The sequence below is a fragment of the Dermacentor silvarum genome, chromosome 3 (genome assembly GCF_013339745.2).
Source record: "Dermacentor silvarum isolate Dsil-2018 chromosome 3, BIME_Dsil_1.4, whole genome shotgun sequence".
Taxonomy (NCBI): domain Eukaryota; kingdom Metazoa; phylum Arthropoda; class Arachnida; order Ixodida; family Ixodidae; genus Dermacentor; species Dermacentor silvarum.
The window spans coordinates 223,511,425-223,799,782 of NC_051156.1; the positions used below are offsets into that span (position 1 = coordinate 223,511,425).

The following is a 288,358-nucleotide window of genomic DNA, read 5'->3' on the forward strand; positions in this document are numbered from 1 at the left end:
CTTAACTTTTTCCTTACCACACCCATTGGGCATGGTTAGCCCTCTATCGATGTTCGAAACGCCGCTTTCGAGACTGTCCACGCTGCTCACGGACATACTTCGCTATCTGACGTGAAGGAGGAGAACGATATTTCAGTCTTCTAAGCAGTTTGCTTTTTTCCCACGAGGTAGTAATTTTTAAATGCGCTCTGAAGTTTCCCAGTCGTCAAAGGAGAACGAAAAAATGGCCGCCCGCTATCAGTGGTTTGAAACGCCGCTTTCGAGACCTTCTGCGGCGCTCACGAACCGGACCCACTGCGCCATCAGACGTGAAAGAGGAGAAACTATTTTTTGTTTTCTAAGCAGTTAGCTTTTTTCCCGCCAAGCGGTAATTTTTAAACACACTCCAACGTTTCGCAATCAAAGCAGAAAGCAAAAATGTCCGGCTCCAGAAACGGCACACGCGCTTCGGGTTATCGCAGATATCACGATTCCGCTGCCTCTGCAGTTGATCTTATCAATACATCGAATAGCAGCGAGTCAGAGGGCGCTGACTTTTCGTCGGACTTTGAGTGTGAAAGCGACGACGACGCAAACCAGCTTGGAACATCGGCAGCCGCAGCCCACCACGCTCAACTGTAGTGCTTGAAGTTAAATTTTTGTAGCGAAATACCTTTTCAATGAAAAATTTTGATTTTTTCGGAGATAGTGACTAATAGACGTCAATACATTTTATATATCTCATAATTTTTATTAACATTTTTTTCTTGGTAGATACAAGCGTGTCTTTAGAAACTTTTTTCAATTTTATTGCGTAATCTTGATTTTAACAATTTATGTCTTTTTTATAACATACTTCTCGTTAATAAAACATTTATGCGTGAAAAGTGCATTCATTTTGCTTTCTGTTTATGTATTACATTAAATATTGAGTGCAGTAGTTCCTTCAGAAAAAAACATCTGCCATAACATACAAAAAACACCTATTTTCCCCATATTAAGGAAAGGGTTAATATTGAATAATGATATACAGATGCATTTATGTATTAGCAAGTTTGGTTATCTTAAAGGGGCCCTGAACCACTTTTTATCAAAGTGGAGAAAGACATTTTAAGTGAAAATAGGCTTTCAGAAATACTTGGAGTTATTGGCAATCAAACATGGCCTCCGCTGCACTTCCGTTCCTTCTTCAATGCCTTGCACTGCAAAGGCTACAGCGAGGTGGAGCGTGGCCACAACACTCAGCCTTCGAAACGTCATCGTGGCGCGCAATTCAAATTTCATTTTGGATGTTAACGTAGATGCCACGACTTTCGATTTTGGTGCCTACGACGTGCTAAACGTAAGCCAAACGTGGTTGTTCTCACCAAGCCGCAGTGCACTTAGCCAGTGGACTCGTGGTGGCACCCGCAGCGGCCACGGTGTAGCTGATCGCAGCGACCAATAGTGGCAGCGTATTGGAATGTGCTTTATTATGAAATAAAGCACACAGAAAAGAGTGAGGGTCATGGCCTCTGTTGAAATAAGAGCGTTTGAGAGAAAGGGGAGTCCGCGCTCTGCTTGCGAGCTCCCCGCACCGGGTACGACAGCAAAACTTGGCTGAGATGTTCACAGCAGCGTATGCTACCCGCAAACTGTGTTATATCACCAAGCCCGAGGGGTGGTTCAGGGCCCCCTTAACATGTTGGAACATCGCAATTACATTGTCAATAGTGAAAAATTTGGCTAGTAAGCCGTTATACTAAAACATTGTGTTTCTCATGTTAACATTGTAAATTGAGTAATTCCCGCTAGCTGTATGTTCTTGCCAACCTGTGCCTTATTATACAATGTCAAATACCCGTAAACTCAAAGGCGTTTGACCCTATGCCAGCCATCACACATCACATTTGTAGTCAAGCAGTAAGCTCAGGTTTGGGGTTGGCGTGCAAAAGAGTGCACCCTCGCTGTCAGCAAACCCATGCCCCTTGCTACTGAGAAGCTGGCTTTCCCGCAAAGCTTAGACATTCATGGCTGAGCTTGCTTTGCATGCAAGATTTTGCCTAGCAGCATGAAATTATCACAAAATTCAGCACAAAATCAGACACATATTCTTAGATTAGATAGAAGCATATGCTAAGAACCGTGTTTGCTCCCACGCAGCCGGCAATATATTCGATTTGTTTCTAATATATGTACCCAACCGAATATCCGAAGATTTTCTAATACCTAATTTTTGAGTCCAATACGAATATTAAAAATATAGTATATTATAATATTCGAAATTTCTGAATATTCGCATACACCTAGGTAAAACATTTGAAATAAGTAAATTTGAATTTTGTGCACATTGCGTGTGGCCCATTGATGTGATGCAAGTATAGATCTTAGTGATGGTCAACCCTGCAGGCCCGCGGGTCCTCTGGATCGTCTTTGGAGCCGAGAGACTGGGAGTCAGGCCACACCAGTCGAGTCACGGCAGTGAAGACTATGGCTCAGTTGCTGCACAACCACAAAGTGTGGTTTTTCCACTAGTGCTTGCAGATTTGGGAACTGTGTGCAAGACAAGCCCATAGACTTTCTCTGGACTACCATTCAGCGGACTTCAAAGCAGGTCTGCAGTGACATGGTGCACACCTGTTTGCTGCAGAAGGGAAAGTTTGTGCCCTTGGCAGCCAGAGAGCCAGCCACTGTGACACCATCTGCTCTTATGCAGAAAAACACCACTTAGCAGGAAACTGTGTCGAACTTGCTAGTTCGTGTCAGCCTCCTGCTCCAAAATTTGTTCATTGCACTTTTAGCACCTTGACACACAAACCTCCAATTACAACAGGCCTAGTAGCCACAGAGATGGCTTCTCTGTGCATGTTCAGATCTGTAGATAAAATTGCGCAACCAGGTAAGCACTCCTTTGACTAAACTGAACAGTAGTTCTGCCCAGTGCCAGTATCACTACCGTCTTTTCATCTGTGCTTTAAATGGAATAGTTGGTGCTAGTTGGTCTAGTACAGACAATGATCTGCTGACTTGTACTTCAATTTACACTAGAACGCACAAGACACTCAAGATATGTCTTTTATGTAATTTTGCCCAACTGCTGGTGGGCCATCTGATGAATGATGTAGCACAGCATAGGTTGTTGCTGGCTGGTTTCACCATGGCACAGTTCCTTTGTACTTTTCAAAGTATTGCTGTGGAATTCTTGCGTTTTAAATAAACAGATTTTTCTTGCTGCAGATTTTATGAGACCAATTGACTTCCTTGCAAATTGTAGTGCATGCCTCAACAAATGTTGGAGAAATATTCTCCCAAAATGTTAAAAAAGTCCTGTTTGAAACACTTCTTTTCCCTCATCTCTGCGTCTTCAAAGTTAGGTCAAAGCACTGCAACACACACATTTGCACTCTTTCTATTCATATCACCTTATGACACTTCATTGTGTGTAACTACTTTGCTAGTAATTGCACTGCTTGTCTGGCAGTGTAGGTGCAACAACTAACCAGCACCAAAAAGCCAGTCTGGAGGTTATCCAGACTGGCTTTAGGAAGTGCTGCATACCAAACGTACTCAGCGGCACAGAGGACGGCATTGTTTGGGGTGCCGAGGGCGCCGGTGAAGCATCTAACAAGGACAACTTCTCTGGCAGTTTCGACGAGGATGCAGCTTGGAACATCAATTAGCGAGACTTAGTAGCAGAGCTTATGGTAAATAAAGGTATGTCATGCTCCAAGTTTTTAATTTTTCTAAAAATATATGTCGACCTATATACGAATTGTAATTTTTTATTACTTAGCGAGTTTAATACACAGGGATCGATCTACATTCGTGTTCGACCTATCTTTGAGTAAATACGCTACATCAAACGTCAGAGTTGCCACCTGCTAAACTGAAAAAGTAACATCTGACTGTGCAGCTTAGTTACGTGCAGTACTATGTTTTTGCAAGTAAGTAAGCCTCTTGTGTAGCTAATTGCCAGGGCGAGAAACCATCTCATGTGCAAATTTAAACTATGCTTCATACATAATGCAACAATTTTTACCCTCTACCCCTCTATACTTGGACAGCTTTATATTTTGCAGGCAACTCTAGGGAAGCTACTTAAGTAGTGCAGCCCTAAAAGTCTCACTTCGCGCATTTTGCAGTTATTTCGGATCTGCGAGGCTTCCTCTGCAATCGTAATGTCACACATTACAGTTACGATTTGTGGGCGTAAGGTTGTGCCAAATTACGCAGGATTTATGCACCTTTGTGCATCCAGTGTACATAGCACTATCTTTTAGTCACGATAATTCAATGGTCAAGCACGATAAATGATGTAGAGTATAAATGGTTCCGCGCGATCCGTTGTCGAGCAGAAAGGAAGTGTAGAACTAAATTTTGATGAGGCTTTGTCTTATGTCAGCGCGCTCCACAAAAGATACGGCGTCACCTTCAAAAAATGGGAGCAACGGTGGAGGACCTTCTGTTTGTCGCTGGATCCTTGAAAGCCACTTTCTAGGATCTGGCAGATAGGATGAAGTCTTCATGCTCTTCCTCAACAAAAACATCCTTTCCATGCTCTAGCACTTCACCAGTCTCTGACAGAAGTGCAGGTCTGTACCAGTTCAAATATTTGAACATGTCTCTCATTGCATCGACCCGCACCACCTCCTAAAGATGCTCGTCTTCCTTTCACAGTGCCGGAATTGGATGCTGCACTTGCTGCTTTGAGATGATCGTCTACACCTTGATCTGACGGTATTTCATATACTGCTCTGTGCCACGTGGGTGTGGAAGGTCAGAAAGTCCTGCTGTCATACTATAACCCCACTGGTGGTCGAGTATAGTTCCGTAGCAGCAGGAAACTGGCTATTTGGTGACCCTCCTCAAGCCAGGAAAAGCACCTCACAAACTTTCATCTTACCGGCCAGTAGCTTTAGCTAGCTGTGTTGTTAAGGTGATGGAATGGATAATGCTAACTAGATTAGAGTGGTTCATAGAAAAGAATGAGCTTTATTCTAAAATGATGACCGGATTTTGATGTGAGTGGTCTGCTATAGATGGGTCATTGATCTCGTGTCCACGATCGAACCCGAAAAAAGGCAACAACTTGTACGAGCCGTTTTCTTAATCATAAAAGGTGCCTACACCAACGTACTTGCGAAGCAATTCTCGATGCCCTCAGTAATTTGAGCATTTCGGCCGTCTCTGCATGTGGATTGTAAATTACGTAGATGGTCACACAGTCCACGAATGTTGGTGAAATGAGAAGACACATTGTTGTCCATGGAGTGCCGCAAAGAGGAATGCTCAGCCCGACCTTTTTCAATGTTGCCCGTATTGGCCTTCCTAAAGTAATCCCTAATCTCTGATGATGACATATGCGTATGGGCGGCCGGAGTCACGCAACTGCCAAATGAGTGCACGATTGCAGCGAGCAGTGTCTTTAGCGTCTCGGTACCTGCAGTTCCAAGGACAGCAATTGGCCATAGATCAATGCACTGCGATAGCATTCACACGGAAACTTATGTGTCGGTATTTAGCATAATCATTCTATATATTCTATATATGACTACACCACAGATACCTCGGTGTTGTAATTGAACGTGGAGTTTGGTCGAAGCATGTCGCAATGTTGAAAGAAAAAATTAACTGGATTTGCTCAAGTTTCTTGCTTTCTGGCCGATGTGAAGTGGGGCTCTCCTGAGCATTCACTACTACAGCTGTGGTAGGCTCTTTACATCTTCTACGTTCGATACAGGCTGCCAGTTATATCAAGTATGACAGTGTCATGTTTGCATACGCTGGAGAGGGCCCAGGCCTAGATGCTGAGAACATGTCTAGGGGTTCCGCGCTGAACCTCAACTTATGGTGCAATAGAGAAATCTCGTGTCACTCCTGTACCTGTCCTTCTACGATGCAAACCTCTTCAAGTATTCTTGCGGCTGCTGTGGCGTCACCGACACCACTCCTCATCGACACTTCCAGACGCACAGCCGGACTCCACTTTTTCGAGAGCCATTAAATACCAAGAATCTGCCACACCATCATACTTTGCCCCTGCTGGCCTTCCAAATATGCCCCCATGGGTCACATCCAAAATACCGGTATGTCTCTCTGTTCCTGGTATTTCTAAGAAATCGCGAATACGTACCGTGGGCCTCGGACATGTAACACTTGAATATATGTAGAAAGAATATGGCTCCGGTGTGAATATGTATGCAGACAGATTGGTCTCGTCAAGTGCAGCTTTTGTCGAGTCATTCGATGGTGTTATCTGCATAACAAGACGACACCATCATCCACATAACAAGTGGAAATCTGCAAGTGTTGAGTCTTCAGTGATGCAAAATCGGAGCGGCAGCTACTTAGAATTGTAATGAAAAGAAGCTCCTTCAGAGCATTGGCTCTTCAAACTGCTGAGCTATCCACTCTGGTGGCAGAGAATGGCCATTTCATTACATTTAAATGGATTCCCAGTCACTGTGGTATACATGACAACGAACTGGCTGATGCCAAAGCGAAAAAGGCATTTGGAAGAATCGCAGCCACTGCTTGCAATTCCTTTTTAAGAGCGCAAGCCAACTGCCTTCTCTCAAGTATCATCCGAAAAGCGACAGAAAAGCACTGGAACCATCTGAAAAATTGCCACAGATGGCTCCAGAGATTGGACCCGAACATGAAATTTAGGCTACCACCAAAAATTACGCGCAGCTGTGCTAGTCTTCTGAACAGACTTAGGCAGGGGGTCGCATATACGCATGGGTATGTGCACCTAATGTGACACATCGAGTCTCCAGACTCAGTTGTGCCATGGGCATGAGACTATAGAGCATGTTCTGTGTGACTGCCCTCAGTACGTGGAAGAGCGACAGAAGTTGAGTAATGCCTTACGCGCCTTGACAGCCCACCATTGTTGGAAGACATTAAATCTAGTTTTCAGGTCATCCAGGCCTTGCCTGACTTTATAAAAAAGTATGGGTCTAGACTGTAGGCTTTGAGTCGACCTAATTGCTTGTTATATGTTTTGCATCCTCCTCCTTCCTTCATCATCACCCATCATGCACCTCTTTCTTTCCCTCTTCCCCTAGTGCAAAGTAGCTGGCTAGAGGAATGTACCTCAGGCCACCCTCTCTGCATTTCATATCATTGAACTTTTCTATCTCTCTCTCTGGTCATGAACACAAGTGGTGTGCTGTGGCCTCTGGTTGCAGGAATGTGGCACTTCACTAATTCGGTGGTAAATAAGATTGAGTATGCGATTCTGTCCATGCAATAATTACGTCATATTTTGTGACAGAAAAGGCTTAATGTTACATCGATTACATGATGCATACCTATATCTTTCATATATGATGCACTATTCTTCAGTCGTGAATGTGAGCAGTGAGAGAATTGTGGAGAGCCTTCATAGTATTGCCTGCTATGTACAAAACATAGTATAATTTCACTCTTTCAAGTGCAGTGAGCTGAACAACCAAGTAGCTGAGCCTTATACGAAAGCCAACATCTCGGATGTCTTGGGTGATAATACGAACTCTGTTTTTATTTCTGTTATTATTTATTGTTTTTTGTGTGTTTTGTTTTTTCCAGGGAACTTGCTACAAGTCATATGTACGAAAAATTTTTAAATATCAAATCATAAAATAAAGAACTATTGAATAACAAGTACAGGCTTGCGTGCATTTACTTGACTATACACATGTGCATGCACTAGCGTAGGCACAAGTCGACAAAGAGAGTAAACACAAGAATAGAGGAAAAGAGGTGGGAAATGCAATACAATGGTGCAAGACTACTACTGTCCTTACCACTCCTACCACAATGTGCACGCCAACATGATTTCATTTGATCAAGCTCTCCTGCCTCTGTACACGGCATCCTCATCAAAGTGTGCGCAATAAAGCCACACACACAGTTTCTAAACTGTCTCAGGCCAAGGAGCCTGTACACTTGCTGGGACAGAACAGCTATGATGGACGATTTAGTACTCGTAGAGGGCGCCTTCTTCCACTTTCATGTGTAAATCCCGAAACATTCACCTGTTCGGCTTCAGTTATAGCCAAGAAATTCAGAAGTGGCAATGATCCAATGGTGTAGTTGACTCCAGTTTGTCTCCTGCCAGCCGCTAGACAGCTTTCCCCAGTGGCTAGCTTGGCAAGTTTCAAAACAGTGGATGCCAAGCTGTTGTAGAAAGATGCTTGCCTTGTGTATTTTTCAATGCTTGCCCACCGAGATTCACAATAATACATGCAAGGCGATGGTCTGCTGTGGCAGTGCCGCCAAACCCAAACCATCTACATGTCATAGACCATAGGCAGCCTTCACTGTGTGCTGCTCCCTCTTTTCTACTTACACATGCAACTCTACGAGCAGCAGTGATGAGTGTAAATGAATGTGAAAACCACTCTTCCCCAGTTTTAACATGACTGGGCAGGCATCATAGAGTGAGCAGGCATCATCACCCATTACTGGTGCTGTTCCACAGAACAGATTATGTATGCATTGCCCAAAAACATTAAAGTTATACCAAAATCAAGATTTGGAAAGAGTAGTCTGCTTTTCATGTTTGTACGCAGCACCGAGAGTACACTTGTACTGTGGTCAGTCCAGTAACAGTGTAATCTTTGGCTATTTGTCGCACACAGGCTGCATGTGTGAACGGCTGGGGCAAGTCGGGTCACCAGCGAGCCAACATGACTGACTTTCTCTTTTGCTACTCTTGGCAGAAAGTATGATAGGTGTATTCACAAACAAACGTTGGCTCAATATACCTTCTTCTCTACCTTGCCAAAGAGAAAGCAGCACAACCTTTTGACTGAAGCAATCACTATTGTTCAATAACCCTTCAGAGATATGGCAAATCAGTTCTGCAGAATCTCGCAAGGTGGAGGAAGTATTGTGAAAGGGGAAAAATGAATAAAAAAATGGGTGGATGCTAATTCTTCCCTTTCATTAAGAGAGTTTATTTGTAAACACACTTTCACCATCTGCTCAAAGGTATTGGAGTTGAAAGGTGCTTCTCAAGCATCAGAGAAAGTCACAGAAAAGTGTTGAAATGAAGTAATTACTTCACTTGAACGGTGGCACATCAAGAGGAAGAAAGAAACGAACCAGTGTGCTAGTCCATAATAGTATTTCTTTTGAAGCAAAATGTTCTAAAGCACTGCAAATTTAATATTCGGGATAAAAGTGCCTCACGGCTAATAGGAGTGCATAAAATATATGACAAAGTCGTATGTTGATATAACAGAATCACGCTACAACCAAAAACTTCATTAAAATTTTTCTTGCAAGGTTTTTGCGATTTTAGGCAGACATACTTTTTATATGTTCCTATAATTCTGCTGAGTAAAACAGGCAGTGAACAAAACACCTCACAAGAATTTAATCAATGGGCTATGTTTTCGCAACTGATATTTTAAGTCAATTTGTAATTGTGAAATTTTTATAAGCAAAGTCATGGTGGGGTGGGATATTCTTCAGCTTGTAGGCTTCTGCTTCAGACAAAGCAGAAGACCTAAATGGAATAAACAAAATGGAAAAGCTCAATATGTGAAAATGCACTGCTCATCACCTGCATGATTTGTGTCAATGATGAGCATGTAAGGTTTGATCACTCACAGTAATAGGTATATATTGATGGAAACAAGAAGCCATTGGCATGGAACCGAGTTCTGGCATGTAGATGCAATTACACTACTCCATCTCATCTACACTGTGCTCTACGGTGAAATCCACAGGTTCTCTCAACGAACAAGGAACGAGAAGTGAGTGTGGTTCAAAGATGAACGATTTGCCTGTTCTGAGCTGCTGACCCATCGGTAATTTTAAAAAAGGAGTGCAAATGGGACAGGGGCGCAGACAAAAGACACCAGCACTTGTTGCCTTTTCATTGCGACACCTTACCAACTTGCCCAGCTGACAATTCTTAACCCATCCTTCTATTCAACCAGCGTTGCACATGGGAGGAAGAGGCCAAGAGCGAACAAGCCCTTCTTGTGGTTCTCATCTCCGATTAGCTGACTCAACCTACAGCTTTCACTGCACTGGAGCTGAAATCATGTTTTCAGCTACTCATTGTAGCAATAAGCTTCAAAGTCCACTATCTCAGCTTGAGTGTGCCTCATGTACATTTTGAAGCACCTGATTAACCAGTCAGCAGGCATGTGTTGCATGATTTAACATATGTGTGCCTGCTGATTGGTCCAGAGCAAAATCCTCCCCTGCACTCGTGTTGCAAAGGCTATTTCAACTATGTAATAGAACAGGTATATGCTTTGGCCATAGACAGGAGCGAACCACGGGCTCTGGGAGCGTAGGGTGGTGTAATTCCCATTGCACCATAAACCATGTCACAAAAAAAAAAAAAAAATGTTGCACCGTTACATAGTCCTAGATGAAATGTTTCTGTCAGCCGTATCAAAGTGTACCAAATAAAAAATATACACAAAATTAACTGAACAAGATAACTTTTCAACTATTCGTGTCATCTTCAGTCATGTGCGTTGCAACATCAATAAATGTCAATTTCATTTGGCCTCGCAGAATGTATGGTAGGCCTACGTTGTCCCACACTGGATTTTAGAAAGGTGGCTGCCTGGATGTGCATTTGAAAGATGATTTCCTTGTTTACCCCTGCTGGACTTGTTGGCGGTCTGAACTGGTAGCAACAAATCAGTTATTGCAGTATCCATATTTCACTCTACAGATCAGACCGCCGTAACTGCCTATACAGCAGGCTAGGAAGTAACGCGGTCTTTTCTTACTCCCATCCACAGAACTCAACGCATACGCATAATAATTACAGCAAGCTGTGCGAGGTGAAATGCAGGTTGTATAATATGGCTGCTGGAAAATCGTACAGAAAACGCAATGCAGGAGGCATGCTTCCCGACAAAGTTCACCAGTGATGGAAGGAAGAGCGATGAAGTCCATTCTGAGAAGTAGGGCCTGTGTACTTGTGTCAGTGTGCTATACAAGCCGGGTGGTAAAAGGCACTGTGCGGGTGTGGAGGGGTTGCCCAGGTGGTGGAAAAGCCTTTGCCCCTAGGCTCCAGCCACTTTTCAATGATATGCACTCTATGCCGACCTCTGCACCAAATGCATGTGCCTTGCTGCTTGCTGCTCTGCTCTTCGGTTTGTGTGATAAAAATAAATGCTTTCCTGTTTGGCTTTTTTTTTTCTTCTGCTATTGCATCCGCTTCATGTGAAATTTGTCTGGAAAGGCTGGGGACGTATTCTGAAACGTTCCACTTTAGCGATAATTTGCCTAGGCGACAATTTCGCCTTGTGGTGCGTGCTGATTGGCTGGTTGAGCAAAATCGAATGACGTCGGGGGCTCAACCAGCCAATCAGCGCGCGCCTGAAGGCGAAATTGGCGCTTAGGTGAACTATCGCCGAAGTGGAACGTTTCAGAATACGTCCCCAGGCCCTCAAGCATTAACCTTTCAGTAATGGCAAATGATGCAAATATCCCCTTTCACTACATTGCGAAAGATCTTTTTGCTATATTACATTATTTTTTCACATGTTGCAGATGCCGTTTTGTTGCAAATGTGTGTTGTGGTGCAAGTGTTTATGATAAAGAACAGACATTTTGTTGTAGAGGAAGCAAATGACAGCACATTAAAATTAGAAGTGTGCAAATATTTGAAAATTTCGAATGTTATCGAATATTCGTATTTGATTCAAAAACTAGGTATTCAAATAATCAGTTGGGGTTGCGAATATTCGAAGCAAATCGAATATATTGCTGGCTGTGTGGTAGCAAACACGGTTCTTAGCGTTTGTACCTATCTAATCTAAGAATCTGTGTCCGATTTCGTGCTGGATCTTGTGATTTCGTGCTGCTGGCGATATTTTGACAGTAAAACGCGCTCAGCCACTGAACGTATAAGCTTTGCAGGAAAGCCAGCTTCTCAATAGCAAGGGGCACGGGTTTGCGGAAAGCGAGGATGCACTTGGAGAGCAACGAAACGAGATGGGGGCGAGCGCGCAAAAGAAATCAAATGCAATAAGAATGCTCTTTCCTCAGCAGCAATGCCCGTTCACGCGTCCTCACTATGCAGATACGCCAACTCCCTGACAGATGCCCATGGCAGCATTTTGCATGCCTGTTACATTTCAGAATAGAGCGATAGCCAATCCGTTACAGCAATACCCGCCACAGCGAAACCCAGGTCTTGTAGTACAGATCTTACAGGCGATGTGCATTCCGCGATGGGCATTACCACGATGTATGTGCGCATCGCGGTATATTAGAAGGCGCTATTCTGAACGAGTGCGGATGCATTTACACGTTTATCAAAACATTTTTTTTTGTCAGCTTCGCCGCAACACTTCCGTGTTATGCGGTAAAGCATACAAACGTTACGAAAGCGGTTTTGGTTTTGTATCCGATTGCAGCGCGCAGGCAGTTGTCGGCCCAATTTTCCTTTTTAAAAAAATTAAGAAATGGGCGCCTTAGAATTGGGTAAATACCGTAGTTGGACATTGTGAGCTACAGTTATTGCTTGGAAATATTCTTAGAGAGGGCACAAAATAGGCGTTTTCGGCGAGACGACGTGTGTTCAACGCATTCACTGTCCCTTAGGCTCTGTCGAAACAGACGCTGCCACTAATGGGGTCGTCCATAGGGGTCAGGCGCGTGCGTGCTGACTAGTCAAGTTTGAAATCCGACGGACAATTTTACGATCGAAATGATGAAAGTTTGGAGCCACAAAAATGTATGGGAGCCGGCCGGTATCGAATTAACGGGAGTCTACTGTATAACTCGCATTATATTCTTGCAAATGAAGTACCTCGACAACATTGTGTCGGTCAGATGTCTCGCACTGAAAGAAAACAACAGAAGGGGGCTTGCTGCACAAGCTGTGCTGCAGAAGTCCTGCTTGCATGTGGCATAAAACATAATAAAAAAGAAAACGTTCTTGCAGTTCTTTTCTAAGCAATGGTCATAGCAAACAGTACAGCACCACTTCGTTTTAGTTGTGTGTGCGCACAGCTTCTGCCTTGCTTATTTATTAATAACTGTTGCAGTGCCACCCCCCAATTCTGAGCTTACTGCTCAACAGCAAATGCAGAGTGATGGCTGGCACAGGGTCAAATGCCTCAGAGTTTATGGGCATTCCATGCTGTACAATAAAGCACAAGTTGGTGAGAACAGACAGCTAGTGGGAATTAGTGGGCCTCTTCGATTATCCGTTCCTGACAGTCCCGGACTGCCCGAGACGGTGCTTTCAGCCAATGAGCGTTGCGTGTGCAGTCTTTCCGACAGTCCGGGACTGTCAGAGACGGATAATCGAAGAGGCCCACTGAATCAGCTTACTAGTCAAATTTTTTACCACTGACAATGTAATTGCAATGTTCCAATGTGTTAAAATAATCAAACTTGCTAAAAAATGCATGTGCTTATCATTATTCAATATTTGAACCTACGTTTTCAGGTTAGTAATTTTTTATATTCGCACACCCTTAATTAAAATCCACTCCAGCAGCAGTTTACCAGCACTGGAACATGGAAGACTGCTCGAGTGGCACCTTTGTGACTGACGAGAGTCTACCTGTGAAGAGGTGCTTGCTGTAGAAGTGGTAGTGGACAGCAAACTCCACAAGGCTTTGGCCAAGCACAAGGCTCAACACTGCACTCCAATGCTTTCCCAGATGCTCGGTGCAGTTTTTAAAACATCCTTGTCATGGAAATAGAAAACGAAAAGAATCTTGATGAATTCTTATTGAGTCCTTGACATTAGATTGAAGTGTCCAAGTCCTGGTGATGCTTTATTAGTGGATGCAGTGCTTGGGTGGCAATGTTACATAAAAGAATGACAAGGAGTGGCAGGCAACTCTGTAGTCACCCTTCATTTTGGTGATCCTAGCACTCACAGAAGCAAAATGTTTGCTACATTTCTTTGACAAATGCAGAGCTACAGGTCTTGCCTTTTATACAGCAGAGGCCACAAGACGTCACTTTCTTCTTGGGTGGGCTATAGTTACTGTATAAACTCCAAAACGGATCAGAGATGTACAAAGGTTTGTTTGCCTGTTGCATTTCATACCTACAGAAGTTAGGTTTGCACCAAGACAGCACCAAGTGTGCCTTAAGCACCACCTCATTACAAACTTCTGCAACAAATATACCACATTTACTCGTGTAAGGTCCACACCTCCACTTTGTAGTGCAAAAATTCAGGGAAAATGTTTCGCTAAGCGTCCTGCACATATTGGCGTGCTGGTCAATTCCTGGAAGCCACAAGATTGTGTCCGAAAAGTTGGTCGGCAACTGCAAATGTGCCAGTGGTTGCATTTATTTGCATAGCAGTCTGAGCGCAGTTCCAGGCTTGTGAGTAAACATAAGCCTGCCTCGTGTAAGGCCCAGACCCAGTAAACTTTTCGAAAAAGAAGTGCAGGCCTTATACGAGTGAATATGATATAGCTTACTGTACTTGCAGTTAACTGTGGCGAGATGGCGGCCCCGATCAACATTGTAAAGCTGTGCCTAAAGGAGTATTCAATGGGAGAACTCAACCTCCCCTGCCAGGGAAGCACCCATCACATGACGATCTCATGCTTTCAATGGGCAACGCAGCCCCATAAGGCCCCCCACCTCTGTGGAGGTGGGGGGCCTTTATTTACTTTTTTTCGAAAGCCACAAACAGTTCCTCTTGAGCTGGGAATGGATATGCTAAATCTTTGGACATGCATTTACTCAGTGACAGCACAGATCTTGCTGGTTGTGAGGGCACAGAGAGAAGGCTTGCCGGAAATGCTACGGGTGATCCCCTGTCTTGATCCCCGGGAAATGTCCCCAAGTGAATATTTATTTAGTGGCAGCTTCTCCATGGTGCCTAGTTGCTTCAAGAACCACATGACTGCACTCAGCAAAAGCAAGTGCGAGCCATGCATGAACAGGAAACATGCATCTCTGCTTTCCATTGGGAGCATATACAGTAGTAAACCCAAGACAGGCACAACTTGCAGTTCTTCCCCTGTTTCCTTTCCCCTTATGTTGAAGGATGTTGTCTACTCAAATGCATAAATGAAACGTGTCCGTTGTGTGAGCAACAGAAAAGAAGATGGAAGTTAATGCCTTAACAACCAAGATAGTACGCAGCTACCCTTGAAAGAAATGTTTTACTGCAGGGCAAGAAGGGTACATGGCATGATGTGATTAGATTTCGAAGACACCTTTATCTCAACCTAGATTTATGAAAAGCATACAGAAGGAAGGCTTTACAGAGGAAGATGAACAAAATTAGGTACAATGTCACGAACTACAAAGCACATTTAGAGCATCTTGGAGCTCTGTACATGAAAGGAAAGCTTATGGGGCTATTGACCCTTTGACGTGCCATAATCAAGATGCCATGATAGCTTCATCATAAGAACTACCACCTAAGCTTTCTTACTACCGATCCCAAAACTGCAGCACGCCACCTACAACAAAAACATACAAAGCAGACAAGCTCCAATTTTCTTCTGTGACCAACAGCTGCTTTCCAGCTTATAATGTTAAAACTTGCAGAAGTTCAAGGAATGTGCGCAAGCAGTACTTTGAAATGAATTGCATGTCCTGTAAAAATATGAGGAATGTACAATGCATACATCTATTGCAAGCTCATGAAACTTGCCCTTCAAAAAAAAAGAAAGAAATGAGAAATCTGAGTCAAACTAAAATGCTTGTTCCAGCTTATACACTATAATCAAGTAGGCACCAATGCATTAAATTGTCACCTTCAATATGATGAAAAATGGTTGCTTTGGCTTCGTGAAATATGAAGCCATTTGGGACGATGCTTCCTACCAGCTCGGTGATGCGGTGGCAGGTGCGCCACAAAAGGGCGAAAGCAGGATGGCAGAGAGCGGTCTTGGGTGCAGTACAGTGCAGTGTATTTCTGTGACCTGGGTTTTCTTTTTTTTTTTTCCTTTTTCTTCACGCGGGTCAAGTACATTGCTGGTCCACGATGAGGCATGCTACCAAAACCCTTGCACGACGGCGCTGTTGCTGCAGTTATAAAAGAGGGCCCCCCCCACCACGATGTGTGCGCAGTCACTCGGGAAATGAGTTGAACATGGAGAGCTCTTCAAACGATGCCGTTCCCGATTGGTCGAGCATCTGGAGCATGTCGGAGAGCTCTTGCTGCTGTGCAGGGGGCGGCGGTGGGGCTCCTCCTGCTCCAGGTGGGGGGGCTTCACCCGGCTGCCACTGACCCCAGAGACCTGCACGAATTCAGACAATTCTCTTCATCCAGAGGCACACACACATACAACAGCCGGAAGGTTTCTCGGGGAAAAAAGGAAGTGGCATGGTTGCTATGACTCTAGCTTTTATCCTCCTGGGGCTGCGTGAAGTGAGAGTGACTTAAACCACTTAGCCGTTTGATTTATCAAGAAATTTCTTACACAGAATGCTTTTTTTTTTATTTCTGATCATGAATATCCTTGTTATTTTGAGGCAGAAAAAAAAAAAGACTCATAGAACAAATAAAAGTAGGCTACTGAAGTTTGTTGTACACTATACAGTCGAACTCGGATATATCGAATTTGAAGGGGATCACAAAAAAGTTTGACATATAGGTAATTTGATATATAAAATAAAAATTTTGTACAAAAATTTTCAAGGGGATTTTACTGCTGTTCGTTATACACAATAATTCGCTACATGTGGGTTCGAATATATCCGTGTTCGACTGTAGTTTAGGTGCACCAACTAAGTGCTAGTAATAAAAAAAATTATGGAAGGAATATATACAGAAATTTATTGTCTTTGGCAGCAAGTGGTACAGCTCAAAACAAGGAATTATGGAGTCATTTACCATTAGGTTTCATCGACTGTGAATAAAACCACCTCATCCTCTACAAAACATCAAATATATGATAACTATTCATCTCGCAAGCTCACAGTAAACTTCTTAAAGGATACAAAAAAAGAAAAAAAGGAACAGTGGAGGCTTCGGCGGAACGCTTTTAACGTCAATTTTAGTCCAGAGACGCACACTTGTGATGTAGTCCTGTGAGCCTTCCTCTTTGTCTTCTTTGTCCGAAGAGCTGCTGACCTCAGTCACCATCACGTTTGTCTTCGCTTCCCAAGACGTATACCCCGGTGTCTTAACAATCATCGTCAGAAGAAATACACTAAGAAATGCCCCTTTTCGGGAAGACAGGCCAGCGATATACACATCATCTCTGCCAGGCGCCATTTCGAAGACACCTGACATCTGCTGACCAAAACACCAGTTAAGCCGTGGACGAGCGTCTCTCTTCGAAAACACTCAAGGGGGAGAACTAATGCCGCAAGGACGAGCTGCACTCATCCTACACTTTTTGGGGAGGCAATCCAAAACGATTAAAGGGGCCCTGAAACACTTTTTGAACATCGTAAGAAAACGTTGCCGACCTGTTGTAGAGGCTGCAGTGAACATGTGAGACTGCTCTGCATGCCGCAGGGAATTTACAATCTCCTGTCAAACACAGCAAGAAATCGCTTGCTCTTGCTTCCGCAATGCTGTCACATCAATATTAGCTGGCCCACCAACATGTTATTGGCTGTTTTTATGATCACAAGAGCATTTTCAGTAATACATAATTGCTCATTTTTAGCTAAATAAACTAAATATATATATATATATATATATGTCTGTAATCTCAAAAAGACATAAATATCATTTCATCTTTGCACTGCGCATAGCTGCATCAGCTGTGCATGGCTTTCGAGATAGCAGCAGCGTGCTGCATAGCATAGTCTCCCGCCGCCATGGGGTGCTGCAACGAGCCCTTTCGCCACCGCTGCCGGTACGTTCAACTTTTGGCCGGGACTTTGCTCTCTTGGCTTCTCCACTGTGTAGCTTTCAGCACGGTAGCAGAGACAAAAAGAAGGAAAGCCGGGTATCGTTGTACAGTCGAATGTCGATAATTCGAACTCGAAGGGGCCCGAAAATTTGTTCAAATTAAAAAAAAGTTCGAATTAATGAAAGGACGAATTTTTTTAAGTATTCGAGCACCATAGCAAGATGAACGAACGGTGCGAGTCGTGAAATTTCACGGCGCGCAAGCGCATAGCGTGCGCCCACGCCGGCCAACGCTCGGTTTCCGATAACGGCAGAAAACGAAACTTCAGGGAGCGGACGGCGCCGACATGGCGATGGCCGTGCACAGCGCATGCGCGCGTGGAGACCGTCGAAGGTGAGGGAGGAGGGTGGCAGGAAAGCGGATTTGGCCTCGGCAACGCTTCGGTGGCTCCCCTCGCAGCTCCCTCATCTTGGACTGTCTCCGTGCATGCCCGCCGCCAGTACAGCCGACTCGGCGCAGATTAGCCCGCTCCTTGAAGTTTCATTTTCTGCCATTATCAGAAAGCGAGCGTTTTCCAGCGTGCGTGCCGACGCCGCTGCTGGGAGCATTGTCGGTCCGCGGTATGTTTGAATTAACCGTCACAAATGCTTTCACGTTCGAATTACCGAGCGTTTTCACCCTTTGAAATACACATTGACAACTTCGACGGGACCACAGCGTCAGTTCAAATTAAGCGTGTTCGAATTGAAAAGATTCAACTCCACTTAGTTGAAGCATTTGAAAAATTTTTGCGGCATGAGATTCGTGAGACGACATTCCTTAATAGTGAGGACATTCTATGATTAGTTAGAAAAGTGTTTCAGGATGCAAAGGGGTTAAAGGCGCCCTGACAGCAAATTTTCAAGCTTGAATTATGCACTGCATGTTAAACCGTATGCGTCCCACAGCAAGCTGGCAAACATTTGGTATCATCGAAAATTTGCACTTGGACTTTTTTCACAGCTAAACTGCACAGTAGTCTGGCAACGCTATCATGTGACATGATGAAATCACACTCTCTGGATGGCTCTCTCAGAGTAATAGGAACCAGTCTTGAAGGCCATGATTTTGTGTACAACATGCACAGGAAGCAACTGCAGAAGCTGGAAGTATGTTGCGATTGTAATGTGTGGTTTGATTTTCACATGTACATCTCAGCAATCAGCCTGATATAGCTCCTGCAAGGCGTTTTTCTGGTTTCTGCTGTTTTTCTAATGCAAGTGAAAGAATTGCATGCACAATGCGCTGCCAGAAGAATGCAGAAGCTATTGCTCACTGGAAGCTTTCTGCTCGAATGCTTGCACAGCTGTGGGCAGCACGCACCATCTCGACAATGCACGCATGTGATTTTGTAATGCTTCAGAGCAGACAACAAAGCTGCTGGTGCTGCACTTTTGGATGTCACCTAAGTCTCGCCAAAATGGCAGTCACTGGTGTTGGGAGGGGTTTACAGGCAGCGATTTCATATTGAAATTTCAGGTCGTGCCTAGAGGCAGCAGCCCCCCCCCCTCCCCTTTTTTTTTGTGCATATGTGTGTGTGTTCAACCATATTGGCCACTCTACTCTCAGATGTAATGATAAACAGGATTAGTTGGATGACCGTGTCATGACCCCTTTAATGAAACAAAGGCGGAGAGAGATCAGCCTGATACCAATGTGCCTCTGCTTGCAATTTATAATAAAAGAAGGTGGTAGGGGGTCTTAAACCCAGACCACACGTACACTTGCAGACGCATGCAAGCTCACATCTACGTGCCTTGCGCCTGGCACGCCTTGCAAGGAATGGCGGTTTGCATCCACAAGAAATGTGCACCAGCGCGTGCTCACACATAGACATTTTGACAGACATCGTTTCATACTGAGTTATTGACAATGCTTCAAAATGCCTAAATTTTTATAAAGGCCACTGTCCTTATTTTAGAGTTATTAAATTATTGTAAAAAAGAAAGAAAAAGCATTTTCTCGGATGGCATAAATCTGCCCCACTGAGAGTTGCTTGTACCACGCCATAGCTGCATAGCCAGGCACACTGATGCGAGGCAGCCCAAGCGCACGATAACAGAGAAGAGCTGATTACAGGGATCGCATCGCGTTTCGATGCATATGAGCCATGCCCCACCGTTTGTGGATGTGTGGGCACGCGTGGACATGTGATCTGGAGTTTAGAGACAGGCACTATAAGCAGTGTGGCATCACTTCATAAGAGGCACTGCACTTGCATTAATGTTCTACATACAGTGGAATCTAAGTGATACGATCACTTCTGATACAAATTTCAAGATGATACAAATGTTTAAAAAGTCCCGGCCCACGTCCATTAGCTTACAACATGCTACATTTTGAATGTTGTGAACTACTTCTCGCGCAGCGGCAGATGACCTAATACACAATGGACACTTGCAAACACTCTCCCCTATTGCCAGTACATCTTGTCTGCAATCATGCATTATATTTCATCACCACACAGGCTGTTGGATAGGTTGGTGACTAGCGTAGCATCGCACACACTCGTACATGCACAACCTTGATCGGCTGAAGCACTTGGCTGATAACAGTACTGCTGTTAACACAAGATAAAGTGTAACTTCACCTGGGCGTGCTGCACCACCTGGTGCAAGTTGTGTGTATGTGGGGCCTGATGGGCTCCGTGATGGACTGAGTTGGCTGCCACTGCCACCACCACCATATCCGCTAGATCCATATTGTTCCTGCAATAAAACAGCTATACGTCAGCAGGAAGCCATTCAATTCCTAGCTTCAGTGCTCAATGAGCTGCTGCACAAATGAAGAAGTTGAGTAGTTATTGAAAAGGTGGTGCTAACATTGGTTGGTGCTATCTAGATTTAGTCTACGAGAGACACCACAGTGGCCATGTGTCGCGAACCATATTCTAGGTCACTTCATCATGCTGTTGGGTTTGAAGTGCCAATTTATTTATTGTAAGCAGACAACGAAGAGACAGGCAACTTTAACAGCACTTGCATACACTGCAGTGTGATAAGTGAATATAGCAAGGATGCAATAGGTTGGTACCATCACATTTTTGTTCACCGTACAACTGTATTTTGTTAAATATTTATAGAAAAGGTCCTTATTCCATACTTGTGTCCATGGTGTTTCAAGAAAAGCAATGTCACAGTACCAGTCTTCTCAAGTAGCACACTGATCAACATCTTCAAGCTAAAAAACATAGCCTTGTCTCTTTTCAGCATTGTTTTCTGTGTACAACCCAGGCCCCAGATGGCACCATCATGACTTCACCAGGAGGGGACACACATTTGAAGCCACTTGATGAACTGTCGTATGGAAAGACTACAATTGTGCACACTAGATTGAAATCATTTACAAGTTGCAGTCTTCCTTGTAATCTAGAAATGATGTCTTTGATGCCAGGCTCTTGTTCAAGGAAACAACCTTGTGAAGAGCACATTTATCTCAGCAACCTTAATTTGTTGCACTAGCTAGTAATAAGCAAATGGAACATAGCCAAGCAATGCCAAAGACAGTGGCCACTCTTGTAGCATGTACTGTAGTAAACGTCACAAGCACATCACTCATAAATGGTAGTTATTTACATTCATCAAAAGCATAAACACCACTTTTTCAACCTGGACTCTGGGAAATATATGTACACGTTAAAAAGTAAAACCTTCACAACAAGGATCAGCAACTCAGGATTCAAATTATTAGAAGCAAGTAAATTAAGCAAGAAAGTCTTTTAAGTGTCTCTGTGATGTACGCCAACATTCCTGCATTCTGACCTCACTGGAGTGCTGCCCGCACAGCCAGGAATCAAATGCACAATTCCATGTTCATTAGCAGAACATTATAGTCGTTCAGTTAATATGGCAGATGCTAAGGCCAGGGACTGCAGCACATGGCACCTGAAGGAAACCGCCAGCAGAGTTCTAGCATTAAAGTTTATTTCAAAGTGCATACCACAACAAAAAAGAAGCCTGCACACAAGGTCAAATGCACTTAACACTGCTTCGATAAATATGTTACTTCAGTCAAACGCCTTTATAGCAAAGTGCATGGGGCCTCCGAAATCATCTGCTATACAGGTCATTTCATTGTAAAGGTCACAACCACACAGCTCACAATAGAACTGGGACAGAATTATTCCTTCATTATACCGGTCATTTTGTTATAGAGGCGTTCGTTGTATAGGTGCTCTACTGTACACTGCCTAGCACTATTTACAACTGGGCTACATAACTCAAAACAAGTGAGGGTCAAAAACAACTTCTCCGAGAGCCACACAGGCCGCACTTTAGTATAAAACGGTGAATCTTTTGCTTACGAAGGGGCAGTCTATGTTTAATGCCATCACACACATTGCTGTCCTCAGTACATCTTGTAATGTTGCATCAGTCATTGAAGACCACAGGCAGCTCTTGTTTAGAGCCATCAAAGAAGGAACACTTCCAGACAAATGTTTCCGAAGAAAGATGCCAGTTTCAAGGCATTGTTACTTGCATTTTCATACTTGCTCTAGTGAAGGTTTATATAAAACCGGAGGAGGGGCTGCTCCCGCTGCATGTCTTTCAGCCCCAGGAAATACTGTAAGTCAATGAGCACTCGGTGCAGTAGTTGCAATCTTTTAGCGTCGCCAAGAAAGGGTCACGGAACAAGTGGTCACTCTGCATTTCATCTCCAAATGACATGAAATGCTGTTGGAACTCTCCCTATAAGTCCTTGATAGAGTCCTTGATAGATTCTGAAGATTTGGTGCTATGTGTTTCTTCTATATCACGTTTATCATGTTTATCGTCAAATTGAAAAACATTTGATTCCAGAAATTGGTGAAAATGACACTATTTTGCCATTCCAGTTTTTAAGTATGAAATGGACAGAAAACAATGCAGCTTTCACCGTTAAAGAATGGATGAAAAGTTTCTGTATCTGTATCCAATTTACCCATGTTGTCAGTAGCAGTATGTCAAGAAATATGTGGGCCAAGCATTGGTGAATATATTATGAGCTCATTAAAATGTGTCAATTATCTGCACATTATTTGTATCGGCCTAGTACAAACTGAGCCTCAAACGACCTCACTAGTGCCGACAATTCTACACACAAATGACACTGACTGATGCGGTGCGCTGCTGCGTGAGCAAATATTTCTGAACAGTAAAAAGTAAGGCAAAAACAGCAAGCATTGGTTCACCAGCACTATCATCTGCAATCATTCAATCGAAACGTACTTGGAAAGTGCATGTTTGATGTGGTTGTGGACTAGTATAACTGCACACCACAGAAGCTTGAACTGCCTGAACTCGACTGAGGGTCGCTAAACACCTTCTCGCGGGGCTCAATGTTATGCAGCCTTGGCTTACACATTTTTCCGATCTCTATATTTCTTCCTGTTCACCAATGACAACCACTCAGAGTTGGCAAAATGAGCATGACGTTAAATAAGAAAATGGACAAAACCGGTTTTCCTAGGGCTTTATTACTTATCAAAGTAAAGAACCGAGTATAGCTGTCTGCCTTTTTCTACATTGCTGCAAGACAAACACCTAAATAATTTTTTTTTTATTGTGGTAAGCAGTTAAGTCCCAGGAAACTCGGTACTTCCTCCATTCTTTAGGTTTTACTTAAACCTTTCTGATCTGTTTCTCTTTCCTTCCCTTATTTCTGTATTCAGTTTCTATTTCTCTCTTCTTCCTGAAGACCAGGCAGGCATTGTGCCCCTCTTCGTGACATTTGCCAACCTGTTTCTTCCTTCTTTTCCTCTCTGTCAATCGCACATTTTTATAACACAGACTTATACAATCAATTATTGGATATAATGAAGTAAGCCTAAAATGTGTCTTGCCGATACAAGCATGCAACAAATACAGTCGAAGCTCGATATAACAAACACAGATAACATAACGAATTATCAGATATAATGAATTCTCCTGTTAAACGTAATAAAAATCTGTGATAAGACGCGGTATCGGTCATAGCAAAGGAAATTTTTGTTTGCATGTACCTCAATATATATATATATATACTGGTAGCAAAATGGCAACAAAAATGTCACACACAGTCGCCAACTGATTTTTCAAAAGCCTAATTTTTCGGTGCCTACATTCCTCTAGCACCAATGTATAATGGCAATAACCAAAATTTCGCATACCTTAGTGTTTCGGGCATGAACTAAGCGTGCAATGAAACAAACATGGCAGCCAAGAACCAAGTTGCTTTGCTGCTATGTGAAGTGGCACAAAATCACAACCTTGGTTGCTGACTTTGGTTGCAAGCAACTTAAGCAGTGCAGCCGGCAGTGGCTGGTGAAAAGCCGCCGCACAAAGCCTGCTGCCAATATGTCCACACTTGTAGACCTTATCGACGAGTGAGCATGAGATCAGGTACATGGGCCTAGACCGGCAGCCGTAGTCGCGGAGTATGGATCCATGAGCGGTGCCCTTCGTGCCAGAAAAGTAATCTGGCGGCGTGCTTATTTTGGCAACTGTGGTTGAACTGCAGTCGGCAAGCCAACGTGCTGATCCGCACGGTAACACCAATCACATGAGTAGGTATTCACGGAGGTGCAGAGCACATGTATCTAATTTATTGTTCTCGTGCTTCGTACTGGCACAGCAAGATGTCAACAGGGCCATTAAAATACACAGGAAACCATACGCTGGGCTGTCAGAAGCACCGCACATGCGTTTCTTTCACATAGACATGAGCCCGCTTTTTTTTTTCCCCGCCGACCTCTGCATGTATGCTCACAACGAATATACAGTCTACGCTCGTTACAATGGACCCGCCTACAACAGACATTCGGATATAACAGACCATATTAAAACCTTAGTTTGGTCTACCTATTTTATTAATGCAATGAAGTTCGCTTTTAACAGACCGTGCTACAATGGACTATCAGCTACAGCGGACGAAATTAGCAGCAATTTTTTCAATATCGGGCATATAAAGCATACTTTTGCCATGTCGACACGGGCTAACAACAAACTTGTGAGGGTCAGCCGAGGATCGCGACCCAATCTCAATCTCCCACACGAGGGAGGAAGGCGGGGCGGAAGCGCACCATTTCCTTCGCGTGCAAGGCACGAGGGGAAGGCAAGGGAGAGGAAGGGGGCATTCACCTCCGGCGACTGCTGCCTATGGCGCAGCTACGTGGGCGCCTTACCTTGAAAGCGATCTTATTTTGAAAGGACAAAGTGCGCTCAGTGCGGGTAGCTTCATATGCGCTGTGCTTTCGACGTTTAGTTAGCTCGCTGCTGCAGCTGCCGCGCTTCCTGACTGAAGCGTTTTGACATCGACTTTCCATGGTCATCAAGTGAGATGTGCTCATGTTTACCTGTGCGCGCATGACACTGTGCTTGTTAATTTAGTAAGTGAATGTTTACAACTTTATACGGCCGATAAAACTACTGTCCTTACTTCATATGGCTGTCTACTAATTTGCTATCGCAATCGATGCTTCGCCTTTCAAGCAAAAGTGCAACATTTTTTTTTTTGTACTTTAGATGTTCGTCACTCACTCTTTGCAGTAACGTTGTTAGACATTGCGACCAACGTTTCGGAAGTGAGGCATTTCGGATACTATGGGCATTTTTTTGTCGGATTATGAAGGTCCGGTGTAAGGAGAGTCGACTGTATAGGATATAACGAAGTTATCTTTGGGTTGGATGTGGCTTTATTACATAAAGGTTCAACTATATACAGTAAAACCCCATTTATACATTCCTCGCTGTTGCGTTTTCCTGGCCACTAAATCGCGTTTTCACGACCTTTTTTTCACGGCGTTTTCACGACCTTTTTCCCGAGCCGTTTGACTCCTATGCATTATGTTCCCATTTGATACAGCACCATTCTGTTGTGCCTGCATCTTAACAATGTACTTCAATGCTGCAGTCATGGAAATTTAGCGGTGCAGAGGAAAATGCTGGAAGTATGCAATCGTTAGTCCAAATAAGCGTGTCACGGCATGCTTGTAGTGCACAGTTGCCGCAGCAATCGTCTATGCGAAGCGGCACGCCTGGCTGGCGTGTTTTCTTATCACTACCAACGGCGTCAGGAAAACTAATTGTATTTTCACTTAAGAGCAACATAAATGTGCAGAGATTGATTGTGCTGATGAATATAGGTGCTTTATTATGAGCTGCAAAGAGATTGCAAGTGCAGTGGGCTCAGGAACCGACAGCCAGCAAGCTAGCCCTACCGTCTCCCTGTGATCGCCAGCTTGCCTGGCTTGCTCGTTCGCTACTGTCGGCGTCAATAAAATCAAATGTATTGCAATTTAAGTCCGATATCATTGTGTACATGCTGTGCTGACAAACATAAGCGGTTCATTATAATCTGCATGGGGTCGTGTCGCAAGCATCACAGGTCTCAAGATTCTACAGCCCAGCGAGTTATGTCTGCTGGCTGTCAATGAAGCCGACATTGTGGACACTGCCTTCCGGAAACACATCTATGCAAGTAGCATTATTGGCATAGTTTGTGTAAAATGAAAGAGCTGTGCAATGAAGTTTGTTTTCACTTTCTTTGACAAGTTACACAATATTCCAAGCGTCCATGCAGGGGTGCCGATTCTGGGCGGAGCTACTCGCGCCACTCACTCGTTTGTACCATGTGTATGTGTAATCATTGTATGCCGCAAATCGGACCCCAACATGCCGTATGATGGATCGCACACAAAATCGCAGCATGTATCTCCCGTTTTATGCGGTGAAACATTAAAAGTGGAAAGGGGCCACTGTCACAAAACATAGTACGAGTCCTTTAAAAAAAAAATGGAACCGGTAACAATTACTTCTTTCTAAAGCATAACTGATTATGATTACTAATTACTGCCCCACAAAAGTAATTTAGCAATTACTAAAAAGTAATTAATTATTTTAGCAATACTTTACCCGCTACGTTTATTAACATTGCACTAATACAGTAAATAGAACGACATGGCCCGGCTTTTTCAATGCGTCCTCTGCAGCCCACATGTTTTATCTCTTCACTAAGTATTCCTTATTAAAAACATTTTTGGGTCATCATCCCTTGTTTCCCTGTGAACACATCTGCAGCAACACTGAAAACTCACTCAATGTGTGTGCTTGAGAGAAGGGCTGTGTAGTAACGTATGAATATCTTGCTCAAACAATTGTGGTTACTCAATGCTGCGATGCTTTGGTCTGGGTTCTCGATAAAGCACGGTGCTTCATTGTTACTGCGGCTTGCTAAAGCATTTGTGACAGGGCCAGTGAAAAAAGGAAAAAACGTATGAAGTGATTTCCTGGCATCAACTTCCAAAGCAGCCATCGCTATCAAGCCCTTTCTATTTGTCGGCCAACATCTTGTAGACCTCCTCTCTGCGCCCTTCACTTGTTAATCATCGAGACTTCAACGACTAATTGTAACAGACGTCAGCCAATGCTGACGTTTCTTGAAAGGTGTCCAAATCTGTAATGCAATTTAATATAGTGCTGGATATTATTTAGCCCTAGAAATACTGTTTGTGAGTTACAATCACAAAAATAAGTCTATATAGAAGAAACACATGAATTTACTTGACAAAAGCGTCTGTCAATATCAGCGAAGTCACAGACTGCACTAAGCGAAGAAAAATTCAGCAGCAGCACTTATCACATATGAAGGGAAGGCCGCCTACTAGCACTTCCAGGAGAGAGGGAGAGAAATTTATTATATGAGAAAAGCATGGAGGTAGGTCCTCCAAGAGAAGTGTTGACAAGTGTTGAGAAGTGTCTGCAAGCCTGCCATGTTCAGGTGATACAGGCATAACTGCGGGACAGTGATTGTTGGAAGTAGGTGACTCATGCCCATGTTTTCATCCCTTCGGACTCTGTAGTTGCCGCCAAATTTAAGTTCTCAAAGCTGGCAGAGCTGTGTCGTCAAAAATGTAGCTCATTACATGTACTAATCATTTAATGAAAAATACAACTGAATTACAAGAAGCATTACCGAGTCAACAAAGTAATCGTTAAATTACAAGATTACCAAAAAACATAACTGATTACAATTAATTACATGTAATTCGTTGTGCACAAGTCTGCTGTTAGTTACACATGCGCACGGAGCTGTTTGCGATGTTGCTGTGGCGATTTGGGGCCTTCCTCACTGTTACATCTTCCCGGTTGTTACATTTTTTTACGCGATCCCTTGAAAAACTAATCAACGAGGTTCTACTGTAGACAGTGAAGCCTAGTTGATAGGCAGTTGGCGAGGAACATGCATCAGGTACACACTAAGCGATGTACTGACAATGGCAGTTGAGCGGCTATAAACTTATCGACCAAAAAAAAATTACGTCTTAATTCTCACTCAAACACACACACACAAAAAGCTTTATTTGCGAGCAGGCAGCAAGAAAATCTGTGATTTTCACTTGCCGCCCGCCATGGCGGCCTCGCAGCGACGACGGCTTCCTTAGCAAGGCCGCGAGCCAGTATCTCCATCAGGCTCCATTTCTCTGCGAACGCCCTCATGGCGGTCGGTCGATGCCCACACCGCGTCAGATACGAAAGGACGTGGAAGTGCCAGAAGCTATGGGAGCAGCAAACACGTCATGGCTTCCATGTTTTGATGTCACTATCGGTGGCTGCCGCAGTTCGGGAAAGGTCTGTGCGCCCCAATTTCGCTATCTATGGTCTGCGCACATGACATTTCGCTGATTCCACACTTGTACGTGCTGAAAAATGAAGTGAATACTACACACTAACTGATTCTGTTTGGCACACGGTAAGAGGTAGGTAATACATTAGGCTCAATGGTGACAGGGCCCCCCAGGGGATTCATCGCAACTATATTTAAACCATAATTACTTGTTAAGTGGGTACATATTAACGAGGCTTTACTGTATTATGTTCCATGCCAGATAATAAATAATCCCTGTGAACATACACAATGCATACTAGAGACAGACCCACCTGCGGAGGAGGCACCCTGGGTGGTGGAGGAGCACTCCAGGCCTGTGCAGGAGGTGATCCCTTGGCCAGGCGCGGCCCTCCTGCATATGGCTCATAGCCATATGCTAGGGGAGCTGCTGGACGCCTGTCTGCTGAGCGGTAGGCGTCAGCACGAGGCAGCGAGTAGTCCAAACCCTCCTTGGCATGGCCACCATAGCCTAGCGGCATGTCCGCAGGTGCATCATCAGTGCCAGCAGCGCCAGCCGACAGCGTCTTAGCCGAAGTGTTAGTGCAGACAACATACTCGACGTCATTTGTGTAAGGGTTGAGAAAAGCAAAGGAGGAGGTCCGCAGCCAGATCCACTCGCGGTTTTTTGCACGCAGCCGGTACATGACCGACATCACTTGGCCTTTCATCTTGAGCACCTGCTCGAAGTTCTCCTTCATGTGGCCCTGATCCTCGGGATGGAAGAAGTCGAAGCATGGCTTGCCCAGCAGCTCCTGTGGCTGATATCCCAGCACAGCTGTCACCCTGCACACAGTCAACACCAGCACCAGTGAAAGATTACCAGACAAGAAGTAGGGCAGCCATTTCTGCTTCTAACATACAAGCAGATGTGGCCTTGTTTCTTTCTCCACATAGTTAAATGTTCGATTCTCAGACCCCTTGTTACAGTCTTTCGGTCTAGATGAAGCCAAGGAAAGCACAGGGGCAATTTAATTGTTATAATAATAAGGAAAAGGTAAATGAAAAAGGAAGAAAAAAAAACAATGCAGCCATTAAAAAAAATCACCATGGGCTGCTGCACTCAGTGCTGTACATTTCTGAAGTGGATTATGCATACTCTGGTATTGTACTTGTCAAGCGAATTGAAGCATCGTCAGATTCCGCAATATACAAGACCAAAAGAAAGCTATGCTCTGAATCTGCCCCGTTAAACAAAGCACCTGGACAAAATTTTGCTGACAGCTGTTTTATGAGACATACCACATCTTTTATTTGAGCTCCTTTTGAGATAGTCATCTCCATGTCACTCAAAGTTTGTCCAATTCAGAAAAAGTGCACGGCACCACAAACGAAAAGGTGCAAGTGTGCAGCTTAGTAGTGTGCCAGGCTGCACCCACTCACTGCAAGGTTCAAGGGTGCACTGCCCCACGGCGCCACCTTACTGCACCTTACCTTGCACCCTGTGCAAACGAGGACGGGGGTGCAGCAGGGCACCGCTGTACCTCAAAGAATCGAGGGCCTAGGTGCAGTGCACTGTAGATAGGTGCAGAAAAACTTGGCTGAATTGAATAGACCTTCAGCTTCATTTGGTCTATCTGACCTTGAGGAGGGATAAAATATTTGTGCTGAAGGGGATCACTCAACTGCACAACAAACATTTGAAACTTTTATACCATGCTGTGCTACATGTAAAACAACCGAAGCTTACTTTTGCAAGGACAAGCCACCAAATCTTTTGGAGAATGCTTTTTTTTTTGACACCATGTCTCTGTTGAGTCATGACACATTGACGTCAGAGGCTGTTCGTTATGCCCTGTGCACTGATGGAAAACTGCTAAGTAATAACTATGCAGCTATGAAGTCGAGCCATACATGCTCAACAAAAAAAAAAGGTACGAAAATTTGATTCAATTACGGCTGAATAGTGATGCCTCATTATGTTGATGTCACACTTATGATGTAACACCCTGCTCAAAGCACAAGTTTTTCAAGAATGAGCAGAACATTTTTATTAACTGTGAAAAGATCAGACATGAATGAATAAACTTTATTGTAGGAAGAGTGGTGTGGTTAATCAGATATGAAAAGATGTGTGTTCATCAGATAATGCTTGTCCACCACTTATCACGAACTCACTCTAGGCAGATTACAGCCAAGCTTCCAAGTAAAACCATCTTTTCTAGTACAATGAAGTTGCAAAGGGACCCTTTTCAAGCACAAAACAATTGAATACAGTAGACTTTCGTTAATTCGATTTTTTTTACTCATTTAATCCCGACTGAAGATGCCGCTCAGCATCCATGTGTTTCTATGGGCACATAATTTCGTCATTTTGATCCTAAAATTGGCCTTTGCCAATTTAGGTCAAGTCAAATCAAGAACTGATCAAGTTCGCAAGTCGAGCTTGACCAGACAGCCTTCACGTGTGTGACTTTATGGTGACCCCAATAGCGACCCCTTTAGTGGCAACATGTCTCGCCGAACCTTAAGAGACAGTAAATACGTTGAACACACATCAATCTCCTGTCGAAAACAGTTATTTTTGGCCTGCCCCAGGAAGATCTTCCAAGCAATATGGTAGCTCAAAATTCCTATTGAATAGAATAGTTACCCTATTCTAATGCACACCTCTTATTCAGTAGGAAAATCGGGCCGAAAAATGCCTGCACAGTGCAATCAGATATGAAACCAAACTGCATTCGCAGCATTCGTATGCTTTATCGCAGAACACGACTGTCTTGCAGCAAAGCTGACTTTAGGAAACTGGCTGCCATTGTTTAACACATATTAGACCCTTGCCCATTTTTCTTGCTAAAAAATTGGGTGCACATTATATTTACACTTTCGTTAGGAGCTTTAGTGTCATTTCTACGTTTGTTTTGTACTTTATACACATAAAGAATGGGTGCAGGTTTCATTTGAGGCCTGTTAGAATCAAGGGTGTGTTAGAATCAGGCAAATATTATCGACTCAATCAGGGTGTGTTTTGGCGTTTTTTCTGCATCTTGTTTAATTTGACGTGCCAGATAATTAAATCAATATCGCTGGTCCCGTCAGGGTCGAATTAACGGAAGTCAGTGTGTACATGGTTTTGGCGCAGCTTCAAAATGGCAGTGACTCTACAAGAAGTCCATGACTGCTGTAAATGACTCCTGACCTGGGATCGACAAAGGTGAACTTTCCATCCAAAGAATGACGAGAGATGAACTCTGCATTTGAGTTTGACCCCACGAGATCACTGGGATTCGGAGCACTGGTCACCTGGAGTCTACCAATGGCCACCAGACAACAATGGCTGCCCCCATCCTGATCACCGGGCTCCACTTGGACTCCTGCACAGCAACAGTTAATCTAAAGTTAATGAACAAGTAGTAGTGTGGAGTTTTCACAAGTGCCAGCAACATTTCAAGGTATGACAAAGAAAAGCAGACACTCATGCAAATGTAAGCAGAGCTAATCAATATTGTATGGCCAACTGTTAGCTTGGCATTGAACTTAAAAAGTACTTGATTTATACCCTCTGATAATGCTGCATGCAAAGATGTGCACAATACACTAACCGACATGATGCTTCCACAGCAGCAGGACACTAGGATACACACTGTGGTATGCTCCTTTGCAGTTATAAAAGGTAAAGTTGGCATGCACCTGAAAGCAGCACAAAGTGTCATAACCCCGGATAGGATTCTTTAATGAGGGCATAGACTTCTGTTTCAACCTTCTTATGTGAAATAACTTTCAGTTATACACATGCCTTTCAAAAGAACACCCTTATAGTGTGCACCATAATCTATTGATGTTTGTCATCTCGTGTGGATCATTTGTATCTTAGCTTTCTTAGATCATTCATGCTTTGCCTTACGTATATGCTTGCTTTCGCTACGTGAATTTACATTTCACTAGGTTGTCTCCTGTTTCTCATCCCTTACGGCCAAGCAAACAGGCTTTAGGTATCTGGAAAACTGGCACGTATTAATGGAAAAACCATCTCCCGATTCTTATGTGGGTTTTGCATTTACATCTGAAGCTGACCATTAATGTAAACGCTTTCAAGAAATATTCCTCCACACCACTTCCCACAGTGCTCCCTCATACACCACTCTCTGCTTTGGTGTTTTATTGGTCTGAGCTAATCTTAGAGGAATAAGCAAAGTATGTAAGAAATAAAATCAGAAAGTCGGGGTCAAGTATGTCAACCAGTGTATCAAACCGTCTGAAATACAGTTCAACATTCTGAACCAGTTCATGAACTACTATACACAGTGGAATCTCGATGATACGAATCTCACGGGGTCACGAAAAAAATTCGTATTAGCCGAAATTCGTATCATCGAAACACAATTAAAACTAGCTAAATTAAAGAGTCAGAGGTGAACTTACTGAGGCACACGTACGTAAAAAGCATTTACAGTATAGACCACTTATAACGTAACCGTTTATAGTGCAGAGCTGGCTACAACTGCAGCCTTTTCCGACTCCCGTTTACACTCCCATAGAACTCCATGTATGCGCATACCGCTTACAGTGCAGCCGCGTGAGACGAAATTGCGGCTTCCGCGGGAAAAGCTCGCCGACAAGGGCGGTAACGAGCACGAGGTGCGCCCACCGATGGGAGAGGAGATCAACGAGGGCGATGCGGAGGAGGAGCATGAGACGTGGAGCACGAGTCTAAGGGCGATAAAGTCGTCGCCGCGCGCCGTATGTGCGAGTGAAAGCGCGCGGGGGACGCGCGCCTTCACGGACAGCGAACGCACAGCGGAGAGCAAACGCGACTTCGGTTGTGCAAAAGGCCGTGGGGGTATGGGAGGGAAAGAAAGAGGGGGGGGGAGGGGGGCGACGCTGTGCTGCGGCGCCAAATGCCTATCTTGCAACCGAGCGCAAGGGTAACTGGCGACGCAATCTCCCCACGCGAAAGGAGCAAAGCGGGAAGGTAGCGCAGGAGGGAGGGAGTGGGGGGGGCTTCTACTCTGCCAACAAATGCATTCATGTACTTTGCGTCTGTGCCGGCTGTCGGTGTTGTCGCACGCATCGTATCTTGAAAGCGATCTCCACACGGCTCTGACCTTTGTATGCGCTGTGCTTACGCCGCTCAGTTGCCGTTGAAGCGATAGACCGCACGAACCTTCGCTTGCTGCGGCGGCCGCGCATGGGGAAGCGTGGCCGCCGCAGCGAGCGAAGAGACAAAAGGGAAAGCACAAAAGCAACAAAAGCAACAAAAGCGCCACCGCTTCAAACTCTTCGCGCCCAGTCGTGGCTTCCGCGCTGACCGGCACCGCGTCTGCGCCTCCGCACCAAAAGAGAAAATGCGCATGACTGCGCGCTGTTCTCTTTCGCAGCCGTCGGTGGGGCGGCGTTTATTCGTATCAACCGATGCAGGTCGAAAATCGATTCGTAACAACCGTTCTCTAGCACGTTGCAAAGTAATGGGGCTCGGCCGGGACCTCAGAAAAATTCGTATCATCCGGAAATTCATATTAGCCGTGATCATATCATCGACATTCCACTGTATTTCATTTCTCTAAACAGCAGATAACCACAATGCATCGGCAACAACTAAAACTTGAACCTGGACCAAACAAGCAATTTGCCAACCTGAAACCAACCACTTGAAGCTAGTTTTAACTGAGGGCATGTGCAGTGCTAAAAACAAATACAGCAGACCCTGGTTGATATGATCCTGTTTCATACGATTTCCCGGTGCCAACGTTCATAATCGAGAACACAAAAAATGACCCCATACAGTTAAGCTTCTATTTACCGGTTGATTTGTTCCCAGAAAACACGATCTTTCAGCAACATTCAGTACATCGCCAAATTACAATCATATCATATGTTTTCCTGGCACTAGATCCCATGTAAACAAGAAAAGGCACGAGGCACAAGCGATCGAAAGCAGTATGCGCTCGCCACAACAGCTTCCTTGTATTACTTGCTCGCCCGTGTCACGTGAAAATTCCGGCACGCATGCACTCTTCTGGTACCAGCAAATCTCGCAGGTCATCGCATATCACACCAATTCACTGCTATAGCCGCCAATCCGATAGCGATAAGCATCTTCAACCGTCTATTTCACAGCACACGCGTGTGGCATAGTGCCGTTAGAACTTGGAAGCGTGCTGCACGTTTTTCATAGGCGACAACCCTAATGCACTGCCGCTCCCTGCTATAGGCTATGCAAAGTGACCGTCATGTTACACTTTGGCAGCGTCGTATTTCAGCGTTACCCACCAGCTCGATTTCATTTCAGTTTCCCAACCAGCGAATCAAGCGGGCCGTCGCATGTAGCCATTGACAGCTGTTACCAACAACCTTATTGTGTTGAAGGGGCCCTGAACCACTTTTTATCGAAGTGGAGAAAGACATTCGAAGTGAAAATAGGCTATTTCAGAAATACTTTGCCGCAAAAAGTACTTCAATGCGTTCAGCAGAACCGGAGTTATTGGCAAACAAACACGGCTTCCCTTATACTCCCCTTCCTCCTTCAATGCCTTGCACTGCGTAAGCTACAGCGGAGTGGGGCAAGGCCACAACACTCCACTTTTGAAATGTCACCGTGGCGCGCAGTTCAAGTTTCATTTTGGATGTTAATGTAGACGCCAGGACTTCGGATTTTTGTGCCTTCGATGCACTAAACGTAAGCCAAACACAGTTGTCCACAGCGAGCAGCCAGTGGACTTGTGGCGGCACCCCTCAGTGGCCGCGGTGTAGCCGACCGCAACGACCAATAGCAGCCGCGTATTGGAATGTGCTTTATTACGTAATAAAGCACACAGAAGAGAGTGAGAATCATGGCTTCCGTTGAAACAAGAGTGTTTGAGAGCAAGGTAACTTCGCGCTCTGCTTGCAAGCTCCACATATCATCTACAAAACTTGGCTGAGATGTTCACAGCAGTGTATGCTACCCACAGACTATGTCATTTCACCAAGCCCGAGGGGTGGTTCAGGGCCCCTTTAAGCAACTTCACCTATCTGTTTCACAGCGCATGCTAGTGACATAGTGGCATTGGAAGCATACTGCACGCTTTTAAGAGGTGTTAACCCAGGTAGCTACTGGATTGCAGATGACTGCACGCTTTTAAAAGGCGATAACGCAAACTCGCCGCTGTTCCCTGCTGCAGGCAGCCATGAAGTGACCATCACATTTCGCTCTGGCGGCATCGTATTCTGGCGTCACCCACCAGCTCAATATTGTTTCAGTCTCCCATCTTCAAACATTATGCAATAGGAAAACAACAATGCATGTCTTGGGCCGCTCGGTCCCCAACATCTCGAGGCGTGTCAACGTCTCGTGCCGCAACGATTCGTGCAACGCTTCTCATTATGTAGATGTTAACTACAGTTGAGCCTGCCAAATTTTTCAGGGACTTCGTATCGTACACTTTCCCAGTTAGTAAGTGTTTTCGTGTTCTTTTTTCAAGAACATATGAACGAGGTTCTACTGCATTCCGAAAATACACACAACAATCAAGTAATGCTTGCACTACAATTTAATTACTAGATGGTCTCTCTCCTTGAGAATACATTTTTGTACTTGTCTACCCATTAGATCTTGCATGTTTTTAGATAAGTTATAATAGTTTAAACTAGCTTACACCTAACACTATGCCCATGCCCTTTGCTGTTCGCAATGCAACTACTATCGTAAAGCACAAACCATCAACAGCACTCACCTGATGGAGGCCAGTTTTTAATGTAACCAGTGCAGTGGACGACAGCGTAGGCGGCACCGTCAGGCGACGGGCCCAAGGCATTGCGCTGGCGCAGCCTCTGCAGGCCCTGCACGTCAGGCTGCACATTCCCCAGCTTCATGCGGCAGATGAACCCCCGCCGGGAACCCATACACAGCCGCATCGACGCTGCAAACATGAAAAACCTGCTCAATACCAGATTGCTGCAGTACTGTACAGCAGAGCCAGACAAATGATTAATATACTGCGGCACCGCTATGACTCCCATCATCGTGACGTTACCTTTATTTACCCCAGGTGCCCCTGTTCTTCTATGGACTCCGACTCGGTGCATTGAACTGTCTGAAAAATTGCTTTCCCAGTACTCCAGACCCTACGGTCTGGACGCTACTCGGAAAAACTTATACAGTGAAGCTGTATATGGCTAGACAAAACCAAAATCCGTCTGTCCGATGTGTGCAGAAACTATCATCATCAGCAATGGCTCGAGCGCAGCCATCTTCTTCCACAGCTGGCTCATTGGTGCCCCTCAGTGCAACCGCACTTGTGCCACTGCTCCTGCGTTCGTTGCCATCGTCTCCTTCCACAGCTGGCTCCGTTGCCGCTCATCATTCCAGCGTAGAATTTCACTTCTCTTCTGTTGTTTATGGGGGTATGAGCCATTGCTTAAGGTGGTATGAGCCATTCATTATCTTACGTGACGAACAGATTTAATTCTGAAGCAATTTAATTTTGAAGCATCGCAGGCGGCAACGCAACAACGGTGGACTGCGGCATACCGTCAGCGACGCCGCTCTCTCCGTCGCAATCGAACGTGCGTGTAACCTCATTGAGAAACACAAAGATGTAACCCATAATTGAGAAAGACTTTATTGAACTGTCGGGATTAACCCAGTGATAAACACCGGGGCCGCACGTTACAGCTTCGCTGGTTAACCATCTGAATGGAATGATTGGGCGGTGATCTTTCTTTAAACATTTGCGACAGCTTAACGAAACGTTCACCATTTACAGAGTTAAAGCTCCTCTTTTCAAATCTGCTTTTAGTTTTTTTATATCTCATTTGGTTAATTTGTTACATACCATGCATTTGTAAAAACAATGCATTTTTGTGCAAGCTTAGGCCATAACAGTTTGCACAAGAAAACACTAAAAAATAACTCGTATTGCTTCCAGTGAATAGCAGAATTCAATAAAGCAACAAAATATCGGGCAACGTCTGTGTTTTAGTTTAGAAAAAAATTCCAACACTGAGTTTGTTTTACCATTCTGAACGAAGAAACTTATGAAACTATCTTACTGACTATGTTTGCGGAAAGCTCTGAAAGTTGTTTCTTTGAATTCAGGACATGTTAAAGCCTAAGCATGCCAAATTCCATTCTGATCAGACTGAATAATGAGCACAAATTTTAGTGCACAATCTCTAAAAATAATAAAAATGAATAACTGAGAAAAACACGCTAGAAAGTATAAAAGAAAAAAAATTCTGACGCTAGACTTCGATGAGAAAACTTTTTTTTTTTTTCCGTATTTTCTGCAATAATGCAGCATGTGGGCTCTGGGAGAAGAGGGTTAGGCCTACATCCCAAAAAAAATTCAAGAGCAGGCAACGCTGTGGAGCGAAATGCTGCGTGCGCGAAATTCGGGTAAATTAGCCTTCTCATGCATTTTTAACTAACGTCTAGCTGATTCTCAGCTTTGATTCTTTAATACATAAATGAGGAGCTTGGAGGAATACAAAACACATAATCGACTTTTTTTATGAGAAAATCGCGGTTTTTCGGCCCGCATCTCCTATTAATACGCGTAACAGACATCACTTATGAGATTCGTCCGCTCCCCCCCCCCCCCCCCAAGTCTTTCTCTCCCTCCATTTCACCGCCTACAGACATTGTTCACGTCTCCCGCCGAAATAGAATCCTAGCAGGCTAGCCAACTGTCCAGAATTTCGGCAAACTAAAGACAGACAGGGACAAGTCGCAAGTTTGAGACAAACAATTATAATTGAAAAAGCACACATCAAAGAAAACAACACAGAACAAACAATATACAGCACGAGCTAATTCTATGCATTCCCCAAAGTCCTCAGATACCATGCATTGATGTCCAAAATATTTACATTACCTCCTCGTGCTTTATTTTCCTCTTTAAATGTTTTTTTCTTCTTCTCCCTGCTTCTTTCTTGGCTCATGACAGTTGACAATGGTACAATTAAGTTTCATTTATTCGGTGCAAAAGTTAAGTGACCATTTGTAAGAAGCAATAGTAGTGGCTAGCTTGCATGCTGCCAGCTTCCCCTAAAAGTATGGTTTTCTTGATAGTGGATGACTTGAAGAGTGCAAGTGAGATCAGCATCTGGGGGCCTGGCCCCAAATTTTCCAATCCCTTTCTATTAGAATGACAGGGTGAGTTATGTTACGCACAGTCAAGAGGAAGATGGAGAAAAAGTGCATGCAAAGCCATCAACATACAAGTGGTTCACTGCAGAAGGGATGAAACCAATTTGCAGCACCTGACTTCAATTTTCTAGACAAAGCTGCAAATTATGTGTCTTCCTTCATACAGCAGGCATGGCTGCACTTAGCCCCATTTTTATAATTCACAAGCAAAAAATTCCATTAAAGCAACCCTCACCAGGCCCCGTTGGAAATTTTGGTTACACACTTCGAATTGTAAGGCGTCATTCTAGGAAGGGTTTTACTGAAATTTTTTTGATTGGTTCATTATTAGAGGAGATAAAGAAATTGAAATGTTACGTTGCCATGCCCCCAAGAGGCGAGCTTCACTGCCAACAGAGACACTCTCCCTCTCTGCCTCGACTAACGTCTGCAAGCAACATTCCTTCCCTGCCATCTTCTTTACAGGAGCCGAGGGACCACGTCATGTTCACGTCGCGAGTCTCTCTGCACCCTTTTTTCCTCTTCCTTTTTTGCTGTGCTATGCTAGGAGCAGCGCACTTTCAGTGGCACCATTTCAGGATGAGCACTGGATGATTTACTAAATGCTTGCCACAGCCAGTGACATTGCGAGCAGTGTGTCTTATGTGGAGGCATTTGTGTGTGTAATCTCGACTTTCTAGCTGGAAGAGCAGCTCCCTCGAGAGGAAGCGTGCACGCACTCTTGTTTGAAATTTCAGCTGTTTTCGCGCCATACATCACTTTAATAATTTGCAGACAGACTTGCCAGCGCAAGGTCTACGCACTGCACTCGTCTGCTTTCAATAACCAAACCTGGTGAGGAGCCCTTTAAGCTGTTTCCTTCAGCCCAAAGCAGCATATACAGGGACTCACACTGATGACCTTCCTTCTTGACAGTTCCAGTCTTCAGGTCAAGGATGCGCCCTGAGCTGGAGGCCTCCTGGGTAGAAAGCTGTTCGCGTACCTTCTCGACATCCTCTGGATGGATCAGGTCGTACAGGCACGCATTGAACCACTCAGACTGCATGAAAAAAGGGGGAAGAACACACCTTTAGGCCTGATGATAAATGCCACTCCACTCTGCAGTAGGCATGCATGGCACCCACCTGGGACTGGTTGAGCACGGGGCCAACTGAGTCAGAGACATAGATGACTCGACCCGTGTCACAGGAGACCACAAAGAGGAAGCCGTCAGCTGCCTCAAGTATGAGGTGCTTGAGCTCCTGGTCAGTGAGGAAGGAAGGCTTGTAGGTGCCGTCGCTGCTTGTGTTGCCAGTTCCACGGAGGGATTTCATGTGGGCTACCGCCATGCGCAGGATGGTCAGCTTGTCGGGCTTGCGCGCCAGCGCACTACACGTGGGCACCATGTCCGAGAGCTCCGTGATGTAGGCTGTCATCTTGTTGCGCCGCCGCCGCTCAATCTCACTATGGTTCTCCTTTTTGGCGGACAGAGACTCGAGCAGCTCACCGCCGTCACCCGGCCGCGGTGCCGCCAGCGCATCGGCCGTAGCAGGCCATGCCTCGTACCGCTCCTTCTCCAGGGCGTCCTCGTCCATGCGGCCAAACTTGCCCTCCTCATCGGCAGTGCTGCACACAGCCATGACATAAAACCAGTTGCCGGAACTTGCCCACATTTCTATTAGCACATGCAACTATGATGCTCTCAACTCACTCCTTGTAGCAACTGGCCTTCCGTTTCTTGAGCACCTTGCTGCCGTCTGCAACTGCGCGCAAGAGTACAACTTTTAGCCTCCATAAGTATGCAGAGCAAGACTAGCAACACAATTTTAATAGGAACAGTACAAGGTCTCGCAAAATTGTATATAGTGAAAAGTTCAGGAAAACTCTTTACTGGCAACTTGTAATGTTCTAAGGGCATACTTACAGAAGCAGCCATCTGGTCTATCCGCAATAAGCGAACGCTCAATGTTTCCTGCTACAAAAAACGGCATAGTAGTACTAACTGCTAGTATGGCAGCCAGTACACTGTGCTGGTACTTCCAACCTCCTTAGCAGGGCAGTTGATGCCACCCTGTCAATGATCAGCTGTGCTGTATCCTCCAGTTTTCATCAGTGGTGGCATCAGATTCACTGCCAATGAAAAACTGTAAATATGGTGTTCAGCAGCCTTATTAACCAATCTCCTAACCTCCCACAAGAATGAAATTGTTGGCAATGCTTGCGAAAGACAGGTTATACAGTCAACTCCCATTAATTCAACACTTTCGGGACTGGAAGTTCTAGTCTAATTACGTTTTTTGTTGTCAACAGACTACTTTAATACAGTGTTACTTCAATACAGCGTTACAATAACTATGCAGATAGTCGTCATTCAGGGGTACAGAGACTTAAACACTTTCGTTTTTAAGTGCTACACTGTTCACTTAGTAGAAGACACACTTCTGCTTTCACTGCTTGGCCCACTAGTCCTCTATATATGTGACAAGCTTTTGGGTGTCATCATTAATGCACAATAACCAACACCAAGTGTATGTAAATATAAAGGAATTCTGAATTAATGAAAGAGATCGCTTTCAAAAAGAAAAGTCACATGCGATTTTACACATTCAAGGATGAGAGGCACTTAAAGCCACAGCCTTATACATATAAGCTAGAATAAGCTGGATTACTTGAATAAAAACTTAAAATGCATAAAATATATGCTAAATGAAACTTTCTTACTCACATTTAAATTAAGTTTCTGGTTTTTCTGACCTCTGATAATTCCAATACAAGTTTATGTCCATGAGTAGTTTGATTAACACAAGCATAATATGATTGTCAAAGAATTACTACTTGATTCATACAGCCACCGGCTAGTACTCTATCAAAACAAAACATACGAGTGATTGCATCTTCATAACTACCTTGATCTGTAGGTGGCCGGAGTGTTTCAAGCTCCGGGTTACAAAGTTTACGTATCTCACAAGCTGACAGTGAGCATGCACGGTGACTAGCATTAAGTTTAGGTTTTCGAGGCCAAAATAACTGGTCACACTTTAACATTATGATACATTACTTTCAAGGTCCTTCCAACCACAAGTGTATCCAAACGTCACCACGATAAAGTGGTAGTCAAAAATATAGCCAAGCTGTCCGATGAATCGGACGGATGGTGCAACAGGGCGCGTTAGTACCAACCATCGGCTACAGCAGAGATTCCTCGTATAATAAGGTTGTCTACAGCCCCTGAATCGTGAATGAATTCGCTGAGAAGAAGCACCAAATACCAACATTTCTGGCTGTCCCATTTACAGTTAAATCATTTTCATTTCGGTTGTCTGACCCAGACAATTTTCAAGGCACTAACTCTTCTAAGCATCGCTGTACTGAATATTGTGCGCTTCGGAGGACGCCAGTATTACCGACGGTGGAAGTAGCTAGACTCATTTACCGGCCGTATCACTAAGCAGGGATTACGAAAGCTGCTAACTGCACAAGTCCAGTTTTCACTGAGCCTCGGCTCTACTTGCACGCAAGCTTCAAATACGATGTTACCTGCCGCGAGAAACACACAGAAAAATGTCATTCTTTCCTGCAAAAACTTAAATAAGCTGTATTACAGAGAAGTGCAATTAAACTGTCATTCAAGCCGATAAAAGACGCAAACCAACATCCGCGCTCCCGCAATGACCTTACGATCCCCAAAGCTTGTAAAACGCAACGTCAATATTACTATTTCACAAGAAGTCTAGATCACTCCGGGCTACAACTGTGCATGTAGAAAAGCTCGTCTTTGCTTCCGATCAGCGTCCGCTAGGCCACTACCCCGTAGTACGCACGGATCGGGCAACCAAACACAGAGTAGCTTCCGAGATGAACGCGTCACACCTGCGAAGCCTCGAGCAGCGCCGATCGAGCATCCGTAATGCTCAATTAGCTTACCTGGGTTTGCTGCCGCTGCCATGGGACTAACGCGTCCAGGCGCGTACACCGGCCCCGGGGACCGCCGCCACGCGCTCCGCACGGACCTGCGGCGAAAGCTCAACCATGCGTTCCTGCAGCACAGCGCTCGAGAACGACGACGACGACGGCGAGGCTTCGCGAAGCCGCCAGTGACGCTCCGCTCTTTCCAATACCCCAAGCACGCAGTGATGCGCGCACGGGGCCCGTTCAAGGACAGGTACGGACAGACTAGCCGCCAGCTTTTTCGCACACGCTGCACACTTTACACTCAACGAAGGATCGCTCCTACGACGAGTGTCAACTCACAAAAATGGCCGCCACTCGCGCACACAACGCCACATGAATACACAGCGATCCCCACAGGGCACGGGACAGCCAGCGGTGCTGGTAGATTGCTTGCTCGGTTGGCGCACGGGTTGGGTGGCCCAACAGGCCAGGGTGCGTTCCTCACCAGAGGTCCCCAACGAGTACCCCCTAGAAGAGCTCCTCTAAAGTTTCCGTGTCAGAGCAGCGTCAACTTCAGTCGTTGCCGCTTGGCTTTGTGATCGGTCTTCGTACAAACCGTAGAGGAGATCCAGGGCAATGCGAGAACAGACCTGCGCGCCATTCCAGAAAGTGCGTTCCAGGAGGCTTTCCAAAAATGGAAGAAAAGATAGGAACAGTGCATTGCCAGTAGAGGGGACTACTTTGAAGGGGACAGCACTTAAACTGTTGTACCATAAGCAGCAAACGTGTTATAGCAAAAGTTCGGTTTATTTTATTGCGATAGCAATTGTATGGACACTTCTACCGGATTTCTGCCGTCGCCGTCGTCGTCGCCGTCGCCGTGAGGTTCCCTATAGATAAAATCTTCGCCGCGCGCCGTATGCCCGAGCGGAAGCGTGCGGGGACGCGCGCTATCACGGAGAGCGAACGCACTCAATCACCCACGCGCAAGCAAGAAAGCGGGAAGCCAGCGCCGGAGGGAGCGCGCGGGGGGGGGGGGGGGGGGGGGCGCACTTCTACGCTGCCAACAACCGCGCTCGTCGCTCGTCCGCACCGTCTCTTATCTCCACACGGATCTGACCTTTCTGCGCCGTGCATTCGCCGCTCAGTTTCCGTTGAAGCGATAGACCGCACGTACCTTCGCCCGCTGCGGCGTATATGCGCTCGCTGCCAGCGTTGTGAAAGTCGTTGTCTGTAGTCGTTCAGTGTGATATATTCCTGTTTGTTTGTGCGCGCTCACACCACGCTTGTTCATTCAGTTAGTAATAGTCGGGCCACATTTTCCAACGCACGCTACACATGCAATGCTGCCCGGATCGGCAGTGCAGCACTACAGGTGTGTCCCTTCGCACGCGCTGCCCACGGGAAGCGCTTCTCATCAACACCACGGTTTCACACGCGCCTTCTCGTGGTCATCGAGTCTCTCTCTCTTCATGTCGGTCTACTTACGCTGCAGCACACCTGCTTACTTACAGCTCATGTTTACTACAATTCATATTGCTACCAAAGCCGCTCACCTTACTTCGTATGACATTGCTGTGTTGCTATCGCATTCATTGCTTCGCCCTTAGGGCGAAACTGTGACATTTTTTGAACACACCTCGTATATACCAAAGTACAGCGTGGAAAGGCACAAATGTGTGACTAAGATGACTGATGGGTCATGGCATTAGTAACTTGACATACTTGCATTCACGTCACGATTAACAATATGACGTGTGGTGCAAACCCGTATTCTTCGGCCAGAAACCCCTCTGATGGTGTGGGTGTGACGATAAGAACGTGTTGAATGCTAATCTCGATCGCAACGTGTCGAACTTACCCATACATCACGAAGAACTGATTGCACAAGTAACGGGTAATAAAAGTAAAGATAATTTCTTGAGTTTTACATCCAAAAATCACAATATGGCTAGAGACGCCGTAGTGAAGGGCTCCGGTAATTTCGACCACCTGGGGTTCTTTAACGTTCGCCTAAATCTATGTACACGGGTGCTTTATGTATTTCGCCTCCATCAAAATGTAAGCCGCCCGTGGCCGGCAAGCGAACCCGCGTCCTCTTAGCAGTCCAACCTACCAAAGCCACGGCGTGTAGGCCTGTAAAGAGTACGCGAGAAATATACGCGGCAAAAAAACAAGACAAACCAAAATAAATGAAACGCTAACAGTGCAACATTGTGTACGTATGCCTCATTTCATAATTACGAGCGAATGTCATAAAACCAACGTAGTGCATTACGGATGTGCAACTCGTCTTTCGCCTTCTTGTGTTGCAAGAGGGCAAACACGTGCTAAGCGAATTTTAACATGAAAGTAACTTTAGGAATATTTATTGCGTATGCTCGCTGGTTCGTACACAGCAAATATACTTACTGGTCCATAATTACGTACTGGTAGTTATGTAATGAAAGAGACAACTAATCACCAGAACAAAAACTTTTCATGTTTTACTGTTATTGAAGGTAACTATTCTATAGGGATATGTAGAACTTGTAGTGCACCAAAGACAGTAATTTTCAAGACGATTTTCCACTCAATATAATGCAAGCACAAACTTCGTCACGCGCCATGAATGCTTGTTAGTTTACGTAAAAAATCACACGTTAAGCAATAACGTACTATGATATCATGAGAAGTTACATATTAGTAATTTCAGAGAGGGTTCACGGATTATTAAAACAAGGCTATTGCAGCAATAACTTTTACATAACAAATGAGTATAAATGGCTAGGCCAGTAGTAGCAATCTATTCATTTCAATGTAGAAAAATATACATTTGTTTACCTATTTTTATGTTTGTTTACCTATTGGCTGGAATGGCTTTTCTTTCGAATGTCTGAGTTTGAAACAAGCTTCGCTCACGGTGAGCCTTAAGGTACATCGTGCGCGAAGTTTGTATTGAAGAGATAGCGTACACGAACAATTCTTGCTGTACGCTATCTCTGAAGCGAAATAAGCCAACAATATTGCGGCGTTAGGACTGTCTCTGCTCTTTCTCTTGTTTACCTTACACCTTCTCACTGAGCTCTGTTCATAATAAAGTATTGTCGAGGCTAAAAAATTGTAGAATAAATACATATGCATATGGCTGTAAACCACTACTGACCGTAAGTGAAAAGCCCGTAGTGGTGAGCGAGGCGGTCACTGCACGCACGTGAATATTTCACTTCAATGCGCGAGTAGTTCACTTTTTTCGTTACTTTTATTCTTACAAGCATGGTGCTATTCCCGCGTACCCATGTGAATACCGCTTTTTTTTTACGTTCTTTCCTTGCGCGGGCTCATTTAGCACGTTTCTACGCACCGTTCCCCAACTCTGGCACCGGAGCTAGGCCACGCTGATGAGTTTGACACGTTAGTTTTTGCATTCTCTTGCTGTCCAAGCACAAAGACAACGCTCAAAGATGAGTAAGCTCCATGCAGCACCACACTGTTGAAGTTGGGTAGACATTAAGTGCTCTGCGTGGAAATTGAACGCAAAAAACTACCGCGCGTAGCAGACGACCCTCGCTTTCCGCGCGCTTCGCGAGCGCGAAACGGCCACCGGTCCGGAGCAGCAGCGGCGCGGCGCGGCATTTCCTAGAAAAAGGCCCTCGCCGAAGCCGGCGCTTTGGACACCCCCTATTCTAGCCACTACGACGGGTGCGACTGTTTTCACAAGGTTTTCACAACAAATACGTGTAGGGGCGGAGCCTCGCCTCGATGACGTATCACCATTTTCTTTCTTTTTTTCCTCTCTGTTTGGCGGCGGGAACGGAGAACACGTACGCTGGGCTGTTGGTGACTAGCATGGAGGCCCATGGTGACTAGGCATGGTGACTAGGCACAACTGTGGCTGCTGTTAAGGGCTCGATGGTATTCCTAAATAAACGCGTCACTGTTTTGATGATCCAAATATAATCTCACTATCAGAGAGGGAGCAGTCTACCTGACTAGAGCAGTATTTTTTTTATTTAGGGTGTTGTTACGCTGCGCTCCGCAGCACCCCAACGGTCGACGCGAAGTCAAAATTTTTGTTCATAGTGAAGTGAGTAAAACTCAAAGCGCGAAGGAAATTTGTTATTTCAGATTAAAGGATAAGTATACTGTGCAGGCTTAATGCTTCGCTAACATGAAGGTTCCTTGTGCAGGGTGTGAATGACGTGAACACGGGTCGATCGGGCAATACTCAAAGCCCACTCAAGTTACGCTCGCGCGCACAATTTGTTTCGTCGGGTCTAGCCGTTCATCCAAGCATAAACAAATAAAAGCGTTAGCCCACGTGCTACCCCACGATCAGAAGAAAATAGTGACTGCACCGGAAAATGTTGTATTTCATGCTTATCGCTGCTTCCATTCGCACTCAGAAAACTGTTCAAGCATCGTTGGGCGAATTCAGTGTGGCCGCGATCTGCACAGAAAACGTCACTATTTTACAGGGTGCACAAAGATTTAAAAATATGCAAATGTCACGTAGCTGGACCGAACCATAGTAATGTTGTTGCCGTCCCTTGGAGATACTCAGATTATTTTTACATTCCGCCTAATTACATAATTAGTCTTAATTAATCAACTTATCAAATATTATAATTAGATTAAAAGTGTCAATGAGAAAATTGTAGAGCAACATGAAAGACTCCCGATACAGCTTTCTATTGTTCAATACGCGCTACGTATAAGTGTTTTTCCGAGCGTGAAAGAAGCCCACAAATACACGCAAAGTGCCTCGAGCGGCCAGTCGCGCGGCAATGTTGCGTGTATTCGCGGGATTCTTTCACGCTCGGAAAACAATTTTATGTATCACGTATTGAGCTACAGAAAGATGTATCGGGAGTTTTCGATGTTGCTGTACAATTATAGCATTAGAAAAGTTGATTAATCAATTATGAAAATAATTATGTAATTAGGCGGAATGCAAAAAAATAATAATCTGAGTATCTCCAAGCGACGGCAGACATGACTTTGGTTCTGTCCAGCTACGTGACATTTGCATATTGGGGAGTTTTGTTAGCGTTAGCGTGCGACGCAACGCTAACGCAAAGAAAGGCTGCACTGCGCAGTACAAGGTAGTGTTTTAGAATAGCGGAACGGAGCAAAACGCTAACGCTAACACAAATACACTTGGGCGCTATCTCGAGACGGATACAGCAAACATGAGCAAACCCTCTCGTTAAGCCTACTCCGACGCTAACCGAGAACGTATATAGAAAACAACGCCCATTTGTCACGTGTACGCCGCTGTCGATGCATCATCACACAAATCTAAAGCAAACACGAGCATTGGTGGGGAACGAATAAGCCAAACAGTGCAGGCCGACGACTCGATAGATCCGAAGTGGACGGCTCTCGCTTCAACAGGCGCCGCCATCTTGCCCTACGTACGGAATCCCTTGCGTGCGACAGCGTTGAACGCTATATTCCGGAAATAGCGCACGTACGTAAGAGTTCTGGCTACGTTTACGTTCTGCGCATGCGCAGTTTGCAGCACGCAACGCTAACGCTAAATCCTTGCGTTTGCTGTTTTTCGCTATACTACTAAAACTCCCTATTTTTAAATCTCCCTATATATATCTTGTACATGCAGCAAAATTTGCACTAACTACTGTGGCACACAGGAGGTTCTCTCTTCCGCAGCGGCTTTCGAGGTTTATTTGACCATGTGAGGTTCTTTGGACAGTTAGGAAATAAGGCGGGAACCCTGTTATCGAGCTCCGCGTAATGTGCTGTCGATATCATATCCTCTGAAAAATTGTTGGCACAGACATGGTCGGTAGGCATTAGAGTTCGGTCTGCCCTCAAATTGCACGGCGCCACTGCTCTAGACGACCGCTGTCGGACCGCTTTGAATAAAGGCACACGCTCCGTACAAGTCAGGTATCCAGAATTGCAGTTCGGAACGAAGCACTTTCTACCCATTTCAAACGCCCCTCAGAAGGCCGCTGCCACGTGTCGAGGGCCCGTGGCCAAGCACAAGCTCATGAAACGCACGCGAACAAAAATCACACCTCACCCTACGGGCAACCATGGTGGGATGCGAAAGCATCTCGGGGGTGCGCATCTAGTTTCCGTTTCGTTTCACTTGGCAACACAACCGAATGAAAGTTAGAGTGCGAGAATGTATTGAGAAGAGAGGAGACGTTTGTACGGGGTTGTTGCGTCTTTCATTAGAGATCGTACGTGATTCCTAGCGTCGGTGCGCGCGGTATCTTGAAGACGATGGCTTTGTGGTCGGTGAAGTGTAGCGTCAATGGGTCTTGCTGCAGAGGGTCGAGTTTGAACGTTCGGCTTCCCTGGCCCGAAGTTCGGGGTCCGCTTGCCGACGCTGACGTTTACGCTCGGCTTCCCGAGCCGCACATGCAAGCAGGAAGACGAAGCAGCGACAGCACGCGCCTTGCCGCCGAGGCTGGGACCGCATTCCGCAGCGCCCTCTACGACGGCGCCGACCGACATGGAGGGAAAAAAATTTGCCGCGTATCTGCGTGCTTGGCTGCAAATGTCGTCGAAAGACGATAGTCTTCTGCCGGCCGTACTACATGAGTGCTGGTCTGATCCGCGGCCACCCGTGATGCTGTTCTCGTACCATTTCCGTCCTGGCATGAAGGTTTGTTTGAGCAGATTTCATTTTACCGCATTGTTTCATCAAGCAGCCATTTATGTTTTGCCCTGCCTCAGACAGCGCTTCCTTTATGTTGAATCGGCCGCATCTGGCTGGCATTGATAAAATTGAGGAGGCGCTGCGTGAGACATGGACGCCATCTGGCAATACATCGGGAAACATGAGATTGTGCAGAGGGTTTCCTTCCTCCATGGCAGAGGGCGCTCGTCGGCGCGCAGTCGGGTGACTATTTGTCGCCACCCCGTTTCAAAGGGGATGCCAATAAATCATCATCATCATCATCATCGGGGAACGTCGTTCGTCGGCGCGCATAGCATGGCATTTTCAGCGCAGCTTAAGAAACTAGGGTCTTTAAAGTTACGTATCTATTTATTTTCTATTAAAGGAACACACCTCCTAATACTTACCTAGTGATGTTGCGCCTCAGATATGCGTAATATTTACTTTGTGATCGATAACGTTCACAAGTATGAACAGCCGTACCAGTTTAAGTAGTGTGGGCGGTAAGCAAGTGGTCCAACTTTGGCCGGGTGGCTGAATCGGGTGACAGACAGACAAACAGACAGACAGACCAAATTTTCAGCGTTTAAGTTCCCCAAGAAAGACTATCGTCTTTAAAAAAAAGAGCTGTAACGGAGCCGAACTAGACCATATTCTAGTACACTCTAGCCGAACATAATCTGGACGCGAACGGGCGGCGCTTTCGCGCTCGTTGGGGGGAGAGTGTCAGCACTTGCTTATTCTTACATCGTGGGACGGGGCATGGAGGAAGTAGGGGGAGTGGCTCAAGCGCGGCCTCCCCGCTGAGGCTTTTTAGATGCGAGAGCATCTTATGCTCGGGGCAGTGTCCGTTCTGCGGCGTCCGCACCCATACTGCACAACTCTCCCTCATTCTCCTCTCCTACGCAGGTGTGCGCTCTCCTCCCCTCTCCGCCACAGGTGCGGCGCAGCAAATCATTGCCAAATCATTGCGACCAAATCATTGCCGATCTCGTCGAACCTCCGAGCCGTCACCAGCTCGGAGGTTCGACGAGATCAGAACGGGAAACTGGTCGAGCAGCGTCGGAAGTCTTTACCACCTTCTTGCCTCGCAACGTTTTATTGCGATAGCAATTATATGGACACTCAAAAGCAGATTTCTGCCGTCGGCGTCGCCGTGAGGTTCCGTATGACGTCAATGAAGATGAAATCGTCGCCGCGCGCCGAACGCTGTATGTGCGAGTGAAAGGGCGCGAGGGGCGCGCGCTTTCACGGGGAGTGAACGCACGGCGGAGAACAAACGCGCGTTCTGCGCCGTGCTCGCTTAAGGGCTGCAGAAGTAGGCGTCTCTTTCCTCCTTTACAATCACCATATATGTAGAGAAAACGCGCCTTCTTCCGACGCGCGAGAGGCCGTGGGGGAGGGGGAGGGAAGGGAGGCGACGTTTAGCTGCGGCACCAAGTGCCTATTTATATCAGAGGCTCCGGCAACAGTCACCAACGCCGCACGGATTTTGAGCGAACGCGGGCAAAACGCCGACGGCGTCGACAACAGTTCTGCGTGTTGCCGGTGCTGCTGCATGTCCAAGTTTATACAGCTGATAAAGCTAATGTCATTACTCCGTATAGCTCTCTACAAATTTGCTATCGCAATTGATGCTTCGCCTTTCAGGTGAAACTGCGACAACTTTTTATATAAATAGGTGACGACTTCGCCCTATCCCCTTTCTCTCCCACTTTCCCCTCCCTGTTGGCGCTGAGCCGTGCTTCCTCAAGGGCTGCAGAAGATAGCGTCAACCTTTCCCTTTCCACACGAACCACTTACAACTACTCCGAGCCACCCCCATAGGCCCTGGCAACAGTCACCAACGCCGCGCGCGTTCGGTGCGAACGCGGGCAAAACGCCGACGGCGCCGACAATAGTTCTGCGCGTTGCTGGTGCTGCTGCATGTCCGAGTTTATACAGCTGATAAAACTACTATCCTTACTCCGTATAGCTCTCTACTAAGTTGCTATCGCAATTGATGCTTCGCCTTTCGGGTGAAACTGCGACATTTTTCTTTGGACAAAGCTCTCTATCCAGGAGACGATTTGCTTGACCTGTTGAGAGTTGCTTGTGCAACCCCCTTGCGAGGCAGTAGTCACTCCTTCCTCAAACAAAAGGGCACAGACACCTTGGGTTGGTTTTTTAATTCAATTAAATAACAGTCCATATCCTCTTATTGCCACAAAGAGATGGCCAGCATCCGAATGTGACAAAAGTACACACAAATATGCAGTTCATGTTCTTGGCACATCCATGCTGGTTAGGCAGGCCATTACACGCAACACATTAGTGTTCTCGGAGCAGGGTGCTGGGCCTAAGGGAAGAGCTTGCAGTGGTGGAGCCGGTGACCAAAGGGGCTGGCTGCAGCAGTGTGCCTTGACCACGCAGTACCATACAGCGTCTGCGCTGCACTTTGCCAAGTTCTGGGTGCATTCAATGGCAGCCTGGATGTAACCATTGTAGGTTAAATGCATCAGTTTGCCAGAACTCTCAGGAGCTTATGACTATATTAACAGGAGATGCAGCATGAGCAAAAATTTCATGAATACATTTAGCTGGAGAAACTAAGGGAAGCGTCTCTTCAGAGTGATATTTGAGCAGTTGCACAATGTGCCAACTGGTTGTAATGCCCATGTGTCTTTACTCATGATGACTCTGTTGGCGAGCCACCACTAACTGTGTTGTTATGTCTCTGCTTCTGCACTCAGGCGGCTATGTCTACTGCAAACCATCCTTTACTGTCAGCTTAGATATGTGCTGCCATTTTCTACTAGCTCAAGCAATAAGAGGGTCACTGTTGTGACGGTTTATACAGAACAATATGCAATCACTTAAGCTTTGCCAAATAGCAACACTACTGACATTACATACTTCTTCCTTGTAGTACCTCCTTGAAGTTCGCACACCAGCTCACCCTGACGTCAAGGATCTTGACGGTGTTTTCTAGGGCCTACTTAATCCTTTAATGGTAAACATAGACTACATTGTGTTCTAAATGAGCCAAAAATTGAACATGGCAAGTTTTGGGAACCTTTACTGAGCTAACGCAACCCAAATATGAACAAATACTTTGAAATTCGTGACATCACACTGACATACTGGCATTGGGGTTTCCGCGCAAAATTCAAAACTGAAACTTTGACCATTTTCTCTTGTCATAATCAAGCTATTATTTCGAAATTAACAACAACATAGTTTTCAAAGAATGCTTTGTTATAAAGCAGGGTAGCAAACCGGATTCTAACATCTGTTTAACCTCCCTGTCTTCCTCACCATCTCTCTCTCGTTATCGTTATAAACTGACTTAGTAGTGTTTTGCTTTAGTGCCACTTTAATGCTGCCCACTATGCTTTTCATCTTTTTTTTAAACAAGCGTAGTGCAATATACATTAGCAATTCAGGTTTGCCCCCAACACACATGCTCATCTGATGACAGAATTGTACAGCAAGCTTGATAAAGTTGGAGCACTGGCACAATGCATTAAAATTTTGTTTTTGTTTTTTTAGCTTTTCACATGTATCACGCTATGTGAAAACACAACTCACAGACAAACTCCGATACCTCAGAACCAGATCACCATTGTTACAGTGAGTCTGCCTTAATTAATATGCCTTGGAGAAGAGTCTGTTAGTACCAACTTCACCTCTTCATACCACGTCAGCATTATAAATATTCACTACGATTGTCCTCATTATGTCATTATGTCCTCATTGTCATTATTATGTCCTCATTGTCATTATGTACTCACTGTCCTCAGTATGTCCAGAATAAGTTTGTTTTTTATTTTGTCCATGCACACCTTTTGAGAGCACAAGGTACTCAGAGTTGGCCACGTTTAGGTAGTACTAGTTTTGTTCAATCAAAGTGAAATAAAAAAACTGTTCTGATTATCTGAACTTCATTATTGCAATAAAAAAAAAAACCAAAGCTGAATGCACAGTGTTATTTATTCGAAAGGCTAGTTTATCTGGCTTCTACTGTATGACACTGTTAAAAGCATGAAACAATAACATCTCTATAGTAAAGAGAAATATGTCAGCAGGACACTTCAGGTTTAGCATTAAGTTACTCTGAATGATTACAAGGGATAAGACAGAAGGAAAGCAGGAAACTTATACATCTGTCCCATCAAATAAACAAGAAATATAAAGTTCAAGTAGTGGCGAGACTAACCTCTTGCAACTTGGGTGGCTGTGAGAGCTCCAGGTAAGGCACTACAGCTGATGCCAAGAGCGCAATGCCTTGTTCATGAACTTCGAGCTGAAATAATTATCTAGTCATATTTTTGGTGTCTAAATAAGCATACTCAGAAACATAAACTGCCAGAAAAAGGCATCTTGGCAAATGTTGCAGAGTCTTGCAATGAATCTTGCATGCTTGCACAAGGCAGGTTAGGAAATTCTCATGCTGCAAGTTTAGTAATTTACTTCACAGTCTTCTATTGTGGTTTCCCAATATACAAATATGCATATTTTGCTTAAAATTTTAGAAAAAAAAATTGCTTACTGTTGCACTGTTCTTGCTCTAATTCTGCAGAAAACTCGAATTTTTGTGTCTACGTTGTTCAATGTAACACTTGACACAGCTACTTGCCTGGTTTTCAAGAAAAAAAAAAATGCAAAGTTGCCTTTGCTCATGGGGATGCAAGCTGCTGTGATGGCGGCACTAGCATAAGCTGTTGTCGCTGCCTTTCAGCAGCTGCAGAAAGTAGCCATTCAGGGTGAGGTTCGTTCTGCCGATGAGCAGGCTGCGTTGAAGGAACGGCAGTGGCAGGAGGCTCGCGAGCGCTTCAAACGCTCAAAAAAACTAACCAACCTCTCCCCTAAGGTTGGACAAGCTTCGCGTGTACCCCTGTTCCCGGTAGGGGAGGGGTTTGAATTTTTTTTTTTCTTAATAACCAGGCACGTAACTGTGCCAGGTGCTATATTGAACGAAACAGTTCACAAAACGCGATTTTCCTGCAAAATTTGAACAAGCACAATGCAGCGGTAAGCGCAAAATCTTTTTGCAAAGATTTTAAGCAGAATATACACGTCCCTGTATTTCATTTGTTTTCATCAAAAATTTCGGCTGAGAACTGTACTTGTGAAAACATGCAGCTACTCGAGCATTACAGTAGCACAATAACTGAGCAAGGCTAAAGAATCACAAAGATTGACACGACAGTACAGAGAGCACATCCTGCACACTACTTATTTGATGCAACATGAGAACACCAACAGTAGTAACATGGTTTTCTCTAAACAAGCACCTTAGAAGCCATTGCAGTTTAGCGCTTCTTCCAGTGTACTACTAGAAGTTTCAGGCAGCAGAAAGGCAATGTGAAATGGTTGTTCAGAGAGTTATGCCCTATCTCATCCCCTGTTGGAAATGGAAAGTCTTGAAATTCTCACACTGCAGAAGCTATGTTTACTGCAGCTGTGTATAATTTCACAAGTTTCTGGAAGATACTGTAACTGCAGTAGTTTGCAAAATGAATACTTGCACATAAGCTTTTATGGAATTCCTTGTGGCAGAGAAGTATAGTGATGTTTATTTTCTATATATTTCGCTTATTCTGCAGCACCATTAGGGCATTAAAGCAGAAGGGGAAAATGCATGCATGAACAGTTTATTGCTACAATAACAAATAAAAATGCATGACCACCAAAATCAGCAAAAAAAAAAAAAAAAGAAGAAAGGAGTGGAATGGCAGGTAGTCCGTAATTTTATGCAACACTGCCTTGAATACAATAAATACTACAAGTGAATGCAGACAGCTAGAAGAAATATGACAGCTAATCTACAATTTCATGCAACATGACATTGAATGGCATGACTTTCACAGTCGGTGATGCAGTGGGGTAATTTACTCCCTGCTAAAAAAGTATTAGAAGAAAAATTACAAAGTGTCTATGGCCTGTGAAAGGTCTTGTAAACTGTATTAAGTCATTGTTTAGAGTATAGTACAGAGATGGTTGCAGTTGGACGGTCCAGTCATAAAATCAGCACTGCAAGCCAGGTCTGGCAATGACTGTTGATGCAAGCTTCAAGATGTCATTTACAGATGCCATAGCTGGCACAAAACAATGACAGTGAAAAGTTACAGCTCCCCACAACTAAAAAACAACATGATGAGTTTGCTGTTTGACAAGTCCATGAGACATTATCATTTAGCACAACCTTGGGTCGTACACCAAATATTGAAAAGAAAGGTCGGGGCAGAGAAGGCCCAAGTGTGTAGACTGAACACTACCGACGAGGTAGTTGTTTTACATTTTTACAACTAGCAAATGTGCCAAATACCGTATTTTTCGGTCTATAAGTGCCCCCCCTCAAAACGGCAGTTAAAAAAAAAAAAAACGTATATAAGTCGCACCGGTGTATAAGACGCACCTGTTTGTTCAGTAGGCGATTTAAAAAAAATTCAGTGACATTTCACTCTATGAACGCGGGTCACGCACAAGCGTATGGGTGCCTATATATTTCCATTCCAGGCGCATTTCTGCCGTCATGGTCCAAGGGCGATAACATTGTCCCCGTTCGCCGTATGTGTGAGTGAAAGCATCCAACGGTGAGCCGAATCCCGCTCAAGGCAGAAAAGCGGGATGGCAGCGCGGGAGAGAGGGGGGGGGGGGGCTTGTACTCTGGTAGCAACGGCGTAATTTGCGCAGCGGCGCGGGCCGTATCTTGACAGCGATCTGCAGATACGACGAATTTGGGGTCGGCCGACTCACGGTCCGCCTGCCGCCGCTTGTGTTGATGCTCCGTCCTTCTCGCATGGCGCCTGGGAACTTGATTACGACAAGAACGTACCCGCCACCTCGATAGCACACACAGAACCCGCAACAATTAAATCAACCAGCGTGCTTCGCGTGGGCATAACATCGAATCCGATTTTGACGGCAGTTTTTCCGAAAAAAACAAAAAAAAAAAAACGTACATAAGTCGCACCGTTCTATAAAACGCTCTGAGGAAAAATTCAGAAGCAAACCCAGCTTATACACCAGAAAGTACGGTAATAAGTGTTTTAACTTCAGTCATTCGCTACCTATCCAAACAGAGATTTTACAATTATCAAGGGTGGGACTGCCCAAAGTCAGTTTAGTGCAATTTTCGGAGCAAGTAAAATCGCGTATTGGAGCAGTTCAAAGCAGATAAAATTTTATTTTAAAGCAGTTCGGAGCAGGCCATTCTGAATTTTTGTGGAATAATGGAATATGGCAGCGCACTTCGACAACACAAAGCCACATTGAGCCACACTGGTGCAGTGTGGCTCAATTTCGGTTAATTTTCTGAGTTTGGCGCAGTTTGGCGCATGAATTTGTGTTTGTATCAAAATGACGCAATTGGCACAGGAGTTCCACCCCTAAATTATTGACTTGAGCAGCAAATGGAAGATGAGCAACAGGAATAGGTTATAACAGCTGCATTCATAGTCCTTTTAAAAGGAGAGATCGCATTCAGCATAAGAGTTTCTCTCTTACCTGGCAGATATTGGCCCAAGTCCTTTAAGAAGAACGAGCTGGTATTTGAAGGCAGAAGTAATTTCATAGGCCTTTCCTTTGTTTTTACTGCAACGATAGCACAAACCCCATTGAACATTTGTTTTGGGAACACACAGTGTAGTACTAATATAATTCAGCTCACCAATGCAAAAAGTAAGCTCATGATTTTTCTTTATCTATGCTCCTCTGGCTTCACTGTCTGTTTTCTTCATCTAGCACAAAAATATAGTCCCTCTGATCCCCTTAATCTTCTCGCTCATTGCATACTGGGGGGCCTCCACTCTGGCAGCCTTGATGCCATTAGGTAGCATACGAGGGTTTTTTGGATCTGCTCCTAAGCTCACATACTACATACATGACACCTGCAGTTAACAGTATTTCTTTTTGTCCTCTCTTATTTCCCTTTTCCTTATTTCTACATTGCAATTAAACATATAATTAATTTCCCCTATGCTTTCTCTGGGTTCATTGTCTGTTTTCTTTATAAGGTTTATGCCGGGCACTTAAAGTTGGCTTTTCCCCTACCAAACTACTGTTAATGCACAATAGTCAAAATCATTCGACGGTCTTTCCAAAACTGTATTACATGAACAGTCAGTCCTAATGGCAATTATCTAGCCTCATTATAATTGCTGGAGCACACGAATAATCACAGTAAGCTTAGTTCCCGTCTTAAACAACCTTCGAAGGCACCGTTAAAGTTCTCTGAAATGACCAGTTGAATATGCCATTAACATCATGGTTGTAATCATGCAGTATGTGAACACTATCTCGCAAACCATCAGCCTTGCCTTGGCCTTGATGGCACATGTGGTGCACAAAGACATGGCTGGCCATGCTCATGGGAACAAGCTAAATGACAACATAGGGGCTTCATATACAATCGAACCTTGATATAACAAACACGGACAAAACGAATTATCACATATATAACAAAGTAAATCTAAAATATTTCTCCCCAACATCAGCATGTAACGAATACAGTAGAACACTTTAGACACACTCATTTAGAAGACCGCGGAAAAAGGATTTGGGAAGTCCGGAAAACATATACAGTTAAATCTGGATATAACGAAATTGACAAATTCCCGAAAAACTTCGATATAAAGAGGATTTCGTTATATGCAGGTTCGGCACGAAAATTCGAAAAAGAAATTCTTACCGTATTTACTCGATTTTAACGTGCCCTTGATTGTAACGCGCACCCGTTTTCCGTGACAAAAAGAGAGGAAGAAAATCCTTTACAGTACCGCGCACCTCATGCTTTGGAATCACTCATCCTTGGAATGTCACACCAGGTACTGGATGCGTGCACGCATGTCGTTTCGCACAAGCGCGAGGCATCGGAAACGAAGAGCGAGCAACACGATGGCGTCGTATAGTGTCACCTGGTGTCAGGTTAGTGAAGCGAAGTGCAGAGACTTGCGCAGTAACCAAAGAGTGGAGCTGCCAGCGCGGTGAAAAAAAAAAAATGTTTTTTTTTTCCTTCAGCAATATCAACTGGAAAAGGAGAGTGCCGGCTTGGCGGGCTAGGCCAGCTGCAGCAAGCGGCGGGATCAGGTTTGAATGAAGGGAGGGGGAAAGGTCACGCCCGAGGCGGCACGATCGCTGGGTCGAGGGATGCAGGCCTGCCTCGCGCACGCTCGCATGCACGCACACGTACGCTCGCTCTCGCCTCGCAGTCGTCGTGAATTCGAGCGTGCCAATGTGCGCCGCCGCCGCTTCACATTCCGTCGCGACGGAGAAGGTGCTTCCGGTTGCTGCTCGTGCAAAAATGACAAAATTTGGGGCGAAATCTCTAGGTTGTCGGCGGGGAAAGTTTGTTATTTCGAGGGGGTCTCCCGCTGCCACTTCGTTACGTAGAGGTCTCAAATACGTGTGATTCTATGGAGTAATGGCGGGGAATAGAAAAATTTCGTTATATCCAGGAATTCGTTATATGGAGGTTCGTTATAAGCAGGCTTAACTGCAATCCGGGAAAATATAATAATGCTTACGGTAGCACTACTGATGAGACAAAGAGCTTCTCATCTTCTTCTTCTGTGGGGTTTTACGTGCCAAAACCAGTTCTGATTATGAGGCACACCGTAGTGGAGGGCTCCGGATTAATTCTGACCACCTGGGGTTCTTTAACGTGCACTACAACGCAAGCACACGGGCAGTTTTTGCATTTCGCCTCCATCGAAATGCGGTCGCTGCGGCCGAGATTCGATTCCGCGATCTCGTGCTCAGCAGCGCAACGCCTTTGCTGACTGAGCCACCGCGGTGAGTAAGAGACAAAGAGCTACTCTCACACAAAATCCAATTTGAAGTAGACTGTGAAGCCAAAAAACAAATGAAAACCCATTTAGTGAAGCTCATTATCACTCCCTGGCAGTGAAGCTGGACGTTAAACATTGCAAATTTTTTTTTTTTAGCAGTCCCAGCCGTGAATCACACAAAGTGAAGCTTGTAATTTCCATGTGGTGCTTGGGTAAAATCTTCAATAATAAACAGCCTCTTTTCGAGCACTTGCAGCACCTCTTCAGTTTCTGCACAGCCCAGTATATTGATGAACCACACAAGGTATCGAACGTCACGAGACAGCATCTGCAAACATGAGTGTGGGGCAATTCCTTATGCACTCGTCTACCTCCTCTAGGTTTTCGACTCCATGAACTGTGGTGATTGGCGATCAGCAATGATCTGGACGACGATCCTTCTGTGCTGCGTTCTGCGAAGTGACCGTTTTCAGCAGCGACTTGCGGTGGTCAGAGGGGCCGCCAACATGTGATACCACATCGCTAGGTGCATCATAGCAGTTTTTGGACATAGCAACAGAGAAGAAAATGTAACTATAATGGGAAGTGAGTACACATGGCCATACAGAAACCAAACCGGACTGGTCTTCAGAGCGTAAGGGCCAGGAAATGTAACAAACAGAACATACCGTATTTTCGCACTCCTAAGCACCCCCCGATTCCAAGCACCCCCCTCTATTGTTGTGAAAAAATTGGGAAAAAAGTTTGCATGCGGATATAAGCACCCCCTATTTGTAAGAAGAGAGCGTAGCCAAGGCCGCCAAGTGCGCTTGCTCACTCTTTCGAGTCAGAGCCGTTGGAGTCACGAGGTGGCACGGCCACCACGGCGCGATCTCGCCGCACAGTCGGACTGCAGTGGCTCGCAGACTCGTGACGCCCACGAGCCTCCCGGACTCGTGACCCTCGCGCGGCGCGCATAGCCGGAGCCGTTGGAGTCCCGAGGTGGCACTACGTTCGCAGCGCGATCTCGTGATGCTCGCACGCCGCGCGTAGCCAGAGCCGAGCATCACGGAGATTTTTCGAATCTAAGCACCCCCCTCACTTTGGCATTGCGATCATCAAAAAAGGGGGTGCTTAGAATCGAGTAAATACGGTATTAATGAAGTTCTATTGCATATGCCTATAACGAATATAGGATATAACGAAGGTACCTTTGTGTTGGTTGTGACTTTGTTATGACAAGGTTCGATTGTATCACTTTATGTGTACAAAGTGCCAGCTAGCCAAAGCAGAAGGACTATTAGTTCTTCGAACAGAATGCGGCGAGGAAACAAGGAGCTCTAGCTCACCACATTGAAACAGCAAGCAAAGTTGACTGTATCTTCCTGCTTCTGGCACTGGTACAGTCAAATCTTGATATAACGAACTTCAGGGAACTACAGCTAATTGTTCGTTATTCTGAAAGGTTCTTATATTGAAAGCCTTAAAATTAACCATTCCACCAATCAACTCATCAGTTTACCAGTTATCACCGTATCAGTTATCCACGAAAACGTCGCTGTTGGCTCTCGGCCTGTGCAGTTGGTATTTTCTATAGAATCAGCCACCACGCACCGCTGATGCGCCGTATATAGAGTGGCACAGGCAGAGGAGATGCTGATGCCAAGAAACTCACCGACAAAGAAGCTCCATGTCGCCTATAAGGCATAATGTTTCTTTTGTTTGTTTGTTTTTCGCATTCCTTGCTATGGACCCCACAACTGTCTCGCTCGAGGTGGACATCTGAACTATTCCAAAGTGCAAGCGCGTGTAAACGATACCATTCAGAAAGTGCGACCGTGCAGCATTCCCGCGAGCATGGAGGTCACATTTTTTTCTACATGCGTAGCTGGTACGGCTGCAGGAAGAAGTGCGAAAGAAAGAGGCATGCGCAGAAAAAAGGGCGAAAGGAGAAAGAAACGTGCCTCCGTTGCTAGGCAACACTTGTCTAGGCGGAGCATGCACTCGCAAAACCTGACGAATCATCATCTCCGCAATAGGTGGTGTTCAAGTTCCCATCCCATAGAGTGGCGCCATTTGGATTTAAAATGCGAATCTGCTATGCTTTTGCTGGTCAAATGCGCTGGGCATGATTTTAGGAGCCCGATACACGTCACAGACATGAAGTTTTGGACACCACCCATAAAAAAAGATGTCCCCTCTTGACACTTTTTTTCCTCTGGCGCCGTTTCAGTTTTTCTGAAGCCATGCGCTGCGGCGTCTGCTTTTTGCACCTTGTCGTCTGCTAGCCTACTGTTCAAGCTGCTGTAAAGGATACACGGAAATGTAATAATCGCCAGATTTCTGAATATTAGTTCGTAGTACTGAGGCGTTAACATGACACAGAAACTGAATAACGATCGTTATTTTGAAATGTTTGGTATTCTGAAGTTCGTCATACTGAAATATTTTTACACTGAAACTATAAGCAGGCAGCAGGAGATTTCTGAAAAGTTCATTAATGTGGTGTTCGTAGTAACGAGGTTTCACTGGGCACCTATTTTTGCTGCCATGTATCCAAGGGCTGTGTGCTTACCTGACTGCATGCTGACTGTGTAGGAATGTTGCAAGCCTTGGCCACACCTCTCGCAGGGTACGTTCGCGAATGAAATCATGTGATGTCTCTGCCAGGGAACTAACTACTTCAAATGCCTGCAGATTAAAAAAAAAAAGCACCGTTTAGATTTCAGAACTAGAGTGATGATACGACCGTGCATATACGTGATTGACCACCCACCTTTGCACACAGATGCCAATCGTCCTTTTGGAAACGAGCAACAAGGGGTTTCCACAACAAATGCACGGCTGGCAAGAGCTCATCTGCAAGAGCAAAAAGACGAACTCTAAAATGGTTAAGCAAGCATGCACTGGGCAACGAGAGTCCTTGTCTAGCCTGATAGCAGGATCTTGAAACCAATGGAGACTGTTTATGAACAATAGCAGAAGGAGTTCAAATGTAAAGTGTGACTATCTGTGCCATAAGTTTACAGCACGTGAGAATCAAAGAAAAAGCTATCACTACTCTGGGAAATGGTGCAGAATTTAGCTGCAGTCTCTAGCTGTACACTACAGATAACGAAGAATTTGACTGCAAAAATTGTGTGCAGTGAAACGAGCTTCACCTTTTGCAATAAATTATTGCTTATGCGCATTGTGTGCCAAGCAGTAATAATTGCTGCAAACCAAAACCACGGCCTCCTAGACCCTATCCTGGAGTAACAATGGTGCACACCCATCTCAGAGGACATGTGGAATCGTTGCACCTACTGTTTTGATGCACTCTTACGAAGTTGGACAGCACTCAGTAAAATAGAATGCTTTTACGCTATTTCCCGGCCTGCTATACTAGCGGGAGCTCACTATGATGTATATCAGAACGGTCCCTACATCTTCTATTTTCCATTATTTTAATGCTACGAGTGGTAGGACTGAATACCACGAAGGAGCTGGAAGATGCTTTATGCAAGTGGACCCTGCCTATTTCCATGACCCCTGACTGAGTTATCTTTTCTTTCATGCCTGCCAGTCTGAAATACATACCACGGGGCTTGTTCATGTGATCTTACCTTCACAGCATGACAGTGGAATGACTGCATGCTTGATGATACTCAGTACAGCTGTTTGAATGTAGATATTTGAACTTGACTGAAAGTGGACGCATCTCTTTAAGACCTGAGAAAAGAAGCAAGACAAATAAAAAGGTAAAACCTTTGGCTACTCAGAGCCCAAATTCATTTTCAACTACAATAACTATGCCAACAATAATCATAACAGTGCCATGCTTTGACCACCTAGTTAAATTTTCACATTCCTGTCACTTTGCAGGCCAAGTCACATTATGGTTATGCTTTGGCATGGTATAATAATAATAATGTAATAAAGAAGATAGCACAAGCATCACTGTGGTCACATGGCTCCTGAAGTGAGGAAGACAAAGACAAAGGGATCAGTATCGCTGGTTTTCCTCACGCTGGTGTTTGGCTGGAACTACTCGGGTGCTCTTTGCGCTGGACCTAACGTGACTGGGATTAAACGCCAATAAACCACATATCAATAATAATAATAATAATAATAATAATAATAATAATAATAATAATAATAATAATAATAATAATAATAATAATAATAATAATAATAATAATAATAAATGTCTATTTTTGTCTCTTACAGACAGGAAAAAAAAGCAATGTTTGACAAGGTCCCCACCCCTGTACCGCAGGGGGCAGGAGTAAGAGGCATGGCGAAGAGCAATAAGTGACATCATTTTTTTTTTTTTTTTGGTAATGCTTTATTTAGACAATTCATTGTCTGGGATGAAGGGGCTAAAGGCAGATGCAACTGCCTGACAGAGGCCCCCCTACCCATACATTACTCAGCGGGTGGGACATTATGAAGGATAGTGCAAAAATGTGGAAAAAAAAAATGAACAAAGTGTATGCGGCAAGCAATAAATACAAAAAGAGCAAGAATCTTACACTGTATACATAGTATAACATCGGTTAATGCAAGAGAAAAAGGAAATATTTAAACAAACAAATAATACTAATCAGTGTTACAAAACATTATACAACAAATAGGAGAAAAAATGTAACAGAACGAGTAGACACTAAAAAAATGGGGGGAAAATATCGAGACCAAATAGAAGAGCTAAGCACCGTACAGAAGTTTTAAGAGCTAAGCAAAAGATAATTTCTAACCTTTTTCTTGAGACTGTAAGCCGACCTGCATTCTTGAATCATATTAGCGATTTCTCGATTATTATTTAGGAAATGAGGTACTAGGTAGGCGAGTGTCTGAGTACCATAATTGGTTCTAAACATAGGTGTCCTAAGTCGGTTATGCCTAAGGTAATATTGTGAGTTGTTAGATGGCGAAGATGTGGACAGGGTATTTGGGTCATGCAAAATTTCCTTATGTGTATACATAGCAAGCCTTAATTGGAATAACTGATCTACTTTGAGTATGTTTAGTTTGAAAAAAAATGGCGCTGTGTGGTCAATTCGTTTAAGGTTCTCTATGCAACGAACAGCTCTTTTTTGTAGGATTGTCAACCTATCTAAATTTGTCTTAGTAGTTGTACCCCAGAATAGTAGACAGTAGTGTAGATGCGAATGAACAAGGGCATAGTATAATTGAAGTTTTAACCATTTTGGTACCAAGGTTCTGATGTTATATAATATTGAAATTGACTTACACATATTTGCATGGAGCTTGTTTACGTGAGGTGTCCAGTTCAAGTTCTCTTCGAAAACAACACCTAGGAATTTATAAGTAGGAACCCGTTCGATAGAAGAGCCTTTAAAGCTAATACAAGTACTATAGTCATCAGGTTTATTACGGCTTTTAAAGATAATATACTTAGTTTTTCCTACATTTAGTTGCAGCTGATTTACATTCAACCAGTTTGATAATTCTGTTAACCAACTATTAGCGGCTATTTTAAGTTCAAGTAAGTGTTTGCCTGTGAAAAAGATGCTAGTGTCGTCTGCATAGAGAATTATGTCAGGGGTTCGCGGTATATTCACAATATCGTTTATATAAAGAATAAAGAACAATGGTCCAAGGATGGAGCCTTGCGGTACGCCATATCTTATCTGTTGTGGTTGGGAACGGTAACCATTTACACTAGTAAACTGCACCCTGTCGGATAGATAACTGCGTATCAGATTTAATACCAAACCTCTAACACCGTAGAGAGGGAGTTTACGAAACAAAATGGGATGCTTAATGGAATCAAACGCCTTTTTAAAGTCTAGAAATAATCCAAGAATGTATTGCTTATTATCAATATTAGTAACTAACTTTTCTTTTATATCCAGGAGTGCCATTTCGGTTGATTTCTTTTCACGGAAGCCAAATTGTTGCCGGGCAAGCATTTGGTGGTCGCCAAGGAACTTCATTAATCGTGATTTTAGTGCATATTCTAAAACTTTCGAGAACAGAGGTAGCACAGATATAGGCCGGTAGTTATTTAAGTCATTGTGAGAGCCACCTTTGTGGATGACTACTACTTTAGCTATCTTCATGCCTTCAGGAAAGGTGCCCGTGGCGAAAGCTTGATTGCAGATATGCTGCAGTGGGCCACATAGTAATTCGGCAATATGTTTAATTGGATCAGCCTTAATGTTATCATAACCAGCAGCAGTATCTTTATTTAACGATTTCAGGTATTTGACTATTTCTTGTTTACTACATGGAGTCAAAAAAATAGATTTTGCGCAGGGAGAAGAAATATATTGTTCACAGTCGTTTGTTGTGTCCCCTGTCTGACCTGCTGCACCTGAAGTAAGGAAATGATCATTGAATTTATCCGCTAGACTGGCTTCAGTGAACTCAACGCCGTCAATGGTTAGTGTCGTAGGAAGGCTATCTTTTGATTTACCTATGAGTAGACGTGCCGACTTCCAGGCTTTCCTGGGATTACAGCAGACCTCAGCAAATCTAGCCTGATAATACTGAATACGGGCTCTCTTCAAATCCGAGTTTAATTTGTTGCGAACCTTTTTGTATTCATGTAGTAGAGATATGTCTCTTAGTCTAATGAAGTTATGGTATAGTTTATCTCTTTCTCTAATTCTGTTGTAAAGATCTCTGTTAATCCATGGTTTCCTAGACTTGCCGTGCTTCTTATAGTATTGGAGTGGGAAGGCAGCATCATAGGAACTCTTTACATGTTGCAGGAACAGTTCATATGATAAGCTAGGGTTTTGCTCACTGTACACGTCACTCCAGTCAATACTCTCAACACTAGCATGAAATATAGACAAGGTATTGGCATTGAAGGAGCGATATGCAACAGGAGCATCGTTATCATTTTTTTCTTTCTTTGCCGCAGGGAAAAAACAAAATACTGATAAGTGATCGCTCAGATCAGTTGTTAGCACACCAGCGTTGACGTCACTTTTATCATGGTTAGTTATGCATAAGTCTAGCAGTGTTTCAGTTGCTGTTGTTATTCTAGTGGGCAGTCCTATTAAGTTTGTGCATGAGAATGACTCGATTACATCTAGAAATTGTCGACTTTGTGGGCTGAACAATAGCAGATCAATATTGAAATCACCAACAAGGACAATAGGCAAACTCCTTAAGGACGCATATTCAAAAACCGTAGTTATAAATCCGAAAAATTCTTGCGTATCCCCTGATGGGGGGCGATAAACTGAGACGATCAGAGATGTTACACATTTAACAGCAATAGACTCATAATGTGCACAAACGGAACAAAATTCGGGAAGCACCTCATATAACACATCTTCTTTGATATATAATGACACTCCACCACCCCTACGATTCGGTCTATATACACCTTCATGTTTATATCCTTCGAAAAATACTACATCGAACGCACATGAGTACCAAGTCTCAGTGAAGGCCAAGAAATGAAACGTATGACCTAATGAATCAAGCAGTACATCAGTTTGTTTGTTTCTCAGACTGCGTACATTTAAATGGAAAATCGACATTCTGTCCTGCTCCTTAAAAGAGGGGCATTGCACAAAAGATTTAAAAGATTCAGCATCATGATATATGGCTTCATGGAAGATAGCCATGGTAGCAAAACTCGCAATTGAACACAAGTTATAGAAGAAAATAAGTCATTCAGCGAATCTTATCAAGGTCGCTTTCACTGTCAATGCGCAGTGCTCGATTACCAGGCATCTTGCGCACAAAAAACTTGCCGTTTTTATACCACGCGAACTGATAATGAAACTCCACAGCCTTTGCCTTCATTAGCCAAAGAAGTTTCTTGTTCTGTGGCGTGAGATTGTCAAGGAAATACACGTCTGAGCTAGCGGCTTTTAATTCGGCCTTCTTAGCCATCCACTGATCACGTGTGGCACGTGATGCGAAACGGACTAGCACGACAGGAACTTTGCCAGTTTTTGGCGGAAGTCTGTGGACGCCTTCAACTTCGGAGCTAGACAATTCAGGAAGGGAAAGCTTAGTTGCTAAATTATTCAGCTTCCCGAGCAAATTTTCATGAAAGGAATACTGAATGCTTGAGTGTTCAAGCTAAAAAGCTCTATGAACACGCTGAAAATGAGTTGAAACATATAAAATAGAAGTGCAAACTGCACAGCTGCAAGCTTCAAGTTGCTTTCAATATGTTCAAGGTCAAGTGGTGCTAAGCTTGATGTGCAAGATGCCACTATTTCTAATGTTTGCATTTAAAGATAGATGTAGCCACCCGTGCAAAAGTTCAGCCCTTCAGCACCACAAATTTTATTGGAATTATCGTTTTCATTATAGATTTATTCAGGTATAATCAAAGCAGAACTGTTGTCTAAATTTATATTAAAGGTGCACATGCAACACATTTTTGTGCCTTCCTCCTACAAACACCCCCACTCCCTGAATTGTGTAAACAATACGACCGAGCTTGCATCATCACTGGCATGGCACACAACGTGTCAGCCACGAAGAAAACCTTAAGCATATTTTTTCGATTACTTTGAAGATGTTCAACGCCACAGCGATAATGCTTGCCGTTGCGGCATATAAACTCTATAGTAACTCAAGCATAAGTTGAGGAACAGCCTCCGAGTTTAGCATGTCGTAGCTGCCAGAACCGGAAGTAGTGGCATTTACTTGAACACCCAGAACCAAATTTAAACTGCGTCTCATCCCGCTCTGCCATAGCATCTACAATGCAAGCTGTTGAAGAAGGAGCGGAAGCACCGAGAAGGGGATGAAGGGTGATCTCTGACTGCCGATAACTCCACTTCTACTGAACGCATGTAAATAATTATTGCCGCGAAAAATTTATTCAGTAGTACACTTTAACGTCAAATGTATTTTTCAACTTCAATAAGAAGTGTAGCAGGGCCCCCTTAATGACGTAATTCAACCGTAGAGTAGTGATTTGTGATGTGCGCATGATGAAGTTGCAATGCGTAGTGCATTTAGTTTTGCATTGTATAGTAGAAACTGCTTGAACCAAGCGTGTCTGCTCATACTTGCACAAGGAGCTTGATGTGTCCAGGCACAGGTGGCTTCTCGTCCATTTCCTCACCACACAGATCTTCCCTAGGCACCTCGGTGCTTTCAAGTTCCTCGTCAGTGAACTCAACATCGGCGGAAATCGTCTTGCATTGATGAAACTCTTTCACGAACTGCACAAATGTCTTCTCTGGGAGCACCCGTGTTGTAACGCCCTTCTTCAGCATGCCCTGAATAAAAAGCAACAGGCCATAAAACGTAAGTATGTACAGCAAAGCGCTGCTTAGTCATACGCATTTCTCAAAGTCCCCAAAAAAAGGAAGGAAAAAGAAACATGCAGGCCCCACGCACCGTGAGAATCAATGTAGGCGAAGCTTTCTGTGCAGTTTGCGTTCATTGACAGTACAGTTAAACCTGGATATAACGAAATTGACAAATTCCCGAAGAACTTCGTTATAAAGAGGATTTCGTTATATGCAGGTTCGGCACGAAAATTCGAAAAATAAACGTTTACCGTATTTACTCGATTCTAACGCGCCCTCAATTGTAACACGCACCCGTTTTCCGTTTTCGTCGAAGCACTCATCCTGGAATGTCACACCAGGTACCGGATGCATGGACGCGTGTCGTTTCGCACAAGCGCGAGGCATCGGAAACGAAGAGCGAGCGTCACGATGGCGTCGTAGCGTCGTATAGTGTTACAGTAGAACATCTCTGTTATGTTCCCGGGGGCTGCGTTTTCGCGGCTGTTACGTCGTTTTCGACCGGTCCCGGCACAGCTCCCTTAGAACCCAATGCATTGGTAACCCCGCTGTTGCGTCGCAACTGTGGGACCGTTCCCGCATCATACGTTGCGAACTGCCACCCCGCGCCGGCCCGAGCGGCCATTTTGACTTTTCATGTCGCTTGGCTTGGTGGCTTGACGATGGCATTGGCCGCCAAAGTGCCGGGGGCGACAACTGTGACATATTTTCGGTTTCCGCCAGCAAAAGTATGGCCCTTGAAATCCATGTTTGCTATATAAAGATGGTGTCCATGACGCGTTGTGGCCCTAAAATTGGTTTTGGCTCATAGATATTCCGTATATAAGGGTACGGCCACGCTAGCGGCAAAAAACGCGCGCGTCATGCAGCGAGTGGCAAGTTGCCGCGCGTCAGCGCCTTGCCGCGAGACCACCGTGGCACGCGCGTCGTCTCGCCGCGCGGCAGCGCGATTTCCGCGCTCTCCGAACGGGCGAGCAACACCGCGAGCGCTCGTTGTTTCATGCGAGACGACGATCGTCGATTGAAAACCCGGCGCGGACCGGCGGCATTCCGGTTGTGATGGCTCCGTGACGTCACCCTCGTCGCTCTTGATTGGTTCTTCATCTCGCGGCACGCCGCAAGACCCCCGATTCCTGCCGCTTTTGCCACGCGCGGCATGACGCGTTGCCGCGCTTTTCTGACGCGAGTTTTTGCTGCGTGTTTTTGCCACTAGCGTGGCCGTACCCTAAACTCCAAGGGCGATAACGCAGTCGCCGCGCACCGTATGCTGTATGTGCGAGTGAAAACGTGCGAGGGGAGCCGACGACCGCTTCTAAATCTCGCGCGCGCAAGAAAAGCAGGGAGGAAGCGCGCCTTCTTCCGTTGCGCTCGTGGCACCGGCGAGGGAGCGAGGGGGGAGGGATAGCTGGGCGGCGCGCGGTCGCGCAGGCCGTATCTTGAAAGCGATCTGCGTTGGGGCAGAGTCTAGCAGTGTAGGTGCGTCGGCGGCTCGTAGCTTTCTGCGTGCTGTGTGTTCTCGGCGCTCAGTTTGCGTTGAAGCGATAGACAACAGCACAAAGGTCACTTCGGTCGCTTCTCCAGCGGCGCTTCCACACGCCGCCAGCGTTTGACAGCGCGTGTCAGCGCTCATCGAGTCTGATGTGCCACAGCGTGTACCAGCGCGTCGGCAATATCAGCTGGAAAAGGAGAGAGTGCCGGCTTGGCGGGCTAGGCCAGCTGCAGCAAGCGGCAGGATCAGATTTAAATGAAGGGAGGGGGAAAGGTCACGTCCGCGGCGGCAAGACGGCAAGATCGCCGGGTCGAGGTATGCAGGGCCGCCTCGCACACGTGCGCTCGCTTCGCATTCCATCGCGGCGGAGAAGGTGCTTCCGGCTGCTGCTCGCGCAAAAATGACAAATTTGGGGCAAAATCTCTAGGTGGTCGGAGGGAAAAATTCGTTATATCAAGGGGGTCTCCCGCTGCCACTTCGTTACGTAGAGGTCTCAAATACATGTGCTTCTATGGAGTAACGGCGGGGAATCGAAAAACTTCGTTATATCCAGGAATTCGTTATATGGAGGTTCGTTATAAGCAGGTTTAACTGTATTTGGAGGTGATGTTGACGGCATACAACAGTCGTGATGTAATGTTAAATGTCACCTTGCCTGCACCACTTGTTTTTGTCCACGTAGTACTGCGCCAGTATGGGATCCAGTTGCACCCATTCCCTGCCTCCTCTCTCTCTACTCCCTCTCTAACATTCCCCAAACCTCTTTCCTGGACTGTCGTTGCTGTTGCGCGTGAGCATGGAGGAAAGCGTGGCAGCTCCTGCAATGCTTTTGCGGGGGGTCACGCCTAATTACGGCATCCAGAGGGCATTGTTGCGGCCCTGTTCTACAGAAATGTCGTTTACGTCGTCCATCTGGTCTCCCGCACCATCATGTGTCTCTCAACCACCCCCTGACGTCGGCGGCGGCATGCATGTTAAACCATTCTTCATAAAGGGTGCTCCCCGGCCAAAGCGTTGAAAAGAAATTTGTTTTTCAATGGGGATTTCTTTATGTATATATATACAGAAATAATTTTTTTATTAAGGAAGCAACACGTGTATCTTATAAACATGCAATCATATATGTTTATTCAAATTTTTTTCATGTTTCGTAATCTCTAGCTATGTCTAAGCACTTGGGTGTACACAAGTTCCCTTGTTGTTTTTGCATAACCGATAATTTATGATTATTTATTTATATCTTCATAAGGTCGCATTGTTGTGTTTTTCATCGCCCAAATTTGACTCTTAACCTTTATAGTGCCGTGCCCAAGCAAAGTCATGTTTTCGGCACTCTCCCCGTCTTTCCCGATAATTCATGAACATAGAAGATACATAGGCTGGTTGCGCCATCTATACAGAAGTTTGTTAAACTAAAACTGTATGGAAGGTTTTATTTTTATAGGACAGATAGTGCAACAAAGCTTCTATTATCTGTTGGTGCATGTGTCTTGTTTTTTGCCATAGCTGATCAGCACAAAAGGCCCTATGCTTTTGGAACGATCCAGGAATTCAATAACCTTTTGTGAACTTGAGTCAATGGACTTCAAGTTGGTTATGAGGTGTCTTCAAGTGACAATGAAAGCAACAAATATGCCATGTTGCCTGTGGGACAGTAATTATTCTAATTAAGATTATTAATTAGCATGCTTTCATTCCCACTTGAATATTCAGATTAAGAAACTTTTAAAATGTTCAGCAACATATTGCTAATAAATATTATTTGCATTTACAGCCTGCTATTGTATTACTTGGACAGAAATTAAATTTGTTGCACTTTGGAAAAGCTCCAGCACACAGCAGGCGGGAACGTCTGGCACCCAAAGGGTTAACATATTGTTGAGTTATGAGTTATACAAGTTCTTGCATTTTGAGCATTAGAGGCAATATTTAATTTCTATTTTGAGCATCACAACATTACTAATTTCTAGTTACATCATGTATGACATGAAAAGGGCCTTTGTAACAGCCCTCAGCCACTGGTTTACAGCAGAACTTGCTTTATTTGGGTAAAAAAAAAAGAACAAGAATAACAATGAGGATAATGCATATTAAAAAAAAGCCCACATAAAGCAAGTGACAGTAGACACTTCTCCAAAATGTGTACGGACCGTTTTAGGTGCCGCAGGAAACCAAGTGTTCAGGTACAACACTATGCTTGCGAGGACCTTCAAGAATGGCAGCGCATTATCTTTGTGGCAGAAGTCAAGTGCATTCAATACCTGTAATGAAAAAACAATTTTGTGACGGAGCATGAGCACATTCAAGCAACTAGGTGCAGTAGGTATACTAATAAATAAATAAATAAATAAATAAATAAATAAATAAATAAATAAATAAATAAATAAATAAATAAATAAATAAATAAAAGTGACATGCTTTGAGTTACCAATAGTTAAGGGTTTCTGGTTTTATGTTTTGAAAATTCAATATGCTTTTCTTTTTATATACCTTTTGCTCTCATGACAGCTTACTAGCATTTTTTGGTGAATCTTTACATAAAAGTTTGCCCGTTTCATCAGTAATATCTTTTGATAAGCATAAGTTATAACCATTGTTCTTATTTTTTTTTCCCCCTTCATGAATAACCACTGTGCACATGGACAGCTGTGGTCAGATTCCCTTTTTACTGGGGAAGAATTACTGTTACGTTAATGGTGCACAGAGAGTGAGGTTGAGGAAGTGTGATCCTAGGGCTTATAGAATCATCAAACAAATCATGCAATAAAGCGGGCATACCAAAATGTGCGATGACAAGCATTGCAACATTATCATCATCAGCCTATATGATGATGATGATCACTGTGCACATAGACAGCAGTAGTCAGGTTCCCTTTTCACTGAGGAAGAAGTACGAGACAGTTTTAGTATTGCGGAAATGGCACAACGCTAAATGCAAAAAAATAGCGGGGTCAGACTGCGCATGCTCAGAACGCTATTTCAGTTTTGCGCGTAGCGTGCGTCTGCTATTTTTCGAATATAGCGGAGACGCTAAACGCTCGCAAAGTTTTTAGCATTGCAAACATGGCGGCACCCTCGGAATTGACGGCTGCCACTTCGCAGAAATCGTCTTGTCCTGCTGCCTTGTAGGACTAGCTGATTTACGAATAAATGGTGCTGCTGGTTTTCGCTCCGGGTATTCTGGCTTCGGTAACGGCCCACGGTCGATAAGACAACGTTGTTTTCGCTGTCGATTCTAGGTAAGCACACTCCACATGCACAGCGAAAGCGTAACTCTGCCTGTAAACACTCGTCAGACTGAGGCAAGAAATCTTAAAATTATTGTTGCCCAATTTATTTTATTAATAGTTGTTTACGTGCTTCAATTGTCTTAAACTTACTAACAGCGCCCAATACGTCTCAAAGTTGTTACCGATTAATTTCCGTGCCCGAGCGCTTGACTATGCAGGCTCTTTTCAAGGCTTGGCGTGGATCCACGCGGCTAGTTTGATTGTCGAGCTGCTCAGTTTGCTGCTTTGACTACTCGCAGCTAGATGGCGCAGCAAAGTTTTGCGCTTAGCGGCGCATCGTTGTCTTACGCTATACTAAAACTCTTTCGAACAGCGTTTCGCAAAGATTTACCGTGCGTAACACGCTAACGCAAACATTTTCCACAATACTAAAACTCTCTACTGTTACGTTAATGGTGCACAGAGAGGTTGAGGTGGTGTGATCCTAGGGCTTATACCATCATCAAAGAAATCATGCAATCAAGTGAACACACCAAAATTGAAAAATAGAGGCTATTAAATACAGCGAGTAGTGTATGTTTACGTGCAGTAAAAGTGAAGGTAGATATTTACAATGTAGTGAAGACCATTTATGTAGGAGTTATTCATATGCCCTAACTTGGTCTTGAAAGAAAGAAACGTTTAATCTCAATCTTGATACAGTCAAACCTCGATGTAACGAACCTCAATTTAATAAAATTCGCGATGTAATGAACTATTTTTATTTCCCAATCTTAGTTTCATTAAATCAATGAAATCTCAAATTAACAAAATTCGCGATATAATGAAGTTTTTCGCTGCAACTACAACTTTGTTTTATCGAGGTTCGACTGTAATACTCAATTTATGATTCAATAGTGCACGTGTTACTTAATTCAATAATGTGTACCAATCTGTGTCAACTGAGCCTAGATAAATGGAAAAGTGAGGCAAGATATACTGACACGTCTTGATTTACGTCATACCATGCTCTGCAAGTGTTATGATCAATCCCACTCTCGCAGAGTGGCTGTGCAGAGACCTAAGAAATTCTGTAGGCTGCATTTTTTGCACACAGCTTTCTGCAACAGTTTTGCACTGATGTGCCACACTGTGCAATGCCCACACTAAAACAGTGGCTGCTTGTTAATGTCACAACATTTCTGCAGCCCGCTGTGTCAGTCAGTGCACTTTGCAATGACAAATGTAAGATAATTTTCGGTGAAAAATGCACACGCCCATGAATTTCAGTTATGATGTACATCTCTGCTGCACCTTGCCGATTGGGGCACATATCCCTGCTAGTCCCTAGGCATAACAAGCCAAGCATTGCGTAAATAACTAATTTAGGATGAGAGCTGAATATCCAGCCTGATGAGACTGAAATTGAAACAAAATGTTCAATTAGTCTCTCTGCACAATCAAACTGATGTGTTCAAGCCTATATGGTAGTCATTATATACCTTCAAATAATGCCTAAACTAAAGAAACTTGCCTCGTAACCAACATCCTCCAAAAGGCCAATGCTTCCTCTGTCACTATGCTTAGCCAGAGCCTGCACAATCCGTGCGACGTCGCCATGAGACCTCGGATGCCTAAGCTTGAACAGCACTGTGTTGGCAATGTAGTCAGTGTTTTGCTGGATAAGTTCTGAAATAGAACTGAGAGTGAAGATTAACACAAGGATTAATGTGGCTTTGCTGCAATCTCAGAAAAGAAATACGGCAAGCATAGAACATAAAAATGAAGTGACACAGGTCAGAAACAATCCAGGACAGTAGTGTGTCGTAAAGCCAAACCCTTATATGGGCCACTTTTCCAACACAGAATGCACTCTTGACTACAGCTAAATGAGGTGAACCACAAAGTAAAATAGTGCAACAAGCCTGGACTTCACACATGGGACCTGCTCAACTTACTGGCAGATGTAGTGCTATGTTTAATGTCTCTTCACCTGTCCGCGTTAAACCCCCCCTTTCACTTTCACTTTATTCGCAATTACAGTTTTTCTTACAAAGAAGAAAACTAATGGTTAAGGTTTACAAGCATGCACCTGCATCTGACAGAAACCCTTAACCCAGTACTACAGGATGTGGCAAAAGTTCTTGCACTCAAATAAAAACCCATAAATATGGTTGCAATGCACTGTAACAAAATCACTTTTATTAACTTAATTTGTTATGCTCTACAAATACAAATCTACTTTTCCAAATGTCTACATTTTGTGTGAATGCAAGCCTTCAGTCACTTCAAAAATGCATCTATGGCGGCACGGATGTAGCCTTCATCTAATTCACTCCCTGCTTTCTCTCATGCCCGACAAAGAGCAGCCAAATTGCGGTGAGGAGTAGAGCAGAATGTGCTTTTTAACACAGACGAGACTGCATAGTCGAGCGAATTTAGATTCAGGCTGTTTGGGGGCCACTCTAAAGTGTAAATGAAATCAGGGAAGTTTTTTATGCACCATTGTTGCACTGCCTTAGCCTTGCGAGCTGGAACGGAATTTAGCTGATGGGTTCACTGATGATTTCCGAAGTAGATTCTGCCCATGGCAGGACCTCCTTCTTAAGGACATCTACCAGATAATTAGCGCTGTTCACTATGGCTCCCTGTTCCAAAAAACCAGCGGCATTTTTCCAACAGAAGTAACTGCGCCAAGAACCATCACTAATTGAGGGTGAAAAACTCTTGAGGCAATTTTTCCACTGACGGCTTATTTCGAGGGTTCCACTTCCTGTCAATACCCTATCATTTGGTGGTTTAAAAACTGCTTGATATTGAACACTGCCTCGTCTGTGAAGAGAATGCTGTGTTGGCATGCCGTGCTGCTGAAAGATTTGTGCAGGTCCTTGCATCTTATGACTCTGGTCTCCTTCGTGTTCTCTGCGAGTCTATAAGCTTTCTGAACTTTTTACTTGTGCAGCTTCTCTCTCACAATTCTTCGGGCGGAACGTTCAGAAATTCCTTCGGTTCGGGCCACTTGGCTTTTTTACAACTAATTTCTGGAGAGTGGGGGAACTTTTGTTGCATCCTGTATATGCATAGGGTTGTTCGTTTTCAGGTTTTATATTTTTTAAATTCGGGCGGTAAAAATCGGGTGCTATTTTTCAAGCTGATAATCGGGGGATAATCGGGTTTTTTGTGGAACCATTTTGAAATTCGGGTTGCTTTCGGGTTAAATTTACAAATGTACTAAGTAATACATTACATTCGAAGTTTCTTTTTATATCGGAGGATATCACAAGCTCCTTAGCGCTAATGCATTAAAACTAGGGATCTGTTTCAAGCTGGTAATCGCGGGGACATCAAGGTTTTCTAGCAAAAGATACTCCGAAGTTCGGCGTTTGTTTGGAAATTAACAAATAATAATGACAGTAAAGAGCATTGATAACTTCTAGGAAATTAAAAATTTTATTCACGAAAAGCTGGTCATTGATTTTTTTTACACATCCTTGTTAACATACATTCATACATGTTAACATGTATGTATGTATGAATTCAACATGTTAACATACATGTTTCGCATGCATGTTAACATGCATGCGCAACATCCGAGACCTGTCCGATCTTTGAACATATCTCGGCTGAGAGAAAGTTCTCTCGACATCACAGCTTCCAATAGGTAGGCACAACTATGTCAGTGCAGCATTTGCCAGCCTGGGGTAGTGAGCGGTAGACTTATGCCAGTACTCAATGAGTTAGACAGCTGTGTTAGTGGGGCTTGCTTCCAGCAAGTACTGGTTTAACTTGTCATGAAGCAAATCCGTGTCGTCCACGGAAATGAAGAGAGGTCACGGTGAGTTACTAACTCAGAGTTAGGCGTTGGGCAGTTGGTTGAGAGCCGTGTACATCCACAGTGTTGCATGCAGCTTGTGAAATGAACTATAGATCACTGGAGTTCACTTAAGCCAGTAGGATCTAACCTCGTTGTCTCAAAGCAGGGTAGCTAGTGCGTGCGTGTGCACGGCAAACTCTGTGCAGCGTAAAAAAATAAGGTGGCATGCGATTTTGATATTCAGGGAGAAATCGGGTTTAACCCGATCCTCCTGAAACATTAGAGCAAAAGGTATAAAGTAACAGCTCGAAAGGAACAAGGACGACAAAGGAACGAAGACCACAGGACAAGCGCTGCAAACAGCGCTGCAAGCGCTGTTTATTACAAGAAAACCAGCCTTTTTTATACATATACTCAGAAAGCATGCGCACATCAAACACTCGCTAATCACAATCACAATCCCAATTTTTCTTTCAGGAAGTTTATTTCTTGCTCCGATAGTAGAAGAGAAGGCGAACTGACATAATTGTCACCTTCATTGCTGATCCAAAAGGCCTCTAAAATTTCTCTTTCCTTCTTAAATTTTCTTCTTAGAACTGATCAAGAGGGGTTTAGCCACCACGTGTATTAAGGCAGCATTAAATAAGTCGTGTGAGCATGAATGTGAGCGTAGCCTGATGAATCAGCTAGCAAAGGTTAAGAGATGCAGGCTCGATTGTGCGAGACAATCCTGCAGAGGAAAAATAGAACCACGCAACAAAGAAAAGAAACAAGACAGGAGACCAGTGCATGTTGTTCCGTACTTACACAAGTTATCACACAATCTTGAGAAAATTTCAAATACTAGGTATAATGTTATCTTGTTTTTCAACGCCCCTTGCAAGCTGTCTTCGATTTGTGCACGCATGAAACATGCAGCCCCCCGCTTGCACTAACAATCACAAGACCAGTCTTTTGTGCAATTTCACGAGTAATGTAGTATATCAGATTCCCTTGAATTGTGGAAAAGTTTACATAGGTCAAACTGGACAATGTTTCAATGAATGTGCTCGTCAACACTGCAATAACGCAAAGAAGGGATATGGTAGCCATTTAGCTGACCATTGTAAGAAACACGCATGATGTTTAATAAAACGAAATTTTTACGAAAAGCAAAATCCAAGAAAGAAAGAGAAATTTTAGAGGCCTTTTGGATCAGCAATGAAGGTGACAATTGTGTTAGTTCGCCTTCTCTTCTATTATCGGAGAAAGAAATAAACTTCCTGAAAGAAAGATTGTGATTAGCGAGTGTTTGATGTGCACATGTTTTTCGAGTAGGTATTAAAAAGGCTGGTTTTCTTGTAATAAACATTCCGTTGGCAGTCAGCGCTTGTCCTGTGGTCTTCGTTCCTTCGTCGTCCTTGTTCCTTTCATGCTGTTACTTTATACCTTTTGCTCTAATCATGAACCAATTAGCCCTCATTAAATCGGGTGAAATGGGTTTTACCTGAAAACGAACAACCCTATATATGCATTCTAAACACCATGTAGCTCCCTAACATGCATTGCTATAATAGAGAATACTTTATTTTTATTTCATGAACTACATTGAACAAATAAAACAATACATAGCTTATGCTGTATGGATATACACATACATAAACTTTATCAAGTTTACTCTACCAATAACTGCAGCAATATAAAAAAAAAAGCACTGAACAAGTTATGATAAGTTTCAATAATGATAATAACACCATTTTAAATTTTTAGCAGGTGTAAAGACGAAGTGCACTTGGCCTCAGGCACTCGCACAGCTAACACGGGGGAGAAGACGAAGTAAAAATAAAACAGGTGTTCTGGCAGCCGGCCGACTGTCTGGTTCTTTACAGCAAGTTATACAACATTTTACATAGCCACAATGCAACATAAACAAAATATTAAGCAAATCAGTGCATATTTTTTTACAACAAGGTATGCTAAAGATGCACTTGTGCACAGAAAAGCCGTAAAAACTGTAGTTAGGTGAGAGTAATCCATGAGTAAGATATATATCTTGAAACCTCTTCATGAAAATGCCAGCTTCACTTGTTTTAGTATGCAATCATTCTTATTTAGAATAACTTAGGTAAATCTGGTATTTTGGCCTTTGTGAATGATACTTTGTTCTTAAATTTGCTCATTAGAGCCCTGCTCTAAACGGTAAGGAACCATTAATCTGTCGTGACTCAGTGCATGTAGAAAGCTCCATGCACACTTGCTGCAGCGGCTCATTGGCTATACTATAGCATTCTTCAGCTAAGGCCATGGGTTTGGTTTCGGGCCATGGTGGCAACATTCCAATGGGAGCAGAATTAAAAAATGGCCATGTACCGGGGAGCACGGTAAGTAAGCCCAAGTGGCCAAGATTAATCCAGAGTCTCCCCTACAACATCTCTCATAGACTGTGTGTTGCTTTAGGCAGTTAAACATAATCAATCTGGATGCTTCATGCATTGCTCACTGGAACCTGTACCATGTCTTCTCCCATGGGCAAGATTACTGAAGAAAATGTCACTGACATGCTTAGATGAAACATTATACACCCTTCAGCAACTTATTGGCTTAATAAGAAAACATCATTAAACTCAAGTGGCAAAATTGACAATAGCTGTAACTGATGCAGCCAGTGAATTGAATTAGATTGCAATGTTTCACTGTACCAGTGGTGCTTCCACATAGCGCATAAGATGCCAGAGCAAGCCATTATATATAATAAAGATGACAAGTGGGCCATTTTTGTCAATGTGGTTGTGCTCACAACTTTTAAGCAAGCTGGCATGTTTTCATGTTTGATCTGTTTCTAGCTTAGCTAGAATAAATGTTTGCAATGAGTGCTGCTTTAGATCGACCAGCTGATAAGCAGTACGAGACACACAGGAGGTATGCAACAGCTGGGCTATAACAGGTCTTTAGATTTGTTGCGATGACTAATCATAGGCGACCTTCAACGTGAATGTAGCTTTAAACAGAACATGCTGCTGGGCTAGTTGGTTCATACTTGCAGGTTTAAGAAGTGCACACCTTAAGACTGAACAAAAGAAGGCAGACACAGGACAAGCGCTTGTCCGTCTTAAGGTGTACACTTGTTAAACCTGCAAGTTTACACTATTGCATAAACATTAATTACTAGTGTTTATCTCTATAGGTCCGCCACTGATGCAGCTGAGTCTCTTTAGCCATCAAGTTTAAAGCCACATGAGGTTAAGGATTACTTTAATGTAAGCCGACCGATATTACAAAAAAAGAATATGTAATAACACTACTGCATTTACAATTTGATGCTACTCAGTTCTAACCAGTGAGTAAAAACTTGACAGATAAAATCTGTAACATATCAGGATGCATAAATTTAAAAGTAAGAAGTCAGCATGAACGAAAGTCTGGTGGCAGAATGCAGTTGTGGCGCCAACGCTAGCCACATACCTGTAACCACAAGCTTTGGCCACTTGCCACAAAGTCGTGCATGCCACATGAGAAACCAGGTAGTTCTGGCTGTCGGCCTTTTCTAACAGTGGGCAAAGGCAAATCCTCAGCAGGGGATGGAAGTCACTGGAAAGCTGCAAGAAAGGCCACCAGCATGTGTAGAGACATCGTGGGAATCAGCCCAAGGAGGACAGATTTGTAAAGAAAAAAAATGCAAAGCACAAATTAGAAGAACATTTCCGAATGTTCACAATGGTTGGCAATCCCAGGTATGTGCACGAAAGCTGTAGATCCCGTCAGCAGCTTTGCTGCACTTACCACTTTCTGTACACAACACTCGTACATGGCCTCTCAACTATGCATACACTTTTTGCGTTTGAACCAGTCACTGTTGCACATGTCGCTATGCTTTTTTAACTTCGAAAAGCTTCAAATATGCTTCAAGATGACACCCCATGATTGTGATGTATGAGCTACAGACATGGTAATTACTGCTGGATATCTTATTGAAAGACGCACACACTCTGTTCTTACAGTCCAGTGTTTGCACCGCGCATTCTTTCTTGTGTGTGTGCGTTGTTTTTTTAAGCATGCAGCAACCACAAGCAGCTTTACTTGATGCCAAAGGTTGCATGAAGTGTCCTTGTACATTTCTCAGCCAAGTCTGGAAAAGCTGTGTTTCTTTCCTTTTTTTTTCTTTCCCAATTTCTTTTTTCCAATTGTTCTTTTTTTCCACCGAGAAAGACTGAGAAAAATGTGGCACACGTAAGATGCACGACTGTTGAGGCTTCTCACCTGAGAAAGCATTGCTACTGCATCTAGCAGCAGGCAGCTCTGCAGAATATTTGAATTCATCTTGTCCAGTGGCAGAATACAAAGTGAATGCTGCTGCATGGCATCCACTGTACTTTCATCTCCTCCTGGTCCACTCAAAGGCAAGTCCCAAAGGCTCTCAGAAATAAAGTACTCGAGCAGTGACCTGAAAGGAGGCCTGCATTTACCCTGAATGTGACGACTAACACATCTGCACTGCTTTATCTTTTAAACTTGGCTTTGCTAAAACAAATAAAGTGAATAAGTTAAGAAGGCAGTTGGTAAACAGGTTCTAGTGCGTTACAATGTTGCATCCAGATACCAAGAGTAGCTTCAAATTTACTTGTGAATTTTAGCTAAGGAACATCATAGACTATGGCTGCACATGTTTACTTCTGAAAAGAAATGTTTAGTGCTAGTTCGATGCAGTGGAGACAACTTAAACTTGACTGTCATCAGAAATCTGCTTACATCTAAAATTTATAGAAAGCAACCACGACAGCAAGCACAATTTATTCGTTTGTACTGTGTGTATAATGAACATAGGAAAAGTATAGGAGTAGTGCTAGGTTGACCCATATGCTGCATCCTAACAGTGTTTTATGTATGTAGGCATTAGCTTGGCAAACTATCAAGGCAGGTCAGCACAGTTTCATTTCAGTGCCTGTTCCTGCATTAATTAGAAAAAAAGAAAGAAGTTCAAATACTATATGGAGTATGCCTTCTTTTCAATTTGCCATTCAAAGTGCTCTGCAGCCTGACCACCCTATAGCCCTGCACAAGGCTATCAAGAGTGCTCCAGCACTACTTACAAGTCCTGATGTTATTAGGCACACAAGATACACCACACTTACGCATTTTTGGTTCTCACTATGTTATTTGAATGGCAGTCAGTGGTTCCCACGTTCAGATTATTTCCATATGCTACAGGTTGCACCTGAGCTTGCAGGCCAAGCAAAATGAGAATGTTTGGATTCCACAGATGTGATAAGATAACTTGTGTCAGTGAGTTTCAAATTCATTGCCAAAGTGGCAGATGACTAAAGTGGCTGTGTGGTTGCAGAAAGGCAGAAAAACCACAAATCATCTTCCACTTCAACTTGAAAGAGTTTGCTTAGGCCAAGATGTCAGCGAAATGGACAAGTATGTAAAACAAGACCTAACTATTGTTAGTTGGGGAATGCAGTGCAAAGAAGACAGGGACAAAAGAAAAATGGAGCTATTGTCCCGTTTTAAATGAAATGTTGCAAGTTAAAGCGTGAAATGCCAACTTCCCCAATTCTACACCCTGTTGATCATCTCCCGTCTTTCCCTTCTTTCAAAGAGATTACACAGCTGCCATGATGCCCATGTTGGTGATGCAGTTAATGCAAAGCTCACACACACACTTTCTCTTAACACATCCTTTATGTAAAGCAGCCACTAAGACTTTGATGCTCCACGGCCGTGACAATGCAGGAGTTTTGTGGCTTCTATACTTTTACAGTAATTGAGCCCTGCATTTTATTTAAAATTGAGTGCTGCAGCCCTCATGTTCATTAAGGTAATCATACTGCATTCGTTTATTCTGAGTGTTCATCAAAATTACAGCCATTAAAAGTGTGCTCGCTTATAACGAAACGTCAGCAGCCACCTGATGTAGAATTTAATCAGCCTCTAATACAAATTGTTGGTGTGTGGCACTGCATCAGATTATTACTAAGGCTTAGTCATTGACAGCAAGACTTTCTATCCAATGCTTTGTGTACAGTACAGCCTAGCCTTCTTATTTTACACCATGGGCTCTTGCCTGGCTCAAGCTGATGAGCAACGTTAAATACAACCAGTACCAGCTGCAGGCTGAAAGAAAAAACAATCTTAAACTACCCCAGTATTTTGTTCTATGCCTGCTGCATGCCAGAAAGGCACAATGGTCATGCTACCAAGGTAGCTCTCACGATAAATACCAGAGTCTCGTATAACAGTGCAACAAAACAAGCAGCATTGCTTCATCAAAGCTAGGGGATTGTTACAAATCTAGGCAGCTCCTTGAAAAATAAAGTAACCAACAGCATTTTCATCCAGTGATGTGAAATGATTACTAAAAAAAGATGATGATGATAAAAGACTGCAGTAGTGAAAAACTGAATAAAAAGACAATACAGCAGTGCAATGTAGCCTTTAAATGTAACTTCTCATGGCATGAAGTGGAACTGAGGAAAAGGGGAAGTATTACAAGCAGCAGTTCACCAGAGCTGTGCTAGTAATCAGTAATTCAGTGCAAAAGCAATGTCTACAACAGTAAATCACTAAAAAACCAACTACAGCTCAGTGACTTAGAATTATGCATACCCAATAAAGCCAGAATCTTCAAGCTTAGAGCAAGCTTGTTTGCCTTCATTGCCTTCAGTAAGTGACCGCAGTACATTGGTGAGTACTAAGATAGCTTGCTTCCTGTGCCTGGCCGACTCTTCTATCTTGTGGCGTAGAGTGTCTGTCAACATCATTATATCACCTGTTGGAAATGAATCAGGCATAAGTTGTGAAAAGACAAGTTGCTCCTTTTCTAACCTCAGAATAAAAATTATAAATGTATGAGTACAACAAAGACAGAGTACTCTGCCACAAAAGTAACAAGGCTTCATCCGGCTTGTCTTATTGCAAATGTAAGTATTCAACATGAGCAAGAAATGATGACATAAGTAGAGGTATGATGCTGCTTTGCAGTGCATGCAATAAGATTTTAAGCGTCTTCACCTAATCAGGAGTATTTGCAACCTACAATAAACAGAAGGCTAAAGAAAAGACTCACTGATAAGTTTTCATTGTGAAACCTTTAAGAAAGACCTATGCTTTATCATAATGAACATAAAAATATCAAAGCCCCTTTCCTAAAGAAAGATGGTTGAATGCAAAGCTTTCACCCATGCAAACTGAATCAAAGTGAAAGTCCAAAGCCAACAACCACTCAACGAACCCAAGAAATGCTGAGCGACCCATTGCGATGCCTATGTGATTTTATTGCTTGTTTAGAATTGTATTTTTTGAACTTTGAAGTTGAAAGAAGACACATTTCATTAAGTTGCATAGCCTTTATTTTAGATCATGTAGCCATTGATTACATGCACACACTCACACTTTCACTCTACACTTGCACAATATTGCCTTGTGATTGCTGTGGTAGACGGTCAGAGGCTCTTCCATTGCCGATACACGGGATCAGCCTTACGGGCACTATTGCACTCGCGCTTACGTTCGCGTATGGCAGCCTCTTCTTCCGCCATGCGCTGCACCAGCGGCCTACTCATGGTGACGGCTGGGAATGCATTGCGTGACGCGCGTAATGCAATGCAGATATATACACTTCGTCTGGGTAGCGTGGCATTGCAGTTCCCATTGTTCTTATCGGTACAACTGCAAATGTAGACTGTAGTGCTTAACGATGTGTGCGCAGATAGTTCCATTGTGTAAGTTGGCTTTCCTGTAGCACGTTTTTGGCGCTCACGGACGACTCAGTGAGACATGGAAAGCTTCGCTTTAAAAACAGCAAAATTTTTGCAACACAGCAGTTTTTACAAGAAACAGGTCTAATTTTAAAAGGGTAGATTAGCAATGTGAACAAGATAAGCCATAGGCAAAGTACCTACCATAGGTTCCCAACAGCTTGCAAACAATGGTGAATTCTCTATATATGTTCATATTTGTGAAATGCATGAACTGATTACGACAACAATTGATTGCGGGATCAACAGCATTCTGAAAATCTGAAAGAAGAAAACATCATGTTATGTCTTATGATCATTGCTATAAAGGTGCAGTCACGAATATGAATATGCACAATAAAACAAGAAAAGTATGAACTAGATGAAATTAACAAAGAAGTGTAGCATGCATAGCTATAACACAATCCTAAATGTTTCATTGGTGCTTGCTGACTTTCATTCACTTCTGCATCATCGCAAATAATAAATTTATGCGAAGTACTGCAAAACATTTTCTGTACTAATTTGCAAAGTCACATGCTCTCTGCTTTGGCAAGAGAAAATGCTTTAAGATTCAGTGTCAGCTGCCCTTTAGTCTGAGAAGGGTGTTAAGATGAGGCTTTTGAGAATCAAAGTATTGTGCTAACGTAACTCAGCCATAGCTGGTAGTGAAATAAGAGAGTGTATTTATTGCATTTGTTAATGTGTGTTCTGGAAAAATTGTATATACAGGAAACAAAACAGTGAAGGCATCTATAGCTCTACTGATTTTTTCTTTAAGAACACCCTCTTTTATAATTGAATGTGATGTAGGATTCCTGAGAATGCAGTGGTTTTATTATTAAGAAGCTTTTGATAATGAGTGGCTTCATTTGTGGGTTTCGAGAGTTTGGTGTTACTGTGATGTCAAGGTAGGTTGAGCAGAATAATTGTTAGGGTTGTGACAGCTACATTCTGCTTATCAGGTGACTGGAAAAGAGGCTGTGATCAGTCAGTTTATCAGCTGCACTTTTGAAGGTGCGGAGCACACACTGGCTACAATGAAAGGCAGCAATGACCATATAGACTCCTGCAAGGGCCACATTTCTTTTTATCACAATTTTGAGAATGTGTGGCCCTTACACGGTAACAAACCATTTGTTCTAATTTTTTCAACTATGAGTATGAAAACTGCTGTAATCCTCCATGGACCGCCCACCCCTACAAAAGCAAATGCTATCCCTTTTCATAATGAATTTATTCATTCAGTCATGCAAGCTGTGCACTTCGCTACTTGTCTTTGTTATCGCTGCCACTGGTGCCGGCGACTTGCATGCTCTTGCATGCTCCCACAGAGGAACACTGAGGAGCCGGCTCAGTCACAGCCACATCTCGGATGTCAGAGGTCACAGCGCCACTCTCTCCATCTAGTACTAGTGGCATGCAAAAATTCACTGATGAACGCATGCGGCATCAGCACACTGAATGCCCCGATTGATTCTCGGTTGGAATTTCTTTTTTTTTTTCATAATAAGTAATAGAGCTGAAACAGAGTTCAATGCCTGCTGGATAAATCGTGCTGCTTTGCAGCCATCTTCAAATGGTGGTTGAACTGAGTGTCAATAGTCCATCATATGTAGATATGCCTAACAGCACATTCTTGCATCTACAGTGGCAGCCACACTGCACATATCCGACATATTTTCCACATGGCATCATCAGACATCAGTATGTCCATTTTGTACTGTTCAATGACTATGTTGTAAACCCAGCCAATAACAGTTCCTTGTTGTTACAGTTAAAGGGGCCATGACACGGTCATCCAACTATTCTCGGTTTATCATTTAAATGGAGAGCAAAGGGGCCAATATGATTATACACACAAAATAACTGGGCTCTCAGCAAATGTGTTAACCTGAAATTTCAATTCAAGATGGCTGCCTCTAAGCCCCTCTCACCGAGCAATCGCCATTTTGATATGGCTTGTGTGATGTCAAGTGTGGGACCACCACTGTGTTGTCTGCTCCAAAACCACATCGAACACCCTTTTCTCTACACGCTCTGGTACTCAAAGGTCTAGCAAGGGTGTGAAAGTTGCATAGCGCCCACAATTTTTTCACTCATGCAATAAAAATGGCCCAAACCAGAGAACGTCTGTAGAAACCATCTCAGGCTGACTGCTAAGACGCTCATGCGAAAATGTAAGCCACGCACAACGCACTTTAGTTTGCCATCTGTCATGTGTTGCCAGATTGCTGCACAGTTCAACTGCGATATAAAGAAAATTCGGAATGTGGGATCTGTACAACTTGGCAAGCAATGTGTAATTCATGCTCGAAAGTTTGGTGTCATGGCCCCTTGTAAAGAGAATATGCTGTAGTGTGCTTTGATACATGTGCTAACACTGGGTGTCAGCATGCAGAAAATGTGTTCCCTGCTGTTGCCACAAGATTTACAAGCCTACTTACACTACTTGCAAAATCTGCATTTCTGCATCTAGGATTAGCTAAGCTTAACCAGCAACTAGCATAAAGTATTTTGTTGTGGAACACAAATGAGAGGAGCCAGTATGTAGCTGGAAATTGGTGGATTGCAACATGTTCTGTACATGCTTTGCCAACTTTCACGGTGGATTGTTCACAGGCACATGCTTGAAATGTGGTGAGTGGAAAAGAGTGCAAGAACAGAATGTGTGGTGTCCCCAGTGCAAGAAATGTCCTGCGCTATGTCATTGCAGGATGCTTCAGTTGGCATTTCTAAGTTAACAAGATCCTCTGCACCCTCCCTCCCCGCCCCTGCTTCAACACCCTGCATACAAACAGAACAAGTTACAAGTGTGCTCGCAGGCATTGCTATGAGACATGTAGGACATTTAAGCTGGCCTTCATATGGCGGCAAATGAATGCCAGCTCGCTTTTACATGCCCCTGTCTCACAATAATACATGTCCTGCAAGCTCGTTACATTTTGGAATGCATACCTAGGCAGGTCGCCTGCTCAGCAAGGAGGTTCAATTTCCCAGTGTCAAACTCGGAGAGTAAGAAAAGAACGCCGAAGAACCTCTGGGAGACAGCTGGTGATACAAGTATATTGGCTATTCTTGTTCCTGCATTGGCACAAGGACAGGTTACTTTAATGAACACCAAAGAAGAGATAATGCGCCTGCACATGACACTACTTGTATTTGCGCTCAATGCAAACGGATACACAAAACCATGCTCACGGAATATTCTCAGGTAGCCACACAGCAACTTTACCAAATTAAGCTTTTCATTTTCACCTGAAATAAAAGAACAATACTATTACATCAATGCTCCTTTCAGTTTGCACAAGCAGTACCACATGAATAATGTACTCAGCATACAACACAGCTCCACTTAAAGCAGATGTATCAGTATCAACTGAATTTCTTAAAATATAAACAGAAAAAAACACGTCAGAATAACCAAATGTGAAACCCTGAAGAGGAAATAGAAGTGATAACAAGAAGTGAACACCAAAATATGCTCACTTGCAATGACCGTGGGTCCAATAACCGAGGTCCTAAAATTAACTATACTATGCCTCAACATAATTGGGTAAAAAGGAAGACGTGTGCAACCATGTTGAAACAGACAAAATGGAGTCCACTATGCTAGTGTAATGCAATTGGTAGAAGTTTATTTTCTTAAAAGTGAGTTAGTCTGCAAAGGCGTATAAGAAACTTATAGCTCAACTATAAAAAAAATTGAGAAGTCACCCAAAGACAGAGGCCACCTATATTTATTTTGGGTAACCTTTTTTGGACTGCATAAAGAGCCTAGCTTCAAAAAGTGCAGATACAGAGCAGCTTTTGTGCAATATTTTGTTTGAAATACAAGTTGATGCACCAAGAAAAGGTAGGAAAAAATAGATGCTTTTGATACTAAAGCCCGAATACCATCACTACCACTCATCGGTGATGACACAGAACTCGAAGTTTGACCTGCGAGATTCTACAGTGTCCATGCTGATGCGCGGTGCACTGAAAATCTCGGAAGCCATCATCTAGGATCTGCATCGCGTCTGCTAACCACCAGGTGCATGCATTGTCTGTTAAGGTGCTTTTTTAAGACTGCTGATAAATAAATTAGACGATAACCAGCCCTGCAGCTTCACCAAGATTGCTTTGATAGTAAAGTCGAAATCACTTATAACAATATTCAAGTGCCAAGAAAATCCCATTGTTATAACTGATCATTCCTATAATCAGGTTCCACAAAAAGCACATGAGACAAACATCCAAACATTTTAATTAGACAGAAAGAAGTACAGTCGGATGTAACATATAGTAGTACTTATAGTACAACCGTCAAAACACGTCAGTGCTTTAAGTACGGTAGGGCTTATAGCACTACCGGTTTTACCAATACTAGGATGTAGCAATGAGCAGCTGTGGCACCCTGAACTTTTGTGTGTGTTCTATGGTGAAATAAAGAGCTTACTACAATGCCCCCATGCCACATTATCAATTATAACAATTGAATCTGGCTTTAAAGAAAAAGAAAAGCAACATGCATTAAAACAAAAGCGAGCCGCCACACAGCATGCATTCACTGCATTGCCCTACGCATCACTAGCTTCGCGCATCACTCTACAGTCTCCCTTTCATCCCTCTGATACATGAGTTGACTGCCCTGACATTGGAGGAGTGAAAGTGGGTCGGGAGACCAGCACACGAGTCTGGCGATGTATTGGGCTATGCGACGAAAGCGTGCCATGCGGGGTACGTGGCTCTGAGGTGGGTGTGGCGAAGGTGTGTAGTGGCTAGCATTTTTTTTTTCTTTTTCAGAAATTTTTAATTCTTTCCTTTCGCTGAACCCACCCAACAGCCACAGTTAATTGTTATAACTGATAATGTGGCATGGGAGCATTGCAGGTAAATGGTTTATCTTGCATAAAACACTTCCAAAAGTTGATGGTGCACTGGCTTCTCATTGTCATACTAGATGCTATATTGTTAAAACCAATATCTTTATGCAAGTGGGTTCGACTGTATATACTAAACGTTTATAACTGTCAATGCGGTGAGGTGAGTTAGTTGGTTGCTGGAGCTCACATTCATGCTTGCAGCCAATTTTTGACTGATTCAGAAAGTAGAATTTTGTTGCAGTTGGCGTTTGAGATTTAGGAGAGAAAGGGGGGTCGTGCAAGTCCAAAGTCCAAAAGATGTCTACTAGTTATCAACAAGATGCTGCACATACAACTTTTGAAAGTCAGTATCCATTTGTTTTGAATGCTATCAAAAGACTTGAGTGTAAGTGAAAACTGCAGACTTGAATGATCTCTGCGAAGACTTCAGCATCAACTAAAGACTGTATTTGGATATCCTTGTAGGCCTCTTCAGTACTAGTTCACTTTCAGCTGGCACTGTTCTTGGCATACATCTACTAACAGTTTTCACAGATCTAAAATATTTTTTTAATTTACAATCATAAGCTACACAAACAAGTGGGTGGAAGATAACAGAAAGTCTGCTGGACTTACTCCCAGTATGAAATATCCGTGGGAACTTTCCCAGCGTCCTGTGAAAGTCTTCTTCAAGAATCTCAGTCAAGGATAATGAATCAAGAGCTAGCATCTGATTTGCAACTTTATCAAGAACTGAGAGACTTTGAATGGACACCCTTTCACTGTCATCGGCACTCATTGCCAGCACCATTTGGAGGACTGTCGGGGTTAAGATTTCCAGTGAGCTATAGAAAAAATAAAAGTCAAAGCAGACAATAATTTAACAACACAGGATAAAAGGACCCGTAAGTTGTAAGCACTGACCAACACAAATGAGGAGAATAAGCACGAACTGTTACATCATCAGTTTTATTTCAATGGTACCAGAGCCTTGTTCGGCTTTTATAATGCTGTAGTAGTGGGGATTAGGAAGAACTAGTATGCAGAGTATCCACATAATTGTGTTACAGTCGAATCCCGCTACAACGAAATTCACGGGACATGCAAAAAATTTCGTTGTGGCGGAATTTCGTTGACACGAAATTAGCATGTATATATGTATGCCAAATGACAAAGCAGCGAACAAAACCGAAACCATCGGCCGGGAAATCTTCGCGATGGCATGGGGGCAAAGGTTGAGATGTACCGAAGGCGGTCAATAAAGTGGCAGCTTAACAAGAGAATGCATTTAAACTGCTGTTGCAGCATTTTTCGTACATTGCAGCCGACGTCAAACCCAACGCGCGTGTCTGGCCGATCGCGAAACACTCAATTTGCGGCACATGCACCGTCGCAATGAAGCGGTTTGAATTATCATAATTTCACTGCATATTTATGACAAAGTCGGCACACTTGGCATGCTTGCCCTTACTGGAACATTTATTTCCAGAAGTCACTCAGCCTGGATTTCTTAAGCTTCACGGCAAGCAAAGGCATTACGCGAGTCTCACAGTCCAGTAAAAGAGCCATCGCAATGTCACTGTCGTGGGCTCTGATAACATTTCTGATGAGGTCAAAAGGATACATAGTCATTTCAAAGCAGTCGTCAGAGTCAGTGTGTCTAGTGGATTGTTATTTTCCCCAGACGACGAGACGTTGGCATCATGTTGACAACAGCGGCCGCCGTATCTTGAAAGCAATCTGCGACGTGCACAAAGTGCGTGCCCCCGCGGGCCTCATCTTCAAAGCGATCCGCGATGTGGGCAAAGTGCAAATAGTGCTGGTAGAGTCATATGCGCTGTGCTTTCGATGTTTAGTTTGCGTTGAAGCGAGAGACGGCCCGGAGGGCAATTCGCTCGCTGCTATTGCTATGCCTCCTCACTCCATTGCATTGAGCGAGATGTGTTCATGTTTATAAGTTTATACGGCTGATAAAACTACTATCCTTAGTTCGTATAGCTGTCTACTAATCTGCTATCGTAATCAATGCTTCACCTTTAGGGCAAAACTGTGAAATTTGTTCCTTCCGCTTTCTGTGTCGGCGATCATATGTGCCTTCACCTCAAGAGAGAGAAATTTACGCTTCTTCGTTGGCATAGCCATTTCGACCGGACACACACCACAGAAAACGGCAGCGATTGTGGTGAGCCCGTGCAGACTCGCGCAGGCATGTGATGACCACGCGTGGCTATAGATTGCAGCGGCTTAAATCGGTACTTTGAATTTGATTTTGTTCGCGAAAACCTCGTTCAAGTGGACATATGATCGTCACAGTTTTGGAGGGACCTTTCAATTTGACTACGTGGCAGTTCCAATTTCAGTTCAGTCCCAGTTTCGTTCTTGAAAAGTTTGTTGAAGCGGAAATACCGAATAAAATGCCTTCGTTATGAAGATACTTTTTTTCTATTACTTTCTATGGTCATCTGATGGGGAATCGGAAAATCTTCAATGTGGCAGAAATTTCGTTGTAGAGGCGTTCGTTATAGGGGGATTCGACTGTAACAGTATATTTAACGCAACACCAAGACACATCAAAGCTTATATGACAAAATTCTCATTCGTGAGCTCAATATATTGGCCTTTCAGCCCTACTTGTGGGCCAGCCATGCCATAGTGCATTTTTTCCTTTCTCCATTCATATGATGCCACTCAGGCTTTCTTGCAAAACACAGTGTTGACCCTCTCCCCCTTCCCAATACCCCCTTCCTCCATAAAGGCAACTGGCCTGCAATGATATGGAATGGCAGTAAGGCACATCACGAGGTAGAACAACACTTGCTGGCACACTAAACGTGCATCAGCAGGGCGGACTATGTCTGAGCCACCGAAAGTATTACAGGTGCTTGAAACCTTTAATTCTGACCAACTTTAGGACTGTGCATCCTCCAAACATGCCTCACCAGACGCCCATGGCAAGCAGTAGAAAGGTAGAGCCATCCACTCACTGTTGCCTCACTACAAGGGAAGCGACATGCAACTTGTATAGGGAAAACAGCTGCTGGCAGTTGAAAGTAGGGCCTGAGCCCTTTAGATGACTCCTCTGCATGACTCATCATTGACAGATAATGTTTTGACAACAGTACTAACTTAGTGGCACACAAGAACAGGATGATATGTCAGAAGTCACTGCTGGACCAGAAGAACCCTCTGAAACTGGAGAGTTCGGTCCCTATGATGATGCAGATGCAACTTGCCACTGCCCTTGGCTCACAACAATGACACCTAAGATGTTTCTAACATGGATGCTGTTGCTGCTAGTAGTGTGCCAGCTTTCACTGACAGCAGTGCTCTGTTTTGAAAGTCATGGGCATGTCACCATAGGGTGCTCCCTGATCATAAGACTGTCACCAGGTGGTGCGACTTCCCACAAGTTCCATTTCTATCCTGGATGGCAGCCATAAATCTTCCCGAACAGTATACCCCAACTATGCCAACCAGCATTGTTTTTTCTTTCTTCCAACAGAGCCACAGAGGCTGTACTGTTTTGCAGTGCCTTGTACTGAATTCCCAGATGGAGAGTGAGTGCTGTGAGTGAGCAAGCGTGCGTATGTGTATGCATGCGTAAACACACATAGGCATTGTTTTGACTTTAAAGGGACACTAAAGGCAAATACTAAATCAAGCTAAAGTGATGTATTAGTGCTCGAGTATCTCTAAGGCGTTAATATTATTGCGAACGGAGCCTTAGTAATTGAGAAATTGAGGTAAATGCAGGACATGATTAGAGACTCCCCCGGGACGTTCAAGTACTTGCCCGATGACAAAGGCACTCCTCACTTAATTGTGTCGCTAGTATTTAACCACTCAATATAACATCATCATTGTACTGTATTATAAGACGAAAGAAAATGCTCCTTGACCAGTTCTATTTCATTTTTAGAAAAAAGAACTCATTGACATTACACTGTTGACAACAAAGCAGGCAGTCGAAAGGTTTCGTTTTAACTTGACTCTGCAGAGCCACTTGCGCTTTCACGTTTCAGTAGTTACGTTATTGCATAGTTCTGCGCTGGTTTGGCTGGCTCTCGAAACTCGCACAAACTGCAAGTAGCAGAGAATTCCACTTCTATGTGATGTCGCAGGATGGCCCCGAACGGTGCACGCCACTTTACCAACAGCAGTTGCAGCGGCACATTGTACCGACATCTGTTGGGCGCCGTTTTACTCACCGACGGCAGCAAAGGGCGGTGATGACGTATGCAATGTCACCACTACCCGGTTGGTGTAGCAAGAGATTTGAATTGCCATAAAGGTATTCGGGCCCTTCAGATATAATTTTCTCATAAACTAAGCCTTTTCTTTGCACAAAACAAGTGTTGCGAGGTTTCTGGAATGGTATTTAAACAGTCCCCGTTCATTTAGTATTTGCCTTTGTGTCCCTTTAAGAATGGGGAATGAGTGATATCATTAATTATAAACCAATATCAGTGAGGATTGTGGATTCATATTGGGCTATTAACACATTACTAACTTATGAATTGCACATCTTCGATTGCAATGACGACCATGTACACAGGTAAGGGAAGTAGAGCTAATGACAAATTCCTGTTAATGTTCTGCAGAATTGGTAGCCAAATATAGCAAATGTTTCGCTCCCTATAGATGGCACTCACAGGCCAGTGGAACTAGAGTTAATATGTACTCTTCCAAATGGAGCAGGGTTCTACATCTATCTTACAAGTTTACCTTGTGCCTCCATTTATTGCAGTCAAGCTGTCGAAAAAAAGCAGCAATGCATTGTGGAAATGCTGTCACTGAGGTACTGCTAAACAGTGATGGTAATGGCACCATCACAACTTTGTAGCATGTCTTTTTATAATTGTGTCATGGCTAATTTCTTTAAAATACTGACCCTACAACTTTTTTTTTTTTATTTACTGCTTCAGTGACTGGCATGTCTTTTTGAAGATTCCACCACTGCACGTTGTGTAGTGAAGGATACAGCATTAGGCTATGCTTCAGCATATGCAATTGGAAATTTCTACTTGTGAACAACTCAAGCAACAACCTTCACTCAGATGTCTCAGACGTATCCAGTTTGTTGTCAAAATATGTTGAAGCATCACAGATAAAGTGATACAAACAAGCACTCATCACTGGTTTCGTATCAAGCCTGGCCATTGGAAACACGAATGTGGCTTTCCCTCACATCACTGCTTTGGCATGCAAGAATTGACTTTATCCAACTATGCTTTGTATACAGCACCTCAAAGTGGAATGTCCAGTCAATGCAATGTGATGAAGTCATTAACACACGCTACACATGCAGAATGAAAGGCCACACAAAAGCTCCCCTCCCCCTGTAACACACTCGTACAATTCTCACTTCCACACCTTTCACCACTCACCTGCTACACCGCAAGAGGATCGTGTGTGCCCATTCCAGAGCTGCCAGCTTCGCATTATCCTCGCATTTCGTAAGGCTAGGCAGCACCTTGTCTACAAGAACGACTAATTTCTCAGCAGTTGACTTGGCCCACTTATCATTTCTGAATACAATCGGCATTTTTGTTTCTGTAACAAAAAAATGAAAAATGAAAAAGTGTGTGTGTGTATAGGGGGGGGGGGGGATGCTCACAAGGTCAATGTACATTTTGCATTCTATTTTTGGTCAAGAAGAGCTGGGGACACGAAACAACAAATTTAATGCAGAAATAGTGGGGTCTGAAAACGAAGCAATGAATATGTCATGTTGATGCCCGAAATGAAACAAAACAAATAAAAACTATGACAACACACAATGACTGGTAAAACCATGAGTGCGAAGCAGCGAAACATTAGCTGTGAAGTAGCGAGGAGCAAGAAAATAGAAATTTGGCTTTCATTTTTTTCTTCTTGCCATGAAACTTTTGCAGTGAAATTAAAGAAAAAAGAATTTTGAAAGAATACTTTATCAGTATAAACTGCTTTATTGGTTCTCTTCAGTGTCCTTTGAGGAGTTTTCAATTGAAAGCATGGAACTACCGTATTGACTTGCATAATGAACGCCTTTTTTTCTCCCTTTCCTCCCGAAAAATATGCGCAAAGTTGGAGGGTGCGTTCATTATGTGGGGTAAAATTTTTAGTGACTTTCTTTCGCAGCCACCTCTAAAAAAGTCGAGTTTTGCCCATAATGCAAACCATCGATTGTGATAGCAAATGCATACGAAGTAGGGATAGTAGTTTTATTGGCCGTATAAACTTGCAAACATTCGCTAACTATGTAAATTAACAAGCATGGTGTCAGCGCGCACCGGCAAACATGAACACATCACACTCGATGACCACAGACACTCGCTGTCAAAACACTGAAGGGCAGCAGCAACAGTGAGCGAAGTGACATTCATGCCACGTATTGATTCAAAACAAACTAAGCGGCAAGAACGGAGCATGCACAAAGGTACAAACCACCGTCACACCTAGACTCAGCCCCCGATGCAGATCGCTTTAAAGATAGGGTGAGCGCAAATGTGCAATGCGGAGTTGCTGCACCACCCCCCTCCCTCCCCTTTCCCCGATGCCATGCGCGCGATGAAATACAGCGCGTTTTCTGCTGGCTTTCCTCCCTTAAACGCAAAGATTCAGCTGCAATCGTCGGCGCCGACGGCAAAAATGCACCTGGAGTGTCCAATAATTGCATCGCAATAAATGTAGGAGACACACGGTACTATTCGGTGTCCCGATATGGCATCCGACACAATCATACCCGCCGGATGCCATATCAGACGCCGACTCGTATTGTGTCCCTCCTACTTCCCGGCAGCAAGTTCACGGTGTGATCATTACGCGAGAAAAAGAAAAAAACACACTTGATTGGAAAAGTGGGGGATGCATTCGTTACGCGAGTGCGTTCATTATGCGAGTAAATACAGTATATAATATAGTTCAGAAGGGCAGATGTTTGGGACAGTTCGCATTTCGTTGAAAAGTTGAAATATAGCAGGATACACCCAAGACTGGAAGAACAGAACAAGTCACACAAGTGCTAACTTGCAACTGACAACCCGATGAAAACCCTCCAACCCAGTGGACCCATGGCAAATGTGCAAGGCTAGCCACAATCAATCCCAATGCCATTAGTGTACACGGTGATAAAGCACCACACACGTATAAAATGATGTAAAGCAAGAGAAGAAATGAAATGCAATCTCGAACATACAAGAATAACCATTTGCAAAAAAGACTCAACTGTGCATTCTCAAAAAGCCCTATCTGCGACTAGAGAAAACTATTTTTTCTTCTGTCAGTGAAGCAGATGGCAAGCTAACACAAACGTCCAGCCCCCAATCTAAGCATCTCCACCCTTTCAAGAACCTACTGTTGACTCCTTTTCTTAGCGCGCTGGAGAAAGACTATGCCTTTGAATTTAAGATGGCCGCTGAAAGCCTTGAAATGAGTTGGCAAATGAGCCTGACCCACAGATGCCCACTGGTGGGGCATCTACATAGTAGTGCTGCCTACTATGTAGGGAATGGAGTACAGTTCATCGATATTAGGTAATTAACAAGTAACACATTCCTATTCGCAGTAGCAGACAACCTAATTTGCCACTTTCATCACTGCACACTATGGAGTTTTCTTCAAATAACCCAACTTAAAGATACCATTTCAATGGCTCCATTAGACGTTTCTAGGACTAGGAATTCTAGGACCAATACCGGCAAGTGATAGAGCACCCTAAGTTTCTTACCATAATATTTGTTTCTATGAGCCAGTTTTAGTTTCGGCACCCAGGAGGTGGCTGCATCATAATGCCACAATACATTGGCTTGCTCCATTTCTGCAATCACTGAAGCTGCCACACACAACAGCGTCCAGAATAAATGTAAGCAAAGTCACCATAACTAGCCTTATTGCTGCATAAAACCAGCAACTTTTTCTTTGTATCATGTTATTTCAAAAACATTGATGGCACCAGGTCTACCATTTCAAGGCCAACTTTAATACCAAATTAAAATATCTTATGTTTCCTGACCTTCATACTTGGTGTCATCCTTTTCCATGTGAGAGGCGTGGTTGAGCTTCTACAGCTCCGAAAATATGTATCATTAATGCTGTAAAGCCACAAGTTCACTTACTATTGAACAGAAACTATGAAAGACAAGCTGTTGTATGAAGTGCACAAATATTAAAACGATCACTCACTCTGTTTTTCGACTTCATCATCTGGGCACAAAGTCTCCAGGTATGTGTCACCAAGGCAAATGTCGATAACATGGCCCCATGTTTTTAGGGCAACAGAAGTTACTTTCTGAAAGAAATAAAAATAAATTAGGTTATGCTGATTATTTTGTTATGGTCTAAACAAAAGAGCACCTGACTCCTGTTTTCAGCATTGAGAATGACACGTGTTAGTGCAATGGATATTCCTGGGAAGAAGCCCGCAAATGCATTTCCAACTTTTTCGAACAGGATAGCACTCTTGAACATGTCTGAAAGACAAGCCAATGCATAATTGTGAGTTGAATGAAAATGCACAGGCTAATAAAACCACAGCGAGAACATCACCTTCATACATAAAGACAAGTTCACAAAAGTGTGCTTCGATGTATGCTTGATATGTGAGAGGTCTTGCAGTCTCAAATTAGGGGTTGTCCATTATTAAAGCAGTGTGATGAGGAATGTTATTCGAGTCTTGGGCACCACGTAAGAAAAATTACTTTTCGTATCTCCTATTGGCATGTGGAGGATAAAGGACGTTTTGATGGTTACTGCATGACATGTGATGTGCAGGTGAAATGAAGTCGTTGTCTAGTGTTAAAGAATAAAAGGGAACTGGTGCAAAAGGCTTTCTAAACTCAACACCTGGTGAGCCACCAAAAAAACGAAAACCTGCATCACAACCACCCTTCCCTTGCGTGATCAGGCTTTCAACATGTTTGGGCCACATGTTGGCTTGGTATACAAGGAATGGAAATGGTCAAAGCTGGCTCTTAAGTGCACTTAACAAAACATACAAACGACACAATGACACCAGCCTCCTACATAAGCTGGACTGGCAAAGTTAACCTGAGCACTCATTAGGTGTATAAAAAATAGATTCTCCTGTTTGTATGCGGTACGAACGCTGCATACCATTGACAGTGTTGCAAGTAAGAGCATCTAAGCATTCCATGGCGGCAATCTGCAGTTTCCTGTTTCTTTCCTTCTCAGCAAGTGAAAGAAGAATGGTGACAGCATGGCTCAGGCACAAGCGGAAGTCCAAACTGTACATCTGCAACAGCACACTGAGTAAAGACGGAAAAGTCAGGTAGAAATTCATGATAGATGGTCTTATGTACAACAAGAATATTAGCGCTCACCGTGGTAGTGCACTGTTGACAAGGCTCCTTAGCGCACTGCAGAATTCAAGCTTCACCTCTTCACTCGTGGATGAAACTAGCATAGTAGAAAAGTGTATTTACAGTTCAGGAGTCCGCTTGTAGAGAAGCAATACAAGCAGACAAACATTCTCACAAAATTACCTTGAAGATTCTCTTTAACGGTGCTGACAATAAACAACAATTGGAGGAAAATATCCGAAAACAGTCTTTCATCGTTCACTCGGGTTTTCTCCAACACAACACGGATGGACCCAACTGTTTCAGCGACTAACGCTTCACTCCTGCAAAATACAAAAGATGCGGAACTCCCGATGGCATTTGTCCGAAGGATACACAAAACGGTTGCATAATTTTCAAACGATACGATCGTGGTCATACATAATTGCATACAGCGCGAAACAGAGCAGCAAGCACCAGTGTCGTTTTTTACTTGTATAGGTTTCGTAACCGTCAGTTATGTGTGATGTGTATGAATAAGGACAAAGTATATAACTCATTTCATTGTATCCTTTCGTGAATATACGGTGCGCGGCTTTCGTAAACAAAGCGCTGGTTCCGAGTAGTTCTTTCGGTGACACGTTCGCGCCTTAAGAATGAACAACACAAAGCTTACTGTTCTTTTTTCAGCACCAACACGAGAGGCAGGAGAAGGTATTCATGAAGCTCTTGGCAAGCATCGTCAGTCAGCTGCTCAAGTATGCGACGTAGAACTACCACGTTTTCTTTAGATGGGTCCTTCAAGAATCGTATGCACAGAGGTTTCACTTCGCGCAGGGCATCAGATGTGTCGAGTCTGCGAGGCATCTCGTGTATTACTGTGCAAACCGTGGCACTTCACGCACGGGCGTGTTGACAAGCAGACGTGCCTTAACATCGGCCGTAAACTACCGCTACCGCCGCTACGCGCGTTAGCGCAGCATGCCACCCACGTGAACTTGCCGTCATCTATCCCACGATCTATCCGTCCCGCACATCGGCTCGTGTGTTGTGGCTAGATGGCGCGTCGGGAATTCTCGAGGGCAGCAGCACCCCTTGAGTGGCTCTCCGCTATCTCACAGTAATGCTGCTTTTTTACGCGCTACTCTGCTTAATTACGTGTAGTTGTGTTTCCTGTGCACTTGTGAATCCATACGAAACGCTTGGTGTGCCCCGTACAGCCAGCGCTGCAGATATCAAACGTGCATACAAGCGACTGGCGAGAGAATGGTGAGCAGATTTCTCACAAATTAGAAGAGATAACTGGCGTATAATTGCGCTTGTTTTCCACGTAGAGACACCTGATGTTCTTCACTGCCCTTCAAGTGGCTATTGAACTTCCTACAGTTTTACAGAATCCACAGAATTTGCACATCGCGATCGCAGATAGATTCTGAAATCGATGGTACTCCGAGTACCTGCATTGAGTATTCTTGAAGGAAATGGTTCCCGATCGGCCCAAACATATAACATGGAATTACCAGCGCGATGAAATTAGTACACGTTGAGATTGCATTCCTCACAATGTAGCAATTAACGCTACAGAAACTGTGTTGCTTTGATGTTTGCCAAAATGTCTAGTGGACAAAACAGATGAGCAACGTACAGTGCTTTCTCTGTATTCAGATAAGGAGAAGTGATTGTAAGTGTAAATTATGCTGTAACTGCCCTCGGCATCGCAGCTGATTTCGCCTACATTTTTCAGGCATCCTGACAAAAACAAAGACCCCGTGGCATCTGAGAAGTTCATAGAAATCACCAAAGCTTATGAGGTGAGGCGGTGTATTATTACGAGTACTGCACCGTGATCACAAGTTACCTTTACCTCATGCATTCGTAGATGGATAATAAATGGGATTTTCTTCTCAAAAGCTGGAATATGCAAACAAGAATTCAGTTGTTGCTGTCTTTCTGTATCAACTACTCGTCAGAACTTGTTCTGCTTATATTTGCTCATGTTCCAAGTTGGTTTAGTTTCAATTAACCTGTGCAGAGTTTGTGCTCTTACCTCAATGTGTTGTGTAGCAATAGGTGCAAAGTGCACTCAACCTTTCTATGGCTGCCCTTAAATTACAGTTGCAATGACCCAAGCTTCAAGAAACACTTGCAATCTGCACAGTGATCGCAACTGCAGACACAGTCCAACAATTAGACATCAGATAATCTCCAATACAGAGATGCTGCATTGAAAAGCTGCCTCTCATGGCAGCCTTTCCCTTACTGTAGTTACTCTAGTTCCCTTAGGTGTTCGAATTAGTTTCTTTTATTCGCTGCAAGGGCTATTCCGTTCTAATTGCAGCTGCTGACTGATCCTGAGAGGAAAGAAAACTTCGACAAGTATGGCCAAACAGAAGACACGCCAAACTTTCGGAGACAACCCGACTACAGTCAATTCAACAGATTTGACTTTGATCCTTTTGAGTCTACGGTGTTCTCTAAGGGAAACATGAAGTTTAAATTTAGTTTTAACCAAGGCTCTGTGTTTCATAAGGCTACCATCACACTCAAGTAAGTTGGGAATTTTATTTTGCCTTTAAGTAACATTTTTCAACAACGTAAACATGGTCTCTAAAGATAAATCTTGATTGATCCAAATCACTAATTTGTTGCTAATGCATCCTATGCAAACTTTGCCCCATCGAACCTCAAGAATTGCCAATACTTTTGTGCTTTTCTTTCTGTGTGCGCATCTGTGAACATCTGAAATAATTTTAATGTTATATAATTAACCTGCTGCAATAAACTAAAGGCCAAGCCATCCATTGTTTGCAATGGCTTACTGGCTTCCAACTTTTTTTTTTGTTGTTGTAGATATGCTTTGCATGAAGGTAATTGGGCCCCTCTATTCACTTTTTAATGTCATTTATCAGAAAGTTGTAGCTGATAAAAAGTAGCAAGTATCTGCACATAGCACTAGTGCACCCAGGATTTCTGCCGGGGGGGGGGGGGGGGAGTTAATTTTTGTGTGTGGGGGGGAAGCAAGCACTTAGCATAATATGCAATTTCCTGCTTTAGCCAGAGGAATCCAACAGCAAATAAACTGCCTAAAATTATACCAATGACACCAAAGATGATGATGATGTTTATTTCTTTAGCGTTTTACTCAAAGTAATGTAAGAGTGAATGAATAAATACAAGAAAGAGATAGAGTGTTTTTGTTAATCAGGGGGGGGGGGGGGGGAATTCAACCTCAAGCCGCCTCCTGAATTGTAATGACAATGCGAATAGAGCGCTGAAGGTACACGTTGGACTGGTGGGGCTGGACTTGTGAAGGGGGGTTAACTCGGCCTCAGGGGTGGGTTACAACACCCGACCCCCCCCCCCCCCCCCCCGGTCGGTGCGCCACTGGCACATAGCATGACCTTATGTTCTGTTGTCCCTTCCATTCCAGGGCTTATGAAAATAGAGTAGTCCCCGACAGTAACTACAAGCCATACCTGATCCTCTTTTACGGAGACCTCTGCTTTCCATGTCTTCACGTAGAGCCAATATGGCAGCGAATAGTCCAAGAAATGGAGCCTTTAGGTATGTGCCAGGACATCTTTTTCTATGTGTGGGTGCATTTTGTAGTAGCATGGTGAGCTTATCATTCTACTGCTTTTTGTGTCAAGATTCAGTTCACCTTGTCTGTGAGCTGTATGTGCAACAAGTTCACTCCTCTAGCAAAATGGCTCGATTCATGATGGGTTCTGGTCTTTTCTCTATAGGATACAAATAATGTCTCCAGTTTTGGAAGATCCTGTGTTTATGTTTTTGGATTGGAAGTGCAACTTATATTGATTATTAGTGTGAACTGCATGACGTAGATGCATCAAACAGGTTTGAATGTGTCGATTTCAAGGCTGAATTAACCTGTTAGAGGTGCGGCTGTTCTGGGCCCTGTTTTTCAGTGTGTGCAGTCTCATGTATTTTAGCGCATTAACTTAATTCTTGTGTCTTTGTAACAAAAGCTTTTCCTATTTAATTTGCATATTTAACTTCATGTAATGATATCAGTGTGTAAGAGACTTTTCCTGTGCAATATTCTGGAATATCTGATATAAAAAAATGGAACAAATCAAAATTTGAAACAGCAGCAGACTCCATTTTCTAGTGCCTCCTATACCTAAGTTTATTCTTTTACCGGAGAAACACAACATAAAACACATTTAAATTTCTTTTTTTCTTTTTTGATGAAGCAGATTAACTTATTTTACAATTGTGAATACTATTTGACAAAAGTGTGTAGCTACCAGGGAGAGGTTACCAGAGAAAGAGAGTTTTTGTCATGTTTTCATAAGGTTATCTGCACAGCAGAAAATATTGCTCCACACTTTAGCATAGCCAAGTCGGAGTTCCTGCCAAAACATGGAGACAGTATACCTGGGCACAGTGAGTGTGTAGTTTACCTTTGTCAGGTACAATTAGCATGGCAATCGCAGAATTCAGAACATAAATTTCATTCTATAAGACATGATATAAAATTTACTACAACCAAGGTGCTGAAGTTGATAGCGATACATCTTTTTTGTGTGCATTTCATTCAACAGCACAGCGATGGCACACATTCTGTCGCCACGCTACTATATAGCATTGTCAGTGCACTGCAATTTGAGGCAATTGATTGGATCTGCCACTATTAATATTGCTGCACCTGCGTTCAAAATTCTTATAACTAAGAGCTCCCAAAAGTAGCTACCATCCCTGTCTATGAGTAGCTGAAAGCCCTGCCTATGAGTGCAACAAAACATGCTTATTTATGCACGAAGGTCAAGGCATCCCTCATATCTAGGCATACTTCTAGCAGACTGTCACTTGTACACCATAATACCAGTGTTGCCACCTTAGTGGATATTCCGCTAAATCTAGCAAATTTTGTTTGAATTTAGCTGGGAAAATGGGCATCTAGTGGCTAGTAGACGTTGTAGCGGATTGCGCTTTTTCAGCTAAGTTTGGCATATGATAGCGAAATTTTAGCTAACTTAAGTAAAGGGTAATTGCGGGTAGTTGCACTTCTTTCGTAACAGAAGTTTAGATTTCGACGCTGCAAGCGTGTGTAGCTTATCCGACACTATACCTCACCGCACCTCGCTTTGTACAAGAGATGACGTCATAGAAAGCGAATGAACGAGCATCATGACTGTGGCAAGACCGTCAATGATGCAGTACTTCTGGTGTGAAGTAAATTATTATCTTGACTCTAGTAGTGAAAATTTCTGGTAGGCTTCGCTGTCTGAATGCTGGTACTGTTATTTACTCAAATGCTGAATTAGAACGCTCATTCAATTGCATGAAATTGGTGAAAACAAAGCTCCGAAATAACCTCGCTTTTAGCATAGTGGTGTTAACCATTTTGACAATCAGATTTTGGTTGAAAAGACACAAGAAATGGGTGCTGCGACTACATTGGCATTCATGATGCCTACTAAGAATGAGCGAGCCTCCAACTTCAACAGGCGTCGAGAGTCAATCAGAACATTTGGTCTGCAAGTGGGCGGCCTGAGCCTGCATACTGACGACAAACTAGCATTCTAGCTATCATGTTCTGACACTTTCACCCATCTGTGCCTGCGTCGAAAAACAGCGCTGCAGCCGTAGAATAGAATTGTCAGGAAGAAAATGACAACACCATCTTGTCTGTTTCTTCAAGAGTGTGATATTTTTTTGTAGTCAGTTAACTGACCTTCAGCATAACTTTAGTCACCTATTTATATTATAATTGCGCAAGCAGCGTGGCTGTCTCTCTTATTCGTACGTAGTTATTTACATTTATTTTCATGAAACTTGTGGTTTGTTAAGATTACTCGTGGATTCAGGACTTCATTCTCACTATTTAGTATTTATGCCTCTTTTTATGTCGAGGGTTTTATCAAAAAATATACGTTAGCAGATAATGTGGTGGTTTTGCTAAAAGAAAATAATAGTTCACATTTAGGATCCTTTATGGTAGAATGCTTGACAATCCAGGTGGCAACACTGTACAGAAGACACTAAGCAGCCCTACGCTAGATGACATGGCAACTGACAGCTGAATTTATATTAAGGAAGCCATTAAGGAAGCCACTTAAAGTGCAACTGCAACAAAATTTCACTTTGGCTACAGTGGATCTACCTGACTATGAAGGAAACCAGCCAACAAGCTGAAACAAGTCTCAACAAGTTATGAAACATGTGGTGAGGTTACTTATGTGAAGAAATACTTAGTGTGCATCTAGCGTTCGAAGGGATGCGATTGTAGGTGAACACGAGTGTGCAGCAAGTAAGCATGTGCTTGATCTGGGGAATCGCTGTCATAATATTTCTCACTGAAGGAAAGAGAAATCGGGAGACACATAAAAGCATGACTGCATTTCGTAGTGAGCGTTCCCCATCCTCCTATGAAGCAAAAATTTTGGAGCTAACAAACCAATAGCGGTAGGAAGTCTATTGCACATTACTGTCACAGAATGAGCTGTGCAGGCAACTTTCACAGAAATGTGCATGAACATTGAGGATTTAATTTTGCAAGACAGATGAATTAGGGTCTCCAGAATATCTGAGGAAATGGGCGTCTCTTGCAGGTTCAGTTTTGATAATTATTCATGAAAAGTTGGGCATGCCAAACGTTAGTGAAAGATGGGTTTCGAGAAAGTTGACACGATTCCGAAAGGCCACAAGGTTTCAGTGCTGTCAGAACGTGGAAATGCCCCACGATGACCCAGTGAAGTTTTTTCATAGTTTGGTGACCAGTAATGAGATCAGACTCTGAATCAGACTCTCAATGAAACTGAATCAGATCAGTCTGAAATTGAGACAGTGCAATAGAAGCACAAGTCATCACCCACAACCAAGAAATCAGCCAAAAAATCTGTAGGAAGAGTCATTGCAGCTGTCTGCTGAGATGCCTAAGTAGTTTTGAGTCTAAGTTTATTCCATATAAGACAACAATAACTGCCACATGAGACATATGTAACTGGTTCAAGTTGTGCCAACACACTGAACACCCTGCGGGAGGCAGTCAAGGAGAAAAGGCAATAAAACTGGCAGCAGACATGCTTCTGCTTCATGACAATGCGGCAGTTCACATGTCTCACAAATCACAGGATTACATTCATTCAAGAATGTGCATTCCAGCAGCTGAAACATCTTTGCAAGGTTCAGAGCTGGTTCCATTGTATTATTTCCTGCTCATGGTATTGAAGATATCCCTTCATGGAGAATAGTTTTCATCGATGATGATATCAAAAGAAGCCGTGAAGTCCTGGTTTCACATCCAAATAGATTCTTGTTTCCAGTGGTGTTTAAGTCACTGCAGGATAACCCTGTGAAGTGTGTGGAGCTTTCACGGAACAGTATTGAAAAAAAAAAAAAAAAAGAAAACTTTGTGAGAAGTATTTGCATTCCTGCTGAGGTATATAAATTACTGAACATCCCTTGTACATACTATTGAAGCAATCTTGGACAAAGATGCATAGCTTAGCAGCTTTGCTTGCATAAGCATAGCAGCTATAGCTTATAAGTGTATTTGTGGTATGTAGATGACTGCTTCAGAGAAGAGGAATAAAAAGGTATTGGTACTTTGCACACATGCTCAGCTGAATTACTGTGCATTGCGGCATGCTCCTTGTACAATTAAGAGTAAATGAGAGTATGAATCATAATGTGTCATGTTCTGGGGGGCCTATGCGAGAGAAGTAGTTCTCTCCTATATACTTTGATAAACATTGTCCCCTTCTAATAGTTGTATAATCTGCAGAAAGGTTTCTCACTGCTTTTATTGTATTTTGTTCCTTCTGATGTTTATCTGCTTTTGAAGGGAATCTTGTGTCTGCATTGTTACCACACTTTCTTTTCTGCTTCGACTTCTTTATTAGTTTGGTTTGAATTGTTATTGATTGAAAGCAAGTTAAACAATTTACAGTTTATGTAAAAAATAATGAGTTTTAAGTTTGTTCTCAGCTTCTTTTTAGGTACCTGCTTGACTGTTTGCTTTCTGCAGAATGAGGGCACCTGCAATTCATGTGTTCTGGTGTTGCACCATGAGGTTGCCAGGTGGAATTCTGCAAAACTCTCTTGCTAATGTCAATGTTTTCCTGCATGTGTTTACATTGTGGCTCATGCCTTACTGCTTATTTTGTGTATATGATTAGTACTAGCATGTCAAATGGTGCACTACATTATGCCTTTGATATGTAAAGGCACACTTAAGGTGTAAACTAACAAGAACTATGCAGATAAACAAACAAGAAGACCTGTATATGGCTGGGCTCATCTTGCTGAAGTCTTTGGCACAATTGTTTTGTAGTTGTCCTCGTTAACAGAAAATTAATCAACTACCCTAACAACACGTTCTAACTAGGTCTGCACTTATCAGAAAACAACACTACATTGTGCCTTTAGAACTGAAAGGATGATATATTATTAGAAGGGAACACTGTGATTGAAGGCTCTGCTTCTTTTTATCGATTTCTGTTGAATTTAGATTGTGCCACTTTGGCGTCATTGAGAGCTGTCCTAAATTTGCAGCATTCTTTCCCCCAGATTTGGATGTTATTCCAGCAGGAAAATTTCATTATAATTGTGAGGCTGAATTATCATTTATTTTTTAAGTGTATTATGATGATTCCTTAAATAATTGACTAGCCAATCTTGACCTGTCAATGCCACATTCCTTTATATCACAGTGTATTGCTTTGAGAACGGAACACTTATGTAGGTCTCTGATATTTCAAAGCATTGGTCTTGGTGAAGGCGACCTATTTCTTACTTGCGAATCACAATCTTTCTAACTTGATTTAGTTGTTTCCATCGATGGTTAAAGGTGCAAAATTTTAGTGAATACTCATCTTTCTCTTTTGTTGCACTGTTACAGGTGTGGGTTTTGCTACTATTCATGCTCAACATGAATCTGGTCTAGCACATAAACTGGGTGTTGGCAGCCTGCCGTACCTGGTGGGCTTGGTGGAAGGGCGCGCCATCCACTACCGTCAAGACCAACTTAGCCTTGTGAATGCCATTGACTTCTGCCGTCGCCTCTTTCCTCGGGATACCGTGACTGTTCTGGAGGACATGTCTTCATTTGACGACTTCCTTTCAGGCTGGTGTGTCCCTAGTGCTGTTGTTTTTACGTTGCTTTGTTACATGTTTTAAGTAGTACTTTTTCATGTTCATTTGAGTACTCTTGCTGCAAGGAAGGTTTACTTGGAGAAGGCAGCCACACTTCTACTACCGCCTTTCTCATCTCGCTGCAATGCCGCAATGGAAGCACCTTCCCTCTTTCTTTGAGTTGTTGATCTTGGTTGATTATACTCAGGGTCCTTCATTTTCAGGTTTTATATTTTTCTGAAATTCAGAGGCGTTATTTTTAAAGAGGAATACTGGCGAGAAATTGGGAGTTTTGTTGTCTGGCAGGGAAACTGAGGAAAAATCGAGGGTTTTGTTGCCTGGCAGCCCAAAGTTGGAGAATTTCCTTGTAACCTTTACAAACCCAAGCTGTGGTCTCCTTTTGGACACATTATACTTAAACGAGTAAAATCACTCACAGGAACATGTAATGGCAAAGAGAGCTGCTCACAAATCATGCGACGAACACATCTCTTCAAATGCTTGCTCTCAAGCATTATTAATACATTGAAAAGCAGCCAGATAAAAAAAAAAGAAAATAGACACTGGTCTGGCAATCCATTTTTTACTTTGATCTCTGCATTTTTTAACTAAGGAAAAAGGAAACTTAAAAATTTCAATACACCCGGGCTTGCTTCAAAGGGGGAGCTGATGGTTTCCGTATCTTCCTATATATATATCATGTGCATTGGGGGCATTTCTGGGTCCATCCTGGGGGGGAGGGGAACCTGTTGTGCTTTTCGTCCTTGTCAGTTGTCCTGTTTTGCTACTTCCCAATGTATGCTCTTGCAACAGAATTAATAGAATACTGACTAGACGAATCAGCCACCCTTCTTTGAACGTAACAGCTACCGTTCACAATGCAGTGAAATGTCATTGCTGTGTTAATTTACTTGCTAGTACACTACCGCTGTTTACTTGTATGCGACATGTCGGAAATGCAATGCACTGCGCTTGTCATATTATGTAAATGTGGCTACTAAAAAAATCCAACAAGGCTCCATTCACTCAACGCTGGCAGTTACTGAATGCATTCAATTTATATATGTGCCAATTTTTGCTTGTTTGTTTAGCTAAAACGAGACATATACCATATCCATATATTATTACATTAATAATATGACATATAACTTGAACGTTTGCTCACAAAGGATGAGCACCGTTCATTAGTTTTGTAACATCTGCATTTATTATTATCCTCTACGAAAAGGCAAGCTTCGGGGAGAAATCGGTTTTAGCTTGATTTTTGTAAATTTTGTTCAGGGTGCAAAACTCGGGAATTATTAGGTTCTACCGGAAAACAAAGGACCCTAATTATACTTTATAATTATATAAACCATACTAGCTAAATTATTTTTGGTGTCCCTTTAAGGCCATGCGGTTAATGCTATTAGTTACGTTTCCTTTGCATTGATGGTGTTGAGTGTACCATGACATCACACTGAGGCTTCTTGCTGTCAGAACTAGCAATGTTGGGAACACATGTGACACTCGGAATGCTGCAACATGCTATTGTGATGTTTGTTTGGAAATTCCGAGTTGTGCTATAGTATTATAATTTGTCTAATCCTTTAATTGCCTACATTCCCTCTGCTCAGGTCCGATAACCGAGTGCGCGCAGTAGTGTTCAGCCCATCGGCATCTGTGCGGCTGCGCTACCTACTGGCGGCATTCCAGTTCCGAGAGCGTGTTCGCTTTGGCTATGTCCGACTGGGACAGCCCGAGACGGAGCCTCTGCGCCAGCGTCACGCTGGTGTAGGACTTCGTCAAGAGTCCCTGTTGATCTTCAATGAGCACACCAGTGCCCCTGTGGCACTCCTTAGCATGGCAGAGCTGGATCCACAGTCTCTCAGAGATGTGCTCAAGGCAAACCGGTAAATAAGTTCTGCATATCTCGCCATACATACGTGTGCATGCAAGTGCCCACAAATGAAATGCGATAGTGTAAATGTGTAGCATTCATAGCAGCCTTGACCGTGTTGAAGTGCACATGAATGGGAGGTTTCCCAGCAGGCCATGCAATGTTGAGACATCTCTGTAGAAAACTGAATAATAACAAAGCAGGTGTGTATGCATGTGCATGCAGGTGTATGCAAGAGTGCCAAAGGGGTTAAAAGATTATTTCAGCATTCCAAAAAATAAGCAATCTCAAAAAGTCAATTTAGCAAACAAGAAGTAATGTTTTACAGTTAAACCTGCTTATAACGAACCTCCATATAACAAATTCCTGGATATAACGAAGTTTTTTTATTATTTGGCCGTTACCCCATAGAAACACATGTATTTGAGATCTCTACGTTAACGAAGTGGCAGCGGGAGACCCCCTCGAAATAAAAAATTTTCCCCGCCGACAACCTAGAGATTTTGCCCCAAATTTTGTCACTCTTGCGTGAGCAGCAACCGGAAGCACCTTCTCCACTGCAACGGAATGCGAAGCGGCGGTTTAGCGCTTGGCGCACTCGAATTCACAGCGACTGCGAGGTGAGAGCGAGCACACGTGTGCGTGCGTGTGAGCTTGCGCGAGGCGGGCCTGCATCCCTCGGCCCAGCGATCTTGCCGCCGTGGGCGTGACCTTTCCCACTCCCTTCATTCAAACCTGATCCCACTGCTTGCTGCAGCTGGCCTAGCACTCTCCTTTTGCAGTTGATGTTGCCAACAGAAAAAAAAAAAACTTTTTTTTTTATTCAATGCGCTGGCAGCGCTGCTCATTGGTTACTGCGCAAGTAAGTTGTATTTCTGTATGAAAGCATGAGGTGCGCGGTACTGTAAAGGATTTTTTTTTCTTCTCTTTTGGTCACGGAAAACGGGTGCGCGTTACAATCGAGGGTGCGTTTGAATCGAGTAAATACGGTAAGCGTTTCTTTTTCGAATTTTCGTGCTAAACTTGCATATAACGAAATCCTCTTTATAACAAAGTTTTTCGGGAATTTGTCAATTTCGTTATATCCGGGTTTAATTGTTGCATGTTATTCTGCCAGCAGCCAGAAAGCTTATTAATGTACTTTGTGCTCTAACTTGCACTAAAGTATGATATTTGCCTAAATTTCTCATTACCCACATGTTTCGGGTTCTCTTCACGACCTCCTATGCGCACTCTGATGCACATTGCTACGATGACACGAGGCCAGAGTTCACGCTCGCCTGACCGCACATCACTGGCAGGCAACAGATGCATTGAGGAGTTTGTGACAACGAGAAAGGATCACAGTGTGCAACGTTTAGCCAATGAATTTGCAGCTAGTGGTGGGCTTCAAAGCATGTTTTATTTTATCAGCCATTGCCGCTGTCAGCCAAGTGTGCATGTGCATTATCTCAGACTTGATCTCCTGATAAGAGACAACTGCGTGATATGGTTAAAGCTGTCGTGCTTGCTGTTGTGAAAATTCTTGCTCACAAAGCTCAACTGCTATTTCCATAACAATATTGCCGACATATTCATAATGCAGACGATATGAGTGGCTCTCATATATAATGAAAAAATCTGCTTAGGAAACATTATTCTTATTTTTCTCATGTTCAATTGCACAGAATATAAATTTGTTACTTCAGAAACAAAATTTGAGCAAGAAAGGGTTAATGATTCTGTTGCAGTTACGTGCCAAGGAAGGAAGGAAAGAGTCGAGAAGGAAAGGCAGGGAGGTTAACCAGTTTAGCACAACCGATTTGCTACCCTATGCATGGGAGCGGGATGGGGGAGAATGAAGAATGGGGAGGAGAGAGAGAGAGAACACACAGCACAGCACACACATCGTCAGTCACAGTCCGTCACTCTTGCGTGGTACGTGGCATCACTGTCACAGCTGCTTGTCCAAGCCCGTTTCTTTCAAAAACTTAAGTAGTTCCCTTTGTCGCGTTCAGCTGCGATGTCTTCTGTCGACATGTGAGAATCGTTTCAACTGACATTGGTCTATTGTCAAGGTGCGCTAGAGCGGACACCAGGGACTGTCTCTGAACATTATATTCAGGACAGTCGCATAGAATATATTAGGAGGCAGTATTCACTCTCTGTAAACTGAGGTTGGCACAGTGCCAGAAAAAACATGCTTCATGGAGTTTCCATTGGAAAACGAGACAGTGGCTTCTCAGCAGTGACCACTATATTAGCTAGGATAGTCATTGCCAGTTTAGATTCAGAGGGAGTTACTGTTGACCTATGGCAATGCAAGCCTGCAGCAGAGTTGGTGTGCTTAACATGCAACTTCGTGGCGTTTGGCATTGTTCTACAATTTTGCCTTCATAAAGCTGTCATCGCTTAAAAGACTGACTGCATTTGCACGGAAAAACATTGGAATAATTACAATGTGTTCTTCTGCTCTGTTATAGTAGAAGAATGGCCATCAAGAGCTAGGCTCACATTTTTCTTGTTTGTAGGATGCTACCTTAAAATGTTCTGTTCGTAGCTTGACTGATTTGTTCTTTGTTCTGATTTCTCCATTCTACAGGTTTCTGATTTTGCCACGAGTCTCATCGCAGGTTCTTTTCGATGAGCTTTGCCCACCCGAAGCGATTCGTACGCGTCGCCGCCTCTGTGTTGTACTCATTACAGGCAACACAGCTTTACATGATCCGAACCGAGCACAGCTAAGAGACTACATTCAACAAAAGGGCTTTCCTGTTGAGCGCGTCAGGTAAGGTTTATTATTTTTTTTTCTTCTAGCTGTTGCTTGCAGAGCTGCAAAAGTTAGAGATACAGCTCTTAAAAGCAAGGACTTTTCTGCTGTGCAAGCCCCTTTCAGCAAATGTACAGTGTGCTGTTGCATGGGTGTGCAGTATGATTTTTTATGGAGCATGAGCATGCAAGGCTCAAAATCAAATATTTTGTTCATGTGCCTCATAAGCCTTATTGGCCCACATAATCCTGTAAACATGATGCTCTATTTTCACATGTACCTGTAAGCAGTTACATTGTAAGTGATCTGAGCTGTTTGTTGTATTTTGTACGTAAGTCGTCACTAGGGTACTTACACTTATAGTGTAGTGCAGCTTCACAACTATATGTGAAACCATTGCACTGAAGCCACACCTGAAAGCAAAATTAATGTGTACCCCACCTTCACTTTGGACTTGTTTCTCTAATTCTTGTTGTGTGTTAAGAGTCCAAGAATGTGGTATATATCAAGGAAAAGTAAATACATTAGTCATCTTATGACTGATCAACAAAGTAGTGAAAAGGTGACAATGCTGCTGCTTCTTTTTACTTCACTTCTGGCGCACAGGTTTATGTTTGTGTACAAGGAAAAACAGAAGGAGTTTGTGAACACCCTGAGCTCGGGTGAGGATTCACCTGAAGACCCCGTCCTTCATATGGTCATCTTGTGGAGGAAAGACCACAACTTAGTTCAGTATCAATGGATTGAGGCACCGTGGCTTGACGAGCCCCAGAAGGTGAGCTTTTGCCTGTGGTGTGGTGGGTGCAGCTTAGAAAAGCTTGCCTTTAAAAATTTTTGTAAAACTACCATTCTGGATTGCTGGCACAATTATTAAAGGGCCCTCATCCCACCTTGTCTGAAATCTTATTATGCACTGGCAGTTGACAGGTGCTATTGAGCAAGGGTTCTAGTGCCAGAATTTTTTTAAACATTTGAGTAACACTGAAGACACAGATGACTGGTATTTAGTCCCGCCTCATCCTATTGGAAAGGAAATAAAGCATTGATTCACTGATTGATTGATTCCTTTGAGGCAGTGTTGTGAAATGGTCAAATAAATCTTGCCTGATGCAGGAATTCTCGCCCACTGCTTTAACCAGTGTCCATGAGCATTTTTTATCCCTTCCCTCTCCTCCTCCACTGCCAAAGCTCTTTTATGTGGTAGCACAGCCAATCATCAATGGAGAAAATAAGTGCAGCATGCTGGTGTTCTGATGCACTGCATGCATATAGGTCTACCATGGCAGGAGGAGGAGGAGGAATAAACTTTATTTGTGTAGCAGATTTGTGAGACCTAGGCGTCTCTACTTAGATGACGGCCATGGTAGAAAAGTATATTTTCTCATTAGCATTCTTTCAAGTGCAAATTAAGTGATTATTGCTGTGATGGCAAGCCACTGCCCTGCAAGTGTGTACAGGAAGCAACTGTTTACCCATTTCTTGTGCTTGGTAACCGATGCTATGACAGCTGAGGAGGAAATTTCTGTAGTGCAGGAAAATGGGCATGGGGCTGTTTCAAAGGGTCCAATTTGATGTCTTCCATTTCTATGACATCATCCATCAAAAGGACAGGCAAAGAGGACATTGAGTGTGCCTAGAAGAAGCATGAGTGGGCTTGTGTTTGAAATGCTTACAGTTTTTGTGGGATCCACAGCTGTAATAGTTTGCTCAAGTGATCATGGCTGCATGATGTGCGCAGAATTATTTGTTTGCAATGTACAAAGCTCATGAGGGGCCCACTTTAAGTAACATAGTCACCACTTGGCTAGCAGGGTAAAAATACGCAATAGTGTTTGCTGACTGCCATGCATTAGTGAACAAGGAGATTATTACAGTCCATTAGCATGCATTACTATTTCTTTAGACAGAAAATTTTAAGTTTCCTGTTAATTTTTGAGAACATGTTACTGAAAACAAGACTTCTTTAATACTGTACGAATCGATATCGCAACAGGCATGGCTGCAGTCGAAATTGTCTTGCTTTTTGCACACGACCTCTTTCTTTTTTATTTCTTGCTCGGAGTGGATGTTGAAACTAATCCTGGTTATGAGTTGACAGAAATTGCGAAGAAGATTAAAGAAATTCCTGCTGATATTAAGGGGATAAAAAGGAACTTGCACAGTAGATTTGCTTCATTTTCCCCACTGTGGTTGCTTTTAAAATTCATCAACGTTTCGACAGTGCACGTACAAATTATTATGAGCAGTCGTTCCTTTCGTGTGGGGTTTTCACTCACACAGGTGCACGCAGTTGATTTCAGACCAGTCTTCAAATGAAGCTTGGCTTGCAGTCTAATCTCTTACACTTTGAACTCCACCTATGCAAGTACCCTTATTCATTACTGCACATTATTGTGCAACGCTCCACATTACTGCACAGCACTGTACAGGAACTGAACAATGCATGTGGAGGCTCCAGTGGAGGTTGAACGCACACTAGGCCACCTTGCTTGCTGAAAAATCTGATTGAATGCAATAATCAAGTATGAAAAGGCTTCTGCATGCTCCCTGATCTGACAAGCATTACTTCGCGAGCCTAAAGAATGCAGTAAAAAACGAACCAAGTGCCTGTTGTAATGAGTAAAAACAAATGCTCTCTGTACAATAGGAACTTACCTGTTTTCACATTTGCAAAGCTACTGCTGTACTGCTAGCATTGACGTCACTATTATTAGTATTGATGCCAACAAATCTTCATAATAAATTCTTGCTTGATCTGACTTACAAAAGTTAGGAACTAGGAGCCAGGTGCACATTTTGTATATTGCAGATTTTTTTATTGCGATCAATTATATGGACACTTCAACCGGATTTCTGCCATCACCGTTGCCGTGAGGTTCCGTATAGATAAAATCTTCCGCCGCGCGCCGTATGCCCGAGCGGAAAAGTGCGGGGACGCGCCCTATCACGGAGAGCGAACGCACTCAATTTCCCACGCGCAAGCAAGGAAGCGGGAAGCCAGCGCCGGAGGGAGCGGGGGGTTGGGGGGGGGGGGGGGCGCACTTCTACTCTGCCAACAACCGCGCTCGTCGCTCGCCTGCACCGTCTCTTATCTCCACACGGCTCTGACCTTTCTATGCGCTGTGCATTCGTCGCTCAGTTTCTGTTGAAGCGATAGACCACACGCACCTTCGCCTAAAGCTTTACCTTCGCCCGCTGCGGCGTATGCAGCTTGCTGCCAGCATTTTGACAGTCGTTGTCTGCAGTCATTCAGTGTGATCTATCCATGTTTGTTTGTGCGCGCTCACACCACGCTTGTTCATTCAGTTAGTAATAGTCGGGCCACATTTTCCAACGCACGCTACACATGCAATGCTGCCCGGATCGGCAGTGCAGCGCTACAGGTGTGTCCCTTCGCACGCGCTGCCCACGGGAAGCGCTTCTCATCAACACCACTGTTTCACACGCACCTTCTTGTGGTCATCGAGTCTCTCTTCATGTCGGTCTACTTACGCCGCAGCACACCTGGTTACTTAATCAGCTCATGTTTACTACAATTCATATTGCTACCAAAGCCGCTCACCTTACTTCGTATGACATTGCTGTGTTGCTATCGCATTCATTGCTTTGTCCTTAGGGCGAAACTGTGACATTTTTTTTTTTTTTACTCTCAGCACTTATACTAAAAATAGCAAATTATTACTTTCATTCAAGTTTCTTTAAAGTGCTTCTTTGAAGTTTCATGTACGAATTCTAAAAAAAAAAACTGTCTGAGCAATTATTACTGCTCTACATCCACTCAAGATACCAGTGATCAGGCTGTAACTTAATGTATTGCAGTATACTGTTGGAACTACTATGTTTTGAAATAAGACATTAAAACATAAGAGCACCAAAAATGAGCACATTTCTACCAATAATGAACGAGTTAAGTGAGAGAGACCCCGATTTCGACATGTGTGGCAATCCAGCAAAAAAAGATTCAGCTTGTTGCCATTTGTGACTCAGAAAACAAAGCTTTGTGCACGGTGCTTACAACAAGGGTGAACACTCGAGAAACTCGTATGGCTACATCCATTCAAGCGCACAAATTGAAGTCGCCATCTCTGCAATACCGACTGTATTACTGATTGCCATAAGATGCGAGACGGTTCACCTGCCAAGTCAGAGGTTCTTTAATGCAAAAACATGAGAATACTATAAAGGCTTTTTTTTCTGCTAGATGCCCATTTCAGTTTTCTTTAACGAGTTTACGATCTCATACTAGGGTAGAAAATGTTGTGAAAGTAATTTCGGATGTTCTGTCTCGCATGCAGGTACTTCTAACTGAAATTTGAATAATTTTTTTCAGACTAAAAAATTCAGGCAATGAGAGGTTAAGGGTCTGGTTATTATAAGTCAGTGCACACATACTGGGTGCATCTGACTTGTGATTAATTTGAAGTGATCAGAATGCAGACATAATGTCATGTCTGCAGATATCATGAATCGTCACAATGCTAGCCCCTGCAACAGACCTGTTTGTTGTCTGTGCACAGCTGAACGAGAGCAAACAGGAGCTGGAGAATGCGCTGTCGCGGCTGCTGCACTCGTCCGAGGCCCTCCCGCACGACGCCCGTCTAGGTGTGCTTGTGGACGAGCATGCCCGGGGCCTGCTGGGTCGTATCCTGCGCCGCCTCGTGCTCATGGGGGACGCGCTGCGGGACCACCTGACACGCTACGAAGTCCTGCCCGCCCTCTCTGTGGCGCTCTCCTTTGGCTTCATCGTGCTCGTCGGCTACTTCATGTCCTACCTAGTGTGAGGAGCACAGATGGGGTCTTCTCTCTCTAGCCCACTGGCAGCACACGGTGCCAACTATGCTTCCTCATGTGGCAAACTAATGCCACATCTTATGGTGTTGCCATAGGTCACTCACTGGCATCCATAATGACATTGCCTAAAATTTCCTGCACCACCCATTAAGAAGAAAAAAAGTTAAACTAGCCCTTTGCGTAAGCATGGGAGGGAATATATTTGTCGTCTTTTAGTCAACATCATCGAATACATTGTCCTTCAGCACTTTAGAAAGGTTAGAAACACTTCAGGTAACATTGTCGTAGCTAATATTTTTCATTGATGTGATGTCCTGCTGCTGCTTAGTCGAAGACAGGGTCATTGCATGGCTGCTCAAAGAAACAGAATGGAAGTGAAATTGTAAATGTCTAAAAAGGTAGTGAAAAGTAAAAGTGGTTAGGGAAGCGGCAGAAGGCTGAATGAAAATATTTTGTTCAATAATGCCAGGCCAATAAAGGAGGTATCTGACGGAGGGTGCTGGCGGGTACTTAGAGAAGTTCTGTACAAATTAATGTACCCAACGCTGGAAAAAATTTTGAAGAGCATAGAATGTATCAGCATTGGGTAGACTGTGTAGATTGAGCTAAGGTTTGCAAGAGATTGGAGGAAACACCAATATTAGAGAAAATTGCAAAAGGTTTGTCATAGTTTGAACAAGATTTGCGCAACATTGTAGAAAATTGCTGAATATGTGTTATCAAACCTTATTTGCACTGCATTAAAATAGCAGCAAAGGACTATTCCCAAGTTCCTTGGAACTCAGCTTGAGAGCCTCTGTCCTAGAGATATGTTTAGTGTAGTGTTTTGAAACAGTCAAATGGTAGCAATCTGGAGCCTAATAAACTATCGATGTGGAATAATGAATTTATGAGGGCAAATTAACTTCAAGGAGGTTGATGCAAAAATTCACAATGACGTGAGCAGAAGCATTTTTGGGGACCACGTGTGCAGATTGTCTATCATCTTTCTTTTCAGGCAAATGGAAGAAAAAAGTATCCAGGAGCGCTACAGACGAGAAGGAAGGGTGCCTCCCTCAGCAGCGAAACCCAAGTGAGTCATCAAAGCTATTTGATCTAGGTGCGAGTGGTCTAGAGGGACAGTTATGCACCTGTTACATGGGCAGTTTTTATCGTCGTCAGTGTCCACCTGCATTAAAGATGCTGTTACATGACTCAATAGTGCTATGCAAAAGGGATGGAAGATCTATGTCTACAAGTTGAACATCAATTTCAAGGCATATGCTGTGACCATCTGCTGCTGTAAATCAACACCTGTCCCCACCCTCCCGTGCAGTGTGGAGCAACACGCTTAAACGAATAAAAGTACATGGTGGGCGTCAGTGCTAATACAAGTGTGTTGATTACGATTACGTGCTATAGATTGTCATGTCAGCCTGTCCTTGCACTATTATGTCCTAGGCACTTTGATAACATATATACCGTAGGGCAAAGTGCGATGTTTCAAGGAAGTCAACTATCTAGCGCTTGCTAGGTTTTGATAAAGTTGGGAGGATTAATATATAACAAGTATATTTGTCCTCTACACCAAGTTTCTATCTGTTGCGGTGTGCCGATTTATATGGCTTCTGCAGTGGCTATGTAAGTGGCCATATTTGCTTACAGAAACAATCATACCTCGCATGATTGTTTCATGCCCAACTGAAGCCTCGCACACCCGCAGAATTTGCCCTATCTATGCCTTAGATTGGCCTCGGGCAAGCCTAGTCTATGCTTCATAGATACTGGTCTGCATTTTACTGTTTTCTACAAGAAAACACTAATCTTTTTATTTAGCAATACCATTTTCCCACTACCAGCATTGCTTGAAAATTTGATTTCTCAGTATTAGAGAAACAAAAATTTCAAAGTTTGAATTCACAGTAGTGTTACTTTCATCCCAGAGAACAGCATTAAATCAAGTTTTTACATAATGTGGAAACAATGGTTTTACCAACTTTGTATTTGGCAGTAGAATAATTTGTCCAGTTTCTGAGGTGTTCCACTTCCATTTCGAGGGAATGCACAGTCCTCAAATTCTGTGCTTTTCTAGGGCAGTAGGTTTGAGCATTGTAAATTCATGGAACACCAATTCAAGCTGTCAACAACATGGCACGCAGACATTTTCTGATTACTTGATCTCTTAATGCGTGATTGTGCCTTTCTTGCAGCATAGTCACTGTTGCAGCATAGGCTAGAAATCACTGGTAGAGTCCTAGCCAATTTCTTTCGATTATTCTAGCTATGGTTCTTGGAATTAAAAAGTAAAAAGGGGCAACTATGGTTTTGCTTACCACTGTTGCATGAATTAAATTGTGACTGTACACTGAGCTGTTGTGTGAGCAGCCATTCAGCTTAACCCGTTTGACTGTTCAAACAGCACAGCCTACTGATAAAAGATTATCATAGCTCTTGTCAGAGGACTCGCACATCTCAAATGATCAGCTTTGGATGAGAGAAGACGTGATTGGCTTGTGTGGCATTGGGCGCACTTGCTGGTTGCGATGAGTGGCAAACAAGACAACCGCGCACACAGGACACCTGAGTGGCAAGTTGATGGCAATCCCCCTTAGTTTCTAAAGCGGTATTCACACAAGGGCCTTATCCCGGGGATAATGGGCAGTTTCATCTATGACGTTTCTGGTGAGCCTCTTTTCCCTTCCCGGCGAGCACCAAGGTTGTGTACCGCCACCGAGCAGATACATACATGAAGGCTAGGTGCTTCTACCTCCCCGGGATGGGTGAGCGTGTGCAGCTCTCGAGCAAACACTCTCCCATATCCGTGGGGAGCTCCGAGGGGCCACGCCGCCTGATGGAAGCATGACATAGTGGTGATGTGGTGCGCTCTGTATGCTATCGGAAGGTGCATTTCTCTCTTGTGTGCATACCGCTTAAGGGTATTGGCAGACGGCATAAACAAGGGAGATATGCAAGGGGAAAACAAGGTTTGTGATCATTGGAAGTGTGGTACAGACTGGTACTAGTGTGTGCATGCATCATTACATAACTGTCAATGGCAGGCCTGAACAAGATGACCTCAAAAGTGAGTGCATCTGGCTTCAGTAAGTGCCTTTATCTTCCAATGTTTTAAAGCAAACCAGCCCTGCAGTGAGGCTTAAGTGTCATTTTAATAACATTTTCTGTTGGCCTCGGAACTCTTCTTGTCGCATTCAAGATGCAAGTATTTTGGCATAGTGATTGTGTAACATTTTCAGAAGGATATCTTGCACTTTGGCAAGCCAGTCCAGTGGCTAATGAAATATTTTCTGACTTGCTAGTATGTTTATGCACAACTACTTTTTATTAAAGTGGCAATGAATGTGGTCATTTTCCTCTTGCTGTTTGCTTCCAGGCCCGAGTGCAAGCTGACAATTCACGAGCTCAGAGGAGAAACCTACAATGGGCTTGTAAGACTTCTGAAGCCGGGCTGCCGGACTGTTGTCTTACTGGTCGACCAAGAATCCAAGCCCAAGCTGCTGCCACAGTTCTTTCGTGCTGTGTTTCCATACCGCAAGTGAGTGTTACCTGGATATCCCTTGATTCTCAAAAAAATAAAACAATAGGATCGCTGCTTATATCAAGTGACATAATGCACACTCCTGCACGAGAGCCAATATTTGCTGATGCAGCTTGTGGCACTGAATCGGTTGGCGGCATGTGCAAGTGCTTTGCATTCTGTAGCAACAGCATGTGTCATAACGTCTGCACGAGACTCCCTAGTTAACAGCTCACTCTCTATTTCTTTGCACAAGGAGTCTCTCATGTACAGTCTGTTTCACACTTAGGGGAAAATTCGCAGCGCCTTGCAAGGCGCTTCGAGTTTTCCCCTAAGTGTGAAACAGACTGTACAAGGGGCAGGTGGGGGTCATAGGGACCATCATGAGCATTCATGTCAATGTTGAAACAATGGTCAAGTGTCTCTTCTACAATTCCAAGATGACATGTACTTCAGAACTGAAGGTGGGCACAAAGAGCCTGCTGCTTGTCACACTGCCTTGCTGCAACAAGCCTGAAGCAACTACTGCACTAAGAACATTCACAGAAACTCAGCAAAGTTCTGTTCGCACTAATTGGCTTGCTTATTGGTTGATGGTGTTGACATCTACACAGTTGTCAGGAAAAGCTCTCTGTTGTGCATTTTTGTCGGTGCTGCGAAAATAATTTGGCTTAATGATGTCTGTAGTAGAAGCGGCAGATCCTGAGAATTATTACCCTCATAAGACACATGATGGCTTCATCACATCCTTCATCTAAATTACCCTCATAAGACACATGATGGCTTCATCACATCCTTCATCTAAAGCATGAAAATTCTTGGCAGTTGCAACGTAGTAGTAGTACAGTGGAACTCTGATTATACAACTTTCTCGTGGCCCCACGAGAATGTCGTATATTCCAGGCGTCGTATAATCCGGCCAACAAATATGTCTATAATATGTGGTTTCGAGTGAAAGAGTTGTGAGGAGCTTCAATTTAAGCTGTAGGTTAATGCTCTGCAGGACTCGGCAACCAACACCGCCAGAAAAGTATATGCTAAAAGAATACAGGATTGCAAATACCAATCGCGCTTTATTGGAGAAATTTAGCATATTATGTACTGCGATCTGTGCCCGCCAGCATGCTGAAACATTCTTTTCTCATTTACAGACTTTAAAAATTGGTCAATTTCTTAAACTTTCTTCGAGTCACGCAGCAAGAGCTGTCTTCCAATCATAACAACAACTGCAAGGAAGTCACTTATGGTGGCGTTGCCTGCACAGACGAATCTCTGAATGTTGTCAATATTATGGAACACATCCATGAACGTAGGCACAAGCACTGCAGCATTTGTGGCATCATCCTTGTCCGGTGGCAGCCTGTACAGCTTGATACTACAACCCGTCCGCACCACGTGAAACCAAAAGTCTAATGACAGGCACGTGAGAAGTCTTGTGTACTCGAGCTTAAACAAAGCTCTGAACTGCATGTACGAACACGCGTGTCCTGAACTATCTGCGTGCCTTCCTGAGGGCTAGTCGGTTCAATCTTTGCACATGCTTTTGTGCTTTCCATACACATTAGGGAGGTATTTTCAGGTGATCACTTTCAGAGATAGTTTCACTTTCATGAGACTCAGCAATAGGCACTTTGAAGTAGTGGCTGACAGCGCTCTTGCTTGGCACAGTGCCATAAACCCTATCAGCCGTATATGCGCGAACGCATCCAGTGACGGGAGCAGGCACTGCCGAGAGAAATTGCCGATGGAGACAGCAACAAAGAGACAAAGTGCAGTTGAGTGACATGAAGAGGGAGAAGGGAAACGAATGATGAGAGGGGCAGCGAACATGAGGGAAGGAAAAAGGAGGCTAGGAGTACAGTTTTTCACTGGGGGTGGTGGCCATTGATGAAGACGATGTTTGCAAGGCACCAAATTCGGGGCTCAAACCTTGCAGGTGGCGACTCGTGCGGTGAACAGGCGTCTCGACGCGTGGGTGTCTTGTGGGGCTAGATGCAGGGCTGCTCGTAGGAGTGCGGATCATGAGGCGATGGTACCCAGCACCTCCACCAGTGTCGCGATACACAAAGCTCAGGGGCTTTATTATAGAAGCACCGCGCCGTACTCAGGAGAAGATACCAGAGAGGCGCCAACAACAAGAATGTCTTCTTCTTCTCTTGATGCCTTCCGGAATCTCGAGCAGCCCGGTCGTCATCGTCATCTTTGTCGGCGCCAGCCCACTTGTGCTGCGCCCCAGTGGGCGCAGCACAACTGCGCCCAGCACAACTTGGGCGCAGCCCAAGTTGTGCTGCGGCATTATTGTACGCATTGGAACGCGTCCAGTGACAGGAGCAGGCGCTGCTGAGTAAAAACACTGAGACTGCAATGAAGGGATGAAGGTGGGTGACGGTTCAGTGACATGAAGAGGGGAAGGGAAACGAACGATAGAGGCCAGCAAACGTGAGGGAAGGAAAAAAGAGGCTAGAAGCATTGCGTTTCTCACAATATTACCTAGAGCAGGGGTTCTCAAGCATGTTCATTCCAGAACACCCTGCTCAGCTCATTGAAGTGCCAAGGAACTCCTCCTCCCCCCCCCCCCCCCTCCAAATTAACTGAATGAAAATGTCCGAATTAACCGAATGCCCAATTATCGAGGGTATCAAGAAAACCATGAGCAAATGTTTACGTCAACACGCCTTTATTTACTGAATGAATCAGCAAATCTTGTTTCTATTTTGCACAAGAGCAGTGCGGAAGCTGAAATTCTCATCTCGTGACTGATTAGCGTCGCAGCGGCGAAGGCCTCGCGACTTCCCTCGCAGCGCGGCCACGATGCGCGTCTTCCTCTGAGACGCTTTTCACTAACGCGTGCACATCCCCATTATTTTTTCCCCACTCAGCTGGTTGCCAACAAATACTCCATCCATCGCGATGTAGCTGGTGCTCTTCATCTTCGACAGCTTTGCACTGACTCGAAGCGAAACTACTGCCTGCTGCAACTGCGGGGGACGAAACGCGGCTGCTGTCGACGCAATCATGGACTGCGACCTTGAGGTTCAGAATTTGCAGGCGGCCGATGCATGCACCAAGTCAAAACAAAACCAACGAAACTACCGTTTGCTGCAACAAGTGCGGACGAAACCGTGGTTGCTATCAATGTGATCATGGGTGGCGACTACGCAGTTGTGAAGGCACGCTGCGGACGTAACTGTGGTGGCTATCGACGTGATCACAGATGGCAACTACGCACTTAGGAAGGCATGTGGCTAGCCACCAACGCATGTGGCTAGCCACCACTTGTTACACGTGGCAATAAACGCAAGAATAAAGGCTAATGGCACAGTTACGCACAAAGCATTCCAGCGTTGCCTCAGTCGTGTATCGCGTACAATTGCTGCTTAGGATCATGGCGATGTGGACTGCGCCGCTTCGTTTCGGTTGGACGCTAGCGCAGTTTTTGCTCTTTAAAATCGCGCATTTGCAGTGCTCTGCGCATTTTTAATTTTTTTTTCCTCCAGTGTACTATACGTCAGTGCACACGCTATCGGCATCTACCCTATCTACAAACGGGATAAATGCGCAGTTACAGCTTCCGAGATTCAAGTGTGAAAGCTTAGGCGCGAAGCCTGCTTTTGGAGGTTGGGTGGCTGCAAGCTGCTGGTAGATTTATTGCGCAGTTCGCGCATTGCTGCTACGCACTGTGATGTGCTTTTTGACACTCGGGCATGGGTAATGGAGGTTTTTTGCATCGAGCGCACCTCGTGCTCGCTGTCTTAGCCACTTGGCGAGCGCGGAACTAGGGAAAATTTGTCACTGGCTCAAGGAACCCCAAGCAGGTGCCTGCGGTACTCCTTAGTTCCGTGGAATCCACTTTGAGAAGCCATGACCTAGAGGGAAAACTGGCACTGCAACACTGTTGTACGCATTGGAATGCCAGGATATGGTGGCTTCGGTTCTGTCACAATGGTTCATTTTGACAGGAGATAAAAAGCACTTGTAACTTTAATATTACACAAAACTTCTTTTATTCAATCATGAGTACTTGTGCTGGGATGTACAATTATGTGAAACGTAAAGAGGATCAGCAGGCCTCTAAAGTAGAAGGACAGGTGACAAGGCCTGCACTCGCTTTGTGATAGTCTGTTCTTGCTTTTTTTTATTGATTATACACTGCATGCGAGTAAAATTCATTAAAAAATGTAATAATGGTGAATGAAAACCTTCTATGAAGATTTTATTTTGAGATTGCATTATCTGTGCAGCCATATCCAGATTTTAGGCCAAGCCATGCTCAACGCCAGCCAAAACACGCCTCGCACACCTGCATACCATCATTCTCACGATGGCACAGTGCCCATTAGGCGACTTCTATAGACGGTGACACCAGATTTCCTCTAGGTAATGTAGTGAGACTCTATGACTAGGAGGGTGCCCGGAAACCAGGTGGAGCTTTTCGCATGTGAAGGAGTGCTCTCCATTTTCTCACGGAGGGAACGACGGCACGAGGGAGCTGCCGGAAGCTGGCGGTGTTTATCAGGCGTCTGCTGTTGGGAACTCTCTCATCTTATAATCGAGGTTTTCAATGCGTTATCTCTATGGGGAGTTCGCCGGGACTGCACTAATCCGTCGTAAAACCTGGAATGTAGCAAAGTCGGGGATCATATAACCGGGGTTCCACTGTATATAATCTGACTGGGAAAGTCAACTTCCTAAGCAGAAAGCAACTTCTGAAGCAGCTATGCAGTAGAACACCAAGTTCACTTGTTAGAGCCCTGGAGCACTTTCTTGGCAGAGCAGCGTTTCCAGTTTCCGTGGAATTTCTAGCAGCTCTTTTGCACCCTCGTCACCACTACCACGAGGCACACCAAACCACAGTAAACATTCCAAAATACATCTAGTCGCAATAACCGACAATAACAGCTTCATGGTAAAACCTGAATATCTACAGTGAATCTTCTTGACCATGGCCAAAGTTCTAATCACATTCTAGTCTGGTTTGTTAAAGGAGTTCAGTGTACTTGAGTTCATTGCACTGAGACTTGGAGGTACCGATATCACAGAAGTTTTATGATCATTGGAGCCACAAACAATTAGAGATTTGTCATTTCCTGAGCACTTTCTCACGGCCACAGGACAGTTCAGGTGTCCACTTAGGTGAGACAGTTAGGATGCTGCTGGTCCTTCATTTCCGACTTCCTTTTGTCATTATAAAGTGGAGCTTTCTATGTCTCACTGATTCGTCCATGAACGCCGAAAACACACTGCAGGAAAGCCAACTTACACAGCGGAACTATCTGCGCACACAACAGAACAATCTGCGCATCTGCGCACACAATCATAGAACACTACAGTTTACATTCACCGTTGTACCGATAAGAACAATGTGAACTGCAGTGCCACGCAATGCATTCCCGGCTGTCACCATGGGTAGGCCGCAGGTGCAGCGCATGGCAGAAGAGACTGCCGTACGCGAACGTAAGCGCGAGCGCGATCGTGCCCGTAAGGCCGATGCTATGTATGGGCAACGGCATGCAGTCCGTGAAAGTGTGAGTGTGTGCGTGTAATCAACAGCTACATGATCTAAAATGAACCCTGTGCAACTTAACGAAATGTGTCTTATTCAACTTCAGTGTTCAAAAATACAATTCTAAACAAGCAATCAAATCACATATGCATCGCATTGGGTCGCTCAGCATTTCTTGGGTTTGTTGCGTGGTAGTTGGCTTTGGACTTTGACTGATTCAGTTTGCATGGGCGAAAGCTTCGCGTTCAACCATCTTTCTTTAAAAGGGGCTTTGATTTTTTACAACAAATTACTACTACACAGCCAGGGTTTGAGTGTGTGCTCTGTGCTTGTGAGTGAAACTTGTACTGTAAGGTCGCAAATTCCGGACTATGCAAGTTATGACAACATTCACTCGTTTCAAGGCTACTATGGTTGGTCTGCAAACATTTGTTAGCAGGCATTCATAAGTCACTTCGAGTAACTGAAAATTGTTTCTGGAATTTTGTCACAAATTCTCAACTTTCAGAGTCACATTCACTTTGCAGTGAGAAAATGCATCAGCTGTCTTTCTGGGCCGTGCCATCATTGTTCGCTGAACTCATTCTTAATCTAGTTTCAAGGTCTAATGTGGGATCTCTTACTGTGCTTATCATTTCTGTAGTGTCCATTCTTCGATAATACTAAGCTGTTTTTTGCTACATGCCAGGAACAAGACTCTCATGTTCGCCATGCTCCTGCTGGAGAAGAATTTGGAGTGGTATCGCAAGATCCTCGCTCAGACTCTGGCCGTTCGACGGCCTCTCAACATCAACCCAAAGAACTGCATTGGTACTGTGTTATCCCTCAATGGGCACCGCAAGTACTTCTGCGTCTACCACGCCAAGCACCTAGAGCCAGCAGTGATCAAGAAGGTGTGTTACACTTTGAATCAGTCATCACGTCATAGCAATGGCTACATCATCTACCTTGGCGGCTCTGGGGAACAGTGAATGCGTAGAGAACACAAATTTATTGCCAGCACTCGGCTGAGTTCAAGGAAAATCGGTAGCTTACAATATTTGTTGTATTTACCCGATTCTAATGATCACCATTTTTTACATGAAGATGAGTCTGACATAACAATCGGTACAAAACCAAAACCACATGCATGGTATTGGCAACAGCCTTCTTGGCAGAGCGAGCTTCATTGCCAGTGTCGATAGAAAATAGTGACGGAACAAATTCTCATATCATAAAGGATGAGGTGAGATTGCACTGCTTTCATTATGAAAGCTCATTCAAAAAAGAAGTTATCTCATGTGCCAAGCTATAGGCTACAGAGCCACATTATGTGTTTTCGGCATATCGGGAGTCATTCTCCATGCATCCAGAATGGCATGTTGTGGCCTGTAGCAAAAAAATGTTGTCCAAGACTGACAGTGACGGTCATTAAGTGAGAACAAATTTCGTTCTTTCAAGGTAAACTCTAAATGTTTAATCCTTTTCCTATTGCCAGGATCAGGGGCAAATTGAAATTTTCTTGTTAGATAGAATGCACATTAGATGAGGATGTAGATTGTTTTCCGCTTTCAAGTCGTAAAATGTAGGTGCGAATTAGTAGCAGGTAAGTACTGCCGCGTAAAGCAGTGGTCTGTTTGAATGTTTTTTCTGCCTCTCTTGTACTTCCACCCACCGGATAAAACAACCAATTCCGTTGGTTCTTTCATGGTCGAATAACAGAAGTTAACCATAACACTCTTACGTGAACTTTGCTAGACGTCATATTATGCAAATGGTCATGCTTGTAACAAACTCTTAACTGTTGAAGCAGCTTAGGTATGCAGGTTCTTGTAGGGCAGCCGAGAAGCAGCATTTATGCTGTACCTTTGATTTGTTGCCTGAACCAGTGTTTTTAGTTTTGGTCAGTTTAAGTCAGAAGCTCATGTGACAGGGTTATGAATGGAAGGCCTTAAACTCATTTTACTTTCTCGTTTGTTTTCCTCTATGTTGCACAGAAGAAAGAGAGTGCTGGGGACTTTGTCGGATTGGAAGACTCGAGCAGCGGCTCCGAAACGAGTGACATGGAATCGGGACGGCTACTCGCACGGTCTGAAGAGACCGACTCAGACATGTATGGCAGCATTCTTTTCGAGGAGCACCTGCTGGATGGACTGCCTAACTGGCTGGACAGGTTGTTTGAAGGCACCACAAAACGTTACTACATCCAGTACTGGCCGGAGTGCATGAAGTAGCCAGCCCTTCTGATCCCATCCTTCAACCCACAAGCAGCAGTACTTGCATTTTTGTTGTTATTGGGTTGTCTATTTATGCCATGCTTGTGCAGCCCTTTTCCAATACCCCCTCGTGGAAATACGACTTCCTGAAGATATTGATGTGCAAAATTTCGTGGCATTCAAGTCGCCATGCATTTTAAGCTACAAACCACGATATCACGTGTGGCTTGTAAGTCAATTAGCTCGATACCTTTTAGGCTGAACAGCTAAGTACGTTTTGCCCACATCGCAAGAAGTGTTTGCATCAGCTGCATGAGGGGCAGCATAGTTTAATGGCCTTGGTGTGCTTTTTTTCTCCCTCCCTCTCTGATAAATGAAACAGCCAGTGCAGCCTTGTTTTTATGCATAAACACAATGAGAAGTTACAGATCAACCATGATAGTGCATTTGGTGCACAGGCAGTGTGAAAAAGTGTTGAACATGCCAGTAAGGGCTGCTTGGTCATGTTGTATGGAATGAAATGCATAAGCTTGAGAGCCAGGTGAGATTTAAAATGTTCTCGAGCTACCCACTTGGCATAACTTAAACATAATGCAGCAGGAGTGTGCACTGTCTTGCTAAATTAGTAACTACCTAAATAGGTGTAGTAGCTGTACAATTCCCAAGTTGCTTCTGAACCAACATTGTAAAGTGGCTGCAGACCACACAGGGATGGAAAAGATATTTGTCGAGTGGATTGCCTGTGTGGTCTGTACATAGCCTCAAACTTGTGGCCAGGTGATGGATGTTGCACATAAATTATGAGTTTCTGCCTAGTTTTTGACATATGGATGCCCCAAAGGCAATGTTCATGTAGTTATTTGTGCTTCTCATTACTTAGGCCGTTGGCTGTTTGTAGGGAGGCAGGAAAAGCACTCCTCAAGTTTTGGTACATGGTTTGTAGCTTGTTGTGCCCTGTGTTTGAACAGTGCATCTTTTCACTGTTTTTGTGCCTAAACTGATCATTGTTTTGCCAGTAAGACCCACCTGTGTGTATGTCAGGTTACATAATTCATACTAAACCTGAGGTTTGTGCAGGCAGTACTTGGAGCAACGTAAGCAGTCTGTTACCGGTAGCATGTGATGTCTTTTGTCCGACCATTGTGAGCTTGAATTTTTGTCGTTTTGCTTTTCGTTGACTAGTTTTCTGTGGACAATTTCCTAGATGTCTTAGAATGTACTGGAACTGACGTTTCGGAACAAGTGTAGAACTGAAGTACAAAAAAAAGGGTGTTTTCATGTTGAGGTCATTGCATGGCAATGTGGAGTATGTCTTGTGATGTGCAGTAGTTCCAGCTACCTTGGTTGTTATCACACATTAGTTGATCGGACTTACGATATTAAGCTAGTCACTGCTTACTGTGCAGTTTTGGTTCTTTCTTGTCTAGAAATTTGTGCTTTTGCTAAATATCATGTTGATTCATTTTGTGTTTGTGTGAAAAGCACCCATGGGCCGTAAATACGAGTGCCTGCCAAGAAAATACTCAAGTTGCTGCAAGTGCTGTCTGCACAAATTTGTATTGCTGGTCAGTTAGCTGGTGGTTGTTTAAGTGTGTGGCCGGAAGTGCAGTACCTTTTACTTAATTTTCAAGTTGTGATAATCGGACATCATGAATGTTTCTCCAAAGTGCACTGCATGCCGGATCTGCTGATTTGAACGTGTTCATACTTCACCGAGAGACTGTGCTTACCATTCATCATGACCCACTCCACGCCAAGTCACCGCTTCTGCACCCAGCCATAAAGTCATCACACCATGTGTTGCTGTGTCTGTGATTGCTAGTCATGAGGCTGCTCCAAGGACCTTCTCCTCGGCCAGTGCGAGTGTTGTGTATCTGCTGCCTAAGGATCACAATTATTGATGTGTGCGCGCGTGTGTCTTATACTTTTGCACTGCAGATCTCTTGCAGACTCTGCCCTGAGCGTGGTGTATCTTTTTTTTTTTTTTTCTTGCTTGGAGGAAGAGTGTGCAACAGCTGTGACATTTGTTTTTCCTCAGGTTATAAACTTATCATGTTGTTGTTTCAATGGCATTATTTATACTGTTGATTGATGTGCACCAAAGCTATGTGAAATTTTGGTCATGCTGTTGTTGACTTAAAGAGACTGAATATGCACTGGTGTGCCACATCATGGCTGCAAGACTTGCAAGAAGGCAGGCATGCTTGTCTCTGCACTTGTGCAGAAGGCTAGAATTTTCTCACCGCTGCAGTAGTAATAGTGCAACTGATATGCCTTGTATAGAAATAGCTAATATTCAGAATTATCGAGGCAGCGGAATGGTTCTGTTTGCTTTGTGAATACGTAAGTATCCTGCATTTTGGCACTGCAGTTGGACAGCAAAATGTCCCACAGTTATGCAGGCGCATCAAGTCTCCGTGGAACTTCCAGTGTACCACTGCCTTCCACATGTTTCATCACTGCTTGCTTAACATACGAAAATCCTGTGTCAACTAGCCACGGAGAAAACCAGGTAGCATTTCTATTTAGAAAGGAATGTTTTATGTTCAACTTAAATGTAAAGATTAGAAGTGTTTCTGGTAGAAATAAAACATTTGACATTCAACTTGGAAAGCAGTTTTTTTATTTAAGTTTAAAACTGAAGGATTATTTCTAGAAAAGCAGCAGCAGTACATGGTGACTTGCACAACATAAAAGCGCAGATCATGGTATGTGGAAGCGAGATTCTGTTTCTTCATGTTTGGCAAACAAGTTCACAACTGGCTCTGCAACAGCATACGTATATTGTGCTTGTAACAATTTAGGATAATATAAGGCAGCATGTGTGGCATCAGGCTAGCACAAAATCAATATGAGGAGCCGTTATTTTTTTCTTTGTACACTGAATGGAAGAGCCACTTTCTGCTTATTACACTACAGAATGAAACGTGGACCACAACTCACCAGCATAAATATCTTGCAATGCTGCACCAACCACTTCATCACTGCTAGTTATGTGCTCCCTTCCCTTGGTATTCTAATATACTGCTTTACTCTAACGGGACACCCATTGTTTGTTGTTAAGGTTTGATTCCTCCTCTAGTAGAATATCATAGACCCAGATTTGTTCTTTAGGCTGGAACTTGCACCTATGATTTCCTTGAGTGCATGCTAGTGAAGCACCAAGGACAGAAAAATCAGCTTTGTAAACATGAAAATGAATGTATGCTCCATTCCACTAATTGTAATCTCGCCTTGCGTGCTATTGAGCTGGACACTGACTTAAACGCTTGAAACAGTGTAATTCTGGACCTATGTTACAATGTAACTCGCTTGCATTGAACCACTGAGTATTTTTGTTAATTGCGATTTCATTGAACAAGGGATGCCGTGGCTGCTGTTGCTGGGAGTCAAACCCACAGCGTCATGCCGCAGCAATGGGTGCTGGAAATAAGCATATTTATTGTAGCAATACAACTGCTTCTTAAAGAGTCTTGTTGCTCTTGCACTTGTGCAGCCAGCTAGTGCTTTTTAAAGATATATTATGCCACATTGGGAACATGACTATATTTTGGTAAAATTACTTCATGCAAAAATATAATACCAACTCTACCGTTGCTTAGCTTTCATAATATAACAAGGCACTTGGCATAATGCAGCCGAATACATAATTGTGTAAATTGTGTCTGAAAGGAAGACAATGTTAAGAATGACAGTTTAATAGACAATATGCAAAACCCACAAGTACACTTCTCCACACACTTTCTTTGACGTAACCAAGATTGCGGACCTTGGGCCAGAGTTGCAATTGAAGTATCAACATGCAATTCTTGCCACTGCCCGTTCCCTGCACCGTCCAAGGTTTCAAAACGCATTTCTCAGCTTTAACAGCGCTACTAGCCGGAATGCGGGCCATCTTAGTTTGGGAAAGTTAGCTCTGTGGAAAAGCGTGCTTACGGACTTTTGCATATCGTCTACTGACCTTGCAAAGCAGTGGCATGCACTGCTAATGCTGCGGGGAAGAGTGAAAGCACTACTGGCGGTTGCAAAAGTGCCCAGAGTTCAATATGTGCAATATATTTCACGTTGGTTATGTTCACACAGTTCCAATGGCACAATATGGGACGTTATGAATTTTTTCTATAACTGAGCTTTACAGCAGTACGTTTCTTGTCCAGTCAAGATGATCTGCTGCATCCCTTGCTGGTAGAGCATCGTATTAAGATGCGAGGGGGCTCCCTCAGGTTCTCTGCATGACTTGTAGTGGAAAACTAGTAACGATAGCAATAGCACGGAAGGTGGCGTACATGTTTACCTCCTCATTAAACACCCCCGAAAGCCGCAAGTTCTTAGTTCTTTTAGGATCCAGATGAGCCATACAAGCTTCGAGACGGAAAGACAATGCTGAGAGTGGAAAAAACAGCAACACTACACAGTCGGGATCCTGCTAACAGCAGCCATAGGCAAAGTTAAAGGAAGTGCTATGTTCATACACGGTCAACTTCTATTAATTTTACCCCTACAGAGCGTGTAAAAGTGGTTTAATTTAAAAGAAGTCAAAGGGCATGGGCCATAGAACTTGTAATGGCACATTCGAGTGGTGCTTGCCACGCTCCGCCTTTGATTGGAACATTGATTGAGCGTTAAATGTTCAGCTGCTTGCCAGAGCAGTCGAAGATTGAAAGCAATCATGCATAGCACTGCTTCTCTTCTAAATAAGAAAAGCCTGCAGCACATTTGAAGATGTCGCGTCGACAATAGAAGTTGCTGTAGCTGCTGGAATGGCACTCTGCTGCACGTCGATTACACTTCCAGAACAAATGTAAGATCGCCTCTACGCACTCTGATATGGAGCATGGTGTTCTGAATGGACAAAGTGAATGTGTTCCAAGTGCTCAATTTTGCCCAGCCAAACTGAAAGCACACTGTGAGAACTATCCAGAGGGCTTGAATGTAACCAGTCGAATGTGCCTTAGAAGAAAATACGGCACTGGCATCTGCACGGGTTACTTCAGGGGTGCTTTGGCCACCATGAAAATGATGGGAAATGCAAGCCCTGTTTGGGTGAGGTCTGAGTGTGTGATGAAGCTATGGCTGCATAAATGCCCTGCTTGGCAACAATAACACAGTGATGCATTACTAAAACTGCATATTATACTTTTTTGTACAAAATTCATCAGAAAACATGATAAAGCCACTATAAAGCGGCAAGGTTGTAAGTTTACCAAACTGATAATCTGCTCAGTAAATAATGTCCGCTTCCAATAGCAGCACTACACATGTATATTGCATTGTTGCATGTTGGTGAGAAAGTAGGTATGAAAAATAGGAATACACAAAAGTTGAATAACTTTGTAGTAATAGCACTGAACTACCAACCTCAATAACAAATCTTCAGAAACAAAACGGGAAGAAGACAATAAAAACTTGCCAAAGAATGCATATCACAGCATGCGAGTCAACAAGAACCCATCTGAGGCCCATCATTCCGGTGGCATTGAACCATTGCAGTGTCAGCTATTCCCCCACTAAACAATAGGCTGCATACTAGGTGTTTTGGACATTTGCGCCCATCCTGAGCTGTAATGTGGAATGAATTAGCCAATGCTTACTTACCCATTAGCCAATTGCTTTCATTTCAACAAAAATTACTGCAGCTCGTCTTTGAGCTTCACTCTTCTGTAAAAACTAATCTCAGCTGTGGCAGACATGTTAGCACAAACACGAGAAACTTCAACTGAACACTATGTGCAGTATTCATTGAATAACACAAAACTGGCACATTACAAATTCGTGGCTTGCACAGCATAAGTGTTAGCTACAGAAGCAGCAAGCGGGTGCATAAAACCTGTAAAAATGTACATGCAATAACCATGAGTGGCAACCAACATCACATATTGTGAAATGGAAGTGATAGTGCAAGTAATCTTTTAAGTGTTATGCTACTGTAGAACAAAAAATAACTTCCAAGATTCAAGAAGCATTGCACCTGAAAACCATATGGCGCAGCACTGGGGTGTCTGCTTTGTTGCTGCTATCACAGATTCATGCGCTTTTCTGTACAGATATCACAGTAAAAAAACATGGCATTACATATTGCTCTCATTCAATCTATAGGATATCTGTGTTGGGACTGCAAGTTCAAATGCTACAATCTCTACAGACATTTGCAAAAAGTAAAGTTTTTTTTTTTTTTTTGTAAATTCAGGAAGATTTTGGAAGCAGCATTGCAACATGCAGCAGTGCATACCTTGTATAATTGGTAAAATATTGCAGCACAACTGGGCAAATATATTTGCTCTGCATTCAGCTCACTCAGCTGTGTTCATCTCTCATAAATTGATCCACCATCAGTGGCAAATAGCACTGACATTCTTACCAAACAAAAGGTCTTTGTGCTAGCAGTTGTGCTTGAGCACATTTCTTAGACTTAAGTACTAACAATTAGTTGATCCACCATCAGTGGCAAATAGCACTGACATTCTGACCAAACAAAAGGTTTTTGCGCTAGCAGTTGTGCTTAAGCACATTTCTTAGACTTAAGTACTAACAATTAGTACACATTTGTTCCTGTATAAATGAAGGTGAAATTTCATAAGCAAATAAATTGTGAATTAAGTAGAAGAAAGCGCTACAGTTGTAAGAACATTGCAACAAGAATGACTACCAACAGTTCAGCTGTAGGTTACATGTGAACAATTAAATTTTCTCAAGTGAGAAAAAACAATTCATAAAAAATATTACATAAAAAAGACAGCACTTTCAAGTATGCACGTGTTCACTTAAAGCCACCGAATGTGGCGTAATGCAGCTGAGAGCTTTTCTATCACACCACAGTTTGTGTAATCTTTGTCACTGTTCAAAAAGACCTGCCTCATACAGGGACTGTGTGAAAAAAACCTTGTGCACCAATCACAGAAAATGCACAAAACTGTTCATGATCTATTGCACAAAATATTCCAATTACAAAAATCGTCAAGCGATGAATTCACTTGTTTGCCATCATAACTGCACTTTCAGAGTGAAGGTGACAGTAGCACTGAAGGGCATTACCATGGTGTCACAAACCAACACATTATTTTTATTTTATTTATTTGTTTAGACCCCTCCTTACAGTAAACCTTAATTACAATGTAGTCACTTAACCCAGATCATCACCCTACTTAAATTTCGCCACAATCATGCCCAAAGTGCATGCACTTTAGAACAGAGAACAGCTGAACCTAGATAGAACATGGACATAATGAAGTAAATCAAATATTTTTTGCCGATGTTAGCATGTAAAGCATATATGATTATAATGAACATTGGACATAACGAAGGTATTCTCATGTTTAAATGAGGTTCAACTGTACTGGCAGTGCAGAATGTGGATACTATTTAGAATGGAGGGTATGGAGCCCTTTTCGTACGTAATGAGGTCATGCCCATGCAATGTTGCCATTTTAGTGATATACCGCTAGCCACAGTGCATTTTTAGCCCATATGGCAGAAAACAAGCACCTTTAGGAGATATTGCAAATTTTCTGAACAATTTTCTGAACTCATCTTTTAGCTGATTTGCAAAAGCATTTAGTGGACATTAGTGGATTTTAAATGTTTTAACGGAACGGCAACAGTAATTTCTTGTCATGTATCACTGAATGCCATAATTATCTATAACTGCAGGCATTGCAGATGTCCCCTTTTTTTTTTTATCAAACTGTATCTGATCTTGTTGAAATTCTTCATAAAGGATATTTAGTGGACTTCACAAGTGCAAAAAAACTTTTGTTGCTTTGGACTAGTTATGTCTCCCTTTAATCAACAGCCAGCAAATCAACCCTCCTAAGCACGGTACATGCAACAGTGAAGGAGCCAATTTCGTGCATTATGGCAACTTAATGTTACAGTTTCCACTGTTGACACTTGCATAGTGCATTGCTGTGCCTTGTTACGTTGTCACACAGTCCCTGTACATATATAATTGAAAGTCAGTGGCCAGGAGAGCACATACGGTGCACTACTGAGCACCTAAGGTGAAATACAATTTCTAACAAGTACGAACTTCCCACACTTCACCACTTATCATCACTTACAAATTTGTACGTACTGGTGAATGCACTCGAGATTTCTATGAAGTTGAAATAATGCTGAAAGGCCATACTCTATCAAGAGCCCTAGATGCCACAGCGGCAAAGAATAATTTGTGCACTGCTGATAAGAAAATTCATGACTTGACAGTGTAGTACATATTCTATGCATCAAACAAATGTAACAATCCCCTCAGGGCATGTGTGCGGTGAACATACATGCCCAGTTTTCGATACTTTTGGTGTTGGAAGCCTGAAGCATTGAGGCAGCAGTCGTCAAAATTCATCATGGATATTCTTGGCTGTATTGACCATCTTGCTTCCGAGAAATACATCCTTTTGGGAAAGAACCTCCTCCAGGCTTAACTGGTTGTCCCCATTGCTGTCAGCCTGTTGCACCAGTTCTCGTGCTTCACTTCTTGCATGAATAGGGTTCTCAGGATCATTGTACATCTGCAGAGGAAAGAAGACAACGAAACTTGGCTCCTTACACTAACGGCCATTGCCATCAAGTTTGCACTCCAAGGTCACACACTCACCTGAGATGACACACATGAAAAATGCATGCTATGAAGTATTATTTTCAGATTTACACAGCTTTGAGTATAATTAGTGTTTTTGTAGGCAAAGGTATAATAAACATTTGTAAGGTAAAGTAAATATGGCACTCAGTCAAGTCGAGGGAGGTCTGTTCAATTTGCCTGTACCGCCTGGATAGCAATGGTGCCCTCTGAACCACACTGTTAGTTTCAAAACGTGCAGGGTTGGTTCATTCTTCTGCACCCTCCCTATACCAACTGCAGAGCAGACAGGCAGGTCACAGGCATAAGTCTTTTTGAAACCCCAATTGTATCTGTCAGCTTCATCTGTGCAACATGAGATGCGTTATTTCGCATGCATGTTGCACATTTGCCATAGCCCTCAATCCAACCATTCTTGCTTATCAAACCATGTACTTTTTCAGATCAAACAACATGTCTCTGTCAATTTTCAGTGCTAATGGTGTCTTGCATCTTTATTGCCCTCTGAAGCTGAGAGATCAAATGACAGAAACAAACTGCCTGCGTATTCGCCAGCAAAGGCACAAGTTTAGAAACGTTGTATGGTGCACCTTGTATGATCCTTACTGCTTTCTGCTGTTTTTAAGATCAAACCTCAGATGCGGTCATATAATGTATACTTGTGGTTTGAGGCTTCTTTAACTTATACAGATGGCACACATTAGGGGTACAAACATAATGCCTGCACTGCGTCTCCACATCAGCATCCATTTCGAGTGTCTTGTTGTGCCTGCACCGCTGAAGCCCCACTGTGAACTGGTTCACAGTGATGCAGGTTAATCGAAGGGACCCGGGGTTTTAAAACCAAATGTTTAAAAGGCCCCCTCACAAGGTTTGGGCTTTGGTAACAGACAATAGCAGTGTGTAGATCACGCAGTGGTTGTGACCTCTGCAAAGTATCAACCAGCTATGTGACATGAAAACAGCTGAAATTTCAAAAGAAGGTCGGCACACCCATCCTGTCAAGAGAGCCCTGCTTCCAGCCAGAGTCACGGTCACGTGCACCAATGCCTCTATGTAAGATGCACTGCCTGCAACGTCGCCGATTATGGCACTTGACTTTGGTAAATCATTCAATGCAGAATGCACAATACTACTGCTACTGAACGTGGGCCGCACAGCAAAAAAGGAAGAAAAAAAAATGCCGGCAGACCCCATGTCTGTGGGAATCGATGTTATACGAAGCAGTGTGTGGGGAGCCTACCAAGTTAATGAAACGACCATGAGAGCACCAAGACCTAGCCGGCTGTTTCATGACCTACATGACACGCATGTTATGACCTATCATTTATGTTTGTCACACACTCTTGTCATATTATGCCAGTTTTGGTACATACGAAGTTAACAAAAAGACAATGAGAGCACTAAGACGTAGGCGGCTAGATAGATAGATAGATACTCTCAAAGTGGCAAATGTTCGCCAAAAAATGCTTCGCATTTAAAAGACAGCGGGGTTCGTGACGCATACATGATGGGGTCCCTTGGCTACTGCTGTGAGAGAAGGAAAGGAAGAAATGTTGCTTGCGGACGCTAGTGGGGTCAAAGAGAGAGAGAGTGCAGGGGTGGGACTGCCCAAAGTCATTTCGGAGCAAGTAAAATTGCGTTTTGGAGCAGTTTGGAGCAGACCAAATTGCATTTTGGAGCAGCTTGGAACAGACTAAATTACGTTTTGGAGCAATTTGGAGCAGACAAAATTTTATTTTGAAGCAGTTTGGAGCAGACTAATCTGAATTTTGGTAGAATAATGGAATGTGGCAGCACACTTCGAAACCACTACGAAACACAGAATAAACCAACACGAATCGCATAGTCGAAGCATGCTTTGTAGCTAAAGTGTACTAGAATATAGAAGAGTGGGTCAAGCGGTGGCACAGCGCATGCTTTCTAGTAAAGCCGAAAACATCGGTGGCACTAGGATCGAACTATATATTCCCGCGCCGGCGCTTATGGTAGCAGAAAATGTTCTCAAAACAGGCGATCCAATCGACGCTGTACCAATTTCTGGATCACCACATGTCACCGCAGATCCAGAGAGCAGCAATCAACCCTGGGGTGGTATAACGTATAACTATTCCAATCTGCTTTTATTGTGATAGCAATTAAATGGACACTCAAGGCATATTTCTGCCGTCGGCATTGTCATGATGTTATGTATAAAGTCCATGGGCGATAACTGTGTCGTCGCGCGCCGTATGCTGTATATGCGAGTGAAAGTGTGCGAGCGTGCAAACAGCATGCAAAGGAGGAAAGCGGGGAGAAAACGCACAGCCATCTGTCTCCCACAAGGCACCAGGAGAGGGGAGGGAGGGGCGTTCTACCCCGGCGGTGGCTGGGCATGGTGCGGCTGCGCCAGTGCTGATAGCTTTGTGTGCGCAGTGTTTTCGGCGCTTAGTTCGCGTTGAAGCGAGGCAGCACGAAGGCCAATTCGCTCGCTGCTGTGCCGCGTTTCCACACTCCAGCCTTTTGACAGCAAGTTTCCGCGGTCATCGAGTGAGATATGGTCATGTTTGCTTGTGCGCGCATGACACCATGCTAGTTAATATAGTTAGCTAATTTTTACATGCTTCAACTGCCGATAAAACTACCATCCTTACTTCGTATAGCTGTCTACTAATTTGCTATCGCAATCGATACTTCGCCTTTCTGGCAAAACTGCGACTTTTTATTCCAAATCCACCATTAGCCCTTCATGATAGGTCAAAATTGCTCAGGCCTCGCCCATATGGGCTTAAAACAGATTGGAATAGTTCTGCTTTATATCGGCCCTGGGGACAGAGATGCCCGCCAGCTGAACCTGCTGCAGCGCGCGCCTCCATAGTTTGCTCGTGATGCCCTCAGCATACTTTTTGTCGTTGTGTGCCTCAGCTAAGGAGTGCTGCACCGCTCGGTCCACTCAATCGTATTCAAGTACACACTAAATACAGCCGCCCTGGTAGTCCCGACAGCAGCGACAACAGCCGGGAGAGGCTGCGCGCGCACCGGCCACTTGCCGGAAGTGCCGAAAGTCCAGTGTTATAAGCTCGAGAACTACGAGAAACTGCAGGAGGCGCCGTCGCGCGGTGTGCGGAATGTGGACGGCTGCACCCTTTTTCGGAGAACGACTCGGCTCGCTGTTTGCGGCCACTGCTGGAGCACACATGCCGAAGCCGTTCTGGCGCAGCGTGTCGCAATTTCGGTAAATTTACCGTGTTTGGCGCAGTTTGGCGCAGGAATGTGTGTTTGTATCAAAATGGCGCAATTGGCGCAGGAGTCCCACCCCTGAGAGTGTCTAAGTTGGCAGTGAAGCTTGCCTTCTGGCTGCATAGTAATGCGACATTCCATTATCTTATATCTCCTCTAATAAAGAACCAATTCGAAAAATTCTTGTGGTACAATGCCCCTTGACACCCCCTTACAACTTCCAACGAGAAACCAAAATTTCCAATGAGGCCTGGTGAGCAGCACTTTAGGGACCTATACAGGTTTGTCAATCAAGGCAGGCAAGCCTGTTGTCACTATTTACTATCTCGTGTCGAAAGCAGTGACAAATTACTTGCTGTCTCCTTCGCAATGTTGTCATGCAGTGTGTGGGAATAAATGTGCATTCCGATATCTTCGGAGTGGCCGCACACGGTTATCACGTGATGATCAAGCGTGCGCTTATGGAGGGTAGCGTGGAGAAGGCACCTTTCGCTGCTTCCGCTGCCTTTCGAGCCTTGCTCAAAAGGGAGCGAGGAGGGAGCAGAGGCGACGTTTAGCTGCAGCACCAAATGCGCATCTTGCGACCGGGCGCAAAGGGAACTGGCGACTCAATCTCGCACGCGAAAGGAGGAAATCCGGAAGGCAGCACGGGAAGGAGGGAGCATGGCTTCTACTCTGCCACCAACTGTGTACTTGTACTTTGTGGGGCTGTGGGCTGTCGTGCGCACTGTATCTTGAAAGCGATCTCTACACGGCTCTTACCTTTGTATGCGCCTGTGCTTTCGCCGCTCAGTTTCCATTGAAGCGATAGACCGCACGAACCTTCGGTGCTGGTGCTGCCGCGCTTGCTCACGCCAGCGTTTTGACAGTGGTTGTCTGCGGTCATTGAGTGTAATCTATTCATGTTTGCTTGTGCACGCTGACACCATGCTTGTTAATTCAGTTAGTATGCGAATGTGTCCAAGTCTGTGCAGCCGATAAAACTACTATCCTTACTCTATATAGCTCTCTACTAATTTGTTATCGCAATTGATGCTTCGCCTTTCGACGAAACTGCAACTTTTTCATACATCCGGTGGTCTCGCGTTACTTTAGCGGTTCTTGTTCTTCTTCTTGCTTTTTTTTTTTTTTGCTGGACGCAAAAAAAAAAAATGAACCCTCGCGTTACTTTCGCGGTTTTATTTTTTCTTGATGGACGCAGTGAAAAAGTCACCCCTCTCATTACAATCGAGTATAAATACGGTAGTTAAAGAACTAAGCAGTCAAAGTTAATCTGGTGTCCCTCATAACCTACTATGCAGTTTTGGCACGTTAAACCCCACAATTAAATTGAACTAATCAGCAACAGCATTTTTCAATGCAGTCCTTTACTAGGAGCACTATGGTGAAAGAAGCTGCACCACGATTATACTTCACATAAACTAAAGCTTCCCAGTTGTGCTTTACTGTTAAGTGAGCTACTTTAATAAAACATCTGGTGCGAGCAATATGCACAAGCATACCAGCAACTCTTGTCGACTGGCCTGTCCATCTCCATTGAGGTCGATATTCTGGCGGAACTCCTGGATTCGTTCCTTTTTCCACTCTTCTTTTGTTGTGCGTTTCATCTCATCAGGTCCAAGTTGAGAAAATTCATCCTCGGAAAGCTGTTCATCTCCATTTTCATCTGGAAGGCCAAGGAACATGGCCTGTCAAGAAAGGACTGTTGTCCACTTCCCAAATCTCCTCCAAATGCATAGAACCTGCACACCTAATTACACACTGCCTTGGGGACACAGTAACCCTTTAACTTCTTGTATAACATTTGTATAATTTTTTTTCAGCCACATTTTTGGCACACACCATTATTATAACACACACACATCACACATGCGATTTGCCCATTTACTCATGTAATGGTCACCTCACCTACAAATATAAAGAAGGTTGATCACAAAGAAGCTTTCCACAGATGCACATGTAGGTTTTATGTTAACACAGAGCAAACTCAATGCTACTGAAAAGTTACTGTGTGTGCGTCTAAACTTCTTAGCTATGTAAGGTAGATTATTAATATGTTAGGTACACTCACCCCTGGGCCATATGCCTATCATGTCACCAACCAAACTGTAATTGCCCACATGCACATGCACACAAAAAAACAACTACAGTGTAGACTGCTTGCAACGTAAGTTGCCGGAGTCGTGAATATCTGCACTATAAGCGGTACCGCGCTATAACCAAAACAATGATTTTCAAGCTCTGCACGTATGCGAAACATGTAGACCAAGCATCCACATGTATCCGGGAATCGAAGCGTGCGACTGGGGTTCTGCATCCGTTTAAATTTACGAACGTTGAAAGGTTAATGTCCAAGTACCTACAATCTTTGCATGAAGCAGACAAAGTAATAATTAAAAAAATGTCTCAGTTTCGCCCTGAAGCATCAATTGCGATAGCAAATTAGTAGAGAGCTATAAGAGTAGGGATAGTAGCTTTATCGGCTGCATAAACTTGACACATTCACTTACTAACTGAATTAACAAGCGTGGTGTAAACGCGCACAAGCAACCACGAATAGACTCGATGACCGCAGACAACCACTGTCAAAACACGGGCGTGGGGAAACGCGGCCGTCGCAGCGAGTGAAGCTTGTTTGTGCGGTCTATCGCTTCAACAGAAACTGAGCGTCGTAAGCACAGCGCATACAAAGGTCAGAGCCGTGTGAAGATTGCTAAGATACGGTGCGCGCGACAACACCGACAGCCATCACAGGCGCGAACGCATTTGTTGGCAGAGGAGAAGCCACCGACCCCCCCCCCCCCCTCACCTCCCTCTCTCCCGTGCTGCCTTCCCGCTTTGCTCCTTTCGCGTGGTTGCGTCGCCGGTTCCCCTTGTGCCCGGTTGCAAGACACGCATTTGGTGCCACAGCACAGCATTGCCCACCCCTCACTTCCTCCCATACCCCCACGGCTTTTCGCGTGATGGAAGTCGCGTTTGCTCTTCGTTGTGCGTTCGCTCTCCGTGAAGGCGCGCGTCCCCCGCGCGCTTTCACTCGCACATACGGCGCGCGGCGACGATTTTATCGCCCTTGGACTCATGCTCCACGTCTCTTGCTCCTCCTCCGCATTGCCCTCGTTGACCTCCTCTCCCATCAGTGGGCGCACCTCGTTGAGAAGCGTGCTCGCTACCGCCCTCGTTGGCAAGATTTTCCCGCGGAAGCCGCATTATAACCGGTATTTCGTCTCACATGGCTGCACTGTAAGCGGTATGCATATACATGGGGTGCTATGGGAAAATTAACGGGATTCTGAAAAGACCGTACTATATCCGGTCCTGCACTATAAGCGGTTACGTTATAAGTGATCTATACTGTATTCTGCAACACTGAAAGAGTAATAAAATGCATGGACATGTCGCAATTTCTTGTCTGCATTTAGGATTCCTACGCTGTCTAGAAAGGACCAAGATAAGTAGGGCTATGCACTTTATTAGCTGTCAGTTTTTGCTAGCAACATTCCATGCAGCTAAAACTTCAATCATTTAGGCACCTGTCTATGGTGACTGCCAATCTCGCATTGAAAAAAGTTCTGCACACAAATGTGAAAACTTTATTCATGTCGCTAAGTGCTTAAAGTAGACCCTATCCAGTATGCAGCTTTTCATGGAATGAAATGCTTAGTGAAAGCTGCTAGTGACAAAAAAATAAATTAAGAATGAATTGAAATATGGCTCAAAGAAGCAAGGCAGCAGCTTTCTGCAGCTTAGAAAGGTCCTTTTTGTTTGGCAAACGACCTGAAAGGTTTTCATGCTGAAATTAAGTACTTTTGCATCATGCATGAGATGACAGAAGTGGAAAAGATATATGGCTACGTCATGAGTAAAAGATACAAAAAATTAAAAGTAAATTTCAGAGAAATATTATGCGCAACCCAGAAATGAATGCTTACCAAGGCTGCTGATGATGTCATTCACCATTTTGATTAGTGAGATATGACTGTGCTCAGGGTGCCGGAAGGTAAGGAATTCGTCAATGTTCAATGCATCCTGGTGAGAGTTAGCTGCTTCAAACCACATAGCTTTGTCAAGTAGAATCTTCTCCTTCACTGCACAGAAGAGAGAAATAAATTGTCACATGATGTTTGGACATCAAATAGGTGCACACATGCATACTCAATCTTTTACATGCTGCTTGTCAATATAATTTGCGAGTCTATGCAAGCAGATTACCTCACATATTTGACTCAAGAGCACTCTCTTCTCCCAATCATTTGGGAAAAGTTTCACCGCAGCAAAAGTTTTTCCGGGATCCCCAATTTTTTTTTTTTCTTTTTAGGTGCAGCATAAATTGGTAGTAAAGAAACACCAGTTATCGGTTGTGCACAAGTCTTCTAATTACTCTTGGCTTACAGATAATTCTTTTGCCACAGTGGCTCAGAAGCTACAATGCTTTGCTACTAAGCAAGAAGTTGCCACTTCAAATTACCGGCCACCACAGGCACATTCTAATAAGAGCAGTAAAACAATACCCACATGCTAAAATTCTGGTGTAGAAGAAAAAAGTAACACCAGCAAGTCAAAACTGAACTGGAGGCCCTACTACACTGCACATTATAGCAGGGCACTGCTCTAGGACAGGGGTCTCAATTTCATGGCAGTCAGTAGGCCACAGATATCGTACACTGACCATCGCAGTCTGCAGTGTGGCATGCCTAATGGAGGGGAAGATGGGCTGAAGGCTCAAGATGGCCACACAGGTTGCATGCAGGCTGTGTTTGAGAACCCTGCTCTAAGACGCTAAGATCCATCAGTTTACTAAAGACCTGACAAGGCACACACACTTTCATCCCTTCAACTGTCTGCTTCCTTATCTCTAAACTTTCTTAGATGAAAGAAGTCGCTTACTTAAGGCTTTCGCGGCTCTTACACCTTCTATAACCTGGTCCAGGGGTCCAATACCTGATGACCCTGTGAGCTTTCCTAGCAGTAGCGCACCGACAATGGGGGGGGGGGTGTAACCCCCCCTCCTCCTACGCCTCCAGCCCCACCAGTCCAACGTGTACCTTCAGTGCTCTGTTCACATTGTCATTACAATTCAGGAGGTGGCTTGAGGTCAAATTTTCCTGATTAACACGTACATTTTATCACTGTCTTGTATTTATTCATTCACTCTTAAATTATTTTGAGTAAAACGCTGAAGAACTAAACATCATCATCATCCTTGGTGTCACTATATTATTATAATTATTAGGCATTTTATTTGCTGTTGGATTCCTCTGGCTAAAGCAAGGAAATTGCATATTATGCAAAGTGCTTGCTTCCCCTCCCCCTCACCACAAAAATTCAACCCCTCCCTGGCAGAAATCCTAGGTGTGCTACTGTTTCCTAGTGTTCTTCCTGCCAAAGTATCTATTGCAGACATTCACCGTGGGCCATGCTATGCCTAGGAATGATGACCACGTGAGACAAGATTCTAAGAGCAGTAAACCTAAGGAATTTCCGAACTGAAGAGTTAGGTTATAAGAGTATTTTTCCCATACTAGCTTATCGAAAAATACTTTAACTCTCATTTATCTGCTCTCAGATGCCACATGACAACCTGTTGAAATTAAAAAAAAAGAGCTCTACAAACAGTCCAGGCATGCCCCTATAAACACATGTAGAAGACATCTTGTTTCTGTTTACTGCCAAGGAAATTCCTTTGGGTTTTTCTATCACAGCTGCCAGATGATGCAATGCTAACTGACCTTCAAGGGTCACCTAGATTACATTTAGGCACCTGGTTACAGCGATTATCGATCACAGTACTTAAATTGCAAAAACTCAAGAAGAGCATTCATTTGAGTCACACAATAACCTTGCTGTACTCTTGACAGAATAAAGCACAATTGAGCATGCTAAGCACTGTACGTAGTATGCACAACTGGGAAGTGTTCAAAAATAATGCTTTAACACACTAAACACTATTCTGCACTATTTTGATGTGAAAGCATCAAATGGCTCATCAAGCAAAAGCTGACGTCCAGCGCTTGTAGCAGCTAAACGGCACCTAAACTCCTAGTGGCTGCGACACCACGTCACGAGCTGGCCTTGATGGAGTTCCCATTGGATACAACGCTATGGCACGAGCGCGCCTCGATGGAGCAGAGCAGGCAAAAGGGGACACCTGCAGCCGCAGTAGCGTGCCAGGTGTTGTGTGAGGGGAGAGGGCATCACCGCAACACCAAATCACCCTCACTCTTGGAAGCCTGCGTTATCCAGGCGCTCCTTGTACACGCAAGCTCTCGCCTGCATTCTAACTGCGCCTTTGTAGGGCCAAATCGAAACGTGCTCGCTTGCCCGCAATGAGTTCAATCGAACATTAATGCTTTCGCATTCACAACTCGTAAGAAGTGCTCAGGTGTGCTCAAACTTTTTTTTCTGTCTTGTCCTTGCTCATTTGTAACCACTTTAAGGGGACACTAATGAGAAGCATCAAGTCGATGAAAATTGTGCAACTGTTTTTCATGGACCCTATTAGTATTTATTAACTGGCATAAAATACTAATTATCTGTGCAGAAAATGTGGGCCAATCTTTCGTTTTGAAAATTTGCACTCAAGCAACACTTGATTACATTTTTGCCATGGTATGCATTTGGTGACTTTTTTGCACAATTAAGCCCTCTTTGTGCAGAAAAAGTTCAAATTTCCACCTTACTGGTTTTTTTTTAAATATAATGTCGTCATTTCTCATTACCTACAATCAACTAGATACAAGAAAATGCTGCCAAAATCCATGAAACCACAGAGAGTTGGTGAGAGAATTAAGGCAACGTCAACACTGGTCTTTTGTTTCTGCATACTTTGTGGCACATCAAGTCTCCGTTCATGAAGAGACTGATATATTTGCAATTACAAAATTGTACTTGACCAATCTAGCTAACATGATGCTCATCCTTTAAGGTCAATTTAAATATTCTGTCCTAAAGAAAGGTTGGGTGCTTCCCAATTCTGTTACACAACCAAAGTAGTGAAGTCCTTGCATGGTATATTACTCTGTGCAGGAAAAGTCATCATTGACAGATCACAAGCAAGAAATGTGACATTAATACATTGGCATAAAGAAATTAAGAATCCAGACTTTCGGTCTTTTAAGTGCAACATGGAAGACATGCAGAAGCTCAATTTAAATGTGGCTTTTTTGTTCATTATTGATGACTAAAGAGTATAAAACACAGATGCACTGAATAACTTCCTATGAAAATGAATGTTGTGAACAATGTCAGCAAACACCAGTTTGAGTGCCATCCCAAGGTTTATTCAATGTAGTGACCACATGTACTGTAAATATAGCTACAAGCATTCCAGGGCAGAAACAGACCAAAGAGTCATCTTAAAGATTTTATTCTTGCAGTTGGTTCTAGATTGCATCAAGTGGTTCTAAATCTCATCAAATGATGTGTGTGCAAACAGTACAACATTGAAGACAGAAAACGTAAGTACTTACAATCTCTGTCAAGAGTCCTGTGATCCTCTGGGTGGTTCTTAGCATATTTGTCATCAAAGCCTTTTTCTATCATAAAATTCACATGGTACTCCTCCCAAGACACTAGCCCTGAAACAGCAGAATTGAAGTGGCACCAGCTGAGTTTGTAAACGTACTGGCAGCATATTTTTGGACTGTGCACAGTGATTTATTTATTATTATTATTTTTTTAACATTGCAATTGATGGAACGAAGCTGTATTGAGGATGGTCCACCTTAATTCATGCTGCAGTTATGCCACCTGCTTTTTGGATGTATACGGAACCAGTCCAACCTTGTGATACAGTCTATATATCTCTGACAGCATGAGTCGAATAAGGAACACTGAAAATTGTGTAGATAAAATGTAATCATCAAGATATATATGAGTGAAAATGCACTGGAAACATACCGTCGTGGTTTTTGTCAAGCGCAGAAAATATCCAAAAGTTGTCCCTGACAGCCTGAGTGTAATGCTCTTTAACTTTCGCTGCAATCCAGTTTTCCAGTTCTGAAATGGTCACATGTCGATCATGATTGATGTCAACCCTGGAAGAAAAAGAAGTCGGGTACTGTCAGTATACATTTTATAAAAGATGCTGCGAAAATTAGTTGTTGGTGCACTTTATGTGGCTGCTAAAGTAACAGAGCTGGATACTCGAGCACATAATCAGCACTAGGGCACTCATAAAAAAGTTTGAAGTTGAGTTACGAGCAGCAAGTACGAACTTTGCAAACACGGTTCGTAGGAGGGATTCATCGCCTTCTTGCTTTGAACTCTCGGTGCCCAGCAAGACTTCTTTTCGGTACTGTGGATTCAGGTTACCGTTCCTTTGCATAGGTAGTCCTTCGAGGTGGTCCGGAGGCTTGATTAGGCTTGCATTGAGGTGAGAAAGTTTAATATTGGCAAACCTACTCTTGTTATAGTCAGTAACCTTTTCGCGAACACTTTCTTCGGTTAATCCAGGAAGAGAGCGACTTCCGTTTGATGGCACAGGAATGGTCCGAACGAAAGTAGCAAGACAAAACAGTACAGCAGCTATGCTTATAATGTAAGACATCATTATGCACGTCTTCGTGTCCGTCAAGACTTCCGCGCACTGCTAACTAAACTCTTAGAGCAACTCATAGGGCAAAGGAGTCGCCTGAAAAGCGGACGACCGCGCGGCACACATCGCGTTTGCAATGCTGTTGACAGGTTACCGAGGTTACGCTGTCATGTTACTGTCACACGTTGCCATGACACTCGCATAAATAACGTTTCGCGCACGTCTAGAGCGGAACCAGCGGGAAATGGACATCGTAGGAACTAATCACGGAAGGCATGCCATGCGTGCTGCAGGAGCAGAAAGTGATTTTAGAAGCAAAAAAAAAAAAAAAGAAAGCACGTAAAGCGTGGCCTTCGAGATGCCATCGGCGCAGTGTTTTACATGGTGTTCAAATCTACGCTCTACAAGGTGGCGGCCTCTAGGTTTAAAATGCGGATCTTAAAGGCCATGCTTTTGCTTGTTGAATGCGAAGGAAGCGATTTTGAGAGCAGAAACCACCCCCAGAGAAAAAAAAACTGCGCGAAAAAAATTCACCGGCGATTACGACTAGAGTGTGCTAATTACAACACTGCCTATGCGAAATTTGAGCGCAGCTGTATGCGTGTTCAATTTTGCAACGTTGTCTCATGCGGCACGTTGCAAACGGAGCGAAGTATAGCGCGACTGCCTCGCTAATCTGGAGATCGCAAGGATAGCTAGAGCCAGCGCGTTGGTGACGCGTGGGTACAGTGTACTAGAATAGACTCTTCTAGTACACTGTACGCGTGGGCGCAATTCACAGCAGCCGCTGCCGACAAATCTATCAGACGACGGGCGCTACTCTGGCGCCATCTCGTAGTCATCGACTCCTGATTACGCTTTTCTTCTCACGCTTTCGCCATACCCTCCTCTGCTTTCCGCCTCATAGTTTGGCTGCACCCTCCTTTCCGCTTTCCTTCTCGCGGCTCTGATCCCCCACTGCGATCCGCGTTCCCTTTCGTCTTTCGCATGTGCTCGTTCGCTCGGTTATGCCGCCACCGCCGACGCTCGCCGCTGGAACGGGTGGCTACTTGCTACCTTTAATAAATGTCCAATCACTTGAAAGTGCTGACTCGGTGTATACATCATATACCCGTGTTAATACACGTGCTGACTTCAGTTCGCGCAATGAATAAAGGACATGCGCAGATTTTCTTTCCCAAACAAAAATCGTGAGCTTACAGCCCATTACAATGTCAGCGCAGCCAGGTCCGCTCACTTCTCTGGAAAGCACTGCTTCGGCACATACATCCATCACTCCCCCTGCTAATGCACGTTCTGACGTCAATTCACGCGATGAATAACGGACATGTGCCCTGAACAATGACAGCATATGCTAGAGCGACAAACGAGAACATGAGCTCCAGAACTCTTGACACGTGCTAATCATTTGTACCTCAACTCTTCCAATGCAGCAAAAGCCATTACGAATAAACTCAAGACTGCTTCCTCAAACTGCAATATGTAGTGAGCTTCCTCAGAACCGTGAAACAGCCACAGCGCTTCCCTTCCCAGTGATGGTATGTCCGTTCACCGGGGCGAGACTGCAAAGAGCGATAAGACCATCACTGTTTTGCTAACCTCTTGTGCGGGATCATCATCAGCTTCAGCCAATTTTTATGTCCACTGCAGGACGAAGGCCTCTCCCTGCTTTCTCCATTTTCCCTGTATTGCGCTAGCTGATTCCAACTTGCACCTGCAAATTTTCTAATTTCGTCCCCCCACCTAGACAGTGGTAAGCTCCCAGTCAGGATTTGTCAATGCTTTCTGTATGCACTCCAACCCATTCTTCGGTAAATTTCCTTCTCGTGATCAGGGTCCCCTGTGAGTAATTAGACAGTTTTAGTTTAGCGTGGTTACCGGAATAGCGGGCGTACCGGAATAGCGGGATCAAAGTGCGCATGCGCAGAACGCTAAACGACCCATACCGTTTACCGTGCGCACGCTATTTCTCAGAGTTAACGTTACCGTGTTAGCGTGGTGTACGTAGTGTCAACGCCTCCTATAAAGACAATGCCTGGAAAATGAGCCGCGAACTCGCTGCCCTACCCTCGGATTTTTCTCTCCCCCACTAGTAGGTAGGCGAGCGCCCCTGACGGGCGATCCTTGTAAACATGCCGGCGCGCGGCGGCCGGGAGCCAAGCAGCTGGCTTGTCGCGAGCAGACGACACCTTGCCGACCGCGCGTGGTCACCGCTGCTATATGCAGACGATTACACTCAAGTGGTTTCTTTATCGCTGTTCTGAGATCATGCGAGTCACCTTACAGGGCTTTTTGTCGCTGGTCAGTTTGTTTTAGTACAAAAATTTGCTGGAGAGCTGTAAATGTCCGCGCAGCGTCAGCGGCGCTGAAACTTACGCCGACGTTTTTTTTTTCTCCAGGGACGCCAGCGGGAGCTCGCGCTCTCCGCCGGCGGACAGCGCGCTGCCGACTGCTCCCGGCTACGCCATTGGCTAAGTTGATGGTGTCACGTGACCAGGCAGTAGGTAGGCGAGCGCTCTCGCACGGCGCCTGGTGACAACACGCGGCAGGGACCTCTCTATGGAAAAAAGAGCGACGTTCCAGGCATTGTCTTTATAGGAGGCGTTGGTAGTGTACGTAAAACATGGCGGCGGTCGCGGTCGCCCGCTTCGAACTGAATTTGGCGTTGTTTTTGTAGAATTCACTTCGTTCGTAGCAAATGACTGCGTAAACGGCTTTTGCTTAGTCTCATGCCGCTTCGCCGAGAGAGTGTTATGGCTAATCTTGAGGAGCTTTCGAGATCGCTTCTCGTTTCGAACGCGCCTAAGCCTAACGAGAGAAATTTTTTCTGAGATGCGAGCGCCATCTGTCGCTAAAGTTGGGAGATAGGCGCGACGACGGCATATGGCCTCTGAGATGGGAGGATTTCGGAGGCTATGGTAGACAGCTTGTACTGCTTGTCTGGTTCGTTGCAGATCGACGGACATGTGAAGTAAAAATACAACGCGCTCCTGGCTTCCATTGCGCTGCCTATCGCACTTTCCGGACGCACACACACATAGAATTAGGTGCCCTGTGTATGCAAAATTCAAAGCGTAATGGAATAGCGTCCCGCACGTAAACTACGCTATCACGCTATACTAAAACTCTCTTTCTGCAAAGTTTGTTTGCGGAACGGTAACGCTATTTCCCGTAACCCCGCTATTACGCTAACGCTAAACTAAAACTGTCTATTAACCTATAGATAAACGTATTCTTTTACAGACTCTAGAGGCTCACTGCCGATCCTGAATTCTTGTTCCCTTGCCGGGCTATTGAACATTATATTTGTCTTCTGCATAATAACCTTCAACCCCACTCTTACACTTTCTCGGATAACCTAGGTCCTGAATCATTTGTTGTAATTCTGCAGTGTTGCTCAACAGGACATGAATGTCATCTGCAAAGCCAAGGTTGCAGAGATTAACGTTGCACGTTGGGCTTGTTACTATAACATGATGGAGGCAAAAGGCGTAGCGCATCAGAAATAGGACACAAGAAGGCCAAGCGTGTGTGTTGTCTGTGTTCCTCTTCTTGTGTTCTATTTCTGATGCGATACGCCTTTTGCCTCCATCATGTTGCAGAGATACTCACCATTGATCCTTACTCCTACGCCTTCCCAGCCTAATAGCTTGAACACTTCTTCCAAGCATGCAGTGAATAGCATTGGAGAGTGTGCCTCCTTGCCGGACCCCTTTCTTGATAGGTATGTTTCTATTTTTCTTGTGGAGAACCTAGGTAGCTGTGGAATCTTTGTAAATATTTCCCAAGATATTTACGTATGCCTCCTGTAGTCCTTGAATACGCAATGCCTCCGTGACAGCTAGTATCTCTACTGAATCAAACGCCTTTTCATAATCTGTGAAAGCCATAAAGTGAGGTTGACTGTACTTTGCAGATTTCTAAATTACCAGATTGATAACATGGATGTGATCCATTGTAGAATATCCCTTCCTAATCTCTTGGTCGATTGAAGTCAAGTGTTGCCCTGATTCTATTGGAAATTATCGTGATGAGTATTTTATACAAGACTGAGTGAGAGCAAGCTAATGTGCCTAATCCTATAATTCATCAATTATTTAACCGTCTCCCTTCTTATAGATTAGTATAATGTCGACATTCTTCCAGCTCTCTGGTACACTTGAAGTCGTGAGGCATTGCGTATTAAGGGTCGCGTATTATCCCGCGTGCGGGATAATAGGGGATGATGATAATGATGATGATGATGATGATGATGATGATGATGATTTAATGGCATCCCCTTTGAAATGGGGTGGTGACAAATAGTCACCTAGCCTGCCTGATTTAATTAGGAATGCTACAGCTGTTTTTTATCTAGCATTTTTTGTATACATTTCATTAATATTTTCTTGTTTTTTTTCCTCAATATCTACATTTTACCGCTACCTAAGAGATCAAATCAGGTCATACCAATTTCTTTCCTGCTTTTTTGCCACCTCTAAACGTCTCTTGCTTATCTCGACTGCTGACCGGTTGATGCTTCCGTACACTTTAAACCCAAGTGCTTCTGGGAAGTGTACGTTCCTTATGGGTCTCACTGGGTGAATCCCTTCACATTCCATTAGGATGTGCTAAGTGGACTCCGGATTTTTGCTGCTGCATACAAATGCCTCATCTAGTTGCGAATACTTGTTCCGGTATGTTTTGGTCCTTAGACAACCGGCTCGAGCCTCAAATCTAGCAAGGTACTGCCCTTTGTGTTATTGTACAGATTTTCCCTTCTAATTTCTTTCTTCTCATTTTTGTAAATATCCATGGTCCTTTTTGTTTCCATTCTTTTCATCCAATTCACTGTCTCTATTTCTCTCACTTTCTTTCTGATGACTCCTGGTTGTCTATTTACAGTTTGAGTTATCCTGTACTTGGTTGCCAACTTTCTTGACCTCTTCCTCCATTCTGTGTCCACACTTTTCAGGTACAGATACTTGTGCACTTTAGTCCCCCATTTATTTTCATCCATATTCCTGAGTCTTTCTTCAAAACTAATTTTGATCGGTGCTTCTCTGATTTCAAAAAGAGGCCCAACCCATGTCACCTTGCACTGCCTCATTTATGGTTTTACCGTGAGCTCCCAAAGTCCGCGACCTACTGATCTTTGGTTAATTTCCAACCCCGACAAGATATCCGATTTTAAGCATACAATGGCATTTGCGAACGTTAGCGTTGGCACCATTACTCCTTTCTAGGTTCCACGCATCACCTCATACTTATAATTGTGGCTCCACAGTGCTCTATGTTTCATTATTGCTGTATTCCGCTTCCCCTTTTAGTAGCGGAGCTGTTTAAGCTCTTGGTTTGGCCGCGTAGTGCGAACAAAAAACTGCGTCTGGCGATGACGTCACCGCGCGCTGCCTAGCAACCACCTCGCGGAGCGGCGTGTGCTTCGCCTCTTCTCCGTGCCGTGCACATGCGCACGGCGCGCACTCCTCTCCGTGCCGTGCGCACGGCGCGCACTCCTCTCCGTGCCGTGCGCACGGCGCGCACTATGCTCGGGCATAGCCTCCTATATTTTTCAAAAAATATAGGAGGCTATGGCTCACTCTTTGATGCTCGCGTCCGGCAATAGAAAAAAAAAAAAAAACTAATTGGCGTATGCTGTATGTGCGAGTGAAAGCGCGCGAGGGCGAGGGACGCGCGTTTTCAAGGGGAGCACGAAGAGGAGCGAGCGCACGCCGGAGAGCAAACGCGACTTCGCAGTGGAAGGGGAGCGGTGGGCGAGGAGGGCATCGAGGCACCCTAGACTGTGCGTGCGCGTGCCCGCAATCCCACTGCGGCGCATGCGCGCAGCCCTGCCGGTCTCTGCTGCCTGTGCCGCCGACTCTCTCTGAGCTCTCGCCCGTCTCTACCCTAACGGTGTCGACAACGGCGTTTAGCCGTTCCGTCACGTAGCCAGCGTTTTGACAGCGGTTGTGTGCGCTCACACAAACAACGCGCACAACTTTGCCCGCGTTCGCACCGAACGCGCGCGGCGTTGGTGACGTGTTTATGAAGAACGTGCCAACCTTTGCCGTACACCCTATGGCTGTGTACCGTAGTGACCATAAGGCCATGGCCCCTGTGGTCACTAAATAAATGAAAACCACCGGATAATATATATTCCTCATTCTTTAATAGTTCAAATAACCAATTATACCATCACATCTTAATGGTCATAATTGGAAATACATAATTCCCACCATAGTACAGCTTCGCTGGTCTTCCATCTCCACCCCAGTGGAAGGGCTGACAGATTTTTAAATTATCCTGGTGGGTGCTTGAGTCTTTCCTTCGTTTATGTATACGCCGAGGTACTTATATTGCTTGACTGAGGGTGTGACTTGTTGAATTAACACCACGTAATTACTCGTCCCTTCATTAAAGATCATAATTCCTGATTTCTCTGTGCTAAACTTTAGGCCTAGATTTATCGCTGCGCTGCCACAGATATTTGCAAGTGTCTGTAAATATCTTGGATTGTCCGCTAGTAGCATTATGCCGTCCGCATACATAAGTCCGGGGACCCTAATTCGGTGTTTTCCAGTCATCTTTCTATGCCCTTAACATAAAGCGTGAACAACAATGGAGACAGAGGACATCCTTGCTTCAATCCTTGGTGAATTCCCACCATTTCATTACCTTTCGGCCTTCCCATACAACTTGTACTCGGTTGTCTCTATATATCTCCCTCAGTAGCTCCACGAAATCGTCCTCTGTGCCTTCGTGCTTAAGAATATCCCATAATAATTCCCTGTCTATGTCGTCATAGGCTCCTTTAATACCTAGAAATGCTATCGCTTTTTGGGACGCCTTTGTCTCTTTTGCAAATGTTATGCACCCAACATTCACTTGCGCATTTAATTTTCTCTTGCACGAGCTCACTCGCCGCCCTTTTCTTTTCTCAGTATTTGTTCCATCTAAGGAGCGCCTCTTCTTCGTGTAATTACAACTTTTTGGCTTCTCAATGATCCCTAGACGCCTGCTTACGCTCTTCGATAGCTTGCTTTATTTCCATGTTCCACCACTTACGTGGTTTCTTCTTTCAAATCCAACAATTTTTTTTGCCTTGTCTGTCTCATTTCCTGCTGCATAACGTCTACCAGTTCCTTATATTCCCAGACTGCTGTTTAGAAAATGCCTTAATTTTTTTAATGTTTTTTAACACGAAAGTGTTTTATTCCGGGGTCCACCAAGACTTCAGTGACGTATTTCCGTCACGGAAATACGTCATAGAACATAATACAAAGAAAGAAACCAGAAGAAAAAGTTCCACAAACATGCAAAATTTGGAAATCGAACCCACGACCTCTCGGTCCGCGACGATAGATCGCCGAGCGTTTAACCCATTGCGCCACAAACGCAATTGCAGAGAGCTACACAGACGCGCCTTATATATCTAACACTCCTCCGTGTACCCGCGCTCTTGCTCGGGGCGGTGCCGCCGCCTACGAGCAGAAAAGAGAAGTACTGCATTATGACACTAACGCGCACCGACAGTGAACGCTTCGGTAGTCTCAGCACTACGACTATAGTGCCTAGAATATACTTACTAGTGTGCCGACCGCCGGGCGTTTCTAATGGGAGACGCTGGCACCGCCGGTGATGCCTTCCGCCGGAGGCCACCAGACGGCGACACTGTTTGGGACCGTGCTAACCGAGCGGCGCATCGCGCGTCGCTTGCGCTTCGGATGCACTTTGGATGCGCGTTCGTAAGCGCAGTCGGTTGCGGCGCGTTGTAGCTTTCGAGCAAGTAGCATGTGGTGCCTCCGCATGTCATTGAAGACACGTTTCACTTTCGTGTTCTATACCGATTCCTATATAAGAGGGATCAACCACATTTTTTTTGCGATCTCTGTTATTTGCTCTTAATTCATGTTAGGAATTCTGATGCTATTGGTTCGTGTTTCGCGTTAGTATATCTCCCAAACTTAAATGTTAAACGTCTATGATCGCAACCCAGGCTATTTATTTCCATTTTCGCCTATTATCATTTGGTCAAGTTGTTCGTAATAGTAGACTATTTCTGAGACTAAGGCGTAGTCGATACCTGACTGCCTGTTTCCGCATTGCCACGTTACCTGTCCATGACACTTATTCTCCCTGTCAACTACTATAAGGTTCCTTCATCACAAAGATCCAACACTAGAGAACCGTTGTAATCAGTATATCTGTCTAAATCGTCCATGTGCGCGTTCATATCTCCCACTAACATCACCCGGCCCGATTTCTCGAACTCATTAATATCGCTTTTAATGCAATCAACCAATTCCTTATTTTTTTCTCTGCTATCACTACCTCTCCATAGGTAAGCTACTCCCAGCCACGACTTTTTGCCTTGCCATGTGCCGCTAATCCATAAATTCTCCTTACATGTCTCTTTTACCCTCTGCCACTTCAGACCTCGCCTAATTAGTATGCCTACGCCTCCGCCTTTCATTGGCCGGGTCATTCTGCTGCACCATTCCCATACAGAAGCTTCGCCTTTAAGAGTAGAACGCGATAGCGTTATTGGGACCCGTTCGCATCGCATCGTTCGCATACGGCAAGTAGGCTTCATTCACTGCAACACAACGTGGGAAAGCCAGCTTACAAAGACCAAGCTTACACCGATACCCTTTAAGTCGGCTTCACATTTAAACAGAAATGCATTGCAGGAAAGACGTTTTTCAGGGGCAATATAAGTGGTCTTATAAGATGTAAAGGCCCTAGCACCTTTTTTTATTATTTTATTCATTGTTTGCTATTGCCCCGACGCGTGCAGGTCTGGTAAAAATGCTGGAAAAGGGGTTTGTGTTTGAGTTTCCTCGTACCAGAATTAGGTTTTCCCGTACATTCAAATTACAATCCGACGCCGATTGGTAAACAATCCGATGGCGAATCAGACACCGAATGGTAAAGTCATACTGTACTATTTTTTTTTCACTGTCAGAAATTCAATTATTGTTCACCAAAACCTTGCACCATGTGGAGGGCCTGCGCGGTTGATGTGGTTGGATGATTTTCTCCGCCACCCGCGATCACACACCGGTTGCCGACGCCGGATTTTCTGCGACACGGGGCCCTAAACGCTATCGCGTTAAAATTGTCAATAACAGGCGGCTGCTCCAAATCTCGTATATGCGTTTCGGTCAAGGCGTACACGCTAATCGCTTCGTCGCTCACGTCAGCTTCGTCAGCTGCGTTTGAATTTCCAGCCATTTTTCCTGTTAGTCGCGTTCACGCAACGTTGCTAGTCGGTCACCTGGCTGTGAAAGGTGGCTGATGTTGACCAACTTGGCAAGATGCGTGTCGGGTCCAATTGACAGCCAATTGAAACAGAATGTTTTTTTTTTCACAGCGAAGCTGTTATAGGCTAGGTTCCATTAGATCGCGTTCGGTAACGGAAGTAGATAGACCGGAAGTAGATCAATAATTTCGGCTCCATGTGCGTGGCGGTTTCCCACCAGCTGCGCCTTAGCACAGGTGTTAAAACGGATGATGGATGGCCCATTGTTATACCCCTCGCCACCGCCGATGCCTCTTTCACAAGTGTCGCGATGCTCGGCGGCGGCACGTCCCACCAATCGCTGTGCCCCTTTGTGTCGTGACGTAGAGATCGCTCTAGCGCTGTTTATTAGCAGCGAGTCCCTTTGGACTCGCTATGGGACGGACGATCGTTTAACCACATCTTCCAGGATTTTGACGATGCCGTGCAGTCTGCTGCGGCTATGAACGCTGTGGCTGATACGCTAGTCTATGACGATGGGGTGGACTTGGCGTAGCAAAAGCACTACTTGGCCATCGCGCCGGGCGAGAACAAGACGCCGGTGTCCTTGCTCTTTGACGAACATGGCGAAGACGCTCAATATAGTCAATAATGATAATATATAAGTTCACTATAGCAATATTCACTATAGCAGACGAACCATAGTAACAGCTTCGCTGGCTTACATCTTCGCAGTATATAGTGGAAGGGCTCTGAATTTTTTCCATCTGCGTTGTGGCCTCCTAAGATTAAAAATTATGGGGTTTTACGTGCCAAAACCACGATCTGATTATGCGGCACTCCATAGACTCCGGAATAATTTTGCCCACCTGGCGTTCTTTAACGTGCACCTAAATCTAAGTACACGGGTGTTTTCGCAGTTCTCCCCCATCGAAATGCGATGCCGTAGGGCCCATTGCATAGTCCGTATCGACGTGGGGCACTGCTACGATTGCGACTGGCCCGACCAAAGTTCACGTGATATAAAGCCGAAATCGCGTTGATTGATCCGATGCCTGTCTCAACCAATTAATGATGATGATGGCATGGTGATTTTTCCTCCGTTCGCAATCATGCTGCACCTGGATGCTAATTGACAGCCCGCTACTACAGGCGCATGAGACTGTGGATGAAACAAACAAAAACAAAAAAGCAAAAGTGGCCATATAACCATTTATTAATAACTTTGGGCAAATACACAATAATATGCAATACTTAGATAATAAACCGGAAATCTGGCTACATATATGTTCTTAGCTGGTATAGTACACAATAACATAATTATTAGCAAATTCGGCAAACTAATGTTTTCAGTACGTATTAAACATGATTCCACTTTGATTTGATAAAAACTGCTCTTAACTCTAATTTATAGTTATTTAAGTGTACATTAAGCACAATTAATATCATATGTACACGCTTGTACCAACCTGGAGCCATCATTTAACTTTTTTTTTTCTTATACATTTTTGTTCGTTGGCTTGCACGGATCTGTCAGTCTACAAATCTCGAGATATGCTCCATGAGCCACTCTTCTGTGATAGCTGCCTTATTTATTGTAATGTCCTTAAGTAGAGTCGCATTACTGCTCCCAGGCGTACTTCAGTGTTCGCCGAAATGTCATTCAGCGCGCTCTGGCATTAGGACGCTTTGCTTTAGTTCAATGCATAATTGGCTAATTCGTTGCGCTGATGCGCCGACTACAGTGGCCATCTGCGCATGCGCCGTTGTGGTTCCTGGCATCTTGGAGCAACGCAAATCGCTGCAACGTTTCGTACATCACGGTACTCTAAATACAGCGCATGTATGTTAAAATAACTTTGCAAAACGAATTCCCGCCGCCTCCCTCTCCTGTGACGTCAGTGCGGTACGTACAAACAAATGTCCTGTTGATTGCAGCGTCTTTACAATAATGGTATGAAAATGTATGTTACCGGATCCGTCACCCTCAGACGGTGGCGCTGACTTTGTTTCCCCTTTCATTCCCCGATGAGCTTTGACACAAAAATGTGCGACACAGGCTCGTAACAACAGGAAAGCCTTCGTTCGCGAGAAACATGCAGTTCTTGTACGATATCTACTCGCAATTAAGGACGGTCTCCACCTCTAATAACGCCGCCCTCGAAGTGCCCTAATGTTATTCCATATGCGCACTCTTGCCGCACATCTTTCAGTATCGCATTTGCTGCTTGGGTTGGTTGGTTTATCATATGCGTTATGGCGCAACCCATCACGGAGGGTAGGCCATGAATCGGGCGGTTGTAGAAAATATACGAAATAATTTTCTAAAATAAAGAGAAGCTAACAACTGTGGTGTTGTCCGATCCAGACTCTTCTTCCTCTAAATATTATTAACAGCAGTATTGTAGCATTTGTGAAATTGCTATTTTTATCTCCCCGTCAGTTAAACGGAACCACCGTGGCGATTTGTTCGAGTGTGAACACCGAGTCCAAGTCACCGCGTTGCAAGATGGGGGCACGCTAATTTCGCAACTATAAGATTTCCGGAACAAGAAAAATTAGTACTGTCGTTGCTCCATCTGCTGGCAACCGCCGCCGAGAGGGGCACAACGCCTGTTTTAGGAAGGATAGGTATAGAAACCAAAGTTGAAGATAAGAGAAGAGAACTAAAGAGGAAAGAAAAAACATGCTGACATGCTACAAAGACTAACGTAAAGCAACGACAAAGAATAGTGCCAGTAGGAACAAAATGACAAATCTCATTCAGCGAACTCGTCGCTGGTGCCTTTGTATAGCTATTATCCTGTATATGTACTAAAACCTCAAAGGCTACCGATGGCTTCAAGTCAGGAATACTGGGCCATAAGCGAGTTTAGAGGTGGTGTCAAACACCTGCGACTGGCACAGACGCGAGCAGCGAATGCACGGAAGCGTGCTTGCCCGCCTCGTTTTTCGTGGCAGCGATTTCGTCTCGGAAGGAAAGGCCAACAATCAGCGACACGACCACGTCAGGGACAGAGGCGGCTGAAATACTTCGCCCGTCTTTGAAATGTCTGCTCCACGCGCGGTTGCGTTAGCAGAACTTCTCGTTTTTTGAAGCGATTAAAAAAAAAATGTCGCATAAACGAAACTTACGTTTAACACGATACATCTTATGTTCATTTTAAGTTTCGTCCAAGAACCGTATAGTTTCTACATTAAACTTTCACTCACTGCTTAGCGGGCGACCGTCGTCATAGGCTTTTCCGAAACCATAATAGTAATGCTCAAATGACCACATCGGCGCATGGCTGTACGAACTTCAGTGAGCCGATATTTCTCCCTATAGCGTGCCTACGTATACAGCCGGACGATCACGATAACTCCACCATTGTAGGCTTCATACTGATTTCCCCCGAAAACGTATTGCAAAAGCAACAAATCCGCGTCACATATTTAAGGCACGTGTTATTGATGGGTGCAGTTTAGCAAATTATTAACGCCTACAGAATTGATAAATGCGCGGTTACAACATCAGCTGGACAGCAAGTGATGATTATATAGGTACATAGATATATATCAACACGCAAATACTTCTTTACATTGCGTTCAGTGAACAACTTCACAAAGTAAGGACAATGTTTCATGGAAATGACAGTATATGCTACAACAAAACAGCCTAAATTCACAAAGTAAACTCATAAACATTTTTAACTGGTATTTTCAGCTGCGCTGGGCTTTCTGTGGTACGCCAAAGCTTTACTGTCATACGCAGTTATTTTTTTCAACTCTGTCGTAAAACATAAAACACATTAACGACGTTTAAAAACTGCTTCACTATGCACTCGCTCTAGCACACACCATACAGCTGGGCCACGCTCGTTGCCTGTAATAGGCCTCTAATCGCCTTAGACACATTAAGGTACAGTACAGTCGCCAGTAACCCCCCCCCCCCTCCCCCCACTTCCATCCTCCTCCATCCGCCAGAAAAGTATAATATTGCAAGGTGGCCCAATTCACACCACGTGAACAGCGTTGCTATTCTGGACGCTGGGTCAATTTCGGTCTTGTTATCGAATTTCGTCATGTTTGTATGTTGAGACAAACAGGCAGGGCAGGGCGTAGCCGCCTGGTGAGCCTATCAACAGATGGCGATTTCCACAGCGTCCTGAATGGCACCACGAGGTACGAATCGTGGCGCGCGGCGTTGCAGTTCCACTAAGGCGCAGATAACGAGAATACCGGGTTGTTGCCTCTCTTCGGCCTTGGTATAGCTCGGTCGACCGTTTATCACCACTCGAAAGAATGGAACGTGCGCTGTCTGAAGCCTGACCTGTTGTCCCTAAAGTCCCTATTGACCCTTTTCGCGGAGCAGTTTGCTCTAGAGGAACGAGATGGCGCTTTCGGCGGCGCGCCATACCTAGCCTCGGCCAATGCGCACGAAATCGAAACCGTTACTGCTTCTGGCCTGCTACTGTGCGATCAGTTGTCGGAAATGCAAACAGGTATTCGCTAATGCACTGTGCCCAATTCATGCTGCAAAATGAGAAGACGTGTGTGGTAGGTCGCTGCAAAATTAGTGATTCGCATGGAATCAACCTGTGTCGCCACTGCTACATAAGAACTGCCTGTGTTGCCGACCCTTCGCGATGCACGGCTTTCCACGAGGATAAAAAAATTATAATTAATCCGCCAGCGCTGTATAGCTAACCTCCAAAGAAAGGACTTCAACTCCAGAACGTCTGAACTTAAGGGTAAGTACTGCTCGTTACAAAAAGAACTAGCGCCCCTTACTGACACAGTAAGTTTCTGGCACGTTATCTACACTCATCCACCCCTACTCGCACTCAAACTTACGCCTACCCTATCGCCAACGTATCAATAATAAGTGAATGGGTGCACACTTCAATGTGCCGAAGCATGAATGACGGCGACTACACCGACAGCACACGAATGTTCGAAGCTCAACGTTTCGTGACGGTCCACAGACTAAGCGAGGGACTAGCGATAATACGTCTTTGCTACAAGCTACCGCAAAGTACAGAACGTTTACATTCCAAGCTTTATGAGCAGCAAGAACAAACTTATCGCAGCAGAGCACATTCGCCAAGCGATTAGGCTGAAAATAAACAATGAGATAGTGGCCGCACCGAGGAACCGAGGAACTTTACTGAGTCAGAAACATGACAAGCCGCTGCTTCAAAATGTTTGCAAATAAAGAACGAAGAGCACATTGATCCCGGTTTAATTCATAAGCGGAAAGTTTGGACAGCTTGGAATAAATTTCTAGCGCCGCTTTTAGTACAAGCACCGTATACGCTGCTCGCGCCGGTTGGACAAGGCGTAATGAGCTCTGAAAGCATTTACATGTCCTCTAAAGTTGTGGCCAAAGCTTCGTGTCGTGCACACAGTCAACGTCTACTATATGCGTTGAAACAGAGGTTCTCTGCGCCGCACCGGCGTCACACGCTTGCATTGTAAACACGGAGGCAGCTGAGGCAAGCAATGGACGCGTCACCACGTGATCAAACATGGCAGCGCCCATGGGAGCGCCACGAAAAGGGTCAATATAGTAAAAGTAGCGCCATCTACTCTTTCCTCCGCCATCTCCTCTCCTAAAGCGCTTGTTTTTTTTTTCTTTACTTTTTGCTTGCGAAAGCAAGTCGACGGTTGCGCCCCTAGAAAGTCCGCGTTGAAGCTTTCTGGCCGGGCGCGCGCCGCCGCCGCCGCCGGCAGAGCGGCTGCGCAGAGGACTTTCAACATGGCTCTGAGGCGGGGAAAAAAAAAAAAAAAACAACAGAATATAAAGAAGTGAAAGCGCGCGCTATCATCGTCCAATCGGAGATACAGGAGAGAGAGAGAGAAGCGGCGTTGATCAAAGGATGGCGGTACTTTTCTTATATAGGGACTTCAGTTGTCCCCGGATCAAGCAACCCTCTGCTGACGAATAAATTAACCCATCAGCGACGAGCACATCGCGAGCCAACCAAGCTAATTCAAGAGCGATTCGGCACTCCCGCTTGTCGGCTTGGCTGCAGCGCCGCACGCGTTGCCATCAGCACAAGTCGCCACCCGTGCTGATCTTTCTTATTGGTTCTTGTGCGTAGGAAGAGGGCCAGTCTGTAAGTAACAGGTTTGTTCTTTGCTATGAGAGGCCGACGTTTTGTGCTGAGGCTTACCTCCAACAGCGGAACAATACACAACCTAAACGCGCGCCCGAGCCAAGTATACTAATACGGTGACAGCACTTTGTGCAGCGTTGTGCATCGCTCGATACATTCTCATGCTAACATTGAGTTACAAGGAGTTCTTCAATAGCCGTTTACTTTGTACGGAAACGATCGAAAACACGAGTGATCATCGGGCTTGACTTATTAGGGCTTTGCCCGTAATTTCTTATGACTGGGTAAGCGTTCCTTTCTGGACAGGAACCCCCCACCCCGAAAGAAAAAAGAAAGGAAAAGAAAGCTCTTAATGAAACAGGGTTTTTTTTTTTTTTTCGTGTAGAAATTGCCACCCGAAGCGCGTATTTACCGGCGCTAACGTTAAGGCGACTTCTCCAGGCCGTGTGCATTTGCTCATGCAACTCTGTTAGCTTGAAAAAGTTAAAGAAAAATTTGCTATACGTTCACCGATTTCCTTACGCGGTGGTGGCGACTACGTATGTACCACGCAATGAACAAGGAGGATGAGAAAACAACGGGAGAAGCGATGAGTGGTACATTCCGTGCGCCTTAAGTCCGAAAGCTGAATGTGTATACTATATAGAGCTTGGCACTTCGCCTCTTCATTCCTTTCTTCGTTCAGTGTGTTACGCAGCGCCGATTTTTACAGATGTGAATAAGGACTAACTTGTTAATTGCACATTCGTTTTTTTAGAAGTGATAGCAGCGCCATCAAGCAGTTTTCCTGTGAAAGGATACTTGCAGTCATAAAATGCATGCACAACCACCAGGCGACAGCGCAATACCAAGAAAGCTATAACGGCTGCGAAGCATATATAGCGAGAAAAAAAGCATGCTGAACACATTGAGCAGGAGGATTGGATTCCCAGCACAGTGCGCAAGTCAATTAGGCCTCACTCCGAAACCCATAGGCACTTCCCATCACTGGCGACTGTAGCCCCAGATTACTCTCCAGTAGGCCCCCGTGAAACTACGCGTTCAGAAGACTATTCTGTAGTCCTGATTGAGCAAATAGGTGCCATTGTCTCGCTGCACGCCCCTGAGCGATGAGTTGGTGCGCAGCGTCTCCAGCTGGTAGCCCATGGTGTGCAGCTTCTGGAGGATCACCTGGAATTGACCAATGGATTATGTGGAAACCGAACGTCTGGCATCGCGGAACGCCATCAGAGAGAGAACCAACCCACGTGCTAGCGAACATGGTTCATGTTTCAGTCAAGGATGCAATCAAGTCACTGCTAGATATCGCTCCAGGAGGTGCGCGCCTTTCATGCTGCAGACGAAATCTCCAATTTAACACTTTAGCTGATGAGCGCGTATTACTGTGAAGCCAAGGTGCACCACGTTGTACTAAGCCACACCGGTGTACTTGGCTGAGAGTGGCTTGGAGGGACACAATATAGCTATGCTAAATTAGTTTAGACTGCTAAATTATTCTTTCGGGATTCTGTCTTCGTTCATTCAACTGAAAACGGAATTGGTACAGAAGAAAATGAAGTCGAAAATGACGTCGGAAATTTTAAATAAGATTCTTTTTTTTTGCATTTCGACCGTTTAGTCTCACCGATAGTTATCGACACTTGTTAGCATGAATATTTTTTTTCAGAATGCTAGTGCAGCTCTTATTTATCGATAAACAATAACTACACCGAAGTAGACTGTCAAAATCTGTGACGTCATTGAGAGCTGGTACGGCAAATTTACCATGGCGTCGCCATCGGCCTTTCGTTTTTGCACCTATTTTAGTTTGACATTGGCAGGATTACTTTTACGGTTAGAGTGGCCGCTTTGCTTTCGAAGAATCGTAAGGGTTCAGAGTGTCGAACCGAAACTTCTTGCGTTCCGGTTTTTGTTCTTACGGTTCAACTCCGGAGCGTAAAAATAACTGTTCAACCCAGATAGAACGGGTTCATGTTAGTTTGCTACCTAAGATTATTACAAACGTAAGAATAATTGCTAAGCGAGATGATAAATTTATCCTGTGCAAGAACCCGTCGGTACGCCTGAGCTTCAAGCGAAGACTGAATGAAAAAAAAAAAACAAAAGAAAGAAAAAAAAGTCGCAGTTTCACCCAAAAGGCGAAGCATCAATTGCGATAGCAAATTAGTAGAGAGCTATACGGAGTAAGGATAGTAGTTTTATCAGCTGTATAAACTTGGACATGCAGCAGCACCAGCAGCGCGCAGAACTGTTGTCGACGCCGTTGGCGTTTTGCCCGCGTTCGCACCGAACGCGCGTGGCGTTGGTGACTGTTGCCGGTGCCTCTGGGGGCAGTTCGGTGGTTTTCGACGAGATCAGAACGGGACACTCGTCGAGCAGCGTCGGAAGTCTTTACCACCTTCTCGCCTCATGACGTTTTATTGCGATAGCAATTATATAGACACTTCAACCGGATTTCTGCCGTCGCCGTCGCCGTGAGGTTACCTATAGATAAAATCTTCGCCGCGCGCCGTATGCCCGAGCGGAAGCGTGCGGGGACGCGCGCTATCACGGAGAGCGAACGCACTCAATCACCCACGCGCAAGCAAGGAAGCGGGAAGCCAGCGCCGGAGGGAGCGCGGGGGGGCACTTCTACTCTGCCAACAACCGCGCTCGTCGCTCGCTCTCCCGCACCGTCTCTTATCTCCACACGGCTCTGACCTTTATGCGCCGTGCATTCGCCGCTCAGTTTCCGTTGAAGCGATAGACCGCACGTACCTTCGCCCGCGGCGGCGTATGCGCTCGCTGCCAGCGTTTTGACAGTCGTTGTCTCCAGTCATTCAGTGTGATCTATTCATGTTTGTTTGTGCGCGCTCGCACCACGCTTGTTCATTCAGTTAGTAATAGTCGGGCCACACTTTCCAACGCACGCTACACATGCAATGCTGCCCGGATCGGCAGTGCAGCACTACAGGTGTGTCCCTTCGCACGCGCTGCCCACGGGAAGCGCTTCTCATCAACACCACCGTTTCACACCGCCTTCTCGTGGTCATCGAGTCTCTCTTCATGTCGGTCTACTTACGCCGCAGTACACCTGCTTACTTAATCAGCTCATGTTTACTACAATTCATAGTGCTACCAAAGCCGCTCACCTTACTTCCTATGACATTGCTGTGTTGCTATCGCATTCATTGCTTCGCCCTTAGGGCGAGACGGTGACATTTTTTTTTAGATAATTACGCATTTGGTGCCGCAGCTAAACGTCGCCTCCCCTATCTCCCTCCCGTCCCCCCACGGACTTTCGCGTTTGAAGAAGTCGCGTTTTCTCTATATATATGGTGGCTGTAAAGGAGGAAAGAGACTCTGCAGCCCTTCAGGGAGCATGGCGCAGAACGCGCGCTTGCTCCCCGCCGTGCGTTCGCTCCCCGTGAAAGCGCGCGTCCCTCGCGCGCTTTCACTTGCACATACAGCATACGGCGCACGGCGACGATTTCATCGCCGTTGGACGTCATACGGAACCTCACGGCGACGGCGACGCCGACGGCAGAAATTTGCTTTGAGTGTCCATATAAATGCTATCGCAATAAAAAGTTGTGCATGCTGTTTTTTATTGTCGCAAGCAGTTATAAAAGATCCCACTGGGGAAGCACACCTCAGAAGCGATACGCCATTTCTGTCATTACCTATTCAGATTACGTAGTAGTGTGACCAAAGTGATCGCATGGCTTGTAAGCGCTTCTTCGTTTCAGCAGCGACTGTATAGGTCTACCACTACAGGGTAACTTCTTGACGTTGACCAAATTCAAACTCTTACGAGTGTATTACTAACATGCCTGCCTCCCTACGATCCACAGTGAAAACCGCGATAACGGCGCTGTCCATTATAATGACAACAAATGCTATATCATGGTTGAGCTACAAGTACAGGCAATGCATGGATGAAAAGTTCCAGAGAAGGTTGCGAACCTGAGCAGAAAACAGTTCTATTTTTGTTTTCGCTTTCGTTCCGGAGTGAAAAAAAAAAAAAATCGCAACGTTCCAGTTTAGTTCCGGTTCGCGCAAAAATAAAGGTTTTCTTTTTGTTCGGTTTTCGATTTAGTTCCAGTTCGATGCCCGGAATAATACGTCTTAGAATTTTTCTGTAGTGTCTCTTCAGATCCTACATGCGTCAAGCCACTAAGGTATTCAAGCCCATATGACCGGCCTCTTCGTCACACATTTCTGAGCAGAGTTCGGAGCGCAGTCAGATACAGGCAGCGCGGTTCGAGTGCGGGGCTGACACTGACCCCTGGGAATTTGTACTCGGCGTACAGGACGTCCGGCACGAGAGGATGGTGCAGCCTCGGGGCGTCGATGGCCTGCTTTAGGGTCACGTTGGTGTGCAGCGCCCGCCACAGGAACTGCACGCAGAGGATGAATTGAATGAATGAATGAATGAATGAATGTACGCTTATCCAAGTGCCCAGGAACCATCACTATGCCTTTGTCTGGCGCACTGTTATGATGCTTTCAACAATGTATTATAAATGACTGACAACATGACGTACATTGCGATAAGTTATACAAGAACACAATAAAGAATGCAGTACGTAATACTATCGGAACAGGGCTCACAGGTGTTAGGCTGTAGGCATTCAAATTGCAAGGTACTCTTAAATACAAATTACGTGTGATAGGATGTTGTCTATAATAATAATAATAATAATAATAATAATAATAATAATAATAATAATAATAATAATAATAATAATAATAATAATAATAATAATAATAATAATAATAATAATAATAATAATAATAATGATGATGGTGATGACGACGACGACGAATACGTGAAGGACGCCCGTATGATATTCCACCGACCTGCATGGCCGCCGTGAGAGTCTGGTTGCCCGGTCCGTCAGCGGTGAAGAGCAGTCGGATGTCACCGGCGTCGTCGACCACCAGCGCGGGCGCCGCCGGGCTGGGCACTCTCGCCCCTGGTCGGAACAGGGCGCTCTCCTCCTCGCCACCGCTGGCCGCGGGGAACTCCCTCAGGGCGCCGTTGAATATCACACCCGTCGAGTTGGACAGGAAGTGCGAGCCGAACCTGTTCGACGGCGGCAGTCGGCCGCCCAAGAGCCGGCTCTTTCAATGCCGCCGAAGAAACAATGATAAAGAGAAGCGCGGAACGAAAGCGACCAAAGGAATAAAAATTCAGTGAGAATGCTTGTTTGCTTCGGTCGGTTCATGAATTAGAATGACGGTTCAGGCGAGTTGGGCTAACCTCACGTTTGTCTTTCTGCACTTCGGTGCTTTGCGCTGTAATTATCGCACCATGATCATAGCTAGTGGTATGAATTCCTTGCGCTTCTACGCCGTCCTTGCACACACGTCATGTTGCGCCGTTTTAAAGTGACATTTTAAACAATAAAATAACCTTATTTATTCCAATGTACAGTGTGGAAATGGCAGCCAGGGCAAAAAGCCAGGGTAGAAACTTAAGTCACAGAAGGGACGAGCTGAGCTGTGCGCAACCCCCGTACCTGAAAAATCATTCACATAACAGATTCCATCCGTGCGTGCGATCCGCACAACTTGAATAAAAAAAAATACATCTTGACTTCCCTCACCCTAATGTCACACCCTCTTATTGTCCTCTATCAGTGTGTGTGTGTGTGTGTGTGTGTGTGTGTGTGTGTGTGTGTGTGTGTGTGTGTGTGTGTGTGTGTGTGTGTGTGTGGGTGCGGGTGTGTGTGTGTGTCTGTGTGTGTGTGTGCGGGTGTGTGTGTGTGTGTGTGCGGGTGTGTGTGTGTGTGTGTGTATGTGTATGTGTGTGTGTGTGTGTGTGTGTGTGCGGGTGTGTGTGTGTGTGTGTGTGTGTGTGTGTGTGTGTGTGTGTGTGTGTGTGTGTGGGTGCGGGTGTGTGTGTGTGCGTGCGTGTGTGTGTGCGTGTGCGTGTGTGTGTGTGTGTGTGTGTGTGTGTGTGTGTGTGTGTGTGTGTGTGTGTGTGTGTGTGTGTGTGTGTGTGTGTGGAGCAGGGGGGGGGGATAGTGAGCTACATATATGCTGTCAAGAAACGCAGTCATTGTCCTGACGAATACAAGCCACCATGTTGAAACTCTACAGACATCCATTGTTCGACCACTGCTGACCGCTTCAAGTCACCTACCTATACCTGTGTATTTCTAACATGTTTGGATCTGTGAGCATGTGCCTTACGTTCGCTTTATGACAGTTTGCTTATGGAAACTCGCTTTATGGCAGCGCAGGTGTTCGCATGCGGAGGTGTTGTCGTCGACACCGAACTGAGCTTCGTCCAACTCGCGTCTGCGTGACTATACAGTGCGCTCCTGATAGGTGGATGTATACCACGGCAGCGATGTCCTTGCGTAAGAGGAGGAAATTGGTGTAGCCCAACGAACTCGAAGGATCTCCTTCGCATCACCTTACCTATGCCAGGAAAGCAGAAGTTCGCCGTGCGGCTGCGATGTAACAGATGAGAGCGTACTAAAACAGTTGCGCAAAAAAAAAAAAAAAAAAAAAATCGCAAGTCGTCGAGCCTTCCCCGAAGGAGACATCGAGTCTGAGTTTCGGGTCGACTGTGAGTGGACAAGATATAGGCAACACTTGTGGCACTTACACTCCGTGAAGTTCACTGGCGATGACGACGATGTCCCCCGCGTTGTCGACCACAGCCACTGCTTCCGGCACACCAGGGTCGCCGAGTGCATGGCTGACGTCAACGGGTAGAGGTTCTAGCAGCTCTCCGTCGATTATGCTGCTCGCTACTCCGCTCTTCAGAAACGACCAGCAGCGTAGAAAGCAAAAATATTATTCACATTTTCATTTTTCATACTGCTATATAGATGCGCAGTTTCAAATCACGTTCTACAACGTAGATCCTACCAACGCGCGATAACAAGCATGATAATTATGTTTTTCCGAGGGCAGCTGCGGATTTTTGAGGCATACGGTGCAAGTGCCAGCAACGTGACATCTTGACACAGCGATACAAAACACTGTGACGCAGACAAAACTATCTGCTGCGAAGTGCACGAGAAGCAAAGAAGAGCGCGCTGAGGCTTCAAGTGGTGAGAAATGACGCACTGAGTTTGTCTCCGCATTTCGGAGTTGAAAACTTGCACAGAGAACTTTGCACTTACCACTTGCAATCCTCGAATGCTCACAAATACAACGCGTGCTTTTTTTCCCGGCGTCGTAACGCGCCTCGCGTTATATTCGAGTTCGTGGCACTAATATAACAGGGTTCTTTTAGATGCGAAGAAGCTTATGGCGGGCGCCCCCACAGCGCTAGCGTCCCCTCCCCCTTCTTTCTCCTCTCCTACGCTCCCCCTTTCTCTCCTCTAGGAATCCGGAGCGGCGCGCACGGCAGGTGGTGCGACAGCTGCATACTCCGCTGGGGGCGCCACGGTAGTTCCGCGGTATGAAAATGACGGAGCGCGCGCGCCTCATTCTCTCTCCTGTGCAGCGCCGCGATGAGCACTCGAGCCGCTGCCGCGAAACCATCTCCCGCTCAAGCTAACCATCTCCCAGCTGCTTCGCATCCACACATGGTTCCCTTTAGCGGGAGATGGAGTAATTTTTTTCTTTACCTTTTCTGGCACTTCACATTGCAGTGAGCTAAAACACTAGGCACCAACACAATTGCGACCACGTACTTTTGCCGTGTTGACTGGGCCGTGGCCGCATCGATGGCACAGCAAGCCGCGAAAGCGTTATTGCAGTACCCCAAGTCGATAGGCATTGGAGATCGTTTGTAGACTCGATGCGAACCTTCAAATGTGCACGAAACTGTACTCTCTATCGCTTTTCATTCCTACACCCCCTTCCCCCAGTGCAGGATAGCAAGCCGGACGTGCGTCTGGTTAACCTCCCTGCCTCGAAATTTCTGTGGTAGTATGCAGTCTGCCAAATGAAAGCGTTGCACAAACCTGTCAAGTTTCCTTCAATCCGCAATTTATGTTCAATCCTGTTGTATATTATTTCCTTTATATTTTAGCAAAACAGATTCAGTAATCTTTCTTTAATTGCAAATTGTTCTATTCCAAATGGGGACCTCGTAGTTTGACATAAATCTTCGCTTATACACTAATCCTCTTATTTACTTATATTGACGGTGTCTTCCATTTTTCAACAGGTATAGACCATGTATCGGCCCGCTTTAGAACGGTTCGGACGAGTCGCGCTGACACCTTTGATTGACATGTGCATGTTTCTAAATTTGCTATCGGTGGTCCATACGTGCCCCGGCAAACGAGCCGGGGCAAGGTGCCAATATTGCGCGCGAAGATTGTGCCAAGATTGCGCGCGAGCTGCAAGTGACGCACACCTGGGCGCCGTCGTAGTAGGCGACCGTGGCGTCCAGCCGGCGGCCCAGGCTCTGCTTGAACACCTCGACGAGCGTGCGGAACTGTGCGGGCAGCTCCTGTGCGCGCATCAGGGGACCAAGGGTGCGCAGCAGGGACCCGGCCATGGCCAAGGCGGGCCCGCCGCTGGGCGCGGCCGAAGTGAGCAGCCACGAGCCGCTGCCGCACGACACGTTCGCGGCGTCGTACTCGTGCGCCTCGTACGAAGCCAAGTCCTCGGCGGTCAGCAAGCCTCCTGCGACGACGCACAACTCTTACAGGGTGCTGTACAGCAATTTCGGATGGACACCAAACATAGACATTGAGTCTTGCTTTACGAGTAAATGAAGCTTCTGCAATAGCGAAGCGCTCACTGAACGTTACTGGGACACGATGCTCGGTGTACCAGAACAGGTGCAAAAATGAAAGACGGGAACCTTAGCTTTTGTTTGAGCTAGTTGGTCAGGCATACTGGTACAAGTATTAAGGCACGAAGAAACGAAGACGAAGAGACACACGCAAACAGGACGAGCGCCAACTACTGTTTCTGTTGTGCCACTGTGCCGTCAATGCGCATGCTGCTGTCTTCCTGAAGGAATAAAGTTAGTAGTGGAGGATCGTCCTGTTTATGCGCGTCTCTTCGTCTCCACTTTTTCCACGCCTCAAGACTTCTGCTAATACTGACACCGCCTTTAAGTTCGCACACCTACACGTTGTGACTTCACGGATTTTGACAGCTTCTACTCATAGCTGGTTAATTGTATACATAGGAAAAGAAACATATAAAATGCATTCTAATGGAACCAAATACTAAAGCGAGCAAGTTTCGAGAAATTTTGCTGTGCCGAAATGGCCAAAATACAGTAAATTACTTTGAATCTTGGACCCCACGGTAGCGCTGTAAGTATACCTTCTGCCTGTCTCTCTTCTGATAGCTTGCAAGCAGCTTCGTTGCACTGTAACACTATAACACGATCTAGTGCAGTCCTTTGTGCTCACATATCGCAGAGTACTGCAGCCCTGTTTGTTCCTTTTAATCAAAGTGCAAATAACTATAACAGTTGAACTGAACAATTTGGGCTGCTTGTCACTTCAATTTTGTTCAGCCAAAAGCATTCTTAAGTGTACTGTTTAATTGCTGCGAGCTATGCTGACAGCATTTTAATAGATGTGCAAGGACGCAAGGAAGTACATGCGTTGTTTCCGGTAGACTATGTGACAGCTAACCACGGTTGCCGGTAGACACATCCAAGCGGAGAGCATACCTGCGGCTGCGATGTCCCGCAGCACGAGCTTGGCGATGACGCCAGCGTAGAACTCCTTGGCGCCCAGTTTGGCCACGCGGCGCAGCGTCTCGGACAGCGACTGTCGCCTCAGGGTCTCTCCTTCGCGCAGCAGCTCGTCCTTGTTTCCCTCGCGCACGAACTCCACCCTAGACACATTGCATTGATGGCATTTCATCCTCCTGGTTTGTGCTAAATACGACGAAATGAATGGTACTACAGACCTACAACTAGAAACAATGCGCACAGCCTTTGTTAAAATGTGAAATGAACAATAAAAGTGTTGGGCATATAACTGCATTGCGACCACTTCCTAAGAGTAATAATAGATCGCGACTTTTCCAAGAGCCCTTACGTCTCGTATTTCAGATACTTACTACTATTACCCAAGTCCTAAAATTTTTCGCGGCAAGGTCATGGGGTACGCCTATGCGATTGGTGATCTAAATCTACAACGCTTCGTCCCTGGTTTCGTACGTTGGTTTCGTCTGCCTCTGCTGGGCAGGGACCTGCAGGACAAATATTACCGCCCTCAAACGCAATCTCTGCCTTATCAGGCCTTCCCAGGTGTGCATGCACGGCGGCAACTATGGCTATGACGCACGGTCACCCAATCGCAACGTATATTGCCTACCATCTAACCTACTTTACTGGGGCTAGGCCACGTTCAGTGCTCAGTGGTATTGTCACCGTCCACCGCACAGCTTTACCGTCGAACATCATGCCTGCAACAAGGCAACCTTTACTGTGGTGCCTATATCCACTCCAAGCCTTCGATCCTCACCTATCCGCTTTTTATTTTATCAAACCTTATTCTCTCTGTCTCTTCAACGCACACCATTCCCGGCATTAAAAAAAAAAAATCTGTTTTCAGCCCTCCACCAGGCCACGCTACTGTAACTGTCTGAAAAGCACAGTGGACGACTTCGCATTTACACGGATGTTTCGGTTTTCATTGCAATCTCAGCAGGTGCAGTTGTCATTCCCGCGAGATGGATCATGATAACATATAAGACATCACAATTGATGTCATCGATGGCTGCAGAACTCGGCGCGCCCTCCGTGTTGCTCCGTGTTGAGTTAGAACAGTCAGACTTGTAGTCCATCTTTTCAGGCTGCAAGGCTTGCGTAGCTGCATTCCAGTGTCTTATGTCGCCTTTTATTCTCCGACATAATGGACAAATAGTCGTTGACATAAAGGTATTTCATCACCACGCCATCGACAAAGGATACAACATGACATATGAGTGGATACCAGCCCTTTTTTGCATCTCTGTTAATGGCCGAGCGGACTAGGGCGCCCGATCCGCTCACGATGGTATTCGATTTATGGCAATACCACTGTCAAGAACCAATGCAGCTACTACGCTTAGCTTGCTAGCGCGCGAGCTTACGCTAGCACAATGGAGCTCGCCGGAATTGGCCAACACTCGCCTCCACAGTGTAACTCCGTCTACCGCCTGGAATTACGACAGCTGGCAAATGAGGTGCGGAGGGGTTTAGAGTGCCCTCACTACAGTACGCTTGAAAATAACTCTCGCTCATGCTAAATACGACAATCGCTCATTGTCGGAAGGGAGAATCCTTGGTCCAGGCTATCCTCAGTAGCACAGAAGGTGTCGAAAAGTAAGCAAGTGTTACACGTTTGTAAAATGTGAAGTCAAAAGCCTGTGGAAGAAGACGACGAACGCTCGAGCAGTGGCACGAGTGCGTCTCTGTGACCACGTGATGTTTGCAATCAGGCACGCACTAGGCACACCTTTAGTAAGCCACAACCGTGAAGCAGCCGTGGCTTCAGGAAAGCGTCTCGCCCCCTGGGGGCCCGGGTTTGATTGAAATTTATAAAAATTTATTTTCAAAGCCACTAATTTACTTTGTTTACAGGAACCTCCCTGAGAAATGAGGCATCAATCCGAGCTCTACATTGTTAGACGTGTTTTTACTCTTCCTGGCGTCGGCCATTTTTCGTCATGGTGCAGTTTCGCCAAGGTCACCACCAAGGGCACCGCCAACATAGACACCTAAGGCTTTCGCCTTAGAACGTTATAACACTTCGTGACATGTGGACTGACTGAAAAAACTACAAATGTCGTCGTGCGCTATATCATTTCCCTTATGTGCAGTTTTTATTTCCCTTTCATTGCATCGTTTCAGGTCTTCTCTACTTCGATTACCTTTAATTCCCTTTACCCCGGCCAGCACAGTTTAGCCAGCGGGCCTATGCCATCGCCCTGTTTTTCGCCATCTTCTTCATCTCCTCTGTTGAACTTTTTCAGGGTGTCAGGCGTAATTTCCAATTATCTACAGCATAATTTCCAGTTAACCTGCAACATAAAGTCATTATCACGCCTCTCTTTATGCAGTGACTAAAACATGCTATAGAATTACCGAAGTTTCTGCACTAAGCAGTCCTATAAATTTTATTTAATGACTGTAATACGCCATGTAGCTAACTGTGCTCAATTAAGAAAACAAAATTTTGTTATGTAAGAAAAAAGATGATTTTTAAGACAGCATCAATCAGTAGTTGAATCAATTTCATCACGCATAACCCATTGGAAAACCTAACCGACGGGACCGGACATACAGATTGACCAACCGATCGACCAACGAACATTTTAATTATAAATTTCTTCTTTATATATAACCCTGCCGTGTGGTAAGTGCTATATTGGACAGCCAGATCAGTGTTGAACGATCGATTGAGGGAACACAGGGCATTTGCTGGCTGACCATTTCCATAAGTGCTCGTGCACCGCGCAGTAAAGTACTCTTGTGCTCAGACGACTCCAGAGGCAGATTGAGAGATACATTCGAAGCGTTTGGTGTAAAAAAGCGGGCGATAGGCGTGTAAGCAGAACGTCGCTGGCTCTTGCCAAGAGTGTTCCTATCTGGAAAATAACTGCGGATCGATTTGTTTCGATAGCTTCTGTGTTAGAGCGGTGGAAGCGGAAACAAGAAGTGAAAGTTACTACTCCTGTTTCGGGGTTCTGCACATCTCACGAATCTTATATATCTTACAGCGCAGTAAAAATTCAGTTGAAATCTATAGCGTTGCATTCTGTGGGCTTCTCGTTCTCTTACGGTGATCTTTTTAGCGCTAGTTAACAAATTTTCAATTCTGGAATACGCACCAATTAGCCCAAACTTTCTTCTCTAATTATTTATAAATGTTTCTGGCTTCTGGTCAGAAAAGGAAAGCTCCTGACTTCAAAAGGAAAACAATTTTGTTGGCTGCCTTTGATATGTCTTACGTATTTCCATGTGTTTATTAGGCATTTTTATTCTTAATTATTGTTACCAGTGCAATATCTAAATACATTTGCAATTTGTACTTGCTTACTTTATGATTGTATTGAACCAGTTGCTGTCAGCTTTAATCCGCAAATGTGTGAACGTGACTAGTAGGGATTAGGCGCGCCTCCGTGACTCTTGTATACATGCCTGTTATGTGCGCTTCAAAATGCTGAATGAACTTTTTTTTTTTTTCACGCATAGAATCGCTCTATACGTGATCAGCTTTTCTATAGCTGTATCAGCCGAAGATCTCCAACGTGCTGCGGTCGTGCCCCCACCTCAGATCTGGGTGGTTCCAGAGGTCCCCGCTCTTTCCGGACAGGACGCGTCCCAGGGACTCGGTGACGTTGAAGCCCTGCTCGCAGAGGTCGGCCACCGGATCCAGCTTGTAGTGCCAGGCAAGCCGGCCGAACCTCTTGTTGGCCAGCTCCAGCCCAGCCAGGGCTCCTGGCACTCCCAGCGTCTCCGCCTCTGCTCGCGACAAATACCGTCTCACTGATTTCTCTCGTTTTTCTGCTTCGCAAGCGAGATTCGACATATCCGTCTACAGGTTGTTCCACAATAATTACCGAAAAAACTGGAACACGCAGTGATTGGTACATAATTACATGTACTTATAAGCACTAAACTATGGTACAAAGTTTTCACGTAACTTTCAAGAGTCCCAAATGACTAAAATGAAGTTTAAGCAACACCATTCATGTTAGAACGCCTAAAAATGTGAAGAAATAAGCTGCAGAGGCTAATCTAACCGGGGCTTTACATGCATACGCCAGATGGAAAACGATGTTGCGAAGGGCTCCTCAGTCCCACAGGTAGCATTACCCAGTATTTTTGCACGCTGCATGCGTGCAGTACGGATGGCACCATGCTGGCTTTCACACAACTTGCTTCCTAAGCGACACGCTGTGCGAAGCGTGAAATGTGTTGAAACATAGCCGCCGCTGCTGTTGCAGCCTACCGCACCGTCTGTGCTACCCACTTATAGCCACTTATACCGGGTTTTTCTGCGAATACTTTAAATGAATTTTAAAAATCACGTGTGGCGAATAGCACAATTCTAATGCTTGAGGTGTATTGTTCAAACAGGCGGACATTATTTCCACGAAAAATAGAAATTCATAATCGGATAATTAAGAAAAAAATCACTAATCAAGTTTTTTAACTAACTACCTTACAGCACATATTGCAATTTACAAATTGTAGCCAGGGAGCTCACAAGGCGGCTTCAAGTGGAACCAATTCTCGGGATGACACCAGTTTAGAGATATTTCCAGAACTTTGCCAAGAAATACATCGGCGGTCCATTTACTTCCGTGCTGCAATGCATAAAACGGTGTCTTGTTTAAAAAGTAGGCGGAAGGGCAGCGCATTTTTACTGCAAGTTTGATGTCGCATATCGTGAAAATGATATCATCCACAGAATTATTTTAAAGTGCACATTTCTTGCAGGATCACCGATTACAATTGGTAAAACTGAAATATGTGCCGTAAGGTAATTAGTTAAAAACTTAATTAGTGGCTTTTTGTAATGAATGTATTGTGCTTTTTTTATTTCTCGTTCAAGTAATGCACGCCTCTTCGAGTGGATCCGCTGAAGCTCTAGAACTGTGCTGTCTTCTACAGGTGATTTTAAAAATAATACTCAAACTATTAGCAGAGAGAGAGAGAGAGAGAGAAACGGTGTCGGAAAGGCAGAGAGGTTAACACGAAAAGATTCTGGTATGCTACCCTGCACTGGGGGAAGGGTAAGGGGAAATGAAAGGCGGAAGGAATAGGGGAGAGAAAAAGCAGTCACGAAAAAAAAATGAAAAAGAATAAATAAAGAATAGAGGAGTTTGGAAGCGGTCTGCGCCGCTTCTTTAATAGCTTACTGCAGTCCAGAGGAGAGGCCTTCCTGACAAGCGTCCTCCAGTAGGGTCTTTAACACAGTCCAATCAATTCTTCGTAGTGTGTTAGGCGGGTGAGTGTTAGACATCCCGTCGATCTTGAGGTAAGTGGGGATGTGATCGCTTCCATGTGTCTCAATGTCGAAAAACCACTTAACGCGCGTACAAAGCGGTGTTATACAAAGGCCAAGTCCAGGCAGCTGCTGTACACTGTGCCCCGTAGAAACGTAGGACTAGTGTCATTCAGCAGCAAGAGGTCATGATTAAAGAAAAATGAAGCGAGTCTTCGTCCGGTTGCGTTGACTTTTGACCTTCCCCATATGGTGTGATTGGCGTTGAAGACCTCGGTGATAATCCAAGGACGAGGAGACGCTTTTATTATGTCTTCTAGTCTTTTCGTGTCAAACGGGCTTGATGGAGATAGGTACGTGCCTACAGTGCAAAGGCGAGCTTTCTATTTTTTACGGTTAAGCAGACATAATGATTGTCGTCATGAGGCTGCACAAGCTGGACGACGTAAGTAAGCTCACGGCGAATAAAGACGACTACCTTGCTATTTCCGTTGTTACCTGAGGACGTAATTGACTCGTAGCTGGATAGTCTGACAGGGTGTATTAATTTTGGTTCGCAGATAACGATGATTGGAAACCGGTTAACATGTACAAACTGGCGAAAATCAGCAATGCGAGATCTTAGACCTCTGGCGTTCCACTGAAAAATCGATGCTTCTTTGACCTCCTTAAAGTATTCACGGAAACACCTGGTATATGTTACCGAGAAAGAGCGTTTGCGGTACTGCCAGCGACAGGAGCGGCGCGTGCGAAGTGGGGCGCTCTTCCCCATAGTTGCTGAACGCGCGGAGTTTAAGGGCCCATTCACACTTGCGACTTGGCGAGGTCGCGCGACCAATTGCGACTGGCGACCAGAAAACTACTCAAGACGAACGATGTTCACACTTACAAATGCGACCGACGAGTCGCTAAACCGAAATGTATTCCGATATGCCGTTCACGTCTGCTTGAAATGTCATCGCCGCGTAAAATAAGCGGCAGCGTATATGGACGTCCTGCTCCTTCGCATCTGATTGGTTCAGCTGTCCTGCGACTGCGGTCGCGCGACTGAAAAATCGAGCAGTGAGCGACTGGCCCGAAACGGTCGCACTTCGAGAAAAGCGACCATTTGCGACTACTTGCGACTGGTCGCTTTGCGACCAACTTGGTCGCGCGACCTCGCCTAGTCGCAAGTGTGAATGGGCCCTAAGGGACTGTTTACGCTCGAGCCGCCCATTGCCGCAAGACGCACCGCATGCGTGCGGTCGTGGGAAAAAATTACACATATCGAACACTTGTGCACAAATTTTGGTTTACACTGTGTACGCAGTGTAAACCGTACGCAGTGTAAACCGAAATTTGTGCACGAGTGTTCGATATGTGCCATTTTTTCGCAAGACCACACGCGTGCGGTGCGGCTTGCGGCGACGGGCGGCTCGAGCGCAAATTGGAGGCGGGAGGGCCTCGATGCGAGCTCTCCTCCCCCACGCCGAGTGTCGTGGGTCATCCCGCGATCTGCTGAGGTTAGGAGACACGGCACAGTGAAATGGTAAAGGAAGCGGCAGCACGGAACGTTCGCTTGCGAAGGGCGGCGGCGTTACGTCATATTGCTTCCTAGTATCCTCTAACGCCACTCGTGTTTAATTAGCAAATATTTGCTACAATTGGTACTGTTCATAAAGCTACCAGCCTTATTTCGCGTAATATTCTAATACTTCGCTATCGCTTTCGGTGCGATCTCCACTTGGGCGAAGCTACGGGTCTTTAGCCTGTGCATGGCGCCGCGCAAAAAGGGCATCGCACGTGCAGGCTGCCGTAGGGAAGCCGGCGCTGGTCAAGAAATAAGAAAGACCCGCTATCTATTCAGGACTTCTTATAGGATGCAGGTTTTGACGCAGCCGTGTACGGACGGCATGGTGCGCGTGATAGAGATGCAACGCTCCAGATGGCACCGAAGAAACGTGTCCTTGTCCATCCTTGGTTCACGGAGCATCGCAAGCTCCACAGGGGCGTCAAATGCGCGGCCCTGCAACGGTTCGGGAGAAGGACGCTGAGTACTTGAAGTTTTTGTCGAGTGCTGGTAGATGCCTTTATGCGCTTCATCTACAGTATAATGCTACTTTACTAACAACACGGCGCTTTTCACTTTAATTGAACCAAGAGTGTTTTCTCGAGAATTTCAAACAGGTAGCCTGTAGAGTAAACTTTTCCATGCTCCTTTTTGTTCCATGAAGCGTTACCCAGTTTTTCTTCTTGTTTGTTTTTGGTTCTTTGCTCTTTGATTTGTTTCTTCGTATCCTTACCACATCGACGTCCCCATATTTCGTATCCCGTACGCTAATTTATGCGCTTCGTGTGTTGTCACTAAGTCGTTTCCTTCTTTCTGCCTGCCTCTGCACTTACAGCTGCCTGTTATATGCCGCACACAATGCATAGAAACCGCGGTTACCGCTTATTGGCCCCAAACTATAATTGTGTGCGTCAACGGTGCTCGTTAAGCGGCGTTGTGAGCTCATAGCAAGGGCACGCGCGCAGCACGTATACTGTTGCAGATTTTGGCCAGAGCCTTAGCTCTGACATGTGCTATAGCGGCTATTTATACGTGGAACAAAGCACAGAAAGTGAAAGCCACAACCTTTCCAACCGCTGCTCTGCTTCTTCTGGAACTCTTCTGCGGAGAGGTTCTTCGGGGTCGACGACAGCGCGTCGATCACGTGAGCCTGCCTGGTCGTCCTACAAGGAGAACAAAGTTCATTCGCTTTTCGGCAGATGGTTGCGGGCCTCCAAAAATAATAAAATGATGTCATAGGCAGATTAAGTATGTCTTATGAGCCTGCACCCAACGGAATTAACTGGATATATGAACTATAACTGACGCACACACTGCACAATTATTAATTGATTGGTTGATTCATGGGGTTGGTTTATTCGTGAACTGAGCGCTGCGCAGGCCCCTAACGGTCCCTGAAAACGACGACGCGAAACCGCCGCCCATAGCTGCAGCTTTCAAGGACAACGCTCCAAGGTGAATGGGCGAAGCTAGGCCGAAGTCAGTGCATGTACCGAGAGGACCAGCAGCGATTGTCGTTGCTTAATTACGAAGCATAATGATGTTTTATGGTGTTGTTGACGAGCACAAACTGCGTTCTGATGATTTAGATTGCATTTTGACAGTTTAGAATTGATTGATGTGTGTGCTGAAACTGTCTCTCTTTTGTAAGGTGTACGAGTCAATCGTATAGAGTCAGTGCAATACCAGTATATGGGCAAATAAACTGGATTCAATAGCAATTATAGTATTACACTTAGATATAGTACTCAATAAAGAACACAGATTTAAGTTAGCCGCTCTCATTCGCCACATTAATAAACATATGAAGCCAATGGACAGTGAAGCAAAGGAAATTGAAGGAAACTGAACTTATTTATTTTGAATGTAGAATTCATTAGAAAAGGACAGTCAAATTTTCCAATATGCTTCAAATCATGTTCTCCCTTCTTTAGTTGGGGATCCGGCTACCCCTGCAGGAAGCTGTCGTTTCTGCTTTCATTTTTCTTTTACTAATTAAAAATATGAAGCGTATCACTAAATTTATTCCTCATTGATAATGACTTCTATATAATTCACTTTAAAGAATCAGCTTTTCTTTATTTTGCTTTCCTTGTAAGTAAAGTAGCTCAACGTACCTTGACAAAACACGAGGCTGTACAATATGAAGAGTAAAGTACACGTTGAAACAGAGCAGAAATCATACAAGTTTGTTATGTGGTAAATAAATCGACCGAAGGGCGACCAGCGATCAATTCAATAAAATGTTGACAACGCTCAAGTCGCTGGACTTTAACAAGAATGAAGCTTTTAAATAATAGTGCGAAAAATAGAACGTTTAAGGCTTCTTGCTATTTTGGGCGCGTGAGGTAGAGATACGGACAGCTAGGGGTGTGTGAATAGTGATTTTTGAGACCGATCAAATTCGAATCGAACAGTGTCAGAAGCGAATCGAATCGAATGTCGAATATTTTTCGAATAGTTTTCGAATAATGAGCAGCCGTTATCACAATTGATATAAAACGATGCTCACATCCCAGTATTCTTAAAATTAGCAAGTTTCTGTCATTACATAGTACGTTAGGAAGCGTTGTTTATTAAAAGCACAAATCGAGCATTAGAAGCAAAGAAGTAGTTTCTTCGCATGCACAGGACTTTTCAGAGAGTGAGAATAATTGCTGTACAACCTTTAAAATATGGCTACCTAAGTAACGTAGCCTGCTCCACTACAAAAGTTATCATGTTTTATGTCTATACTATGCTCGCCGGAGTGAAAACTTACCGTACTTTTGTTCCAAATTTATGTTTATTTGGGCGCAGTTGATGCTTTGAAATATTCGTAAAGTATTAGAAAAATATTGGCATTTACGAATAGTGAGTATTCGACTCGAACACCGAATCGAATAGGACAGTATTCGATTTGTTATTCGAAAGTTTCGAAAATTCGTACACCCCTAACGACAGCCTTGCATGAGTGACACTTTGAGTCATTTATTAAGCGTCGCTGAGCGCGTAAGGCAACATTTGCGCACTCGACGCTCTTCACATTTCGTACAGGAACAAAGATCAGTGACCATGCTTTTAATGAGCCATGTCGGCGCAGCCATTTCCTCTTGAAAGGAAATACTCTTTTTTTTTCACACTTATTAGCGACAGCAACTAGCGACAGCAACTATTAGCGACAGCAACTGAAGAATCATGCTCACCAGTAATGTCGGAAAACGTCGCCGCCATTTTCGTCACACGAAACGAAGGACGGGGAATGAGCAGGCAGGCGTTGTGCACCTCTTGGTAATGGTTGCTAGCTAGCTCTTTTTTCCTTTTGTCTTTGTGATATTTTTTATGCATATGAACGTAATAATAACAAGAAAAATGCGCTTGTCTCTGTGAGATGCTGCGGGGAAGAGCTCCAGACTAATTGTGACGACCCGGACTTATTTAGGTTAAATAAAGGTTTTAAGAAAAATATATTTTTTTATGTACCGAAATTTATGCACACCAGTGTTCTTGATTTCACTTTATAGATTGTATTCGAGACCGAAAATGAAATTTGAGCCCCGTAGTTTTCAGCTTCGCAGGTTTAACGATTTCCCTCAAACACGTGGAACTCCCAGCGCTCTAATTTGCCAGGGTTTTACCGCGTGAAGGCCGTGAGTGCTTTTCATTCATTTCGACATCATGCTTTCTTCAAATCTCGGGCGTATTTGTCATGGATCTTCTTTTTCTGCACTATATGCATGCGATCTTCTACAGACGTCCAAATTATAATGATTCATTGAGTGACGTCAAAATGCTTCTGCCACGAGTCACTGAACAAACGAAACCAGCAGTCATTGACATCGACCGCTGTTCGACCCTGCGTAATATCCCGCCGAACATTTCGTACCGAAGTTTGGTTATTCTACCTTAAAGGATAACGTTTTCGCATAACCTGTACGAATGACGAGACTTTTGCTATGCACACTCCATTCCTTCACGACCGATGAGGTGCGCATAGCGCCACGTGAATGCAATTGCGACCGCTGTCCGGATTGCAACTGTTGTCATGCATACGAAAGAGAGTAGAGCACATATTTTGCGTGTGCCACGCAAGAGCGACAAACTTTAGCCTATTGTCTTGCTGCTACAAACGCACTTTTGGACAACCTTTTTTTAATCAAACTATAAATCGCTACATGAACTCTGTAAGCATAATGTCGGCTGATAGGTTTCGCTAAACCACACAGACCTCTCGATGAAATAGCACATGATTTGAATTTCTTATACTGTATGTCTTATACTTCGCCTCCCCAATTCTTGGACAACTGGGTATGTTCCAGTGGGCATGAACCCATACTTGGCCAATCCCCAGAACGGATATGTGCCAGTGTGAACTAATGGGCATAGAATCCTTAATTGCATTTACTTATGTGTAGTTCTTTTCTCTGCGTACACCTGTTCACACCATTCTTCCCACGACAAACGTCCCAAGAATCGGATCAACATTATTTTCATATTCTCTAATGCTCGCACTCCCTCTTTAACATTGAGCTTGCTGAAGGAACCCGCACCATGCCCTTTCTATACGTACGTGTAACACATCCCACACTCTGTAATATGGCAGGTGCCGACCGAACCACCGATCGCGGTCGAGCCGAATAAAGCTCGTTCTTGTTCGGGATCACTGTTTCACTCGCCAACGGTAGCAGCAAGGCATATATACCCGCTCCAAGCTTACCGCGCCTGCTTGTCCCACCTGCCTACCGCTAACACTAACACAAACATTTCTCGAGGGGGGGGGGGGGGGTGTAGGGTGTGCCTCCCTCCCCCTGGCTTCGCCAATTTCACACATTGACCGAAAGTACTTGAAAAGTAGCCATCCAAGCTTTTCCAAGTATTAGCCACAGTGCAAAGAATACGTACATGGCTAACAATGAAACCATGTGCAAAATAAATTATTGCGAAACAGGGCCGAAGCCCTGTACTGTTGGTGAATATGTGTGATAGGCGCGTTACCTGTTGTAGACGAGCATGACAAGTCCGCCGCCCAAGCTCCACGCCTGCGGCCTTAGAGCCACGTTGCACACACTCAGGGCAATGGCGGCATCCATGGCGTTGCCCCCTGTGTCCAGTAGGTCTCTGCGGCCGACATAAGCATCGATGCAAAGTGCTCGCTACAAAGCAGGGAAACACGCTGCACACTGAATACTGCCAGCCGGCCTATCTTGGGATGTGGCCGGGCTTCTAGCAACCGCCTCTACATCCGCCAGTGCGTTTCATTTATTAAAATGCGTTTCATTTATTAAAATGAAGGTGTAATAAAGTAAAACGAAGCGCGACATTATTTAAAAATCATAAAAAAAATTGTTCGACCCAAAACTAAAACATGACTTCTTAATGGAGAAAGTCGCAATGTAAGGTTGAACATTCTTTCCACAATTTGTACCGAAGCAGTATACGCAGGCAGTGATGGCGTCGTTACGTGAGTCCTGGGTTTATTTAATATTACGATAAGTTAATGCGATTAGCATTCTTAAAATATTTCACGCTATTTCCGTTGTCTATATGTATCTAAACGTTTTACTTCCAACTTGGGTGACTGGGTAGTCAATGGGCTGAGAATTGCGCTGCTGTGCTGAGAGAACCGGGTTCAAAACATACTGTCGGACCAACTTGGCTCACTGGGTGGACCACTGGGTATATGCCGCTCTTCAATGACAAACAAATATTCTTTAAAATGTATCCGGTTCTGGGCGGCATTGAAACCGTGTCATATAAGGTGCTACTCAGAAGTTCCGGGAATTTGGTCGTAAAAATAATCAGGTTATCATAACCATCTCCTTCGAAGTAGTGACCTCGAGTATGTATGTACTGATCCCAGCGTTTCTCCCACGATTACATGCATCCGTGGAAGTCTTCAGGTGTGACAGCGTTGAGGAGCTCCTGCAATTCCGACTGGATCTCGTCCACTGTGCTAAACCGACATCCTTTCAGCCTCAGTTTAATTTTCAGCAAGAAGAAAAAGTCACAGGGGGCAAGGTTAGGTGAATTGGGTGGGTGCGGAATCACTGTGATGTGTTTGAAAGCCAGGAACTATCGAACAATTAACGAGTTATTCTTGAGCGGGCGCGTTTTCGTGGTGGAGAAGCCAGTTCTTCCACTTCTCCGGACGTTTGCGCGAAATGTTCTCCCGTAAGCGCTTCAAAAACCTCACGGTAAAACTTGTTATTGACGGTTTGTCCAGGAGGCACGAATTTCTTGTGGGCAGTTCCGTAAAGACCAAAGCAAATAATCAGCATGGGCTTCATATGGCCACGAACTTCTACTTGGTGGTGAATTGCGTGACATCCACTGCGACGACTGCTGTTCGGTTTCAGGACCATAACCGTAAACCCATGTTTCATCACTGGTTTCATCATCATCGAGATTAACCTGGGATCATCTGACTTAGTGCATCAGTTTCGTACAGGCAGAAATACGTTGGAGCTACTGCTTGTCGCTGAGAAGTCTTGGCACAAATTTGGCAGAAAGGCGTCTCATGTTCAAAACGTCCTACATAATTCTCTGAACTGTGCCATATGACTGTCCTACAATATCAAAGACATCCTATTTAGTTAGCCTGTGATTTGCAAATATATCCGCGCGATTCTGCTATCGTTTCCGATGTGCTCGTTGATGGGCGTCTCATCGTCATTAACTGACGTTAGGCCATCTGTGAGGCGTTTATATCCCATGAACGTCTTGTTTTGGGTAATGGCATGAACTCCGAAAGCTTCCTCTAATACACGAGGGGTTTCTGTCGCATTTTTGTTAAAGTTGATAAAAAAACTTGATGCAGATTCTTTGATCCTTAAAGTCCGTCATCATTGTTGAAAAGAAATACGCCGAGTCAATAAAACATAGCGTTGCCAAAACCACACTCAGAAAAACAACACTTCCTCTCAACTGCACGGTTGTCAGCACACTGATACACAAGGAATACTGCTCGCCACATCTAGCAGCGGAAAGGTGTATAACCAGCTCTCGCGAGCTATTTAGGTTCCCCGAACTTTTGGGTAGCACCTAGTATATTCAGACAGTCTTGCGTGAATTCCACACATGTGCCACGCGCGGATTTCGTGGCGGCGGCACTAGATGACGCTGTTTGTCCAGAAGGAATCGTGAGAAAGGAGCCCGGCGGCATGCGCATGCCTCATACATGACGCGTCTGTATACGGTGGCGATACGGTGTGTCACTATATACATTGCTTCAATGCTAATCGCATTCATATTCCCTGCGAGATGGTCTCTGCTGGAATTTTTATTTATTTATTTATTTATTTATTTATTTATTTATTTATTTATTTATTTATTTATTTATTTATTTATTTATTTATTTATTTATTTATTTATTTATTTATTTATTTATTTATTTATTTACTGACTTACTGCAATTTTCGATACGCTCCAATGTGCTACGTATGTAGGGAATAGAGATCTTGCATATTGTTGAAAGAAAACTTTTTTCATCCAATTTTAGTTGACGACGGCATTATTAGTCATCACAGCAATGCAAAGATAAATTCTCAATAAAATATTTTTTTTGCATGAACAAAGCTTAATAATCGTTCCAAGTCATCATCTTACAGCAGCTTGAAATACAACACAAAAATCGTCAACTTTAGAGTCGACAATTAACTATCCTCAGCTAATCGTCGTCACTGACGCAGCTTCACGACAACATGGTGAATGTAAATAAAATGGCTGAGGTTTAACTCTTCTAAACTTAGTTATCACGAGCGAAAGGTCTGTTTGGCTTGGTTTTGCAAAGACTATGTATACACAGTGTTTCATTATTGCACGTTTCCGCGCTTGATAAGCTTCTCTATAACGTGCTAATCTGGCCTCCCTTTGATCCGGTATTTCAGCAGCCAACTTTGCCTTTGCTTGAGATTTAGCATCCTGCCGTCTAGCTATATCTACTGGATGATTAGATTCAGCCTGTCGCTTGCGCTGAAGCGCACGCAGAGACGGCCCAGCCGGCGCGCCATCCATGGCGAGACTGAGCGACGAAGCACCAAGCGCCGGCGAAGCTAGGCGAAGCAGCCGTTAAACCCTCGCTTAGTCACGTGGTACCACTGCGGCGAGGCTCCGAGCGAGCGCAGCTGCGACGTATCTTCGCAGCGCATCATGTGTAGTGACGTCACACCTGCCACAGTAGCGCTCCGCGGCTGAAGGTCATTGCGACGCGATGAATCACCTTGCGAGACATGACGTAGTAGAGCTTTAGCTCTAAAAAAAAAAGGAAAGCAAAAATTACGCAGAATTAATTCCACTAACAGCCTTAGGTTGTTGTCCGGCTCACGAATGTTCTGTTTTCGGTAGAAACGGCGTATTTCTCGCTAAATAAATTCACTACTACGGGCATACCCCTACATATAGTTCACATTCTGCCTCTAGATCATTTAAGAGACTACTCTGGCAGGAAATGCGACCGGTATGGCCGGTACAACCGGTACGACCGGTGCTATGACCAATAGAAACAGTACGACCTGTAAAAAGTATGTGATGCCTAAACCAAGTGGAATCGGCGTTATGCGAAGCATCTTTATTAACTACTTCAGAAGAACTATGACTCGGCCGGCACACGGATTCGGCAGCGCATCTCAATTCGCTCGCAGAGCACGACCTGTTCGAACAATCTTCGCAAATCTGGCACAACCCTTAGCCATCGCACACGGCTCGCAAGTACTTCTATTTATGATTTCGTAACAGTTGTCAATGTAAAAACAACAGGGCCCGGGGCGACTACGCGGCGGGTTTCAGCCATAATCTGCCAGTCTAACAAGGCCGTTTTAACCGTTTCGATCGATTCTGTCCCTTTTCTATGGTCCACCGTTCCCGGCCGGCCGATCCCGGTGATCACGTGGGAAGAGCACCACGCGGGCCACGGAAGAACCACGGCAATGTTTATTATTGGAATGCAATTGTTACTAATCCAGTCCCGATCATAAGCTAATAGTGAGATGCAGCGCCGTCCTGCAGCGCTGCTCGCCGTCCGTATCAGAAGGAGCTCTGCACGCGTGCACGCCCGCTCGTTAGACGGTTCATGGCTGCCCTACATAAGCTACTTAGGGTACGCCCTATGCCCGATGATGCGACGAATCCTTACGCACCGGGCGAGCTGTCTACAGGGTGGGTCGTCCCACGCGAGCACCATGGGCGGCGCTGGGACGCGCACCAGCGGCGTGGGTCCCTCGGGGATGGTGGTGTTGTAGAAGGCGAGCCGCAGCTTCTCCGCCTGCGGAAGCATGCGGCTCAGGGCGAAGTACAGCCCGATGGCCGACACCGCCAGGTACACCAGGATGATGATGAGGTCGCTCCACCGGAACACGAACCTGCGTCGCACAGACTTCCTGGACACTGCAGCACTAGCTGAGATTGGTGCTCGGTTCAGGCACCGCTATGCGTAATATCAAACTAGAACGTGTAAGAATGAATTGTCCTCCTCATTTCTACGCGCTTTCGCTTCATTACACTAGGTTGTGAAGATGGGCTAGTCGTCTGAGTAACATTCATAATAAATAAATAAATAAATAAATAAATAAATAAATAAATAAATAAATAAATAAATAAATAAATAAATAAATAAATAATAAATAAATAAATAAATAAATAAATAAATAAATAAATAAATAAATAAATAAATAAATAAATAAATAAATAAATATGTACAGCTATACAGTTCATCTAGACTCTGTTGTGAAGTGGCGTTGCTGCCGACTCTGAAATGCTATGACTGTAGGGGATGTGAGCCCCGTAAGACACTCTGTATTTTGCCTTCCTCCTAAAGACTACCTGTCTTCTTACACTCTGAATAAACTTCACTTCACTTCAAGACTCCCTCTCGTAGTTCGAGACCATCTTAAGTGGAACACATTATTAGTACATTTTGGGGGCTAAATGTCGAAAGTAGTGTTATATAGTCACAAGGTTTTTGATCAGCAAACATGATTTCCGTATTGTTCGGACTCAGTTGCAATATGTGCCCTAAAGGGAATATTAAAAAAACAACAACTTGCGAATGTCCTGATATGACTGCCTGAAAATTGCGATTTTTCATGTAGATAATATCTGCCCCTTCCATAAGTTCAGTTGAAAATATAGAAAAGCGCTGTTACTGGCTATTTTTTAAACAAGGAAGTCTGTTCGCATGAACTAAAAGAGGTCGAACAAACTAAAATGAAAATTTAAAAGCCAGTCCCGCCTATACACACACGTACGCACGTAGAATACCTGTCGCGTATACTTCAACGCTTGAAATTATTGTGATCAACAACGACAACACTATTCTGCACTGATTTCAAGTGTGCATCAATTTTACGTATAGATCAACTTCCTATACCTTACTGCAATACCTATCGCATGTCGGTATTTGTTAGCGTATACATGGACATCATTTTCATCCATAGTTGAATGCTCTCTGTACTAGAGTGCATTTCCTGTGTCAGCACATTATTATTTTTTCCCACTGTGCCGCATTTAATTTTTCTCCCCTCATCTCTCCATTCTTATTCATAATTTAGGTCCGCGCAAGAAACACACAGACGAAGAAAAGGAGCGACACAGCATGAGCGCTAGTGTCGTCTATAGTCCTTTCCATGAAAATGAAAAGTAAGCCAACTACCTGTCAGTTCTTCTCTACATTCTCTTTCTCTCTGCTTCTTAGCAGAATGCTGCTGTTGTGCGCTATTTTTAGTGTCGTAAACAGATCACTTCTTTTTTTCTTTTCTTTTTGTTGCGGAGTGCGTTTGTTTACAAAGAGAGTAACGACAGTACAGTCAACAATAAATAGAACAGATGCTGGTCGGGCTAAGAAAACTGGAACAAGGAAATCAGTTGTTCTGATGGAAAGCCAGTCGAATACGTGCTGAGCGAGGACGACGCTCTTTCCGTCGTGTTCAGGAGGCGGGGCTTGGGAACCTTTTAACGACGTTGACATTCAATCGACAGTAGGCGTTGTTTACACCGCAAATGCTTTTGGTTCATGTCAAAGATATATACAGTTCCAGTTTCTTTCCACCAGCGCGCTTCTAACAAATAACTCTGTGTATATGCAGATTGCTAAACTATATTGAAGAAAATAACAAAGAAGCCGTAGTCCTGTATACCTGCAGATTCTGTAAGGCTTTGAGTTCGATGACAGCACACGAACTGCGCTACCGAATCTAGATAGTATCCCCAGAACTAGGCTGTTCCTGTTGTCCTTTCTCTTACTCGATCTACAGCAGATTGTGCGTTCTTTACACCCGATATGATAGCACTTGGTCGACACTATATACTTCTACGTTTAGAAATGAAAATTAAGGTATGTATAACTTTTGAAGCGATGAATACGTGTAAAAATGTAGCATACATGTCCACCCGCGCATTTGACTACTGTTGCGCAAGTTTCCTATCTAACTTTGTGTATATATATATATATATATATATATATATATATATATATATATATATATATATATTAAACGCAGAGTTCAACATGTTCGATATTCTATACGACATGCTATATAATGTTTGATTTTGCCTATTTAGGCTACTTATGTACCCACCCCTGCAAGGTCTCACACTGAGACGGCAGTATTTGTAAATAAATAAATAAATAAATAAATAAATAAATAAATAAATAAATAAATAAATAAATAAATAAATAAATAAATAAATAAATAAATAAATAAATAAATAAATAAATTCGATATATTGCTTAAATATATTGTTTCGCCAACTGTATCCAATTTCCACATTGATGTGCCCTTTTTTAGCTTACTCGGCCGCGAAACCCGGATGGCTCATTCATTGAAGGGGTCTGCAAGCTTTCCTGGAATGTTCACGCCACCTGTAATCGTTTTGTATTTGGACAGACAGACAGATTCACCAGAACCCATTTTTAACAGACATCTGAAGCCGACAGTTAGTTGAGCCCAGCAAAGCATTAAAAAAAAACACACACACACACACACACACACAGCAGATCCAACGAGTTGGAATCTATATACAGCGAAGCTTTGTGTGAGTGCATAAGGAGTCGGACGTTACCTGCAGACAGGTTACAGACAGGTCGGCGTGTGCACAAACAAATTGCTGCGCAGCGGCATTCTGCATACTCCTACACCCCCTTGATGTGTCATGGTCTGGCCGCCTGGATCGCGTAGTTTCGTCTACAGCTGTACAAAGCGCCGCAATTACCGCGGCTTTGCGAAAAATACGAGCCTATTCTGCACGAGATGTCATGGTGCTGCCGGACTTAAAGTCAGCGTTACAGCGAATGCATCGTGGTCTATCTCGAGATACGTTCAAGAGAGACGTACAAGGTAATCTCTGGTTACTGATTAAATATCTAATGAGCAAGAGACTCAACGTAAAATTTCAATGGATCCCATGCCACGTAGGATTGGAAGGAAACAAAAAACGCTGACGCTCTTGCACACCTTGCGCTGACAGTGCGTCCCAAAAGTGAGAGTGTCAACATCTGTCAGAACTCTAAGGACGCAATCCGCAATCACTTTAGGGTCATCCACAAGACTCCACACCAAGCCTGTGTGATCCATGGACTTACTCGCGAGGAAGCGACGCTGTTGTACCGCATCAGAACCGACTGCGCTTGGCTATATATTCAAGAGTGGATGTTGCGATTCCTCGCTCTGTGCCTTCTGTAGTGATATCGGCGACATTGAACATTTCATTTGGCTATGCCCGCAGTTCGACACAGAAAGAAAAGCGATGGTCGGCAGGCTGCAAAAGAGTGGTCTTACGGACAGAACCTTTGAAGACGCCGTTTTTTCCCAGAGGACCCGCCGCAATCAGGAAGAAAGTGCAACGACTGCCGATTGCCTTCCTGTGAGACACGGGGCTCATCGACACCTGGTGACACACCCCTGATCTCAACTCATAGGAGGCTGAGGCGGAACAATTGCCGGCTATGCATGCCAGGATAACCCCGCCTGCTGCAACATCACCACCACCACCACCCTAAAGAGTTGCAACAGAGAGTTTGTATTTAATGGATGTCCGCACAAAGGGACACGGAAGGCTTTATTCAGGTATTATAGAGAGGCTAATGCAATACTGCCTGCCGCTGCCGCGGATGCGCGAAGGCGAACTTTCTGGTTCTTTTTCTTTCTTTCTCCCGCACTGGCCTGGCGCCGCCGCTATAGTCGAGCCGGCAATCGAACGAAGAACGCCTGGACCCCTTCACTGAGTGAGCCATCAGGGTTTCGCGGCCGAGTAAGCTGAAAAATGGCAAATCAATGTGGAAGTTGGACACAGTCGGCGAAACAATATATTTACGCGCGATCGACGTCCGTGGATGGTCGGTGTCCACCCCGTATATCTCACTCTCTGACACACGTAGCCCCTTCTGTCTTGGTTACAGACATGACGTGATGCCCTTTAAAGGAAATCAGAAGGATGAACATGGAAATCGGCAGCAATAGTGACTTGTGGTCAAGCCTAAGATGGTCTATTACCCGCAAATGAATAAAAGGATGCCGTCCAGGTACTTCATATTCTGAAGTTCCAACCCTCATCTTCTTGATAACAATTAAAGGACGAAGTGAGCCCTCGAGATGTAAAAAATGCACTGGTGTCGACAATGTTGTAATCGGTCGCTGCGAGAAAGGCGACGACGTGCACGCACCACATGCTTAAGGAGGCGTAGTGGTCCCGATATCAAGCACGCCGTGGACAGTGACATCAAAACAAGGGCACTTGTGCTGTCATACGAACTGGTTGCGACGCAGCTCGTGACATGTGCCAAATCGGCCGGCCGTGAAGCAGCCGAAACCTGCAGTACGAGTACGAGTGCGGCGTTCAGTGCTTCTCAAAAACCGTAACACAGCACCACCGCGCACGGATAAACCAGACTTAGAAGAAGGCGGAAATTAAGAATCGTTGACGGCGAGCAATATATAACAAAGAAGCATTTCATGCTTACAGCAACTTCCGGGTACGTGATGGATAGCCATTATTTCGAGCAAAACAATTCTATCCGACAGGCAAATGTCATAAGTGAAGGTACTCGTGCGTCCATAGAACACGCGAGAAGCAGAAGCACGGATCACGACTTTTCAACTCGTGCAGCTGGGTACATGTAGGCGCACAACTATGTATCGCGAAAATACTAAATAGGCACGAGCAGGGGTCGGTTTCATTATCTCTTTTGTCGAAAGCAACTCATCCGTACTATTTACTATTTTGTATTATTCAGCGCACGAAACTGATTATTTGAGAACACAGCAGAGTCGCGGCCCGTAAGCACTTTCAACAAAATTTGCAAATATGTGCCAGTGCTCCCAGGTGTACGCCTCGGTCCAGGCGTCTCCCTCACCCACGATCGAAAGAAACTGCCAGCCATGTGCAAAAAAAAAAAAAAAAAAAAAAAAGACAGAAGAAAAAACTTCGGTGTTAAAGAAATTATCAATGGATTAACGACCGAAATAAATTTGGAGGATTCTTTGCATGCACTACTACTGAATCTACTGGCGGTAGCACGATGCATATCCGACGAAGAACCAGCCACGGCATGCCAGTGGGGCTCTCCCCTGAGCACGCTCTAGCTACATTTTCAAGCACTACTACTGTGGAGTCTTCTGCACATTACACCTAAATATTCGATGCGATATTAGAAAATTCTATCAAAATCAGAGGCGAATATTACCACCGCCTCACACTAAACTGAACAGAACTGAGTCCGTTACTTGGAGGCGATTACAAGCAGAAACCTATGTGAATCCCGTGCAGTTAAAGACTTTCTACCCCGAGATATACGCCAGCGATATATGCAAGCTATGCAAGTCTGCTAGAGCCACCCTTCAACACATGTTGTGTGGATGTAAAGTATATCAAGAAAAAATGGCAGTCTCCCCGGAAAATTTACGGGCGCGGTGGTCGGCCACGCTGCTCAGCTCAGAACTCCTAGACCAACTTTGGGCCGTCCAGCGAGCCATGGATGCCGTGCGGGAGCAACAGCTCCCAGTGGCCATCTAGGCGGCCCCAGGCCCGGGCCTCCCAATCGCCGGATTTCAAATAAAGTTATGTCACTCACTTATGGCATGCCCCTCCTGCTCGCCGTCGTATGGCCCCAGCTCAGGTACAGTACATTTGTGAAACACAGCAAAATATTTAGGACGAGTTTTCTGTGCATATGTTACTGTTACCCTGCAAAAAAGGATGGTAAGCTTTCTGTATTTGTATATTCGCTAATCTGATTTTTTAGATGGTCGCGAAAGGCCTACCAGTGCATTTCGTAAATCTGCCGTACCACCTGGATTCATCATTGTGGAAGAATGGGAGAACGATCGTTTTCAAGAGTTTTCACGTCTGTATTGCACATTTAGCATAAACCACTAGAATGTGAGAGGACAGTGTAATTAATATATATTTGTATGATATGAATATGAATAGTCATGTGAAAATGTTGGCAAAATTAAGCCATCACTTGTTTCTGAAACAGGATTGTTATGTTTATAGCGCCCTCAACGACATTTCCGCCAACTTCACATGCACCCCCTACTGCCCGACAATATATTTTGTGCGGTAAACTGCCGTTCGTGATTTGATATGGCTGGCACACTCAAATCATGAATTGATGTTTATCGATATGCTAGAAACGTAACGTATATGATCAGTATACGATCAGGTGACCAGTACTATGGTCTAAGTGCTGAAGTTGGTAGGATAACAAAGCGACTCGGGAAGGAAGGTAATGGCCGTGTAACGAGCGGTGAAACGAAATATAACAGACGTAATATTAAGAGACAGCAACACAACAGCATAGATCATAGAGGAAGCGGGTTCCGCCGATACTTTAGCTGAGATTTAAAAAATGAAGTGGTGTCGGATAGGTCATGTGATGCATAGGGCAGATAAATGGCGATAGTACGAATATATTAGAGCAACAGAATGAGGTGCCCAGGAAGGGAAATGCAGGTGATAACAGCAAACTGGATGGTACTGGTTAGACGAGGAAGTTTGCAGTCATAGGATGGGGTTGGCTGGCGCGAGACAGGAGTAATTGAAGCTCGATGGAACATGCCGTAGCTCTGAAGTGGACATAAAAAATGTGATGATGGCAATGATTTAGGTGCTATTTAGAAAAATCACCAGCCCTTCCCCTGTCGAGAAAAATGGGGGTAAGCGAAGCTTGTCGTGTGTGTATCTGACCTTCATGGTGATTTTCTATATTTCTGTCTCTCTCTCTTTATTCCTCTCTCCCTCTCCTTATTTATTTCTCTATTTCTCTTTTTCTATATCTCTTTCTTCCTTTCTCTCTTTCTTTGTTTCTCTGACTTTCGTGGTGATTTCTTGTCTTTCTTTCTTTCTCTCTCTTTCTTTTTCTCTCTCTCGCTTTCTTTCTCTTTCTCTCTTTCTTTCTCTGACCTTCATGGTGATTTTCTATATTTCTGTCTCTCTCTCTATTCCTCTCTCTCTCCTTATTTATTTCTGTATTTCTCTTTTTCTATATCTCTTTCTTCCTTTCTCTCTTTCTTTGTTTCTCTGACTTTCGTGGTGATTTCTTTCTTTCTTTCTCTCTCTCTTTTTCTCTCACGCTGTCTCTTTCTCTCTCTTTCTCTCTCTCTCTCAATTTCTTTCTTTTTCTCTCTCTCGCTTTCTTTCTCTTTCTCTCTTTCTTTCTCTGACCTTCATGGTGATTTTCTATATTTCTGTCTCTCTCTCTATTCCTCTCTCTCTCCTTATTTATTTCTCTATTTCTCTTTTTCTATATCTCTTTCTTCCTTTCTCTCTTTCTTTGTTTCTCTGACTTTCGTGGTGATTTCCTTTCTTTCTTTCTCTCTCTCTTTCTCTCTCTCTTTTTTTCTCTCACGCTGTCTCTTTCTCTCTCTTTCTCTCTCTCTCTCTCTCGCTTTCTTTCTCTTTCTCTCTTTCTTTCTCTGACCTTCGTGGTGATTTTCTATATTTCTTTCTCTCTCTTTATTCCTCTCTCTCTCCTTATTTATTTCTCTATTTCTCTTTTTCTATATCCCTTTCTTCCTTTCTCTCTTTCTTTGTTTCTCTGACTTTCGTGGTGATTTATTTCTTTCTCTCTCTTTCTCTCTCTCTTTTTCTCTCACGCTGTCTCTCTCTCTTTCTCTCTCTCTCTCAATTTCTTTCTTTTTCTCTCTCTCGCTTCCTTTCTCTTTCTCTCTTTCTTTCTCTGACCTTCGTGGTAATTTTCTTTCTTTCTTTCTCTCTCTCTTTCTCTCAGTCTTTCTTTCTCACTCTTTCTTTCTTTCTTTATTCCTCTCTTTCTCTCTTTTTCGTACCTAGTATGTGCCAATGAGCTTGGACCCTTTCTGCACTATCGCCAGGATCGGCCCACTTTGGCAGAAGTTTTTGCTGGGCACACGAAACAACCGTTGGTTGTTAAAGGTGGTGACTTAGCGATAAATGCGAGAGTTTTTTCATCCACTTTCATTTCCATTAATTTATCATTTCTTTAATTCAATTAGTAAGTACAAGTAGTTTCCCCTATGTTGTTCTTGGTGTCATTGTTAGTTGGCTTCTTATGATATATATATAAGCCAGTTGGGCGAATTGATAATGGTTCATTTTATAGAAGGCACGTAAAACGAGCTGGACAAGTCGAAGAAGCAAGACAGAACGCGTGTGCAATCCTTCTTCGCCGTGCCCCTCGTTCTATACACATTTTCAAAAATAAAAACAAACAAAAAAACTTGCTTGCATTTTGAATACAAAGCACCAAAGAAAGATTGTGTTACAGAAGTGGCTGGCGTGGGTCAGCGCACTTCGTTCGGCGATGTTCGCATTGCACAGGACTTTCATAACATCGCTCTATAGCGGCTATTCAGACTATTTGATGCAAGCTTGATTCGAATTCTTAAGACACGAGGGCCTCCGGAGGCAATATCCTTTCATGTCTCGTCTCCGCAAAGGCAGGCAGCATCACCTGGAACAGCTGCGAAAGACACTGCCAAGCAGCTGTGCTGTGGACGGAGTCGCAGAGTCACAATAAGTCGGTGTTATTTGGACAGAAGACCGTGAAGAAGGTCATAGAGAATGACGTTTGAGATTCTTGACCGAAGCTGCACTGCATCCATTCATCTTGTCGGGTCTATTGTCGCATCGTGGAGTAAGCGTAGGTGACGCATATACCGTAAGGTCGAAAGATGGGCGAGTTGGAAAGGACGCATACGTATTGGTCAGCGCGAAAACAATTGAGGACACAGAAGTAGAAGGACAAAGGACGAGCGCTCGACCTGTGTCCTTCTACCTCTGTGTCCTCAGCAGTAGCGCACCCAGGATCTCTGACAGGGGAGGGTTGACAGTTTGCCAATAACATCTAAACAGTACTAATTTCATTTCTTCACGGGAAATTGTAAAAAAAGAACAATGCACTTTTGCGCAAGTTTGCGAGTGTGCAGACGATTGCGCGTTTTACATCTTAGTTGCAGTACTCGAAGGCGCAAGGAAAGAAAAGGGGTTAAACAAAAAAAAAAAAAAAAAAAGGGGGGGGGGGGTTAAGTCGGCCTCAGGGGGTTGTAACCGCATAATGTTACAACCCCAACCTCCCCCCCCCCCCCCCATCCCCCTCCCCTGCGGGGCGCCAGTGGTCCTCAGTTGTGTTGTTTTCGCGCTGACCAATAAGTATACATGCGAGACGCATAAGGTCTGGTACTTATCGACAACGGTACATCTGATAGTGTATTGAGAAATCACCGTAAAACACATTGTACGTTTGAAATACGAGTGGAAGCGTCACGAAAATCTCGCAAAAGTAGCTGTTTGTCATACCGTAGAAAACGCCGCCATTAGGCGACGAGCTGGGACTTACGCCATAGCCGCTAAACACAGTTACATGCGTCGTCTGCTTAGGTGCTGTTGAGAGACTTCTAACAGGAAAATTATGCATTTACGAGCCCTGTGCACCCTTGTCAAGGATGCTTCAGTGGTATATATATATATATATATATATATATATATATATATATATTATATATATATAATTATGACCAATTTAACCAAATTGAAATTTCTTTGCAGTTGGTCTTTAATATTGCAAGAGTTCGTTGCGGCGATTTCATCATATTTTAATAACTGCCATATACTGTGTGATATATCAAGTGCAAGCTTAGTCCATTGTTTTGTGTATAATCACAACAGAACTACTTTAAAGAAATATTTTGAACATTTGGTTACAAAGCTTCAACGAAGCATCGAAAAACGCAAACAAAAATGTTCAGTGATATCGCTGAAAAGTGATCCAACGATGAAGAAAAGTAGGTATATATCGAACAGTGTACCTTAGTGTCAGTTGTTTTCTACTTCTCTAAGAGGAAGAATTTCGCGCACTATATTGCACATGAGTTCTTGAAACCCCGTGGTGAAGCAAAGTAATCTGGCAGTATCCAAATGATATTCCATTTGACATTATCGGAACAGAAAGATCAAAACAGCGCACACCCAAAAGGCATGTGTCAAAGCTTGAGCATAGCAGTCGCAGCTGAAATTCAAACAACCAGACACAATCCTCTGACTCTTTGCTGCTCATGTCACTTAAAAATCGTGAGACAGATCCAGCCAAAGCTTACGTTATTATTATTATTTTTTTTTTGTCTTGAGGAGTGCAAAGGCGCCCTTAAGACCGATTTTGAGGATCTCTCCGTCAAATTATTTTATGATGGAGTACCTGCGGTCTTCGCTCTCTGTATCCTACGGTTGGCGTACATAAGCGCGAAGTCGGTGATTGGCAGTGCGTTGAAAAGCTATCGATAAGTTTGATCGACTTACATTACTATATGTATGGTCAAGAAACGTCCAATCGTCCTATCTCATACAGGGTGTCCCAACTATCATGCATCAGGATTAAAAAATATGCAAATGTCACGTAGTTGGACAGAACCAAGGTAATCTTGTTTGCCGTCTCTTGGAGATACTCAGAATGTTTTTTTTTTGCATTCCGCCTAATTACATAATTAGTTTTAATTAATTATTCAACTTCTCAAATATTATAATTAGATGAAACGTGTCCAGAGAAAATTGTAGAGCAACATGAAAAAAAGAATTCACCGCCCTTGCACCCCGTACAAATGGTAAACCAGCGAAGCTGAAATGTGCGGCCCCGCTATGAGTCGCACGAGATTTCTTTCTTTCTTTCTTTCTTTCTTTCTTTCTTTCTTTCTTTCTTTCTTTCTTTCTTTCTTTCTTTCTTTCTTTCTTTCTTTCTTTCTTTCTTTCTTTCTTTCTTTCTTTCTTTCTTTCTTTCTTTCTTTCTTTCTTTCTTTCTTTCTTTCTTGTCCGTGGCCCATACCCGCATATCCAATGCGGGTTTGTGCCACACGTGATTTTATTATCGCTAATCGTGACGTAACTGACGCGCATGTAATGTTATTGATGTCATGCCCTACCAGTCAAGTTAGTCATACATTCGTACCCTTCCATGCCAATTTTGGACGAGACACGAGTTTTCGATGGTTTTTCGATAGGTTTATTTCCGCCGGAGGGTTTCTGCGGTCGGCTGCAACTGGTAATATTGAAGAACAACGCAACGGGACGCTTCAATCCGATGTCAATGTTCCGACAGGATGCTTCCCGTAAAGTCACGTTTTCTAAACGAAACGTTGGCAGCGGTTTGAGGCGTTCCCGTCGTTTTGGAAGCACAGCGCTGGTGAAAGTGTCGAGGCTGACGGACGAAAAACAAAAGGGCCAATTTAAAGCAAAGCCTTAAGATATTGAAGCTTTACTTTGGGGATGAAACCGATTGACCTATTTAAGTACATGTGAAACGCAGAACTGCTCTCATTAGTCTACTGCTGAACCGATCTTAATTAAGTTCGTTGCATTTTGCAGAAAACGATGAATCCTACTAACTGTAGAAAGTCTAATTGCGAATTACGTGACTCTTCATTTTTCCAAGAATTTTGAAAAGTTGGCAAATTTCAAAAAAACATTGTAAGCACGAAGTTCACAAATAGTAACATTGCAAAAAAAGTATAGATATCGCAGAAGTTCAAGCAGCAGCTGGTAAACCATGCAAAGCAGAGAAGTTCGATGTACGAGTTTACAGATTAAGTGACACTGTTGCGGTGCTTACGAGTTTTGCAAATGTCTTATTGACAAATTAGTGGCGTATTTCAAAGCAACGTACAATATTCTAATATCCGTGTCACACGGGCACGCTTGGAAGGCCTTCCAGTCGACGGCCTTCGAAACGCCACAACTCTATCGACTCAAAGAAGTTGTGGCGGTGCTACACGGCACTCTTGAAATGCCGTTGTGAATGAGAGGGCCCATTGGCGGTTTCCGCCTCCGTTGCTCAAAGGATATCGGGGTATCGATAGAGTTGTAGGGTGCTCCGTTGACTCGATAGACTATTGACTCGGCGGCCTTCGAAACCACCCGTGTAGCAGCTCGAGCTTGACCTTTGAGTCAACGGACTATCAGTTGGAAGGCCTTCCAAAACGCCCGTGTGACACGGGTATAACTTTGTCCACCTTGTATGTCCGACTAAGTGCATATTGTGCCGACGAAAAGGGATGATGATGATCACACCCGACGCAACAATACAGTTTACAGAATGGTGACACCGTTAATGTTGCTGAGTTATAGAAGTGTAACATGATGATTTACTTATGTTTTTTTTAATTTTGAAAATTTCTACAATATTTCATTAAAAAGAACAATAGTGGCCTAAATGGGAATTCTGCTCCCTACAGTCGGTAGATCTTACTATTTTCTTCTTTCAAATGTATCAAACTTCATCAAATTCGGTGCAGTGTATGCCGAGAAAAGCGGTTTCTTCGTTGTCATGCATTAGATCCGGAGCTTATGAGGCACAGCTTCCTTCGAAGTTCCGCCAAAAATAGCAGTAGGTGGCCTTTACACAACGGCGATTATGGTCATATCGATGGCGACGACAAACGACTCACTTTTATGCCGGTTTACAGACTGTAATATTTCGACTTACTTAAAAATACAAAGTAATCAATCATTTACGTATTGTACGTTATTTTTAATTTTCTCGTTCTTATTTTTATTTTATTTTTTTTTACTGAACGACGAAGATACCAGCCTCCTGTATTGGTTTCTGACTTCGTTAATGTGTTTGGCGTGTGTTGTACGTTATGTTATTAACTCCCACCGTTTGTCAATTTTTGTTGGTTAGTTTCTTCTTTTTCTTTTGCTTCTGCACATCTTCATAACATTTTGCAATTTTACGTGCATGTGCGTGTGATCAAGCAGCGTTTATTTTCCCTCTTTGTCGACGTCGGCGTTCAAGAAGGTGTTTCCAACCTATCCATCTATTTTACTGTAATTGAAGAGCAATTCTGGCAATTCATTGACAAGTACAAATCTCAAGAAATTTGCATTGTACGTCCTGCTGGACACTTTCGTAATGTGAGCAAAATGGCGTGGCTGAAGGTTGTGTAGTTTTCTTCAAAATATTGCCACGACCACTGCGTATACCAATTCCCCGAACCAATGATTTACACTAACCACTTCGTGCGTGCCGTTTGTGACGTAAGTAGGGGAGCAGTTGCTCTGGACCTCACATCTGTTGATGTCTTTAACAAAGTTAGCACTAGAGCCAAATTCCATAAGCCGAATGCATTCGTCATATTTTATGCTATCGTAAAGGTTACGGCAGCAACATAACATTCGCATAGATTTTATTTTTACTTGATATTTTTTAAATGCGAAGCATTTCTTGGCGAACATTTGCCACTTTGGCAGTATCTATCTATCTATCTATCTATCTATCTATCTATCTATCTATCTATCTATCTATCTATCTATCTATCTATCTATCTATCTATCTATCTATCTATCTATCTATCTATCTATCTATCTATCTATCTATCTATCTATCTATCTATCTATCTATCTATCTATCTATCTATCTATCTATCTATCTATCTATCTATCTATCTATCTATCTATCTAGCTGCCTACGTCTTGGTACTCTCATGGTCGTATCGTTAACTCGGTAATTACCAAAATTGGCATACTATTACAAGAGTGTATGACGAACATAAATGATAAGTCATGACATGCGTGTCATGTAAGTCATAAAACAGCCGCCTAAAATGACAATGACCCAGCAAAAAAAATAAACATTAACACTCAAAAGCCACTCAAATGGGTTCGGACGTGGGTACTAAGTGAAGGAAGTGCTAAAGAATAGTGGTAGAAGTCGTAGTCATGAGTATGACTTAGCAAAAATGACATTGATTCAGTGAAAAAAAAGATTAACACTCAGAAACCGCTGAAATGGGTTCTGACGTGGGTACTAAGTGAAGGAAACACTAAAGGATGGTGGTAGAAGTCGTAGTTATGAGCACGACTCAGCCAAATGACAATGACTCGGCAAAAAAAGATTAACACTCAAAAACCAATGGAATGGAAGGAAAAGTCTAAAGGTCAATGGTTGAAGTCATAGTCATGAGCATGGCTATAGGCATTCGCCTTAAGGTCTCCTAGGCGTTGCTAAAAGGACTCCTGAGGACTCATAACGTGAATGTCATGACATGCGTGTCATGTAGGTAATGAAAAAGCCGCCTACGTCTTGGTGCTCTCATGGTCGTTTCGGTAACTTGGTAGCTCCCCGCACACTGCTTCGCATAACACGGATTCCCAGAGGGCGAGGGATCTGTCGGCTTTCGTCTCAGGAGAACAGCCGTAAGAGAGAACGCTTAGAATGCATTGCTGTTGAACAACTTGTCTCAATCTATGCTAGCGGCTACGTTCCGAGCGCGTCCCTGTTCTAAATTCACCAATAACATTACGAGATGAAGCTCCCTGTGTGGTCTTTCCGGTGTAGATTAGGTTTAGATGTAATGGTCCTTGCTTATTTGACATTATATTTTGGTGTTATTATACAATTTGAACTAGGCTGACGCATGACATAAGGATAGAGAGAGAGAGAGAGAGAGAGAAGTCATAAGGAAAGGCAGGGAGGTTAACCAGGATGAGCCCGGTAAGAGTAGAGAAAATTAAAACGACTGCTTTCCTGGTGCGGTAAAAAACATCGCCGGGGAGTTAGGACAGAAAGAAATAACGGCAGGCAAGACTGACACCCGGTTGTTTACTCCACTGCTAGAGGAAAGAGGGAGAATAAATAAGAGGAGTTTAACTGCTAGAGGAAAGAGGGAGAATAAATAAGAGGAGTTTAACTGCTAGAGGAAAGAGGGAGAATAAATAAGAGGAGTTAAAAAAAAAACGTAGTTTTTTTTTTTTAAAGAAAGTAACTGGAACGCCCCTAATGCATTTCTCCGCAAAGTTCTGGCATTAATATCTCGAAACTGGTGTCATCCTGAGAATTCGTTCCAAGTGGATGCTCCTTGCGAACACCACGGCTAGAATTTGTAAATTGTAATATGGGCCATGAGGTAATTAGTTAGAAACTCAAGTAATGAATGTTTGTTAATTAGTCGATTGTGCACTTATATTGATTGTGCGAGTAATATCCGCCTCTTCGAGTAGACCAGCTCATGAACTAGAATTGTGCTATCTACCACAGGCAACCTTTAACAATTATTAAAAGTGTTCGCTGAAACACCCTGAATATTGAACTAATATTTATATCATAGTAATAAATTCTGCGAAATTACATAAAAATAGGGGGGGGGGGGGTATTCAAAATTTCGAACACGAATTCGAAAATTAACTATTCGGCATATGCGAATATTCGAAAATAACCAAATATTTCGCGACAACCGACTGTCAAAGTCTAGTTACTGTTCTCCGTCTGCTAAACAAAGTATCGCTAATTATCAGAAGTGTGATACCGACAAACGTTTCCGAAACAATGCAGAAATCAAGTAGAAAATGCAAGTATTGTTCTCGGCTGCAGCGCGGCAGCCTGCTAACAGCCTGCGATTTTTATTGTAGTCTGTCATTTAGGGCTTCAGGCAGTCTAGCTGTATAGTAGTTTTATCTTTTACACTACAGCCACTGATATGTTTTTTCTTGCAACGGGCCCTTTTACATGTGTCTGCGGCAGGCAAGTTCTTCGGTAGCTTTTCTTCTTTTTCCGCAGCTTGCGATCTTTTTTTGGCACCCATTTTAGCGTTTTTGGTAAGCTAGTCATGGAACAACCTTTCTTTTTTTTTTTTCTTGTAGAGTTTGTTAGAAACCAAGCTAACAAGTCGTTGAGATGCTATTCATCCGTTTTTTTTTTTGTAATGACAATTAGCGATGTTATGTTTAAAATTTATCCCTTGTCCCTGATAGTTAGCTGTCTTTTTTACACTTGTGAGCACAGGCGTAGGGACCTAACTACACCGAAATAAATATTCCTGCTGTGAATATGTGCGTCTGCGCTTAACTATTCAATATTCAATTTTGATATTAGATGATTGATATTCGTATTCGAGAAAAATTATATTCGCCCACTTCTAGATAAAAGTGTTGTTTAGATAAATAAGCTGTCGCTTTATCTTCTTTGTGATGTGCGCGTCTTCCTTTCTGTAGGGTATAATAATGCGTGCTGTATTTATCGCCGGGGTTGACGAGGCTGCCTAACGACGCCAAAGTAACGTCGATGCGTGTAGGTTATATTTATTTAGAGCAAATTTATAGCTTTATGGAGTTTTATGTTGGCAGCTGTTTGGTCAAAGACTTAGGCAATTATTTTTCTTCAGGACAGGTCAAAAAATTTACTCTGCGGCCCAATTTTTCCTATATGAAAATATTTGACGCAGACGATCATGGTGCACCATGCCTATTATGATTTCTTTTGTGGGTCAATGTGGCGAGGTTGCTTTGTGGTCACTTCAATACGTTTATAGAAGATGCGTAAAAGAACCATATTGACTGTTTTATTGATTCCCTAAGATAACGTAAGATTCCCTAAGATAACGCAAGTGTACTGCTGGCAGCAGTACACTTGAGATGACCTTTAAATATACAGTTTCCTTACACCATTTTTGAAGTTCACGGTTTCTTTAGTCAAACTTTAAGCCGCCGGTGATAAGGCAGTTGCTGTGCCAAATGATCCTGGCTTTAAAGGCTCGATGCGTCGTCTTCAAGGTCACAGCTGGGAATTGTTCAACTCTGAGGCCAAACTGTTTCTGGAAGTGATGTCACGAGTGAAATTTCCCACGCTTTGGATGTGCTATAACACTGCTATGAAGAACGCACCCTCAACTATACGGGGTGATCATTTTTAAGTTTCCCGGAATATTTAAAAATTCCCCGTGGCAGGTAGCGTAATTCTCGTCCATGAGCTGCATTATTCGAACAGGCGGACATTACTAGCACGAGAAATCGAAACACGTATTGAACTAATTAACAAACGTTCACTAATGAACGTTTTAATTAGTTATTTTATGGCATATGTTGAAATTTACTAATTGTAGCTGGTGAGGTTGCAAGATGTAACCACTTGAAATCAACCTCCAGGATGACACCAGTTTCGAGACATTATTTCTCAAAGTGTGGGACGAAATACATGGGCGTTCCAGTTACTTTTGTGCTTCAATGCATAAAACAGTATTTGTTTAAAAAAGTAAGTGGAACAACAATGCATTTTCACGGCGAGTTCAGTGGCGCATATCCCCAAACTGGTGTCATTCTGAAAATTCATTTCAAGTGGATACGTCTCGCAAATTCACAGGCTACAATTAACAAAATGCGATATGTAACGTAGAGCAATTATTTAAGAAGTTAATTAATGGCGGTTTTTAATAGTTGAATATGTGTTTCAATACCTCGTGCAAGTATTGTCCGCCTCCCTTAATAACCCAGGTGAATGACTAGAATTACGTTATCTGCAACAGGCGATTTTTAATAATTCCGGAAAACTTACAAATGATCCCACCGTATATAGCCCGCCAGCAAACCTTAATGGAGCGAAATTACGCAGTGTCATCTACAATATTTTAGCAAGTTTTCTTTTTTTTTTTTTCCTGTTCATTTTCCGTGCTGATATATAGAGCACTTGGCGACTGAATCGTGTGATATGTAAAAAACTATGTGGAATTGTCATTGCGACGTCGTTGTTGGCAATGACATTCGATGGCGATGCCGCTGCTTTTGACGTTGTTTTCCACCAACTTCCGCGGTGGCTCAGTTGGCTAAGGCGTTGCGCTCCTGCGCACGAGGTCACGGTATCGAATCCCGGCCGCGGCGGCCGCATTTCTATGGAGGCGAAATGCAAAAACACCCGTGTGCTTGCGTTGTAGTGTACGTTAAAGAACCCCAGGTGGTCAAAATTAATCCGGAGCCCTCCACTACGGCTTGCCTCATAATCAGAACTTGTTTTGGCACGTAAAACCCCAGGAAAAAAGAAAAGACCTTCCGCATCCCATTGTGGTCATGTGTCATGTTTGAGGCTCATCACCATCATCGTCATCTGCGCCGATCTTGTGCCGTCGACGCTGCTTCCGCGAGCATGATGACGAAGAATTACACGCCAACACACCACCATCTTCTTCTCAATAACAAATTCTGTGCGATGCCCATAATGCCATACTCGTCCGATACAGTATTGCTTGTTCTGGCCTCCGATATAACAGACACTACCACTCTCTCTAACAGTCTGTGTGGTCCGCAATACCTTTCACTATTTGCCCGTCATTGTTGTTGCGTTTTAGCGCAGTGGTTGGCGCGCCCGACTCCCAAATGCGTATGGCGGCAAAGACGTGTGCTCGAACCCCAGTGGTGGTGGCTGCGGGCAACGCCTTCTTTTTCTCCGCCCAATAGCGCTTGTGAAGTTGGAGTTGAGGACGCTTTGTTAACGACGAAAAACTAACGCCGCCGACGACAAGGTCATCGATGGAATGCATCGGGTCGGTACACTTCAATAACCGCAGTAGGGCGAGAATTACTTTCTGCGCCAGCGAAGGATCTGGCCACGGTCCAAGAATGTTCATCTGAGAAAATGTTCTCAAGTCCAGCCGGTTTAACGCTGTTTGGAAAGAAAGCTGCACTGCTCATTAAATTGAGGAGAGGTTCACAACGGGTCCTTGGAATTTCGGACATCCATGACAGGCGTACGTTAGTGTATCGTTTATCCTAGTACAGAAAGAAAATGCGCTCGTAAACATCCCATGCAAAAAGAAGAAAGACATTGGATTACATGCTACCAATAATAGCACGAGAGAAACACAACAAAGAGAAAGGAAAACTTCAGGGCCAAATCTTGTTTCAGTAGGACCCAGGTTGCTGTAAGGTTTCAGGAAACACACGCGCAGATAGAGAGAATTAATATATATATATATATATATATATATATATATATATATATATATATAAACTGAATTTTTAAGTGGGCCAAGCGTATTTAGAACAATCAGAAGCACAACTTCGCGGTTTATTTACCCAACAGTTTCGGTCGGTGGACCGACCTTTTTCAAGGTGGACCGACCCTTGAAAAAGGTCTGTCCACCGACCGAAACTGTTGGGTAAATAAACCTAAGATAACCGCGAAGTTGTGCTTCTGATTTTTCTATATATATATATATATATATATTATGGGGTTTTACGAGCCCAACCCACGCCATAGTGGGGGACTCTGGAATAATTTCGACCACCTGGGGTTCTATAACGTGCACCTAAATCTAAGTACACGGGTATTTTCGCATTTCGCCTAAATCGAAATGCGGCCGCCGTGGCCGGGATTTGATCCCGCGACCTCGTGCTCAGCAGCTCAACGCCATAGCCACTAAGCAACCGCGGCGGGGAGAAAGAGAATAAAGTCAAAAGGGAAAGGCAGGGTGGTTAACCAGGCTGAGCCCTGTAGGCTACCCTGCACTGGGGGAGGGGGGAAATGGATTGATAGAGGAACGCACCCGCAGATATACTGATGGGCGTGGCACATAAATGGAGTGAGACAAGCCTAACGCCTTTTCAGAAGCGGTGCTACGGAGGAAACGTAATGGAGCTACGAAGGAAATCTACGCGGAGCGTCTTGTTCTTGTTCTGGGGGAGCCAAACTCGAAATCTCCGCCATACTAGAGCGGACAACCAGCTGTATAATTAATTGTTAACCCTAAGGAGCACGCGGAATAAACCTAACCATCTTATAGGGAGAGGAGGTAACTGCATACACATTGGGTTAGGCGGGCAGCATGGCGCGAGCAATGCAGACGACGGGACAAGAGATGTGCGCACAGCACAGATGCGCCATATTATCGACATCACGCCCCCTCTGCAGGCGCCGTTCGCCATGTTGGACGTAAACTAACTATCATAATTCTGCTTGTAACTCTCACGTAAATAGGCAGGCTTATTTGCAAAATACCGCGCAACAAATTATGCGGTATAAGTTGAAATATATCTCGTTTTTTATTTTTTTCTTATTTTAATGAGTGGGAGGAGTTGCCCACTTTTTGTGACACAGCTCGGTTGCCTTATTTCCGTTTGTTGTGCAGTAAGAAAAAAAATGAATGCTTTAACGTGCCTAACACGCCCTTATTTTAGGTTAGGTGTGTTTGGCCCTAACGTAGGCCCAAATGTATGGCCCTAACCATCGAAGGGTAAAATATCGTATAAATATCATCCTTTGCTGCAATAGAATGCGGCTATAGGTAATGCGTCCATGCAAAACGGAGACCTTAATAAGCACTTGTTTTCGTAACTGGTGGTAACAGAAATAAGGCTTGCGCGAATAGGACGCGATAAACATCATCCATGACCTACCGCTAGAGACAGCGCGCACGTTTAACAAGAACTTTGGACGCCGCTCATGTTGAGCGGTTAACACGAAAAGTTCCTGACTCTATCAGTTGACAAGCGACAGCGCTTTGGCCATTCCACAAACGCCCGTACAGGCACATTAACCGCCGCATGGGCAAACAATTGCCGAAGTATGACAATAATTACATTAACCACTTGAGGACAGCAGTATTCTTAAGAAAAAACTATTACGGCTCTGCGGGCTCAACCACGAAAGCGCTTCCACTAAAATGCAAAAAAAAAAGTGCCCCTGTGAGATGACGTCAGAACACCTGGAGGGCAGTTAGGTTGTTACATCTCTAGAGAGAAATGCAATGGCTTTGCGACAAAGCTGACCTTATGCGCGGCTTCTTATCCTTGTCGTTGTCCTCGTCTGCAGAGTCTGAGTCGCTGTCATCGTCCCAGACGCTCTTGAAGGCTCCCTTGCGTCGGTTCACCAGTGTGGACTCGACTGTGCCGTACGATACGCCCGTGGTGGCCGCGTCCTTGAGCTCCATGTTGTCCGACATGGTGTCTCTTCTGTGGTTTCTATTTTTGTCGATTCACTGACACAGGTACAGGGATCCTCACACGCGTGAGAAGAAGATAGAAGAACTGCACCGGAGCTCGCAAGTACAGGTTAATTCAAACCTCGGTTCAAGAGGAATCAGATATGGGCAAGGAAGCTGCGCAGAGACAACGACGGCGACTGCGGCTCCGGCGCATTGGCTCGCTTTTTCGCGGAACGCAAAAGTGGAAAGAGATTTATTTCCTCTCTCTTCCCTTTTAAAAAGGGCGCTATGAGAGCACGTCGAAAGCCATGCAGCAAAGGCGGCGACGCAGCTGCGCGCTCGGCCCAAAGAGCGCAGCGGACGACGCCTGGCTGTGATGTGCGCGTCACATCCTGCCAGCTGTTCTATGCCCAGACCGAGTACACGCGCTGCCCGTCCACATCAGTCGCCGACCGGGGACATCACACTGCTGTGCCGATCACGGCGCGCGTATGACCTCCGCCAGTGTCTGAGCGCGCTTCGCGCGATGATATAGCATAGCGAACATGCCGATAAACGCACCGCCAGGCACCTGTGGAGTGCCGACCGAAAAACAGACCGAACGTCTTTATTGGAACGAAAAGATAGTAGACAACACTCTAGCTGAAAATTTTCATTTTAGAGCTGGGCCATGGCAACGTATGCGAGATGAGGGGAACGGATGGCCGGACAAATGAAGGGATGCTCAGGAAATGATCGGGCCTGGTGGGAGGACGTATGACACGTAGACGGAGAGCAACGGGGTCCTTTTATTGCGATAGCAATTATATGGACACTCAAAGCGGCTTTCAGCCGTCGGCGTCGTCGTCGCCGTCTCCACGAGGTTCCGTATGACGTCCAACGACGATGAAATCGAGCGCGCGAGGGACGCGCGCTTTCACGGGGAGCGAGCGCACGGCGGAGAGCAAACGCGCATTCTGCGCCGTGCTCCATGAAGGGCTGCAGAATTAAGCGTCTCTTTCCTCCTTTATAATCACCATATATATAGCACCTACGCGCAAAAGGTCATGAGCGCGCCGGTTTCCATTAGGCCAAGGACGCAAGAATGAAACGGGCGAATAATAGTGAGCCTTTCAAAAAAGTCAGTCTTTCGCGCCGTACTTCTTTTTAGGCACACGTATCCTGCACCATTCTTCCCTCGACAAACATCAATCATTGCCTGTGTTCTCGTGACGTCACTACGTCGTCGTCTGACAGTGCGCATTTGCAGTCTACATTTCCGACAAGTACAACGAGGTCGCGGGATCAAATCCTGGACACGGCGTCCGCATTTCGATGGGGGCGAAACGCGAGAACACCCGTGTACTTAGATTTAGGTGCACGGTAAGGAACCCCAGGTGGACCAAATCATTCCGGAATCCCCCACTACGGCATGCCTCATAATCAGATCGTGGTTATGGCACGTAAAACCCCATAATTATTAAATTAGACATTCCCACTTAGTTTGTGAACGGTGTAAAGGCATAAACATTGCATGTCATTAAAACTGGGACCAGCACGGTACATAAGCCAAAGCATTGCATGAGATTACGCTTTGCACAGGATAAAAATAAAGACAATTATACGCATCGCATTCAGTTTAGAATATCTAATTAACCGGTTCGCAGAAGTTTTGCTTCGTGCAAAGTGTGCGTTAAATCTGCATAATTTTTTGGGTATACCGTGGGCATAGTTCTACAGATGAGGATGATAAGCATATCACAAACCAGCAGAATGAACTTGTAATGAGCATGCATTTTGTCACTGACCTTCGTTTCCAGCCAGACTCGAATGACCAGGGGCCCAGATGATCTGTACGCGGCGTTGCCTTGAGGCGGGAGTGCCGGAGAGGATTTTCTGTGCTTGGGATGCTACGAGTCCTCTTGTGTGATTGCGAATGGCCGTTTTTGAATCACTGATGATGTAGTGTGCATTGGTAGAGGCATTGGCCAAAGCGATGGCCGTTTCATCTCCTTATTCGGGTTGAGTGGTGAGTATTGATGCGGCCGCGGCGAGGTAGTACTGCGAGCCCGCGACTACGGCGACCGCCATGGCGTTCTGGTGGGGGTATTCCGTGGTGTCCGTGTATATAGGCGACATCTGCGGCTTGGTCGTAGTGCTTTAGTGGAGGTCACTGGGTTAATTTTAACCAACTTAAGTTCTTTAACAAAGATGGTGATCTTAAGGTCACAAGAGAGTGCGGCGCGTGGTGCGGTGCCTCGACGCGTCCGCCCTCTTCTCCGCAGTTCGTTTTATTGTCATCCATACTGAGTTCGGGCAAAGTAATAGAAATTTATAGGGGTGCTCGAATACCAAAATTTTCGAATCAATTGCAAATGCGAGTATTTTAGAAAAGCAAGGGTCCGGCCAGCATTTTGCGGAAGTGCACGCGAACTTTGCATCTTATTACAACCTGACAACCATTCTTTCGAGAGCCTATAAAGAAGGCCGTAAAAAATGATACGAGTGCTTGCTGCAATGAGTAAATACAGATGCTCCCTGCACCATGAGCGCTTACCCGTTTTGACATTTGCGAAGCCACGGTTTTTCCGCATAGCATAGGCATCACTACGAGTAATATTCACGTCAGTTGGCAACTAGAAGTGAGGTGCATATTTTGTATATTTCAGATTTTTCTTACTCTTAGTACTTACTAAAAGATAGCACATTTTTACTTTCATTCGTGCTTCTTGAGGTGCTCTATGAAGTTTCACATCAGAATTTTCAAAAGCTCTCCGAGCCATCTTTTCTGCTTCTCCAAACGACAATGATCAGGATAGAATCTAATGTATCACGGTGTACGTTGCAACTAATAAGTCCAAATTAAACGTAAAAACATAGCGGTAAGGAAAGAGTTTACTGCGTCCGTGTAGACCACACAGCGTCTCGTAGATTCATGCGGTCATTTTAAATGTTGGCATCGGTTGAACCCGTCGGCGGAGCTTTACTGGTGATAATATTCTCATAATGCGAAACATGCCGAAAGTTGCGACAATGAATGCCTAAATGGCCGGAAATGACTTAGGCGTAAGTTGAATGACACACCTTCAGTTTTATTGCGATAGCAATTATATGGACACTCCAAGTGGATTTATGCCGTCGCCGTCGTCGTGAGGTTCCATATAAAGTCCGAGAGCGATAAAATCGTCGCCGCGCGCTGTATGCTGTATGCTCGAGTGAAGGCGCGCGAGGGACGCGTGGTTTCACGGAGAGCGAACGCACGGCGGAGAGCAAACGCGATGTCTTCCGTCGTACGAAAGGCCGTGGGGGGATTGAAGGGGGGAGGGGAGGCGACGTTTAGCTGCGGCACCAAATGCGTATCTTGCGACCGGGCGCAAGGGGCACTGGCGACTCAATCTTCCACGCAAAAGGAGGAAAGTGGGAATGCAGTACGGGAGGGAAGGGGTGCGGCTTCTACTCTGCCAACAACTGCGTACTTGTGCTTTGCGCGCCTGCGGGCTGTCGCGCGCACCGTATCTTAAAAGCGATCTCCAAACGGATCTTAGCTTTGTATGCGCTGTGCTTTAGCCGCTTAGTTTCCGTTGAAGCGATAGACCGCAGGAAGCTTCGCTCGCTGCTGCACCGCGCTTGCTCACGCCAGCGCTTTGACAGTGGTTGTCTGCGGTCATCGATTGTGATGTATTCATGTTTGCTTGTGTGCGCTGACACCTTACTTGTTAATTCAGTTATTAAGCGAATGTTTCCAAGTTTATGCACCGATAAAACTACTATCCTTACTCCGTATAGCTCTCTGCTAATTTGCTATCGCAATTGATGCTTCGCCTTTCGGGTAAACTGCGACTTTTTCATTTGCCCCGCATCAAAAATACAGGTAGAATGGCAGCTGTTCAGAAAACTGTGCGAGACCCTGGACGCAAGAGAAAAGTTACTAAACGTTCGCACTTCGCAAAACCGACCATTACAAAGAATGCAAAAGCGCTTGTGTAATGCAATTGAAACGTGTATTCGACAAGTTTGTCTTGCTGCAAGGCGTATATCGGACAAACTGGCCGCTAATATGAGTGCGGTTTCGACGTAGTTGTTTGACAAGAAGGATTTAAATGGGCAGATTTCTTAATTTCAGTTAAGAAACAATGCTGGTCCACGTGCTTTTACCTTCTTCGCATTTATAAGTATACACCGTTATTAAATTATGTTTTTCTCCGCAGTGCCCGCTGCACTTTTCCTTGTATTTCTGTTGCTTTTCGCTCTGATCGAACAATCTCTACGTGTTTTCATTAAACGCTGTGGCCGTCACAGCGCGGAAAGAGCTACGAATGTGCACTGTGGAGAATGAGGTCATCGCTAGGCGAACGGTTTAAACGGCCAGGTGTTACACAAAGGAATTTGACCTGACAACAACGTTTTACAGGTGGCGCTGCTATGGGAATGCCTATTGACCCTTTTCGCGAAACAGTTCGTTCTCGAGAAACAAGATGGCGCTTTCGGCGGCGCGCCATACGTTGCCTCAGCGAAAGCGAACGAATACAAAACCATTACCACTTCTGCCCTGTTTCCGCGCGAACAGCTGTCGGAAATGCAACTGGGTTTTCGCTCACGCACTGTGCTACATTCATGCTGCAAAATGTGGAGTGGTAGATTGAAGACGTGAGCAGTAGTTGGCTGCAAAAATAGTGACTGGCATATTAAGGAAAGGAATGAGCATGTGTGCCAAGAATATGTGTTGCCATACAGACAGCCTCTGCTGCCGGTCCTTCTCAATTTACGACTTTTCTCGTGGATGAAAGAAAAGTTCACTTTTCACAAAAATTCATGTCAGCGTTGTATTGCTAGCCTCCAATGAAAACACTTCAACCCCGGAACATCGACAAGAGTGAGCACCGCTCGTTAAACAATGACAAAGGGAGTAGCGCCGCTTCCTGGCATAGTAATTTTAGCGCACGTTGCCTACACACATCTACCCAACTCGCATCCAAACTTACCCACACTCTATCGTCAATGTGTTAAGAATATGTGAATGGGCGCACACTTGAATCTGCGCCAAAGCATGGGTAACAGCCACTACACCGTCAGCACACGAATGGCCGAAGTTGAATGTTTCGTGACGGTCTACAGGAGTTACTAGCGATACTACATATTTGCTACAAGCTATTACAAAGAACAGAACAGCTACGTTTCAAGTCTTGTGTGCAGCAAGAACAAATCTATTGCAAAATGCAACTGAGCACACCCACGAGCGATTAGGCAGAAAATAATCAGATAGCACCAACGAACTTCACTGAGTCAGAAACGTGACAAGCCACTACTTCTAAGTACTTGCCAAACAAAGAATGAAGAGCAAAACACACTGATCCCGATTCACTTCCTAAGCGGAAAGCTTGGAATCCATTTTTAGCCTCGTTTTTCAAACAAGCACCGTATACGCTGCTCGCGCCGTTTGGACAAAGCTTAATGAGCTTCGAAAATGCTTTTACATGTCCTCTGAAGTTGTGGCCAAAGCTTCGTGCCGATCACCAATGCAGTCAGCGTCTGCGAAATCTCCCGAAACACAGGTATCCTGAGCTGCACCGGGCGTCATGTAAACCCATTGTAAACACCGAGGCAACGGATGCAGCTGAGGCAAGTAATGGATGCGTCACCACGTGATCAAACATGGCAGCGCCCACGGGATCGCCGCGAAAAGGGTCAATAGAATGCGGGCCCGACAGCCAAAGCTAACTTCGCTCCAACGTAAGACTGCCTTTGTGCACGTCTAAATCTTTCGCCATCTTGAACTGCGAAAATTGTCGCTAACACTGTGGATCGCGTCTTCTCGTGCACCGCGCCTGTCACGTGTCCCTTGAAATACGATGGATTGAATTGAAATCTGGGGTTTACCACGATTTGATTAGGCACGCTGTGGTGGGTGACTCCGGTATAATTTTAACCATAAGCTCCGACTACTTGGGGGGGGGCTCCGGGCTCGAGCCCCCTCCGGAGTTCTCCCGGGGGTGAAGAGCCCCCCCCCCCCCCCCCCCCCCACCTCCCCTAAAGTGTCATTACCGGAGTTCTGTTACCCACATAACTTGAGGATTCTTTTGCGTTGCCTTTACCTTTTCACTCTTGTTGTGGCTAAAAGCTTACATTATCATTGTTGACGCGGACGCGCACAGGTTTTAATTTATACTTTCGCTTTATTTCGGCAAATCCTGACAATAGGAGGACAAACGCATTAGAAGCACCAGCGGCGGCTACCTCATCCGTGTTTATGATTTTTTTATTTCTAATATTTACAGTAATAGACTTCCCGCCTATAATTTTAACCACTAGGGGATCTTTAACGTGTCCCCAATGCACGGGACGCGGACGTTTTGCATTACGCGACCCCCATCGAACTGCGGCCGCCGCGGCCGGCGATTTGATCCCGCGATCTCGTGCTTTTGAAAAACGTTGGTGAAGGGCCGGTGGCATGAATTTTGCACCAAAAATACTAATTACCTCGAACACTGAAAGCAGTGCCTAGTTATAAATGAGTGCACATCCGACTACCCAAACGTTTTTCGCGAGTGTCCCGCAGGGCTCAGTCCTCACGCCACTCTTATTCTTAGTGTACATTAGTGATATTCAATCCTGCAGTAATCCTTCTGTTCAAATGCTCATATTGGCTGATGACTATGTAGTGTACGCAACAATAAGTACGAGAGACCCAAGTCCAATTGAATGAATCCTTAAATTATATACAGAATTGGTCCAATTAAAGAGGGGGGGGGGGTGATATTAAATACACCTCAGACCACGATTATCTCATTCGCTCACAAGAAAAATCCATTTCAGTTCGCATACACTGCAGGCAATGTCTCGCTGATAAGAGCTAACGAAATCTCATATCTCTGGATCACACTTACAGGAAACTTGAACTGGGAACTTCATATAAATACCACCAGCAATTGGGGAAAAAGCTTTTCTTGAAATGACTTTGAAACAAGTGTCCTGAATGAAATTAGATGCATCTAGAGTACTGCTTTAGAGTACGCAGATATAATCTGGGTCCCTTACCAGAAGCATTTAACGAAAGAAACTGTACGCATGCAAAACTTAGCATTGAGATTTATATACTCATAATAATTGCGTCATTCTAGTATTAAGAGTCTTTGTATTAAAGCCAATATTCAGTCACTAACGCATAATAACGACTGAAAATTTTATATTTACTTCATCACGGCCACTGTACGTAGGATACCACAGACTCCTTACATTCAAGCACCTCTTAGGCATTCGTCTGGAACAAATCATAAGAAATTAATGCGCCAGCATCAGAGTCATAACGTTCACACGTAGTCATATCCGCACTCAGTTTCCCAAAGGTACATAATACCTGCCGATGCCACGAACGCTCTGTTGATGCTAACAAGGTTAGCAATTTGGATTTTGCATGTTGATGGGTTTTCTCACCAAAATTTTCAGTTGGACATTTTTATATGTTCGGTAAGAATTGCTATCGTTATTTGAGGCTGTATGTTAAGATCGAACATTCTTTAAGCCAATTATGTGTGAACAGTCCCTTACAGCAAATTGTGTATCTGTCTATATACGTATCTGCTCATTAGTGTTAGCCTACCTTCCTTGTTTTGAGGCGACTTACTCGTGTTTATTTGCACTCTGTCATTTTCTCTATTCTCATCAATTATAGGTCTCATTTCCAACGCTGCAGTAAATATTTGTACATCATTCCATATTGTATAGTTTGATCATGTATCCACTCAGGCCTGCACGGGCACGAGGAGGGCCTGGAATGAATGAATGAATGAATAAATGAATGAATAAATGTGTTTAGGTACGCGACAACTCGCTGCGGGGCAAGGGCAAATGTGCCTCTGACCAACACCGCCGATGATCGTTGCCTGCCTATCACTTTCGAGCTGGGAACCTCGATCACGTGGCTTCGCGTAGCTGCTAACCGAGTTAGAGCGCGGTACGAAGCAGTCGAATGTAAAATTAGTTTTGTCGACAAACTCTATCTTAGGAAATGCAAGTTTCTAAGGTCATACAATTGCTTCACCATAGTGGCTCAGTGTCGAGCGTCGCGCACAATGATGCGGTAACTATCGAAGCGCGTCGTCGTGGTGGGCAAGCTATGCAAGGTCACTAGCGGAGTTCGTTAAGGATCTCGGCACTCTTATCTTCTGTTTGCAAAATTACATTTCATCAGCAATTTAACACTCTTCATTCCATCTATATGCTGACGACTTAAACCTATTTACTGTGACTGCATTGACCTCCAAAAGACTTTACACTCTCAAACTGGCGCAGACACAATTAAGCTACTATTAAGTGCTTCAAAAACTATGGTATTAAGTAATATGCCGAGAACACACAATGTGCAATTTTCATACACCTTCGTGATGCTCCATTGCCCAGGGTTGATGAAATGAAAGACCTTGGTGTGTACTTCGACAAAACGCAATGCTTTTCTCATGTTAGACGTGTGAAACATTGTGCCCTTCGTGCTCATTGTTTGTCGAATTTCGGAGGACTTCCACTCACCTTTCAGAAATTGTATAATACTGTGTGCCTTCCCCTACAAGAGTATGCCTCTATAGTTTCGGGGCGGAAAGCGCAAATCTAATTCTGACCTCATTGAATTCGTCCAGAATAAATTTAACCTCAAACCAGGAGGGTGATGGGCAGGCGACCGCCTGGTACACAAATTTTGGAGGGGGCATGTGCCCGGTGTGTTCAGTGTTTCATTTCCGAACGGCCGCCTATTTAATGTCTAACCATTTTCGCAAGTAATTATCTGAACTTACAGCCTGCGCAACCAATGGCAGTGCTGCTAGTGGTGCTCCGAGGTGATGTCACTTAATGGGTATCACCTTTGTCGGATAGAATCACTGTATTTTGGCTAGTTGGCTCCCCCTAACAATAGACCTCTCCATGTTTGCAAACAGCGCGAGGTCACTGCGACTGCCCCTCCCATCTTCCGCACATACGAGGTGGGCGCTGGTTGGCAAAAAACGTTCTGTCAGGCTCATCTAAATTGCTGCGATAACATTTCCTGCATATAGATATTTTCCGAAGTGACAGCATCTACGAATTGTGCTTTGAATGCAGCCGTAAAGTAACTGGCACAACAATGGAGCATTGTTGCCAAGTGCATGGCACCTTTTAAGTCAGCATATGGCGATTTCTTAAGAATGCCTCTTCCATAGCTACAAACATTTCATTACTTTTCGGAAGTGAATATTTTGCCACGGAAGATGGACATTTTCCCAGTGCCGTAATGGCACTTCGCATAAATGACATGGTCTTCAGACAAATATTTGCATTGCACTGACGTGAAGGTACTTCATTTGCGTCAATTTACAATGAGGTAATTTAAACTATATACAAGATTAACTTCGTCAACAACAATCAGCCATACCCATGGTGGTGCGCCTAAATTCTGATGGCGGTGTAATGCAAAAAATACAGTCGTTACTGTGCTTTAGGTGCACGGTAAAAAACCCCAGGTGGTCAAAATTAATCCGGAGCTCTCCTTTACAGCGTTCTTCATATAATAGGTACATCTCTGCTGATTAGGGGTGGTAAACACCCCATTTTAATTATTTAACCTACATTCATGTGAATGCACAAAATGCACATAAATACATAATCTGTTGCGTGTGAGCTTCGCAGTGCCTGCTGACCCACTCCCCTGCTTTCATCTTTAGAACACCCAGTTTTGCATGTTTATGTGCATCATCACAGCATAAATTTCGTGTCGTATATAAGTATAACAACAAGGAATATAAGATAGTCCATTGTTTTAGTTAAGACCCTTTAGATCTGTGATGGAGCGAGAAAATTTTAGTGCAATCCTCATGGCGAAGCGTACGCTGTTCCGGGAAATGGTTCCGGAAAATTTACAGGGATACCTTTAAGTCGATGAATTATGCTCAAAGAAACATCATCATCATCAGCCTATATTTACGTCCACTGCAGGACAAAGGCTTCTTTCTCCCTGCAATTTCCAATTAACCCCTGTCTTGCGCTCGCTCATTCCAATTTGCGCCTGCATATTTCCTAACTTGATCACCCCACCTAGTTTTCTGCCATCCTTGAGTGCGCTTCCCTTCTCTTAGAATCCATTCTCTAGTATCCATTCTGTAACTCTATTGGTCCACCGGTTATCCATCCTACGCATTACATCGCCTGCCCAGCTCCATTTCTTACTCTTTATGTCAACCAGAATACCAGTTATCCCTGTTTTCTCTCTGATCTACACCGCTCTCTTTCTGTCTCTTAACGTTAGGCCTAAAATTTTTCGTTCCATCACTCTTTCTACGGTCCTTAACTTGTTCTTGAGCTTCTTTGTTAACCTCCAAGTTTCTGCCCCATATGTTAGCACCGGTAGAATGCAATGATTGTACACTTTTCTTTTAAACGACAGTGGTAAGCTCCCAGTCAGGATTTGGCAATGCCTGCCATAAGCACTCCAGCCCATTTTTATTCAATCTTCTCTGAATTACCTTCTCATTATCAGGGTCCCCTGCAAGTAACTGACCTAGATAAACATACTCCTTTACAGACTCTAGAGGCTGACTGGCGATCCTGAATTCTTGTTGCCTTGCCAGGCTATTGAGCATTATCTTTGTCTTCTGCATATTCATCTTCAACCCCACTCTTACACTTTTTCGGTTAAGGTCTTCAGCCATTTGTTGTAATTCGTCCCCATTGTTGCTGAATAGGACAATGTCATCTGCAAATCGAAGGTTGTTGAGATATTTGCCATTGATCCTCACTCCTAAGCCTTCCCAGTCTAAGAGCTTAAATACTTCTAAGCATGCGCTCCAACCCTCAAGCAATGCTCAAACAATACGCGCTCACTAATCATCGCGTCTCATTCATTCCCACCTGTACAATCATGAAGGGCCCTGAAGTTCTGTCAATGCCTTATCACTGCGACTGCCCTTATCAAAAATAAGGCGCGTCCACATTTCGCAAACGCATTCCTAACCACGCAATTCAACACACAATGTGATGTTTCCCTGAAAAGATGAGCCCATATCGTTGCTATTCTTCGCCGCCCACTTTATCAGGCCAAAACAAAAGCGAGCATTTCTGAATAAAGCCGATGTCGTCCATCGCACAGCTGGACCACCAGAAACCACCACGTTGTTCACTTCCGCAAGTAAAAAAAAAAAAGAAAAAAGCACCGACGATTACGATACTCCCTAATGCGAAATTTAAGCGCAGCTCTATGTGTTTTCATTCTGCGATATATTGGCTGGCGCGGAAAATTTCTTGTGCGGCACGTTGAAGTGTGGCGTGACTGCCTTGGTAATCTGGAGATTGCAAGAGGCAGCGCATGGGTGACGCATGGGCGAGATTCACAGCAGCCGCCGTGGATAGACCTCCCAGACGACGCCCGCTACTCTGGCGCCTTCTCATAGCCATCGTCGCCGCAATACGCTTTTCTCACGCTTTCGCCATACCCTCCACCTCCACCTTCCTCCTCGTGTCTGTCATCCCCCGCTGCGCTCTTTCATCCTGCGCTGTGCTCGCCGCAGGAACGGGTGCCGAGCTGCACTCTAAAAGCCAGCGTCGTCAGTTTTTCATTACGCAGTTTATAACAAACCGATGTTCTCCCGCACACAATACTCTTACTGACAAGACGATTGTGGAGGTTCACGAAAAAAAATGGCTGATGGTTTAGCTCTGGCTAAGCACGAACTATTGTGCGCTAGCCCCGTTAACCCTAGTTTTGCATAGTACTATATGTTGGCTTATGGTTTCACATGGTTTGCTTGGTCAGCGCCTCCTCTATTTTTAGTACAAAAATAGAGGCGGCGCTGGCTTGGTCCAGACTTACCTTTGTTGATCATTGCTGTAACTTTCCAAAGTAAAGACTGATTTTAGAATGTTTGCCATGTGTTACTGTCACACAAGGCTTAATTGTAATCTTCCAATTGGACTTTGCGTAGACTACGGGGCGTTCTTGCTGTTAAGGAGTTTCGTTAGCCTGCGCGTTTCCCGTGGCCTCGGCATCAGTGTCGAGACGGCGTTCCATCTGTGCAGGAGTTTTATGTTCACATTTCCTCAACCTGTCTGCTTCCAACTTCTTGTTTAGCTACAATGTCAGGATCAGTTGACGCACGCTCACGTTGTCGTTTCAGCCGTAGTTGAGCGTTCCGTCGAGCCTGGCGCTCCGCGTTGACCAACCCTATAGAGCTACTATATATGGCTCCCGCAAGAGCCATATTCAGCAACTCTAACGAACCCAGATGGACCCGCTACCTCATCCATGACCCATCTCCGAAGAACTGAGACGCTGCGACATGACCTATTCTGACGCGCTGCTAATCTGAGATGAGAAAAACCATGCGCAGCGCTTCTCTCTCCGGCGGCAACTATGGACGAGCCCGCCTTCCTATTGGCTGCTGCTGTCGTGGCGCGCGCGCTCTGACTGGCTGCGCCGTGCGATGCGCGAGCGCGTCACTGGCGCTGGAGGGGGTCTCTCTCCTCCAAAGCGCGACGTACCTACTCCTTGCCTCGTCTCCAACGCGCGGCACTTGTGTTGGCTCATGGTCGCGCAGCGCATGGACAGCCCTAGCACTAGCACACAAAAAAATACACGCGTCCACGTGGCGCACACCCGCTATCAGCAGTGCAGCGACTGCACCTCGCCGAGAGCTGGCGAAGGCAGCGTTTTGCCAAGCAGGGCCACTTCACGTGCGCTTGCGACATCACCGGCGCATTGCGACGAACCCCAGAAGAGGTCTATTACTGTACATTATATATACGGGGTGTTTCCCCTAGGGGAAACACCCCAGTGAATTTCTCAATTTTTAGCAGACTCAGGTGAGTCTAATAAAAATTAAGAAAATCACCTGTGGCGATAGCAGAATATCTGCGACAGCCTGTTGCAGATAGCACACTTCTAGTCCTTGAGCTGGATTGCTCGAAGAGGCGGACATTACTTGCACGAGAAATCGAACAACAGAGTTTTACTAAAAGTATTCAATAATTTACGGCACATATTTATATTCAGATTTTGTTGAAGTTTAGTGGGCTTCTGGAGAAGATGGAATAACAGTCGATTTAATCAAAGATGGAGCTGTCATGCAAGGGATATTCTATGATGGATCATATCCATGTCATCAATCAGGTAATCGAGAAATCTGCGAAGTGCAATCAACCCCTCTATATGGCTTTCATAGATTAATTATGAAAAGGCATTTGATTCAGTAGAGATACCAGCAGTCAGAGGCATTGCATAATCAAGGAGGCATACGTGAACATCTTGGCAAATATCTACAAGGATTCCACAGCTACCTTGGTTCTCCACAAGAAAAGTGGAACGTTACCTTTTAATAAAGGGGTCAGGCAAGGAGACAATCTCTCCAATGCTATTAACTGCATGCTTATATTCAAGCTCTTAGACTGGGAAAGCTTAAAGAGTGAGGATCAATGGCAAATATCTCAACAACCTTCGATTTGCAGATGACATTGTCCTATTCAGAAACAATGGGGACAAATTACAACAAATGGTTGAGGACCTTAACCGAAAAAAGTGTAAGAGTTGGGTTGAAGATGAATATGCAGAAGACAAAGAATGCTGAATAGCCTGGCAAGGGAACAAGAATTCAGGATCGCCAGTCAGCCTCTAGAGTCTGTAAAGGAGTACGTTTATCTAGGTCAGTTACTTGCAGGGGACCCTGATAATGAGAAGGTAATTCACAGAAGATCGAATAAAAATTGGTTAGAGTGCTTATGGCAGGCATTGCCAAATCCTGACTGGGAGCTTACCACTGTCGTTGAAAAGTGTACAATCATTGCATTCTACCGGTGCTAACATATGGGGCAGAAACTTGGAGGTTAACAAAGAAGTTCGAGAACAAGTTAAGGAGCGCAGAAAGAGTGATGGAACAAAAAATTTTAGGCCTAACGTTAAGAGACAGAAAGAGAGCGGTGTAGATCAGAGAGAAAACAGGGGTAACTGATATTCTGGTTGACATAAAGAGTAAAAAATGGAGCTGGGCAGGCGATGTGATGCGTAGGATGGATAACCGGTGGACCAATAGAGTTACAGAATGGATACCAAGAGAAGGGAAGCGCAGTCAAGGACGGCAGAAAACTAGGTGGGGTGATCAAGTTAAGAAATATGCAGGCGCAAGTTGGAATCGGCTAACGCAAGACAGGGGTAATTGGAGATCGCAGAGAAAGGCCTTCGTCCTGCAGTGGACATGAATAAAGGCTGATTATGATTTATATTCAGGAATTGTAGCCAGTGAGATTTCATGGAATATCCACTTGAAACTAATTCTGAGATGACACCAGTTTCGAGATACGCGCTGGCAAATTGCAGTAAAAATGCTCTGTTCCACTTACCAATGCTGTTCTATACACTGAAGCATAAAAATTAGTGGAACGCCAATGTAATTAGTTCCAAACTTTGGAAATGAACATCTCGAAACTTAAACATCATTCCCAGAATTCGCTTGCCTTGCAATGTCGCAAGCTACAATTAGTAAATTGCCATATGTGCTATAACGCAATTAGTTAAAAGCTTCATTGTTAAAACTTTTTTTATTCGATTATGCAATTTGATTTCGCGTGTGCATATGCGTGCGTGCACAAATGTTCAGAATCGCTTGCAGCCTGCTTCGGGTAGCATCGAAAAATAATGATAGCGATCAGACAGAAATGTCCAAGGGCGCCTTTATGCTGCATTTTGAGGTGATATCGCAGTAGCAGCTTTCCGATGCCCACTGAATAAAGCAACGTTCATATATGTTGCCACCAGAAAGATCTACACTTTAACTAGATGGTGTGCCAAACTCCATTTCTCAATTGGAATACAACTACAACTTACACCAGTGCTGAACTGTAGAAGGGTCCAAGATGAAAACAGAGCTTGTGGAACATGACCTGATTGTGGCTGTCAGGCTACTGAAAGGCATAACCAGCTATCAAAACAATTTGGAGAAAGTCGAGTATTCACTGTGGTATCAAATAAAGCATCAGAGATACCAAATTCTTTTGTTTACAGTGGCATAGCTCAAGTCTGTCAAACTGCCCCAGGACAATGGCCCAGCTGTAAGTTACCAACATGCACATGATGAACCAGTTTAAATAAAGTGCAGAGTGCCTCATTGCGCTCCAGTTTTCAGTATAGAGTTTCTCTTTCTATCCCCTACGGAAGACATGAATTTGAGGTTCCTGATGTGCAAAAATATGTACGAGATTATGTTTAATGAAAACAAAGTAAACCAGATAACCTGAAGCTTTTTTTATTTAATTTAGGAAATACTCAAGAAAACTGAAAAGCAGAAATTCTTTTCAATATTACATGCTGGGATACACAGGGTTAATCAACCTGCTGTAAAATAGTTTGTCCATTTTCACATCAGCGCAATACGACAATGCAATATGGTCAGTGCCGACAGGATTTGTTTGTTGGTAAATAACCTTTGTTGGTAGTTTGTGCTCGTCTGTTGTCCCATGTGTACGTTCTTTTGTGTTCATGTTGCTCTTGTGCTGCAAAACGTTTCCGAGGATTCGTTAGCAGAGTCTTGTTTGATAAGCAACCAAACTGCACACGTTTTAATAACATTTGTCTCAAAAATGTGCATACAATCCATGTAATATGCTAGTTGTAAAAGGCCTCTTCAACAAAACCTTGTTTTCTGCTGCCAGTCTTCATTTCTGCATAAACTTTTTCTGGTAACCCTTGTGCTCGTTTTGCCTCTCTTAAAGCATGAAAATGTCAAATGATGAACTTCTGAGGGAGTTGGGGCACATCCTAGTCAGGTATCAGCATGTCAATTCCTCAGCAGTTTACAGTAATGTGTCTGCAGATCAGAATCACCACAAGAGACGTGCTGTGAGGCCAGATTTAAAACACTTCTTTGACAAAAGAAGCTAAACGAAACACCACTGAGTGGCTGAAAAAATAATTTACTTTCTTCTTTCATAGTATACATTCAAAAGGCAAAAACAATCTTAAATACACATAAAACCGCGAGGCTCAGCTGCCATGTGCCTTTTAAAGGTGTTTAAAAAAGATGGTAGTGAGTGCAGCACTGAATATGAAATTCAGGAATGGTTCGCTGAAGAAAACAGTACAACCTATAGGTGTGTAGGAGCTGGACGAACTCCTTGATCTCCCTGCTGTGCCACTGGCCATATGGTGGGCTTCACGCAAATCAGTAACCAGCTATACTGCCGCCTTTTCTAAAGTCTACATTGGCAAGGACGCCACCATCCTTCGATCGTGTAATGCCCTGGAATGACGACTCCTCCACTTCTGGCCTGACCTTGTGTCCAAATTCTTGCAGTTTGTCCAGGATGATCTGCAACAGAATGTCAAGTGATTAGACTAATAGGGCAGAATTGCAATGAATGTGTCAAGCAAATCATGGTGTATGAATGTGTGTGTCTAGAGCCAATTATTTTAGATGTCCCAGTCAGATTATTGCTTTTTTTCATAAAGGCTTCAAATTCCAGACAAACAGCAATTTCTAGGCCATTGAGAGCCCAAACGCTCTCAATAAAACAAATTTTTATCAAGCTGTCACTTTGTTCCTCATGACCACTCTTACTACGAGAGGAGGTTTGGTAGGGCCAGAGATGAGGTGAAAATGAAATACGGTTGGCAATGCTGCCCTTAGCTTTCTGCATCAGGTCACACCACTGTGGATTTTGACAGCCTATACACCAATCTAATCAATTGTTTACTGGTAAAGAAGGACTACATTGCATTCAAAAAGAACCAAAGATACATCACAGCAAGTTTCAAGAACCGTGCCTGTGCAAAAGCAGTCCAAATTACACTAAATGTGCATCACAGCCCACTGATGTACCCGTCTTGAGGTTCTGTTGTGAAATGACCTCCTGCCTGACAAATAAAAATAAGAGCTCTGAAACAATACCTCAACGGTATAAACTGATTTAGTGTTGTTCTTAAGCACCTTTAATGTAAATCTTTTTGCCATTATACTGAAGTGCAAAGCCGAACATCTGCACGGGACCGCTCAAGCAAAACAGATCATGACCCTCTGCATCTACACTGATACAAAGAAGAGCAATGAGCGTGGAGAATTCAACTTTGCTGTGTGGTGGCAGCTCTTAAGGAATATGAGTAACACACAACAACCAAACAAGGCAGCTGCTCATTCGCGTCAGCAAGACTTTTCCTTTATTACTTCAACATGGGCATGCTGCACCCACTGCCTCATATCCCTTATTAGAAGTAAAAGAATGCCAGAATGCGAAGATAAGACATTGTGATGGACAAAAAGTCTTATGAAATACTCCTGACTTCAACACAGTATTATTCGCTTGCCTCAAAAAAGAGTAGCATGCAGTGTTGCCAAAGAGGGCCTTGTGAGAGGTGCAAGAACTTTAGATGACCAGCTACTGGCACGTGGACGAAATGCTCATCAGAGGTTGCTTGCATCGACCTTTGCACCAAAATTGTAAGCTATCAGGTTGACACAATCAAGCAGCATTGTTTCTTATATACTACATTTTACAGGACCCCCAGCTGTTAGATTACATTTCCTGCATTATCATGACTGCTTTAGAGCCATTGCGCTTTTAATGGAACACAAGTTTATAATAAACCTGTTCCTAGTACTGATGACTTGATTATAAGGAGGGTTTACTGTAGTTGAGGTGCTGCACTTATGTTAAGCTCCTAGACACCGGTGTTTTAAGGTACATAATGTAAATATGACTAAGTATGCACCACTGGTGTGCCGGCATATGAGAACAAGGTTAGTGCAGTTTTGAAGCACTTCGTGGTGACATCGCAAATGGATCTCGCAAACGTAAAATTTTTTGCAAGGCTAACACATTGTTAGTAATAGCTGGTAAAGCTTTATAACACTTAGACAATTGTGCAGATGAAAGAGAAACCAGGTCTAGCTCAAAACATGTGTGCTTAATTTGCTGATAGAAGTCAGCATTTACAGCAAAATGTGGAAAATATAAGACATGCCTGGGCATTTCATGTGTAGCAAGGTTCATGCCTAAGGGTTAGAGAGAAGCAACCGTTTCTTTTATACTTCATGGTTACTGGCAGTTACTGTTATATAATTGCTCAACACAAAGGCACTCCAGTGTGCAATGGTATGAAGTGTGTATATTGGCACAGTAACTGTCATTGCAATAAAAATATGTTTTTCAATAGTACCAAGGCTAGCTCTGTTAAAGTATGAATTACAGGTATACATACCGGTGGGAAGGACTTCTCATAGAAAATGTGGTTGGGGTAAAGCTGGTGATGAATACGAAGGTCATCAATGGCCTGTTTGATTGTTTCATCAAGATAAAGTGTCTTGAACAAAATCTGTAGAATTAAATCAAGCATTTTATAGTAGTAGAACAACACTCTTATCAAGCTACAAGTTATGCTTTGAATCTGTCATCATGCATGTAATGGGTGCTAATGGCAATAATCTGAGGAGAACATGTGAAGACCATACACAAAGGCTATGGACTTTGTGCTGGTCTGTGGAAAAGGGTACTAAGTTGAGGAAAGAAATATACCCAGCCAGCATGCCATAACACATTTTAACAAATATATGTGTATAAAAATTCAGCCTTGTAGGAATTAGATCCAGAGCATAATACAGTGTTCATGAAAATGACAAATTTCAAATGCATACCAGCTCAATATAACAATTTGGGATGCTTGAAAGCAAAAACAAGATGTTTGTTAGATGTGTACAGATTAGAAATAAGAAGCATGTGCCACTAACTGAAGACCACATTCTCGTTTCGCAATGCTGCAATACACACACACACACGCACGCACACACGCACGAAATTCTGTGCGGTATCACCTCAGCAGTGTCATATGCCCAAAGCATTATGTCCCTGCTTGAGCACTTATAGGCACTTATACGTACAAATGTGGGCATTGTCCTTTTGCCTGCTCATAAAAGCTGGAGATAATGCTACCTAAGAATTAAGCTATCTAAGGTGATTCACAAGATCACCTTCAAGCCAGCAAAGAATAACATTTGATCCATTTAAGACACTTGTGGGAAAATGAGACGAATGAGTAAAGTGCAATACATAAAAACGTACAGTGACACTAGTCGCTGCTCGCTAATTTATTCTAATGCTGATATTGCCTTAACAGATCACTTAACCAAGTCGAGCACTCAAGAAAAATGCTGTGAAAGCTGTGTATCGTGTAACTTCGCTGTGTGAGCATGACATTCCTCCTCACCTTTTAAAATATTGCTGCTGGCTAATGCCAATGAGCCAATGAGTACAGCACTGCTGCCTGGAAATTGGCTCAATCCATCCAGTCACCATAGCCTTTACTGTTTTGTGATACCGTACATACTATTTTGTCTTATGACTAAGTTTCAATGTGACATCAAGAAGTTCAGTGTCACTTCTAGAACATTTATCCAAACTATGATTGGGCAAATTGTAATGTGTACAGTTTACACTTGGGGTACTTATGCCAGCTTACATCAAAGTAGTATAATTTGCACTCTACAGTTAACTACTATGGTAGTTAAAGCCAAATTTCAGCAGCATAGACCACAAATGGTGCAACGTAGGTTTATTATGAATGTGCTAAATGAATTCCAGTTAGCGAAAATACTCGACATCAGATTTTATGAGGCATGCACTAAGAAATAATAGCTAAGCAGGACCATTTCTAGGACAACTAATGGGTCACTTGTTCAATTGAAAGTTTTAGCGGGCCACAGAAGCTACATAAGGTTGGAAAGGCAACATAGCCTTTAATTTTTTAATCAGCTTTCTGTGACAGCACAGGTCATGACGATGACTGGCTGAGAATAACACTGCATTAGAGAAACAAGGTTTTAATTGGAAATGTTCAGAAGTTACCTAAGGTAACAAAGGAACCACGATTTACAACATCACAAAATTACTTTTGTTTCCCTAAGGGGTTATTTATATGCAATAATTTCTTGGGCTGATGTCTGCTGGTTCTAGTTTAATTTGTTCATACTGTCATCGAAAAAGCATGCCATAATGTAGACTAGTGTGGGAAATCTTATTTTGCAGCTTTCAGTTCCTTGCAATAATTATGTTCAATTTAAGGTGCATGGAAAAAAGGAAATTCTTAAAGCTGCTGATACTCTTGTGCCTCTCACCATTGTATTGATAAGATTTAATGGCCCCAAGTAACATGTGGGCTATAAGAGGCCAGCAGTAGAGAGTTCCAAGTCAATTTGGATCCCCACCTGTGTTCTTTAACATCTACCCAAAGCACAGTGCACAATCTTTACATTATGCCTCCACTGGTGTGTGTGGCCGCTGCAGCCGAGAATCAAAACTGCAACCTCATGCTAAGCAACAGAATGCCATATAGCCACTGTGCCTCAACGTGGGTGCTTCTGTGATTAAAAGGAAAAAAAAAGCTTACAAATAAGTCAATTAAACCTGAGAAATATGAAGGTTGTGCATGCCAGCAAGTGGGACGCATCAGTACTGCAAGTTAGACTAACAGTTGAGAGGATGTTCATCTTCAAAGCAGATACATGAAGTGCAGTAAGAACAATGAGTGAAAGAAGGAGATAAGAAATAACAAAACTTGAAATATGAACACAGTGTTTTCTCATCCTTGTCTTTCCCTGTTCACTCATTTCTTGCTGCACTGTACATGGCAGGAAATCGTGGAACTCAATCTACCACTCAATAGCTGTTCGACCAGGGAGAAACAAGCACTGGCGAGTGCCTCACATTCTGCAGAAATGGACAAGACTTGGTGGGTGTTCACTTCAGCATGCCACTTATACAGCCAGCAGCATCACTTAATATTATTTAAGCAGGGCAAATGACTTAGTGCAACACCAATATCTATACAATGTGCAAACGCCACTCCCAATCAAAAAATAAAAAGCCTTATGAGACACTCGTACTGCAGAGCTTTATGTTTAGTATTTGAGATAGTGTAGTGCATATGCAGAGCAGATCCTGCTGAATTTTTCTGAATAGCATCAAAAGAGTAATCCACAACTGTAGCATAGTTTAGTGTGCTGCTGCTATGCTCCCACAAATCTGGCAATCAAAGAAGAAAGTAGCATATTTCACCCCTACATAGCCTATGTCCCAAACAGAAACCTGAATTGTAAAAGATATAGCAGAAAGTTGCGAATTTTGTCCAGTAGAGTTTTCTTTTTTAGGTATTCCTACAATTAAGTATACATGAACACTTACTTTCTTGCTGTTTCCGAATAAGCGAATGCAGCCCACAAATAGAAGCCACAACCTTAAGCTAAGCAGCAGAATGCCGACAATCAATCTGGAGCAAGTAATGGCAAGGGCCAACACACCTGAGCTGTGCCACTGGTGATACGAGAGCCACCAGCCCCACCAATGACAGTGTGCACAGCGCCAGAGGGCTCTGTTAGAACAGTGGGGCACATTGAAGACAGTGGCCGCTTGCCAGGAGCAATGAGATTGGCTTCTGACCACTCCAGGCCAAAACTGTTTGTAGCATTCTCCACAGAAAAGTCATCCATGCCACTGTTCATAACTATGCCCGTCGATGGGGAAATCAGCATCGCTCCAAAGCTACAGGAAATGTACAATGTTAGAATGGACATAGAGGGCAATACATAATATAATACAGCGAAGTGGGCCCGCAAATTGCAACAGGATGCATAAAAGGATAACAGCCAGCTTCATTACAGTTTAAGCCAACTGCAGCAACACATTCTACTGAATCAAGCATCAAAATGTTGCCATGTTTTACATGTTCTGTGCTAGTAAAATTCGGAGAACTCAAGTGAGCAAGCAAATTTCACAAGGGAATAATTTGCTAAGTCGCAAGAAATTATTCTATTCACATTCAAATTCAGTTCAGACTGAGAATCATGCAAGAATGACGTGCTACCAGCTGGAAATTGGCTAATTCTAGTCAGTTTTCAACAATGACTGAAATCATGAAAAGAATTATTTAACTGTTTTTAAGAATAATAAAATATTAGTTTTGTTTGTAATCATGCTTGAGATAAAGTGACACATTCATAAAGTTGGTACACATACACAAACTAGTGTATTCAAGCAGAATCAACAAGAGTAAGCTTATTGACGATTCTTGGAATTACTGTGAAGCAAATGGCTGCCATGCTTCAGAGAAGCCATTTTTTTTAGAACTCTTAGTCTAATTTATAACAAAAGCCCACTTTTTCTGCAGATTAATCCCACAAAGCCTAGCATATTCTTGCTACACTGAGCTTGATACCGCCCGATCTCAATTTAAGTGCAGAAAGCTTAACACAAAGCACACAGTAGTGTTTCCGATATGCTGGAGTGAGATATCAGTTGTAGAAAGTTCAATCAGTAATTACTATTCTGATAACTTTTTACTCCAGCATCATTTCATTGGTTTTGTCTATAATTGTACTCTATGGCATGAAATAAACGAGATAAGGTTCAATATTCCTTGACATGGAATGGTGGGGTTAACAGGACAGACATGTAGTGCACTTGCACATGTTCTAAATTAAAGAGATGAGGTTGAAACAGTGCACTCACTATCTGTTTACCGTGCTGGTGGCTGAGACAGCATCACCGTTTGGTGCCAGCACATTGACATGTGCCGTTCCTTTGTCCTCCTTAACATGGGATGCTGGTTCGTAAAAGCTGGGTTCATGCGTCTCAAAGTCAGAAATTTTGGACCTCAGAGAGTTGGCATAGTCCCGAGACAACATCAGCGTCACAATCTAAAACAAGAGGAAGACCACAATGGTACCAAGAGATTTTAGTGAGTTCACAAATTTCTGCACCTACTTAGATCAGGTTACATTTCTGCACCTACTGGCAGGTTAATTTATAATCCCTTGGGTATTCACTTAAAATTAGCACAATTAAACTCTCTGGTTTCAAGAATCTATTACATATACTGTCTTAATATAAAACAAAGTAGCAATTTTCTTATCAAAAAAGATCATGGTTACTTCCAGGAATTTTATTACGTACATGATGCAGGTTAGCAGAACGAGCACATAAAATACAAGTTACAAGAATAGCAACATTGTGCACCACAAAAACTTACCAAATGATCAGTGAAGAAGAATGTGACAAGCTTCTGTTATAACTTTATTCAGCTATTATGCACAGAACAAAAAACAGCCCCATGTGTTATGACAGCATGTGTTTACATTGAGTATGCCATGCAAACAAAGAAAATAAGTGCACTGCAAGATTTAAAGCTAAGTTCTAGTAAAGAAGTAAGCGTTTGGGCAGCAATTCTTTAAATGTATTATCCTGCTATCCATTCTTTCTGTGGTTTTACAGTGCCAAAACCAGTTCCGATTATGAGGCACGCCGTAGTGGAGGGCTCCAGATTAATTTTAACCACCTGGGGTTCTTTAACGTGCACTACAACGCAAGCACACGGGCGTTTTTGCATTTCGCCTCCATTGAAATGCGGCCGCCGCGGCCGAGATGCGATCCCATGATCTCGTGCTCAGCAGTGCAACGCCTTAGCTGACTGAGCCACAGCGGCGGGTTCCTGCTATCCATTACAAGCTCTAAAGGAAAGTTATTTAAATATAAAAAAATGAAATTATTTTTTCATAGTTTCATTGAGTTCTTTCATTTTAATGTAAGGGTCCTAGCTAGGTATGAATCCTAGCTAGATACTAGCTTAGGTATAATAAATGAAATAGCCGAGAAGATTTACAATTGGAGCTGAATTTTAGCGCAGATAATGTAAGTAGTAACTTGTGGAAAGCATATCAGAACATGTTACTGATATGCCAATTCCATTAAAATCTTAGCTACACAGCTCCTCAGTAGTGAGCTCATACTGAACATGTAAAACCTGGGTAAATTTGGCATAAGTATACTGAAGCACAGCTGCTACATTTTCACCTGTATTCCTTATTAGCTATAAGTAAAACAGAAGATATTGGACTGAGGCTAGATATTACCACAAGCACATCATATACAAAGAAAAGCACAATTAGGACATCTTTCCATCTCAATTTACCAGCACTACATAGAACACCTTAGCCAAGAATATAGAAACTAATAGGAGTGTTCAATGAACTCAACTTACATCTGTTGTGTTGACGAAAGCTTCATCTCCAAGATATGTCCTCTTTGCATAAGCAAATTTCAGGGCCTCTACAATGCGATGGTACATGAGAGCAGCATCGTCCGCACTGCCTGTGGCATTGCTTCCGCTGTAGCCATAGCCAGATAGGATACCCAGAGCAAGAGAAAGAACTGGTCCACTGCCAGGTGGGGGTACGCTGTACATGACATGTTCCCCAAGGAGGGTGTATTTCGTGGCTGGTTTCACATGTGCCTGGTAAGATTTCAAGTCATCTTCTGTCATGAGGCCACCTGTAAGATTAGATGCAAGACATGTACGACTAGGCTTTGGCAAAACTAAATTTACTGATCATCAGCCTATTTATAATTCTACAGGACAAAATACTCTTCTAGGGATCTCAAATTCCAGTGATCTCTTTCCCACCCTAATCTGCATTTTCCTTCCCTTGACAACTTCTATTCTTATAGATAAACGGTCATCACCTGCAAATTACATGACCTGCTTATCCACCTCCTTATCCCATTCCTATCTCAACCTTATAAAATGTATAATCTACAGACTGATTTCCAAACCATGCTTGTTTTTCCATTTCCTCAGGTTTTGCCTGCCGTTTACATCACTCACTGCACGAATTCTAGCTTCAACTTTGTTAGCCTTCAAATTTTGGACAAGTAGCATTGTACTGGCAGAGTAGAGTAGATGCGTTGATTGTTTCAAGGATACCAGTAAGTTGCTGTTTATGACTTGAGTGCCTGCGAGATGCACTTCGACCCATTTTTATTTTGCAGATACCCTGCAGGTGATCCGTGCCCCCTATGACTATTTGGCCTAGATAAATATGCTCCTTCACTGCTTGAAAAGGCTGAATGCCAATTGAAAACTTAGTCTCTCAACAGCCTACTGAGCATTCCTTTGGTTTTCTGCATATAAATGTTCTGACCAGCCCTTAGGCTTCACCTGTTAAGTTCTTCAGTTATTTGACACAAGTCATTTGCAGCCTTATTTAACAGGACAATAAAGATTTAAATCCTGGAGTTTAGCATCACAAAACTGCACAGCGGACTGAGGAATGCCATGGGGTGGTTCAGAATTAATTTTAACCTCACAGAGTTCTTTAATGTGCACCTAAATCTAATGTCGCAATGCGGGCTTGTTGATAAGTCATCTTGGAATACTCGTGTAGTGCAATAATCAAGACGAGGACACAGAGCAGAACATGAACACAGACACGGTGCTACTGAGTGTTAATGTTCTCTTCCGTATTCTCGTCTCGCTTGCGCTACACTAGTATTCCTAAATCTAAGTTCATGAGCATTTTGCATTCTGCCCCCATTGCGACCAATCAAACTTGCGACCAAGCGCTGAGCATCAGAACGCCACAGCCCCGTAGAGCCACCGTTAACATAACAACATGACATGGTTAATAGGACATCAGCAGATGGCAGATTGTCAAGATATTCCTTAACCCTTTGCAGTCATTCTAGTTGGGAGCCATTTAATGCATTTCAACACTGCACAGAGCCCTTGTGTGAACAAGCACATAGTAAGCAAGTTATCTAGAAATATTTTGTTTATTCCTGAGGCTCTTGCACAGTGTCTCCAACCGGCACCCCATTGTGGATGATCACCACAAACGCTGTTTTCTCTAGTGTCCTCAGGATCACTTTCTTCAGTAGTTTCATCCAAGGACATTCACAGGTCATCTAAAGGTGGTATATATTACTTCTCGGTACCGAAATCATGTTCAGATTTGCTAAACTAATGAGAGTTATTTCCACAAAATCCATACAGAAAAAATGCCATCTTACTGCTTCACGCCACGATAAGCACATATGGATGCTTTAAATTGTGCAGCCAAAAAAGTGATGCTCCTGTATGCAGATGTAGCAAAGTGCAATTATCAAGGTGCCACAATTGGGGGGGGGGGAGAAGGCAGCACACACTGTATCATGCGCTCCCTGGCATTAACTGGAACTGATATTTTCACCTGCCAGGAGGAGTCCAACAAAATTACTGCCAATGCTTATTTATTACCCGTATTATTACCCATTCATTTATTATTTTGAAAAACTTTTGTAGTTTTACAAGCAGTACCAACAAAAATATTGTGCATATTTCCATTCACACAAATGATATCATGCAATTTATGACAGTGGATGAAACAACTTAAGATGTCTGATCATAGTATTTAGTGACACTAAGTGAATGACAATAGCAGGAAGTTATGACAGACCAAGAAGGTGCAGTCCAGTTGTATGCTTAACATGCAAGATATCATTTGAAGAACACTTACGTTCCCCTCTCTCGTGAACCAGTGTCCAAAAAGAAACTCTATAGCATGTGCTCGAATATTTTCAAATGATTAAAGAAAGTCAGGCAACATAGGAAAACCACATTTTTGCCTACAACAGAAAAGTGTCCACTGAACAAAAGTAATGACTAACCCATTTGCTGCAAATCTTGGACAAACTTTTTTCCAAGCTCCCCAGTGTAGAACTCTTCAGTTCCTTTGTCAGCAATCAGCTGGAGTGTGTCGGCAAACAATGGCCGCCTAAGAATCTCTCCTTCCTTGAACACGTCGTTTGTATTATTGTTGAAGAATGCCTCCCTTCACAAAAAACAAACAAAAAGTTTCTCCTCTGACAATGAGCTTCAGAACTATCAGTACAGTACAGCAGAAGAATTATGGTCTTTGGAATCCCATTTGAAAGAAGCGTTTTTGTTATCCAGCATTATTGTTATCGAGAACATGTTAACTAAAGCTCCTTTATAACTGATGTGATTCGCGAGATCTTTGGCTGCTCAGAGCTATTATTACAGTGCCTCAAGGAACATATACAAGATTAGGAATGGTCATATTCTCAGCTAATACGTACCAACATAATGACCATGAACCTAAATTTGGCACAGTGCAATGAACACCATAGCACACATGAGAAGTAAACTAAGATTCTCATGTGCATGTAATCGTCTTTACTCATGGTCATAACTCATGTTAAGATATATCTTTACAGGAAGAATATAGATCGTCATGGCAGGGTGTTGAAATGAAGACATACAAATACCAAATAAAAGAATTGAAAGTCAGGCTAGTTCGCTTTCACTCGTCTGGCAACTTCAGAGCAAAACAACAGGCACAACAGGAAAGCACATGGACACCACTGTCCATGTGTGCTCTGCTGTCCCAAGTCGTTTTTGTGCTAAGTGCCATTTAAAGGTGGATTGAACCGTGATTTTCCTAATGAATGTGGCTCTCACAAATCCAGATTTCCAAGCACAGGTTGCACAGAAGATGGTCAGAGCATTGCATTTGTGGAGAATTTGCCTATGCCTGAAAATGGAAATCTGCCACGATTTGAAATACTAAGTGACAGGCCAGCGCTGAATGCAAATAGAAACAGCAAACTTTTTTTTTTTAATATGGGCATAATAACTTCTATCTTTGGAAACATGACAGAACGCTGCAGTAGAGGCGGGCAAGTGCACAGTCATTTTTCATATTTCATGGGCTCTCTTCAGAGCCTGGAAGAAAACCACATAAAGTAATCATAGAAACAGCTTCATTAGCTGTTTCTGAACACACTCTGCAACCTTTCTAACAACTCCTGACAAGACAAATATACTTAAAAAAATTGCATAATCAAGCTTAATTAGCTAACCAATAAAACTTCAAGTGATTGAGTAGCTCAATCAAGATAACTACAAACAATATGCCATTGGGAAAAGGTTGGCTCATGTTAAATGAAAACCAATGTAGTTAACTGCAACTTGCTGGCCGTAGCAGATAGCATAGCATAGAGAGAGCAGCGGTGGGAATTAGAAGTTGAGTTGCAATAAGTTATTAAATCAATTTTCACCAGTTTCCAATGTATTTGATAACTTTAGTACAGATAATAAAAATGTGTATTTGGAAACAATTTGTCCTCAATGCAAAGTACGCATCCTGAGAAGAGCATGAGCTTCAGCATGTCTGTCTCCAAGCTTAATGTGAAATGCATGTGTGTTATACTTTTTCACAAACAGCCTTCCTTTTGGTCTGTGGCATGAAACTACACCAAAAAGAAACTAATTATGTTTATAAAAACTTACATTATAAGCAGAAAGCTCCTCTATGATACCATAAGGAATTTCATACTTTCATCATTGACAGGAATGACCACCTAACTCACCTGGTGGCACTGAGCTCAACCAGACAAACACAGAGCTAATATTGCTGTAACCAAGTGTATTCTACTTCACTGCTGGTTTAAGCAGCGGCGTAATCGTGTTGCTATCGAAAAAAAAAAAGCTTGTCTTCTGAGCTTCGACTAGTACAGTATGTACGTACATGCACAAAAAGTGGCACACAGTAAACTTTCACAATTAATGTTTGACTACTAGGAGCTGGCACTCGTTTCTAAAGCCTGGAGGTTTGGAGTAAAAAAACCATAGAAAATACTGCTCTAGTACCATTTTTCAAGAAGTTCATTTTCTAATCTTTTGATCATCGCCACACTAAACTGGCAAGGGAAGTTTGCTTTTCAATGGCAGTCTTCTTTGCTAAGCTGAACACATGCTGAGAGTGTTCTGAAGTTAATCATGATCAGTAAAGCCTGAATCAATAATCACTTTAGTGCTTGCTCCTGAAGAGGCACTGTAAGCTTACTTCATTGCAGGCTCTCCAATGATGCCATCCCGCTTCTCTTGAAGCTTTTTGGCCAGGTGCTTGCCTACTGGGAAACCATTCCTACAAAGCTCAATTGTTGGCCCAACCAGCTGGGACCAGGGAAGCTTGCCATATTTATCATGAGCCACATAGTACGCCTTCAGCTCGCCTGGGACAGCAACAGACAGGGGACCTGCATGCCAAGAAAATGCATAGTTTGGCATAGTTTCCTTAATCACAACTACCCATGGTGAGGCACAAGGAATGAGGGGATTTACAAACGACTTATAAGGACCTAGTTTTTTTTTATGGTGCAATGAAAAGCTCACCCTCGGTAGTGTTTACACCTGCAGTGGTTACTTCAAAAAGCGCATGGATATTTTGTAAGCAGAATTTTTCGATCTGAGCAGCCTCCAAAAACGTAAGAGTCCCTCCTCCAGCAAAGCTGGGAAGTGATAGCGATGCCAATAGCCCGCCTCACAATTTGTCAAAGCTGCCCATCGTTCTGCTTTCACAGGAGTGAGTGCAACTATGGTTAACCCCCTACATTTTGACCTTTTTACACAATTTTGAAAATAAAACGCTGGTACAATAAGTTTGCATTGTTGTACAGACCTTTCTTATACTTGTACCGCGTTTTTCCCCCAAGTACACGCTTACGCCATAGCTAGCTAGGCCCCCGTCCTCGCAATTATGTTCAATAGACGAGCCAAGCCAACTCATGGAAAATTAAGGCAAAGGCAACGCCACTTTACGCACTAGAAACACAGCCCTATCTGCACATTGTCGCTTAGAAAAAACTTATAACAGAAAAAAGTGTACTGAACTGCATACACTATGTTGGGATGCGCGACTCTCACGCGTCCCCTGATGTTTTCCCCGCATGGCTCCCATAATCCGGCTTCGCCACGTAGCTTTACGACGACAGAGTTGCAGCGTATTACGAGATGGCGCTAATGCTGCGCTGCTAACGCCACCTGACGGCGGGGGGTTAGGCGGGCGCAAAAGGGAGAACGCGGTTCCTCTTCGAGTTGGGGTCGGTGAGCGATGCGGACGTCCCGCGCGTGCGCCGATCCACGCTTCGCGAGACCGTCTCTTGTGGCTAGGAGGAGGGCACCGGTATGGACGAACACGGGTCGTTCGAACGTGCCACCATTCGCGTGACCGTACACGTGAACGACTAGGCGATGGTGTCATAGCATGGGGCGAACATATTCGCTCGCTATCCAGTCGCGGTGAGTCAGACTTCCTTGATTTGTCGCGCGCCCATGTGAATGTTCTATTGGTAGTAATTCGGCTAGCGTGTATTAGTGTATAAAAGGTGCAATAAATGCCCTTTTGATTGTCTGCACTACTGTGTTGTCGTTCCTTTGTCCCAAGAGCATGTGAGACCCCACAACTAATAGAAGGTCACGTGGTAGACTTCTAATGCATCTTAATTTTTTTGCCATGTGGGGCACGGAAGGTAGTTTTCACAACTTTTAGTGAAGAATTAAAAATATAAATTCACATTTAATGAGAAAAACATTACCCCCCGTTTTACCCAGTACGATAGGCAATCTCCATCTGCAGGGTTATCTCGATTTATGGTCTGAGCGGTTGTCTTTCCTTTTAAGGGGGCATAGCAAACCTCACAGAATAAGATGGTTGAATGATTCTAAAATACTAAATGAAATAACAAGCAGTGAAATAGGACGAAAAGTACTATTAACTTATTTAGGACCAAGCCAGATACAAAGACACACCAGAGTGATTAGTACAATCTGAAATTTTGCTGGGGCTGTTTCCATGTACACGCACAGACAAAAATCATAGGAACATAGATCTGGGCAAACTGTATTCTGCTTTTTTCTAGCAGCCTCAAGGGCAGCTAGAAATTGGATGACAGATGTGCGGTGGCCGGCGCTCACCATTCCACCTGTGAATGCCGATCATAGAGTCTTTTGCAGTTTCTGCAGCTGAACACTCATCAGTGTGATTGTGCTGATAGCATAGCTACACTAGCCTGCATCACAGTACTGTCTGTAATAGATGTGAACTACAGAAACAACTATGCTTATCAGTGCCACGAGTGTTCAGTGACAAAAACAGTGAACGAAACTGCAATCCACTGGTGAAGGAACACATCGAGAGGTGTGAGCTCACTCCGAGCGCCGGCCTGTGCACATGCGTGATTAAATGTTTTGCTCCCCCTAGAGGCTGCTAGAGGGCACCGAGATGCAGTTTGGCCACAGCTCCCGCATTTCAGCTGCTTTTGTCCGCGCCCGTACAGTGTACATTGCGATAAAGATGAGTTTGTGACAGTGGTGTAAGGGGTTATTGACACAATGTTTGAAGGATAGATACATGGCTGAATTACCACTTGCACTATTAGTCTCATCAAAACATCTCAGTTGTCCTGCGTGCTCAGTAACTGCATCACCAAATGATTTTATAACAATATTTAGGGCTCAACAACCAAAAGGTCAATAAAAAAAAACAATGTTCTGACCACCATCATAAAAACGGAACATAATGTGCATTTAGAATTCAAAAACAATATTGGTGGCAGCCCGTGTTATCCTGAAAGCAGGAGTACAATGAATCTAGTACTCAATAATTTGATGCTTCAAAAAATTGTCAGTGATGCAATAGTGCATCCTATTTTGATATTTTTACAGCAGTTACATGAATACATTTGGCTCAGATTTTGTGTTACTACTTTTGAGGGACCTAGAGATCAAGCATCTAAAATACTGAACAAAAAATTGCTTTTGCCCCCTCAGCCCCTCTTATGCTCTACTGAAAAAAAAAAAAAAAAAAAAAAAACACTATGAAAATGCCATCCAAGTCACCTAAAATTGTTTCCGAAAGCAGTTTAGTTGGCAAGAGCAGCCCTTGCCGAAAGCATAAGAAAAGGTTAGCGATGCCTGTGGTGCGATAAAGTGGCAAGGTGAGTTCGTTCATATAATGAAAAGAGCAATGCGAACGCAAGGACTGTGAAAGAGAAAACAAGGCACTGCGTGAGCAATCAATTTTCTTGTGTGTTTCAGCCTGACACTCAAACCCAAGTGTCCAAATAAAAAAGCTGACAAAAAAATCACCCTTCACTAGTTTAAAAAACGTCATCTCAGCACAAAAAACTGCCACATAGAGCACACACTACATAGAATTTCCAGCACTACTAGCGCAGCGCAAGAAAATGTAAAAAACCTGGGTTGTCGATTTTCAGGTTGCCTGTAATCACAATAGGCACAAGCGAAGCAATACTCTAACATTTAAGTGAAGTGTCATCTGCTACATCTCATTGAGGCGCTGCTGTTGATGACGAGTCATATACTACAACTTTCACATAAAAGTTTCACACAGTTCAAGCTCATTGCCATGCAAGTTCAAGTTGCCGGACATCCCACTGGCACATGCTCTAGTAAAATATTTTACATTGGCAGAAACAGACTTCAGCATCCCACAAAGCTGGCTGAACTGAAACATGTTGAATAAATCCCATTAATTATGTGAGGAGTGCTGGATGGCCTCGGCTCCTAGTAAAGCCTGGGAAAAAGCTTGGGTGGGCTTTAAAGCTGTCCTCGACTACGAGTAGTGAAAAAAAAAACAACAACAACAAAAGGATTTAAAAAACTGCCACATGATTTTACCCAAGCTGCATTGAGTGTGCAAGCAACACTGCTACTTCAAGTGTTCATCTAAAATAAGTGAGAGAGGCAAATAATATTAGCAACAGATGCTGGTTTTAATGCCATGCATTATTCAGTAAATGCCATATATTTAGCAAAACACAAAGCTATATTTGCTTGCCTGTTGAAAGAAGTGAACTGTTCCCAATGAACATTTGCGCCGTGGCAGCAGCTGGGGCTGCCTCTCTACCATCAATGACTTCGGCAACTCCAGTAGCACTGCAGGAACCAGAGAGAACATATCAGCGATGCACATGAAATTCAATAGAAAAAATTAAGAATACAGTGCACAGGCTGCACAATGAGCCAGCTCTGAACAAATCACGTAGCTATGTAGTAGAAAAGAGATGCAGCATGCAGGTTTTCAAGCTATGCACAAGGTTACACACAACAGCTCAAATTATATAAATGATGCAACAATTGTATTCCATTCAATTTCAATACAATGTATTCAACATAGTCACTTTGCAGTTATTCACGGGCTTCTTTTCAGGCTCGGAAAAGCACTTATGTAGCCCGTATTGAGCAACAGAAAGCTGTATCGGGAATTTTTCACGTTTTCCAGGAGTGAGCGGCGGGAAGGAAGCGGAAGGAGAAGGAGGGCAGCTGTCGCTCATCTCGCTGGCCGCCCGGCTGTGGCCAGCCCATTGTGTACGGTGCAGCGGACGAGAGTCCGTGGCGGATTCAGTGCAGCGGACGAGAGTCCGCCACGGATTCAGTGCAGCGGACGAGAATCCGTGGCAGATTCTCGTACATGAAAAATACATAACAGGGGAAGATGAGCATTTTGTAGAACGCCGACAGTGTTGACGCCTACAAACCAAAGAGAGTAAGTGGACGCGGGTGCTCTCCACAGCTGCCACGAACAAACTCCGGAATGGCAAGAAAAGGCGCCGAGGGAAGGGGCTCCTGCCTTGCGGCAACCGAGTTGCAGGGGTGGGTGGCAAGGAGGGGGGGTAGGGGCAATGTCACTTGCTCGCTCATTCAGGCGATTCGCTTACATTGGCAATCATCGTCAATGGTTCCTGCACAATTTTTACGCACTAGTCAGTACAGGCGTAATTTTCCTGCTGTAAAGATATGCATCTCCGTTTGATATTCAATACTCACTATTCATATTTGACAAGTTTATATTCGTCCATATCTTTATGTAAGCAAGGCTTACATGGTAAATACATCACTGCTATCGTTGCCCATTGATGAATTAACATGGAGCAGCCAAAGCTCCATTCAGTGCAGCAAAGTCAATACACTGAGCAGCAGTGGTGTGCGAATGGTAATATTTAAGACAAATTGAATATGAATCAAATAGTGCAAGAAGTGAATCGAATCGAATAATACTTTCTAAAATAACTCAATTTTGTAATAATTAGCAGCCATTTTCACAATTGACATAAAATGCCGTTCACATCCTAGTACTTATAAAGTTAGCACTTCGCATACACAGGACTCTTCGCAGAGTGCGGTTGATCGTTGGAAGCTGGTCAAGTCTGGCGGCATGAGAGATAGCCTGTTCCACTAAATGGGTTTATTTTATGCCTATACTATGGCCGCGGGGATGAAATTTGTTTTATTTTTGCTCCAATATTTTTTAATTGCATAGTTTGCATTTTATATTATCCAAGAACTGCTTGAAAAATATTCGTATTTATGATAGTGACTATTCCATTTGAAGACCGAATCGAATAGAACTATACTCCATTCATTATTAGAAAGTTTAAAATATTTCACCCCTACTGAGCAGGTGAAGCACAGTGGTTGGTAGCTTCGAAAATCAATGGATAATGTGCACACACTGCCACTGAATAAAAATACGAATGGATAGAATAAGGCTCTGGCTATAGAGCCCAAAGACAGCCATGATAATCATTTGAAGCCTAAAGAAGCCACATGACAAAATAGGGCGAGGACTTACTTTGTATATACCGTGATGAACACACCTCCGCCAAGACCCATGCTTTGAGGGTTCACAGCGCCATTGCAAAACAATAGGGCAACCGCTGCATCAACGGCAGATCCCCCTCTTAATAAAATTTCCCTGCAAAAAACGAAAGACAACAATTAAAGAGCACAGATGATTTGGCATGTTAAATGTTATGCATGAAGGAAGAAGGCCAACTTGGGCAAACAAAACATACTACAGTTTCCAAGCAATTCAGTCCCGTATGCACCAGCAGCATGAATGAAATGCATGCTAGAATAAATTAGAACACTACTCGAATTAAGCCTGAAACTAATAGTGAACTGTTGAAAATGTGGAAAGTGCTGCGCATGAGGATGGAGTGGAAGTTACAATCAAGAACGCATATTGAGTTTTTTTTTTTTTTAAAGCAGCATAACGCAGGGTCAGGCAGCAGCATAACGCAGGGTCAGGCAAATGTGCAGAAGTTTCTATGGGATGAAAAGAAAAGATACCAAGCGTTTAGAAAAGCTACAGGGCAGCAAGGAACATATCTCCAGCCGAAAACACTGATTTTCGGCCAGCTGTTGGCAGCCAAAAAGTAGTCAACAGAGAATAAAGGATGCTGGTCTTAAATACCGTGTGTTTCAGCGACGACTGTTTCTAATTAGTAAAAATGGGAAATTCAAGACACTAACTTTTTCTTGCAAGATCTGTAACAAGGGCAGGCTAAATAATGCCACCTAAAGAAATAAAATACTCACTGCTGGATAATTTATCAATTAGTGTTGCTAATTAGTATTTATTTATCAATATAAGTCTAACAATGCCACTTGGATGTTTGTGGCTAAGGGTGAGCTCATAATGTATTGCTTTTTAAAACGAGTCAAGATCCCCAATTTAAGGCACGCAGAACTCAAGTGTGTCCACACTCATTTTGGCGTGAGATAGCATGCGTAACCACGCCTTAGAATTTCATCACTTGGCAACAGCCACGCCTCAAAATAAAAATAAATAAAAATTGGCTGAGGTTTAACTCTTGTAAACCTAGTTATCATGAGCAAAAGGTCTGTTTGGCTTGGTTTTGCAGAAACTATGCACGCAGTATTTCATTAATGCATGCTTCCGCACTTGGTAACATTCCCTATAACATGCTAATCTGGCCTCCCTTTGCTCCGGTGTTTCAGCAGCCAACTTTGCCTTTGCTTGAGGTTTCGCAGCCTGCCGTCTAGCTATATCTACTGGATGATTGGATTCAGCCTGTCGCTTGCACTGAAGCGCATGCACAGATGGCCAGCCGGCGCGTCATCCATGGAGAGACTGAGCGATCAAGCACCGACGAAGCAGCCATTAAACTTTCCCCTAGTCAAGTAGTACCGCAGCAGTGAGGCTCCGAGCGATAGATAGATAAACTTTAATCCAAAGATAGTTTTGTCTTGCCCCAATGGGGCATCGCTAATGGTCGGGGCCCTTAGTCCAGGGCTCCGCTGGCTCTTGCCATCTTCTCTGCTCTCTGGATCAGCTTGAGCTGGTCGTCGAGGGCCGAGCTGGACAGCAGTGCCTCCCATTGCTCCCTCGTGGTGTTCGTGTCATGGTGTTCTATGTTGTGTAGCGTGCACTCCCACGTAATGTGGTATAGGGTTGGTGTGGCCCCACACCACGGGCATTCGTCCCTGTAGGCTGTGGGGTGCATGCGATGTAATATGTGTAGGTTCGTGTAAGTGCCTGTCTGGAGCCTACGCCAGGCAGCGGCATCCTCCGTCTTTAGTATTCGATGGGGTGGGGGATATCGCAAGCGACTCCCTCTGTGGTAGTTCAGGATTGCTGAGAACAGCTGCGACGCCTCTCCACAGCGGATCACATACCGTGACGTCACACCTGCCACACTTGTGCTTTGGTGGCTCAGGGTCATTGCGACGTGATTAATGACCTTGCGAGACATGGCATAGTAGAGCTTTCACTCTAAAAATAAAACATTACGGTGTAGGTGTGTGAAAAACAGACCCTTAATACACAGCTTGAGAATCCACTGTCAACGAGCCCCAACGACTTGCCTCGTTTCTTTTTTCGAATAACAAGCAGAGACCAAGTGGGGGGCCACAAGCCAAGATCACCTCGATTGCTTCGCATAGATGGGCTTGGCGAACAGTCGGCACGCCACGGATATCACAATGACATGACGTGACCATGTGACGTAACCCTAAGACATGTACTCACACGCGTTCCTGATGCGATCAGATTAGATCTCAAGCTGAAATTTAGTCAGAACTCCAGCTTGCTTTACTGAATAAAGGCTTTAGATCAGTTTTAGAAGAATATTTGTTATGAGCTCGCTATTAGCTACAAACATCAAACTATCACTGACGGCCTACGTTGACACTTTAAAATCTCATTAGTGAATTCTGGTTAATTAAACTGCTAAAAGATCCGACAGCTTTATTTTGTCATCCCTTGTCGCGAATCTTGTCCTCCAAAAAGCATTACTGCATCTCGAATCGCCTGTCCTTAAATTAAACAGGCATCGTCGAAACACACGGTAGAATGTGTGCCACGGCCAACTAGAGGGAAAATATGGAGACGAAAAAGGAAAACCAGAGGAACACTGAAATGCGACAAAAAATGATATAGGGTAACACTAAAACGAACTGAGCAAGAACTAAGAAATTTAACAAAAGGTAATAAATATAACGACAAAGCAGAGAAAGCCAAGAACAAAAAAATATATACAGTGGAATCTCGATGATATGAATCTCACGGGGTCACGAAAAATATTCGTATTAGCCGAAACTCACTCAGGCACACCTATGTAAAAAGCATTTACAGTATAGACCACTCATAACGCAACCGTTTATAGTGCAGAACTGGCTACAACGCGGCTTTTTTCGACTCCCGTTTACCCTCCCATAGAACTCCATGTATACGCATACCGCTTACATTGCAGCCGCGTGAGACGAAATACCGGTTATAATGCGGCTTCCGTGGGAAAATCTCGCCGACGAGGGCGGTAGCGAGCACGCTTCTCAACGAGGTGCGCCCACCGATGGGAGAGGAGATCAACGAGGGAGATGCGGAGGAGGAGCATGAGACTTGGAGCAACAGTCCAAGGGCGGTAAAATCGTTGCCGCGCGCCGTATGTGCGAGTGAAAGCGCGCGCGTGGGGGACGCGCGCCTTCGCGGAGAGCGAACGCACAGCGTAGAGCAAACGCGACTTCCGTCGCGCGAAAGGCCGTGGGGTATAAGAGGGAGGGAGGGGGGGGCAACGCTGTGCTGCGGCACCAAATGCTTATCTTGCAACCCGGCGCAAGTGGAACTGGCGACGCAATCTCCCACGCGAAAAGGAGCAAAGCGGGAAGGCAGCGCGGGAGGGACGGAGAGGGAGGGGGCGGCGGCGGCTTCGACTCTGCCAACAAGTGCGTTCGCGCCTGTGCCGGCTGTCAGTGTTGTCGCGCGCACCGTATCTTGAGAGCGATCTCCACAGGGCTCTGACCTTTGTATGCGCTGTGCTTACGCCGCTCAGTTTCCGTTGAAGCGATAGACCGCACGAACCTTCGCTCGCTGCGGCGGCCGCGCTTCCCCATGCCTGTGTGGGGGAAAAGCACAAAAGCAACAAAAGCGCCACCGCTTCAAACTTCGCGCCCAGTCGCGGCCTCCGCACCAAAAGAGAAAGGGAGAAAGCGCGTAACTGCGCGCTGTTCTCTTTCGCGGCCGTCGGTGGGGCGGCGTTTATTCGTATCAACCGACGCGGGTCGAAAATCGATTCGTAACAACTGTTCTCTAGCACGTTGCAAAGTAATGGGACTCGGCCGGGTCCACAGAAAAATTCGTATCATCCGGAAATTAGTATTAGCCGTGATCGTATCATCGAGATTCCACTGCATGTGCAGATAGAAAAAGTGCAAGCATAAGATGTCCACAGGTCTTTGAAACGTCATATTCGATAAGTGGTTTGCAATATAAGCGTTTCCTATGGCCGCATATACATACATTATTTTTTAAATAATCTGCTGTAAAGGCTGAAATACACTGTTGCTGCATAGTTTTGCAATGCTGCTGGAATACATTCTCAAAGAATTTGACCAGTGAAGAATAATGTCATGTCTAAATGTGAAGGAAAAAAGAAAGAAAGCTTAGAGAAAGCATTAACAGGAAGTTCTAGCTCCTAGCTTCCTCAATCACATAATAGCATACGTTACACAAGCACGCTGAAGTCAGAGAAGCGCAGGGCAAAATTAGGTTTTGAAGAGACTCAGGAACATGGATCAAAATAAATGGGAGGCTAAAGTACACAAGTATTGAAGGAAGAGGTCAAGAAAGTTGGCAACCAAGTACAGGGTAATGGAAAGTGCAAATAAACAACCTGGAGTCATTGGAAAGAAAGAGAAACAGATAGTGAATTGGATGGAAATGATTGGAAACAAAAAATAGCATGGAGATCTACAAGAATGGGAAGAAAAATTATAAGGAAAAATCTGTACGATAACACAAAGGGCAGTGTTGCTATTTGTGGCTTCAGATGGTTGCCAAAGGACAAAAACATACTGAAGCAAATATTCACACTAGATGAGACGCATGCTGCATCAAAAATCCAGAGGCCACTCGGCACATCCTAATGGAATGTGAAGAGACTCACCCAGTGAGACCCGCAGGTAATGTGCACCTTCCAGAAGCGCTTGTTTTTAAAGTGGACAGAAGCATTAACCGGAAAGCAGCCGAGATAAGAAGAGACATTTACAGTATTGGTGGAAAGAAAGCAGGAAAGAGATTGACACAACCGGATCCGTTGCAGGCATATGTAGCGGTACAACGTAGACATAGAGAAGCTTTGAGGAAGATGAAAAAATTGGTAGTGGTACAAGGTAGATAGAGAAGTTTTGAGGAAGATAAAAAAGATTAGGGAGATGTATACAAAGATGGTAGAATGAAAAGCATGTATAGCATACCTGATTAACTCAAGCAAGCTAGATGACTATCTGTCACTGCCCCGTTTCAAAGGAAAATGCTAATAAATTATCATCAGTACATTAGGCAACTGTTCAACCAATCTGAGTTTTTATTTAACTGAATGCCAAATTTTGGTGAAAGTACATGAAATGTGTGCTTTTATCGTTAACAAAATTTTACAAGAATAGTAGAAGCATCACACTACAAGAAACACTGCAGAAAAAAAAAAAGGAAATTGCATGAGCACTTCAGGTTTACTAGAAACAAAACCTGAGGCACAATGCAGTGACGAAGGATGTAGTCTGTTCAAAATCGTACCTGCCAATGGGTGCGCAGGGCTCCCCGTCAACGGTGACGGCCGCTTGCTGGTACTGGCCGAGCTGCGAGGGCGACGAGCTGAATGTGATGTTGGAGTAGCGCGCTCGCTTCTCGCTGATTTGCGGCAAGCCCAGAACCAGTGTGGTCACGATGGCCACCAGTGCCAGCACCGCAACCACCGTCACAATTATGCAGTCGCGCTTGGTGAAGCTCGTGCTGCACACATTAAGAGAAACACCGTCACTACCTTGACCAAACAAACTTCCAAATGTTCAACCACGCCACAGGCGTCGCTATGGCTGCAAGCTAGTAGCCCCAAAGGGCGCACAGGGTTTCGCTCCGTTTGTATGATTTATGTGCATTTACACGCACTTGATTTTTATTTTTTGCCCGCACAAATCTAGAATTTATTCAGGCCATCCGATGGCTAGATAAAACTACGCTTGTAATGAAAGGGCCAGTGCTTAAAAGTCTAGGGGGCTCAGCGCGGCAGCAGCAGCAGCGAGCGAAGGTTCCTGCGGTCTATCCCTTCAACGGAAACTAAGCGGCGAAAGCACAGCGGATACAAAGGTAAGAGCCGTGTCGAGATCGCTTTCAAGATACGGTGCGCGCGACTGCAGCTTTTTATTGCGATAGCAATTATATGGACACTTCAACCGGATTTCTGCCGTCGCCGTCGTCGTCGCCGTGAGGTTCCCTATAGATAAAATCTTCGCCGCGCGCCGTGTGCCCGAGCGGAAGCGTGCGGGGACGCGCGCTATCACGGAGAGCGAACGCACTCATCTTCCACGCGCAAGCAAGGAAGCAGGAAGCCAGCGCCGGAGGGAGCGGGGGGGGGGGGGGGGGGCACTTCTACTCTGCCAACAACCGCGCTCGTCGCTCGTCCGCACCGTCTCTTATCTCCACACGGCTCTGACCTTTATGCGCCGTGCATTCGCCGCTCAGTTTCCGTTGAAGCGATAGACCGCACGTACCTTCGCCCGCTGCGGCGTATGCTTGCTGCCAGCGTTTTGACAGTGGTTGTCTGCAGTCATTCAGTGTGATCTATTCGTGTTTGTGCGCGCTCACACCACGCTTGTTCATTCAGTTAGTAATAGTCGGGCCACATTTTCCAACGCACGCTACACATGCAATGCTGCCCGGATCGGCAGTGCAGCACTACAGGTGTGTCCCTTCGCACGCGCTGCCCACGGGAAGCGCTTCTCATCAACACCACCGTTTCACACGCGCCTTCTCGTGGTCATCGAGTCTCTCTTCATGTCGGTCTACTTACGGCGCAGCACACCTGCTTACTTAATCAGCTCATGTTTACTACAATTCATATTGCTACCAAAGCCGCTCACCTTACTTCGTACGACATTGCTGTGTTGCTATCGCATTCATTGCTTCGTCCTTAGGGCCAAACTGTGCCATTTTTTTTCTCCACCTTCGCCTCTACGCGCCACGCTGCCGAGGAGGCGAGCACCATCTGGATGGTGTTTACGCAAGTAACCTACCCGGGCGTGCCGCTGTTGCTATGGTAGAAATGCTGAAGAAGAGGTTTGTCTGAGTTTCCTTGTACGGAATTAGGTAAATTACCTCGTACACTCAAATTACAATCCGAACGCCTCTGCACCACGGGGCCCTTAACGCTGTCGCGTTAAAATTGTTGTCACGCGCACACAGACAAACAACCAGATCTCACTAGAAGACCGCGAGCACTCGCTGTCTACGTTGGCGTGATGAACGCCGGCAGCGGGAAGCGAACGTTCGTGCCACCCCTCGCTTCACCGCGTCTCCGAAACTAGGGATTACGCGACCTCCAACACTAGGCACTCGGGAAGACAGATCGCTTTAGAGTCGCTGCATCAGCTCCCTGGACTCTACAGCGTGCATGAAGCCACCAGCCATCTCGGCTTTGCACTCGCCGCAGATTACCTCCAAGATACGCCGCGCGACAGCCATGCGCAGCCACGGCCGGGCTAGAGGAGACACGCGCTTGATCACGCATGTGACCGTCCGCATACAGCACGCGGGAATACATCAAGCCACCTTCCTCGTATCACCGTCGCATGCTTTTCCTCGCGCCTGCAGCACACGGTGCGCACGTGGCTGTTATCGCGGTTGGACTTGCTAGTAGAAAGTCCAACTGCGGTAACACAGGGAAAGTTTGAGAATTATGAAAGAGAGAGAAATAGGTTTATTAATGAATAGAAAGTTTCCAAGGAACATCCCAGAGACAAACAACGACGACGAAAATTCACCTGTGTGTCCATATATTTGATATCGCAATAACAAACATTTTTACTTGGGGTATGTGGCGTACAAAGGAAACGTACAAGGAGATTTCCCGTACGTTTGACACAAATTTAAAACGCGTTTTTTTTTCCTTCTTTTTGTCTGGATAATAGGCTAACAAAACACGTGCTTACGAAGTTTCTTGGTGTGCAGATGGTACAGCCTCCTCAAACCTGTATTGACTAACGCACTTGGTTCAGCGCAATTTGCATTTACTTTGCAGTTTTTTTTTCTTCTTTCCTCCGAAGCACATCTGATCGTTTAATTATTTGAGCTTGCGCCAGCAGTCAATGATTTAAGCGTTCTCGCCAATGCTGCTCTCAGCAATATAGTAGCTTTAGACCAGTGAAATTCTGTTTATCATGCCGGAAGTGTAAAATATACTCAAATATACTCAAACCCGCCTACAATGAACTGCAGGTCAGAGCAAAATATACAGCAGATTACGGACAAGGACAGACGAAGAAGGAATCTGGATGCACCTGGCGCTAACCCACAGGCGCCGGTCAGAACAAACTTTAGGCTTGAGTTGAAGCTAGAAGCGTCGACCGGTTCTGTGCTTTACTTGCATATACGAACGACAAGGAGGTTGTGTTCAGTATACACTTGGTTACTGTGTGCCAAAAAAGGTCATGAACCATTGGTCTAGACAGCATATACGGTTCGATATTACGACGATGTAACATGCGCCATTACGGGCCACGTTAGAAAAGCGGGAATCAACGATATTTTCACGGTGCCCCGTGAGCGACAAAGACGACGATCACCAACAAGACGAAAGAGACTACGTAGTGGGGCGAGCCTAACGTTCCGCCATACTTCTTGTACCGGCCATATCTTCTGCAGAATAAACACAGTCCCATCTGCCCGTTTCATTTTTGATGGAGGTGCGGGGTATTGCACAAGACGGAATTCCGCAGCGGGCTTGTCCTCGGCCGTCCTACCATGCATGCTGACAGACGACCAGCCGCTGGGTCAAGCACGGCGTCAGCACCTTGTGCTGACGCCCTGCACGTGTTTCTATATCTTGTGATGCACATATACGCATGAACTTGACACCGCCTATAGTTCGATACATCGCTTCCAGTGGCGTGTAGCCAGTAATTTCTTTCGGTTTAAAGTGGGGCAGGGAGGGTGAAAGGGGGGGGGGGGGGGGGGGGAGAGACGCACAGTATACATATACATACAGCCGTCTCGGGGGTGCGGCTAAACGCCACAGTTTGCCTTACTGGGCCGCATCACCCATACATTTCATACTGCGCGATGCGGCACACAAGGCTGGAAAGTGCCAACAAAATACAATTTTCTTTTTATGGCCAGAAGTATAACAATGCATATTTATACACTGGGAATAACGATGAAAAAAAGAAAACGTCACAAATCGCAGTTCACGCCTTTATGCGCCGTCAATGCTCGACCAAGAAAATCTGGGAACGTTGAGCAAGAAAGTAATATCGCTTTAATAATAATCATTTGCACTTAACAGGATAACCATGGAGGGCGTGCGAGGCAAGAGGCCATAATGCGTAGCGCCTCTGCGGGAGATCCCCCACGTCTGCGCGAACGCAACTTCTGATGAAAATAAGCAGCACTATTCCATATCACAGCCTTGCTCCCACCAGCGCTTCAACGCACTATACGGCAAATTATTTAGCGTTACGTTTCTTGCGCTCGCAACGGCTAAAAGCGCACGCCGAGGAAATGCTTCGTAAGTGCACTGCACGCGCACATAGCTATGCCTGGGCAGCGCAACTCGGACAAAAGAAAGCATATAGACAGGACATGCGCAGACATGCGCTGCGCATGTCGTGTCTGTCATGCGATATGGATCTGCACCAACTTATTGCTTACCTTTCAGTGACTCTGCACTACATGTATACTCCGCTTTTACGATTCAGGAAGTAATATAGCTGGACTTGTGCAACGAGGGTTGTGCAAGACAGTATGTGCGAATCAGACTGCCGCACGATAATGACCTTTCAAAAGTACTACGAGCCGCGTATGTCGATCACTAAAATTACATATTCATGCATGTGTAGGGGTGTGCGAATATTCAAACTTTCGAATAACGAGTCGAATATCACCCTAGTCGATCCGGCCTTCGAATCGAACAGTTTTCGAGTCATATCGGAAACTTTAGGACAAATTCCATCCCGGTTTTATAGCAGACAAAACACGAGAAGGTATACGTAGTAGAGCACGCACTATACGTGACTCAGGGAGCCACATGTCTATGGCTGAACCGCCATCATCTGCGCTCACCAATGAGTCCTGAGTATGCGAATAAACTGCTTGTTTGTTCCTGTAAGTATATATATATATATATATATATATATATATATATATATATATATATATATATATATAATGCTCCATTTGTGGCTTATGAAGCGACGCTTCATAAGCCACAAATGTTGTGAATACACTAGGTTGAGATCAATTTGTAGTTATAATGAGAAAGGCTGTCCATTATACAAAAACTTTTTTTTTAATCATTCAATATTCGATGTGTTTCTCGCACTATTCGATACGTATTCGACTGTTTCGAAAATTAATATTGGCGCTCACCTAGTTCTCTAATATTGCGAATTTCATCGAGCTTCTCGTGTAACGAATAAGGCAGTGCGATGGCTCAGCGTAACCTTTTTTCGTTGGTCATATACAGGGCGAGGCAGCGGCCAACTTTTGAGGAAAGCATCCGTGCAGAAAGGCATTCCACCTCGTCCAAAAGGTTAAGATGGCGAAGCTCGAACTTCTCTTTCGTGTCCACGCTGTAGGCCAGGTGACGCGGATTTCATATTATCGTGGACTAGTTGCTTTCGTACAGAAAATGTTCCCAGAAGTTGCCAAGGTGAGGTTTTCAAAAGCACCGTATAGCAGGCAGCTGCCCGTGAGGTCGAACTGCGTGACGTCACGCTGGGGCTATAGTTCAACGGTTATCACAAGGGCAATATCTGCCCTTGTGATAACTACAGCCTCGGCGAGATGTCACGCAATCTGACATCACAGGAGGCTGCTTCGAGAAGTCTCCGTTCTCCAAGCCTTGTGTTCGATATCCCGGAATTAAGTGTTCACTGCAATTGAACAACTTTATCATTTCCTGCAATGAACCTTCAATACCATCGAAATGCGGCCTTGTCAGGCTGTTGATGAAGGCTCTTTGCAAGCGCAGCTAATTTCACTCATCAGTTAAGCGATGGCTTATGAAATCGCTTTCATAACGTATGCTGAGTAGAAGAAACGACGTTTACTCCCAGTTAAAGGATCGACTGACAGAGAAAGGGGAAGAGCCCCATAGTAGCCACCGCTCAAACGCCGACGCGGTCAGAGTGGCGAAATTCATCACGAGTGATCGTGGACAAGCCCACCGACAGAGAGCCGAGTTAGCGCGCAACCAGACCTCCGCGAGCGCGGAGTGGATTCGGACGGCCAGTGAAAGCTACGCGAAGTGTTGATAAGAAAAAAACAAAGGGCTGCTGCAGGCGTACGCGATAAGGCGGCAGCAGCAGAGATTGAGTTTCCAATGACGATATCGCTCGATTGTTTCACGCCAGGTGTATAAGGCCGTTAGGGTAGAGGACGCGTGCACGCCGACCGGCCTTCATAGATTCAACGAACACGCGCGTGCACGAGAAAAAAATGCCTGCGAAACATCCACGTAATTGGAACGAAGCATTAGCAGAATTGAATTCTCGGCGGCAGCTGCATTTCGGAAAGAGCGCTATATACGGTTCCATAGTACACTATACAATTACGGAAACATAAGCGAACGCCAGAGTCAAACGCGGGAAGACTCCTCGCAGACCCATCAATTGCGGGCACGCGGGTATGAAAGATAACCCGGAAGATGCGTTGGAATATCTCAGGGAACAAAATGAACGCAAACAGCGTACCGCCGTTGCTTCAGATGTGATAATGTTGGAGCGGTTCCAATGAAGGTACTGGCAGATTTTCTGCTGGCCGCGAGTGAAGTGGACAGGAACAAACCCATGGAATACGCGCGTGCGCAAACGCGCGAGGCGGAGGCGCGGTCCATGATGTTTGTAACTGAGCACACCTATGGTCAGAAAACAAAGAAACAAAAGCGGGAATGGAACACCCATTATAGCACTAAATTTCGAACGAACAAGCTCGGGTCATGTTTCCAGCCGAGAGTGTGCTATGTACCGTCCCGCGGAAACACTGAGCACAGCGCATGCACGCAAGGGGTACGGACCACCAGAAATGTACCACACTATGGATCTTGCCTTGTAGCTCTACACTTACGGTTTCGGACAGTTGCCCACGACCGGCGAACTTATTTCCGAGTTCGGGCGCCCGGTGCACATGCCACTCGATCGACATCTTCAGTCCAGTTATTTATGAAAGCTGAGCGAAATAACCGAGAAAGTAAATAGAGCTAAGGCACCATGTACTACACTGAAAACAATGCAATCGTAAAAAACGATTTCCGAGGTTGGCATAAATTCTGAGCAGCGAACGCGTATAAAGGTAACCGCCATGAATGCATGAACCGTTTCAGGTTTGCTACAAGAAACTTTCTGAAAACCACGCACTCAGCGGACCTATATTAAGGGTGCTGTAGGTTCCCTGATATGACAACAATGTAAATAGGTCGGAATAGCTCTGCATTTAACTTTCTTCTGCCAAAATCGTGGTGCGGGCATACATATTGACCTTTATTGGTCGGATGATTGGTGTAGTGGATACATTGGTTGCCGGTTGGCGCAGCCATTTCTGAAAGGTATTATTTGGTGGCGTAAAGTAAGGGAAGCCATGTCGTTTAACTGCCAAGGCCGCGATTTTGTAGCGAGGCATTATGACTTATTCTACTCTAGCCTTATCCACCGCTCACAGCCGGCTGATCCCGTTGATAACGCGAGCGGATCGTCGCTCCGACCACTGAGAAGGCGCGATAAGCCCGAAAAGGCATTATTACCGGAAAGGCATCGCTACAAAATACCGGCCCAAGTGGTTGTACTGATGAAGTACACATGCTCGCTTGAAATGCACAAGCTGAAAATTCTATAGCGTAGTAAAGCACAGCTTCAGACACTGAATGGGTTCGCGCTGCCACATGCACTGACATGCCCTGCAATATGCTCCGTCGCTGACACGAGGTCGAACGAGGGCGGCAGTTCGCGCAACCACACGGGCGATGCTGCTGCATTGCCAACAGCGGCGGGAGAACAGGCAACGTTGAGTGGCAGAACCGACGTTAGCGATCTTGGCGTCCACTGTACGCACGCATGAATAACTTCGCTGCGCTCGTGAATGAAGCTGCTTCACAGCTTCGAGTTACCACAGCACACTAGAATGCCAGAGCTTTGGCAAAGGACTCAGCCCGCGAACTACCTACCCCGTGTCAATGTGTTTGCGACACTTTTCATAAGTTGTTTGGCAAACGCATTCTGCAAGGCCACGTCTTTCAACTGATAGTGTTGATAAGCCTTAGGTAACGTGCAGTCAAGCACTTGCTGCTAAGCAGTTTTTTTTTTCTTCACAGTAATGTTACGACGTAAATCAAGGATCGAGATAGGCTGACAGCGAGTCCCAGGTTTCCTTGCGGTGCACACACCGGTCATGATATTTAATAGTTTAACCCTTTGTAGGGCAGTTGTAAATATATGCAAGTCATTTTCAGCACCTTCGAAGCGGTTGCGATAAGAATGGTGCAAGAAGGCACCACTTAATGGCACGATGTAAACTAACATGCTGGACAATAACTGATCACTGTTGCAGTGCTACCACGGTTGGTCTCACGAGCAGCAAAACAGTCGTCGTCAATGCGCGCATTGTTTTATTTAGAACATTTACTTTTCTTTATAACTGCAAAGAGTGCGCCGTGCACCAGGATAAGTTATGGCGCTCAGCTAGCACTGCAAAGAATGTGAAAAATGTACGTAAACAACTGAAATTTCTATTTTTCCTACAAAAAATTGTGAACGGAAACTACATGTAATATCTTAATGATTTTTGTTTTAATGCTGGAAGACAGTTTTTCTGGATTTTAACAGAATTGGTACCTATACGGTAAAGTGAAAAATCCTATCAGTACTGTGAGCTATTTTGGTTGTCTCTTTACTATATCAATTAAATTTTGCGTGCAGCTTTACCAGCCACGAAGCTGTAGGCAGTAAGATCACATTAGCGCGAGCCAGTTAGCCAACTTATGAAAGATACAGCTGCTCTTCAGGCGAGTAATGCCAATCATATCATTTCATGCCTGGATATGTGCCGGGGACTTTATACTCCCTGGAAGCTGCAGTCCCGAGAGGGGAGGCAGGAGTGAACTATGAGAATGCTTTTTCTGTAAAATGACGGAAAAAATCCACCAACAAAAATGTTCGTGAAAGTACAGAAGTGAGAAGCAAAACAGAAAATGTATGTTACTAAAATTACCATATCATCATCATCATCATCATCATCATCCTATAGTTAGGTCCACTGCAGGACGAAGGCCTTTGCCTGTGACTTCAATTACCCCTGTCTTCTTTTTCAAAACACTTTTTGCAGTGTATGAGAAATATAGAGCAACGCTTCTCTCAGGAGCGCTACATGCCTTTTGTTTTCATTTCGATGTAGACAGAACAATCTACTGGTCAGTTACAGATCCTCTCATGATCTATACCGGTCCTAACTATCGAAAACCCTCAACCAGTCGAAAGACTGTAGAGGTGCCTGACCAATAGTACAGGCAGGACAAAACGCGCGTCCACGCGTATACAAGAAATGCTGTATAACCACTCCACACGTGAACTTAAATATATAACTCAAAGTATGACAAGCATAAACCTTAGGGAAGCAAACCTCACAATAGTGTACCTGTATCCCAGTTTTTATTTGATTATAGCGACAGCAGTCGGAAGACGTCGTTTTTTTTTTTTTCTTTTCTGGACATTAGTAATACTACACTTGAAAATACTTTCATCACTTTTTTTTTAGAGAATTAGGGTACAATTTCGAAATTTAATTTTACACCTGAAAAGCTTAAAAAATGTGTGCCCCACCAAGGGCTAAATGTTCCATAGCCCTTTAGAGATTGTTGCTGCTAGTATTTAGCTTGACGTTTGGTGATGCCACTGACTGAAGCCATCCACTGCTTTCGCTGGCAAATTAGAAGACGCGCAAGTCCAGCTACATTCCACGGTACACGTATAGAATGAATGATGGCCGCAGGTAAAGCCACCGTAGCGGCAACTCCCTTTCGACGAGTTCTAGAAAAAAGCGATCCAGGTATAGGCACATGTCGCCTTATCTCGTTAATGCAGTCCGCCTGCCTTTGTTACCTGCGGGCGATAGCGCGCAAACCACTGCAGGCGCCTACCGTATCACCACCCTTGCAGGCTTCGCAGAAAGAATTCGAGAGATTTCACGTGACGTCGTAGTAACCCAGGTGAACAATGAAAAAGTCACGTCAGATAACGTTATCCGTGCAGCCACTGCTTAAACAGAGCTATCCGGTTTTTTCGACGCCCCGAGCGAAAAAATTCGTGGGCTGCGTAGCTTGAGTTTCCGGCCGTTCTTGCAATTTCGTGTGAGCGTCGCGAATTGGCATTGCGATCAGGGCCGCGATTTTGTAGCGATGCCTTATGACTTATTTTAGAATAGTCTTATCATCCACCGCTCACGGCCGGCTGATCCCGTTGATAACACGAGCGGACCGTCGCTCTGACCTACTGACAAAGCGCGATAAGCGCGAAAAGGCATTATTACTTTAAAGTCATCGCTACAAAATACCGGCCCAGGTCTAGTTATGTTTCGGAACTTTCGGCGGGAAGTCTAAGACACAATTTCTGAAAATGATTAATGCTATGGATGTTGCTTTATACTATCTTAAAATAAACTTTCTAAATTATTTCATGTCTAATTCAAGGGCTCTTTTCCGCACTGTGGATACGAAGCGGCAATATATATATATATATATATATATATATATATATATATATATATATATATAGGTAACGGAGTTTGCCCCACCGAGTTACCTTCGGGCATTCGGATAAAACACTTGTTTGCGCCTTGCAGGCTCAACGCAACAGATATTTGTCCGACGCTCAGTATTTAGCAAGTTACAGCAGCAGGCATACTTTCAGGCAGCGCAACATGCATCGTAAATGTAAACGACAGATCATGCGTTGGAGGCTAGGATGAGGTGCGGGAGTGGCCTAAAGCCTGTTTCACATGCAAGCGAAAACGCTCGCGAATCCTGCCTCCGCGGCGCAGAAACCTGTTTCGGCACTAGCGGCAGGGGCGGCAGCACTGCTTCCGAACCAATGATGGCCCGCCTCGCCACGTGTGACCAGTGGACGATTAGTGTGGGAAAGCCTGCGCATAGGACGATATTCGCAGCGATGGAAAATGCGCGGCGGCAATGCATGTGAAACGAAACCTCGCGAGAAGCTTCGCAGCGCCGCGCCGCTGTTCGCTTCGTTCGCTCAATCGCTTGCATGTGAAACAGGCTTAAGAGCGATGATATCATGACCACACGCGCTGCACAATATAGTTGCGGAGGCAGTTTGAGAACTTGTCTTCAGGTCGAGAAAACCGGAAATAAGCACACCTATTTCATAGACGTATTTCTTGCTCACAAGTCGGCAAGCTCACTCTTGGATCGACTGAACTCTCCGAGTCTGAGTCAGTCTCGAGGGCGTGAGTGATTGAGTCAAAGTGACTCAGAGTAGGTGCGAGTCGAAGTCGGCATGAGCAAGGCGGAATCCTGGTGAATGGGGGCTTGTGTAAGTTCAAGTAGGTCAAAGATGTTGCTCCAACTGTTTTCGAATCCATGAGACCACGTGCAAATGAGAGTCCGTGATTCCTAGTGAATCTTTTACACAAGCTGAGTTAGCTGTATAGGCCTAAGCGAAGTAACAAAAAAAAAAAAAAAGATTAGTGGTGTACATTATATGAGTTTTATATGAGTAATGTGCCTGATTATATTCCAGCAGACAGGCAGTAAATTATGCTAGCACCTTTAAGCAATGGCCGTTCACTACACCAGTTAACCTTGTGATGCCCAATGTATCACGATTATACGCCGAGTTTTATGCCTTAAAATGCTGAATGAAGCGCGGGAAATTTCGTGGAAAGCCTTTAGGTGCGTTATTGATATACTAAAGTAAGAATAACGTTTCAGCGGTGAATAGTTTTGCAAACCAATTATTAATTATTAGCACAGTAATTAAGTTATACCTGAAAACATTTTCGGCTGCAAATGTATTCTGTATCGCCAGAAATAGACATCAACACTTTGCTCAGATTTTCCTTGCCTGAAACTGTTTGGGCATTCTAAAGTTAAATATTATTCATACAATATATATCATATTTACAATACTTGAGAGTGCCATTCACACACAAGTCATCTGCGCCTGAAGCCGGCCACCAGAGCAACTCGCCGATTTTGACGCCATGACATAGATCCGACATCTCAAGCAAATGTCGCTGCTGTGGGCTGGTTTTTCCGAGTACAGGTAAGCAAATGAAACTGCGAACCTGAGTCACGTGAGTCAAAGTCTGGGATTTACGAGTCGGAGCCTCAGATTCCGTGAATTTGATTGCGATTCCGCGAGTCGCAATGTCCGAGCACATGGCTCCGTGAGTGGAAGTCGGCGATTCCCTGATTCTAGCTGAGTTCGATTGAGTATACGAGTCCTCGAGTCCGTGAGTGAGTAGGCGTGCCTGAGTGATTTCGGAAAGCGAGTCCGAGTGAGCCTAGACTGGTCTAATTTCTGGTGAGCGCGAGTAAGAGATGTCTGCAGAGTGATTTTGGCGAATAAGTAAGAGCTTTAAGTTAAATATGTATCTTGGGAGTGAGTGTTCTATTTATTTTGCTGACTTAAGACAAATTAGACCTGAGAAAAGTGCTGATAAGCATACAGCGTCGAATTAAATTCGGCGCTTCGTTAGGCCACCGTAAAGTAAGGATAACTGTCGTGTAGCCGAGACAGCACAATTAACCACACGGCATAACCATCACGCACAGTATAACCGTCACACACCGCTGCGTCTCCCAGAAATGTTTCAATGCGTAGGCTACAAGAAGGTGTTGCTTACTCTATACTAAATTTTAAATCTGAAGGCCTTGGCAGACTATGAAGTAAATGTGGGAGTGATTAAAAAAAAAGGAAAACGGTGCGTAGTTTACTAAACGGCTGGACTCTGTTCCAGGGGGAAGGCTAATATATTGCAGCTCACAAGTAGCTGCAACGCAGACAATGAACCATAAAAGAAAATTACAGATAAGTCTACGCGGCCTATCGTATATACAGAACATTTTGCTTTCCGTAGCTCTGCTGAAGCTTTAACAATGGTCGATACTTGCTTGTGCAGAGATAGCACAGGAGTGCTTGACGGGAAGCTGATCTTGCGTCCAAGCAATATCTCCTTACCAAAAAGCACCATGTAACGAAGGTTAGGAACAACCCGTTTAATCTTGGGGCAACTTCAACAGCGTCGGTAACGATTTCTGCGGCGACAATCGCGAACCGAGATGGAATCGGAAATAGAATCACCACGTTATAAAACGGGCAGGCGCATGAAAATCACCGCATCGCCACTAGACAGATACACCTTGCAGCAACGCCTTCAAGCAATCTCAAGTTTCTGGTCGAGAGGCAGAAGAAAACGAGGGGACAAAAGATAACCACGGCCTCCGCGGAGTGTATCCATACTGGTGCTTGAAAGACGCCGACACCCAGTGGCGATAACGTCATTACGCACGTGAGCATGGCACGCGGTGTGTACAGCCACGAATGTGGCATGGCATCAATCACAACGCGTCACAATACAGATGTACAGTGGCCCGTCACAGTACGAGCCAGCTGGGCGCGTAAGCGGGTACATTTTCCCGCACGAAAATGACTATATAGGAGAGCTAGGGGCACAGCTTTCCGTACGCACCTACAGGAGCAAAAGTAAACACTCGAGATCTGGTCATAGAGGAACGCCGGAGATAAAGGTATGTTGCATCAGTCTAGCGTTTCTCTAGTCAATTTTCCGCCTACTTCGCCAGCAACACCGGTGCAGAATGACCACTGACACGAACGCAGAAAGCGAAAACAGTACCCGAGCAGCCGGCTACTCACTTTGGCTCGGAGAGGTCTTCGGCCAGTCCCTTGGGACCGTCGACTGTGCCGTAGCCGCCGTTGGAGGGACTGCGGTTCAGAAGTTTTGTCTTTTCGCTCATGGCTCCCTGCGGCTGTTAGTCCCGTACAAGCGAAGGCTGTATGCGGGGAGCGGCAACGGCTGCAGGACCCGCACTTGGAAGAAACACGAGCACGGACGTGCTCCCCCCGGCTGATCTCTCGGCTGGCACAACCACCGCGCGCCGCTCCGACCGTCCAGTGCGGCGTAGCACTATCTGCAGCCGATAATGGGCACCCCTCGCAGCGCGAGACCGCCGCCCTATCGGCGGCTCGCATCTATCGGACAGATCGAGTGCTCTGCAATCGAGGAGGGAAAACGACGCGGCCCCCAACAGGCGCCACGGTGTGCCTCATGCGCATCTCTTGCGGGACGGAGGGGCAGTAAGAACGGTGCCAGCATTCGGTGTAGCAAATTCAGAAGCCGCTGATCGAGAATGCGCCCTCGTGCCTGGATCCGACGAGACAACACAAGGTTAGTCCCTGAAAAAAGCGCGGGTGTGTTTAGGTATAACTGTCGACTCGTGTCGTTTTTGGTCACGCTGTCCCTGCACATTACGAGCTGAAATGTCGAATAGGGGAATTCAATTCTGCGGAAGCCCGCAATTGAGGTGGAGGAAGGCTCGAAAAAGGGAGAATGTCATCCACCCCACTGTAGCACGAAGTCCCTGTGCTTCAAGACGTCGATTAACTCATACTTGCTTCTGTTTAGCTCATATGGCAGTGACCGCGGCGTCCCGGAATAGGCGCTGCTTGGGTTCGGCCCCAGAAGCAGGACGAATTTTTCTTCAACTTCCGAACTGCGAAATCCGGATGGGTTTCCTTGGTATCTTCTTGCTGCAGTCGTGTGAATAACATTCACTTTTAAGCATTGGCGAGATGACGAAGACAAAAGTAGGCATCCGCGCAGAACTTCAGTTCCCGTTTCCCTCTTTCAGGCCGTCTTTGCCGGATGCTTGCATATAGACTCATCCATACACTGCAGGATGTCATTTAATGGTAGACTAAAAACTTCGTGTTGAAACATAGCGCCCCCACAACGAGATTGAATAACACAGCGCCAAAAGGATGCCTTCGACTACGATGACAGCAGTGAAGCCGCCAGGTAACATTCGAAACTTTAAATAACCTTAGAATATATGGACGTCATCAAAAGAGGTAGGGGAGTGAGCAGCCTTCACGTCCTACTTCGTCAGAAACCGTCTGGCCGATTTCAGAGACGCGCATCAGTTTATATGACCCTTGTTTCTTGACAACCATGGTGACTTATCGCCCAGTTTGACGCAATAACTCTGGACAAAGTTTAGTCCAGCGCAGGTACGGAAGTATACGGACAATGTGGAAGCGAAGAGGCAGGCGGATTAGAGCCCAAAACGAATCTCAGTGGGAAGATCCAACGCGTATAATTTAGCATGTCTTATACATCCGTCGACTAGTTAAGCAGGTATGCTATTTCTTATTGTTATTGGGATAAAGACTTGCCAATCACTTACTTGCGAGATGTTTCGACTGCGTAGTCACCTACTGAGAGTACAGATGCGATTGGCAAATGCACTTCACCCTTCCAGAAAACTGCCACGGCATGCCAGTGCTTATGCTATAGGGGTATAAAATGACCCTTTACTCAGAAATAACAAAAGACAACGGGGAAAGAAAATACGAACGCAACGTTAAGACAGATGGTGTAAAGCACTTTCACAAACTAGTCAACAGGCCACTATTTGTCCTCGAGAAATATCCAGACGATGCCGCGGGAACTCCTCGAAAAACGTAACTAATAAGCTCAATCTCCCTAAATAGCGAGCAAAACTCCTGGTGAGGCATCTGCAACGACCTGTCCGTATAAAAAAGAGCGCCCTTTTAGCAATTAATCGTAAGTCTCGTTGTAGCCATCGTACTATGCACGGAAACCTGATTTGTACAAGTGCTCAGCAGATAACGTGTATACATAAATTTCTATATTTTGAAGTTCAGTACAACGATCCGCACGAAGTAAATACGTCGAAGCTGAGCCAGACATCGGCTTTCTCAATATTCGAGTTAGCATCTTCGGTTTCAATGTGTGAAGTCAGCTTTACAAAGCTTTATCTTCAAGGTGAGTTTGCAACGCATATCCACTTGGAACGAATTTTGTGGATGGCATGGGTTTCGAGAAATACGCCATCTAACTAGCGATAAACATGCACTGTTGCTGCATTCAGATTTACTAACCACTTACGGATTACAACAATTACATCAACACGAATTACCAACCCAAGACAGAGCAGACTAGATCACATAATCACAAGCATATCTGACACCATGTTTCCACGTGGAACGTTACGATATTACAGACCACCTTCCTGTTTTTGTAGCAGTGCAATCCAAGGTCTTTGCAGGATCATATTATATACAAATACGAGATTGTTTTCAATGCTTTAAAGAAAATTGGCACCCAGTTTACTCTGCTGTGGCCACCAATAATAATTATGAACAGTTAATTAAAATATTTGGGAGATATACGAAATTAGATGAAACTGTTTTAAAAGTTTAATAATTGTTGCAAATTGTTCTAAAATTGTTCAACAGAGAAACGGTAAGCGCGAACTGGCTAACCATTGGCATCCTCAGGTCGATTAACCACAATGACAACAAAGATACTAAAGCGAAATCGACACAACGTTACATAAAAAATAATTATAGGGCATATTATAAAGGACTGAAAACTTTAATCAGAATTTTTAAGCGAAGTTATTTTTGACACAAATCAAACAAGCGCCCAGGGTGACGTCAAAAGCAACATGGAAAGTCATAAATGCTGCACTGAACACGTGCATTAGAAATATCATAGGCGGTATCTGAATGGCACAACAGCCGATGACGCTTCTGTAATTGCTGAAAGCTTCAACGGTTAGTCTGCAACTCTGACTTCTAATCTGACCACAGCGCAGGCAAATAATCCACAATCAGACTCCGAATTGATAACTAGTAGCCTTGGTTATTTTCCTTCAACCTACTGACCCACAAGAGGTTACCAACGTAACTCTCCCTTTAAATACGTTTCGCCAACCTTGCTAAAACATTGCTCGATTAGCCTACGCGACCTGTTGTTCCATATCATTAATGACATGTTAATTTCAAGTACATGCTCGAGGCAATATTGCCGAGGTCGCACAAGTGTTTAAAAAAAGGTGATACAAGAAGGATTTGTCCAATTACCGCCCGATATCCATGGCGTCTCCATTTTCCAAAATTGTTAAAATGGTACTCAGCTCGTTTAGAAAAGTTTTATACAATACACAAAATTTACGCAAAAGATGAATATGGGAAAATAAAAGGAACGTCGACAGAGACTGCACTGCTCAACATCGCAAAAAACAGAAGAAAACATTAAAAGAAAACTAACTTGTGAACCACATTATATTACAGAAGAAACTTGAGAACCATGGTATTCATGAACCCTTAAGCCACATTAGTAAACACTTGAGAAACCGTCAGTATTATGCAGTAGTTAATCTAGCGTCTTCAAGGCGCATAACCAACAGCGGAATACGCAAGGGATCCATGTTGCACCGTTTTTTTTTCTTCTGGCATATATAAATGATTTATCCGGCTACATCTCAGGAGATTGAATTTTACAAAAGTATAGACAGTTAGGCGAGATGGTAGGGTAACATATTTTTGGTTTAAGCGCGAAAGAACACGGACGAAGGCAGAAGAAAACAGGACAAGCGCTAACTCTCAAACTAAATATTTATTGGAAAGAACAACATATATATAAGTGACTGCAAAAACCGCAGCATAGAAACATCACAATTTTCCAATCGCTTATGTATGCATATATATATATATATATATATATATATATATATATATATATATATATATATATATATATATATATATATATATGCGCTGTTCCTTTTGTGATAAATATTTAGTTGAGAGTTAGCGCTTCTCCTGTCTTCTGCCTTCGTGTTCTTTCGCGATTAAACCAAAAATAAGATTGAATTTTATATGCAGACGACACTAATATTTTCTTAACCAGCGAAACGGAAACAAACTTTACAAAACAGCTAATGATGTTCTGAGAAAAGTGTCGAACTGGCTTGAATCTAATTGCCTTCGAGCGAACATAGCTAAATGTAGCTGCATGCATAGTCATCACCGTGAAAAAGACCCGATTAACCAACAATAAATCTTTAAACTTTAATAGCTGCCAACTGTGAAATGTTAATGAGACGAACATTTTAGAAGTTTATACACTGACTATTTACAACAAAATTCGAATGTTTTATAAACTACATTCTATCTTGCCATTACATACACTTCGGACTCCATATTAACTTCATACTTTCGCATATTACTTACGCAATTACCATTTACGGACTCACGTACCCCGCCACCTTATCGGCCATTATTGTAGCATAATATACTGCGCTTCGAGCTATGATCTACCTGAAATGAATGGACTCAGATTGGCTTACCCCATGCTTAACATGTTTACGTTTTTCTTTACAAAATCCTGCAGAAAGTTATTTTGTGTCCTTGAGTAAAAATTACTTATCCGACTATTGCACACCCACTACGATCAACAACCCTGAACATGCTAGTCATGTCAAACGCCCGTACTAACTATGGCTCACTTTCCTATATTATATCACAACTGAATTACCGACTAATCTAAAATCACAATAGTCATTTATCTTACAAAACTACCCTTCGCTATTTCATGCTTGTATCACGGAATCAATATGAACGCAATGCATTTGTGCTGTTGCAAACACTAATTCATTCACTCATTATGTTCATACAAAAGCATATAGTCTATAGAGACCTCTTTTACAACTCCTGAGAGAGTTACGGAGTCCCATCTTTATACAATACCCAATGTGTAATCCTTCATGCAATAAAGAACTCGCATATGTATTGCGCCTGTACGTGTAATAAGTCAATTAGTTAACTTTATTATTACTTGAATAAATGTGTTAATTTCTTGTGCAGGTAATGTCCACCTCTGAATAATCCAGCTCAAGGAGTAGAATTATGCTATCTGTCACAGGCGATTTTTTTAAAACTCTGTAGAACTTAAAAATAGGCACCCGGTATACAGTGTTAGTATTAACTAGCACCATAACATTGACCACGTATACTATATCATACACAGTTGCCAGTGGCAATAAATTGCAATAACCGGTTACCTGTCCACGGCTGCGGTCATCCGCTAATACGTAAACGGTAATAATTTTGCGGAATACCGTGTTAATGAAGCCGTAGATATCTTGTTCAACGCAAAACGCACCAGGGCCGGTATTTTGTAGCGATGCGTTATGCTAATATGCTTTATTCTATACTAGTCTTATCCACCGCTCACGGCCGGCTGATCCCGTTGATAACGTGAGCGGACCGTCGCTCTGACCACTGACCAAGCGCGAAAAGTGCGAAAAGGCATTAGCATCGGAAAGGAATCACTACAAAATACCGGCCAAAACAAAGGATTCGAGAAAGGGGACGCAAGCTCTGCCTATCAAGAAATTGATATAAACAGACAGTAAATTGGATGCAAAGGGTGGGGAAAAAAAGACCACCGAGATTTACAAGAATTGCAAGAAAACAAATTAGAAAGGCAACTCTGTACGATAACACAAATGGCAGAGCCTTTTGTCACTTGAGGCCCGAGCTGGTTGCCGAAGGACAAAATATACCGGGGAAAGTATTCGCAACATGATGAGGCATGTGTCTGCTGCAGCAAAAAACTCGGTGCTCGAATGACCCATTGAGCGAAATGCAGCTCCACTAACGTGAAACCTGGGGAGAATGATGAGCGGCAACGCAGCTGTGGGAGACGACGACGAACGCGGAGCAGTGGCACGAGCGCGTGCTGAGCGCGCGCACGAGCCGCTTGCTTACCGTGACTACGACGACGACGACAGGAGACGCCGACAGCCCGAGCGCATAAGGTGCTCCGAGCACGAGCCGCTTGCTTACCGTGACTACGACGACGACGACAGGAGACGCCGATAGCCCGGGCGCATAAGGTGCTTCGCACCTACAACATCTGGAGACAACTCAGTACATACTAATGGAATGCGAAAGTATTCACACAGTGAGACCCGTCAGTAAAGTACACCTTCCATAAGCGCTGAAAAAGCATTAACAAGTCAGCAATCGAGATAAGATACGTTTAGAGTATTGGTGAAAAAAAAAAAAGCTGGGAATAAATTTATACGACCGAATACGTTGCATGCATAGGTTATTATACAAGGTATATACAAGGTATATTATACAAGGTACAATTATACAAGGTAGATAGAGGTTATAAGGAAGAAAAGATTAGGAGACAGACGAAATACTAGACCGATAAATATCTAAATTTCTTGATTAGCTCAAGCAGGTTAGGTTATTATTAAATGCGAAGTATTTCTTGGCGAACATTTGCCACTTTGACAGTATCTATCTATCTAGATCTATATCTATCTATCTATCTAGATCTATATCTATCTATCTATCTAGATCTATATCTATCTATCTATCTAGATCTATATCTATCTATCTATCTAGATCTATATCTATCTATCTATCTAGATCTATATCTAGATCTATCTATCTAGATCTATATCTAGATCTATCTATCTATCTAGATCTATATCTAGATCTATCTATCTAGATCTATCTATCTAGATCTATCTATCTAGATCTATCTATCTAGATCTATCTAGCCGCCTACGTCTTGGTGCTCTCATGGTCGTATCGTTAACTTGGTATTTACCAAAATTGGCATACTATGACAAGAGTGTATGACGAATAAATGATAGGTCATGACATGAATATCATGGCATGTGTGTCATGTAGGTCATGAAACAGCTGCCTACGTCTTGGGGCTCTCATGGTCGTTTCGTTAACTTAGTACGTATCAAAATTGGCATAGTATGACAACAGTGTATGACGAACATAAATGATAGGTCATGACATGAATATGCTTGTCATGCAGGCCATAAAACAGCCGCCTAAAATCACAATGACCCAGCGAAAAAAACACACTCAAAAACCACTCAAATGGGTTCTGACGTAGGTACTAAGTGAAGTAAACACTAAAGGATAATCTTTCTGGGGTTTTACGTGCCAAAACCAGTTCTGATTATGAGGCGCGCCGTAGTGGAGGGCTCCAGATTTATTTTGACCACCTGGGGTTCTTTAACCTGCACTAAAACGCAAGCACACGAAATGCGGCCGCCGCGGCCGGGTTTCGATCCCGCGATCTCGTGCTCAGCAGCGCAACGCCTTAGCTAACTGAGCTACCACGGCGGGTACTAAAGGATAATGGTAGAAGTCAGTCATGAGCATGGCTAAGGCTTTCACCTTAAGGTCTCCTAAGCGTTGCTAAAGGGACTCCTGAGGACTAATGACGTGAATGTCATGACATGCGTGTGATGTAGGTCATGAAAAAGCCGCCTATATACGTCTTGGTGCTCTCATGGTCGTTTCGTTAATTTGGTATGCTCCCCGCACACTGCTTCGCATAACATCGATTCTCACAGGGCGTGGGATCTGCCGGCTTTTTTTTTTTTTTTTGTCGCCACCTCGTTTCGAAAGGGACGCAAATTATCATTATCATCATCGAAACTGTCATTCTGCCATATTGTCGAATTCACCACGTTGTCAACTGTGATCTGTTCACAGGGTTGCTCAAAACGCCGTCTTCCACGGCCATGAAAAAAAAAAAACTGAGGTCGCCTTCCGCGGTTGACACCGACATGGGAAGTTTCTAAATATGTCATCTTCGACATATATTAATGTAACCTGATATTACAGACCCCAAAACTGGTCAGGGTGACGGGGAAGAGAAAGAGAGGTGACGAAATAGCAGGGAGGAGTCCAATTACAGATAGTGATTTCCGATAACCGGCTGTTTGCTAAGTACCGGTTTAGCAAAATATGGCTTTTTCGGTAGCAACAGTCTTATGGTTCGATATTGCCAGATTGTTGTGACATGTCTTCATGGAGGATCCTGCCAGGGAAACTTTGGAGGTGCCAACGATGGAAGGCACCGGCGATGCTAAGGGCTTATCTGATAGCAGCGTCAACAGAGGCACTCGACCGCCAGTGAGGCCTAAGTGAGTAAGTACCCGCACCGCGACAAAAATATACATCCAAACACGAAAACGTTCTACAAGGTTGCAGCGGTGCTGCATAGACGGCGCTGCAATCCCACGAACCACCCTCTTATCTATTTCTATCTCCTCGCTTGTCACGAAAAGCGTGTCGCGCTACCCGCTTCAAACCAATTTCTTGGTACTGTAAGCGCCGTTACCAAGGCGTGAAATTGTGTGTCTTTCGGTAAATATTTATGTAGTGCGCTAGTGCTACCAGATAGCCGATTGAGAGTACGTGGGCGTATCACGTAACGCCCAGGGTAAGACTCCAAGTAAACAAGGAAATAAATTGAGTCCCGCTCGAACTGCAGGCCTCATCGCAGACCGTCCATGTCAGCCCGACTGCCCCGGAACGAGTTTTACGCAATGGTGGCACACCGAATAAAGGAATTACGATATATATCAGGTTTCACTCAGAGTCCAGCATCCCTTGGCGCAACATGCGACTAAACAGGGTTGCTCCTCGCGATTGTTTCCGCCCGTGCGCTTTTCGAACACATGTCGCCGCGTACCGTCTTTGTCACCCCTACGCCGGTACTGAACGCTGCAATTTGCGTTGAGCGAACGGCATTGAAGCGTAAGTCCGTATACAGTGGCTTGGCAGCGCAGTTGGTTAAGGCTCTGATCCCGGATGGAGATCATTGCTCAGCCATAGCCTATGGCTCAGCTTGTTCGACATGTGTCGCCGCAAGTCGCGTAGAGGTTACCGACGCAGTCAGACGACAGTAGGGCCGGCGAAGCTGCTTCCGTGCCCAGCGCCCATTGAAATGAAACAACGGAGCACTCGGTTATTGCTCGCTTAGCGAAAAGCAATGAAGCACGTGATAGTGATCAGCTCTGATATGTCACTGGCAATGATTGCTCACTTCCGGAGCCTAATGCCTCTGCCCTTCGCTCCCCTCGTAAAAGTGATGTCTGTCTCCACGATATTGTGATAAAGTTTATGCTCTTCCGCTGTTGGCATTTCTAAATATTTTTTATTTACAATGATACACGCCATATATCGGAAGGGATCAGCAGGCCGCATACTCCGAGATTGTAACGTCGAATCGTATGTGCCGCATGCTGTACAATCGCAAATAAATGCACGGTATCCGGAGGACGCATAACAATTCCGTCCGCGAACAATACATCGTACACTGCATACAACACTAGCTGTGCGTAAATTACAGGGGCTATATGTTCGCAAGTAAGACCAATGGAGCTAGCATTGCACTAACCGGAAATCGGTGCTGGTATAACCCAAGGTGGACAGATGCCTTCACCCTCATAACGAAAATCGCGTCCTCCCCGCACCCTCACGTTGAAAACCTATTTTTTTTTTACTTATAATTTACTCACCCTCCCACGCCCTCATTCTCAGCTCTTACCTTCGGTTTGCTGCAACTTCAAATAAACCATTTACTCGTCCCGTGAGCATTTATAGTTTACAAATATGCTTGCCTATACCGTGCCATTCCAAATGTCGAAGCTTGCCACGCTACTTTGCTTATAGAGGCATTGATTAAACGTAAAGGTTAAGCCGTCCACAATGCTCGCGAAGTGACCACCGCACCTGCAGCCTTTTCTTTTGTTGCTAGCAGAAAGTGCACCTTTTTTTTTTTAACGTGGGAGTAAAAACGGCTAAACAGCCCGACAGTCCTGCAATCGCTAAGATTATATAGCTGTTTATTTTAATTAGCTGCGTGAATGCGTAATCCCCTTGAACAGTAACGTTTCATTGCCAAGCGCACAGGAGAATAAACGTGTACTACACCAATGCAGGGATTGTACTGAGATTCTTATTGGTATGATGAAGATAACATGCTAAAAGCAAACACCCCTGAAAACATGATACGTCCAAACACGCTCGTTGGCCTCGAGTCGCGTGTGCTATTCGGCGTACGTACGTAAGAATATGCTAACTACTAGTTACTATACAGTAGTGCTTACCGTCAAAGGTACGGTAAACTGACAAAGGCGAAATAGGGCCCGGGTTTAGAGAGTTCAGCTGCCTAAGCGTGGTTCGCAATTTTTGCGGCACTATCTACTACTTCATTACGGCCTTGATCGCTCACTATCATATCAACATCAATACGTTCAGAGGACAGTCTGTTTAGGCATGCTCAGTGCTGAGTAGTTCGAGCAGTTTTTGCAGTAAGCTCGGCCTTGCTCTGCTAGACCATTCTCGCTTGCTAGGGCAGTTTCAGTCTGTATTGACTTCACCAGGACCCGAATACTGAGAGCAAAAATTCGCGGTACTGATTACATGAAAACTGCTGTTCATTTGCCGATTGTGACAGGAACAAACTATAGAGTCGAGATATATTAACTGCATATTTATAGCTACATGCCCGGAAGCACGCGACATGTCGTCCTCGTCCGATAATAAGATTTCCCTTAGAGCCCATCACACCTTACAGGCATGTAGCACAGCACCATCGCAGTGCTAAAAGAGTCGCTGCAGCACTAGATGGAAACACGTTCCGTTGTTTTCGTGACGGTAAATCGTCCGATTGTGATGGTAAACTTACAGGAATACGGAATGCCACTTAAGATGCGAACATACGTTAGCAAGGCTGAATTTTACCTGTGTGCTTGCGGCCAGTGTGATTCAGAACCTGGGACCTCAAAGCCATCACGCGTACGAGCTGCACATCAGCAATATGAATCGCATCTTCCTCATTTAGCCTCGCATCATCACGTTCCCTCGCGCTCACCAATTTTCCGATGCTGATCCTCACCTCACCAAGTGAGGGTGAGGGCAGATGAGAGAGGACGCCTTCTTGAGGGCCCTACCTGTGCGGGTGCCCATGTCTGGGTATAACACAGGCAGCCTGGACAGGCCATCGTCATTTAAAAAATGCGGCAGAGTTCGTCGCAAAAGTCTCGATTGGTCTTCACGGCGCCTCTCGATCCCTCAACGAAGCTCACATTCTATAGCATACACCCTGGCTACTCAAAAGTTGCTACCTATTTCTTTAAGGTACGAATTAGACACGTGGTTCGTGGATTCAATAATTAGCCGGAAGTTACCTCCCGAACCAACCGAGACGCCGCAGCTGAGGGCAGCGGGATGCATGCCATCCCCCTATGCCAGGAAACTACGACCGCTGACACTTCTTGCTCAGGAAGGGCCACTGCGTCATCGCTTCGGCACGATCTTGTGAACAGAGGTGGTCGAAGTCCAATGAGGGACGCAAGACAGCGCAAGTACTAACTTTTGACAGATTACCAGAAAGCTTACATAGGCAACGATTTTGTCCATACTGAAGCGGCCTAGGTGCGTGCGAGTATCGCAAGAAGCACAGAAAGCTCACGAACGTAACGGCTTTTATAGTCTCTTTTTCCTGCCTGGTTAGTTAGGAAAGTCAAAAAGGAACGAAAAACAGGGTTTAGTATTACGTTTAAATGCTAAAAGTAGCATCTCCATGCACCGTGGTCAAAGTAACAGTCTCCCGATGTTTGCTATGATAAAAACAGATTTTCTTTGCCTAAACACAGATACCCGGATGTGATGGGTTGGCCTGCTGATGGTAAATACAGCACTTTCATGCGATCTCGCGGTATTCGAAACTCACTTTAGGAATGCTTTTCGTAGTTTCTGACGACACAACGGTCTAGCTAATTAGTACCGATTTTCCGGAAACCTGATGGCAAGAACATTATTAAAACCACTTTCACGCACTTTCGCACGCATCTGACTTTACATGCAAGAACAATGTTTTACGTAACCAATTCCGAGTAACGTTTGGAAAGGATTTACGGCAACGTGCAATACAGAGTACAAGGCGCCTCGGGAGCGTATACTCACGGTTCCCTCAGCCGGGTCACGTGCAGTCTCCTTGTGCTCATTTTCCGCGCTGGGCGTCTTACACCAACTCACACGGCGAGGCAGTACAGAGCGCGAGTTAGTCAGCAAGCCCGAGGACAACGAATCAACGTGAGCGCGGCAGCACTATATGTATATGTGACGTCCGGGCAGCGCCGCTCACCAGCTGGCTCGCTGAACTTATCCGCCCGTCCACACAGGCGCAGTCGATCGGATACTTAACCCATTCGTGCTAGCGCGGTGTGCACTTCAGACGCTATCAAACTTGCCAAATCATGGAAGCTGCGAAACACTTTTTTATGAAGGGCTACCACCTCGTGCAGAGATATACAGGCGGTGCACTGCGTATTAAAGTATCAATAACGAGTGTTGGGTGCAGCTCTCCAAGTTCTCGCGTTGTCAGAACTGAGCAGCTGTATCCACAGCAATGCACAAAGAGCGGCGCAGGTGGTACGAGCATGCCGTCGTATGCCACTAGAAAATTAAAGGGGACAAAATAAGCAGTGTAGGTGTAAGCATGGCGGTCGACTACGCTGTCTGGAGCGATATTACGGGTGCATCGCAAGACACGCACACATTTTCGCAAAAATTGCTGCAAGAGTATAAATTGACGTATGTGGACTTCGACAATCTGCGTCGCAGAACCGGACAAAACAGCAGGTCGTTTGCGTCCTTCAACACTTGGACTTCGGTTCATTTACGCGCGCCTGTTGAAGGATTCCTCGAGAAGAATCGGAAAGGCTGTGTAACAAAAAGTAAGCTAACACGTATAGCTCAGTAAAAAATGCATACAACGAGCATTCGGTCATATTCATTCGAGAAAAAAAATTTGTTATTAGTGTCTTCGCAACGACATTCGAACAGGTAGCTCGGGTTAACCTACCTTGATTAACACCGCGGTCTCACAAGTGGAACTTTCATCGGAACCGAATTTCTACATCACGATTTGCTCTTTTACGCAGACTGGGGGGAAGGAGCCCATCGCGATCGAGAAATTATATCCGGACTGGGCTCAATCGCTATCGAATATACCCATTGTGAGACCGATATGAGGGGTATAGGTTAGGGCACGAACCAATTGTGTGATATACTGTATACACGCACTGCGGCTTTTGGCGACGACTGTCAGATTATTAAACATAGGGGATTCGAGACAATTTTTGCGGGTCAAACTTCAGTAGCGGCAGACAGAGTTTGCACCACAATCTCCAATATTATTATTTAATAACATCTCGATAATTAGCATTTTTAGTTACTGGTTTGGATACTGTAATTACACAATTGATGTCAGCCAGTGCTCAAAGCATAATGACCATTTAATAGAAACATTGTGTAGACTTATAGCACGTACCCGTTTTTAAAAATACGGACTCGATATGTGCCGTGAAATGCCTTGCAATAAGGCATTTTTTCACAGTGCGCAATTAAACAAAACAGCAATGCATTTCACTATTGCTTGAGTCGTCAGCTAAAGAGCCATTTTTAAACGCTGTGAAAAGACCACGTTACCAGCCTGACGGTTTTGACAACTGTTTCGCTGACGTGCACTAAGATTCAACAAATTGATCCGAAGTAATCAAAATTTCATTACGGTTCTACTTACAAAAGCCCACCGCGGCTTACAACTGGTAGCCTACAGGTATGGCATCATTTTATTTATACATAAAAAAATGTCGCAATTTCGCCCGAAAGGCGAAGCATCGATTGCGATAGCAAATTAGTAGAGCTATTCGGGGTAGGGATAGTAGTTTTATCGGCTGCATAAACTTGGACACATTGGCTTACTAACTGAATTAACAATCGTGGTGTCAGCGCGCACAAGCAAACATGAATAGGTCACACTGAATGACCGCAGCCAACGACTGTCAAAACGCTGGCAGCAAGCGCAGGTTCGCGCGGTCTATCGCTTCAACGGAAACTGAGCGGAGAAATGCACAGAGAAAGGTCAGAGCCGTGTGGAGATAAGAGACGGTGCGGACGACCGGAATGCCCGGGCAAAGCGCAAAGGAGAAGTTGTTGGCAGAGGAGAAGCTGCCCCCCCCCCCCTCCCCCCTCTTCCCGCTTTGTTGCTTTCGCGTGGGAGATTGAGTAACAAGATACGCCTTTGGTGCCGGAACACAGCGCCGCGCCGCCTCCCTCCCATACCCCCACGGTCTTTTGCGCGACGGTCACGTTTGCTTTCCGCCGAGCGTTCGCTCTCCGTGATAGCGCGGGGGGGGGGGGGGGGGGGGGGGTTCGCCCTCCGTGATAGCGCGCGTCCCCCGCGCGCTTTCGCTCGCGCATATGGCGCGCGGCGACGATTTTATCGCCCTTGGAATCTATACGGAACCTCACGGCGACGCCGACGGCAGAAATCCGGTTGAAGTGTCCATATAATTGGAAAAATTAAGCAAGTGTTACACGCTTGTAAAACGATAAGGTGAAAGCGTGATTGCACACTTGGCACTTTTGTCATACGTTTATGAAGAACTGCGGCAACTGTCAATCGGAGCGCACGTTGCCGCACCTGCTGGTAGTGGGCCATCAGCGCCTTTGCACAGGGAGGGGCAGTATGGGAACGCTGGCATGATGAGCGTCATCGGAGCCAACGACGACGAACGCGCGAGCAGTGGTACGAGCGCATCGAAACAGCTGTGCAACGTTTTGTTCCGGCTGCCACCAAAAGCCGCGGATTGACGCTGACGCAGCAACGGTAGTACGCTGAAGTCGAGATGAAAACCGTTAGAAATGATGTTTGTCAAGAATGACTATGCGACGTCCAGGTTGGATGGGCATCGTTACAAAACACAACGAAGACCAGGCGACACGCCTTCACCCGCGGAGATGCTGTTCACTTTCTTGACACTATCCCCTTTCTCTCCCACTTTCCCCTCCCTGTTGGCGCTGAGCCGTGCTCCCTCAGGGGCTGCAAAAGATAGCGTCAACCTTTCCCTTTCCACACGAACCATTTACACACACCCTATAGTTTGCGTCGCGCCGTGCGCAGAAGCATTGTCTCCAGTCTGCTCAAGAGAGAACTGCGCCCGTGAAGTCCTCACCAGTGAGAAGCATGACGGAGCCGACAGAAAGACATCGAAGTGAAAGACATCGTACACAGGCAGCTTCTGACCGCATTGCATAGGCCTGCACACACTAAGGATAACCTCACCCTTACGGGTGTTTTATGACCATAATTCATCCCCTCAAAACCATGGAAAATGGCGTTTAAGCGAACGAATACACCCGTATGAATGGGTGAATGAATTAGAGTTCAAGTTGAACTCTAATTCATTCAAAACTTAGCTTCCTTGAGCGTGTAGTTACCGGACTGTTTACAACAGAAGTTGCGATATTTTGGAAATCTTTGGCAACTACTATCCCTACACCGTATAGCTCTACAAATTTGCTGTCGCAATTGATGATTCGCCTTTCGGACAAAACAGCGACTTTTTCAGCACCTCGGAAACTTCTCGGGTTCTGCCATCCTAATGACGGCGATAGGAGACCAAAGTAGTGTGAAAAGAAACGATCACCTTCGGTCCCTGCACTAGCAATGTCATTTATAGGATCCCCCTCTCTTGCAAGGAGTGTATCGGGCAGACGGGCCTTAAAGCCACTTTTTATCGAAGTGGAGAAAGACATTTGAGGTGAAAATAGGCTATTTCAGAAATACTTGGCCCCAAAAAGTACTTCAATGCGTTCAGCAGAAGCGGAGTTATTGGCAATCAAACACAGCCTTAGCTGTGCTCCCCTTCCTTCTTCAATGCCTTGCACTGCGAAGGCTACGGCTGTGGGGCGGGGCCACAACGCTCCGCCTTCAAAACGGCGTGGCGTGCAGTTCAAATTTCAGATTTTGGTGCCTACGCCGCGCTAAACGTAAGCCATCCTCAGAGAGCCGCAGTGCGCTTAGCCAGTGGACTGGTGGCGGCACCCCGCGGCGGCCGCGGTTTAACCGACCGGAGCGACGAATAGCAGCCGCGTATTGGAATGTGCTTTATTGCGCAATAAAGCACACATAAGAGAGTAAGGATCATGGCTCTGTTGAAACGAGGGCGTTTGAGAGAAAGGTGACTTCGCGATCCGCTTGCGAGCTCCACGCACCGCGTACGACAGCAAAACTTAGCTGAGATGTTCAGAGCATGCTACCCGCGGACTATGCTTTTCACCAAGCACGAGGGGTGGTTCAGGGCCCCTTTAATGACACCTTAATGATAGACTTAAAGAACACAATAACAATGTCAAAAATGCACGCGATGGGTGGCTCGCAATTCATTGTAAATCCTGTGGATGTGAACCATTGTAGAGCGCATGCACCGTTGTGTGTTTCATGCATGACAAGCTCACACGAGAAATCACTGAGGCTGAAAATATTTTGAGATTAGGTCTCGCGTGTATCAGCACCCCGGGGATCTGTTAAGCTTCCCAATAGGTAACTTGTTTTTCTTAAGGTTATTTGCGCATGCGTGGTAGCTTTGCGCAAGTGTATAAAATTGTGCACTGGGAAAATAAACCTTTGTTGGTAGTTTCCGCTTTGTGTATCGTCTTGTCTATCCCCTCTTGCGCTGTACAACCCGAAGATATGTATGGCTCATCGTATCGCAGAAGGCATGGTATGAAACAGGTAGCCTAACAAATAAGAATCACTATGGGAAGCATAGCATAGAATCGTTTCACCTAAACATCACTGTAAGCAGAAATAACTCTCAGGTGGGAGTATAACGCTTGTCCTCTAGCGACCCCGGTTGGGAGTTCATTATGCTCCGAATGATCGGAGTATAATTTTTACTCCGTGCGGGCGAAATTTTTGCGTGGTGCCTCGGAGTTTTTTTTTTTTTCCTTTTTATTTTTTACTTCAGGCAGGGCGGAGTTTTTTCGAGGTGCACCGGGAGTATAAAAAATTTTCGTGTCAATTTGCGTGGAAAATTTTATATGTAGAGGCACGGGTCAAATTTCGAAATATACGCACAAGAATACGCCAAATTATGCGAAACAAGTGAACGAGACCAGACAAGCAGACATACATAAACACCAACATTTGAGAAACATCCGATAAAGAACTTGGAAAGGCATCCAACGTACACGAGACACATAAGAAGCAAACCTGCCAATATATATAGCCACGATTCTGTGTGCCTCGAAACGGCCTAGCGATCAGCTGTACTGTTTTCAGAATTACGACTCACATACTCGCACATATGAGATCTGCCTCTCTGAAAGCAACATGAAACCTAAATCCACACGAACCTTAATTCAGAATAGTGAAAAAACAATGTTAATGGCATAATTTTTCAAAATTAGAATGCCATTCTGTGAGCGCTGAAGCGACTTCGCACACTGCCGGCGTTCGCGGCCAAAAAGTAGTGCGTTAGTTACAGTAAGCAAGCAAAATGTAAGTGCGCGTGCTTTATCACAAAATTAGCTTCGTGCGAAAAATGGCGGCGTGACAGCAATTTAATACGTGTTGGCATTACCTGTAGCAGCCCACGTAACACCGAAAATTGCGTAGTCATACATTTTTTTTTTTTTTGACCGCACTACTTGCTCAGCGTCCAAGCAATGTCTCTCGGTTGTGAAACGGAGCTATATCGCTGATCTGGCAAACGAATCCTCACGCTCGGAGCCAGCATGTATGCTCCTAAATCAGTATCTTGGATGGAGCATGATGTTAATGCAATATCCGAAGCAACGACGTGATCAAAACAGAACTGTGCGACAACAATTCGATTTACATCGCTCAGTAAGCTTTATTCACACTACGTACTTTCGTCCTACCGTATTTCTTGGGCGAGGATATCCGTACACAGATTCATAAAATGAGTTGCTTGCACCACGGTCTAACTTACTGGCAGCACAGCACCGTGACGAAGTAGGAATATGGCATTCATGTGCGGCTATCCCAGACGTTGTCGCTCGAACAGTGGCTGCTTTTGCCATTGCTACGCGGCACTTTACACCGGACGTCGTCAGCGTACACTCAAAAGGACATAAAAGTCGTATTTCACGCACTGAAGAACACAAGTCAAGATCATGCAACACGAAAGTACAGCCAGAAACCTGAGCCGACATCACAAGTCAACCGGTATAGCTTCATGGTCACACCTAAGCCTTTTTCCGAACTTGAAATCGTTGCTCTTGCATTCATCGTAGCCAGCAGAGTGATCACAGCTAACGTACTTGATGATGAGATACAGTGAGCTTCAGGCACGCCTATAACACATTCTGGAAGGAAGTATAGGAAAGAAAATCGGCGAAACGCTGTCATGGAACGACACTTCACAGATGTAAACAAACCGTCAGCCATGAGCACCGCTGACTCCGCCGAACGCGGCCGCTCGCTGGCGCGGCGCACAGCCTTATGGGAAGCACCAAGTGACCAACCTGTTCCGGCGAGGGAGTTCTTTAAAACTCCCTGTGCGGAGTTCCCGCAGGGAACAAAATTTTGAAGGCGGAGTAAAATCACGTCATGTCCACCCTTATCCTCCCCGCAGGTAGCGAGCGGAGTGAAACGATGGAATGCCGCTGTATTGCTCCCATACATCGGAGTAAATATTCAAGGATGGGAGTATATAGGGCACATCACCTTGTTAAAATTCCCATGTGGGGGTATTTTCGTTTACAGTGTGGACTAGTGAACAGAGATCGGCGCTGTCCTCCGCGCGCTGTTAGAAACTTGAAGAAACTAGTGTAACTATAGCAGCATACTGCGTGAAACCCTGCTTTTTCGATATAAACCCAGTGGGGCTACTTTACGAGGAACTGCTATACGGTCCGGAAATTCCACAGAACGTTGCCGAGCAAAGAGCATGCTTCCGGCCACCAACAAAGAGCAAAAGAGAACATTCGCAAACAGCTGTTCACCCTTTGGTCTCGTAAAAGATAACGGCCAGAGTTGGGACGCGCCGAGGAGCGGAATTCCGACGAAGCAGACGAGGCGTCGCAAAGGCGCCTGTTGTCATCCGCGTGTATCAGATTGGATTCGAGCAGCGCGCTATAGGCTATAACTTGTATAGCGTATAGCTCGGTCAGCGCAACTTTCCGCCGACAGTTGCGATGCTCCGGCAGGCGTCTGCATCTAACGGCGGTTTGCAGTATACAGCCGACAACATGCGCGCCAGATAAGCAGGATTCTACAGCTTATCCGCACCAACATGCAATCATGTTAGAAAGGTTGTATGATCAATAAGTGATGATAAGTGGTGTTTGATGGCGCAAGGGGCAAGCGTGGCCAAAGAGCGCCAAGGCAGTAATGTTCAGTACTCAATGGACTGATGGTTCATGTGACGTGGCTGTATAGAGACCTAAACAGAGCTGCAAATTGCTTAAAATATATAGGAATTAAAGATATGATAGTGACTGAAGTGGGGTATGTTATGAGTATGAAATGTGCAACAAGGTTGCGATCGATAAGTGAGTTTGGCTCCTATAGCAGTCGTGGAACACGGCACTGTGACAGGAGAGCTGAAATTCACTATAAGGACTAGGACACCCAAGAGAACAGCAGCTGCACTATGACAAAAACGACTGAATCTCGAATTATGAATATTAAACATCACCTATTGAGACACGGTTTGCATGCACGAACTTGGGACTGATTTATCCGAGCGATAACCTTTTGTCAGCGGCGAGCTTACATGTGCTGCTATTTGGGACGCCTTCAATTATTTAACGCCGTTTGCGCGTACGTTTATTGAGCAAAGACGACGGTCTATCGGAGTTTTGCTGAAAAGCAAGCCGTGCAGTTGGTGCTTTCACGAAGCCACTGACGGCTTTGTAGGCATGCTTGTGTTCAGTAGGCTTCAGAAATCGTAAGCATTTGGGCGGCTTGGCGTAGCGCAGTGTTACACCAAGCGATAGCCAACACGCCGCTGCCTTTCATATCCTTCGAAATGGCTCTGATAAGCCGTGTACGAACGCACAATATATAATTACTATAAAGATATATACATATTTTATTGATCGCATTTTTTGTGCGGTATACCACTGATTGCTTATTCATCTTGTTGCTCAACTAATTAATTATTGCATTTAAAATAATTGCACTTGGACATCTCGGTGAGCTAGTTAGCGCCTTTCGCTCGCTCGTCCTGTCCATGTACGCGGTTTGTATTTACATGCGCAGTCAATCATGCTAATAAAAACTCGAAAGCATTGCTCCGGGAATAAGTTGCAAAGCGCCTTAACTCCCGTTTCCCGAACTCGGCGGCAGTGAATGTTGCCATTAGTAGCGGAATAATTATTAAACAATTTAATCGAAACAGCAACGTTTCTATTGTCATCAGTTACGGTACACAATGGTGCAGCTACAGAGAAACTTCACGCCCGAAAATATGTTTCCACACGCTACCGGAACTTGTTCGAAAGCTTTCGCAAATGCAACACCAGCAAAAATAGTCGATTCAGTAAACGCCCCTCAGAGACGTGGCGCCGTGACGAAATGCGAACTGCGGGGGGCTAGCGAGCAAATAGAGGGTCTTCATGCAGCTGATGTCTTCACAAAGAAACGTCGAAAAATCGGGGGGAACTTCCAGAAGCAATAAATGCACGTTACAGACGACCACGCAGAAAGACCGCACAAGCTAAATTCTGGAAAAAAGAAGTAACGTAAACGCGATCGTTTGCATCCTGCGATCGCTCAAAATTTTCTGCGAGGCCGCAAGTGATAATAGTTTTGAACGAAGTGCGAACAAGCCAGAAGTCAGCACAGGGTCAATTTTGTTCGAATGAAAGCTTCTGCCGGTCCCCTAGCCATTTCCTCAACCCGACAGACGCAGCTATTAACTGCAGCAGGGATTCCGCGATTCACTGCGACCGGACGACGGCGCCCGCATCGTTCATGCGTGCTCGGTGCGTTCCCTGCTAAAGTAGCGCGCGCCTGCGTGCAAGCGCAGCTCGCGGCTGCGCAGAAGGTGCACCGCGCTTGCCTGTGGGAGCAATACGGGCTTCATTACGGCCATCGCGGCGTACACGTCCCCTTCCGTTCGCCTCCACGGTTCGAGAGGCATCGCCACGGACACCCCCTTCCCCGGGGCTCAAAGAGCGCCGGGGGCATCGGCCCGCGGGTGTTCCCGGAAGCGACGGGACGAACCGGTGCTCCGGCGCGTCGCGCTTGACCGCTGCCCACAGCGGCGAAGACGACTGCCGCGTCCGCAGAGGCAACGCTGCGCGACGGCTGCGTAACCGTCCACCTTTTTGTTTTCGAGGGGCGCCAGAATCGCGCTGCTACGAGGCTCGTACAGTTATGGCTCAAGGATCCGAATTTCGTGCACGCAGGGAGGATTGTGCCTGGCCGACGCGTGTAAGAGATCATGCAAGTGCACGCGGCGAGCGCTTCTAGATGAGCTTCGCACAGCTCGTGCCATAGAGATCGGTCAAGCAGGCACCGAGCGCAGGCTTCGTCACTAAAGCTGACAGTGAGAAAAAAAGACTGGACACTCTTCGAACGTTTTCTCAGTGAAATTCCCTATTTTTGCTCTTGTCGTGAACGGAAGCAACCTACGTCGTGCATCATGCACGGGTTTTCTTCTAGTTGAGTTCTTTTGGCCCATGGATGTCTCAGGCCAAAGAGCGCCATGCCAATGATTTTAATTGAAGGTCACGGGCAGATAGAAAAAGGTCACAGGCAGATAGGAAAAAAAAAAAAACATTCATTTAAAATGGTAATCGCTGTATACAGGGTAAAATGAAAAATTACGCCATATAAGACATCTTTAACTAGCGCGAAAAAGACATCGGACGACAGCGAGAAGCACACGGGACGGAACGGTAGACTTCAACTGGATTTTTACTAGAAGGAAACATTTTTACTAGTACGAAGAAATATTTTTACTACGAAAAAATTCACCTGAAGTCTAGGTTCTGTCCTGTGTGCGTCTCGTCGTCGTCCGATGTCTTTTCGCGCTAGTTAATGATGTACATCAAGTCTGTAACAAGCACCAACTAGTCCACTGTCTTCTCTCATGGCGTATGAGGCCACGCTCACGCCAAAACAATGTGGTTATAATGTAAAAAAAAAACAACCTCCAGCAGATCCCATTCACGATGAATGTCGAAGTTAATGCGATTAGCACTGAAGAAATGCAGCGGCACGCCTTATCGCCACCGCCTAAACACCTCATGCATGAGGCGCGTATGCAGCCAGGCTCCTCTCCCGCACACGTAGCGTCATCCAGCGGGATCGCCGCGAAGTCTGCGCGCGGCGCGTGTCTGAATATATGCGACGCGGGTTCTATTGCGCCAAACACGCAAAAAATTGTAACAACTTTTTTGGCACTGAAAAGCGCCACATATCATCAAGCGTCACATACTTTGTGACAAAAGTTGGTGCAACGGTTCTTTTCGAACACTTCCCTCAGCACAGCAGGCCGATGCCCTGCCCATTAAACAACGGACTACCTACACTCGGTCACCCCAGTTGGCGAGACAAACGTCTCCGAAAGTGCATGGCGTATCCTTAGAATGCAAATCGCATAAGATCACGGGTTACATGATACGCGAAACAACGAGAAATGTACATTGGAATGCATAGAGAAAATATGGGGAATGTATGTATAATTACTGCGAGCCCGTCGGTGTATAATGACTTAGGCTAAGCAAGAGCTACGATGGGCTCAAGCTCATTTGTTACCCACACTTACCCTGACCTGCGAGGATAAAATCAATGGCTCGGACCGTAAATGATCCGTTATAAAATTTTCTACGTATATTAAACATTTTCAATAGGAAACATAGCTCCCGATAGAAATAGAGCAAGGTGAAGAGGTATAATATAGGCGAGTATCGTACTCTTGCATGATGAAAATGAGGGCATTCAATTAAAATGTGCAGTATACGGTCAGCTGTTCTCGTCATTTTGAGCAGGTTGGTGGGTCAGGAGTGCTATACTACTGACAGCCCCGGAAGCTTCAATAATCTCTCCCACGATCTTGGTTTTACGGAGCGTAGTTAATCTTCTGTCTTTATCCAACTCAGACTGCCTATGGACTCGGAACCTTTGACGGATAAGCCGCTTCATGACCACACTTGGAACCTCGTTCACGCCTGTCACAGCGGGTGAGGCAGCTTTCGCCGCATTTTGATCCGCTATCTCATTGCTTAATACACCGCAGTGACCTGGCAAGTATACTACAATAAAATGCTCTAAGGCACGTGACCCGTGGATACATTTTAAAAGGATATTAAAAACAGGGTTTAACATAAAAACAGCGCTATTACGATGCATGTGCAGTCTATATATACCCCAGGTGTTTCAGTGAACACATTCAAAATTTTTTGAAGGCTGCCTGTAGCAAATACCACAATTCTAGTTCATAAGCCGGTCTACTCGAAGAGGCGGACATTACTTGCACAAGAAATTGAAATGCATAATCGAATAATTTAGAAAAATTCACTAATTAGGTTTTTAACTAATTACCTGATGGTCCATATTGCAATTGACAAATCGTAGCCGTGGTGCTCACAAGGCGGATCCACTTGGAGCGAATTCTCGGAGTGACACCAGCTTCGAGATATTAGTTCCCGAACTTTTTGAGAAATGCATTGACGTTCCAGTTACTTTCTTGACAAAACGTCGTTTTATGCATTCAAGCACAAAAGTAACTGGAACGTCAATGCATTTCTCAAAAAGTTCTGGAATTATCTTGAAACTGGTGTCATCCTGAGAATTCGTTCCAAATGGATCCACCTTGCGAGCTCCACTGCTACAATTTGTGAATTGCAATATGGACCATAGGGTAATTAGTTAAAAACTTCAGTAGTGAATTTGTTAGTCGATTATGCACTTCAATGTTTTTGGGCAAGTAATGTCCGCCTCTTCGAGTAGACCGGCTCATGAACTATAAGTGTGCTAACTGCCACAGGCAACTTTAAAAAACTTTTGAAAGTGTTCGCTGAAACACCTTGTGTAACAGCTCTACGTATTATGTTTCTTTATTACGTGTGACTGCTAAGAGAACGCCGTAAGCTTCAGCACTGAATAAACTGCTCTTCATTCAGCTTTTGGCAGCTGAAAAGGCAGCTGGGGCTGATGGAAAGAGGCGCAATGCACGGTGAATCACAGACCTCTTCGAAGCGTATAGTTGTGATTCAGTCTATGAACAGTAAAGGACGGGGGGAGTCGGTAGTAACTGGAAGACAAAATCGGAGAACAAAACAGCACAGGTGGACCAGAGGATACACAGGACGACGCTCGACTAACATTTTTAACGAAAAAATTATTGCAAGTCCGGTACAGTTCCTGTTCATTTTCTATAGCCTGCGTTTTTCTGGCGCAAACACCAGGTCTAGCCAGAGATCGCCATGCATGAGTAATGTACTTACTTTGTGACGATAATCTTTCCAGCGTGCTAAAGGAATGTTGTATTAAGTAAAGGTAAAAGTGCAAGTATGATAGTTGTAAGATGATAATGCGAAATGTTTCAGTACATGTCCTCGCGGTGTATAGAGCTATACAGTTCTTGCGCACTTGTTCTCTTCGTTGGAGTTGCCATTAAATTAGAATGCACGCAAGGCACGTATGCAGGAAAGTCTAGCCCTCAATACACAGGGTGTCCGACGTAACTTGTGCAAAAATTTTAAAATATGCGAGTGTCACGTAACTGAACAGAAACAAGGTAATGTTGCTTACCGTCGCTTGGAGCAAGTCATACTATTTATTGTATTTTGCCGAATTGGATAAGTAGTTATTAATTTCTCAAATATTATAAGCAACGCAAAATTGTCAGTCAAAATTGCATGTCATCATGAAAAATTTCCTATACATATTTCTGTTGCTCCATTCGTGTTATACATAAACGTTTCTTGCAAGCGTTAAAGATTGGGAGGGCGCTTAAGCTTCGCTTTTAAGAGTGGAACGCGATAGCATTCAAAGATCCCTGACTGCTTACTCATGGTTCCCGACGACTGCAGCTTATGCAACCGTAATGGTTACTGGCAAACATTGGCGGCGAACGCTATGCACGTAGGTGAGCTTTCTGGTGGAAACGCGGCCTCTTGCGTGGGGCGATCCCGGAGATAGTGCACAACCGCGCCAAAGAAATTGCATCATTTTCAGGTTTCCGTATTTGTTTCGCACTTTTAATATTTCAGTCTGAGAAGATTTAACATAAAAGGCATGCGCTGTGGGTATTTTGTTTCATGACATTTGTTTGTGGATTGTCATTCTCAAAATTCCGAGGAATAGCTTTGCCAAGAATGCGAGACAAGGTATGAGCAACATTAATTATAGAATGGTGTGACATACCTAAACGTGGTTGGGGATGATTTTCTCGGCCGCGGGCGCCAATGCCGACGCCGGATTTTCTGCGACACGGGGCCCTAAA

General features: G+C 44.4%; 7 protein-coding genes across 9 annotated transcripts in view; 2 read left to right on the forward strand and 5 right to left on the reverse strand.

Annotated features, from left to right (window-relative positions):
• Nucleotides 1-3,194, forward strand: part of LOC119446762 (chromatin assembly factor 1 subunit A-A) — a 20,641-nt gene extending 17,447 nt beyond the window's left edge. The window contains exon 7 of the mRNA XM_037711302.2: nt 2,368-3,194. Coding sequence (XP_037567230.1) covers nt 2,368-2,443 — 76 coding nt within the window. The 3' untranslated portion in view covers nt 2,444-3,194. The remainder of the gene's footprint in view (nt 1-2,367) is intronic.
• Nucleotides 3,195-15,052: 11,858 nt separating this feature from the next.
• LOC119446764 (aryl hydrocarbon receptor nuclear translocator homolog) lies at nt 15,053-42,837 on the reverse strand. The gene is made up of 9 exons (XM_037711303.2): nt 42,358-42,837; nt 40,145-40,196; nt 39,579-40,059; nt 39,346-39,493; nt 36,038-36,223; nt 31,525-31,699; nt 28,661-29,171; nt 20,356-20,473; nt 15,053-16,157 (listed from the first exon to the last, which is right to left on the reverse strand). The coding sequence occupies exons 1-9, from the start codon at nt 42,377-42,379 to the stop codon at nt 15,988-15,990; spliced, it is 1,863 nt and encodes a 620-aa protein (XP_037567231.1). The 5' UTR covers nt 42,380-42,837; the 3' UTR covers nt 15,053-15,987.
• Nucleotides 42,838-51,111: 8,274 nt separating this feature from the next.
• LOC119446765 (TELO2-interacting protein 1 homolog) lies at nt 51,112-99,305 on the reverse strand. The gene is made up of 23 exons (XM_049664935.1): nt 98,981-99,305; nt 98,509-98,648; nt 98,347-98,422; nt 98,120-98,271; nt 97,361-97,476; nt 97,190-97,295; nt 94,414-94,579; nt 89,663-89,871; nt 87,381-87,437; nt 87,138-87,263; nt 84,345-84,461; nt 83,050-83,212; nt 80,701-80,884; nt 79,906-80,039; nt 74,185-74,350; nt 71,592-71,702; nt 67,707-67,919; nt 62,316-62,421; nt 61,487-61,569; nt 61,286-61,401; nt 56,449-56,536; nt 53,157-53,249; nt 51,112-51,426 (listed from the first exon to the last, which is right to left on the reverse strand). The coding sequence occupies exons 1-23, from the start codon at nt 99,169-99,171 to the stop codon at nt 51,217-51,219; spliced, it is 3,123 nt and encodes a 1,040-aa protein (XP_049520892.1). The 5' UTR covers nt 99,172-99,305; the 3' UTR covers nt 51,112-51,216.
• Nucleotides 99,306-99,338: 33 nt separating this feature from the next.
• On the forward strand, nt 99,339-130,638 carry LOC119446766 (dnaJ homolog subfamily C member 16-like). The gene is made up of 13 exons (XM_037711305.2): nt 99,339-99,573; nt 100,049-100,115; nt 100,643-100,851; nt 101,735-101,868; nt 107,174-107,402; nt 109,023-109,298; nt 111,867-112,052; nt 112,641-112,809; nt 116,552-116,811; nt 117,823-117,897; nt 120,196-120,357; nt 126,531-126,735; nt 127,819-130,638. Exons 1-13 carry the CDS (start codon nt 99,428-99,430, stop codon nt 128,053-128,055), a joined length of 2,355 nt encoding a protein of 784 aa, XP_037567233.1. The 5' UTR covers nt 99,339-99,427; the 3' UTR covers nt 128,056-130,638.
• A 261-nt stretch (nt 130,639-130,899) lies between these two features.
• Nucleotides 130,900-148,634, reverse strand: LOC119446767 (45 kDa calcium-binding protein). The gene is made up of 6 exons (XM_037711306.2): nt 148,042-148,634; nt 147,725-147,861; nt 147,295-147,402; nt 143,758-143,913; nt 141,331-141,494; nt 130,900-136,541 (listed from the first exon to the last, which is right to left on the reverse strand). The coding sequence occupies exons 1-6, from the start codon at nt 148,374-148,376 to the stop codon at nt 136,365-136,367; spliced, it is 1,077 nt and encodes a 358-aa protein (XP_037567234.1). The 5' UTR covers nt 148,377-148,634; the 3' UTR covers nt 130,900-136,364.
• Nucleotides 148,635-158,779: 10,145 nt separating this feature from the next.
• LOC119446768 (scoloptoxin SSD14) lies at nt 158,780-210,528 on the reverse strand. The gene is made up of 11 exons (XM_037711307.2): nt 210,066-210,528; nt 189,212-189,433; nt 185,073-185,195; nt 181,164-181,261; nt 176,868-177,060; nt 173,275-173,441; nt 171,994-172,265; nt 170,284-170,438; nt 168,525-168,750; nt 167,948-168,061; nt 158,780-164,852 (listed from the first exon to the last, which is right to left on the reverse strand). The coding sequence occupies exons 1-11, from the start codon at nt 210,236-210,238 to the stop codon at nt 164,724-164,726; spliced, it is 1,872 nt and encodes a 623-aa protein (XP_037567235.1). The 5' UTR covers nt 210,239-210,528; the 3' UTR covers nt 158,780-164,723.
• A 15,569-nt stretch (nt 210,529-226,097) lies between these two features.
• LOC119446769 (scoloptoxin SSD14) overlaps nt 226,098-288,358 on the reverse strand; it is a 78,571-nt gene continuing 16,310 nt past the window's right edge. Inside the window, exons 1-11 of one of the 3 annotated variants that reach the window (XM_037711310.1) lie at nt 275,046-275,101; nt 249,703-249,918; nt 244,459-244,581; nt 242,665-242,762; nt 238,870-239,062; nt 236,669-236,832; nt 234,225-234,514; nt 232,697-232,884; nt 231,490-231,730; nt 228,399-228,512; nt 226,098-226,512 (exon numbers count right to left, since the gene is read on the reverse strand). In XM_037711310.1, the coding sequence (XP_037567238.1) occupies nt 226,366-226,512; nt 228,399-228,512; nt 231,490-231,730; nt 232,697-232,884; nt 234,225-234,514; nt 236,669-236,832; nt 238,870-239,062; nt 242,665-242,762; nt 244,459-244,581; nt 249,703-249,918; nt 275,046-275,086 (1,815 nt within the window). In that variant the 5' untranslated portion in view covers nt 275,087-275,101 and the 3' untranslated portion in view covers nt 226,098-226,365. Of the gene's footprint in view, nt 226,513-228,398; nt 228,513-231,489; nt 231,731-232,696; nt 232,885-234,224; nt 234,515-236,668; nt 236,833-238,869; nt 239,063-242,664; nt 242,763-244,458; nt 244,582-249,702; nt 249,919-263,063; nt 263,302-275,045; nt 275,102-288,358 lie in introns of those variants that run through there. The other 2 variants (XM_037711308.2, XM_037711309.2) reach the window with 2 other exon arrangements.

Bases quoted from the DNA above. Each gene is read 5' to 3' on its own strand.
- LOC119446765 (XM_049664935.1), bottom strand. From the start codon at position 99,171: ATGCCTCGCAGACTCGACACATCTGATGCCCTGCGCGAAGTGAAACCT. The intron at 98,423-98,508 runs GTAATTTTGTGA...CTACTATGCTAG, and splicing joins CGTTAAAGAGAATCTTCAAG to TTTCATCCACGAGTGAAGAG. The intron at 97,296-97,360 runs GTGCTCTTTTGT...TATTTCTTTCAG, and splicing joins ATGCTGAAAACAGGAGTCAG to AAAGTAACTTCTGTTGCCCT.
- LOC119446764 (XM_037711303.2), bottom strand. From the start codon at position 42,379: ATGGCAGCGGCAGCAAACCCAG. The intron at 40,060-40,144 runs GTGAGTTGAGAG...GGCTGTGTGCAG, and splicing joins AAGGCCAGTTGCTACAAGGA to CACTGCCGATGAGGAGGGCA. The intron at 39,494-39,578 runs GTGGGTGCCATG...TTTTTCATGCAG, and splicing joins CCGTGCTCAACCAGTCCCAG to TCTGAGTGGTTCAATGCGTG.
- LOC119446767 (XM_037711306.2), bottom strand. From the start codon at position 148,376: ATGATGTCTTACATTATAAGCATAGCTGCTGTACTGTTTTGTCTTGCT. The intron at 147,862-148,041 runs GTTCGTACTTGC...TTTTTCTTCCAG, and splicing joins CTACGAACCGTGTTTGCAAA to GGTTGACATCAATCATGATC. The intron at 147,403-147,724 runs GTATGTTTCCAG...CTGCTGTTTCAG, and splicing joins GCTTGACAAAAACCACGACG to GGCTAGTGTCTTGGGAGGAG.
- LOC119446768 (XM_037711307.2), bottom strand. From the start codon at position 210,238: ATGTCGGACAACATGGAGCTCAAGGACGCGGCCACCACGGGCGTATCG. The intron at 181,262-185,072 runs GTAACGCGCCTA...TTCTCCTTGTAG, and splicing joins GTCATGCTCGTCTACAACAG to GACGACCAGGCAGGCTCACG. The intron at 172,266-173,274 runs GTATGCTCTCCG...GCGTCGTCGCAG, and splicing joins GCGGGACATCGCAGCCGCAG to GAGGCTTGCTGACCGCCGAG.
- LOC119446766 (XM_037711305.2), top strand. From the start codon at position 99,428: ATGCTGCTTTTTTACGCGCTACTCTGCTTAATTACGTGTAGTTGTGTT. The intron at 100,852-101,734 runs GTAAGTTGGGAA...CTTCCATTCCAG, and splicing joins AAGGCTACCATCACACTCAA to GGCTTATGAAAATAGAGTAG. The intron at 120,358-126,530 runs GTGAGTGTTACC...GCTACATGCCAG, and splicing joins GCTGTGTTTCCATACCGCAA to GAACAAGACTCTCATGTTCG.